Below are 251,876 nucleotides of genomic sequence, written 5' to 3'. Positions count from 1 at the left end.
TTTGGCAGGACACGCACACGACCTCAATCTGTCTGCAAGGCAGCATCACTGTTGCTATCAGGGAATTTATCACCCATCTGGAATCATTTGGTCCCTGTTAGAGAGGGACAACCCAGCACCTGTCCTGTCACCCCAAACTGTCTCCTGCACCGTTTCACATTCCTCCTCACGTTCCTGTACAGATAATACATATATTTTCATGTCTGCAAAGACACGGGAGTGGACTGGACATGTCTGGGCTTCACATTTTGAGCACCACTCCTGAGTTGTTTGAGCCTATTCCTTTTGTGTGCCCAGCCTCTGACCTGCAGCACGTACCTCACTGCCTGGTAACTGCAGTGATTTGAGGGAATGTGCAAGGATTTCTGTGCTCATGAGCAGCAGATGTGGTCTGATTATGCATTTAGACAGGAGAGATTTTAATATAAAGAAGAGGGGATCACCAGATAAAGGGAGCTTAAACGAGGGGAAGAGATAGTATTGAATAATTTAGCTCGAAAAGAACAAAGATATTCAGAATGAACAAGATAAAGAGAGGTGTTAATTATAAATAGGAAAGTTGAGGAGAAAAAGTGGAAATATATGGGAGGCAGTTTACAACACATTTATATTTCTCACAAGCACTTAGGGGCATGATCTCAGATTTTCTCAGAGAAAATGGAAGAGATTGCTGTACTGATCCCATTAGCTGGATTTCCTCCTGGAAGAGGAATTTACAAGTCTTGATTGTGTCTTGGCCTGGGTGCTTATACTGCTTTAGGCATCTGCAAGGGATCTTTGGGCTCTTGCTACTGAATATTATTGAATCCCTATAAACACTTAGGTATTGCCAGCTGCAGGACTTACTACCCTTAGCATAATGCAATAGCAGGAATTATGTACAAGTTCAATTTAGAACAGCACTTAATGGGACTTAAACACACATTAGTGTGCTTTTCTAAATAGAGGCTATGAGATAATGAAAGGTTTTGTCAATCTTTGGGTTTATTATAATGCTATGATCTTTTTTTCCCCAGACACCCTAAATGCAGAATATGTATTTTGGTTTTAACTTGTAATAGGCCCTCTTACATATTGGGTTATTCAACAAATAAGCAATTTTTCTTTTACTTAAGAGCTCAGTGTGAAATTTTCATGAGATAATCTCAGGCATTAGGAAGAAAATTTAAAAGATAACAAGACGGGATTTTGCTGATCCCTTTCCTAGAACCTGCTTGTTCTTACCAGAAACAGAACCTGGTTTACTGATGCTCCACTCATGATTTTCTTTTGACTTCTCCTAGACTACCAAGAGACCATACAAATTTAGAGAAATTTTCATGTTTAGCACTTTTTCACAGCAATACTGTTTCCCAGTAGACAGCAAAGCTATAATGTATTCAGAAGGTTGCATGAAAAAAAAAGAAAAAAGGAAAAGAAAAGCTATTGGCATAATAAAGCTGTGCTCTTGATACAAATTATAGGCTTCTTCAACTGCAATTCAAAAACAGAAGACAAAAAAAATTTTTTAAAACCATGAAAAGCTATACATATCTAAACCTGAAAAATGAAAGCAAGAACAGGAAATAGCTTCCCTGGATAATTTCACAATGAACAACTGGATTTAACCTATTAAATAAAAGACTTCTGAGATAACATGGGGATACTTTCATCTTTTTCTCCTCAAGCTTACAAAAATAACCTTCTAATATTATAATAATCATTCCAAAATACCTACAACATGAGAACTTTCACTACAGAAGCCTGTGCTGCATTTTCACAGGGGAGAAGCAGGGGATTTATTCCTGGGTGCGGGTGTGCAGATGTGCAGATGCAAAAGTTTTACAATGCTTTTAAAGTAATTAACCACTCATAATGGGGAGAGCGTGTAAATCCCAGAAAGCAGAAAGAGGAGAGCAGTCACTCCAGCCCCTCTAGCGCTGAAATCAGGAACCTGTCACAAAGGTCGTGTTTGGAAGGAGCAGAAATCAGCTGCTAGGAATTTCTAGGAAGCTTGTGTTAAGGTTAGAAGCTGGTTTTTAGGAGCTTCAGCTTTATCTTCTAGAATGTCCAAGAGGAGGAACACCCTAGCTCCAAATTTTTGTATTCTCTTAGCTGGAAAGAAGGTAGAGCCTTATTTCTCTTGCATCTGTCCCATTTGATTTTAACATCATAAAGATTCAAAGAAACAGGGCCAAAAGCTTCCCTGAGGGGAATGCCAGACAAAGCCTTACACTTGCTGAGATTTGTCAGTTTGACTTCTTTTTCATACTGGCACCTGTAGTTACATCTCTTGGATCTTTGCAGTCAAGGCTGTGTCCTGTCCTCACCATGAGCCGGGACCCAGCGCTCCATCAGTCGGGAGAAAAGCAAAGTGCATCCCACAGGAATCTCAGACACAGTACTTGCCCTGCACTGAAGTAAATTCCACAGTACTTGCAGATATATTCAGCTGATCCCAGCCTACCTGGCCTTGATTTAAAATGGGCTAGGAAGTGACATCACAAGGACACTGAGTGCTCCCAAGTGCTGCATGTCAGTCCTGAGAGCAATGTTCCCACACACCCTCTCCTGGAGAGCACACAATAGATGCCTCTGATGTGACTGGTGTTGATCAGGTTCACATTTAAGTGAAAAAACGTCAAATGATAAAGCAGAAGCAAAAAGAAAAAAAAGTGGAGCCAGGAAGGGAGATGAGCTGTGGGGAAATAACGCTAAATAATTAGGAAAAATGTAACGAGAGAGGAAGAAATCCTTTAAAAGCTATCTAATAACAAATCAGATATTATATCTGTCAATACATAAAAAATGAGGTTGCTGACAACTCTTCATCCTACAATCTGCAGCATTAATAAATCATGAAGTATTAAAAAAACTGGGACGCTTTGTGCCTAAAAGAGTATCACACGAGGACAAGGGAATAAAGCTGAACTAAAACAAAGGACACGATTGTGTTTTGCTGGCAAATAATGACATAAATGAGAAACAAAACCACGGAAACAAACACAACCCCTCCAACCATCAAATAGAAGGAAAACACGACTGCCTGGGTTCTTTGGCAGTTAACCAGATACAAACCATGAAGTCAGCACTATCTGATGAAAGTCTGGGTGCAGTTGTTATTCCAGAAGTGTCCAGCCCAAACTGCTCATTTAAACAATGAGAAGGGGATGGCAGGGGAGCGGGGGATAAAGGTGACACTTGAGATAGTTTTGAGATTCAAACTATGCCAAGGTGAACAGCACCAGGAGGGACAGAGCCTGAAATGAAAGCCATTTCTATCCAGGCCTACTGTCCTGCTGCCCTCCTTGCACTGTGAATTCATTTCTCTTACTGCTGCCCCACCAACCACGAGACAAGACTTTGCACCTCTGTCACACCCAGGGCTCAAACATCCACCACGTGCTTTTTGGCACAGCCAACAGAGCTGCTAAACCCTCCCATCCTCCTTTCTCTTGTGTTCAGATCCTGCCTCACACCTGTACCAGGACCCTGCTGAATAGCTCTGCTCCTGGGACACTCTGCCTTCTCTTTCCTGTTCCCAGGGAAAGCAAAGTATTCTTCTGTGAAACTGAAATATTCCTACAACATAATCAGGGCTTGACAAAGACTTCCAGGCAGCACTATGCCCTGCCTGACATCCATCCAGCTTATGCCACACGTGTCATCCTCGGGCGATTTTGGATTGCTCATTTCACAGGTCTCATCCAACCTCCCCCGTTCCCTTCCCTGTGAGCGGCTTTAGTGCCACAGCCCTGAGCTGCAGCAAGCGAGGGAAGGAATTAATTTATTTTTTTAGTAGTACAAGTCAGTCAGCAAGCACAGTGGGGAAGTCAGGAACAGAGCAGAGATGGGGAGGGATCATCTGGCTGGGGCTTTTTGAGCAGAACCTAAAGAGGCTGCATTAGGTAGTGCCTTCTATTTCCTTTGGAGGATGTGCATTAAGCAGAGCTCTACCCTGATCCCTTTAGGAAGTGGGAGAGTTACGATGGTGCCTTTTCCCTGAGAGCATTTCTAAGCTTTCCTCATAGGAAGCTCTCCTTGTGGTGCATTCTTAAATAGATCAAATGTAAAGGAAAATCCCAATTCAGAATTAATTGGCATACATTTTTTCAGGAGCTGGAGGGATTCTGAATTTCCTCCTTCTAGATGAACTTACAACACTCCTGCATTTGAAGTGGTACCTGTCTGTGGAAGGAGACAATCACAAGACCTGCAGCAAGGCAGGTTACCCTGTTTTTACCTCTCCACCCTGGTGTCCACAGCCCATGTTTAACTCCAGCTCATTCTTGCAGTCTTTGCTTCTCTAGGTGCTGTTCTCACTCTGGAGACAGTGGCACAGAAGGAAAGCTGTGTTTGGAATTAACCATTTCCAGCATCCCTGCACAGCCACAATCAGCAGCTGAAGCAGATGCTTGGTGGGGGAATTAGACCCCTTTTCTAAGGGGGTCCAGAGTAATAGTTGGCTTAAAATTGCTTAGCACCTTTAGCTCCAGGATCATCCACACCATGTGCTTCTGTTATTTTGTGAAACGAAGCAGAGGCGTTTCCACCATGACAGAGCACTGTCCCCTGAGTCCTGCTCCCGCTCTGGGACAGGGGCTTTCCTCTCAGCCCGACCCCCTGGCACTCCCAGCACTGCCTGGGCAGCACCGCTCTCCATCCAGACGGGCACTCCCTGCTCACCTCCCGTCCAGCACCTCTCCAGCTCCATCTGAGTCACACAGTAATAATCACTGCTTATATACAAGATCCCTGGTGTACTGTATATTAATGTCTGGCTGGTAATTTAATGGCACCTCTAGGCATAAACAAAAGTTTATTAAAACAGTAAGTGAAATGTTCCCGAAGACTGGCCTGCATTTTTAATTTTCTATTCAGCATTCCAAAGTACAGAGCCAGCCTTCTCATGCAAAAGGAAAGCTACAGAGTTAACACCAAGCCACTTAGCACTAGTCAGACCTAGCACAGTCTGAAGCCATAGGATGCTTCATTTATTCTCACAAGCCCCTTTTTTCTGGGTTTCTCAGGTTGTGTCAGGGGAGGCTGAGAGTGGATATTAGGAAAAATTTCTTCACCAAAAGTGTTGTCAAGCACTGGAACAGGCTGCCCAGGGAATAGTGGAGTCACCATCCCTGAAGGTAGAAGTGGCACTTAGGGACACGGCTTGATGCTGGGCTTGGCAGGGATGGGGGAACAACTGGACTGGATGATTTTAGAGGTCTTTTCCAACCCAAATGATTCTGTGATCAAAGAACTCAAATAGCTGAGAAGTTACAAACAGCACCAGCAAGAATTAGCAAGGAGGAGAAAGACTACAACTATCATGGGAAAAAAATGCCCAGAATAAATGTCTACACAGAATAAAACCTTATTCTGTAAAAAATAAAAGCATTCATTGTGCATCAACTGCTTTTTTATGCACCATTCTTCAGCTTTTTAATTTTTATAACACATTTTTCCTACATTTAAGAGACAATCTAATATAAACAGATTTGTTATTGACCCGTTAGCCTTAACCTGCAGAGACTGGTGTCCTTTATTTATTGCAATATGATTTTAGCTTTAAAAAAACCCAAAGACCCATGTTCAGGATTAGATATTAAAGCTTTGAGCATTCATCAGTAAGCACAGGACTGCAAGTCTTGCACAGAAGTCTCAGGGGGGATTTTTTCTATTTTGTGCACAGCTCACATGAGAAAAAGCAGAAGATAAGGGTCAGGTAACAATGCCAGTGTAAGTGTGATGTGCACCTTGAGGTATTTCTCATTTCCAGTTACAACACCAGGACTGATTTGTTATCTGTCATAAAATGCTGCCACAAAATATTCAGATATAACGGACTAGATATGCAAACAAGAGCTTGCATGATCTGGCCCAGAACTTAAAATTAAGCAAATTAACACTGCCTTTGCAGCCTGCAGACTCCACCTGGCAGTAAGTCCCTGACATCCTCACAGAGGTCAAGGGGTCTTCCACATGGGATGGCAATTCTTATTCAAACCATTCCCTCATATGAGACATTCAGTGTAAGTCTCTCTTCTGTGTCTTTTCTTCTAGAGAAGAGTAAGAGTGTTTAGGATCCTCACCATTAAAGGAACGACTTCATTCCCATTTTAGCATTTTTAAATCTCCCCAGTTGTGGTTCAATAAATTCCTAAAATCACACTGTCTGTGGAAGCCCACCTTTTATCTCCCCTGCAGAACAGCTGTGAAGATACAAGAGGTGAAATTTTAGCCCAAATTTAACAGAGTTAAACACATTTCAGGTGCTGCAGCTGCTAAAGGATTTCCTGCATTTCCTTAAATGCTCTGCTGAGTTAGAGACCTGTGACCTTACACCCTATGCAACTTTAAATGGGGCTAATGGCAGTTACAGATATATGCACTGACATAAACCACAGGCTTTTTCCTTCCAGGAACAGAAGGGAAAAGGAAAATGTTGGTCAGAGTCTGGAAGCTTTGCATATTCATACTTTTCACAGTTGTTAAGTGTTTGAAAATTCAGGTAATGAGCATACAATACTCAGGCTGCCTTTGTATTGCTTGGGGGTTTGCTATCCTAGTAATATCTCTACAGAAACCATTCTATCAAGACAGGGTTTTTTTGCCCTCAAATTGAATTAGCACTTGTACATTGAAGTTTTCAACATCACCCATAAGATTTTTCAACTTGTCAAAAGAATCTGCATGGTCTCTAACCATGAATAAAAATGATTTCAGATATCATCTTCATTTCAAGTTTTATTTCCTGGGATTAATCTAGTTGATTGTGCTGGTGGATTGTTGAACAGCTGCTGAAATAAACAGACTATTTGTCTTTCTATGTAAACATATGGGTACCTGGTTTAATTAAAGTTCACACCAGTGTTGAGGGGAAAACATCCAACAATAACAAAAAAATACCCTGTTTTCCAAACTGACACCACAGACCTGAAATTGCAAGAACTCTCTTAATTTTTCTCTTGCTGATTTTAATAAATCTTTTATCATAAAGACAAAAAATAAGTAGTAGACCACATATAACCTCATTTTTTATATATATATACAGATGCTCACACAAGGCATTCATGGTTCTCTCCTCTATAAATAGGAATAACCCCATAAACCTTTATTTCAACATAATTATAATTTTTTTGCTTAGCAGACCTAACCTTATTTTGCAGCTTAGATTACAATCCCATTAACCCTTTTTATGGCTTCATAACAGACAAGGGCCTAACCCAAAGACTGTAGGTAAAACACAGTAAATGCACACCCCTTTGGCTCTAACACACATTTTTACTTTCCCAGGTATCTCTAGTGAAAAAAATAGCATTGCCAATAGGAAATAAAATAAATAATAGTTCCAGCTAATTCTTCTTAAACTCTTAAAAAAATTATTTAGTTGCTTTAAGATCCTTTGGCATCTTGATCTTCTTAGCTATCCTCATATGATCAAAAAATTATGGGCTGGCGTGGAGAGAATATAAGAATAAATAGGTGGAGCCTCTAGCAGGGTGGAATTGGGCAAAAAGAATTGCTTCTGTAATAAGATGCTGGCAAATAATAGGTGCATACAGGATCAGTTATTAATAGCCTTTTATGCATAGATAAGCACCACTCTGAGCAGCATGCATGTGCACAAATGAAATATTAATAAGCAGCACACAGTTGTTGTCCAAACAGAAGGAGAGCTGCACAGATAAGAGTTAGAGGCATAGAATCACTAAATTATTTAGGTTGGAAAATACCTTTAGGATGGAGTCAAACCATTTACCCAGCACTGCCAGGTCCAGCACTAGAACACGTCCCTAAGTGTCACATTTACACATCTTTTACACACCTCCAGGGATGGTGACTCCACCACTCGCCTGGGCAGCCTGTTCTAATGCCTGACAACACTTCTGGAGAGGAATTTTTCCCTGCTATCCACCCTAAAGCTCCCCTGGTACAACATGAAGTCATTTTCCCTGGTCCAGTCACCTGTTACCTGGGAGAACAGACTGACCCCTATTGGGCTACAACCTTCTTTCAGGGCGTGTAGAGACTGCTAAGGTCTCCCCTGGAGCCTCCTTCTCTCCAAATTCATTGCTAAATAGCTAAAAACTTCAGAAAGACAGCAAAGACTTCAGAAGGGGCACAACCAAGCTATGGTTGCTGAAAGAAGTTATTCATCTAATGGCAAAAGTAAGCTATTCCCATTTTCTCAGATCAGTATATAATTTGGGGGTCTGTCTATCTTGGGATAGCCTATTTTTACCCTTAACGAAGGAACATAAAAATTCTAATCAGTTTTCAAACCTCAGGAGTCCAAAGAGAATCTGCATATCTGCATAAAGAAGGACCTGCTACAGAAGAATAAAACAGGAATCTTTTGGATGACACAAGCTCAGGTGGAATGCTGCTGTGGTCAGTTCCCCAGCAGGATTTAGCACAGTTGGTAAGACCTCCCTTCTTTCAACCCCTCCTCTGGAATGATGCCAGCTGTAATTATACATTATAATGAGCAACAATCTTGAATTCACAGTAGAGCAGTGAAGTTGTTTCTTCTCACCTTCAGTAATGTATTTCTGCCCTCCTTCTTCATCTTTGCTGTGTTGTTTTGTAGTTTATGTCAAGCAAGTCTCATTCTTCTCATTACAGACAAAAATCTCTGCTTGTTGAAGTGCTGAGAGAGCTAATTCTTGTTGTTCTCACTTGTTACAAAAAAGCTCCTGCCAAAGGAACCGTTTGGCTTAAAATATTGTAAACAAGCTCTCCTCCTTTACCCGCCACCACAGCTTGCTTTTAAGAAGGCTGTTTTGATAAACAGTACGTCTTGTCTGCTCAGAACAGCAGAACTGGGAGTTGCCATATCAAATACATTTATAGAAGATGGCAGCAAAGGAATACCTTGACAGACTAATGATGACCTCCTGCAAGTCAGGCACTTAAAAGGCTCATTTCCCTGGTTAGCATATTAAAAAGTTATGAGTGGCACTGCTTCCACTCGTCACGGGTAAAGCCTGCCCTGTGGGCTGCTGTGGAAACAACACCCAAACTCGCCATAGAGGTGGCTACCAAATAACTCAGCCTGATGTGGAGGGGATATGAAATACACAGGTTAATGTCAGCCTCCAGCAGAAAAGACTGAAGCTAGACCAAAAACACAGCCCTGCTTTTTCCATCACATACTTTGCCTTGGTAATGCCCATGGATTTCTACAGCGTTTCTTCCAGGTCAAGAGCAGGGTGGGAAGGATGAGCTTTGCTAAGGAGAAAAGCTGTCTTTGTATCTATCTGGGTGTATTGCCTGGTGTCTAAGCACTAGTTTCTTAAAATACAAATGCACACAAGCACTAAAGCAATTTAAAAAACTAACTGCAGCTGTTATTTAAACAGGTCTGTGTAATCTCTGATGCTAGCAGAAGGGGCAGAAAATGCCTCATGATCATGGCTTAGAAATTCACTGCCCTGTGGTGTTGCATGGGTATCACAGAACCACAGAAAGGTTTGAGTTGGAAGAGGACCTGGAAGATAACCTGGATCCAACCCCCTGCCATGGCAGGGATGTGTACGGCAGGATGTGCCCTGGAGGGTTTGTTTGTGTTTGTCCCACACGGGAGGGTTTTGAGAAGTTCCCACCTTTGTCTTCTCTTTTACCTGCTGCATTACCCTCCACCTCCTGAAGTTACTATTTATTCATCACTTTGCTTGATTAAGATGCAGTTCAGGTTTTCACCTGTGTTGCATGTTTTGCAACCATGAAATAAGGATCTAAAAATTCAGAAGACACAAGAGCGTAAAGAACCTTTCAGACATTTCTGCTTTCTGAAGAAGCCTCAGCAGATAGAGCAGTTCAGCAGTGCAGAGCTGTTACCTGTGATCTAAAATAGCTTCTAATGCAACAAATTATTTTGGATATCAACACTGTTATGCTGGAATAAATGTAGAGCTCTTTCTACATTTTGGTCATGTTCTGATAAAATCACAGGTCTGATAGGATATCTTGACTAAAGAGTCCACATGAAATATGTTGCTAATTATTTATACACCTCTTCAAAGGCTCAGTGCTGCTACTTCTTGCTACTCTCACCTACCCAGGCCCTAAAGCTGTTTTTCAACCACTGAACTGAAACCCCTTAGAGTAACAAGTGTATAAGAGAGGTTCATAAACCTGGCAGTGATTAACAGCACAGGTTAATCAAATAGGTGTAGAACAGGCTTTTCCTCCCTTTTCCTTTAAAGGAAACTGGCCCCGAGTGATCTTCCAATATAAAGCACGTGTAAAATCATTGTCAAAACATTACCAGAAAGATAAATTGTGCAGGTACAGAAGAAAGTCTGCTATCCCCTGCAACACCATCTATTTTTATTATGCCACATTATAAATTACGTTTTTCATCGTGTATCTTAGGCATGGAAAATAAATGCACTAAGCCTCTAAAAATAAGATTCCTCACTAAAACCCTCTCTAGAAGACACCAGTCCAGAGCACACATTTACAGCTCCATCATAAATCTTTGGTAAAAATGGGATTTATAAAAGCTGTGCTGACACAGCTTATCCACAAGACTGTGAAAATGACAGCCATGTGTAGCGAGCTCTCCCTGCTAAAACACAGGGTGAATATTGAACACCAAACCCCACACAAGTCCTGGGACCTCTGCAGCAGCTCCCAAACCACCCCTGCCTGCCTCTCACCCACAGCTGGAGCACAACTGGGAATCCAATACAGCAAAACTCTTTTCATCACTTCTTTTCCCACTTGCCTGCAGGATGATCTTCTTTCTACTCACCTGTTCTGGGTTTTTATCACCGTCACCTTTTACTATCTAAAGCAGCTGGGCCTTGCTAATTGATTAACTTCAGTGGCTTTGACCTCCAGGCACGTAACCCTCCCTTGTCAGCTTCCTGAATTTTTCTGGTCCATTTTTAAGTATTCTGAACAAAAGCCTTCTTTCACACTTGACATGAGCCCTGTAAGATACTGTGACATCCAAGAAACATCCTTCTGGGGACATGGAAGGGCATCAGGTGTGAGAGAGACACGAAGTAACAACTCAACCACATTTCATTCCAAGATACACCTCTTGCAGTAGGTGAGCCCCAACACTCTGCTGGGCACCTGAAGGAGGATTGGCTTTTGGCTCTGGTTAAGGAGAGGAATTTTCCCAACTCCCTCAAAACAGGCAGTAGGGCCCGGCAGCAAGAAGATGCCAACACCAGGGCACGCAGCCCAACCCTCTGAAAGCACTTCTAGGAGTCACCCTGCCCAGAGCAAACTTTCAGGGCTGCCCAGGGTCATGGGAACACAGATGAGCTCTGGCTGTCACTGGCCCCTAAAGCATCACCGGGACCATGGAGGGAGAAAGAGGAGGGCCGGGGAAATCCTGCTCCTGAGCTCACCTCTCCAGCGCCTGGGCTGCCTCGACCTCCCGGGAAAAAAAAAATAAACAAAATCAAAACACCCCTCCAAAGCCCCAAACCTTCCACTCACTACCACAAACTGCATTTAATTTCCTGCCTGCCCGAGCTGTATTTGTATGGATGGGAGGGGCGGCGCATCCCCTCCCGACTGTGCCCTGGAACCCTCGCGGGACCCGCCCCGCTCCAAGCAGGGCACTCCCGAGCGCTTCCCCCTCACTAAAAGCCATCGCACAGCTGTCAGCACTTACAGCACACAACTTCAAATGGCTGTAAAAGCTTCTGCAGGTCCAACCTCCTCGTTCGGAAAAATGCACCAACATTATTAAAAATTGTATCTAGCAAAAAACCCAGAAACTCTACCCTTAATAAAAATACCTAATTATCCAAGCAAAACTATCAGAAAACCCACCACAAAAGGCCAAGAAACCTCCCCACCATGCTGGCCACTTTGGGCTGGTGTGTCTGGACCCAGCAGGAACATTTTCTGAGGGAGCCCAGGTCCCTGGGAAAGACAGGGGTGCTGGGACCTGCCAGGAGGTGTTTCCTCATCCCTGGGTGTGCAGCAACAAACTCACCCAAGGAAACATGCTGGCCTAAACAAGGAAAGAAAAATGCATTTTACTGAAGTAAGTTCACCATGTCAGGGCACCTACCAGGCAACAGAACTGCTGAGGGATTAACAAGTAAAAATATGATTTGATTCTACATTTTCTGTATATGCACAGCAACAGAGTCACACACATGCAGCTTGATGATGTGAAAGGTCTATAATGACAGTGTCTTTGGGTTGTCCCAGGTCTTCCCCATCAAAACAAACAGTAAAGCAGTTAAGCATGAATTTAGTTCACTCCAATTCAGCAAAATATTAAAGCAGGATGTGTGGATAAACGCCCTTGTGAGTACATGCCTCTGCAGAAGTTTGTGTTACATGCAATGGACTGAGCTGTCTGCATTTTAAACTCTGCTTTGGATTGGCTGTATGTACATCTGTCAATTATTAATCTCCTGCTTTTTTTTTTTTTTTTTCAAAATCAAGGGCATGATTTTTTTTTTCTTTCTTCAATTTTTCTTTACCTTCATAGTACCATTTTCAGAGCTGTCTTCTTTCCTGCATGTCTGTGTGTTTGCAGTTCACAACACAGAACCATTTAATAAGCTTTGATGTTCCTGGCAAAACTCGCATTGATCGTCTTGATTGCCTTTGTAAGAGATTTCACTGGAATTCGATGGCTGTCTCAGGACTGGGGGAGACACGTGATAACACAGTCCTAACCCGCTGCTTCCAACAGGAAAGGTTGATGCAAGCTGCATCTGTGTTTCACAATTTGATTTAATTACATTAACACTCTCCAAAATGCACAATACTTCATTTATAAAAAGGGAGCACAGGTGGGTGCCTGCCCAAGCCCTGTGTGCGAAGGGAAGGGCTTTGATGTGTGCACAGAGGTTGTACAAAAGGTGGAAAGCGTTTCTGCTGAATTTCAGCCAATATAAAATGAAGAGGATTTATGATCAGCTTTGAATAAAACTTAGCTGGGTGTCTGTGCCCACATGTAAGGTGGACACCCCCCAGCATTCTCATTGCTGTTATGCACAGATTTATCTACTGGGCATTAAAGCCTGGTTTTCAATGACTAGGTCTGAGCTCAGCGTGCCTGGCTGTGCAGGGACGGATGCTCCAGCACACATCTGATATTTCTGGGAGATGCTGGTCCTAGGGGCTTCCCCACCGGTCAGGTTCCAGTCCCACCATGCTCTGACTGTGTGAATATTGAATCAAAGGCAGAAAACAGAACAACTCCCAGACATTTCCCACCACCCATTCATGGAGGAGGATAAGTCCACGCCAGACCTCACCAAAACCATGCAGACGGTGAAAGCACAGTCCGTGGTGGCACACACTGAATACCACAGGCCACAGGACCCTGTCTCCCTCAATAAGTATTTTAACACATTATTCAATGGCTCAGAGGTACAGCACCCACCCAGTGACACAACTGTGCCTGCTCAGAATCACGAGGTTTTCATCAGCTTTTCCAATGCATATCAACTGTCACACTTTTTCCTTCCTGGCTGGAAGGAGAAGGCTGCCTGGGGAATCCTGAGGACATGGAAAGAGATCAGCCAACACCTTGTAGGGTGGAAGGGGGAGAAAAGCAAATCATATTTTTCTTGAAAACACTGAGGAAGCAGATGGAAGACACTAAAAATTTACAAGGGCCAAGAGCTCCGAGCCGAGGACGTGCCCATGCTGGTGATCAAATTAAAAACCACAACATTTTCCCTAAGTTACAGCAAGCCCTGAATGATATCTGAAGTGCAAGCACCATCTTCCTGGCACCAGCCCCCAGGCACCAGGCTGAACACAGGCGTCCTCACTGCTCCAGTTAAATGGCAAACGGAGCGAGGGAGGGAGGAACTTCGTGCTTAATTAGGGAATGTGTTTGGAATATGATTTGTGATAATACATCTATAACAAGGGGAATTAATGAAAATAATTAATGAAGGCTAATCTGAGATACCAGGGTTTTGTCTAAATCAGCAAGAGTAGAGTCCCAAGGACATTCACTGTGATTTATGATTTTTTTTTTCCTTTTAATGATCCATGAGGTCTTAATGTTTTCAATGCAAGTAGGAGCTGGGGATGTGGTTAGGGAAGGCTCCCACCTGTGAGATGGTTTGTGAGGTGGGTTCCTGTGTTCATGTGAGAGTTAGATCTGAATTTATCTGCTTTGTATTATGCAGTGTTTCTTTTGCTTTAGAAGCCACTTCATGTCTGAATTCCCCTCTTCACAATTTTATCTTGATCTGTAAGGAAGAGCAGTGAAGTTTGCTGCATATCCAGCTGCTCTGATTTTACAGTGTTTGCACAGCAGGTGTACCTCAGAAAAAGAAACAACCCCAAATGCAAACAATCAGAAATACAGGCAAAAGGCCTTGCAGGACACTCACAACCCTTGAGCTATAAAGCATACAATGGAAACTTGAATTAAACTGAATGTATTAAAAAAACCTTTTGTACAGTGCCATGGCAAGCCAAGCAAGTGACTGCTGTGCTGGTACCAGCTGGATGACACAGAACAGGGGGCAGGAGTCACCACTGCCACCGGTGTTAGCCAAGGCTGTGGGTGAAAAAGGCCTTTCCTGAGGTCTCCAGGACTGGCAGAGCCTTGGAAGAGCCTGAGGAGCTATAGGACTGTTCTTGGTCTCCCCTGCCACACTGGTGCCACCTTAAACAGCAGCTCCAACAAAGAGGAGGAGTTGAAATCCGTGCCAAAATGAATGCCAAAAAGCCCTGTACAAATCAGGCCCTGCCTCCACCTCCACCCTCCCCTTGGAAAAGCAGTTTTGGAACGGTGTCCTGCGTGCTGAGGGGAATGTGAGATGTGTGAGAGCAGAGGAGAGGCACTGCAAGCTGGATGGCTCCTGCTTAGCAGTCTGCTCACATCGTTCTCCCACGAAGAATATTCAGCTCTCTTTGTCTAAAATGTTGAGTGGTTATGAATAGTAAGGATAGACTATCTGTAATTATTTTTAAATTATTAATGGTTTTGTTAGATCCCTTCACTTCTACATTAGGTTTCTGTTAATGTAAGTTAAATCAAAATGTACTTCAGTTTCCAGGCAGCTCCCAAATGTATTTTTCATTCTTTCATAACATTACTTCAAGTTCTCGATGAGGTGTCTATGATAAAGTTTGCTCCCGAGCCGGCAGAGTTCCAGTCGTAGGGAACTCAGCGCCAGGCTCAGCAGGCAGGGCTCTCCCCAGCCGGGCTGGATGGCAGGAGAGCCCTGCAGGAGGAGACAGCGGCTGCAGCGCCGCTCAGGGTCGCACCCCCAGCTCCCAGGTGTGGCATCCATCCTTGAGGAGCGTGGCATCCACGGGGGGATGGCAACGGGGGAGAGGGATTCGTCACAATAACTGAGTTACGCTTTTGGCACTTTCCATCACGCTTAGGAGCCTCGGCTTGTTACGCCAGGCACTCCTGATCAGAAAATACCTGCGGAGTGCCCGGCTCAGGGCTCAGACCCTGCAGGCACTGAGGAGAGGTTCCCTCTTGCCACCCGGCCCCAGGAGATGCTCTCGGATGGGGGAAAAGAGAGTGGCACAGATGAGGATTTCTCTTCCCACCTCGCCCCTCAGCCGGGGGTCCGCGGCTCCGGGCCCGCACCCCCCGCCCGGCCGGCGCCCCGCTCCTGCCGAGGGGGGCGGCGCTGGAGAGAGGAGCGTGCGGAGTCAAACGCGTGCATTCAACACAAACGCCACGAAAAAATGCCTGGATAAATTATGCAGAGGGATTTCTGGATTTCTTTCAAGTAATTAAGTTTCGATTTCTTGCATTTATTTTAGTGCCAGGAAGCACGAGGCGCCACGGACGGCAAAACTCTTCATTGATCGTTCCGGGCTTGAAGTTTGACTTCGTGACTTGACTCAGCTCGCGGCGGCGGCGCGGCCGCAGGTTTGGAGCGGGGGAGGAGATTTGCGAGAGGGGGAGCACGGGCCGGTGCGGGCGGCGATGCCGGGCTGGAGGCACCGAGGGGGCCGGGGGTGCCCAGGCACCGCCGAAGTGCGGGGATGCCCCAACGGGGCGTCCCGGGCCGGTGCATGTGTCCGCACCCGCGGAGCCCCCGCGACGGCGGGGCCGGGTCCCCCCTGTGCCCCGAGCCCCGGGGGAGGTCCCGGAGGCGGCGGGGACCGGGAGCGGTGCGGAACACCGGGTGGCAGGGCCGGGGCCGGCGCTGCCCTGCCCTCAAAACAAAGGTAGAGTTTGCTCAAAGTGTAGCCCGCATCTTAATGGATTAAAAATTCATAGGGCGCATTAGGTTCGGTAAAATATGAATGCGCGTCTTTAAATTTTAATCGTAAATCAGAACATGGATACATGAGAGGCGACAGTGATTTCTCCCCAGATGTCTGCGTGGGTCAGGGTGTGGGCGTGGGTAAGTCGGAGGGGGAGCTCTCCTTTTATTTAGGCAGCCCAGAGGTGCGCAGAGCCGGCTGCGGGGCCCGCGGGGCCGCCGAGGTGCCGGGGGGCGGCGGAGGCTCCGCGGCTGCTGCGGCTCCCCCCGGCGCCCCTCCCGACTCCGGGCGGGGGCTGCGGATGGGCAGCGCGGGGGCTCCACGAAAAAAACACCGACACCCAAACACAAACAAATATCCAACAGAAAAAAATCACCAGGAAAAGGACGGGGGGAAGGGAAGGTGCTGGGCGGTGGAGCCGCGGGCAAGGCGCTGCCGGCAGCGAGCACAGCGGCAGCGCGGCGCTGGCGGGGCCGGAGCCGCGGAGAGTCCCTGCAGCGCGGAGAGCCACCGCGGGGACCCCCGGGTCACCCCGGGCCCGGCACCGGGGAAAGTTGGCCCAGCTACGCGGCCGCGCCGCTCCGCGTCCCGGTGGCGGCCGTTCGGAGCGGCGATGAGCGCTCGGCGTTTTGGAGATCGCCTGTCAGTTGCTATTAAAATCAAGATTAATTCATATTAACGATATGCGTTCTCAATTCTCCCGTGTGACAGCATACATTAGAACAACTATCGCGAGTAATTAAACTCAGTGCGGGAGGGGTTAAATGTATAGCGGGGGGGGTTCCTCCTCGCATTTCTCTCCGCCAAAGTTGAGCCGGAGAGCCGGGCGGGCAGAGCCCTTTCCCCGGCTCAGCGCACCCGGCAGGCTGCCTGCCCTCGGACCTCCCCGTGCCAACGAGGTATTCTCTTCTTTTTCTTCCCTTTTTTCCCCCCGCACACCCGTTCTCCGCACAGCTCCCGGCACGCCCGCGCCGAGGCGCGCAGGGCTGCGGCCGCTGCCGGGGAGGAGGGGGCGCAGGAGCGGCCGGGCGCTGCGGGGACCCCGGCGGAGGGAGGCGGGGGACAGCGGCCTCCCTGCCAGCTCTGCCAGCGCTGCCAGCCCTCTGCCAGCCCTGCCCGCCACGGGCGGGCCGCACCCGCGTGGGCTCGGCCCGCGATCGCCTCAAAACGCGCAAAACATTATTGATGGCTCTTTCTTGGGCGTTGGAGATGCTCGATGCTTTAGACTAATTAGACAAGCCAAAAGCCTTTTGAAGATTAAGCAAATTGGACAACCCTTGTTAATTAGAACATAATTTAAAGTTTGAAATTATATCACTCATGAAGTAGCCTAATTAGTATGACGATATGTTAATAGCCTACCGAGACACGAAGCGCGGAGGTTTGGCATGAACTCCTTAAAGGCTTGCAAGAAAATCCTCTTTCCTATGTTGTCATTAATAAAAGATTTCTATAGACTTCAGCCTTTCAACGGTGACATACAATTTATAGTACACACAATGCATTAGCCCATAGTGCTGCTCAATTTTTTTACTATTATGAAAACTAATAAAATCGTCAAGCTGAATTAAGCATACAAATCAGATGAGGCATAACAGATTACATATTGAAGCGCCGTGTCTCCCGAGCCTAAATGAAATTTCAATCTAATAATTCCTTCCTGGCCCGGCCATAATTTGTTTAGAGATGTTGTTCTACTTCTTTCCAAGCGCTATTCACACCATAATTAAATGATACTCAAGCTTTTAAGTTTGATTTATTTCATTTCTCCGAGCTGGCGACAGTGAGAGCTGATACAATGTAATTTTTTTTATTTCCCTTAAAATTACCAAGTCTGCTGTTTAGGTGAGAAATTAAACACCTAAGCACTTATTTTAACCTTACTGCTGCAAAGTGAAATTCATGGAAATAAACCCGACCACCTCCAGGAAAGCTGACTTTCCCCGATTTCTTTTTTCTCTTTTTTCATTTTTTTTCCTTTTCCATTTCTTTTTTTCCTGTTAGACAGGCGTGGGAAATTGGCGGGCTAGCGGTGCGCTGTTGCAGGAGGATGCCCGCTGCTCCCCGCCGATGGGGGACGCCGGCGGGGGCAGCCCCTGGCCGCCGCTCCCGGCCCTTCCCCGCGCTGCCCCCGCGCAGCGCCCGGCGCGCCCCCGCCCCTGCCGCCCCCCGGAGCGGTGCCGGAGCAGCGGCGGGACACTCGGGCTGCAGGTGCGTGGTGAGCCCGGACCGGACTTTCCCCCCATCCCCCCTTTTTGTTTTTTTCTAATTATTTTTTCTTTTCATGGAGGGTGGATTTGAGGCGGCGGGGTGGTCGCTTCCCCCTCCTTTTTCCTTTTTTTTTTTTTTTCCTCTTTGGCTTTTTCCCTCCCCTTTCCGGGAGGCGACGGGGCGCGGCGGTGAGTGTGGGAGCACGCGTGGGCGTGGGAGCGGCGGGGGGCGGGCAGGGAGCGGCGGAGGAGGGGGCCGGGGCCGAGGAGGCAGGCGCGGAGGGCCCTTCCCGAGGAGTTGGGCTGTAGTGACAGGCGAGAGGGGAGGGGAGGGAGGGGAGAGAGTAAAACCCACCGGCGCGGCGGCAGGGAGGGCACTTCGCGAGAGGCGAGGGCCGGCGCCGGAGCGGAGGCGGCGGCGGACAGCGGCGAGCGCCCGGGCGGAGGGCGGGCAGGCGGGCGGGAGCATCCCGCGCATCCCCCGCGCATCCCCGGCTCGCCGGAGCCGCCTCTCCCTCTCGTCCCCGGCGGGGCTCGGGCAGCCGGCTGGGGGACGAGTGGGATTTTTTTTCTTTTTTTAATTTTTCGGGCGGTGGGGGCGCGGGGCTCCTGTGGCTTTTCCGGGGGGTTCGGGCCCCCGGCCCCGCGCCCCTGCCCTCCTCCGGCGGCCGGCTGCCGGCGGGCCGGGCCGCGGCGGCGGCGAGAACCATGATGATGTCTCTGAGCAGCAAGCAGCCTTTCGGCCTCCCCCACGGCGGCGGCAGCGGCGGCGGCCTCCACGAAACCAAGTATTCGGCCCTGCACACCGCCTCGCCCTGTCCCTCCGCCGGCGCCGCCGCCCCCGCCGCCAGCTCCCCCAGCAGCACCGGCACCGGCGGCTCCGCCGGACGCGGCTCCGGCTCCGGCGGCAGCGGCAGCGGCGGCTCCGGCTCCAGCTCGGGCTCCGGCCCCGGCGGCAGCGGCGGCGGCGCGGAGGCGATGCGGCGGGCCTGCCTGCCCGCCCCTCCGGTAGGTGCCCGCCGCCCGCCGCCCCACTTTAAGGGGAGCCCCTCGGCGGCCCCCCGGATCCGCCTGATGATTTTTTCATGGCCGTGCAGCAAATCACCCGGCGCCGCCGGGCGCTCGCCCAACTTATGCATGCGGCGGCTCTTGCCGCTCGTATTAATTTTTATGACCTGGGATGCTGCGTGCGGCTGGTGCGTGTGTCCGTCCGTCCGTCCGTCCGCCCGCCCGCCCGCCGCGGCTCCTCTGCGCGAGCGGCTGCGCGCCGCGCCCGCTCCCTCGCCCCGCTCGCTCCCTCTTCTCCTCTCCTCTCCTCCCCCCCACCACCCCATCCCCCCTCCCTTCTCCAGGATTTCTCTTTTAACATGCTGGGAAGGTTTTAGTGGCACGGCGGAGTGCGCGGGGAGGCGAATTCCCTGCTGAGCGTTATGTGTGCCTTCTATTTGCAATTGCAGAGCAATATATTCGGCGGTCTGGACGAGAGCCTGCTGGCCCGCGCCGAAGCCCTGGCAGCGGTGGACATCGTCTCCCCGAGCAAGAGCCACCACCACCACCCGCCGCACCACAGCCCCTTCAAGCCGGACGCCACGTACCACACCATGAACACCATCCCCTGCACCTCGGCCGCCTCCTCCTCCTCCGTGCCCATCTCCCACCCGTCCGCCCTGTCGGGCACCCACCACCACCATCACCACCACCACCACCACCACCACCAGCCGCACCAGGCGCTGGAGGGGGAACTCTTGGAGCACCTGACGCCGGGGCTGGCGCTGGGGGCCATGGCGGCCCCCGACGGCGCCGTGGTCTCCACGCCGGGCCACGCTCCGCACATGGCCGGCATGAACCCCATGCACCCGGCGGCGCTGGGCATGGCCCACGCCCACGGGCTGCCGGCCCACATGGGCTGCATGAGCGACGTGGACGCCGACCCCCGCGACCTGGAGGCCTTTGCCGAGCGCTTCAAGCAGCGCCGCATCAAGCTGGGGGTGACCCAGGCCGACGTGGGCTCGGCGCTGGCCAACCTGAAGATCCCGGGGGTGGGCTCCCTCAGCCAGAGCACCATCTGCCGCTTCGAGTCCCTCACCCTCTCCCACAACAACATGATCGCCCTCAAACCCATCCTGCAGGCGTGGCTGGAGGAGGCCGAGAAGTCCCACCGCGAGAAACTGGCCAAGCCCGAGCTGTTCAGCGGCGCGGAGAAGAAGCGCAAGCGGACCTCCATCGCCGCCCCCGAGAAGCGCTCGCTGGAGGCCTATTTCGCCCTGCAGCCCCGGCCCTCCTCCGAGAAGATCGCCGCCATCGCCGAGAAGCTGGACCTCAAGAAGAACGTGGTCCGCGTCTGGTTCTGCAACCAGCGCCAGAAGCAGAAGCGCATGAAGTACTCGGCGGGCATCTGAGCCGGCCGCGGAGCAGCACCGACAGCATCAGCGTCACCGTCACCGACACTAAATTCCATGAACAACGAGAACGACGACAAGGAAAGGAGGAAAACAATCCCAAACAACCCCAGCCCACCCTGCCGCCCGCCCCGCGCCCAACTTTCGGGGGGAACTTCCCCGCAGAGCCGCGCCCGGACCCGCCCCGGCAAGTACCGCTGGTTTTTATTCCTAACAGACCTCGCCCGGGTGGCAGCGGGGTGGCCACGATGTCATGGCTTTCTCGGGACCCAAACTTGAATCTAGAGTTGAGGCTTCGCACCGTGAGAGACGTCTCAAAAGTATTTTGATTTAAATAATAATAATAATAATAATGATTAAAAAAAAGATGGCAGGTTTTTCTGCATTTACACTGCGTATTATAAATATATAAATATATATATATTTTTACTGTGGTTATTATCCTTTTCCTTCTCTGGAGTTATAACGCTTAGGGAAAGAGCTGATCCTGCTGTGTTCACTGGTCTTCAAAAGCTATTATTAGATTACTGCCAAACAACCCCTTGTAAATTATTAATTTATCTCTCTAGCAACTTCATTTTGTGCTCATTCTAATTAATTACACCTCTTTAATCTAAGTCTTGATAAAAGTAAAAAAAATTGTTAGTGAGAATCAAATATTTTGTGTTGGTAGGATTTATGAACGTGAGCTTTTCTTCTTCTGAATGTCCCTTTTGGCCATTTGTAAATTGTCACCTGAACCTAAGGTATTTCTCTGGCGAGTATTCTTATTCGTACGGCGTCGGCACCCTATAGTAGATGTCCTACATTATTTGTGTAGCCTGATTCACTGTCCGAGGTATTTGTTTACCGCGTTACATATTTAATGGGGATTCCCACATTGTCCCCACCGCACGCTGCTCCCGAAGTGAGAAGGACGTGGCCGCGTAGGTGACAGCGCTGGGGGGCGGGGGGTGGTGGGGTTGTCGCTTCGGGTTTCTTGCCAGCACAATATCCGTCTCTCTCGATTTCAAAGGTGTATCGCGACGGTATTCACACCGGCTCGGTTATTTATTTATCTATCCGGTTGCTTGTTTGTTTATTTATTTATTTGCTCGGTTATTTATTACCTTTAATTGCAATACTTTTCCACGGAGGAAAGTCCCTTTTTGGAGGTCTGTTTGTAGAAAAGCCAAATTAAAATTTGTAGGGAAGGGGAGCGAGCGAGCGAGAGAGGCTGCACTGCTTGTAAATTCACAACCGGTTTGGTACATTTCTTTTTGGAACAACAACAATAAACTGAGGGTACTCGGTTGGGTACCTGTATGTATTGTAAATATTTCATTGGCGTTGACGCACATATAGATATATTCTTACAGATTTCGCTGTATCGCTATTCTATCCGAGACTGTTTGAAGTCTTAAGTTCTGTATATGACCCGATTTCGTTGGTTTTTGTTTGGGTTTCTTTTTTTTATTTTGTTGGTTTTGTTTTGTTAATAGGAGGTTTATTTATTCTGGTAATGTACTAAGTTATTTTTAAATGTTGTTAAATCGTCTTTCATTAAAAAAAAAAGAAAACAGAATTTTTATGTTTCATTGGCAAAGCGCGTTTGCCGCTTCTTGTTTTTCCACCGCCAGCCTCTGCCCGAGCTCCGCGCCGCTCCGGGCAGGGGGAGCGGCCCCGGTCGGGAGCGGCCCCGGTCGGGAGCGGCCCCGGTCGGGAGCGGCCCCGGTCGGGAGCGGCGGCAGCACCAGGGACAGCTCCGCGGCTCGGCAGTGCCTGCGCGGGGAGCGGGGACGTGCGGCTCTGCGGTGTCCCCGCTCCCCGGGCCGCTCTGTCCCCCCCAACCCCGGCCAGGGGGAGCCGAGGGTGCCCCGCAAGCTAAGGCGAGAAAATAACCCCCACATTTGAAAAGGGAAAAGGAATTTCCCCGCGCGGCGCTCACAAAAGCCGGGGAAAAAACCCCGACGGCGGCGGGCGAGGGGGGGAGGGAGATCATACACGAACCACGATTAAGTATTCATATTTCCGCCCAGCCACCAGCTCCAGCTGCAGCTTCAAAACCGCCCGGGCACGCCGAGGGTGCCGGCGGCTCCGCGGGCGCGGAGGCAGGGCCTGGCGCCCCGAGGACCGGCGGGCACAGGCGCCGTGTCCTCGGCGGTGCCCTCCCCGCGGCCCCCCAGCCCTGTCGCTGTCGTTACCGTCGCGGCCCCCGCACGGCACGGCTGAGCCCCGCGGGCGCGCAGGGCGGGCTGCCCGCTCCTCCCTCCGCGGCCGGGGCTCGCCGCTTTTTGGGGGGGTGGCCCCGACCCTGCGCGCCCCGCCGGGAGCCCCCCAGGCGGGGAGTGCCTCCCTGCCCGCTCCCCCCTGGGCTGGGCTGCCGCGCAACCTCCGCGGGCGCGGGGCTCGTTCCACGAGGTGAGGTAGGGCAGGAGGAAGCGGGGGAGCGGCCGTCGGGGGGCCAGGGTTAGGCCCTCGAAAACAGCAGAGTCCCCCCAGACCGTGAGCAGGCGAAGGCAGCGAGCAGCGAGCAGCCCCTGAACCGCCGCTGCGCCCTCTTAAATGAGCCATTCACTTAAAGGCTATTACGGGCGAATTAATAAATTACACAGCGAATTATTAAATCCAGATAATTACAAGGAATAAGTAAGTAATCATTAGTTATCTCAGCTAATTACTGTGGGTCAGAGCGAGCGAGAATGTGAAATCCTCCTCGGGAATTGAAATTAACTTTGCACTGTGAGTCTCTCTGCTTGACATCCCCAGTCTGTAGGCACATGGCAGCTCCCCTGTGAGCTGGGCTTTCTATTTAACTTGGAGAGAATGGAAATAAAATTAAGTGGCGATGTGATAATAGGAAGCTGCTTAGAAAGCAAACGCGGTGGGTTTTATTTTTTCCTTTTACTGCCTGGAGATAGATCGCTCTCTAGTTTGCCAAATTAAAAACCTGGGGCAATTAGCCGACTTCCCCCAGTACCTGCCGGTCCCGTACTTGCAGGTGATTAACAAACGAAAAGGCACGGAGGAGCCGGGGGGCTGAGGGAGTGTGGGGGTGCAGAGGTGCCCGGGATCCGGGAGAGCCGGGCCGGGTGCCAGGGCAGCCCCTCCGCTGGCCGGGCCGAGCAGGGCTGAGGCAGAGCGTGCTTTGTTTTGGGAGACAATAAGCTGACGAGCTCTAATGAGGGTCCTCGCCTCTTCCGTTGATCTTTCGCCAGCTCCTCCAGGAGCCCCCCCTCTCCCCCAACACCCATCCACAGCATCACTTCCCGGCCTTCCTTCACGTGCGTCTTTTGTAAACAGCAGATCTATAGGCGGAGATGCTCACGCTGCTCTCGCCGGGCTTTGCCCGCATTAAAACAACAACAACAACAAAAACAACTGCTGTGCGTGCACGGCGAGGAAAAATATCTCGGTTTCTTTGCCTTTATCAATTGCAATTAGGTGGACAGTCTTCCCCCTCTTTCCTCGCTCCAGTCTGGGATGATAATTAAAATTTAATGAAGCCTGGGAGTAGCAGAGCTCTGTCTGGGGACTGTAGAATAGAATATTTTAACTGTACATTTACACCAAGTGTCTGGCTTCAAAGACGTGACTGCTTTTAATCTCGAATTAGAAAACCACAGACCTGAAATTAAATATTAGCCACCCTCGGCTCCCCTTCCTTCCCGCCACACTGTCACGCCTGTGTTTGCCTGCCTTGCCCCACGACACGCACACATCCGCGTCTCGGGTCTCCAATTACCCTCGCGTTAATAATAAATGGCTTTGCCGGGGTGCGGGTTTTCCCCTTTCTTTTCCTTTTTTTTTTTTTTTTTTCTTTCTTTCTCTCTCTCTCTTTTTTTTTTTTTTTTTTTTTTTTTTTTTAATAGGGTTAATGCAATATTAATTGCTCGTAGCTGCTATAAGAACGCGCCGCGTTTTTCCAGGAACAAATCGATGGATCGGGGCGTCGAGCGCGGAGCAGGAGGCGCAGCCCCGGGGCCGCCCGGGTGAGTACGGCCTCCAGCGGGGCCCTCCGCGCCCGCGCAACTCCCGCGCCCCTTCCCGCCCCGGCCCCCAGCCGCTGCCCCGCCGAGGATGGGGGCGGGCAGTCGTTTTCCCTCCCCAGATCCTCTCTCGGAGGAAACCCCAGCAGTGCCCACTCCTGGGATAGCCCAGCTGGTTTGTGACCCCGCCGCGGTGACCGGGGTGGAGACGATGAAGGGACTACGTTCCCCTCCCTCCTTTATGGCTGTTGTTGTTTTGGCAGGTGAGACCCCCGAGCTCTCCCGGAGGAGGGGAACCTGCCCCGCGGCTGCGGCTCAGCGCGCCCCGCAAAGGTAAACGAGGGGCTTGGAGGGAAGACGAGGACACACCGCAAATCAGCGGGGCGGGGGGTGGGGGTTAGAAGAAGAATCACAGCCCAACAGCCAAAAAACTCCCCCAGGAAAATCCGCGGGTTCCCCCAGACAGCCGGGACCCCCTTCCCAGGGCAGGGGAGTTGCTGACCTGCTGACACGGCTCCTCCGTGCGGGAGCATCCCGGAGGCCGGGCAGGGCCGGGGGTGGGCGGGCAGGAGCCGCGGCCGCTGCGCGGGATAGGTCACGCCTTCCCTGGACCGGGGCCGGGCCCTCAGCTGGCACTTGTTGACAAAAAAAAAAAAAAAAAAAGAAAAAAAAATTAAAAACAAGAAATAGAAAGAAACCAACCTAAAAGAGCAAACCAACCAAAACCCTGCCCCCAAACCGGCCACCACCCCCGAACGAAAACAACGGAGGGATAAAAGAGGCGCCCGCAGCGCGCCGGGCGGCAGCTGGGACACTCCGGGAGCGTGTGTGTGTGCGGGGTCCGGCTCCGCAGATGGGCGGAGGCCGGGTTGGTCTGGGCCCCCCGCGGGCGCTGGGCACTGTCCCCTGCCCCCTCCGCCAGCCCCAGAGGGACAAGCCTTCGGCCTCCGCCCCTCCTCCCGCGGCCGGGGAAGGCGGGCGGCGCTGGGGCGTGGAGCGGTGCCGCGGTGCGCGGGTGGCGGTGCGGGCCCGCGGAGCTTGCGCGGCGGCGGGGCCGGGGGCAGCGCGCCCCGTCGGGCTGCGGCATCGCTCGGCGGCGCGCCGGGGCTGGGCTGGGCTCGCCTCCCCGTTTATACAGAACAGGATCATTTACATAAAGTCCTTAAGGCAAATAACTGTTGGGGCTCTAATTTATATCTGATCGAAAATTAGCCGTCATTATGCGCTCCATTAGCAGCGTCTTTAATGTGCTTCTAAGCACCATTTGTCAAGCGGCTTGTTAATATCCTTCAAGTCTTTAAAGTTGAGAGCTCATTAAAGAGTGCGCTCTGTTATTGATGTAATTTAGATGAGTTTGGAGGAGCGAGTGCGCCGCGGACAACCTGGATGAGCGGGGAGAGGCTGGGGCTGCCCCCGGGGCCGGGGAGCAGCGGCCCCTCACGGTGTCCCCTCATGGCGGCCCCTCACGGTGTCCCCTCATGGCGGCCCCTCACGGTGTCCCCTCATGGTGACCCCTCACGGTGTCTCCTCATGGCGGCCCCTCACGGTGTCCCCTCACGGAATCCCCTCACCGTGTACCCTTCAGGGCGGCCCCTTCAGGGCAGCCCCTCACGGAGTCCCCTCATGGAGTCCCCTCACGGTGTCCCCTCACGGAGTCCCCTCACGGTGTCCCCTCATGGCGACCCCTCACGGAGTCCCCTCACGGTGTCCCCTCACGGAGTCCCCTCACGGTGTCCCCTCATGGAGTCCCCCCACGGTGTCCCCTCACCGTGTACCCTTCAGGGCGGCCCCTCACGGTGTCCCCTCACGGTGTCCCCTCACGGTGTCCCCTCACCGTGTCCCCTCACGGAGTCCCCTCACGGCGGGCCCGGGCCCGGCCCGGGGCCTGCTCCGCGGAAGGGCCGGGGGAACCCGTCTGGGCCGAGGCGGAGTAAAGCCGGTTAATAATGTGCAGACGTGACTCCGCCGCCTCTCCCCCACTCCATCGGAAGAGCATAAAGGCCAATAAATTACCTCCGCTGCTTATCTGAAAATCCATCTCTCCTGTCGCCTTTATTTTTTTTCTTCCCCTCGGCGGGAGGAGACGCGTTTGTGCAGCGCGCTGCAGCCGCCCCTCGAGGGCGGGCTGTGGGGCAGCGCCTCCGGGGGCTCCGGGGCCCGGCTCGGGCGCTCCCCGCCTCACTCCCGCCCAAGCCGGGTGCCTGTGGGGGCAGCCCCGGCTGAGCTCCGTGTCCCCCTCCCGCGGGCAGCGCGGGGGCTGGCGGGGAGGGTCCTCCCCTGCGCCGCCGTCCCCGGGCTTCCCCCGGGCAAAAGCAATAAAGCGGGTAATTAGACTGCTAAAGACGGATGTAAATAACGCGGAGGAGGCGGCGGTGACAGGCGTGCGGCCCCCGGGGATGGGGAACGGAGCCCGCAGTGCCCGCCCCGAGGCGCTGTGAGGGGTGCCCGCTGCCCCGGCGGCCGGAGGGACTCACCGCCCATCAGAGGGGCCCCTCGGGCCCCGGAGCCCCCCGGGCGTGCGGGGCAAGGGCCGGGGCAGGGGGGCTGTGTGGGGACACTGCTGCAGGTACCGGCAGCTTTCAAACCCCGCCGCGGGGGCTCCTTTCACACAGGCTCCTGTCACAGGGGTGTCTCCTTCACCCCACGGCACAGCGACACACGGACACCCAGGGTGTTTTTCCTAGCAGTGTGATGTGTGAGCAGCCACATGTGTGATCCAGCCCTGCTCTGCTCTCTGCTGCTTCTGCAGACTGGCAGGGATGCAGGCACCAGAGACCACCCACCACTCACCTAAAGCTTTCTCTCTTCTGTAAAGCCTCTTCCCCGCTGGGGAGGTCGGGCTGTGCCTGGCCCGGATATGAACACCAGAGCCTCTTCCCCCACCAGCTGAGCTGCTTTGTCTCCTGACCCAGGCAGCAATCCATCCAACCCGTGGAACAGCCTGGATTAGGGCTCTTGCCCCCACGCAGGTGTCCAGGCAAAGGCAGCAGGACTCGATGCGGTTCTGGCCTCTCCAGGACCCTGCTGCCTGTCCTCTGGATGATCCCAGAGCAGCCCTGTGTCCCAGTGCCTCACACGTGTGCTGATGCACAGGGACAGCTCAGGCCTGGCTTGGAGCCAGGGGCTGCTCTCCCCGGCAGCCCATGGGGATGGAGCAGGGGGCAGCCCCGGGAAGGTGGGGAAGGGGTTTCCTTCTTTTAGACAGCTGCTAAAATGTTTTCATTTAATCAGCCGCAGCACGCACGGCTCAGTTAAACAGCTGGCACCCGCGCTGATGCGCGGGGATGTGTAATTTTGATTCCTACCTTTCTGTTTCAAAGCTGTGTCGTTTTCAGCACTTTGATCCAGAGACTAAACTTACTGTGGCATATTTATGTATATGACATTTTCGTTTGCTCCCTTATTTATTTATTTCTGCAAAACACAGCACTGACAAGGTTTCTAGTGCCAAGGCAGAGGTGTTCTCTGAAGGAAAACACACAGTCCAAACTCCAGCGTGTGCTGCAAGAATCCTCTTTTAAACCTGTCACAGACTCCAGTGGCAGGAGCAGTGCCAAAGTGTGGAACAGCTCATGCAGGAAAAGGAGAAACCAGGCTGGGGTGAGTGACAGTGTATTTAATGCTACATTCCAATGGATTATTTTTTAGTTTTATAAGGATTCATCTTTCTAGAGTTTTACAATTCTTTCAGGGTCATGATGGCAACTCAGTGCCTTTACCCATCCCTGATAGCAGCACACTGATCCCCACAACATTCCCAGGAAACAGGGATGTGCTGCTATCCAACCTTACAGCAGAGGAAAACAGACAAGTTCAGGATGGATGAGGAAATGGAAAGAAGTTTCCCAAGTCCTGAGAGGGCTCTTAGACCTGGGATCAACCCTGCCCCATCTGACAACACCTCCAAAAAACCGAACCAGTGCCTCCCTTGGAATATCTCACTCCCAGGACACTGGCAGTAGGAGATACTCCATGAAATACCCATTTCCCTCAGAAGCACAGCAGGTTCTGGTGTCAAATAAGGCACAAACTCTGGCTGACACCAGAGGATGGAGCATTAATAAATCTTTCAGTACATGTGATTTTCTGCCTTTTCCCTTGTGTGGGACACACATAGGGTCTGTCATCTCTGACATCCACTCTGTTGCACAAAACCTGTGGGGACATATCCACAGCTAAACCCCTTCCCCATCTGTTCTGTTGACCTGAAGTGGGCTTAAAACACTTTTTGAACTGGTTTGAGGCTGGGGACAACAGAGGCACCAACAGACAGGGACAGCCATGTGGAGTGTGGTTCCCCCTGGAAGCCAGGTCCCATCCATGACTGAGCCACCTGAGGAAGAGATGCTGCTCGTGTGGACACCTCAGCACGTGGGGCACCTCCTTCACTCTTTTTGCATGTTTTAGGCATGACAATCTTTCAACTGTTCCTGACTGAACAGAGAAAAATCAGAGGCTTTTCTCACATAATGGTACCTTACATCTGAAGGAGGAAAACCACCTGCAATTACAGGATAAATATAATAGAGAATTTTCAGTCCAGGCTTTCCAGGAAGAAGATGTTGCTCCACCTTTCCTCTCACTTCAGAATTGCAAGCCTTGCCTTGATCTGGAAAGCACTGTGCTCATACTACAGGCAAATACGATAACCCAACATCTCAGAACATGTGTAGTTCTTTATTTTGAGGTACCTATAGGCACTTTTGGCTGGCATTTCATCACACCTTAATCTTCTTTCTGCCGAGGCAGAGTCACTCTGATACACTGTAAGACAACATTGCCTGCCACCTTACACCCCAGGCACTGAGCTGTAACTAAGATGCACACTTGATATTTTTTGTGCAAACACCTCTGCAAAGCCAGCTGCACGACAGTGTCACACAATAAACACAATTTGCTCCTAAAACTCCCTGATTTTCAAGAACAGAACTCACCTGTTTATTACCTTGCCATAGGATGATAAATTTCCCTTATTTTTATTAAAAGCTGCATGATGTAAACGTGTTAAAAAGTACAGCAGAGTTAATGCTCTAGGGGATTAATTCATTACCATTTTCACAAGCATATCACAGTTATCATGTGCAGATTGGCAAAAAACAGTGAAAATCATGGATGCTATTTAACATAACTACACAATAACTTTAGAGACACATAAACAGAATGTTCAGTTCCTGCAGAAATGTACATGGGGTTAAAAGCCAGTAAGACTTTAGAAACTTGCCATAGATAAATTGATAATTTCCTTTCCTGGAAATATTGGTGTAGTTTATGTTATTTTATGTACTTATCTATTTTTACTAAGAAGCCCAAATTCAATTATGTCATTTCTTTTGACAATATTTTGATAAAAGAAATTCCAAATATCTAAAATTAGCTGTCATGCTATACTTACAAAGATTAGAAGAGCTTCTAGGTTAACAGGACTCTAAGATACTATTTGCAAAATTGTGCTGGTTTTAGAATGTTTTTCTTATTTCATATCAATACTATTAAAATATAAGGTGGAAACTTAAGAGGTAAACAATACAGATGTTGTCTGTATTTAATTTGTATCCTGTCTCTCTTTCTGGTTTCCATAAAATGTTTAGCTCATTTTAGCACTCAGCAAAGAGATTTGTTGCCTGTGTGTGCATAACTGCACGTGGGAATATTTCTATACAACTTTTCAGCCTTGCAAAAGCTTTTTAAATTAACACTGTTATAATAAGCATGGTGTTCAGACAATAAAGACCTATAAACAAAAGAATAAAATTATTGAGCTATTTGTATTTAAATTGCATGTATACAGCAATTTGGATCAAAAATAGTCTAATAAGAGCTGGTTAATGATACATTATTACTACTCTTTAACAGGGAGAAACCCTATTGTCCCATGTCAACCAAATACTGGGACTGCAATCCTGAAGAAAACTGTGAAATGAGTTATTACCATGGCAAAAGCTAATGCTTGCTCAAATGTGATCATAAAACCTGATTATAGGTCTAATGGACCTCGCTACAAACCCTGAGTCTGGAAACCTCCATTTAAAGGTCGGCTGTTGGCAGTGATAAAGCTTTGTTTAGTTTAAAAGAAGGGGTTTTCTAATATGTGAAATTATGAATCACCGATTTTCCTACATAAACTTCAAAGGCTCCCAATATTTTGCAAAGTGGTGACTTCCATCTCCTGTCCTCTCACTCCTCCTGGAGCCAGCAGCGATGGCAGCAGGCTCTGGGGACTGAGAGGACCACAGATGTCAGTGCCCACGTGTGGAACCCACTGGCAGGAGTTCATCAGCTCAAAACGGGACACAATGTTTGACACAGGGCCCAAAATCAGAGCTTCAGCTCATTTCCCAGGAGGAACGCACTCAGAATTTCAGTTTACCTGACGGTCTGACACGCAGAGTCCCAGGCTGGGTCAGGCTGGGAGGGAGCACAGCGGGTCCCGCCTCCAGGCAGGGCTATCCCGCAGCACACGGACGGGATCGCATCTGGATGGGTTTTAAACAGATCTGGTTGTGTTTGCAGCCCAGCCTGGGGTACAGATTGGATCAGAACTGCACCACAGTGTTCCACCCGGGCGGGATCTGCTCTGTTCAGCTACAGCTGCACCCCACCCATCACACACATTCACTGGGGGCTCTGTGAACGAGTCTGCCCGACCACAATCTGCATTTGAAGAAAACTCTCCAGACACATTTGGAGCCCGATCTTACAGGCATTGAGCATCTTGGGTTCCCATTCATGTTTAATATCTTAACACGAGGATCTTGACACTTTGGAGGACACTAAGCAATGGGGGCACAAAGTAAAAACTTTCTCTTCTACTACTCTTTGTCTTTTTAAAAAATTATTTCAATGACAGATGCTTTTTATGATAACAGCATTTAATGACAAAAGCCTTGCTGAAATTCCTACTTTGTTGCACTACTCTTCAAGGATCTTCCAGTACTCATTATACATCAGCTTCTCTGTCAATAGAAGGCATCCTGCAGAATAAAAAACAGCAAATAGAAAAATATTAAAATGTCAGAAGTTTATGTATATACATTGATATCTACATGTTTTATATATGGGGTTGGCATCTGATTAATCAGATTTGTTTCTGTCTCTAAGGCTTATTTCTGTAAATTAAAAGTAATTACACGATCAAAGGCAATTAAATTCCAAAACTGGGAATATGAGTAAAAAAACTGAGGGAAGTGTGAATTCATTCATTTATGAGCAGGAAAAATACAATTATTCAGACATAGTAAGATAGAGATGATGTGTAATTGCCTGTCAAAATCAGGTTAAGTATTGACAGCAATGACATTTTGTAAAAATCAGCAGATTGCTATAAAATCTGTGGATTAAGAGCAAATACTGTACCAGGAAGATCTAGAACTGGTGCCTTGGACGGAGCTCACAGAGGCTTTGAGGCACTTGTCTCAGTACTTGTATCTGTACTTGTCTCAGTACTTGTCTCTGTATTTGTCTCTTTACCATGGTCGGCTATTAAAAAAAAAAGTGCATGAGTGTTTTAGACTTACAACACTTTTAATGGTTAAAAAGTCTAAATGGTTTAATGAAACACATGGCCTATGGTAAAAAGTCACAAGAGAAGGAACTCTGAAACCCACAGAGGTGAGTCCCATAAAGCAAAATCCCAGAGAGGCAGAACCGGCAGGGTTTGTGCTCCCATCTCTGTGCAGCTCTCAAACAGGAAGGACAGTGGCACCAGTGGGGGTACAACGAGGCAGAGTTTGGGAGAGGACAATGGCCGGGACAGCACTGGGGGATGGCAGCAGGAGGGACACCGGGCAGGGGAGGGGTCCAGCAGGGCAGGTGCCACTTCTCAGGGGGGTCCTCCTCATGGGATGTGGGGCAGGAACAGGGAGGGCATGGCTGGGCTCTCAGCTCCTGCCAGCCACGGAGCTCACCTGCTGCAGTGCCGCTGCCTCCTTCCATCCTCACTGCCTTCCCACACCTTTCCCCCCTCCTGGCTGCACTTTCTGCTCCGTCCCAGGGACTCTCCAGCAGCACCTCTCCCTCTGCCCACACCTACACCATCCCCGGGGCATTGCTCCACTGATCTGCTTCACCTCCCCAAATGCAGAAAGCACACATGGATATCCAGTCCACCATCCCTGGCATCTGTTCTCCTCAAGGCTCCTCATGAAGGCTCTTTCACAACATCCCCAATCTCTCTGTTTCAGTGCTTCACAGCCTTATTGCTCGCTTCCTTCCCTAACACTTAAGATAAATATTTATTGCAAATTAAACTGATTTTTCTCTTGTTCTACCTTTTGCAGATATGAAGAGCAACGCAACACTGTCCTCTTTCAGAATAACTCCTCATAGCTTGAGAGAGCTATGAGGAGTTATTCTGATAACTCCTTTTCTTTTATATTTATATGAGGAGTTATTCTGATAACTCCTTTTCTTTTATATTTATATGAGGAGTTATTCTGATAACTCCTTTCCTTTTATATTTATATGAGGAGTTATTCTGATAACTCCTTTCCTTTTATATTTATATGAGGAATTATTCTGATAACTCCTTTTCTTTTATATTTTCCTTTCTCTTCTCTTTTGGAGGCTAAGCAAACACAATCTCTTCAACACTTGAAAGGAACTCGTGTTTTCTTAGCTGGATCCTCCTCAATTTATCACAACCTCTTTGTACTGTGATGCCTAAACTGGACCTTAGCTTTCAGTCACAGCAGTACCAATGGTGTTTGTATGGCATCATAATTCAACTCATGGCCAAAAGAAATCATCCAGTTCTGGTGGGGGTGAAAAATAATGTTTGAAGCAGTGTCTCTGCTGCTGCAGTGTCTGGAACAGATTAAAACTACCGGACCACTCATGACTCAATAAAATTTATATTTTGCCATTTCACGGGCTTTTATTAAGTGTAATTGCTAACTAGGACTTATCCACGGTTGTATGCAGGTAAGAACAGGATAAGTGAATTTATGAAGAATACCTGAGAATCAGCATTCCCACAGTGAGTATGAGAGCAGTGTGTGTTGGTGCTTTACTCTGTATTTAACAATGGAGTTATTCCAGGTGACACCTTCTGAAACCAGGCCTAAAGTAAATGAATGGGAATTCTTTTCCTAGCAGACCCTAAATGAAAAAATCTAATAAAACCTAAACGGTTCCTGCATGGTTTGGGAACTCAGTCCATGGGAAGCAGCCCAGAAGTGCTCCCAGGGGTCAGAACCGCGCTGTGCCACCCCAGCCTCACACCAGGGCAGTGTCCCAGTGCCCACTGGTCTCCAGTGGAGGCACTTTGGTGGAGAAGTGGTGCAAAGTGGGTGACTCGGGCTCAGAACGTGGCTGGGTGCAGCAGCACCCGTATTTCCAGGCAGTCACACAGAGGAGCCTCTCTGACAGCCACAGACACAAATGGTCCAAGAGGAGTGGGGACGTGCCCATGACAGATGGGCAGTGACAGCAGAAATTGCTTTTCTCCAGCACCTTTTGGCCTTTTGCCTTCACACTTGGACACCAGGCTATTATTGCCTGATTAACAGTTCTGCCCTCCCAGCACATATGAAGCACATCAAAGATAACTGATGGAATACTGAGCCATAAATGTTTTCTTGGCATTTGTTTGGCCTCTGCTATTTGGAAACAATAAAAGCATCTCATATTCATAATGATAATACATATATACCACCACAGATCACACCATCAAGCATTCTCCTTCTACTTACTGCCCAAAATGTGGAGATAACATTAATATGTATTAATAGAATGCAAATATAATTAATCATAATAGGATGTCCCTGACATATTATCACTGCTGTTGATAAAATATAATTAAAATTGTCTGGTTGGATTTTAAGTGCAGCTCGAATTGGCATCTCTGTTCCTTCTGTTTCTGTGTGTCTATCTACAGAATGCTACACTTCTAAAAATCTCATTATTTCATGGTGTTTTTGGGACAAAACAATGCAGGGCTGCAAGTTCTTTACATTACATGATTAGTGAAAAGCCATACAAATGAAAGAAGGCCACAAAGACTGAAGCTACAGCTCCAGAGAGGGCAGGAATTTTAGGCACCATTCTCTCAAAGATTGTAAAGAAAAGGGAACAGACAACACCTGAGACTGCCCACGTGATGGGAAAGCATTCAAACCCAAGGTGTGCATTATTCAAAGACTCTTGGACTTTATCAAACAAGAATTCCACTGAAAACTCCATGAAGGGATGAAGTCATAAGAGGACCACTGTTTCAGGCAGCTGAAACCAGTTTGAAAAAAAATAAAAGGATTTTTTTTGAGGAGATGACAGAAGTAAAATGAGCATAGCACGCATGAGGTGACCCAGAAACCATTTCATTGTGCTTTCCAAATAAAGAAAAATGAGGTGGAGTCTGCTGAAGGTGGGAGGATTTCTGTGGGCTCAGGAAGTGCCAGGGCACACAAACACAGGGAAAGCCCTCGGCCTCCCCTGCTCCTCCAGTGCAGCTCCCCTGCCTAAGCAGGTCCACAAACAAAGCTTTATCTGCAACTCCTGCTAATGAGCCTGCATCTGACTCAAGTGTACTTATGGAATTAGTAATATAAGGCAGCATAGAGTTTTTATTACATCTATTTTCCTTTCACTAAATTAATTCCACGTATTCAGATCCACCAGTAGCCAATATTACCTTTTTGTCACAAAAGGGAGAGAAAGCAAGACCATCTCGATGTATTACCATGTTGGTATAACACAGCTGATCAGATATAACCCTTTATTGTATTTTGAAATTTACTTGCATTTTTAAAGGCCAGCTGCTTTGAGTTACATAATCTGAAGAATGATGTAATGTTGTAGGAATAGAGATAGAGCAGAAAATAATATCAGTGCCAACAACATGCTCATCCCATACTTGTAGATGATCTTCCTACATATTTTTCTGTCTTGATAAATGAAAATTGATGCAATGCCTTTTAAAAGCATGTTGGGCCTACCTGTGTAACCATGTACCCTGCCTCGGTTCACTTGGAATGGAGGCAGCTGTCCTTGGAGGTTTTATTAATATAAAGATTAATGAATTTGTACAATTTGGACATGCAAAGCATTTCTATCAGGCGTATTCCATTTAGAATAAGCAGTAAACCATATATAAGGGTTGTGTCAAAGTTTACTGAATAGGGCCCTTGGTAGCTAATGTAACATTTCTCCAACAAATCAAAGGTATTGTTCCATGCTCACATGAATATACAGTAGCCATTACCTTAAATTTAAAACTCACTGTGAGCAGCAAACACACTGTAGGGATATGAAGGCCATATTGTATCAGTGGAGTCTGCAGAGATTTTCTTCATATGGCTTTGCCTGGCTGAAATATATGTTGCAGTTGAAAGCTAAAGGGATTACTTTTGAATAGTCATCACAAAGGTTGATTATATTCGTATATCATTTAGCTGGACCCTGCAGGCTATTATTCCATTAGCTCTGCTGGCCCTGCACTGTCAAAAAGTTGATCGTATAATGTAAAAAGGGTCCAAGCCATGTTAAGGTATGTGCAGTAACTCGAAGCAGTAATCTTTTAAGAGCAGCACAGCTCTGTACTTGAAGGTAGATTGCATTTAAAATAAATACCCGCAAAATGGAACAAGCACAATAAACCTCTCTCTGTTTCCTATTTTTCCTTCTTTGAACAGGCTGGATGTAATTTGAGTAAGTTAATTGCAGGTAAGATATTGGCTGTGGAGGATTTTTTCATGCTCTCAGCCAAAGAGCTACACCTCCAAACAGCTCTGTCTTTAGTGAAACCCTCGCAGAAAGAACGCTTCTGGTGAAATAGGTTTGCTGCTTATGCCTCCCTTGCACATGCAAACACACACACATTTTCCTTCGGTGCTTAATAAAATGGATCTTCAGACGGTTCCATTATGTGCACGCCTTAATATTATTTTATGCTAAAACATGGACAGCGCATTAGACTGAAAGCATCTCAGTGCTCCGGGAGGCAGAGCAATCACAGAATATCCCCAGACAGAAAATGCTCCCACTGGGGAAACAGTGAAACAGCCCGGGCTAATGAAGCAGCAGTTATTAATGATGGGCATCTGGGAAAGCCACACGCAGCAGAGACGGCGCTCAGGGTCAGGATGGTCAGAGGGTGGCACCAAGAAATAGAAAAAAGATCTCCCAATTGCATTTTAGAATGAGTTTATGGGTGAGTTTTGCCTCAGTAGAGTTGTGCCTGTGCTTTGCCTCTGTCTCTCTAAGCAGGCAGAGAATGAAACAATTTAGGTGGTTTGGTTGTCTCAGCTTTCAGATCCTTGAAGGACAACTTGGCAAAAATAAATAAATATTAAACACGCACATGCAAGACCCTTAGGGCTTGTGGCCTAGCTGGAAGTGAGACAGTGCTTCTTTCATTAGACAAAGTTGTTTAATTTAGACTGTAAAAGCAAGAGTTGGTTCTCTTTCAGTACACCACATATATTATTCAGAGCAACGAATGAGTCTTTCTGAGTTCAAATGGGAGTCTTTAATTAACTACAGCAAGCACTTGAGCAGGTAGGTTTCTCTAAACAAAGGCCTCAAAGATGGGCAAGTTTATGAATGAGAAGCAGAATTTATTTTATAAGCTTTTGAAGAGCCTACTCAGCTGCTGTTGCTGATTTTACCAACAGAACACAGAACCAGAGATCAGACTGAATTCTCTTCACCAGGCACTGGGAACAATCCTTTTGCTGGCCACAGCAACACAGGGTGTTTAGTTTCTCCCTCCCAGTTTTTGAATGTATGGCCACGTTCTCCCAGACAACGTGTCACAACTTGAAAGGCCACTGCTTGTGTTTCCAGAGGAGGAGAGAGCTGCAGCTTCCACGCCAGTCCCCCACTTCTTTTGATGAGAAATAGATTCGCATGAAAAAAAGATTACACTGAAAAATGGAAATGGATTTTCTGTTTTATTAGCAGTAGCACAAGACTTGTGAGCTACTTTAGAAAGTTATAGAACTACAGAGAGTTTTAAGAAAAAGCCAGTAGAAGCTAGAATTTAAAAATAAATGCTCTGGCTAGCCTGGGCCCAATTCTCAAGCGATGCAGTCAATGCAGCTTCACTGAAACCAGCATGGTTATGTCAGCTTTGCCAAATTGCTTCAAAACAGATCTTTTTAGAAAACACTTGACTTCAGAAATTTTCAATTCACTTTGAATGACGCCACCCCAGTCACATTGTGTTGCTCTAGGAACAGCAGAGCCTGCAGCTGGCAAGCAGAATGTCCTCATGAGGTAGGAGCTGTCACTCCTGGCCTTGGGGAGTCACCGGGGGGCTCCCGGAGTGGCAGACACCAACGGGGCTGATGGAATTCTTGGTGCAAGGGGAGGAGAGCAGCAAGGGGCCAGCTGGATTCCTTTGGGTTTTATCCACAGCCACAGTGCAAGGGAGAAGAGGAAATGGGGTTATTTTGGCTTCCTTTGGGTTTTATCCACAGCCACAGTGCAAGGGAGAAGAGGAAATGGGGTTATTTGGGTGTTGCTGCTGGGGTCTGTCCCTCACTAAGTGCAAGCAGACAGCAGCTGCTGCTGGTCTGAAATGCCTTCCCAGGATGAGAGAAACCGTGCAAAGCCACCAGCTGAGAAACAAGAAGGAATTGCTCCCCAGGGAACAACTCTGAGAAGGATTCGGACAGATTTTTTTCTTATAAACTGTTCATAAAATTGAGGAAATCTATTATGAAATTATCTTAGGTTTGAAAACATCACAATTTCCCCAAATTCACAGAGTGAGTGGTGCACTTGAGACGATTCCAGGTGTCTGAATCTATTACAGACTGGGGCACCCCATGACTGTGCCATGCCCCTCATGGGGGATGTGAGAGCCTCTTTGGAAGCTGGATAAATTCTGGTAGAATAATAAACTGGTAGAAAACCCTGGGTACCTGTAATTTGATAATTTAACACCAGTCCATGCTCAGATGAATGTTTGGTGTGAATGCTTTGACACCAGGGCTTCCTAATAAAAACAGCAGCTGGATTAAAACCCGTGCTGGGATCTGTAAGTTCTGCTCAAACCACAGCCCCTCCTCACAGCAAAGCTCACAAGGTGTACCAGACAAAATTCACTGCTCTAAATTGGAATAAGACAGCCCTGCCTGGAGGTTTCAGAGTCTCCAGGTCACAGGTGAGCCTGCAGGCATGGCAGCAGGTACCAGCCCCACTGCCGGGCTCCCTGGTGGACTCTTTGCTGTGGCTCTATTTAATTCTTAATCTCCGCATCTCTGTTTAATTCCTGGCTGCTTTAGAGACCTGTTGGAACACAGCAGTTAAAAAAAAAATATTCACACGTGCTGCCAGGCCTCCCCAAAGAGCACTAACTTGACACGCAGGCCATGACAGCTGGGCTTGGACTACTAAGAAATCTAATCCAGCGTTTCCATCATCTCAGTTGTTGCCTTTCTTTCATTACAGTTTGACTCAGCCCCTAATGGATTCAGCTTTATAAAATCAGAAAAAGAGGAAAAGAAAGCAATTTATTCATGTTTCACTAGAGCCCACTGAAGACATGAATTTTCTCTAAAAATGCAAATTATTTTGTGCCACACAAGTGAGACTGGGCAGCTAAAGCTCTTGGAGGAAGGGTCTTTCCCAGGGCTAATGTTTTTATACCCAGTGATTGAATAAATCGATCCCTTTTTTATCACATCCCTTCTGCTCTCCTTTTTCTTCAGAAGAATGTAACCAAAGGTACCAAAGCAGGCTTTTTAATTCTGAGGGAACTGATTATGCGTGTTAATTCTGTTTTTAATCCCAGACATATCAAAATAAACACTACAGGCATGCGTGGCAGAAATCAATATCTCTTAAGCATCAAGTTAGTAAAAACAAGGATTTAGTAAGAATCCAAGATGTAAAAGACTAATGTACAAACTAAGCCCTTATTTATATAATGTGCTGTTATACAAGCTCGATATAAACCTGAAAGAAACTATTTCAGAAGAGCAGAAATGGTTTACTTGCATTGCATCAAAAATGACCCCATAAGACCTCCTTTAGTGAGCTGGCCCAGATATTTAATGTGAACATATGTTTTTAAAGGATTTCTTGTCTTATGTCCAGTCGTTCTTGTTAATTCATGGGACAGCATACTGCAGATGTGCTTTTTTCTGTGTTACATAAAGCAAAAATTACATTTAACAAGTGCAAGGTTGGTCATAAAAAATAAATAAAAATAGACTCTTAAAAGCTGGGAAATCACAAAGTGAAGCTATCAGTCATTCTTATTGAGAAGGGTGAGGACAATGTGAAATAAAACTTGCACATCTATGAGAGACATTCCTAATATGCCAGCACATGCCTGATATTTCCCTTTCTCTATAGGTTGCTTTCATTGGCTCAATATTTCTTCCTTTAGGGTAAACTGCAGTGCACATTTGCTCTAGATGCCCTCTCTGCTCATTGACTTCAATTAATAATAGTAATTAAATCAAACATTTGGAACCTATCTGCAAGTTTGTTCACTTGAAAAAAGAGAGAAACCAACGTTACTTTTTGTGTGTTCTACTTCTGGGTAAGAAATTTAAACTGCATGTTTTTGTTAATTGTCAATATAATTGTTTAACATGCTAATAAAAGAACTTTCAGATTACTTTTTGAGTACTAATCCAAATCTAAGTATTAATTTCTGCACCTTATCCATATGCACCATTGCATCTTCTGAAATACAAGAGGTCTGGGTGATATTACCTGGCTGGTCAGATTCTCAGAATGCTTCAGATATCTCCCCTGGATTAACAACTAGTTAAGGGTAGAAAATAAAGATAATAATGGATGGATTGATTTTCATTATGAAGAAACATCAGTAGTGAATTCAGCAGGGATCTAAGGCAGAATTTGTACCGTAAACCTTTAAATAAACCCCAACAACAACTCAAAATGTTAGTGAATAATGAAGTGACAGAACCTACTGCTGACAGGAAAATTATACAGGGTGATCAAAATCAAAACTTTAAAGAACCTCAAAAAGAGTTTATGACTGGGCAATAAAGCATCAGCTAAAATTCAGTGTTGATAAATGCAAATTGATGCACGTATGTAAAATGTCTTTTATGCACAGGGAGATTGGAGGCTCCAGCTTGACAGAAAGATGACTGACAGCAGGATCTAGAGCTGTATCTATCTTCATGAGTGCCGTGAAGAAAAAGAGTGAGAGATGAGAAGTTACTTTCTGCCAGAGCAAAAGTCACAACTGACACTGCAAAACCACGGGCCAAGGGCAGGTCCAGGGGAGCTGCATTTCCCTGCCACCTTCAGAGGGGTGCCTGGGCTGCAACACAAATGCACTGGAGAAGTCAGGGACAAGTACAGGAAAGGCTACAGCCTTTAAATGTATGTTAAATACAACGGGATCTAGATCCAGCTGCTTCTGGAAGTGCCTGACTTGCTGCTGAAGATACAGAGAACATCACACAGAGGTCTTCTCATCACACAGAGGTCTTCTCATCACACAGAGGTCTTCCCTCCGCATCTCTCGGGTTTGTATTTTCCCCACTCTGTCACTGCTGGACAGACACAGGACAGCCAGGCCCGTGGTCCAGCCTTTCCCCTATCTCGTGTTACTGTTAGAAAAGCAGGATCTCTGATCATGGAGATTAGAGAGGGGTTAGCATAAAAAACCTACAGAGAAACTCTTCCAATTGTTCCATGCAGGAAACAGGACTTGAACGACCTCTGCTAAACCCTGCCAGGGCTCTTCATCACTCTCTCAATGTCATCTTTTTGGTGACTAAAACTCTTTCTATCAAACTTGACATTTCTGAGCATTAACACCTATTTGACTCCCATTCCAAAGCTGCTAACAAACGATGGTTTGTGAGTGCTGACCCCTCCCAGATACCAAATTTATTTCATATTGCCAGATCAACACCGATTCTGCCTGTAGTGCTAAGTAAAGGCATTCAGACTGTTTTTCTATGGTTTAGCAACAACAGAACACATCAGCACTGCCGTGGATGCTGAACTGTCCCCTTCCCTCTACCCAAGAGCTGCATCCTGTGCTGTGTGTGCTGGAACTGGGAGCACACCAGTTAAAAATCCCACAACCAGCACTGATATTTACAAACAGGAGCAGCATTTCCTGGAGTGAGAGGAGTCTGCAGTCTGGTCTTCAGCTTGCAGATCATCTGCAGCTGCCCTGTGGGAGGACAGTTTTTATAAATAAAAGATTTGGGAACAGCGGTAGTTACAGCATTATTACAAAGTCCAAAAAAAGATATCAAAGGGCAGCCTTGCCTGTGTTGAACAACAAGTCTGTGGGTTTTTTTCCCCAAACAGCTGTATACTTCTATACTGTGAAAACCAGAATTTTTAAGGTAGTTTAAAACACCATGCAAGACACATTTTTTAAAAGCTGGTGATATTACTTTTGTGTACACACGGCATTAATTTCGCCCACACAATTAGCTATGGTTGGTGCCATTTTCACACACTTTGCTCACGTGTCTTGAGGCTTTTTCACGTAACTCAGGAGCTGCCTTGACTCCCCACTGATGTGGGAATAAGCCCAATTCCCACCTGTTTATTGCTGAGGTGGGAAGGACTCAGGTAGGTACAGGCTTCATGTTTTCTTAGGAAAATTATAACTCTAGGATTTGGGTTGTAATAGGGCAACGATAAACCTTATTCCTCTGCTATTCTTTTCCATATTGAACAGACTCAGTTTACTGATACTTGTATTTGAATGAAAATGCTAAATTTTTATATTCAGCTGGATAACAGATTTATATTGCATCTATCGTTTGCATTGAAAAAAAGTGGGTTAGACCAGAATCCTGCATAAATGTATGAAAAGAAGCTCACCAAAATAAATCACCCAGCCCAAAGAAATGCCAGCAACACAGAGTTTCTGCCAGGCAGAGAGGCAGGAACACAAGGTGATACCAGCCCAGTTCTTTGTACAGAACACTGCACTGAGCTGATGAGAGGCACGGGGGATCCCAGAGCTTTGGGATTAAATCTTACACCAGACCTGTGGATCACTCAGGAAAGCCTGGCACGGGTTTTAATCCTTTCAAGTATTGTTACTGCATCACTGGCCAGGCTTTCAGTGAGACAAATACAAATACCTGGATGGATCCTGCTGTTTCTTCCTACACAATGTCATTTTCTTCAATCAGAGACCCTAAAACACAGTTGAGTTTGATTTTGCATGACCACCAAGCGTGGCAGTAAGTTATGACAGAATTTTATGGCAATCCCCGAGATTTTTAGGAAAAAACACCATACAAGTAGGAGTTACTGAAAGACAATAGTTTTGTAGGCAGGTTTGGGTCAGCTTTCTCAAGGAATCTCTGGATTTCATGGCACCAGTATTTAAAAAAACTCTGATTTTCCTTTGAGATACTAATGTGAAAGTGTTTGGTTTGGCTCCTAACAGTTATCGTCCACAGCTGACCACAACAGCATTGGTCACAGCAGACATGAATCTTTTAGACTTCTGTAATTTTATTTATTCATGGGAAATGCTTATGAAGCTCACAGAAAAGGTCTCCTGCTGTTTTTGGGATGGATTGTGTGTGACAAGGCTTTCAGTGGTGCCTTTCTGCAGAACAGTCACTGCTCTCTCTGTCCTTAGTAACCACAGAATCCTCAGAACCAACCTCTCCACTGCAGATTTGTTTCCTGCGTGTATTTCTGGGCTGGAGTAAATACAGAACATTTCTGGATGGCTCTGTCTGAGCTCAGGCTCTTGTGTTGCTCTGGGTAGGATGGAGGAGATGGAGAAGACCTGAGCCAGGCCTCATCCATCCCTCAGGAGTGTTTTTGTTTTGTTGTTGATTTTTTAGCAGACTTGTGCCTGTTGTTCCCCTTTCACTTATTCTATCTTTGGTGGAGTATAGTATACATAATTTAAATAACCGGGGAATCTCTCTGGGCTCAAAACCACCTGCTGGCTTATATTAGCTAATTAATGGTGATTTATCCAAGTTACTAATTTGAGTGGAGCTGATTGCCTTTAGGAATTTCGAGAACGTTGTAAGAATTTTGATTATAATTATGCTTATTTGATGGGCAGTCTACTTAAAATACTTAAGAAAATTTTGCCTGCCAGCTGATTTTTAACTGTGCCAAATGAATGACTCTGTTGTTTTCCTACTCGAGATCATGTGTTCAGGTAGTTTGTTTACTCTGATACTCAATTTCATCTGGGTCTGACTCCCTGTGATTTTCTCTTTTCCATCAGGGTTTATTTGCCTAGCTTTGAAACAATGACTGCTTGAAAAATAGTCCTGATCCTGAACCTGCGGAGCTTAATCATTTTCACAAAAACTAATATAGCAGATTCATTTCAGCCAAACTTCTCTGTCATGCTGACCTGATTCCCAGGGCCTGAAAGAGTGAATTTAATGGTGGTGCAACGTCTGAGGTAAGAATATAATAGAAACCTCTCAGCAGTCTATCTATTGGATCAGTGTAATTTCTTTTTTCTCCACTGGCCTCGATGTCTCTTAAGGCAATCTAGTCTGCAGACAGCAAAGGAGCCCAGCCCTCCCTTTTATTGTGATCCCAGTGCTACTTATCCTAAACAAAGAATCCTAGAGGAAAATTTACCCTATTACAAAAGTTATTCTTTAGCTGTGGATTCAGAGGATGCTACTTGGAGGTCTGTCCTGGAGAACAGAAGATGAAATTATTACAGCTTAGCTGTACTAGTGTTGCTTTTTGACATTAGGGATAAGGATATTTTTATCTTAATCATTTCCAGGTACTAGAAATGAGAATTATGCACTATATTCTCTGGTGGTAGATATGTTGCCTTCCAGTAAACATTTGTAGATGAAAATTTAACAAAGCTAAAATACTTCCCCAAACTGAAACAACTGCTTCCAACATAACTCAAGCACAATAAATTCCACTTCTGGTGGATTTACTGTCATAAAAATATTCTTATTGTGCAAATTCCTTCCACAGAAACTTCTGTGATAAAGGAAACTCAGGATATGACCCAGCATAACTCTGCTCTCACAGGTTCCTCCTCATACAAAGCTTTCTGTCAAAGTCTTGTCTGCTGCTGAGGAGGTGGAGGAAATTGTAGACAAGTTTGCTAAAAGTCTCAATTAATTTTATATGAGGAACTTTATGAAACACTATAATTTATGAAAAGTGCCTTTAAACTGGATTGCTCAATTTAAGCATTTAATTCCACATCTTTGACTGAAATCCAAGAAGTGCAAGATAATAAAGAATGGTCCTGGAATAATCCTGCAGTTCAGAGTCAGAATCAGCTGTACCTGGATCACTTTGGTCAGGCAATTTTTTAACAAACACTTTCAAAACTTCCAAAATCACACACAAAATCACTTCTCTCCCTAGGCTTCTTATAAATAAAATGTATATTTCTATTGGGAGTTCTGGGCAATCAACATCTCAAACTGCTTTAAATATTTAGGTATGGTTTCACTGCCTAATTATAAATAACCAGTATTAAAGAGATATGACCTTAGGTTTCAGTGAGCTCTTTCCTTGAATAATGAAAGATTAAGAGAAGAATTAATGAATAGCTGTGCTTTTCTGTGATTATTTAAGAAACAAGAGAAAAAGATGCATCAGAGGGAAAAGGTGAGTCAACATTTGCAAAGCACATCAGTGGCATGGAGTGAGATAAATTCCAATTTCATAGTGCACATCCTCAGTGCTTTATCCTCTCCAGAAATTACTCTCCATGTGCTTTTCTGGTACTCTGAGTCCTTCTTGTGGTGACAAATGCTGCTTGCTATGAAAATCAGACTTTTGTTCAATTTGGGCTGCTCTTTATTGTTGTGCTTTTGCTCTCTGAATAGTGTTCAATGAAATAAAGCAAAGACAGAGTGATTTTTCCCCTGTTCATTCATTAAAAATCACCTTACTGTTATGTGAAATGGAGACACAGGACAGAGGTGTCACAGGTCACCTGTGCAGTTGAACTTGTTCAGCCAGATCACAGTAAAAGCCACAAGGCTTTTGTTTTGTTCCACAGTAAAATATCCACAGCTACTGTGAGTTTTTTCACACACAAAACACACCTTTTTTGGCAGTGAAGACAAAGCCAACTCTCCCTCCAGTTCCTCCACAGTCTTTGATCTCTTAATTCCCATTTCTCCTTCCCCTTGATGTTCTGGTCTCTCTGATCTCTGCTCATCACTCCCATGTATGTCTGTATAATCTCCCACCCGTAATAACTTTAGGACAACCAGAACCTCATCCCTCATTTCTGGCAGACATGCATTTCTTTGGAAATAAAAATCTAGGCAATATTGCAGTTTCATTTTAGACCAGCTCATCAGTGGTGTTTTGATTACAACTGCTCAAATTCAGTAAGCAAGTCAGTGAATCATGACCAGACATCAAGATTTTATATTAATGAAAAATATGTAAAAGAAAATCCAAGAGACCCTTTGTCATCTCATTTCATACCTAAAGTATTGTCTGATTTAGCTCACTCAATTGCTGGCTGTGAATATGTGAGTTTTGCCCAATGTGTTGATAACATAATGCTCCATTTTCATTTCTGAGTGACTTTCTGAGGTGTTTACCTAATATGTGACTAACCTTTCAGTAACTAAATGAAGCTAACTAAACATGAAACACCACGATATAGATGATGTGTTTGCCACAACAACGTACTTAAAAAAGAAATGAAGGTATAAATGACATACAACACCCTCAAAATCTGCTGCATCCCACACTCTGAAAAGCAATTGATTGGGAGATACATGGCATTGTGATATCCAGCAAACACACACCTATTAGTATTCCCTATTTTTAAACATGCAGTTCTCCCAATTCCTCCATCCCATAAATGAATATTCTGACTAATCAAATTAAATATTGTTTACCTGAAGAGACACTATAGCGTGAAATGATCTTCATGTTATTAACTCCCTTCTTACAACTGGTGAAAACAAATAGAGCTGAAATTCAAATCTCGGAGCGAGGGATGAACCAAAGTTCCCCTCTGGAGAATGTACTTTGTTTAGGCTATATTCACATGTGGAACACCTAGGACTGCTTGGTATCTTTCACAAATTAACCATACAGCTTTGCACTTATTAATGATTATTTTAAAAAAGACTTCCTTGTGAAAAAACGCCCTTTAATGCCCTTTAGCTGGCAGGTGCTGTCTTGTGCAATGTGGTTATTAAAAAGAGCACAGGGCTGTAGCCCAGAGGGCTGACAGCTCCCTCCAAAGCCTGCTGCTGCTCTGAGCTACCCTCCAGGGGCTGCTGGGGAGGAGGCACAGGGAGGGAGCCTTCATCCCCCACACAGCCCCAGCAGCGCCTGCCTCACCCTGGGAGATTTTCCTAAGGTGCTCACTGAACTCCCCTTCCAGAGAGGCAGTTTGGCTCAGCAGAGAAGGGAAAAAAATCACCTATCATTTTCAAAAAATTTCAAACAATTTTATGAAAGAATAAGAGCACGGATTCAGTGCAACTGAGGGCTTTTTTCTCCTGCTCAGACACAGGTAACATTTGTTTCCATTATATCACTCATCCGTGACTTTTTATCTCGCATGATGAAAATATAACAAAGAAATAAAACTGCCAAACTCTCAGCCTTATGACTGAGCCAGGGAATGCTTGCAGACAGCACTGAAGAACAAAAAAGCACTGAACAAATGCAGTTCAAAAAGACTGATCATATCCTGAGGTACAGCTAGGGCTTTTTTGTTATTGCCTGTTAAAAGTGGCATAAAATCTTTAGAGATTTTTCTCTCCAAAGATGGTATTTCTCTGGTTTACTAGATACACTGCTTTGCTTTGCATGAACACCCTCTTTGACATTAAGTTCAGCCTTCAGGCAAGCGTCGCTTATCTCTGTTTCCAAAAATCCTCATATTTGATTGTCACATTTATTAAGTCAGGCTCTGAAAAAACTTCCATCAGTCTGCAGCCCTTTTCTTTTTCTCTTCTTCCTCCAAAATGTAAGCAAATAATTTAAATGCTGGTAGGAAACTGCCGGAATTATAGATACAGTTTAACCATAAGGCATTGCACACAATTCATTTTTCAAATAGTTTTCTGAATTTCAAATCTATAAATATTTGTAATTTCTAGAGGACAAAGGACATGGAAAGATACTCAAATATTTAATATCCTAAAATATACACTTCATGCCCCAATTTTCTATTTGGTTGGTTTCCCTTGAAAAGCCCTTTCTTGGGTCATAGATTTCTTAATATTGAGTAGAGGAAGAAAACACTACAGACCCAACAGAATTTCTATCAAATTCATCTTACTTGTTAGCTATCTATGGCTAACCTTGAGTTTACATGGAAACATTTTTAAATCGAAAAAATAAAATTTAATGAGGATCATAGAGTACTGGAAGACTTGGCAGCAAGAGAAACAATCCTGGGAGTGCACACAAAATGCTGAATGAAGAAATGGATCGTGGGGAACAGGCATTTCACCTGCAGCACATGGTCACCTCTGAATATTAATTACCAGGGGGTCACCTCTGAATATTAATTACCAGGGGTTCTAGGACTAATAATGGGAGGAGATGGAAAGGTGCTGGGCTGGAAAGTGGAGGTGAAAAAGGCTGGGTTGTTATTTTATCAGAGAGAGAAGAAAAGGGCAATGGAAGGAGGGAAGAGTCCAAACTGCAGCTGTGAGCTTTGCTCCAATAAATGGATTTCACTCTCAGTCCTCACAGCCCTCCCTCACACTAAACCTGAACAGGGAGCTGATTCCAGGCTCTCCAACAACCAGCAAAAATGAATATTGTTGCCGTCAGAATCAATGGGATAGAAAAATTTGATGCACTGATAGCCTTGGAATGGTTTCTGTAGAGGAGGAGCATGGATAAGAAGAGAAGAAAGAGCTGGAGAACTTCCAGAAAGGAAAGGATGAGGGGATGCACTGGGGTAGGCAAGGAATACCTTTGAATATTCTTAAGCCAAGAAATATTTTGGAAAGCTGTTCTACAAAAAACCCCAACATCCTAAAGCTGACTTCACAGATGGGCATACTGAGACACACAGAAATGAAATTTGTTACCCACCCTTTTTTAGCAAATGAGTCTTTACTGCCAAATAAAATGCAGTTTTTTCTTCACAGAAAATCATTCCTTTTTCTCTTTTCTAGGCTATGAGGTCCTGTCACAGGCATTTCACAGGCTTATCTCCAGAATTACAGCACGCCTGTGTTCTGGTATGAATGTCAGATACATATATAAATCACCCTCATCACAATGACAACTCATAAACTACTGAAAAAAGTTCCTGTAAAGTTGTAAAGTTTTTCCCAGTGGCTAATCAGAAGCATCCTTCCATTAACTCAAAATTTTCAGTCCACTATTTTTAGTCCAACCCATCATGGACAAAGAAAAAAGCTCATTGTTTATTTTATGCCCCTCTTCAAATTCTGCAAAGCTCAGACCTGCAATTTTGTTGTTCCCTGAGTCTCTTCTATAGACACAGAAGCTCAAATCTACCATGAAATCAATATTTTCTTTTGGTGGTGATTTTAAGCTCCTTTTCACCCTTCCTGCACCTTCTGCACACTCCACAACGCCTCAGTGCTGTGATCCTGGGCTGAGCCTCCCTGGTGCTGAGTGGAGCGGAGGGATCAGGGGAGGAATCATCATTTTTTAATAGCCCACGAAGACATCTGCAGATTTCACAAGAGCTCACTCTGCCTCAGCTCATTCACTGCTGGTCCTGGTTTTACCCACTCTCTGCAGAGCTGGTGCTTGTTCCCTTTTGTGATTCTGCCTTTGATTGCTCCTGATTGTGTTCACTCACACAAACACACAAGGCTGAAAACATTCCACAGTTTGTGTTTCTGGGTTTGCCACGATCCTTTAGAATTCACCAGCATGGACAGAGTGCTCACGGTCCTTCCCTAGCTCGTGTTCTCTCCAATAAAGCACACTCTGCTCCAGTCTCCAGACAAGGAATGGAAACACAACCTAGCACAGACTCAGGTCCTTGTAGGACAGCAAGTTCAGCAGCTTCCCATTCCTAACAACAGCCACAGATAGCTTTTATTTGTCAGAGGTTTTTTAATAATCATTATTCACCCACTTGATAGCAGATTCATGCAGTTCAGCCTTCATTTCTTGCTTATAAATGTTGCATATATCACTGCATCAAAAGCTCTAGACAGATCAGATATATTCTCCTTATTTTACCTTCTTTACCAGAAGTCCTGTTGCTTGGTAATTATTTTGGCTTGACACAATTAGCATTAGCAAACCCATTTTGGCTGTTCCAATATTCTTTTTTTTTTTTTTCTAGATATCTATTAAACACCTGGTTGTAGATTCTGGTATTTTTCCAAGACTGGATCTTAAGTTGATCTGTCTGAAATTCCATGGTGGCTCCTCCTTTTTCCCTTTCCAAAACCAGGCATGAGGTTTGTCTTTTTCCACTGCTCTGGAACCCGACTTGAACTCCATCAGTTTTCACAAATGGCCAATGACCTCGGGATTGTTCCAGCCAGTCTTTTAAGGTTGCAGGATCAAGTTTCTGCAGTTTCTGATTTGTACTCTCCTCTAAGTACTCTCTAGCCTACTTTCTCCTGGTCTAGCCTAGGACCTTGCTGGTTTTTTTCTCGTGGCACACATAAACTCTGTTTGCCACATGATCCCAGCTGACCTTTCCAGTGAAGATAAAGCCAAAAAAGCATTAAAGCACACTGGCCTCCCCTAGGTCATCTATTAAGAGTTTCTCCCCTGTCACAGAGCAGAGGAATACTGTCCTTGATCTTCCACTGTTAATAATGTGCTAATAATGTGTTTGTTATCATAGATGGCCCTTTTAACTGTCTCCACCACAGCTACTCTTATTTTATATTTTATCAGAACATAAATCATTTTTCCTCTGCCACATTCTACTTTCTCCATCCATTTCTTCATTCTGTGTAATTAAAAAACCCCCAAACACTGTTATATTGATATATAAAAGATGTACTTCTTGAATGCACCAAAACACACACTCTGCCTGTAAAATGTCCTGATGTTATGAATTTTTCAGTATTAGCAGGAATAGAGGTGCTATTTAAACAACACTTTAACCATCTATTGATTGGTGCTTTAACAACATCTGACTCTGCTAAAACCACAACCAGATGTCCACAAACCCATTGTTTTATTTAAACTGGACATTGCACCACTGCCAATATCAGAGACTCGAGTTTAGGGATAAAAATCGGTGCTGACAAACAAATCTGGACAGGAATTAATATCAAAATTAAACACTGGACTGGACTTTTGGCTTCTTGCAGAGGCACTGAGAGGGGGTACAGCAGCAGAGCTCCCCAGGGCCTGGCAGCAGCGAGGGCTCCGTGGGCTCACAAAGTGCAAGGGAAGGGCAGGGAAACTCAGGCAGGGGGTGAGAGGGAAATATTATGGGGATGATGGCAAGTGAGAGTAAGAGAGAGGGGGAGAACAAATGTTCTCTTCCTTTGGGGGCCTAAGAACTCCTGGTATCTCTGTCCTTCAAATGTGAAATTCATTACTTAAATCCCATAATTTTTTTTTTCCATCTCCAACTTGCATCTCAAAGTAAACGACAAGAAAATAAGCACTAATTAAAGGTTAGCCTTTAAAATCTTATTTCAATCTTTTGACTGAGCTATTTCTAAAATAAGGGCCCACACCTGACCCTCACTGCAGTGAAACTGTGTGGGCATGAGTAAGAATCATAAATCTATTTCCTAATACACTTACACCAAAAAAAAAGGGTCCATCTTTCTGCACGTTTCATGGATGCAATTTGAAACAATGAAGAAAAGGCTTCAAAAAGATTTTATTTCTGTTTATCTCAAGTTGGAAAGAAAACAAATTAATAATTTGCAAAGCAACAAGAATTCAACCTTGAAATGCCTCTGGTCATCAATTGTTGCAAGAGAGGAAAAACAAAATGCAAAAGGAACGTGGGGATTGCATTTAAAAATCAAGAAAAGAACAGCTTCTGTACAGAAGAAATGTTTGCTTTATGCTCTGCACAGATGCTGTACAAGCAAAATCCTCAGTATATTAATATAAACTGTCTGAAAACATTCGACCCGATTCCATAAGACCAGCAAAAACAAAACAAAGGGAAGCATGACGTTTATGGGTTTTTTTTCTCTAGCACAACCATGCAAGCTGAGCTGTGAAACTGTGATGGAAATATTAGAGCTGTTGTGCCTGAAAAAACGCAGTGATCATTTCATTCTTCCTGTCTTTTAATGCTCCAGGGTTTTGGAGACGAATAGGAGCAATAAGTTCACTTTGCAGAATTAATGCTGTAATTCTTTATCATAAGAGCAGAGCATTACCTCAATCTGATTTTTCTACAAAATGGTTCAAAGTCTATTTTTAATGATGGCCCTAATTTGTTAACACCTTTTAAATTATTAATCCCCTTTATATTCAAGTAGTTATTGCATGTCATAACAATGTATCTATGCAGGGAAATTTAATAGTATTTTCTGCATGTCAAGAAAAGGCTTGTTCTGCAAAATGCTATTAAAACTGATAATGAGCTAAATATTTGCCATAGCAAACACTGAAATTACTATATCAATCAACTTTGGGTTCTCTTATTCAATAAACAAAATTTAACCTATTAACTTTGCCTAATTTTAGGCAGGAAAAAGCTTGTTTTCAGGCATATCTTGCCCTTGACTTCATATCTTTATCATCTGATAACTACATTTTCCTGGCCAATTAAGCCATTGTTTTGAATCCAATGTAGCAATAGAAGCCTTTTATTCTGTCTTGAACGCAGAACTGTATTACTGATCCTGAATAGGATTTTCTCCAGCAAATCCAGACTACATTTTAAAGCTCACATATATCACAGGAAGATGATATGTTCCTGAAGACACCTTTCATATTAAAGACAAAAAAAAAAAAAAAAAAAAGGATTTATGAGGAAGTCAAAGGGTAAAATAAAACCTTATACTGCAAATCTCTTAACTGTTCAGATCTGTTGATGTGGCAGCACGCTTGTGTTAATATTTTCAGGAAAAACCCCCAAGAACAGAAACTGCCAGGTGCCAAGGAGAGCACCCTCCTTGTGAGCATGTGAGGCTCGATCCGAACGCTGAGCGAACACCGAACCCCACTCAGCACAGACACAGGGGCAGCTCCATCCCCGAGCCGGGCTCGCAGGGCCTGGGGGTTTATTACTATTATTATTATTATTATTATTATTATTATTATTATTATTTTATTTATTCCGGGGGATGCTGCCCGCCGCTGTCACAGTGAACCGCGGAGCGCTCGGGAGGGAGCAAAGCGCCTCTAGAGGCTGCACACACCGGCACGGCCCCCGCGCCGCCCTCTGCAGACAGAGCCACCACACTCAGTCAGAGAGGAGTCAGAAATATTAAAAATACCAGCTGGTGTCTCGCTGTAAAACGCTACGAGGGAAGGAGCGCTCTTTTTGGGAGTGCACCCTGCATGGCATTGGTGCCCAGGACTGCAGCGGGCTGGAAATTCAGTGAAGAATGAGGGGTTTTTTTAAAAAATATTAAATAAAAATATAATAAATGATAAATAAAATGTAAAATATAATATTTGATTGTCTGCAGCAACCAAACTTATCAGCTGCAGACACGTCAGAGTCACAACACTGAAGGAGGAAAACTTTTGTTCATCTGTTTCCAGGAAAACAAGGTAAGAGGTGCTGTAAGAGCACAATCCTTCAGTTGTCTAAGTAATGATTACTTCAAAAGCTCTTAAGCCCTTGCTTTATCCATTGGAACTGAGATTCTCGGGCACACAGCAAACCTCAGCCTGGTAAAATGAAATGCAACAGCCTCCTTAACATCCAGCCCACAGAGTTCTGTGCACACAGCATTCACAAGGTCGGGGGAAATGTTCTCCCCTTCACTGAAGCTGTTTGTGTCAGACACGGGCAGGTCCCACACACATCCTCAGAGACAAATACTGGAAATGTTTACACGTGGAGAGGCACTGGAGGCTCTGTGGTTATGAAAACTCCAACAAGGAGCTGAAGTTTATGGAAATCAATAATGGAGAACACATCTCATTTTAAATCTGACAATTTTCCTCTTTCTTTCCATTAAGAACACACGTCCCCAAACACGAGAGAACAACCAGAGCAGTGTGAGCCCCTGCAGTGCACAGCACACGTGTGAGCAGGGGGAGAAACATCCCATTTCTCCAGAGGAGCTCCATTAATCAACCTGGAGATTCCAGAGCACGGGGAGACAACTGAAATGGGCAGAGGAAAATCAAACACGCCTCCATTTCACATGGAGCGAGAGAATGTGTGAAGATCAGTGCCTGGCCAGAACTATTTCCACTATTATATATATATATTTCCACTATTGTATTAACAGGACACACTTTCTGCTCAGCTGGGATGAAGTCATTTTTCTGAAGCACAGGCTCCTTGAGCACAATGTTTGCTGGATGCAATCTGAGTGGGTTTTATTGATCATTTGATCTGGTCGAAGATTGATGCTTTTTGTACTCTCTTCCCTTAGTTATAACTTGTGCAAAAGACAAACACAGCCTCAGATTTCCTTTTCCATGAATGAGTCCTAAGCAAACAAGAGCCTTGCCAGCTTCTAACTCAGGCTGAAGTGTCTCTGTAGGAAACTTTTATTAATGAAGGCAGCTATTGTTAGATCTTAGCTAGGATAGAAAAAGGAACAACATTTAGAAATTAATTTGAGTAACTAGAGCTATGGCAGATAGTTTTAAAATAGATTCCAAGATGAGAAAAAAACCCAAACCCTTAATTAAGTTGTTATGGAATGGGGAAAAAAGACAATTAATGAAAAGGGAATAAAAGCATTTGACAAGGGCTCAAAAGGTGAGATATCTGGCTTGTAAATATTTTGGTTTTTCATTGCAGAAGACTGGAAAACAGGACTTGTATAGCTTTATGAGGATCCAAAGTTGTGAAGGCACACAGTAGTACTGTATTTTATTTTTTGAGGATAGAGATTGAAACAGTGAACTCTGAAACTAGAGAAAAATCAGTCTGGGTGTTTGAAGTATCAAAACATCTAATCCAGAACAGATAAAGAGTCTGTCCAGGTCTATTGGTGTTTATAGAAAAAAAAATCCTTAATCATAAATAAGGATCTAAAGTATTTCATTTAAGATCAGCTGCATCTCTAGGAAGAGTTGAAGAATGAGTGGATTAAGTCTGTAAAATGAATGGGGAAACCGAGCTGCTTCCCTGCTTCAGGAACTTATGTAAGGAGCAGAGTCCTGAATTATGCAGGAGAGTTTGAATAACAAAGCCTCGCAGCACTTCGGGAGATCATTTAAGAACAGCAGCAGCCCCTCCCTGCACTGTTCATTTCTGGGGTGAGGCCCCGGCTCCTCCTGCCCTTCTGCAGTGGATCCCAACCCTCGGTGCTCAGCTGGGTGACAGGGACTGGTCCTACTGGTGCTCCAACTGGAAAATAAACCAAAAGGGAAACGGGAGCCGTGCATCTACTCCCTGCCTCCTTCCGTCAGTGCTCGTGACGAGGAGCTACATCCCATCATACATAATTCATACTTGGACTAAGTCATCCTGAGAACCACCTCTTCAGAAAGCACTAGAAAATTTTCCTCTGAACACCAATATGTGCCAGATAATTCCTGCCTCTTTACTGCAAACATGGAAGAGATGAATCGGAAGAACACAGAGTTTCAATTACAGATAACTTTAGACAAATGAAAAACTTCCTGGTTCATTCCTTTTTTTCTGCATAATTTTATCCTTTAGAACAGATTGCCTGTGGATGCTGTGGAAAATCAGTTGCCAGATTTTTCTAAGAACAGACAAGATAAACTTCTCTAGGAAATTGCACAAATACTTTGTATTGTTGCTCCTGTGAAGATGATTTCCTAAAATCCTTTCCACTACTATTTTTCCATGATCCTATGCTTATTGTCCTGGCTCATTAAATTCCACAGTTCTGGAAAAGGCTGGAGATGATTCTGCCAAGGTGATTTGGGCATCTTCAAATTAACCCCACAGGCTTTGGCACTGAGAGCCACCACGACTGCCAACTGCTCTCTGCTTTTTCCCTCGCCTGCCTCTGATCCTCCTAACTGGCATCTGGACAAAGTGAGGCTGAACTTGTTTGTACACTTCTGTGCTGAAAAGAATCAAAGTCCCAGAGTTCACAGAGACAAATGGTAGAACTGGATTCTTTTAAATAGCAGATTGCAGTTATGTGGAAATTAAATGTAGGTTTGATTGTCCTATCCAAGCATGTATAAATAAAGAAAATCTCTGTCTCCATGTCTTATATTCAGCTCCTAAGTCTGAGGCACTTGCATCTTCACAAGTGGTGAAGATCCCAAATCCTTCCATCAGAAGACAATTATTTCCCCCTTGCAGGGGAAATCTCTTTCTAACGGTGCCATTAAACACGTATCAAAAGAAGCCCAGGGATTATACCCAAAGAAGGTGACTGAGAGGAGCTTTACGATATCGGGAAGCAAACTAGATGAGTTAACATTGATGACAATTTAACTAATGAGCTTAAAATATCAAAATACAGCTGGGCAGAAGCAGCAAAGTAGCGGGTTTTTATCTGGCTTGCAATCTCCAAAGATGTAAAGCATTTATTGTTGTGTCAGCCTTGCTGACTCCACTGTGAATTTTCACAATTCTCACTCGGGTGTAGTCAGGCTGGTAAATGGTGAGAGCCACAGGCAGCAGGTTAAGGTCCTGCACGTACATAAAGTCTGACTCGAGGGTCCAGGGCTCAGCCTGGCACGGTAACAGCGTGATCTGCAATTCTGCAGACAAGAGGCACTCGAGCAAACAGCACCTGAGAAATGCCACGCTGAAAATGCCACGGAATCACCACGACAATGAACAGCACCAGCAGTGGTGGCTGCCTCTCCCTGCAAACATCAGATGTCACAGCGTGCAATTTATCTGCATCCAAAAATGCCTTCAAACTTGCACTGCAAGGAATCCCAGTTCCTGAATTGATGCTCAATTCTCTCTGAAATGGAAAGGGATGGAGAGATGTCATTGGAACCTCTCAGTACCTCCAAAAGACGACAGTGATGTCTTCAGTCCAACCAAGGACGAGTGTAACACTGTCCTGCTGTTTTGATTCTGTGGTAACAAAACTGATGTGAAGAAGGAATTTTACTGCAGTTTGCACAGTATTACTTTATGCTGCAGAGTGTGCATGGTATTATCAACTCCAGATGGCTCAGGGAACAAGGGGTTTAAATTAAAATGGAATTGTTGCAAGAATCTAAACACAGAACTTAAATATAAGGTTCCAATGATTGAAATGTAAGGCCTAGATCTACTGCACAAGGTACCGTTGTGGACCAAATTGTAAACTCTAAGGTGATGCTTAAAAATCATAGGAAGACCTAAATGAAATTAGAAATAGCCTGAGTAAATGTAGCCTACAAAACTAAAAAGAAATAATAATCAAGCCACTGTAAATATGAGCTGTATTGTTGTATGCATACAATGATGTGTGTATTTATATATTTTGTAGATATAACTGAAGAACGGAGCTCAAAATGCCCTTAAAAATTTATACACGTGGGTGCAAACCCTCTAGATCTCTTATTCAAATGAGGGAAAAACCCTCTCTGAAAATCAACTCTTATTGTCAGTTCAATACAAGGTTAAAATAGATCCATTGCTGACTTCATCCATTTGCCAGTTGCTGACAGCTGTCAATACAGGGATTTGATTTCTTTATCCGAGCAACAAACATTACATTTGTATCTTCAGAGAAAGACCTCGGCTGTGAGCTGCAGTTCCTCTGCCCCAACTCAATTACTGCATTCTTGAACTGCAATGTATTCATTTGTGGGCAGTGGGGCAGCCAGTGGGAGGGCATTGATTGGAGCAGAATGTCGTGTGCAGCAGCGAGAGCAAGATGAAAAGTGTTTTCTGCTTAATGGGTTGGTATTAAGTAGGTGGGAACGGCTTCTAATTAGCCAACAATCGCTGTGTTTCTCAGTTTCCCTCCCTTCCCTCCTCCTGTCGGTCACCAGCTGCCAATCTCTCTCTCCTTTTCCTTTTTTGTGTGGAGTTCATTGCTCACTGCAGTGAAAGCCTTTGTTTAAAAAAGAGGGCTCCCAGGGTCTCATCTGCCAGGGTACAGCCTGCTGCCTGCCATGAGTAGCAACTGTCAGTTTATTTTATCTCAACCTTTTCATCATTCTGCTGAAACTGGTCGAGGGAAACCACCTGAGAGACCTGAGGATTCAGTACCTACAAGTCATTAGCCAGGACTGCTCCGTCTCTCCCCACACAGCAAGTCAACTGAACACTGCTTAAAATATAGTCCACTTTAACCCCATCTTCTCCTGCGAGCTGTTAGGACTCCTCCTGCACCTTCCACAGTTTAGTTGCGTGATCGTTCCTTAAATACATTGCAACTATGATTAGTGCTGCAATATATTTTTCAGCATTTCTCAGCAAAAAAAATATTCTTTATAAATACAAAAGATAATATACTAAAATCTAGTTATTAGAATAGCCTGTCAGAACCTTCTTATTTAGGTTATGGTCTCCAGCACGAATATAATGCCTAGCAACTCTCACAATTATTTGAATCTCTGCTTGCCTTGAAGTTTTTGATAATGCAGTTCAAAGGGGCAAAATCTACTTATAGTTACAGTTGTGCCACCCTCCTCAAAACAATAAGATTAATGGGCATAAAATAGCAGTATCTGGTCCACAATTTTTAACATATATGCAGCATTCTCCTCTCTTTACCACACAGCCTCTCTCTCTGTAGGTATACTTGTATATGTCCACATGCACATCCATCCTCCAAATGGCTAATGGATGGCAGTACAATCATTAAAAACTTAGCAAAGCATGTGAGAAAAAGAAATATTTCATTTTGAACTAAAACAAAATTAAATGTATCTAAATCAAACTCTGTGTCATTAGTCTGAGCTGGTTTTGGTAACCACAGTAAACCTGTTGCAGTCATTACTGATAATTTTAACACAGAAATAACACAGAGGTATTATTTTCCTTGTATGAACAATGAGCCTTTTCAAGATCTATAAGAGATGGCAAGAACAGAAATCCAGTTGTCCTTTAATGTATCAGTTGATTTCTTAATGTTTGAAATCATCAATGTTCCATCTCAATTCTCTTCTCACTGCAGCATAAGTGCACGTACTTGTACGAATATCAACAAAATGAAATTAATTTGATTTAATTTAATACTGTTCTCAGACCTGAGCTAAAGGTGCCAGTGAGAACAAGCTGGCTCTTGGACAATGACACATTTCAAGGCACTGCTCTGCAGGCTGGAAGGTTCTGGAGTCACAGAACTTGGCTCTGTAACACCACGAAATGACCTTTTGCCAGCAGTACTTGCAGAGACACGGGCATTAGAGGATGAATAAACATCAGGTTTACCTGTGAGGGGTGTTGGGCACTCGCAGCTCCCATTTCAAAACTGCTGTGGAACATTAATTCCCCACAGGAGCTGACTCCAGCTATTTTATGTTTGACTAATACCCCTAGCAGCTCAACACCCCCCAAATTAAAAACTGTGCCAGAATTTTAAGAAAAAGCAGCTAAATTAAACCACTGTAGCAAACATGGAAAAAATATAAAAATACCTTAGAATAAGAACAATTCCAAATCACCCTCTCCATATCAATTACTGGATACTTATTAATGTCAATATTGCAGGATAGTAGCTCCGTGTTCAAAATGATGTACCTGCATGACACACCATGAAAAATACTGAATAATTACTGTGCTCTACAGCAAGACCTGTGTGAGGCCTTCCGTGGGGATATTCTGTATTATAGATAATATTGAATGCTTAACTGAGTGAGCAGGAACAGGCAGATGAGCCTGGAGGCACGGTCATCTACTTAAGCATGCATTTGGATCTTCAAGCTAATTAATCACCCAGTTGTGTACTTAAACTTAGTCCACCCATTCCCACAGGTGATTAAGATCTATTTAAAGGCCATTTTGATACTTCACGATTTTCTATTAACCAACTTGTCAAGATACTCAATAGGAAGTGAATTCTTTTCGCTTCTTTCTCTGATCCCGATGTAACAAAAACCACAGAGCACAAAGAACGGTGTGGAAACTGTAGGAAAACACTGAAAAAACTCTCAAACCCCTCCTGTTGGTTCTACTACAAGCACAAAAGATACAAGACGTAAATTGAGATGCCAGCTCCTAGGTATAGAGGTAACTGATTTACACTCCTTTAGCATTGGCATAAACGTGCATAAAATTGGAACTCAGAGTGAAGGTGTAGGGCCAAAAAAGGAGAAAGAATAATTTGCAGTATAAAAGTGAAGAACAGGCAAGAAAACACAAGAGAACAGAAGAGGAATGAAGAGAAACAAAAAGTAATAAATGTTTCAAAAACAGTTCAAAAAAATCACAAAGTATCTCTGGTGATTACAGAAAAGAATAAAGACAGGTGGATTATTGGGCAAAAGAAATATGGTTTCATAAATACATTAAATTGTGGGAGTACAACACATCACTTTTCAAAATAGATCGGCTTATTCTAAATGTAAATCATTTAAATCTTGACTATCTCCAGACCACAAAGTTTTAATAAAAACAGCAATTTGTTACTTCTAAGAGGAACATAAAAGGATGTATCTAGGCAGGGAAAAGGATCTCAGAAAAGAAATCTCTCACGGATGCAGAAAAGTAAGCTGGCTTGGGAAGGCCAGGAGAAGGAAGGTGTTTGATACCGTGCCTGTGACTCCTGGGATGACCTGAGGGTTCTGTTACAGAACACATGCCCTGAACGCAGTTTCTTTGCCTTGGCTTTGATTTCTGTGTCCAGAGAGTGCTGGGGAGCTGTGGCTGAGGCAGGGTTTGCAGGAGAGCTGTGAGCACCATGGCCTGAGCTCCAGGCTGGCTGGCACGCCTGCACACAGCAGCAATAAAAGATTCTTTCCCAAGTCTAAATGACAACAACCATCTCAATATTAAACAACCCCACAGAAGGCTGATCTCTGGCTCTTTATGAGGATCCATTCTCCCTCCTGCAGAGGAAGGAAAGGGAGGGCACGTGGAGAGGGCCTGGGGCTGCTCCTGGAGTTTTCCAGCTGGCTGTTCCTGCTGTGGCCCTGCCAGCACCGGGCACTGCCAGAGCCCAGCTCCTGCCAGCTCCTCGGGTTTGCTCCTCTTCTCCCCATCAGTGCTGCAGTCACACACAAAACTTCCAAGTGCCTCAAACCAAGGATTTCTCCAGAAGCGGCCTAATGTGGCTGGGCAGGAGATTCAACATCTTTTGCACAATTCTATAAAACCGAGCAGGACTGAACTTCTGCCCTGAGAATTTTCTCTTTTTGAACTGGAAAGGAACTCGACTTGTGTAGAAGCACTGACAGTGCAGTGCACTAAACGATGCTAGTTCAGTGCATAAAGCTACATTAAAGGCTCTGACAATACACTGCAGCTTGAACATTGCTTCCAACTTCTTTTTTCCACAAGAAAGAACAATTCACCTTATTTAGGAAACCATTTTCTGCTGATCCAGGGAGCTTGTCTGAGAAAACACAGCTGGATGCCAACAGTATTTAGCACAGGATGTGTCTAAAGGAAATGTGTGGCAAGATTAAGATGGTTCCATATGAAACATCAGATGGCAAAAAGCCTAGATAAGATCCGAATTTTCCTCTGGGTAAACCATTTTTATATAACTATTGATGACAAGAACACTCACAATCACAGCCAGGGTGACAGTGATTTTTTTTAGCCTATAACACCACTTAGTCACAAAAAACCTGCCAGCTCTGAGCAAGGACTATGAAGAAATTTTAACACATTAATCCATGGTTAAACATGAAACTGTTCCATGAGCCCTCCTCTTAAATATGGCACAGGCCATGTACACATGTTCAATCTAAAGTGCACCTGATCAGATCCCTGTTTCCCAAAACATTAGAAATTTTGTACTGGCCACAACTTTTACAGAAAAATGGCTGCAAAACATCTTAAAGAGCATTCAAAAATGTGAACCAGTAGGATCAAAATGTAATTTTTTACACAACACAAAAGAACACGGTCACACAGTGGAATGTACCAGTCCTTACATCCATAACAGGAGGCTGGAGATAGAATATTGAGGGACCACATATTTGGGAGTAAGAACTCATTGGATTGGAATTTCCAAGCTCTAGGTTCAGCCTTTCAAATTACATTGAAGCTGCTCAGGTGTGGAATACCAGAAATAGTCCTGATCATGCTGAAGTTGATGGTACCAGATAATTCCACTGATCGTAAGACTTCAGAATTGATGACAAGATGCAGTATTTAAAGCTATCATAAAACAACTACAACAAAATAAACACAGGAAATCCATGGTAAAATGTATAAATTTTGCCAAGTTCTCCAAAGTCAAGGAATTTAAGTCTAAATTGTTGTCAAAAGCACATACTACTGCCCAAGACAACAACTGAAGACTTTGTAGGGTGAGGAAAACAATGCATTTTAAATCTACTCTTAGAAATGTTCAGGTGATTTCAGGCATTCAAGGGCTCTTGCTGAGGCACAGCCCTGCCAGACACAAAAACCTGCACTGAGAGTTGCCAGACTCACAGAAAACCATTTCTGGTCAGCATTTCATGTAATCAACATGCAAAATCTGATTCCAAAATTTCCTGCCTTCAGCACCTTTAATTATTCTTCTCTCCTCTAGAAGGCAGCAAGTCAGGTGATTATTTATTGAAAGACCTGTGAAATGTTTTCTCATCAGACAATTTAGGCTGTAGGCTCCTTTTTAGGATTTTATGTGGAGTCACAATCCTTTTTGCCTACTGATTCTGCTGATAATGCTTCTTATCCATTTTACTAAACATAAAAAGAACAATAAACCCCTATTTGTTGTTGCAGTGGCATCTCACAAGGATATAAATAACTCGCTTGTAAGTGAAGTCAGGTGACTGAGTCAAAGGCAGCAGATAGAAACACATTCTCCTTTGCATTTTTAAACATTATTTTCTGACAATCCCATCCCTTTTGCCCATGACAACTCCAGTCAAAACATCTATTTTATTAATAAATGTTGAAGTAAATTGAGTAATTAATGGTTCTTCCTGCCTGGTTATTGAAATGATTGATTTAGAAAATAAGTCTTGGTTGAAAGACATAAGGTAATATAGCAGTACCTGAATTTAAATGTAATTGTTCTCCCACTAGCTTAAGTATTTCTTTTGCCTACGAATACAGAAACTACTCTTATTTTTTGATGCAGAAAAAAATTTCAGTCAGAAGAGTCAGAAATAAAAACTTACTGCCTTTCTTCTCCCTTTCATTAAATTTCCCTGTGGATTAACAACTACCATTGTATCTTGTCTTTCTCTGTTCTATCCTCAAAAAGACTGAGAAAAATCTAGTAGATTATCAACAGTGAGCTGTTTGAAAGAGCTGGAAATACTGCTCTATTATCACAGCAGGAATTTCCTCCGTGATGAGTTCATCACAGGACGCGCAGACATTCTCCTGCAAGGTGGAATAAAGGCTGTACCTGAAACTCAAAGCCAGCAAATCCTAATCTTGAACTGGTGCCAGGTCATGTTTTGCCAGACAAAGATATTAAAAATGTAATGCCAGTCCTAAGGAGAGATTTGGCACGCGGAACAGGAGGAATGTTACAGATTGTGCTGACAGTGTGACACTGTGTTTTCCTGGATGTAATCTGGGTGTCAGGAGAGTAAGCTGGGAGCACTAATAAGAAGAATGATATTGAACTGGAAGAGCTGCTAAATATGCAGTAGCCACAGGGTTCCTGGAGTGAGCTGGAACTGAAATGAAAACTGTACTGAGCGGAACAGAGGGTAAACTAGGCAGAAACACAGAAGGAAGAGAATCTCAGCAGGCAAAACTTGTCTGTGGTACCAGGCTTGCCAGGACATGAAGGGCTTTTCTAATCACACTCTGTTTATCCCTGAAGTTCTGCTAAAGAGGAGCAGGGTTCTCAGCTTAAGGGGGCACATTTAAGGACACAAAGGAGTTCCACAGCTGACTGGAAAAAGCCAGGTACAAAACAGTTTTTTAGGTGCCAGAACTAAAATTCATACTGGACACACAAAGTTCATTCTGTGTCTTTGAGGTTCCTGTGGGTTTTTTTGCTGTTGCCATTGTTGATTTTTGTTTGCCTCCTATTTGCATCAGCTACAGTTAGTGATCCTTACATGAAATGTACATAAAATTCTTCTATGAATTCTTTTTTTGACCATCTCTGTTGGAATTCTTGGCAATTGCACTACATGTCTTAATATCACACATGCACCCAAATAACTCCCAAAACCTGTTGGTGTGCTAGATGTTCACTTACTGAGACATAAATCATAAATATATGTACATATGTATAGCCACTGAAGAACTTTAAACTAGAACTTTAAACACAATGCTATTTAATTTATCTCTGCAGCCTCCAAATGAGTGCCCTTGTTCCATAATTCTCAGTAGCTCCCAGTGTTGCCTCTGGCATCCTGGCTCCTGTTAAACTGTTAATATCTTCAATTATCACTTATTTTAGATACAAAATTCACCACTGAAGTTATACTTAGCTTTTCCACTTCTGTGAAAGGGTGAGATACACAAGAAGGCAGCAGCCAGGCAATTCTTCATCTTCAGGAGCAGGATAATGGAGGGAATAACAAAGGAACCCTGGAGCTCCATATTGTGACTGCCCCAGTTGTCATTTGTGTCCACTGCACTCCAGATTCCCACTCCTCACAGGAATGCAGAGCAGGAAGCTTTAAGGTAGAGTAGACTTGTACCTTCCCCTTCCTCAGTACAGCACAGAGTACTGCTATCAGTACTTGGAGATAATGCATAATTCAGTTTGTCTTGTATTCATGTATTGTGCAAGGGAAAAGGAGCAAAGGAAATTTAACCCATGGAGAAAGAGGTCTACTCCACCCAAAGTCCTCTGCTCTTTCTGAGATAAAGAAACCTAGTAAAGAAAGCAGACTTGCTTTTATTTTTTCCCTTTCTCTCTAATGTTGAGTGCAAGGATACCAAAAATAAAGCAGCGTGTTTTTCCGGATTCAGAACTATGTCAAGCAGAAATGACTTCTCACTTTTAGTAATAGGGATCTTATTTTCGGATGCACTCAAAAAGTGTACTGCAAATGGAGATTATCATTATTTTCTTTAAAGATTAGAACAATTACACCTTGAATAAAACATGTAACTGGCAAACAGCACTGAAAAAATGTAAGTTACCACCCAGAGCAAGTACTACTATGCATTTCTCCCTGTTACATTGTATTTGAAGTTGATAATTCAGCCTCTAGAACAAGTGAAGCCCAAGCTCCGTTCGGTACAAGGGCTAAACCCGGGGAATAATTGAACAAACGCCCGCAGCGCTGGGACAGCGTTTCCTCAGGCGTTTCCTTACCGGGGCCGTGCGGCTCGGCGCACAGCGCGCTGCGCCGCTGCTTCCAGGCCAGCAGGCAGCGCAGGCTGCGCGGCTCCGCGCCCGCCGCCACGAGGCGCCCGAAGGGCTCCAGGAGCTGGTGCGCCCGGGCCACCCCGCACAGCGCCGCCGCCTCCGCCGCCCGCCCGCGCCGCGCCGCGCACGCACGGACACAGTGCTGCAGAGCCTCCGGGTAGCGGCCCTGCCAGGGACGGGGGGGAATGGGGAAAGGAAATGGGGAAAGGAAATGGGGAAAGGAAAGGAAATGGGGAAAGGAAATGGGGAAAGGAAAGGAAATGGGGAAAGGAAATGGGGAAAGGAAATGGGGAAAGGAAATGGGGAAAGGAAATGGGGAAAGGAAGAGGAAATGGGGAAAGGAAGAGGAAAAGAAAAGGAAAAGTAGAAAGGAAAAAGGAAAAGGGAAAAGGGAAAAGGAAAATAGGAATAGGAAAAGTGAAAGGGAAAGGAAAAGAGGAAAAGAGCAAGGAAAAGAAAAAGGAATAGGAAAAGGAAAAAAGGAAAAAGGGAAAAGGAAAAGAGGAAAAGGGCAAGGAAAAGGAATAGGAAAAGGAAAAGGAAAAAAGGAAAAAGGGAAAAGAAAAATAGGAATAGGAATAGGAATAGGAATAGGAATAGGAATAGGAATAGGAATAGGAATAGGAATAGGAATAGGAATAGGAATAGGAAAAGGAAAAGGAAAAGGAAAATGAAGAGGAAAAGGAAAAGGAAAAAAGGAATAGGGCAAGGAAAAGGAAAAGGAAAAGAGGAAAAGGGCAAGGAAAAGGAATAGGAAAAGAGGAAAAGGGCAAGGAAAAGGAATAGGAAAAGGAAAAAAGGAAAAAAGGAAAAGGAAAATAGGAATAGGAAAAGGAAAAGGGGAAGAGGAAAAGGAAGAGGAAGAGGAAAAGGAAGAGGAAAAGGAAAAGAAAAGGAAAAAGGAAAAGAAAGGGAAAAGGAAAAAGGAAGGGAAAAAAAAAGGAAATAATGTTAAAAATTACTTGTAGTCACCCGTATTTTACCTTGACATTCGAGCCTGCTCCTCTGATGCCTCAGAGATGTGGCAGCCCACAAAATGACTCATGGCAGGGCATTTAGCAAATCACTCTCGCTGTTTTCTAACCTCTGAAATCCAGATAACACTGCTCATATCTTGACTTGAATAGTTATTTGGTTATCTCTGTAGCATTTTGAACATACAAATCTAAGTATATCAATGCTAAGAGTTAATGAAGATTGCAGCCAGGCCATTTAGAAATTATTGCTATTGTTTCATTGCATCCAATGTATCTGTGGGAGGAAGGGTCCTAATTTATGGTGGTATTAAATTTTAAAAAATAAATCCTAAAGATGGAAAAAAAGAGGGTAGCAAAGTGATAGACTTAAAGCACAGAAAAGAGCAGAAATTAAAACCTACTGATTCCTAGGGGAAGAAAGGGGTATACAAAACGCCAGGGATATTCCTAATCACAAAGAGAGAAACAGTAGGAAAAATGTAGCCCAGCTGTTGCTGGATAGAAAATTCAAATCATTTATCTCTCTGTCCTACCACTGGCATGGAATTCTGCTGCCCTGATGGCAGAAACTTCCTGACTGAAAACATTTTCAGAGCTGTTTTATCCTTTCACTCTCATCTTGATTTAATAAGATTGAAATTCTGCCAGGGAGGAGAGACTCCACATGGCACCTGCTTCACTTGATACCACTTTTTGGGATGAAAATTCCTGTAACTGGTAAAATGTGCTTCTAATTTAGAAAGGATAAAAAGAGTAATAGAAATTCTTTTGTTAATACAGCAGAAGGGCAGAATTAGGCCTATGAGGAAACAGCAATGAATACAGAATGATAAGCTGTAATATAATAAAAAGCAGAAACACCTACTTACCATCCTCAGGAGAACTATAGCAGGTTAAGTGATGCAATTAGTGAGAGGAATGCAGCAAATCAGACTAAGAAACTTGGAAAAGGTGAACTGAGAAATGACAGAGTGTATCACGCACACTTCAGAGTGTACATGTTAAATAATTAATAATTAAATAATATTAATAACCTGCTTAACAAACTGACAGTCCTGCACGACACAAACCCAGGTGTTTTAGGAAACATCTGGGTTAAACAATCATTACTGGAAAGCAAACTGTGTGTACAGCATTAACTAAAACTGCTGGAGAGGGAATAGTGAGAGGAGAGAACTGGGAAGAGGCAGCAGCAGCACGGACAGAGCAAAGTGAATTTGGTCAAAGTGATTTGTGTTTGGGAGAACAGGGAGAGTTACATCCCTGGTTTACTGCAGGTCCCCAAGGATAGATCTGGATATAAATAGAGATATCTTTAATTTGATGGACAGTACTACTGCAAATTTTATCACTGGGGGATGTACAGAGTTGAATAAAAAGACCCTAATAATGACTTAACTTAGAGAATACTGGTGATGACAGCTGACACCAGCAGGCAGTGATCCAAAAGAGGAAATGTTAATTCACACTCAGTTTTGGTAAATACTGCTGACCTCACAGAAAAATATGATACAGAAAACAGGGAATTGCAAACTTCGAGATTTTTTATGTTTAAACTAAATATTTGATATACATTAATAAGATTAAGTTATTGCACTTGTGCCCTTCTACACCACTGCCCCAGCTCAAGGCAGAAAATTCTGAACTGAGAAAGAGAATTTAAAGAACAATCAAATAGAGATTAGTTCTTAAAATATCACTTCTATTGAATTGATTATTAGCAATGGGGGAAGAAGGAATGAAATACAGAAGTAGTTGAACAGAATTTATTCAATTATTTTTCAGATTTGGAGGAGAATAATTCAGCACAGTGTCATATCACCCTGCTCTCTTCTAAGTTTCAGATCCATTTTACAGTTACTTCATCAAGTTATCAAAGACCTTAAAACTTAGTTCTCAATGGGAAATTCAGCATTTATTGTGTTAGAACACAAGTAAACAGAAAACTCTCATCTCAGGCTAGTTTAGAGATTATAGAGTAAAAAAACATTCTCCTGTTTATGAAATAAAAACAGGACAAACAGGACAGCAATTTTGGTAGTGGGAGTTCTCTGTAAGAGGAACACAGGAAAAAAATAGGAGCATTTAGGGATAGTGTAAGTGAAAAGGGGAAAGTACTCTGTTCAAGATATTACACACAGAATTTATGACAAAAAATATGCAACAGAAGATAGAAAAGGTATTTCTATTTTTATTTTATTCCTAGTGCGTTTCCTAAGCCCCGTATTATCCAGCATACAGAACAAATTCTTTTTATTGCTTTTTGTATCTGAATAATTTCATGTAGCAATTCAGCTCTAAAACAGGTGTTGAAGCAGGAATCTTTCACTTTTGCAGCATCTTTAACTCTTTTGATCTCAAACCCCAAGCGTTACTGCAGTGCAAGCAGAGACAGGGGAAAGTGCTCCCACTGCTAACAGAGCTTTGACAAACTCCTGGGTGCCAGAACCCATTTCATAAATTTGGCTGAGAGAATGTAAAGAACTGGAGCTCAGATTATAAACAGTTCATTAGTATGCAATGCAGTTACATTCATGTATAGTGCAATAAAATTTCATTTGCATTAACTGATCACTCTTTATGGGCATTTATGGCCCCGGTGGTGATTTGGATGCAGATTTTTCACAACATGTGAAGTTTGTCCTGATCTAAATTTGGAGTTTTTATTAATCTATTTTAGAACAAAACTCTGTGTGTTATATATGATGTGAAATTTTCACCTTTCCCAGAAAATTAAGGCACATTTCATTTAGCCATGCAGTGACTTCTCCTTGGGTAACTCCTGCAAGAGGCAGCACCTGGATCAAACCCTCCTGTGTCACCTCACAGGCAAAACCAGATTTTACCAAGGAGCAGAGCAAGTTGTTTGAGATCATTACTACAAACATTACTCACTCTGTCATTGTGGACTTGTCCCAGCAGGATGTTTGCATCCACCAGGCTTTGGCTCAGACCAGCGCTCTCAGCATCCCTCAAAAACTCTTCCAGGTACTCCACGGCCTCGTGGGATTTCCCCTGACTGAAGCAAAGGACAGGGACAAAATGAAATATTTACTCAGATGGCTTCAGAAGATCTGCCCCCTTGTTCTGAAACACCTTTGTGATGACTCATCCATGAGTGGATTTTATTTCCACACGGCCTTCAGCACTACCTGTGCTGAGCCCAGTGAGACACTCCACACAGAACGTCTGGGGGCAGGACTGGATCCTTCCAGCAAAACAGAATAAAACTTTCTTTCAGAATATTGTGCCATATTTTAAGGCCAAGAATGAAAACACAGATGGGTGATCTAACAGTGCTTTTGGACCCTCCATTATTTAATTTTTTTTCCTACTGAGCTGCTGATAATGTTTTCAATCCAGTGGACTCACATCCTGCTGGAACAGGGGAAGGAGGTGTGAGGGTGTTTTTTCAGTCAGGCTGTCTGTGATTCAGAGCTGCTCTAGAACAGTGCAAAGTGCTGTACCCCAGTCCTTTCCCTGGAACACAGCACTGCCCTTTGGCTGCCTGGAGCAAAGGTCACACAGGCAAACCCATAAACTGCACTGCAGGTGCCACCCCAAATCCCACAGAGCTCGGGGCAACCTGGGGTCACCGCTGCGTCTGACTTGAAAATTGGCTAATGTCCTTTGACAAGAACAATTTGCAGATTTCCTTTTTTTTTTTTAATAAAGCCAGTCATATTAACAATATAAGGCTTCAGCAGTGTGATTACAAGATATAAGAGAGGCATCTGAGATTGTGGATAAGGCACGGTGCCCTTTTTCCCTTTAAGGCCTGAGTGTTACTGCAGCTGACCTCAATATCAGCCATGAACGTGAGTCACCAATGCTGGAGTGTCACATGCTAAATGTCACAGCACTGGGCAACACAGAAAATCCAGAATTAATTAAGAAATTCACAAAAATAGGAGTTTCTGCAAGTGATAAAGAATTGGGATATATTTTCTCACCATTAAACCACCTTCAAGTTATATTCCTGCAGCAAATGATGGCTTGGCATTTATTTAGAATTTTTATTATAAACTCTATTAGGGCTATGTGCTGTCAAAATCAGGCAGAACTCTCAATTTCCCTCTTCTATGCTACTGGAGTAATTATAACAGGAAACAGAAAAATTATAACAGGAAACACAAAACAGGAAACACAGCCAAGCTTAGCTGCAAATTTACAACATTGCAGTGATTATCTGTATGTGACACAGGGCAAGATTATTACAAAAGGATGCTACATCACTGCAAACTAAAGTATTCTTGAAATAATCAAGTATATGCTACTTGGTGGTCAACTAGCAGACTTGGATTTACTAAACTTTCCTAATTTAAGTATTTTATTACCATGAGAATATGAAACATAGCAGGCTGTAAACATTTACCAGATGTCAAAAGGTTTCTAAATTTTAGAATTAGAGACACATGTTTTCTGACCTGGTTTTTTTTTCCTAAAGAAAAGAAAATCAAATGTTTCCCTACAGAAATAGAGCCTATGATTTATATAAGTTAAAGGACAAGGTTAAAGTGTTAGACAAATATTAATTCCAGTTTTTCCAGTTTTCTATATGCAGTGCACAGGTGCAACTTGAAGAGCATATTATATGGTATAATCATTAAATCCATTCAACCAGACCTTTGAGAGTTAAAAACATATATTCTGAGGAAAAGGACTCCTTGGTCCAAGGAATGAGAATGAAACAGTGCAGAATATTTGTGTATCAAGGTGATTCCAGTTTCCAATTGGGAAAACAGGACTGTTAACACCCACATCCCCTGACAACTGTCCAATTATGTATATCACACTTGGCCTACTGTTTGCAGTAGAAGTAATCAATAAAGGATGTGGTTGAGTGAACATAGATTTTGGTTGAACCAATGCATGAAAACTTAATCATTTACTCAGAGTGGAGAAATCAAATAGAGCAGAGATGAAACAGCCACTGAGGGGTTTGTTGATTGTGCCACCAAGTTTGTGGGCTAGAGGCTGAAAGTAATAAAGCAAATGGAATCAGTGACAGGAGAAAATGTAAAAAGGTTTTCTTAATTTCATGAATTAATAGAAATGTTTTGATGTATTTTTGGCCATTTTTTATTCTTCACATCAAAACTTCTGTTCCACGTATAGAAAATATGAAAATTGCTAGGGCATGTAACCTCTTTGAGGAAAACAGGAATCAATTTGATACATATCAGACAGATATTTCTCACTGCTAGAACTTCACTTACGCCAGGTAGCAATCGCTTGGTAGCGTTGAACAATTTTTCAAAGGAAGTACTTTTAAAAGCACTACAGCTTGAGATATTTAAAGTATGCTGGAAGGATTACTGGAACACTTTATCCTGCACGAGACCTGATAACATGATAAACAGGAATTTCCTACTCAAAGGGCTAATATTTTATAGTTCCTTCAAAAATCTACATGTTATTTTATACAGCCATATACTTTCTATCTCCTTAGACATCACCTTCCTAAACGCATAAAATGCAATTTCCTAAAGATATAGTCATTCATGATCCCACAGAACAGTTATGATGACTTCAGCAGAAGAGATTACACATCTGCAGCAACTCATTTTCCAGTTTCATGCTAAAATGCCCTATGAGATTTTTACCCCTATTAGACTTTTATGAAAATATGCACCTTTTATAGGATTGCTCATGTGATGGAATTGGATGTATAAATCATGTGTCCACAAAAAGTCATTACCATGGTGGACACTGGCAGAATAAGTCAAGAACATGATGCTATTATGTCAGATTTTTCCCCTGGAAAATGACATGACTAAATGCACATGATAAAGATTTTCAGTTTCCCATGGTCTCTGGAAACATCTGCAGCAAAGATTTCACAAAATATTCCAAAGCCATAGACATGTTCTGAGCCACTCAGGAGGGCTCAGGCGCTTTCTCCAACCTGTCAAGAGGAAATAAGTGCAAATTCTCACAGACATTGTGGTTGCAATGCATTATTTTTGGGAAACAGTCATCTTCTCGTGAAGATGTCAGTCAATAAATTTAAAATTATTTACACAAATCTAGCCTAGATGAGGTAACAATACAAGTAAGGGAAAACTGAACAAGCTGAATATGGGGGTTCTGCCACCAGCAGTAATTATTGGTGCATTTATCCAACATGTTCCGTGTCCAGCTCTGGAATTCTAGCACTTGCTGAAGTGTGCTACATTCTTCCAGGTTTTCCTGGAAAATAGGTCTGCGTTTCTATTTTCCAGTAGGGTAAGGTCCCTCCACTAACCAAAAACCCCAAATATCAGCACTTAAAAAGCCCTCAAAACGTGGAAGAAAAAGGACACATTGTAGTTCACAGGCAAAGAAAAACTGGAACCATATACTTTAAGAAATGTGTAACAGTTTCAAATAACTTTGGATGAAAGGGTCGCTCACTGCGAGAAGGGCACTGCTTAGAATTTCAGCAGCCAGTGATGGGAAGTGACAGAGCTGTCAGCAATTCAGCCTCTCACAGCCGAGGGGATGTGCCCTGCCAGGCACACGGGATGTGCTCACCCACCTCGCCAGGACCGTGGCCACGGCTCCGTACGCCCTGCCCAGGCCAGGAGAGTCACGCAGGACCGTGAACATTCGCACACAGGTGTTCAAAACCTGACACACAGGAAGAGAAAAACTGAATTTTTGGAATTTCCCACTTTTTCTTCCCCTCCCGATCTCTCTGTCCACACAGAACGCAAAATTAAAGCTTTCCCACCTCTGCGACTGTTCTCTAATTAGCCATAATGGGACTGGGGTTTTGATCATTATTTATAGTTGTTTGAAAGTACTCAATAATTACAAATCAAAAAGATGTAACTTGCAATTATGTCTCTGTATTTTGGCAATTTGCAAAAGACCAAAGAGGTGCTCCCTGATTTGCAGGAGAAATTTCCTTATCCATAATTTAAAAGATTTCAAGAGCCTGTGCTTTTATGAGTTTCTGATAATCAATAACTTAAGATGGTGTCCTTTGCATTAAAACTGTTTTAGAATGATATGCAGAAATAGCACTCAGTATTATTTTTCTTTCTTTAATCTGTAACAACTTAGTACAATTCAGATGCCCCCAAACTGAATAAATTACAGGTTATACATTTAATCTTTGTTGGCTTAAAGTACTGTTGATAATGCTGCTATTTTTCTAATTAATTATTCATACACAGGAAGTTTGTTAACATTAGCTTGGAATCTACTCTGTTATTATGAACCCTCCCATAACTGAAGGCTTACAGCTGCTGCATAAAAACACACGATCTTAATCTGACACTGACATCACCTGTATTGCAGAATTTCTCTTTTCATCCATTTTTTTTTCCAATGGCAATGACAGGAGAGTGCACATAAAATTAAATCTCATTCTTTCATCCCTCCTCTTTGTTGCTTGACCCAATCCATTACACACATGAGGAAACAGGAAATCTCCAAAGACTCTCTATGGAAATCCTTTTTGCACATTTCCAAGAGAGGGGTAGTGAATGTCATCTGCCAGCTCTGAGGGGGATGGGAGATGCCCAGGGACACAGGACAGTTCCTGCAGGCCCCAGGCTGCTGTTTATACTGGGATAACAGACTGGGCATTCTCCCCTGAGGGTGCAGCCCCTGGCACTGGCACAGGAGCAGACACCCCGTGTGTGCCCGTGCTGTGGTGTCTCCATTCCCACTGCTGTTCCCAGCACTCACATTTCTCAGTTCTTCAAGGGAGTTTTACCACGTGCAGCAGCATCCCTGTATCCTTTAGCTACACAAGCTCTGCGTGCACCAAAAGCAGCATTTATTAATGTGCACTGCCCCATTTATCATCCCCCAAGCACTTCCTCATCAGCAGTGCTCCAATGCTGCATCCTATCCTTGCAGGTCACTCCAATTGAGTTATCCACGCGTTAGGTGTGACACAAAGAGTGCAAAGGCACCTCAGTGAGGAAGTTGTCACATCAGCTCACAACCCTCCCTAAATTGAACACACACATGATGCTGTCAGTGCCTGCAGTACGTCCCTCTAATAACCCAGGATGGCAGCAGAGACACGCAGAAATAATTCCTGGCGTTGCATTTAACTCGGGGCACCTGAGGCATTTGTTGTAATAATGGTGCCCATTTCAGAGGACCTGCTATTAGAGTGTCACCAGGTGTCACCAGTGCTATGTGCTGGGCTGAAATCGCTCCTGCTTTAAGCTGGCCTCTGCAATATTAAACTTGGACACTCGCCCTGCAGTCATTACTGACTGGCACACAAAGGTTACTTAGGAACCTCAGCCTTTGGCTACTGTATTTTTTTTCTATTAAAGATATCAAAAAGTACAGATAAACCCAAGGACAAATCATACACAGCACAGCTGAAGGAAAAAGTTGGTTCACTGCACTGCAACAGCTGCCAGAAAGAAGGAAGTAAATAAATAAAGCCACTCATTCATATTGATGAAAAGTGCTCATTTTGGTCCCAGGTTACCACCACTCTGCACAAATCAGATATTTCATTCTAAATAATGAGGAAATAACATTAATTAAACCATCTTCATGAAAGGGATGAAATCTTGATAAATGACCACGGAAAATGTGCTATTTGTGTCTGTATTTCAATGGACTCCTCCAGCTGCAGGTTGCACTGGATCTTGTAAGAGTCTGTACTGGTAAATAAAAACCAGTTTGGGTATTACACACATTCAGCTAAATTTCCTTCTCAAAAGCTTCCAGACATCCAGAGTTACTGAAGGGGTGAAATGTCTGGTTTTTCCTTTGTATTTTTTTTCATTTGGTTGGTTTTTTAGAATTAGCCATGTAAAAAGAGTTCTGAGGAAGGAAGCTGTTACAATACATTTATCCTGATCATGCTAGACTCCATTATAAAATCATAAAATTTTCATATTGTTTCAAAGACAGTTTGATACTCCTAGCAACTAGTGGGAAAAGATTGCTGTGTATGAGGTTGAACAGATTAGAATAATGTACAGTTCTTTCTATCTCTATATAAAAAATGTACCCTAAGTTTAACAATATAGCAATTATAAAAACCACACTGATTCTGGTCACAGATGAGTTTTTGGATCAATGTGACCAAGCACACTGATGATCTCACCCTTCTTACTTCTGAGGGTCTGTGGAAACACTAGCTTAAAAAACCCAAATAACATGAAAGTGAGAGTCTAATACAGTGGGTTTCAACCCCATTTCCTCCTTCATGCAGGGTGTGGGAAGGCAGAAGTTGAAGGTGGACTTTGTCTTCCACACAACAGACCACAGGATGGCTCCTGTGGGAGCATCCATTCACAAAACCAACTCTCTCTCCGTGTCTTTGTGAGTCTGCCGTGTGTACAATCAGTGTAAAAATAAAGTATAAAGCTCTGCCTAAATCCCCAAACCAGAGCCTGTTTGTGGTATGGCTCTCACACTAATTCTCCAGCTAGTGGTGAATTTCATATTTACCTCCTTTTCCAAGAAAAATATTAGTGAGCTCTCAGTCCAGATTTACCTCTCAGTTACCTTGGCATTATGCCAGGCTGACCCTCCAGGGCTTATTCCATTAACATAAAACAGATCCAGGAGCTCCTCCCCCAGGAAGGAGCTTTATTCTCTCACCCTTTATTTTTATTGTTGTCACACCTGTAATTCTTTTATATGTGCACAAAAACATGCACATTCGTGTATGCAGGACTCAGACAAAAGCACAGAGGCTCTGATGAACACTGATACCTCTGGGGATAATGGACAAAAGAGCAAATATCAAAAGTATGAATTTATGTTGAATAAAGAACATCTATCCAAATCAACACAAGATTAATGCTACTACCAGCACTTCACTGTTTTGGTAAAATACATTTCTCTGACAAGCACACGATGAGATAACATTGATTTATAATACTGTAACTTAAAAACCCCACAAAAACATAGTTCTGCTCTCAGCTTTAGATTTGATATTGTTGCCAAACTTTATTGGAAATACATTTATTTTGATTTCTGCAATTGTAGCTGTGTTTAGCCATTTCACAGCTGGTGAGCAGGAGAGATGCTTCTGCCTCATTTACAGCTCTGGAACATGAATCAGACTATCAACTGGACCATTAGTCAAAGGGATCAGGAGCTAATGATTCCTGACAGGCACTGGTGGCAGGGAAGGCCCAGCCTGGCTAGCAGCACCTCACTGTTTTCCTGAAGCCAACAATAGGTGTGGGTAGGCAGACAAAGCAGCCTAGTGAGACTACAGCACTCCTACATATTAAATACTTCCAGAAAAACCACATAGTTCTGATGGTTGCTAAATAATCACTTTGATACAGCCCAGTGAAAAGAAGAGACAATAGAATTGTGTGCATAGGCACTCTGCAGTTCAATGAACTCTGACCAGCAGTGCCCCAGAAATGCATATTTAAAAATTACCAAAAACGTGCACTATTTATGACCATAATTTGAGTGGTTACACGCCTGTGGCCATGCCCTGATTTGACTGAACTGTTGCTTCTCCTCTTTACCCACAGCTAAAATTCACCAGCTCAGTCCTGTGAATGTAAACTCCTTGCCCTCAGCCACACCCACTTACACCAGCCATAGCTTTGGATAAATTACCAAAAATCCACCAATGTCATCAATCTGTGTGTGCATCTGCTCCAAGGATTAACGGGGGAGGACAAACACCTCACTCATTCCTTACCAGTCTATCAAGACCAGAGCCAAGGCTCTCTGCCTGTATCCAGTCTTGTCTGCTTCATAGAATACTCAGGGCATGTGTATTTTGCTTTCATTCAAATGGATGATATGTAAATACAAGTAAGTAATTGAAAAAGTCCTTTTTCCCAGAGGAATTTCAAACTTCTGTTGGCTTCCACAAGGTCAGGAGTTCACCCTGTAGGCTTCATTTTGCTGCACAGAAAGCTTAAAGAGATGAAATGTACAGGTGATTGAAGAGAAGTTGATTTTTGTTTCTGCCATGCTGTCCTGAATTGTGGCCTTCTGTGCCACTAATAATTATATTAATTCTTATTCTTTACCCAACTATTGCAGGAATTAATAATTTTCTTATTTCCTATACTTCATAAAGGGTTTTATTATTCATTTCTATTTGAAAGATTTTTTAAAAAACCATCCAGGTTCTTCAGAGCAAAAAACTATGCAAACAGTGAATCCAAGTGTTTTCATTTACTGTTGTACAATTTGGAATTTCCACTGCCAAAGACATTGCCCTAGTAAAGGTTATTGCAATCTATATTTAGGACAGGAATGTAATGTTTTCCAAGCCAGCCACTGTTGACATATTTCTTCAAAATAAAGCATGGCTTAACAGTCTGGAGTGAAGAAGCTTCATCTGTTACCCTTTAACAGCAATATAAGAGGAAAAAACAGTTTATGTATCCTTTCCATCCTGACAGATGTGACAATAGCTGGAAACACTGTGCCTGCCAAGAGCTTTTATCAAGTATGTTATAACAACTAGTAATAAGTGTAAATAATAAATGGCCACGATCTTATGGGAAACGGTGGCAATACTAAACAATTTTTGGTGCTTGCTGATGGGAGTCTGCTAGTCCTGGAATTCCCTGCCTTCCCAGCAGAGTTTTGGCCTGACAATAAACAACAGTTTAATACTTTATCTAATCCCAGCCAGGAGGTAAGTTCAACAGCAAGCTTTTGCAGATGTTCACATCCAATAATCTATTCATAATTGATGAAACAGGGAGGTCAGATGTAATGGTTGCTACTATTCCAGCAACAAATAAATGGTTATTGACAAAACGAGGCAGTGTGGCGCTGAGTGCTGAGCAGTGACAAGCACGGAACAGTGCTGAGACACAGGAAGGGATGAGAGCAGAGCCCCTCGTCCTGAGAATTCCTCCATGTGATGGGAGGCACCAGGGCCACGCTGACACATCAGCAGATGGAGGGGGCTTGCAAAGGAAAAATGAGATTCTGCAAGTACATAAAAGACAAAGGCAGAGCCAGGGGAAGAAACCGGGAGAAAAGGGTGGACGGGACTGGAAAGTGGGGTAAGTGCAATAATGTGAATTGTTAAGGAATGTTTTTGTATAGCAGCACTGGGCTCTAGATGTGTGGACTGCTTTTATCAGGTTGTTGTGCCTACCTGGCTGTCAGATCACTGTAGCCTGCTAAGGCAATAGTATAATATTTATATCTGCATGCTTAAATGCCCATTACTTCTTAGACAAAGAACCTATAAATATTCTGCTTCATGCTTACTAATACCTTGAACAGGTATTTTTAACTACACAAAGTTTTCCTAGCTAAAAACAAGCAAGTAAACAAACAGACAAACAGTTAAAATTTGCATAGTAATGGTAAAAACTGCAGAGATAAACTAGGAAAGTATAAAACCAAATTAAATTAGGTAACGCAGTGGGTACTTTTCTGCAAACCAATATAGAAGTTAGGGAAGGGATCTCATTCAGCTGAAAATCTTATATTCTTCAAGTTTTAACCCATGTAATGCAGTAGAAGGATTAATAGACTGTTCTTGCTGACTGAATAAAACTTGATGCAAATAGACAATTGGGATCTTCTGCATCCATTTCAGTGCTAAAAGATAGTATTTCTACAATGTTTACTGTGTAATATACTAGTATGAAAAACAGCTGAATGGAATGGGGACCTTTACTGGGATACGCAGTCATAAAAAGATTTCAGACAGAAATATTTTAAATATTAATATTACTAAAATCATTTAAAGCACCAAGGAATGTGAAATCGATTTCTTTGGAAGTACAATTTATTTCACACTTTGCTACCAATTCTTTTGATCAGCTCTGAAATAATACATAAGCTGAAAGCAAAACAGCAAAACAAATTGCTTCTAGCAAGGAGGCACCAAGCTCTCAGTTTTACACAGGCATGGCTCAGTGTTTTCACTTCTCAGGTGATTTATCTATCAAAGGATAAACTTTAAATTCCTCAAGATCTAAGGCCTGAATCAAGACCTTCTAAGAAGGCTCAAAGCTTTGGGGTTTTATTCCTCAGATATGAAAATCACTTAATTCCTATATGAATAGAGTTTAAAAAAGAGTTTAAAGATCACCTGAGTGAAAGTGGAGCCTCTGGGAATGATGAGACTTTCTCCTAAACTGGTGTGCTGAGGTGTTTTTCCAAGCATGTGATGCCATTTGCTAAGCTGAAAATGTTACCCTTCATTACTAATGGCTAAATGTCCCTGGGAGGTGAATAAAGGACAATACGGCTGATTAACAGAAGGCACTTTGAAATAATTTCCATTAAAGAGCATCTTTGGATGTGTGAGCCCTCACTTGAGAGGGTTTTTTTTTGTGGTAACAATAATGAAAGTTTAAACCCAAACTCAGTGGTCTACTCAGACACTACTGACTTTAAGTTCAGCCTTCTAACTTCACATTCTTCTCAACAACCTGACTCAATATTTGGGAGAAAGGAGAATAACATTCACACTATCCTTTGGAGTTCTTTTACTTGCTAAGATCATCATTGGTTTACCAAATCCATCCATCTGGGCATAAGCCATATAATGAGATATAACAGATGTAATCAGATAAAATAGATGTACCTACCAAATTCAGAATATCTGCACCCCACTCATTCTCCCCAGCTGCATGAGAGGAGACAAAATTCCCAGTTGTTCTGAGACAGACTTTTACAGAAATTAAGTTTATGGCCATTAATCACCTCTGATTGCTTTAACAGGGTCATTTTGAATGTGAAGATGTCTTTGCAAGTTCATAAATTTTGTTGATAATTTTCTGCCTGTGGCTTGTGTATCGTAATTCTGACAATTCATGCAGATAGCATTATGTCATAAATTACCACATTTAGCTGGGCATGAGCCTCAGTACTCACCAACACTGCCTCTGTTATTTAAATGTGTAACAGATCTGAAGCACAGGATTCAATATCCAAAATGAAGGAACACTTAGAAAAACCCCTAACACTTAGATAAAGAATGAGGACTGGATTTTTCCTAATGATTTGGGATGCAACTCTACTTGAAAGAGAAAAAATCCATGAAACCCTACACTTCAAAGAATTCTTGAAAGCCCAATCTAAGGAAAAATAAATCCCCACATCAAGCATTAGATTATAACACCTTATACAAGATTTCTAATGACACAGAAATGTTTCACTCAACACTCTGCTTGTGTGAGTCTGAGGAAAAACCAGTAACTTTTACTTTAAAATTAGCCTAGATGGAGAGCTCTCCATGACAAAATCTATAATGCTTAAGATGAAATCTATATAATGTGAACTATTAATATTTTGTGGAAAAACCATTAGGCTTGATTATAAACCAGATGATATGAAAAATATTATGAACATATCCCACTGCTATTGAACGTAATTAGTTCTCAGGCTTTTAGACTTGCACACCCTTATATTTTTACATCTGAGTAGCTCCACTGAAATCAATCACATATATCAAATCAAATTAAACTAATTTATACAGATTATACACCAAATCAAATTATGTTAAACACCAAGTCCCTAGCAAATAAAAAACCTTCTCTAACAAAACCAGCCCATTTGATACAAAGTGACTGCATTTTTTAATAGAATAGGCTGCAGCTTAATCATTTCAGTCTTTAATTACTGCATCAGATAATGACTATTTTGAACATATGCTTCTCTGCCCCGCTAGAAGACATGAATGAAAGAGAAACAAGTTCATATGCATGATCCTGTCGGGGGAGGGAGGCTGAGGAGCAAAAGTGGCAACAACTGGAGGAAATGGTGCCTGTAACAGCTGCTCCTTTCAGATTCCCCTAGAAGGAGACTGCCTGAGGTGGGCCAGGCACAAAGGGATAAAGGAGATGAAAACCGATGCAAAGCAGGCAAATAACTGCTGAGAGCCCCGAGCCCACATGGCGCCGGTCCCAAGCTGTGTGGCGAGCCCTGTTTAGCATGCGGCAGAGGCGGTGATGAGCACAGATCACCGTGAGCACGGCGCTCCTGGCAGCATTGTCTGTGCGCTGTGTGCGCTGATAACCAGCGGGCCCCCGGGAGCGCACGCAATGATTTCATCTCCGCAAGCATCTGAGCTCCCCTCCGCTACTCACACCATTAAACTCAACACAAGGGCACATTTTAGGCAGAGATTTCCAACTGGAGAGTGAAGGCAACTTCTGCTCAACCATTGATGTTTTACTGCTGTCTGTATTGATCACTGCAAAGGACAAAAGGAGCTAAAACGGTTCCCCTTTTTCTTCATCCCATAAAACACAGAGCATTTTTTGAACAAAAGCACTTTAAAAGTTTCTCATTTAATGTCATTACTAATGCCATTATATTACAAAATGCCACTGTATTATCACCACTGAAAAGTATTGGTATTTCCATTACTGTTAAAATAACATTTTATACTCCTAACATAATGTATAACTTGTTTTTGTAGTACAGACACCTTCTTGCCCTGCACACTGCTTTCCTTAACTGTCAGGTGTTTTTGTAGGACTAAAAACATTAGGTACTATCTATTGGTTACATATTTTAAATGAGTAGTAGTACATGAAAAAATGCATCAGCATTACAGGTTTTCAAAAGCAATTCATATTTCTTCTAAATTACTGATGTTCTAACAACCTCAATATATTTTTCATTGTTGCTCACAAATACACTGCATCAAACGAATTTGTAAAACTGGTGTTCTATACAAAAACCTAACTAAACAGAGACTGTTTGATATTCACATATATAGAGGAAAAGGAAGGCTTTATATGTATAACCTGAACCATCAATTTATATTATTTCTACAGATCCAAGCATGGAAACCTGGACTCCATCAGTTCTGGAATTTCTTGGAACCACAAATGCTCGAGCCTCATGGATCCCAGTCTAGATAAATAAACAGACCTAGATAAAGTCATGGAAGGTCCATGGGCCAAGTCTCTGATTTTTTTCCACTCTGCAAATGCTGAACATGCCAAGGAGGCAGAGGAAGGCATTGAGAAAGATAAAGCAAAGAATAAACTTACTGCTAATGCTATCTCATGCTCTCCAGACAAATAATATGCCAGGCTCAAGCAGTAGGCTGCGTCTCCCTGCATCTTTATGTCACCTCCTAAAGGAAGGGGTAAAGGCAGAGTTACCAGCATGACCTGAACACAGTGACATTGGTACAGACAGCTCGTGCAGGTTCTTAAATAACATACAGGTGTTAAAATACTGCAGGAAAATTTCCCTTTCCTTACCCCCACCATGGATCTGTTTCTGAAAATGTACAGTGTAATTAAAAATAGAGGCTATGGAGATCACCAAGGAAGTTCAGCAAAGTCAGAGAAAATATCTCCCAGTAAGAAAGTACAATCAAATTAACACAGGTAAAGTTCTGTCATTAATTGTCCTAGTGTCTTCACATGAGAAAACTATAGTAGCCTCTCTCTCTCTATTCAATACAAAAGTGGCTACAAATAGGTAATAAACTTTAATATGTAAACACAAAATGTATCTTGACCCACACATTTTGCTAATGTAAATCTTAGTGAAACACCAAGAGAGAACCACCAACCTGAAGAATAAATGCATATCAAGCTATTTTGTACAATGCATAAATAAATATAGCCACAATGAAAGGGGATATTTTCTGCTTACAGTTGTAGACTCTCTCCAAAGCTAGAACACCTTGCTCTGAAACTCTTTGAATGATAATAATTGCTGAGGCCACAGCAGTGCTCTGTCTAGAGTACTTAATATGTTATTTACAATTATTAAAAGGCTGCATTATTTTGCACCTACCCTCTTTTGCCAGCTTTGAAGCCTTTGTTAGTGTTTTGATGGCCTCTGGGAATTGCAGATTTTCCAGCATTTTGTCTGCCATCAGTGTATAAACTCTCCAGAGGTGCTGACATGCCAGGGAAGTGTAAGTGTGGCCTGTCTCATCCGTCCAGGCTGAGCCCTCTGTCAGCTCATAAAATGCCTCAAAATGCTCAGCAGCTTTCGTGATATGACCTGAAAAACATCATTCATAATTAAAATCAGTGTAATCAACAAAAATTGTTAAAGTTTGTAGTCTATAATAATTTTATCATTAAAAGTAACTTGCAGCCAAACATTCCACAGATTTTTCAAGAGTCTTCAATAGATAACCCACTCAAATTTCACAGTACCCAGTAATGCTCTACTTTAAATTTAACACATTTTTAATTAGCTTTCTTCTGTATATTCCCAATGTTGAAGGGTGTGGTTCCACACATGCAAAGTCAGGACGTCTAGAAAACAAATTTATTCTAGATTCATAAAGCCTTTGTAGTTCTCATACATCCAAATCACATCTATGCATAAATAATCACAACTGAAACCATTCCCCAAGTTTCGCTTGCCATAATGAAAGATTTGAAGTGTGGAGGATAAAACTGCGTGGAAGATCTAAAAATCTTCATTCAAACAAATTAATCCATGAAAAAAATAATTATCATACAAGGTCATTTATTCAGCACTTATTGCAAGGCCAGCTCTGGTGAGTTTACCTGGTAGATTTACTACAAGAGCATTGATAGATTAATTACTGAGCCTGAAGTAATGCACTCCATGGTCTTCAAATGTAAGTTACTCAAACATCTTTAAGGCAAAGGAAAGTTTGAAGATAGAAATCAATTCATTTTCACATTCAAGTAGTTTTTCCTCTACTTCAGCTGGATTTACCTCTGTGCATAAAATTCAATCTAGGAGACTTCCACACCTGCTGGACAATGAAAACTCAAAGCTCTTGGAAAGAACAGAAAAGCTTTTTCTCATACATAATGGGTTTTGGTGGGAAGCAGGTAAGATAAGGTTATTTACATTAAAAATAATTTTAAAGGAAGCATTCTGGCCACAATATCCTGTTTAGCAAAGACTGTTCTGTAGCAGGGAGAACTGAGAATGTGACCCTGCCTCTGTAAGTTTGTGTGAGTGTGATAGAGGAATCTTGTCCCACAGATCATCAAAATATCAATTGTATTTCTATTAACAGCTGAAACAAACCATAAAATAAGTTCATTTAGGTGTTTGTAGTTTACACCTCTCTGAGATGTGATTTACAAAGAACTATTGCTGTTTTGCAGTCTCTTTTTACAGCGCTGAATTCAAACTGCAAAAAGAACCAGGAAGGAGAAAAGTTGTTTCCCAGTTGTAGGAAAGGAAGGGAGAAAAGCTTGGAGAAGGATCTTTAAGCACTCCTAGAGAAAATGAAGTTATCTCCCCAGGCCTCCAGCCAACCTGGAGGCAGCAAAACAGCTATGACAGATTTCTCTGATTAACTCAATTTAGATTTGTCTTTTGCATATGTTACCCCTTTATAACCATGCCTTCAACTTTGCAACATAAAACGTAACTCATCTTTATTAGAATGAAATTTATTTTCATATTAAGTTTCTCTGATGATTAAAATGAGTTCAACTAAAACTGACAAGCACGAGAAACTCCTCTTTCAAAGACGCAATGAATTAAATGAGTGTCACAGAAAAATAATTTTATGGCTCTACAATCCATGTGAGGCTTCCAATTTGAGTTTTTGTCCACTGAGTTCAGCCAACTTCTCAGGGCACAGTCAACACAGTTCCAGTTATCCAAGCTGCTAAAGGCAGATTTGAGATACTGAAGATATTGAATTAGCCAGTTGCAGAACATTTCTGAGAATAAGCACATTTTCATCTCACTTGTGCAGTGATAAGGCAGAGTTTTATATTACTTTTGTTATGAACTGAAAAAAAATAAAGACTAAAAAAAAGCAAAATGAGAGGAAAAACAATGGAGTAAGAAAATCACAGTTTACAGAAATGTATTTTTATAGGTTTAGGAATTCAAAGAGAAAATCAAGAAGGTATTTCTAGGAAATCCATGTTGGAAAAATCTATTTGCAGAATGTTACACAAAGCAGTAAAGCTATTTTTAGTTGGCAACATTAATAGCAATTGTGTATATTTATTCTCACACTGCCTTGCAGAATTTATCTCAGTGGACACCAAATGGAGTTGGAGAATCTCTGATGTCTCTCTTCTTTTCTTAGAAAAGGAATCAAACCCCAGAATGGTAACTCTTACAACATATGTACAACCACTACTAAAATTTTACAGTTCTAGAATTTTTTACATTTTAATATAATTTAGGGTATAACAAAGGAAATCCCATCAGCAATAGCTTAATCTTAACTATAGGAGGCTAAGATTGTCACAATACAATTTTGGGAGTAGGAAATCAGTTTTAAACAATTATATATGAATATAAGACATTCTGACACAGATTTGTGTTACAGTTTTCATTGACTTGCTTCAAAGTAAAAAAATAAATCTATTCATTCAAGCGAAACAATTCTATGTAATTTTGTAAATAGGGAAGAGAAATGTTTCTAGATCATCTAAAAGTTTGTTTATAATTCTCCTTCTTAAAACCCAATCCAAAAATACAGATTTGTTATATCAAAATAGATACTGAACCAAAAGGGGCATACATGGAGACTATTTTACTATTTTGCCTTTTTTTTAAGTAGAAAGATTGACTAGATATTAACACAAATGGGTTTAAATGTGAAGCTGCCATAAAAGCAGGCACATAAATGTAATTCTCCCAGCCGCTATTTTGATGCACATTTTTGATTCCATGAATATTTTATGAAATGGCCCAAACTAAAGCCATATAACATTCCTGCATTACTGATGCTTGCGCCCGTAAGCTACAAACATTAGAGGCATGATTGAGTGCATTAAAATGAACTCATTCAGCAGCGCATTGATTACTTGCAGGAGGAAAAAAAAAAAGTTACTCCCACTTAAGAAAACAGCACACAAACCTGAAGTTTTCAATACTGAAATTAGAGACTCAAATTTGAATAATGTGGCGTTTAATAAATAAAGGCAGCACAATACTATCTAGAATTCTCTACATGCGTTCCTGACTTTAATTAGGTGAGATGTTAATTAGGTGCACAGACTGCTTCCAGTAGTGTACAGGTAATTTAAAATGTCACAATCTGCAAAATGCAGTGAGTGACCTGCTGCAGCTCCACGCCTCAGCAATACTGAGAGCACCTAATGATTTCCTTTCCCATCAGCTCGAACATTTGCCAATGGAAATAACGCCACAGAAACAACTGCACGAGAGAAGTGACAGCTCTGGTATCACCCTGCCCCAGCAGCACCAACAGGAGCAGGAAGCACAGTTAATTCTAAATTGCAAACAGTTGTTGAAGGCTTCAGAAAACATTCCACTGTAGATTAAAACAACTTAAAGGAAAAATAAACTTTGAGTATGTCATAGTTGTTTTAATCTAGAGCATCTTTTGCCATCAGTTATTTTCATTACACAATGAGAACACAAAATATGGTTGAAGCATCGGTTAAAGGCAATGAAAACCAAAAATGCCATTATCTTTCAAAAGATAACTGCTTCCATTTCAGTCTAACTGCTTGAACTCCGTGTGTTGTGCTCAGTTTCTATGTGCAGTTATGACAGCCCTACTCCTGCTGGAGTAGACTGCCACAGAGATTGGTACAAAGTGTTTCACAGGGGTGTGTTCACAGGAACTGTAAAACACAGCTCTCATTCAGCAACTCCTCTCATTCAGCTGAGCCACCTTGCACCCCTGAGGTGTAAAGAACTGTAAAGAAGCCACTGGGACAGCTCTCACATACAATAACCTCAATTCACGTGCCAGCTGGAAAAGCAAGAGAAAAATTGCGGAAGTGATTTAAGATAAAAATTTGCAGTTCCATAACTGTCCAACACCCATCTCAAACAAATCCAACCATCAGCCAGCAATCAACGTGAGTATTCCTAAGATAATGGATAAAGCCTTACATTAATTTACATTAGAGAAGCTGATTTCTTTCCTTTTCAGAAAGACTCCACCATGAGCTTTAGCCAAATGACGTAGGCAGTTCATAGGAACACTCCAATGAGCACCCTGGCTCACACAGGGGATTCTGGCCATTCCTCCAGTCTCCAACACTCCAGTAGGTCTTACTGGAGTCCAAGCTGCCTAAGGCCAGCTGAAGCCATGCCTGAGCAGAGCACTCGAGGACAGAAAGGAGAAAGGAAGAGAGGAAAGGCAAGTTGAGCTTGAGATGTAGCACTGGAGTGACTGCAGTGCAAAAGGACAGCATTTTATCTTCCTTCCCTGGCTGAAGGAGTGCCAGGCCAGTCCTGTGTACTGCACTGCAGAGGATGATACATTATTTCTGTTTACACTACTTAAACAAACGTGTGTTGTCTGAAAAGAAAATCCCAAGTGTAGCAATCCAGTGAGCATTGGAGCATTTGTAGTTCTGTCCTCTGAGGACCTGTACTCCTTGCCTTGAGCTCAAGCACTCCAAATACACCTGCACAAACCTGCAGCACACCAGGACATCAAACCTGCTCTGGAAAGGACTGGTGGCCTCAGGGGTTCTCCCACAGCCCCGCACAGGGTGGGGGTAACGCTGCCTTTCCTGGCTGCTCTCTAATCCCTCCTCCTGCTGCTGCCAGCACTCCTGGGCTGCAAACAGGAGGATTTCCCACAGGCAGCTGAAATGACATCTGCTTTGGGAATGCTGTACTGTGGACCACCAAAGGGCAAAAAAAATGACAACAAAACAGGTCCCAGATAAAAATTCCACTAACTTGTCTGTATTACATTCATATTCAAATGAACCGAGATGCAAAATTCTGGTTTACAATTAAAATTCCTGTATCTTTTTAGGTTAACATATTCTATGAAAGCAGCATTTGTCGGACGCTGCCTTCTGATTTGTTTGATTGTATATAAATAAACACTTTTTGATATATATAAATTTGAATCTGAAGGACAACATTGCAAACAATGTTGAGCATTAGCCAATGTCTATGGGTGGAAATCCAAATGCAAAAAGGGAAGGGAGCAGAAAACTCAGGGATGAATGGCACATACTTTGCAATTCTGCTCTTCAGGGCTTAAGAGTTTTTTAATTTCAATAGAAATTATGAAAACAAGTTATATTAGTATTTAACCTCAAAGATTAATACGATCATTATTTTTTAAATAGAGAAAGTGACACTGAAGCAGATTAGTTTCACTAAATTACTTCTTTTGCTAAGACATGCCAAATGCTTGCCTTGCTTTAAACACCTTTTTTTGGCAGTGTTTACATTTTATTCAGATTCCACCCAGTTCCCCTTACTATTCAGAGCTTCCAATAATGCATTTATTACCAAATGCAGCGTTGCAGCACTGGAGCTGCTCCGTGGTGCAGATGATTTACTTCAGAAGTGCAGCTGGATTAATGACCTGCTAAGATCCCAGCCAACCTGACCGATTCTCTGAAGAATAAGATATATTTTTATTAACAGTTTCTTTTAGCTATGGCTTCTCCAGATTATTGGCAATGGCTGAGGACACACAACCCTGGCAGCTCTCAGTGGTCCTGGAAAGGCACCTCTGGAAAGAGCCTCCTTTATCAATTACTGAAAGGAAACACTGCCTCCAGGAAAGTTTGTGATGACAACTGCCAGTCCAGTATTCCAACACCTCTCAAAGCTTTGAAGCAAAGAAAAAAACCCCTGTGAGTGAGAGGGCAGCTTCAGCTCAGTACTAGTCATTAAGCAGTAAATAATTAAAATACCTTGGAAAGGACAGGTAAAATACAAGCAGCAATGTCAGTAATAGACATGAAAGAGAAGAGAGGGAAAAAGAATTTAAAAAAGCAAAGAAATAATTCATTTGAAGTTTTAATAAAGTTTCATTTGCAGTCTTGTTTAAAGATATATCAGACTTTAGGGATGTAACCTAATTACATTTTTATTCTAAGTTCTATTCAAATATCTTGGACTTTGAATCTTTAACACAGATCAAACACAGTATAATTTACTCGTGGCTATCAATACTTTAAAAAGATCTCTTCATTAAATGTCATAGTGTTATGAACATGCACATAAAGCAAACAGAGCAATATTGGATACCAAAAATATTTAGCATACGATTCCTACAGAAGTATCTATATAAACAGCTCACCTGAGTATGCATTATATTCAAGCACACATCAAATGTTTTTTCTAAAATATTCCTGTTATATCTTTCATAGCTCAAGTAAACAGCCATAGCCTTTTTACAGACTTGAAAATGAACTTTACAATCACTGACACCTAGGAATGGAAACTAATTCAGGATCTTTTTTTCATATGTCAAAACTTTTAATGACAGTGCAAATGGCAGAGTTTGGAATCAGCACCTGTGCACTGCTGTGAATATTTTGAAGAGTTTATTAGAAAGCAAGACCTGTCCCCAGGTGTTGTAGCAGAACTAAAAGATTCTCCACTTGAAGAGTTGGGCCAGGAAAGTGGGAGTGACCATGGGTGGGAAAGGGAAATTCACTTCACAGGTGAATTTATTCTGGCTACACTTAGGAATCTCCCAGAAAGAAACTGGATTTTTATGTAAATAAAGTTGCAAATTGTGCACACACAAAAGTATATGGAATTTCATAAGCAGTTTTAACTTTTGCCTTTTTAAACCTTTTTAGTACTTCATTTTGCAATATTAACATTCTCTTTTTTATATCTGAATATAAATTATTTCTGCCCAAAGGCAAACCAATTGGGGGAATTCTGCTTAAACGTGCATATTTCCTCTGCATAGATACTCATGAATTTATGCTGAGTTTCTCTCAATTATTTATACATTACAGTTTTCAATTAAAAAACACACTAGCCATAAACAATTCAAAATACAAAATCAACAATTTCTTAGTAAGAATGGATTCTCTGCAAGATTTTCTTGACTAAAAACGAGAAAATAAACAGTTTAGATTTTTTATGTCCAAAACCAAGAGCTGTGGTGAACCATCTTGAAGTTGTTGTTCAGCAAATATATCCAGTAATTAATAGTTGAGCTTTGTAACTCAAAGCAACCTGTGCAACCTGCTCCAGGTGTAGCTGCTCCAGGTGTAGCTGCTCCAGGTGTAGCTGCTCCAGGTGTAGCTGCTTCAGCAGGACCAGGTGATCTTCAGAGGTTCCCTCCAACCCAGCCACTCTGTGAAATGCCCCTTAAACATAATCAGAACCTTCACAGAGGTTCTATCACAAAGCCTGTGCTTATTTGGAAGAGTAATTCTGGATTTAACGTGAGAAAAATGTGTTCTGTCATTGCGTTTTCAGTATCTGTAAGTGACATCAGCGCATTAAAGAGCTACATGAAAAAATAAGTAAGAAATGAGTAACTAAAGTAAAATAATGAGTAACTAAAGTAATAAAATGACTTTTTATCAGCCCTCTGAGGAAAGACAAACCAGGGGTGTAGCACAGCTAATTGAACAGTATCAAAATCTGAGCACTCCTACAATAATCAATGAATGCTTCAGACCTCATTTTACAGGGAGAGTATTTTAGGGAAGAGGTTAAAAATCTCATTCTGTGAAGAAATGCCATTAAAGTCATGTTTGCTCCAAGCAGAACATTCCATTTGTGTCTGTAGCAGGCTACTCACTTATTTTTGTTTTCTTTCCCTTTCTGGCAGCTGCTAATGGCCTGCATCCAAACATCAGGACTCAAATCCACACCACTGACACCTCAAATATTTAGCTTTGAAGATTAATGAACACCAGGTTATATCCAGCCTTTAGGACAGGGACCAGGCTGAAAGTCAAAGAACTTTAAATTTGATTACACAAAAATTACTCAGCAAATTTATTGATTTTCTTCCAAGGCAAACAGCAATCTTTACAAGTCCATGTTTAACTTTATACTCCCAAGCAATCAGTCCTAAGCATATATAGACAGCTTCCTTTCCCAAGGAATGAAAAATACACTGTTGGATGAGAGAACTGAAAAGAACTGGGACCAGATGTTTACATTTATTCCTGTAGATACACCCCAGAGACTTGGGAATCTGACTAATTTGGTTCCCAAATTAATTACCAAATTATAAATAACTGAAAAAAAAAAAGAGAATTAAAATTTTACTTGTAACACCATTAATACTGATGCAATATTATACAATGGCAACCTGAAGTTCAGAGTTGGAATTGTTTCAACCCAGTCAAATTTAGAAACAAACCCATAGTGCTACACAAATCTTACATATTTAAGCAATAGTTAGCCATGCAGTACACTTACAGACTAGAAGACAGGTTTTACTCAGTTATTTGAGGCTCACTTTTTGTTTGTCTTCCCACACCACAAAATGACTTTATGCAAACAGAGGAAAACACTTTTTACACTCAGACTGCCATCCACACACAAACCCCTGTGCCACGAGAGGTAAGGGATGGTTTTAAATCCACAAACAAGGCTCACCTGGCTATAAGAAAGCAGTGCTGTTCACAGTGAGAACAACTCTCCGGGGATGTGGTACCGCCCCCATCACCGCAGGGTTTTAAGATGCGACTGACAAGGTGCTAAAATAACCTCACTGAGGCTCCCTTTGCCAGGAAAGATTGGATCAGATCATCTGTCCAGCTCCCTCAGAGCCTGGGCTGTTGTGTGATTCTAGTTATTTCTATGAATATCTTCTCATTTCAGAGACTCACAGCTCAAGGGTGGAGGAATGGAGCTTGTGGAGAGGTCTAAGCCTGAGGCAAACACCAATGTGGCACTCACTTGTGCTCAAGAGAACCACAAGGTCATTTTAAAAAGAACACAAATATAGCCTGTTAAACTGAAAGCGGGATTAAACCTTAGAGAACCACACATTCACAGCTCTTTTAATCCAGTCTTGGTAACTCCAGCTGCCATGGAAAGCAGCTGGATGCTGCCAGTGCCTTACCTTGCTCCTCCTCGATGATGCCCATGTTCACACACGCCTGTGCCTTTCTCTTCCCACCATCAATCTCTACTGACTGAGCAGTGCTATAGCTCTGCTCATAGAAATAGTCACGTAACCATTTGTCCTCAGGGTCACTGAAACAGTAGGCCAAGCTGAGCTGGTTATCATACACCTTCTCATAGTGCCCTTTAAAAACAAAAATCACAATAAAAAGGTTAGATTACCATCAGCGTTCAGAAACTTTGCATGTTATAGCAATAATCATAATGAAAATTAAGAGCTACTTCTATTTCCACCATTCAAATGCCATCAAGTTCTGCTACGTGTTCACTCAGAGAAATACAAGAGGAAAATGATAACCTTAAAAATCAGGCACCAAACGTATTTTTGTTCTCATTTCTGTGTCTAAAACCAAAATTCATTTCAATAAAACACACAGAACCTGGATAAAACAGTGGCTAGTCAAAAGAGAAGTCAGAGTGAGACTGGAGAAGCATTTGTCTGAGCCTCTGGGCCCTGAAAAGGCCTAAGGGCTTTCCAAACCTCGGACCTCTGAGGTAGCAGCTGTGTTGATGGAGATTAAGAACAAAAAAGAACACTCTGCAAACACAATCCAGAAATTCATACCATTTTAGATGTTCAAAGTAGGACTTATAAGAGAGGGTTTGAGTTTTCATGTATATTCCCATGTTTAGTACCTTAACACTCTTAGAAATGAAAGACAAATTGAAATTGCACCCATTTCCCTGGGACTCTCCCCCTCTTAATTCTTAATTCTGGGTATGGAACACACACAGAAACGAACTGGGAAAAATAAATCTTTTCAGCAGAGGCAACATCTCACAGTCCAGATTTTTCCCAAGTGTTTTAAAACTACGATAACCATATCAAAACACTGTAATCAAAAGCTGCAGTTAAATTCTCTTCCTCTGTTATCTACACGAAGAATTGGGGGAAATCCGACTTCCAAAAGGATGAGTTTAATGACTGTAAATTGCACCACCCATAAGTCACAGATACCAGAGGATGCATACAAATGAGAAGAGATAATTGGATCATCATTGTATACAGACATGCTGGATACAAACCTGCTCCTCTGAAATCATTGCTGCAAAGTATCAAGGCACTCATGTGACACAGAATTACATAAATAACTTCAGGTAGTGCCCTACAAATCCCCAGGGCTGGAAGTGACCCGGGGCGGACTCCAGCTCCTGCCACGGCTTTGATTGAATGAACTTTGGTGTGACCCTCTGAGGACGGTCCTGCCGCTGCATAACAATGAGAAGTGCACAAAGACAACGTGTCCCTGCCACTGCCTGACCAGGTCAGAAAACAGACCCCAAAACCCAGTTTTAAAATTGTCTTCTGGGTTCAAAGTCTGATCAAGAAGTTAATTGGTGTTATTGTTACAGTGGCAAAGCTTGCATGTCAGAGTTAGTGGAAGTGAACTTTTACATTCCCAGGAGAGGAACACAGGAATAGGTAAATACTCTCCTCTATAAAATCTCTAAGAAGTAGTTCAGATATTAAAGCTTTGAACTCTCTGATTTTGTAGAGTAAGTTCTCTACAACTGATTATAAAATACATGTAGACAAGTCATTTTTAGGTATCTGTCAATAAAAAAAAAAAAAAAAAAAAAAGAAAAACAACTTGCTAATTGAGTGTATATGTACAAAAGGAGAGTTATCCTACCAAACGTTCCTGAGAGCTTTCTGTTAAACAGAGATGTAAAAAACCCAACCTTTCAACTCGAGTTTAAACATGGCACCCCATTTATTAAACACAGGGGTATTCCCTGCTCTGAATCAGGATCTCTTGAGGTGCACCTCAGCCACAGCCCCTGATCGTCCCACTCAACCTCTGCCCTGGGCTCTTCTCTAGAGCTGCTCCCTCGCCAAGCAAGGCTGTGCGTGGATCACAGGATCACCCAAATCCCTGTCTGCGTGTTTGCTGTGCTCAGCTGGACACCTCAGCAGTGCAAGGGACACTGAGGTGCAGTTTGGGAACCCCAGCAGGGCAGGAACTGCACTTTGGCAATGCCTTTGCCTCTCTGGGAGCCTCTTGCCACTTCTGTAACACTGAGAAATCCATGCACTGAGCCAGGCAAAGTGTTCTCCTCTCGTGGCTGCAGGGAGCAGGCCCATCAAGATAAGCCATGTCCAGAAGTTTTGACCATCAAATATTGGCAGAATGCTCCTGTCAGGGCAGTCCAAGAACCAAACCTTCCCCCTCATCTTCTGCGAGATACAGGGGTGCCTATTCAGGGTTTAGTCACACTCCAGGCAAAGCTGAAGGTGCCTTCCAATTATGCTGGCTGGACTTCGTGTCAAGAATTACAGTGAATTAAATTACCACAATTACAGTGAATTAAATAAAACCCCACAATCTTGGCTTTCATGGCAAATATAAACTAAACATTTGAAATTAACATTTTTGGAAGTGCCAAAAGGGTTTCTTCTGCTGTTCCTTTTTTGAAATGAAGCTTGTATTTCTAAATTTCAGTCAAAAAGTTTAGATTACCAACTCACAGGCTTTACTGTAGGCTTTCATATTTGTAATAACCAAAATTCAACTTGAAACAAGACAACTACAGTGAAATCAACTCAGCTATGAAACAGGATTCAGTTAGAGGTTTATCTGCCTCCATCCCTACAATTATTCCAATGGAGAAAGATGGAGTAAGTTATGTTACTATTTATAGTAAAAGGAAATGATAAATGTGAGTGCTTAGTAAATAGTAGGCAATAGAGAAAATACAGTAATTTGGAGTTATGTCTTCACTAATATCTAGTAATTCACAGGTGGCATGTTACATCTGTGTGCTGTATTTTATTTGACGTGTTCACAATCCTTTTTAAGTCAGTCACAAATCCAAACACAGTTAGCAGACAGGGTATTTAATAAAAACAGATTTATAAAACTATTACTGTGTGAAACAGCATTTCACCTATTAAATTGTTCTAATACAAAACCAGCTACCCAAATCAATAGAGGAAGATATAATAAATAGTGAAACTATGAGAAAATAATTGAGACGTTATCAAAGCTATAAATACATTAAAGATTTGTGATGAGATCAGAATGCACTCTACACGTTTTTCCCTTTATTTTTTCCTCTTCCTTCACCAAACCTCTGCTGATATCTGTAGCTCCTAAACATTTATTCTATGAATCCAGCTCAGCTGACTGAGGCTGAGCGTTTCAATGCGGATATGAAACACTCTGGGAGTTCCGCGGGGCTCTGGCGGCTCCGCTCCCCGGGCGTTGGGGGCTCGCTCCCGTTCCGGTGCCCCGGGGCGCTGGCGGCCCTGCGGCCCCGGTGCCCCGGGCGCTGGGGGCTCGCTCCCCGGGCGCTGCTGGCCCCGGTGCCCCGGGCGCTGGGGGCTCCGCTCCCCGGGGCGCTGGGGGCTCGCTCCCCGGGCGCTGCTGGCCCCGCTGCCCCGGGCGCTGGGGGCTCCGCTCCCCGGGGCGCTGGGGGCTCGCTCCCCGGGGCGCTGGCGGCCCCGGTGCCCCGGGCACTGGGGGCTCGCTCCCCGGGCACTGGGGGCTCGCTCCCCGGGCGCTGCTGCCCCGCTCCCCGGTGCCCCGGTACCTGCTCGCCGCGCCGCCTCGGCCGCGGTCAGGAGGTGGTAGAGCCGATCCAGCTTGTCGGGCTGCTCCTCCAGGGACCGCTCGTGCCATATGGCCGAGCCGGGCCCCGCGGCCTCCCTCAGGGCATGTCCCTGCTGGATCAGAGCGAGCAGCTCGCTGAAGGACTTGTGATAACCCTGGCGCAGCATGGCGATGCAGATGTTCTTCTTGTAGGAGTTCCTGTAACTGGGAATAAGAAAGGCACGTTTGAAGCCTTTAAACCTGTGTTCTGTTCTCCACCTCGCCAAATAAGTGCGGATAACTACAGCAGCTTTCAGAAGAGACCTGTGCAGTTCCGCAGCAGGGAGTGGGCATTATTACCCTGCTCAAAAAGAGATCTGCTAAAACCTGATTGCAGATGCCATGGCCTAGGGAAGCAAACATGGCAATAATCAATAAATGCCAATAAATCCATTGAAAACACGGTAAAAAACACACTGGTATTCTTTAGGTGGTGTTTGGTATAAAGGGTATTGCTCCCACAGATAAGGGAAAAGATATATCTATTCTGCACTACAAAAATTTACAACATTTATCTTATAAAAGTATATGAGAAATATGTTTGAACATTTAAAATTTAATTTGCTAGATTATGCTATATTTGACATATACCAAATGTACAGTATATAGCTTCAAAATACTCTAAGGATGCTATCCTAATACTATGCAATATATTTTTATTTTTTTATTTTTTATATGGAACACCTTTTTGTTTCATGTTTAAAAATTCTATGTAATAAATAAAAAGAAAATAACCACACCCTGAAGAGCATAGGTAAAAAATTCCTACCAACTTCCAAAGGCCTAGGCCTGAACCCTGCAGTGATATAACTCTGAGAAGTGGAATAACAATCCATGCCTGTTTATTTATGCAATGGGATCCATATGTGTTTGTGTGTATATGCATTAGATCAGGAGAGGCACTGAAGTAAAAAAGGAAGTAGTGCTAAAAGATCTCAGCAGTCGCTACCCAAAATGTCATTGAGGGAATTTTTACCACTCACTGAGCACAGAACTGTATTCATACAAATAGAAACACTGTGTCCACGTAACGTGCTATTTTCTGTAGGCTGATGTGTTTTACTTGAATCAAAGCACATTTTGCCCACAAGAAAGCATTATTAGCAAACCAGTACAGGAAAACAAAGCATACAGTTAAACATGTAATTTTAAAAAACCAGTGTCAAGAGTGTTTTGATAAATCCCATCCCAATTAATTGAGAAATTGAAATAATGCTGAGGTAATCCTACTGTGCAGGGCACATTTTTTCTGAGGCAAAGAGGACTGATTTTAGCACACAAGCAATGAAGCTAGCTTCTGTAAACCCCTTCAAATTTAGTGGAATAAAAATAAAAGTCATCTCAGTTATAATGCACAAAGCACACAATAATAATACTGTTATTTCCTTAAGTTTCTCTAATCTATAAGCCACAAGTGACTGATCACACACTAACAATAAAACTGGGCAAGAGATTAATGGTATTATAGCGATAAATGGTATTTGTATCACCTAAAACAGCTTGACACTGCAATGAAATCTAAAATTGTTACAGTTATCAAAGTGTTTCCAGATGAAAATTCCAGGGTCCCTTTTTTCTCCATCAAACACTTCTTTTGAACAGAGGCGTGGTGTAGGTGAGAGCAGTAAACTTTTCATGGCACCTTGAGATAAACTGTGAGTCCTCAGTCCTCAAAACACGAAACACTTTCCATCCTGCTTTTACACGAAGCATGTAAAATGTGAGGCTAAGCAGAACAACTCATGTTTTAGATAACTGAAGATCACTTGATTTCTAATATCACTATCACAACCTGACACCTACGGTTCCTTCCAACTCAGGGTATTCTACGATTATGTGGTTTATTTTATAAAACCCCACAGTTGGCATTAGTGCAACCTTACACTGAACACTTTTGAACCTTGCTGGCTAATAAATGATGGTTTATTGTTAAAGGAGCGAGTTTGTTTTTGTGCATTCGTCTGAGTTGAGGTTTCCTTTGATGGATGCTGTTACCTCCAGGGGCGAAAGGAGAGCAGCGTGCGTGCCCTGGGCTGTGCTCGGAGCGGAGACGTGCGGGGTTCGATGGTCTCTGGGGGCATCTACTGGAAATGCGGGAAACTGCAGGCGGGGAGCGCCACACGGGGCACGGCAAAGGGCACGGCCGGGCACGGGGAACGGGGCACCGGGCACACGGCACCGGGCACGGCAAAGGGCACGGCCGGGCACGGGGAACGGGGCACCGGGCACGGCAAAGGGCACGGCCGGGCACGGGGAACGGGGCACCGGGCACGGCAAAGGGCACGGCCGGGCACGGGGAACGGGGCACCGGGCACGGCAAAGGGCACGGCCGGGCACGGGGAACGGGGCACCGGGCACGGCAAAGGGCACGGCCGGGCACCGGCACCGGGCACCGCAAAGGGCACGGCCGGGCACCGGCACTGGGCACCGGGCACACGGCACCGGGCACGGTAAAGGGCACGGCCGGGCACCGGCACCGGGAACGGGGCGAGGGACACCGGGCACAGAGCACCGGGCACCGGGCCACCAAGGCGCTGGCCCGGCCCGCACGGTGGCCTGCAAGCCCTGGAATGTGTCAGCCCTGTAAGGTCGGCCGGGTTTCATTTTCAAACTGGATGCGATGTGACTGCGAACCCCAAGTCCTCCCTTCCACAGGGTGGTCATGAGATCGCGCCACAGAAAAAGGTTTCAGGTGGATTGTTTTGAAGCAAACTATTTTTTAAATGATATTTGGAGCATCTCTATGTATTTATGGTTAAAAAAAAGATATGGATTAATCTGGTTTTAGTTTAAAGCAGAATTGTTTGGGTTTTTTCCTGCATGAAACAACACCACAGAGCCAGGTGATGCTAAGATGCCCCGATCCTCTGCCTGTGAGCTCATTTCTGTCATTCTGCTACCTGCTGGTGTTGCTAAATGTTTATTTACACGGGCTGGGCAGTGAGCCCCATGTGGATCTGGTCCTACACCAGATCCAGTGGGATGCAGTGCTCCATCAGAAAGGGTTCAAAAATCTGTGAGATTCTGTGTGTCATGATGGGGGTTGTGTGTCACAAGAGTTTCCAGCACCAAATAAATCACCAGAAGTTGGAGTTGCCATTTCATGGACCCTTGGTACAGGTGCTGATTTTGTGCCGTGTAATATCACACGGGTGGAGGGAGCTGCTCACTGAACGTGGATCTGTGAGCCTGAAAAGACTCTGCTGCTGTTAACACTGTGCTTAATTTAAGGGTACCTGGATATTGCTACAGACATTCTGATTTTTTCCTAAACTGTACAGCTGCTTCAGTAATTTTCTCATATGGATTTCTTTTTGCACTATCATGGCTATTCCAAAACAATCTAGAGTCACGCAGAGAAATCACGGGAATCTGATTCTAATCTGCCTTTACCAGCGCAAGAACAATAAATATGAAGTGTTCAGGGAGATTAATGAAATTACACTGCTGTTCCAGTCTCAAGGACTTTCCTGTATTATGGTATTACACTTGTACAAGAGCCGTAAGCAATGCTGGGACAGCAGCACAGCATCACATAACATTCTCCTTTACTTAAAATCCTCCACAGTAAGGCTATTTGCATTCTACCCTGTGCTCTGCAAGAGAGGACAGCAAAAGGAAATGAAGAGGCCAAGAGGTGGGAACTGGTGGCAGAAATAATCAAAATAGTCACTACACCATAACAGAATAATTTATCAGGAGCTTAATGCTCCATGCCTCCTGTCTGATTTGGTCAATTACAGATATACAAAATAAATCCAGAAGACTATTATTTTCAGATTGCAGATTTCTATATAAATAAATAAATATAAATATTAGCTTTCATACCTTTAGATTTTTTAGGGCTTAATAATACTTCCAGTTAATTCCAGCTACTGATTACAATACAAGCACTTACACTGTACTGCAGCAATCCCATTTTGTAATGAACAAAATGGCATGGATTAAGCAACGAGAGTACATAAAATATTAAAGTGTACTCCCAGTGTAAAATAATTACTCTACCAATTATTATAATGTTTAAAAACTGTATTCAAATAGGTTTCATCCACTTGGGATTTCCTTCTGCAGTTGGCAAGCCAATGACTGATATAAATGCCTTAGATAAGCATCACAAAATTATGAAAAAATAATAAAGATATTTTTGCTTAACTTTATTTAAACAAATTTATTTTACTTCCCCAGTTCCTGTCTATAAATCTACAAGAAAATTAAGATTACATAAAGTATGGGAGCACTTAGCTACTTTGCTTAACCTATATGCAAAAAACCACATAAACATGGAAATATCAACATTTCCTCGCTAAAATTTGAAAAATATATGCATTAAGTAAAATAAATATAGTATATTTGTATATAGTATATAGTATATTTGTATATAGTATACAGTATATAGTATATAGCATATATATATAGTATATAATATATAATATATAGTATATGGTATATAGTATATAGTATATATATAGTATATAGTATATCGTGTATAGTATATAGTATATAGTAAAAATAACTATAGGTATTTGGGGAAGTGAAGCCCTTGGCACACTGCAGCACCACGTCCTGCTACTGCTACAAAGCGAATTCACTGTGTCAGGGCACAGCCTCTTGAATCCTGCCATAAAGACTGTCCGTTTAAATACTTTTCTTTTAATGAAATATTTACTGGATGGTAATATGTTAAATTGTAGACTATAGTAAGCTCATTAAAAAAAGATATGACAGTACAGTAAATGCCATTAAGCAGTAATAGACAGCTTACACTTCAGAATATTTTACTACTAAGGCTGAGTGTTAAATTAAATTGGGGTGGGATGCCTGCTTTTTAATTCCAAATTACAAACTTGAAATAGCTAATGTCCTCTATACAAAAAAGAATAAAATCCACAACCCTCCAGATGTTATAGAAAGGATTCCCTATTCTAATTATAAATAGAAAATACTGCACGAAAATTTGTACACGTTGTGGGAGGGAAGAACGTCACTTGGACTTGTAACAATACAGATTTTTTAAAGGAGGAAAGCTTTATGGAGCTATCCAGAACTATTGATAGAAGGATGAAAATAATATATAAAAGAGATGTAGCTACTTTATACAATATATATATAGGTACAAGAACTTTCAGCTCTAGCAGTGCAGTGTTTTTCACGTGCTGCCTCAGTCACTGGGTTGTTGTCAAGCCACACTTTAACCTAAATCACGAAATCAAAGGGGGATACACACCCTGTCAGTAGGATCCTGCACAGAACACTTATATTGAACTCCCTTTTGTTCAAAGCTACATAAAATGAAAAATTAATCAATTATAAACATCAAAGGATGACAGAGAAAAAGTGTTTTAAAATGAATGTAAGCGCTGTAATAATTAAGAATCCTCATTAACCCAGAAAATGGAAATATAAATTTAGTAATGAACTTTTGAAACATTCTGTCCCTAAACATAAATGCAAAGAAAACACTAAAAATAAAGATAAAAGTTCTACCCTTATAAAAATGTTCATCATACAAAAGTACACACACCTGTGATTATTTCCAGCATAATCAGAAAAAAACATTAACTTCATTAATCTTTCTGCTTTTCTTTCTAGATTAATAATGTTCCTTAACCAAAGGGAATTCCAACCCTATTTTATGGACTACTGACTATCAAAATGAAGTATTTCTCAACTTCCCTCCTTTATTTCAGAGCTGACCTGATGGACTGAGAAGTAGAAAAATGAGTGTGGAATCCTGTCCTTTTGACTTGCATGACATCAGAGCAGTTGTTCTATTTCTCTGCAAGTTTCTTTTACAGTGTGCACAACAGATAAATATCATTATTTACTTTCTGTAACCTCTCAACTGCCTTTACAAGCCATACAAGCTCTGCATTTATTGCAGTATTGACACAACAATGCCTCCAGTACTTTTGCTGTTGTTTAGATCTCTTATTCAAGTCCCCAGCTGAATTTACTCAGTGGGATAAGGACAAATAGACCACACACAGATTGAGAAGAAAGGAAAAATGAGGATTTTACACAATGCAGGATTCACTGGGAAAATTATTAGGAAGTCATGACTGTACCAAGGCAGATTAGATAATCTTTCTTTATCTCAGTCTCTTTTTGTGTGTTAGAGATGCTTCACCTTTTGGAGTGTTTTAAAACCAGAAGTCAGTTGTGTAGTGCTTGTACATTATCTTCAGTAGTAAATATTGTTGAACTATTGTGAAATGAAAGCACTAAAAAACCGTAAGACCAGACTTAGTAAAAACAACAAGTTACATAAAAAAAGAAAAACTTCAGCTCACTGTGTTCTTCTTTATTAAAGTATGTCATGTATTTTATCTTTGCAAGAGTTTGATGAGTTTTTGCAAGTAAAATTCTGTTTCCTCTATACTTGCTAATAGTCATGAGAATCTGTAGTTTGCACCTTCCCATTAAAAATGTATTGTATTTTTTGAAATTATTCACCCCGCCTTTTATCCAGATCATGTCTTTGAAAGGAGGAAGTAGATAATAAATGGAATAATTCATGACTTCCCATTAAATATGAAACTTTCTTTTGCAGAGTTTAGAAAATGAAGTTCTACATAATGTACAGAAGTTGATTAGAACTTTTTTTAACCTTTTCAAGAAAAATCTTTCACATTACACAAACGCACAGAGAAGTTTCTTTAGGAAAGGCAAACCATTCGCTTCCTACACAGTTCTGCTCTTCAGATCACTGCCTAATTACACTAAATAATATGCTTATCAGGCCCAAAATTCACAGAGATCACTCATTTGACCAAAAAGAATGTGTGCCTCTAAGTTCTAAAAATCTCTTTTTGAAAGTTGTTTAATAAACATTGAATCCTGGTCATGGCAAGCGAGATTGTTAGGAATTATTCAGACTGAAAAAAATACATATTTAAATAATATTGTGAAAGGAATTTAAAATTTATCATCTAGCTCACTAAGTGACTTGTGCCATCTCCCTTTCCACAACCAGCAGGGAGTTTGGGACAGAGTGCCTTAATTTAAAATTTCTTTTACCATGAAAGAATAAATTTCTTTGGTTCTGACTTAGCCTCTTCCATAGTTTTTAGTATCTAAAAGTGAAGAAATACCCTCATAAAATGTAAATGAGTTTACACAACATTGCACCAGTTTTCAGGCAGGGCAATGTGAACACAGAGGGCCATAAGGTGCTCACAGGTTCTTTTCAAAGACCGACATCAGGAGGAACAGCAGAGTCTTGCTGGGACTGAGGAGGAAAGGGTAAAAAACAGAGGTGACAGCTACTAAAACCAGGGGCTTTGTTTAGGCATGGGGATTTTGTGTTGTAGTTTATTTCCACAAACTCCTCTGAAACTTAATCCCTCAGAAATGTTCCCACATCTTTTTCCTTAACTCTACCTAGCTGATGCTGACACTGAAAAGAACACAAACTTGGTAGTAAATTATTTGTCTCTGACTGAAGAATGGAAAAAGAATCTTTTCTCAGATGGCACCAAGAGAAGTTTTAAATGGATGCCAGCTCGCCTCTGTTCTGCAGCTGACATCTTCCTGTCAAAATGCTGCCTCAGGAATCAGTCTCTAAGACCACTGCCTCATCCTTTTTACAGCTTTCAAACTTCCACAGTTCTGCAGTGTGGGATTGAGGGTGAATTATGTGTCTACATCTGAGCTCATCACCCTATGATCTCTATAAGCAATAAACAGGTGCTTCAGAATTATCATTCACCTTACTCTAAAGCACTTGTCTGGATCCTGGAAGATGGGGCTCACCCAATCCCATGGCTGGGGTTATGAACCTGGGTCAGTTAAACTTGGTGAAAGCCCCTCTGCTCTTTTTGCAGGGAGTTTACAGATCTGTACTTCACTGTATTCACCACTCATCACTGCTAGAGCAGAATTTTATGTTCCATTTTGCAGCCAACAATCTGAAAAGTAGTTTAATGATCCACCTTCCCAGAACTGGCAGAGATGGCCAACAACTGCTCCAGGGGACAGAGCACATCTGAGAATGAAAGCCTCTGCCTTCTTCTGTTTCAGCTAATCCTAAAGTGGGCCAGCCATTGGAGAATTCCAGGCAGAACAGCCCGCTGTATCTCAGAAACATCTGACAGAATGCATGTAAGAGAATGTTGTCTCCTGCCTGAAAAAAGTCATCTCAGAGCGTGTCTTTACTGACATGGATTTCTCAAGCAAGCGTTCCACAACACACTGATCCACACTCACGAGACAGAAAACACAAATACAAATTTTCTGCTTACCTAGCTGAGCCTTCACCATCTCTACAATAAATAATTTGGATTTCACTTGACCACCAGAGTCTTGAGCACAGCAGAACTCCATCATTTGATTCAAATGTATTTAAAATACGTGTAGTAATATCACTAAGGTAATTATTTTTTGGTTACTGCCAAGCAAAGCTATTCCTCTCATCAAATACATTTCAAAGTTTTTCTTTCCACAATTTTCATTTGTATGGAGAGGAGAGAACTGTTACTTGATCTTTCTGACCCTGACTAAAAGATCAGGCAACAAGAACAATATCAAATTCTGGCCCATTTTGGGCTCTAAACTAATTTGAAGATTCAATCCTGGAATCAATCTCTTGATGAAAAATGCTTTACTTCACAGTTCATCGTGAACTTCTTGACTCTATTTTTAATTTTTACTGCAATCTGATTTTGAGCTGTTAATGATTGGTGAGTCAGGACTAAGAACAGAAAGCATCAAGGAAAGCCCACGAAGGCCACGGGATCAGCCAAGCTCCTCGTACCAAAGCCTGATTCTGTGGCAAGAACGCATTCATATCTGCATTAATGAACTTCTACTGCTTTGCCATTTCCAGATCCTTGCGCCACATTCACTTCTTATTTCAAGTGTAAATCTTTGAGAAGGAAGCAAAGCAAAATCAATGAAAAAACAAAGCAATATCCTGTTTTAATATAATTAAAATACTGTCTTTCTTAGGAACTTTTTTTCCTCCCTTATCTATCATATCAACCTGGGACAAAATTTACAAAGAAAAAAACTGAAAAACATTTCCTCATTTTTCCACAGAAAAACAGAGATGATGTCATGAGCACACTTAATAGAATTTTTCTCTTCTGATGAAGTTTGGAACACAGAACAATATTTTACAGTACAAGAATAACTGCAGCATTTTTCCTTCAACAGTTCATCTCAATTTTAAGGAATATTGTGAAGGACAGATTTTAGAGAACTATTTGAAAGAATATTGCATTTTCCATAAATGTGATACTACCTCTATACTCCTTTATTTAGAAGATAATAAATCTCTTGTTTACCTAACGTACACTTTAAATAAAGGGTGTTTAATATTAAGCAGGATTGTGGCTACATCAATTTGTCTTGACGAAATAATCACTGGCATATTAAGTTAACTTCCATATTAAACAAAAGTACACATATTTATATATCAGAGGAAGGAAATGCAGTCCTTTTAAAAAGAAGTGCAGTAATTGCTTCTGGAATGGAAACAATATTGAAAAACTACACACCATATTACACACCATCTCTCACATTTTCAAAATAATAACTCCCATTGCCTGCTGAGACATGCCAAGCATCACACTGATTTCAGAAAGATCATTCACAGACAGGGCATTGCCTTATCTAATAAATTGGGTTTAGATTACATTTGATGCATGTAGTTTTTTCTGCCTAGATTAGCACAGTACTAATGCAGCTGTGTCGTTAGTTTGTTACCTTTTGTTTGCTCTCAATTGATTTTATCAAGGTTGTAGAACACCATCAGTAAATTATATATATAGAGAGAAATTTCATAACTGCTGATTTATTATCAAAAGCTAAAATTCCAAGAAGAATTAAATGCACAGAACATGAATGTAACCTTTTAAAGTAGGCACTTTAACAATCTCCAGAGAAATAAACCAGAATACATATGATATTTCAGTTTAATCTTTTAAGAGGCTTTGGTAACTTTGGAAAAACAGCCTCTTGTAAAACTGTAAGGGAACTCCACTTTGTGTAGTATTGCAGAACAGATGACAAAATTACTTCATTGTGGATGTCCTGATGGTTTCCTTTCCCACAACGTTCAGACTCAGTGTTTAGATATAAAAACGTCATTTGGAGGATTTTTTGCATTGTTTTTTTGTTTGTTTGTAGAATGCCCTTTGAACCCGCCTAAAAAAGCAGTGACTGCCTGTGTAATACTTCCAGGAATTTTCTAGATTTCAGCGTGGGAGTTTTTAGGGAAGGTTTGCAGGCACTCTCCTAGGCTAGGAAGGAGAAAAGAAGCGTATTGTGCAAGAAGCTAGCTGTGGAATTCCTGTCTGACTGCTAGAATGTTTTTATGCTGCAAGGGTGATCCTGCAATATTCATTGTTAAGGTGCCTAGAGCCCTTGTATATGCATCCTTTTATTATTTAAATATTGAAATAAATAAATCAGCTCACTTAAGAACCAGAAATCCACTTTGTTAGAATTCATTCATTAATTTTGATGGTGCTGAACCCCAGATCTGTTAAAAGACTCGAGAAGAATAAGTCACTCATAGTCTCTTGTAACTTCTAAATGTAAATACCTCAGCTGTAAGAAATCAAAAGTTATCTAGATTTCTTTCACTCACTGGGTTTTTAAATAACTAATGGGGTATTAAATGCTTCACCACAGAAGTCAGCACTTGGGCTTGGCTAAATAGTAATTCAGAATTACAGGAACGTGTATGTTGGTACACTAAGCTCCCACCCCAAAGGAGATATTTCACAAAGGCTCAGAAAAAAAAAGAGAAGGGGAAAGAAAAAGGCAGCACAATATAATAATTATTGACACAATCTTAACAACAATGTTACAAATCTGATCTAATTAGTAAATATACAAATTAGTAAAACCAAGGAGATAAATGCTTTGATATATTTAACATCAGGAGTAACTGAAACATCATTATTTAATACCCACTTCAATTTTTAAATGCCAAGTTCCACAAAAAAGGGTAGGGCCTAGGGAACTTTAAATTTAAATTACTATGATGACTAGAAACAAAGGAAACAATAAACTTATGGATGTTAAAATGCCTCGAAAAAGCCAACTTACGCAGCGGCTTCTTCTTGTGACACCCCTTTGATATTCTTCGCCAAATAATCATCTATGGCATCTTGGTCTTTGATCAAATGAATCCTAAATTTAAATGAAAAAAAAGAAAAGAAACACTGTAAGGTGCTAACACAGACTTCTGCAGCATGTATAATATATTATCATTGCCAAGTAGAGCTAAACACTGAAATATTGACAAAGTAATATATCAGACATTCCATAAGCACATACAAATATCTTTTTAATTTTTTGGTCCGTAGTTAGTTCAGATCTTTAGTTGTGAAAGAAAACAGAGGTGGTATTAGCTTTCAGGGATCTGGTTGTCTGATATTTCTGTCTAAACTAGAAGAAACTGTGTATTAGCTAAATCAGTAATAATTGATTAGGCTATCCATATTTAAACTGTTTCCTAAATCAGACCCGTTACGTTTTTGTATTATCAGTATGGACCAGAATGGTCCAATCTATTTCATATTTACCTTCTTCAAAATTGAAAAGAAAGGCAAATCAAGAACAGAATTCCCAAATTCAACTCAAAATGTTTTCCTTGGTGCAGTGCAATCTTTTAATACTGCTCCTGAGCAGCAGAGTGGTGCTCCACTGAGGGGATAATGGGAAGGTCATTAAAATAATGCAGAATTTCAGGGTGCATGGATGGAGGTTTAGAATTTGAACTGTGCTCCATTTCACCTCTCACTTCAGCCACTGCACCTCTGCCTCTCCACTCTGACACACACGAGATGCCTGGAAAGGCTGATAGGTGCCCACTGCCCACAAGAATCTGATATCCCAGCTGTGGAGGATGTTATCTTTATCAAAGAAATGTGAATTTATCTCTGTTCTGCTGAGAAAGAGCACAGAGATTGTCTGGTTAATCACTCAAAGATAAAAGAAATCCAGCATTAGTGTTCCACATAAATCCATTACTTTGCTCTTTCTCTGTCTGTTTTCCACTGCTGTCTTTCATTACAGTGATGGGAATAAACTCTTTTCATAATGTTAGCTAATATAAGCATCACACTCCTTATTGCTCTGAGAATACCAAAGACACTTCACAAAGTTCATTTAAATGAAAACAAAATAGCTAAGCAAAGCAGAGATATTTTGACATATTTGTATTTAAAACAATGTAACAGTGAGAACTTCCCTCACAAATAGTGCCTTTAAATTTGTTCCAGAATTTGCTGCTGCTGAATGGCACCAGCAGAGGTTTGTGCTTCCAGGCTGCACTTAACTCATAGCAATTTCTGCTGGTCTGGCTAAATGTACAATGGATATTGCCATGAAAATTCATTTATAATCAACACCAAAATGTATTCAATATCAACATTTTCACACTGGAATAATCAACATTTAGGAAGATCTTTGGAAGAAGGGAGAGAAAGTCAAAATGCCCAAACTGAAACAGTGAACTACAAGTGAAAGGCCTGATGCCTTTCCATTGTCTTTATAAAGGTATCTTAATAAATAAATTTAAAAAAAACCAGGGGGAAAGCCCTTAGAATCATATACAATTTAAAATTCCACCTGCCTTATAGCTGAAGTATGAACTGACTTCTGATTGGTAACACCCTTAAAGAAAACTACAGCAAAGGGGAAAAAAACCCCAAAAAACTTTCTACATAAGTTCTGTAATAACCTGTATTGTACACAGAAAATATGGGCGGGTGATACTCAGGAAAAAATACACTAGGACACTGCTTCAGCTCAAGAAAATCATTATGGCTTCCGATATGCAATGGGAATTAGAAACATTAAAATTAATTAATTAATTACTCAATGTGAAGCAAAGAGACTGTGACTTGGAATGGACATTGTTTCTTTTTACAGGATTGTAAAAATCCAGATGAGGATGGCATTTGCTAAAAGACATTGTTTCTTTTCTTCCAGATGTTGTCACTTGCCTTTTACAAGCTGCTTTATCCTTATTTCTCTGATGTTTCCATAATGACTTACAGTACTTCATACAGTGTATAAAAAGAGTCTACTTCACCTATAAGTTGGCCCTTATTTAATTTTAAATCACTCAGTTATTAACGAGAAATGCATTTTAATCCAATGGACACCTTCTTTTTTGTTCTCTTTTAATTGTGGAACTTTCCTAAGAGAGAATTTGCTTGCCTATGAATTTTGTAGTTTTAAATACTGTGACAGAGCAAAGATAATTTGTAATTTTGGCACGGCTGATTGAAGCTGTTCACAGCACAAATGATGCTTTGAAAGAGGAGAGGTACCCACCTTGCAAAGTCTAATGGGGGGCAAAGAGGCTGCTCCAAGAACTTGGGATGTTCCCCGGGGCTTTGCAGGATGTCTTCAGGCAACACCTTCATTTGGACTAAAGCAAATAAAACCAACTTGGAACAAGCCCTTCACAGCAATGTCCTTTCTGTTCCTTCCTGTGCTGCCTCCCAGCCCACTCTCTGTTATTTCCAGTGCATTAAAACCCAACTGCAGTCCACACAAATCACAGCATTACTTCAGTAGGATGTAACACCAAGGAATGGTCACTGTTGAACTTTCCGTGGGTTTCTCTCTTTCCCTGAGGTGTTTTTGATTTCCCTAGGGACAGCTGATTCAGGAACCTGCACGGGGCTCCCTGTGCTTCCTCAAGATGTCTAGGTCCAAGTACTGATAATATTTTAACTTAATACACAACATGGACAAATGATGGAATATACAGGGTGCAAAGCAACGACAGGCACTGTGTTAATGTTCAGAATCCTACATAATCGTAACAGAAACAAGCTTTTGAAGGAAAAAAATGTAAGTAATGCTATACTTACAACACGGGGTTTTACTTAAAACAAAAGCCAAAAGCCCCGCAGTTATTTAGAATTGTCTGGCTTGTCATTTTGAAGTACATAAATGCTAATAGGACTTTTTTGTCATATAGAGCTACTGTGTTTTTTCCCCAAGTATTCAGTCTACACTTCTACCATTAAAGTTTCAGCTGCCAGTTCCTTCATTTTGCATGTCTGTGATCTGAGGACGTTAGCAGCAGGAGCACCCTTACTTTTAAATTTGGTTTAATGTAGGTATTGCATGCCCTGCTGGTAGGCCTGAAGGCATAAACTTTTAATAGGGATGGAAAAACAGAATATAATAAGAGAGGGGGAAAGAATTTAACTATTTGCTACATTTAGTGAAAAGAAATTTATTTTTTGGGAAATAAGTATTAGATCTGAATCAATTTGGTACTGAATGATCAGCATCAGACTAGTAGATATTTTATATATTAGCTGGCAGCAATGGTGCCTTTCCCAGCACCTTTTGGGAGACCTGTTGGCTGCCTCTTTGCTCTTCCTACACATTTTCTGAGGTGTTCACTGCAGGATTTCCCAGGGAGGTGAGGAGGTGAAGGAGCAGGGATGGATACAACACACGGCTGTCTTTGTGGGCATATCTGCTGCTACTTGGATACAAAGGGACATCAGAATGTGACAGGACAGCCTTACTGGCAGGCTGCTTTATTACACTGAAAGTAATCGTGTAAACTGATTTTAAAAATAAAAACTAACAATAAATTTGTGAAATTTACAGCCAGTGTGATAGATGCTATTTGGCCCAAGAGACCTGGACGAGGTCATGGCCCAGCCTGATCCGTATCCTCAATGCCCTCCGTCCCTGAGGCTCTGCGAATACAGCTCCGCTGCTGCCTTCACCTGCCCCGCTGCACACCCTGCCCTTGGCTCCGGTACCGATAAAATGGACTCCCCTCAGCCGGAGTTCCCCGGCCCACAGACCTGGGCTCATGGCGCTGCCGCAGGGCGAGCTCTCCGCCGGCCCGACCCCTCACGGGACGTCGCGAACTCGCCATGGCAACGGCGCCTCACGGGCCGGGCGGCGCCTCACGGGCCGGGCGGCGCCTCACGGGCCGGGCGGCGCCTCACGGGCCGGGCGGCGCCTCACGGGCCGGGCGGCGCCTCACGGGCCGGGCGGCGCCTCACGGGCCGGGCGGCGCCTCACGGGCCGGGCGGCGCCTCACGGGCCGGGCGGCGCCTCACGGGCCGGGCGGCGCCTCACGGGCCGGGCGGCGCCTCACGGGCCGGGCGGCGCCTCACGGGCCGGGCGGCGCCTCACGGGCCGGGCGGCGCCTCACGGGCCGGGCGGCGCCTCACGGGCCGGGCGGCGCCTCACGGGCCGGGCGGCGCCTCACGGGCCGGGCGGCGCCTCACGGGCCGGGCGGCGCCTCACGGGCCGGCGGGCCGGCGCCCTCACAGACCATCCCGCCCCTTCCCGGCGGGCTTGGGGAGGCGCTGGTGCCCGGTTGGACCCTGGAATACACAGGGGCCGTGAGCAATCGGCACGGCCCGAGGTGTGGATGCGCTTTCCAGGAGCTCAGGGGAGCTGCCTCAAACGGGAGCGTCCCTCAAAGCTCAGCGAGTTTCTGAAGCTGGTGAGCGAAGAGCCAGAATCGTATGGACACCTTGGGTAGTGTGGGCAATCTCTCAGATGGTAGATGGCCACCTGCAGTAAGCAGCTTTTCTTCTTTCACAGAATCACAGAAGGGTTAGGGTCGGAAGGGACCAGTGGGTTATGTGGTCCAACTTCCCTGTTTAAGCAGGGTTGTCCCAGAGCACATGGCACAGCATTGTGCCCAGATGGTCCCTCCATGAGGGAAGCCAGTCTCTCTGGACTGTCTGCTCCATGTGTGGTCACTGCTCAGTAAAGGAGTTCTCCCTCATGTTCAGGTGGATCTTCCTGTGCATCAGTTTCTGCCATTGCCTCTTGTCCCATTGCCCAGCACCCCTGAGCAGAGCCTGGGATCCTCCTGGCATCCCTCCTGCACAGACTGACAGACCTTCATGAGATCCCCTCCCAGTTATCTCAAGCCCAGTTATCTCAGCCTTTACCTGTTAGACCAATGCTCCAGTCCCCGAATCATCTCTGTTCTCCATCCTTCCAGGACCTCTGAACCTCCCTGAAATCCTTCAGGACTTCTGAGTACTGGGAAAGAGCAAGCAGAAAAAGCATTAGACTGAATCTCTGAGTAAGTGACGACGTGAAGGCATTGGGTTTGTGGAAAATGTCCTCGCTTTCTGTTGATGAGAGTTTGCTGCTTAATTTACTGTCACAAAGGAGCTGCTCTAAGGGGCTGGCCTGCTTGGGTGTCTGGGGGCTGGTCAGAAATGGAAATATTGAGAAGGAATCAATGAGCTTTTGCTATGTACCAATGAAATCTATAAGGGAAACCCAGTTGGGATGTTACAGAATATAAAGAGCAGAGATTTTTCTATGACTTCTTTTTTCGTGTTGGAAACTTGACACCAGCAGGAGATCATTTTTTTACCATGGATTTGACCTAGTTTTTATTGCTACAACTGTTCAGAAAACAGGCATGTCAGAATCAATTGCTATAATCTATTTTGGAAGGATCAAGTGGACAGAAAGCACTTAAAAAATGGCATTACCTGTTTCTGAGTTGATGGCAATCGGAAACAAAGGATCCTGGATGTTTCTGGGTCAGTGTTCTAGTGGATAAGTCAGAAGCTGACAGGGTACTTAGCTGATATCAAATCACACTGGAGAACAGCATGACCTGTGCCTTACCCACATACAACACACAGGAAAGCACGGAGTGAATTCAGTCTGACTGACATGTGCTGAAGGGCTCATGCTGCCAGTGTTAAAATGTACTCGGAATTCCAAAATATTTAAAATGTCGATTTCCGAACTCAAAAAATGTTGCATCCAACACAGAGGAATTCTATATTAGACCTCATCTTGTCAGATGAAAAGGAATTGATCACAGAACTAAAAATTAGCCATAGCTTAGGTATAGCTGATAATGATTTGATCACATTTGATATGTGCAAACAGAATTAAGTCCAAGCCAATAATACACATACTTAATCCTTTGGAAGTGCTAATTTGATAAAGGTGAATGCTATTACAAGGTAAGTCTGTCGGGAGAAGAAATTTAATCTGAAGTGGGAGAATAATAATAATTGGAAGTGGTTTAAGGTGCAGTGCAGATAGCCACTCAGTCAGAATGCCACATCTAAGGAATATGTTTGCTGAAAACCAGGGCGGTTTACAAGGCAAATATCTGCAAAACTGGGGAATGAATGTGCTGTTGGTCATGTGCACTGACAGGCAGGAATTGTAGGAAATTGCTGTAGCAAATAAAAGGTTCTGAGGGAAATGTACATATGGTCAACTGAATTAAAATGAGGAAATTGGAGGCGTTTTTGCAAGAACAGAATACAGAAAATTATCTGAACAGTAAAAAAACCCTAATAAGACCTGAAGATGAGAGCTTAAACCTTAATCAGTGACAAACTGCAAATGTTAAAGATACACATATTTGTTCTGTCATTTGGGAAGAGGGCAGCCCATGTAATTATGTTGTTAGTGTTGAAGAGTTGTTTTCTATTCAAAGATGAGGGAGAATGGTTCAGTTACTGGAAGAAAACTGCCATTAAAGCTTTTGGAATGAACATGTCCATCAATGTTCATATTCAGAAGTTCTAGAAACGCTAAGACTTTTTAAAGGAGGATGAAGCTAGTATTGTTCTAATACCTTAAAAGAATAAATGGGATAATTATAGTTTACCAAAGTGACATTGATCAGGCAAAATAGACAATATTGTTAATTCAGTTAACAAATAGTTTAAAAGAAGAAAGAAATCTCCAATTACTGTGGGCTTCTGCTAAAAAAATCTATATATCCTGGCAGAAAAATAGAGCCTGGCAACCAGGCTTTGCTGCCTTAATGAGGATGCAGGTTTTGCTTATCGATGTAATTTAATTAGACTTCAGTAAAGCATTTGACTTATTATCATTTGGCTTTTTGGATCAAGCTCTTCAATGACACTATTATTTGTAACCTGTACATAAACTTAGAAAGAAAACTTTTAAAAACCAAAAAGATAAACCAGGAGATTTTAAATTACTCTTAATATTCTGGAATGATATCTGAAGTACTTCACAAGCAGACATTTATGTCATGGCTACATCTCCTGTGTTAACCATATATAATTCATTTGACTTGGAAGCAAAGTAAGAATTTTTTTATGGAGATGTGTTCAAAGGATCCTGCATGCCAAACAATATGTTAGCTAGAGAGAACACTCTTTAGCACAGAATCAAAGGCAGTCTGCATCTCTAGAGTAATATGAGGAGGCAGTAGCCTTTCTGTGGTTAAGGATGAAACCAGCTCCTATTACAATGCTGTGTTCTAGCACCAGTTTAATGTGCCTAGAAATGGCCTGCAGGTCCTAAAGGGAAAGGATGTCTGTCCATGGAAGAAGATCCAGTGTCTAGCACTCATTAGAGTAGGTTTTCCCCCAGTTCTGTAAGCAAGGATAATGTCCAAGGAATGACAATATTTTATAGCAGGTGCTCTTTGCAAAAACTGTGTGAAGAATTGATTTGTTTGGAAAAAAAATTGATTTCAGACATTGACATATTCAAAAGTGTAACCTAGAGAGGCAAAAAGTGCAATGTATTGATCATTATGTGTAGCTGGTATCCTTAGGAAGTGTGTTTGTGCACTTTTAATGGTCACATGGAAAAGGAATGTCCAAAACTCACCAGGACATATGTGGATGCTCCTGAATACTAAACACTTGAATACTGCTCATTAGAAAAAGAAGCACTTTGATTCCTGCCTGCCTGTCCACCTTTGGTCTCTGGTAGTTCTGAGTTTCCTGTTTCTTATCAATCTTTTTGTCCGCTACACAAAAAAGCTGCAAACCTGAAGTGTCCCCAGTCCTTTGCTTTAGAAGGGAGGAAGGAGGGAGAGGCGTGGTGAAAACTAAAGTATCGCGGTGGAAAGTATGAAGAAAACAAAAATAAGAAAGGCCAAATTGTTAAAAACCAGGGAACTGGAGGGGGGCAACACTGAGAGTGCTACCAGGTAGCAATCAGTGTACAAAGATTTTCTTGGCATTTGCCTGAGAGCACCTAATAAAATTAGTCATCAAAGTTGGAATTGCAGGTCATACAGCTTTCCAAAATCATGCTCTTAAGCCTTTATATCATGCAATTTTAAGTCCTGTATTCCACATGCATTACAGACAAAAGTGCCCCAGCATGCACTTTGTATGTTAAAATAGTACTATGATAAACTAAAATTTGTGCCATCAATATCTCCTCCTAGTTCTGTTTACTTGTTTCAGGTATTTTTATAAATCTGCATCAGATGGGTTTTCATCTACTGAAACATTTGTAACATTGTCAACTGACTTGTTTGGCCTTCTTTTGAAAGCTGTCTAGAAAGATTTATATAAAAAGTTAATCAAACTACATCACTGACTCAGCTCATCAGTACGAGTTTTTCATCATCATAACAATATCTCTGTGACATCTAGCTTATCATCATGAATTATGGGGTAAAGGATAAACAACCCATTAAGAAATTAAAGGCCCACAAAGGTGCAGTTTGATAAAGGATAAAAAAAACCCACGGGGTATGTATAATAAAATCTCTCTCCCCTGAAGAGTGGTTGTTATCTTCCTTTCATGAGCGTCAAAGACCTGGAGCTTCTCAGCGCCTCAGGCAAGTGAGTTTGAAGGTCTCCTTCATGATTGAATAGGAAATTGTAATCAGAATTAGGTTATGACTGTTTATCCTATAGAGCATTTAAAAAAATGTTTTATGTTTAGAACTAATATTAGTAATTGGGAGAAAAAGCCACTGTAATCACATTTAGAAAACTCTGCTGTATTTTCAGTATTCAGTGTGTGATTATCTGTTTATTCTGGTGTATGCTGGGACAAGCTGTTCCATGGACAGCTCAGCTAAATAGTTCTAAAACATTAATTTGTGTAGTCTTCATTCTATAATAAAAGGAAGCCTGGGTAAAAGAACAGTGATGTACAGATAAAGATGTCTTTACAACCCCAAGAGAAATAAGTTATTCTTAAGTAAGTTTTCATTTCCTGAGACAAAATATGCAGCCAATATTCTAAGTGTACAGCAATTAATTATGCCTTTCTTTATCCTAATGGAAGACAGCAGTATTTACAGCCTTTCAGACTCCTCTGAGTGAATTTCATGATTCTGCACGAGCTGTGGCTTGTGGCTGAATGAGAATCTAACTAAATCAAAGGAGCTACAATCAAAATGAATGACTTAAGCAATGACAGTGGGATTATCCTGTACAGTTCTGTTCCTTGTATGATAAATTATGCTTAAATTGGTGAAAAAAAATGATTTGAAATAATAAGAAAGACTGCCAGCAAGAGATGCTGATATTCAGCTGGCAGACTTACTTATTTTATTCCCCAGCAAGCTGAAACTCCGAAGTTTTGCACTCCGAAGTAGCAGGAGTGAAAAGGCATGGAAAGGAAAATAACCTTTAGGTTCGGTAGGTCTGGTGGTTAATGGATGTTCATGCTCCACTGTGTAAACTCTTTTCTATCCATAGGGCTAGGAAATGTTGCTCCTTTTTTGGCAGAGTAGGTGTTTAAATTGAATTTTGGAAATTTTGGGGGTGAAAAGCACTTTGTAAGCGTATACTTCCACATCCAGTACTGCTGGGTACTTACCTCCAAAGATGAAATTAGGCATTGTGGTAAACCTGCCCTTTGTGCTACAGGAACTTTGTCCTAGTGTCCCTCCCAAATTATTTTGTGGACGTTTCTCATATATTAGATTGTTGTTATTAACCAGACACAAAAGTGATACTGAAATTACAGTAGAGGCCATTTTAACTTTCCCTATCAGTGACATGAATATAGGCTTCATTAATTAATTGTAGCTGATTAGCCACAAGGCAAACATTTAATTAAACCTTGGGAGACAATAACATTGCACATAAATTATCCATTTAAGAGCACATAGGTCTTTATATTTCATTAAAAATGGTTTAACCAATAACAACACATCTTAAGTTCAATCTGTATTTGCACAGATTTGAAGTCAGAGAATTCCCTAGTGCATTGCTGGGTTTTTTTCAGACATTTACTTCTTGATGTGTTTTGATTTGTATTTACTTACCATTTCTTCATGCTGTTTTCCTGATTACTCAGACTGCCACTCAAATCAGTCCTACCAAATTATTTACTTTTAAAATTATTTCAAAATACTCTAAAAGAAGTATTAGGTGCACATGGGATTTAGAAAAGCAAAATTCCAAACAAATATGATGTATTATTGCTATAAATTGAAGGCTTCTCTTGTGAATATTTTTCTCCAATGCAGCTATTTGCTGTTCTTCTAGCACTGGGATTTTTTCCCTGCAAGAATATATGCTTATTGTTTTATACATTTTTCTGAATACTGGCATATTATATTAAATTTTACTTTTAGATTCAAGCGGCAAGATGACTGCTTAAGAATCTGTTCTATTAGTCTAAAATTCAGTCTTCCACAAAAGCCCTCTACTTTCCATGACTTTGAGAAGATCATTATGTGCTCTGTGAAGAAACTTTAAGAACTGAGAACACCTTTAAAACATTTGTGGTCAGCCATAACCTTTGTGGGCAGCTCATTTTTCTTCAGCATATGTTTTCTACACAGAATATTTTCTAAATACTGTAGACTGAGGCAAAGATATCTGACAAGTATCTGAGGAAAAAAACCCAAACAACCCTGATAAAAATGGTTTATAAAATGTGGTGGACTGATTCTTATTCCATATAATTAATAAGACTTAGAGCCCGACCTCAAAGTTATAAGAAGCTGATACTAAATTCTATTTCACTATCCTGTGACAGTGTATAAGGAGCACAGGGAAGTGTGATGTGAGGTATACTTGCTTTTCCTTCAGTGTATTTATATTTACATAAAAAGATTATAAAAATATCAAACAAATATTTGTGTCTCAGAGATTGCAGCTATTTTCTGGAAATAGTCAGAGGATATTCCTATAAATGTTAATGCCAGCTCATTTGGCTGCCACCTTCTTTACCTGCCTTTTATCTCTGTAGGCAATACCAGAGCAGGGATCTTGCCTCTCTGTTTTCAAAGTGTCTTATTTATAGGAGTACAGGGGAAACAGATTCTGCTTAATTGTGGCATGAAAGCACTCCTGAAAATCAGTCTGGTGAGGTGTTACCAGTGCTCTGCAAATAATTACTTCTGCTAAGACATTGAAACCAGGCAAGCGACCTTGTGTTGTAATGGAACTTTTCTTAAAAAATTGCTGAACTTAAGTAAATGAGCACCACCAAGGGAGCCCAAGGGAACCTTAGAGATGAGCCCTCTAATATCCCAAGCCAGCCTCTTTCCCTTCAGGTTTAGGAATAAGTTCTGTGACTTTCCTAACCAGTCGGGTTTTTTCTCTTTTCCCATTTTATTTTTGATTTGGAAAGCAGAGGATTAAAAAAAAATCTAGAAATCAATTATCAAATAAAAGCAAGCAGACAAAATAACCACATCATAACCCAAAAGCTGAAATGCAGTAGATTTGCACAACTGCCTGTGGAGTTAAATGTAGGTTACTACATTCATCTACAAAGATATTTAGATGGCAAATGGAAAGCAGCTGCTGTGAAGCACATCACATTCATATATAATTGAAGTACCCGAGAGTAAAATACTGAGGCACAATAGGTGACAACTGATAAAAACAAGAGAAGTATGAAACAGGATACAAAACTCTGGGGAGTACAGAGAATATCTAACACAGGCTGAAGAATCTACAACAACTGTATCTAAATTACCAGATAATACAAAAATAATAACAGAACTGATAAAGCCAGAGAATTCAGTGAAGTGCTGCTGCTGGAATGATTCTTTACTGGAATCAGAAACATTGGCTTGATTTTCTTCACTGCCACACAAAGAAGAGGAAGATTTTTGCCTGCAAGATGTCCAGAGCAGGGGAGCAGGAGTTTCCCAGCAGAAGCCACAGGCTTCACTCCTTCTGTATGGGTCTGCCTCAGAACAGAGCGTTCACAGATGGAGGGGACACTCACTGTCCCTCATCTGCAGGGACGTCCAAGTGTAACTCAAGTTAATACTGAGTCTAGCCTTACCCTTCTTTTGCTTGCTTATCTGGTCAAAGGAAAATCTTTTGGAGAGTAGAGCAGAAGACAGCAGCTGGAAATGACAGTTTAGGCCATAAATCCTGGAAAAGCATTATTGCCACTCTAAGAGCAGACTGGGATCTGCAGGCAGTTGCAGAAGGCTTTGACGTCAATGCCTTTGTCTTGTGGTAGCCACAAGGCCCAGACTGTTGAGTCACATTGTGCCCTAAATGTGAAACACGTTTGTGTCTCATGGATTAGGCTTTGGGAGGGCAGGTTTATTGGAAACAGATGTTCTTGGCATTCTTCCACAGACAAACTTCACACTACTGTAGTACACATCTGTCTAGCATTTTCACACCACAGTTCCCTTAGATGCAGAGAATTCAGGCACGCTGTCTGTCTTGCTCCATCTTGACCATCATTTCCCAGAAAGTTACAGAATTTAACTTTGAATTGTGCTCTGAATTTTAAACCTCTCACTCAGCTCCAGAGAGGGTGATGCTAAGGGTGGCTTTTCTTGGAGCTTGACCATGAACTCAGAACCTTTATAACCTGGAGTAGTGAGCACAGTTCTGGTACTGCTGACATAAGAAGGACATGGAACTGTTGGAGAACATCCAGAGGAAGGACATGAAGTTGATAAGAGGTCTGGAGCATCTCTGCTATAAAGACAGCCACCAGGAATTTCTTTCTTTCTTTTCTCTGTTGCAAATCAATTGGCAGATTGATTAATTGATCAATTGGCAGATGTTCTTAAAGTATCATAGAGAAATGTGGTGCCTGAAGTATGTGAAGCACAGGCATTGCGTAGAACCTGCCTTGATTTTAAGAATAGATGATGTCACATGGCCTGGGACATCTCTTGGTCAGCTGGGGTCACCTGTCCTGGCCATGTCTCTTCCCACCTTCCCACACCCCCTTGCCAGTGTGGCAGTGGAAACATCTCCACATTCTCACCCCTGTGTTCAGCACAAATCCAGAGTACAGATCCACACCAGGCACTGGGAAGAACACAAACCCTGCTGCAGCCAGAGGCAGCACAGCCTGGCTCAAACACAGCAGCACACGCAGCTTTCCTCACTGGCATCTCTGTTTGCTGCTGCCACAAGGATTGCAGGATTAGTTGTGTTGGTAACAGCCAGCTTCACGTGGGGAGACATCTTTCAAATGTCATTCTGGGAATAAAATGCTGGTCCCACATCCCTGGGATGTTTTACCTGCCAGGATTAGCTGGTGTTTGTTCAAGTTCAATCTTGAGATGAGAAATATTTATTCTGGTGGCGAGTAGGACTAGGTCATAATCTTTATAGAAGATAAAACCCTGCAGTGCTTTAATGTACTTTCATTGTTGTACCTGATGGCACCTTCAGAGTAAACCAGGCAGTAAAATCTGCAGCTGTGATTCGCTTTTGAGTGCACAACACGATTTAAGTTATCATACGACCAGAGTTAAGGTTACAGCTGCAAGTTAGTCTAAAATAATGTCCCAGATGTCTTTACATCTGAGAGCTTTCTATGCTGATAAGAGAATTCTTGAACACGTTGCTTGCTTTTGCATACAATTTTTTGTACTTGAAATGATTCTGCATCTTTCCTGCACGTATGGCCGCGGTATTTTAGTCCTTATTTTCTTTTCAAGTATTAGCATCTTAAGTGGAATAAAGAGCTGATGTCAGGTGTCAGTTTGCATCTCCTGTTTTGATTCCAGCCTTGTGCTCTGATTCAGGCATTCCCACTGCTTATTCCAGTTACATCTTTTGAACTTCCTGTTCCCATACAGATAATTGGGTATCTTGCACAGTCTTTTCCTAGACAGAATAAATGTGCCTCTTTTGGGTTAGAAGTACAATCTACGGTCAGGTTTTATGCAGTATTTATGCACATCTTTCCAGAAAGATTATTTTGATGCTAATTTAGGCCACTGAAGAGCACAGTGAGCCATCACCAGTAAATTAAAACCTGTAGACAAATCAGATCTATTATTTCATATTTTTCAGAACGATGACAACCAAATGAGGTATGAATAACACGAATATTGCCCTCCCCACCGCCAGCCCTTCTCAAATCTTGTCACTTACACAGAAGTTCACAATTCTTATGGTTTCATTTCTGCGAACTCTCCCAGAGTTCATCTATTTATGAAGTGGCAGGTACTTCTGGAAAGTAGGGATTGATGTAATATGTAAGAGAAAAGATCTTGAGACACACAACTTTTCCCACTTAATTTTCCAGAAATCTGCAGACCCAGCTGGTAGAAAATCTGAATTATTGATTAAACATATTATTTGTCCAAGACCACTGTGTATAATGTTTCAAAGGTGCTCCAGCATTGGGGACCAAAACATCATATAAAATCATCTCAGTGGAATAATCGGAATTTGTGCATTATCCTGTTACTGCAGCACTTTTAAAAGGAAGCAACCTCTGGCCTTGCAATAGACTTTTGAAGTTGTGTATTTGTTTTTTAGGTACATCATTGACACAGTAATGCAAATGACTCCGGTAATGTGACTGTGCAAACCTCTCGATTTGTTTTACTTTTTATATTTATGTATTATTCATGTTGCATTAGCATATGCGCTGTTTATTTCCCTAATTGTAACAAGCACTTAATTAATTACACTATAACCTCTTGAATCTATAGGCCAACTGTTGCATCTTTAGTTAATATTTTAAAGTCTCATCTTTTCCCACTTTTCCGTGTGTCTTTGATGTTTTGTTTCTTACCCTTCTTGTTTGGGTTCTCTGTGGAATAGTCTCAGAATAATTCTGCACTTCTCTTTTATGGCTGAAACTTTGCATTTTAACAGTTGTCTGGAGATAGTTTCTTCCTTGTGAAATATCAGTTTTAATAACAAGAAAAGAAAAATGCCATAAATCTGCACTAACTACATAAAGCTGAAGTCTCTGAGAGACTGATTAACATTGAGACTCTACACAGGTTTTTCAATAATTAGAGGATGTGCTCGCTTGGAGCCGTGACTGCTCTGGCCTTGATGCCTTTCCCAGGGCAGGCAGCAATTATTACAGCCCACAGGAAATTTCCTGCACTCCTTGCCTCCAGCCACCGAAGATCTTTTTGGAGTAAAGGTCTCTTAATTTTCTGCATTCTTCTCATCAGCTTGGATTAGCAGTGTGTTCTACTTATTTTCTTCAGTTGTTTTAGAAACAATTGAGAGCTGCTTTTCTGCTGCGGCGTTTTCTTTGCACCTGAGGTTGAAGGGATGTGATCACAGCTTTTCTTGTGTTAACAGAGTCCTGGAGCTTTCGGCAGGGCAGCCACACCAAACTGTTACCACTGTCTGGGCTCAATGAGTAACCCCCACTCTGCACTCAAAGCTTTGTGGTGCACATTACATTTATTTATTGTTCTCAGGTTTTTATGGCTCACAAATGAATTATTCATTGAGGCAGAAGGCTTCTTCTTCTGTGACACGGTGTCTTCACCTTGCTCTGTGCTCATTTGGACTGGAATTTGGTTGCATTACAAAAGCACCACCTATAAAAGTGCCTTATCTAATCTTAACAAATTAGATACTCATGGTTAGTAAATGAAATGTTAAGTGGTGAAATTTAAAGTGGTTATATTGTTCTCTAATTGTACAGGTCAGATGCTGCCAGTAATTAGTGGGGAGAAAATGCCCGGATTGCTTTGGGTGGGTAATATTGGACAGGGCTGTGTAAGATACGAAACCATTGCTGGTGCATTTCATGATTTGCCTTTCATGCCAAGCCTCTCCATGGTGATACAGTTAAATACAGAAAAGGAACTTTTAAAGCAAGAAGGGACCTAAAAGCCTGAAAAGATCCACTGTAACAAACTACACTTTTAGTGCAAATTTGTAGACATTTGTTCATCAGTGTTCTGACCTGACCTGAACTTACCATTAGGAAGAGCAAGGATGTCACTTTAGGAATTAAAAATCCTTTGGAAAAGGATGTATATGAAACTGAGGATGACTTTTCACAAAAAGATATGGATTGAAATAAAGATGGACATGGAGAAAAAGACTGAAAGAGAAGTAGAAGGAGAATAAACTTCTGACAGGAAAGAAGAAGTTCAAAGAAATATGAATGGCTAGTGAAGAAACATCAGGAAGTGTGGAGGAGGATGAAAGGTTTAAAGATATTAGTCAGAATGTGAAAAAGAAGAATAATTAATATTAGTGGAAAAGGGTAAGTTATTAGAAACCTGTTGAATAAACCTCTGGAGTGAAAAGAGAGGAGTCCCACTGTCAGGCTGGGTATTGTGTGAGAACAGGAGAGTGAAAATGCAGGTGAATACAACTGGGTATGCAGTGGAGTGATCCCAGAGGTGCCAGGTACAGGCCTGGCAGTGAGGAAGGGCAGGTGAGGTGTCCAGGGCAGATAGAACATAGAACAGACTTTATGAAGGGCAGGTGAGGAGCCCAGGGCAGATAGAACAGATAGAACAGACTTTATGAAGGGCAGGTGAGGTGTCCAGGGCAGGTAGAACAGATAGAACAGACTTTATGAAGGGCAGGTGAGGTGCCCAGGGCAGATAGAACATAGAACAGACTTTATGAAGGGCAGGTGAGGTGTCCAGGGCAGGTAGAACAGATAGAACAGACTTTATGAAGGGCAGGTGAGGTGTCCAGGGCAGGTAGAACATAGAACAGACTTTATGAAGGGCAGGTGAGGTGCCCAGGGCAGATAGAAATGTAACCAGACTTTCCATTCTCAGCTCATTTTGGTAGGAGAGGTTTGAACTGCCAGGTGGGAATAGCCTGATAAAGGAACTATTTTCTTACTGCTTTTTCTATTCTACATGTTAAAGATCTTCAGTCAGGCACCATTTAAACAGAGTTAGACTTTTATCTGGCATTTCTCTTAAGGGAGGGGAACACAAAGTATCCTTTTAGCATATCATCTCAGTTGCAAAAAAACATTAATAGTGGTGGCTTTGATTTATTTGTTTGGGTGCCAGGGAATTGGTGCTGTGTTAGAAGAAGGTGCTGATGTTTATGCTTTATTCTTCCCCAAATAAAAAGGGAGGAAGGCAGCAGACTCTGAAAAGGAGAAGAGTGCTCTTCCCAAGCCATTCAGACAGGAGAGGAAGCAGCAGTGCTGCACCCAGCAGAGATGAGAGGAAGGATCCAGTGCTGGGTCGGGAGGATGACACTCCGTGGTGTTGCTTGGAGCTGACCTTTCCTGTACAGCAGCGCGAGAGCCGACATAAAGGAGTGACTGATGCTGGAAAAAGGAGGTTTTTTCTGAGAAGGAAATTCCAGCAGAGAGGGTAGACTTACGGGAGAACAGAGGATTTATGTTTAAGAATCCCCATAAGATTCTGGTGTGGCAAAAAACTTCATGCCCCCATAGAAGTTATTTGCAATAGAATATGATTGGTTGTGGCTGGTAGGAGAATTAGATTTAAAACTTTAAAATTATGACACTGATAAAAACATTCCAGCAAACACATAAATATATGCTCCTGTATAACATGCCCTGGACTTCATGGCTCCAAAGTTGTCTCTGAAACTTGTCCTTGCTAGGCACTGCAGCTTCCTTCTCAAGGCTTTAGATATTTTCTTAACAGTAATTCCGAAAATTGAATCTACTTGGAAGGTTTGGTCTTGCATAAACATTCTCCCCACTTAGTCCCTAAAGGTTATTCTCCCTAGGTTGTTTTGTGTTCTGCAGTTTTACATTTCATGTCACTGAAATCAGTCCAACCTTCAGTGTGATTTTCCTCTCTGCATATTTGGATGCTTCTCTGTGTTTAAAATTTCCTCTCAGCTTTGACTCATTTATTCGCAGTTGTCAGGACATTTTTAATGTATTACATGTGATTTGTCCCCTCACCACTACTTTGTGACCCCTACACACAGCTGCTTCTTACCCTGACTATTTCAGCCTTCCACACTGTACGGCAGCATCTCCTCTTCACTGAATTCCCTAAACACTTTCTTTTAAAAATTCCACTGCAGAAAATAACTCCCATGTAGCATTGTATCATTCTAAAGTGCAGATAAAAAATCATTGGTGTTTCTTTTCTCTAGAAGGAACATAAATTATCTTAGCAAAAACTAATATTGGATGTTAATCTGACCTTCATTTTTGTAATTACGGGCAGTGTGCTTCACAGCTTCCTGTGTATATGTACCAAATTTCATTGGCATATATGCTTTAAATTAAAAATACATTTTAAATAGTAAATGAGGAGTGTTTAGGAGTGTGGGGCTCGATTCTCAGCTAGCATAAAGGATCTCTCACTTAGCCAAGCCATTTTTTACAAGCTGAGAACACGGCCTGTGACCTCCTTTCACTTATTGGGTCATGAGATGGAAATAGAAAAAAAATGAAACCAATGAGATTTTCAGAATTTTTCTCTAAATAAGGCAAGTCAGGAAAACAGATATTTCAGAGTTCATGCTTGTTAACAAATATTTTTGGGAAACAGAATATCTTTCCTTTCAGAATTATTCATACTGCATTGATTTTTACTTGTTTTGCCATTATTGAGATCATAATTAATAATACATTTCCTAAATAAGGTGTGTTCTAGATGGATTAGCATATATAAATATATATGTGGTTTTCTATGCACATATTAAGTCTAGCAGCTCATCAATGTGTTGTGTTCCAGATTTGAATAGCACTTTAAAATACGGCAACAAATAGTCAACTAACAAAAAAAAAAAGAAAAAGAGGAAAAAGTTTAGTTCTCAACCCTAGAACCGTGTCTGGCTTTGAAAAGGGGTGCAGGCCACAGAGAACTGTTTCCAGTAGACTGAGGAGTGAGAAGGAAACTCCAGACAGGGAAGGCTGTGGGATAATTCTGCACTGAGGTGTCAGAGGCCTTTGGATAGGTGAGAGAACAGTTGTCATGAAGAGAGCACGTCTGGTTCTGCCTGATTTGGCAGCTGTGTTTATCCAAGTGATGTTACAAACAGTTATGATACTGCACTGTGTTATTTTGGGATAAAAAAATAATATTAACAGAAGTATTTGACCCCACTGACAGCTCGTGCTTTTGTTTCAGCACGGGTGGGATGAGCAGTGGCAGAGACAGGGCAGGAATCAAACACAGTTAGGAAGAAAGAGGTTTCCAGTCTGGAGCACTGAACACAGCCCACAGGAAAGAGCAGTTCCTTGTTTCCTGTGCTCAGACCAAGGGCTGTGCCAGGGATGCCAACACATGACAATGAAGTTGTGTCTTTATTTTACTGGGTAGACAGCTGCTCTGAAGTTAGGATGTTGTGGGATTCCACAAAGTTTATTTTTTTTTTAAGGCAAAACAGGTAATGATGGAGTTTGATGTTCAAATTGATGAAACAGACTATCTAAATAGACTTGTTCAGAAATGTGGGCAGGAAAGAAAGAAAACAATACACCGGGGTAAAGCAGCACTCAAGACAGATTGATCAGAGGGAGCAGGAAAAGATCTAGTTAGAACTGAAGACTGAATAAATTCTCCAGCTGTTTAGTATTGTTCTGGAAAAGTATGGCTGGCTGTGACAAGAAGGTTCTGAAGACTTAACAGAAGAAGGGGTGATCAAGGTCACATTTGTGACACTAGAAAAATACTACACTGAAAGTTGTTGACTTTTTGTCAACAGGAAAAACAGATAAAAAGAAAAAAAGGAGGGGGAAGACATATCATAGAAACAAGCTATCTATGCTTTTCAAATTTGAGTTAAATTTTGAATTTACCCCAAAATATGCACAGAGAACTTAAAAAATTACTTTAAAAAATTGATGGAAAAGTATGTTAAATTTCTTTTACACAGAGACATGCCCCTCTAAAAAATCCAATGTCTAAAAACATTATTTCTATTGATGTTTTAACTTCCATATTGTGTTGGCTCCGTTTACCAGCCCAAATAAGTTTTTGATTTTTTAACATTGCAGTTCCTGTCTAGCAGAGGCAAGGCTGTATTCTTCTGGTTTCAGCAATAATTCTCAACAATAGAAAACAAGATTGAGATCCAAGAATGCCTTTTTTTCAGTTTTTTTTTTTCCTTTTATTTTAGTGATGCTGCCAAAAGCACAAAGACTGCAGTGAGGCTCTTTCAGCAGTGACTCCCAGGGCAGTGCCTGTCAGGACTCCTCAGAGCATTCCCCCGTGGATTCTCAGGCACAGGAGTGGCTGTTCCTGGGGAGCACAGAGGGGATCACACGCACTCCTGGACCTCTGCAGCTCCACGTGAGTAACTCTGGGGCCTTCTGCTTTGCTGGTTCCTGGCAGCAAAGCTGCCCTCACCATTACCAGCAGCTCTTCTGCTGCTCCTCTCAGCAGAGATCTCTCTCTGCCAGACTCTCACAGTCTTTGTAGGGCAGGGATGTTTGAAGCTCCTTCCTGAGAGCTCTAAAATGTCCTGGGCGTGTTGCTCGTGGTTTGGGTAAGGGAGAAGTTTTCATTGCCTATTTGTGTGTTGAAAAGATAAATCACTTTATAAATACCTGTAAGTAACTTCCAACTTCCTTTTGGCATGTCAACAACATAACTAATTAAGAAGAAGCAAATTACAATTTAATACAACTCCCCAAATGCTCTCTCTAAAGCCTTAATACAAGAATAGAATAAAAATACTCTCAGGAGGCTGAAGACCAACAGGATATAAGGGATTGGTTGAAGATAGGGTGCGTGGTCAGATCTGACCAGTGAATCTGAGCAGGAAGATCAAGAGGGACCCCTTGGCAGAGAAAGTCAGCAGGGAATGATTGCTCATTGCCTCCCTTTTCAGAACAAAAATTTGGGAAATAATTTCTTGTAAACATTAGGTGTAATCTAATCTGCTTAAAAAATTAAGTCCCCTTCATTAATTTTTAAAATCTCATTCACTGGAGATTTTTTGATCATTCCTTTTTGTCCCCACACAGAATTTGTTTTTTTAATTCATAAAGATGACCCCTGACAGATTCCACTGGACTCACAGGATCACCTTAATTTATCTTTGCTTTTTTTAAACTACATGATTCAAGTGATAAGAATATAAAGTGTGCATAAAATCAATACACCCATCTTCCTTAACTGAATCCTATATACACTTATACATCATATATACACCTAGAAATATGGTGTGCAATTTTTTCCTGCTATTTCTGGACAGCTCTAACTTTGTATGAGCTTAATTGGATTATTTAATTATTTGCATTCTATTTTGTTATTTAGTAAGCTCCTAGTTTGGATGAGAAATAATGAGAAGTCTTTCAGAATGCAGATTAATGCAGATTTTTTTTTCTTTGGCTGACATTTCCTATAGACCGACTGTACAAATGTCATCTGGGAAAATAATATTTGTCACAAATGTATTAGCATGAGGAGTAAAGTAGAAAAAAAAATTTAAACAAAACCAACTTGTTGTGTGTTTCTGTGTTTCTTTTTTTTGAATGGAAGAGCTGTATTTTCACACCATTTCTAATCCAGAAGCCCTGGCAGAGATCTCTTCATCCCTGCCCGCTTGGGCAAAGCTTTGACAGGGCAGGCAGTGCCAGGGTCACAGAGCACAGAATTCTGCCTGAGCCTGCAGATCTGAGAGCAGCCTCAGCCATGGAATAGGAGGCCTTTCCCCAAGCTCCATTATCTCCCTGGGATTTAAATAAAACATTGGGAGGTGAAACAAGTTGAGAGTTCTTTGGAGAATGACAGGAACAAACCAGGTAAGCAAATAATCCCTGCTTTGGCACCAGCAGGGCATTGTCTGCCAGTCTGCATGAGCTGACAGCTTCCTGCACAACAACAGTGGGGAATGCAGTCATGTAATGACAAAGTGCTCTGAAACCCTAAAATGTGCAGTTTGTAAATTACCACAATGCTGGCAAACACAAAAGCCACCAGCTGCAATTTCTTCAAATTCCAACTTCAGTCATCAGTGTAAGAAAATTGCCCAGAAATCAAGTTGCTGTTACCAGTCCAGCTCTTTCTGTGGAGGCTCTCAGAGGCAGGAACTTCTCCTACATCAGATCTCTTCTGTTGTCAGCTCGGTGAGAAACAAATGCTGCTGCATTCAAAGTCATGGCAGAATCAGGATTTTACAATGGCTCTAAGATTTCTACAGCCAGAAGAGAAACGCCCCAGCTTCTGGGTGTCTTTGTACTCAACATGAACACCAACTGTTTTCATTTTAACAGAGATGATCCAAACCGAAGTAATTCTGCTTTTAAAATACTCAAATCAGAAAGTCCCTTTCTCCCCTCTCATCTCTTTGTCTTGCTTTTAGTCCACTCTTTTCCTTGCCCTGCTCAGCTCTTGGAGCTGTCCCCAGTCTGATGGTTTGAATCCTGCAGTCCCCTCCACCAAGCAGAGCCCTTACCCTGCACCCTCACCTCAGTGATGAGCCCCGTCGTGTTTAGCACCTTCTCGGGACAGTTTAATGTGAACTAATTCCATGAATGTTTCATACTCTTGTTTCATTAATTTTTTGAAGGAGGAATGCATTATTAAATGTTCACTCCCTTCTCTCTTATCAGTTCAATTAAGGTACAGGAGGTACATCTGCAGAAACGTCCTCCAGCAAAACTGGAATTAACATCTGATATTTTGAGGATTAAGAAGGCCATGAAAACCCCAAAAAACAAAATAGATATTGCACACACAGAAAACAACAAAAAAAAGGGCAGTTACTATTTTGTTAATAAAGAACAATGTTTCAGCTTGTCATTGTAAATTGTAAATTGTAAATGTGACGTAAAGTCTGCTCTTTAAAATAAGTATTTTCCTTGATTAGGGCCTTTCCAAAGTGTTCCTTTCCTTCCCAAGACAACCTTTGTCTCTGCTCCCCAATCATAAGCCCTTCCCTCCAATTCTTGCTAGTTTTCTTTGTCCTTTTCCCTTTTCCACATAACTATACCAAAATTCCAGGGTTGCTACCAAATTGTTCCATTTTGGTAATTTTTAATGCTGTTTATTACCACTATTCATTTACTTAAGACACTCAGTGAGTGATATAACTGCATGAGTGGGTTTTTTTATTTCTAAATATTTGGCTATGGTCTAGTTCATTCTACTCTCCATAATTCAGTTGACTCTGTAGTTAGACACAGTTGGAATGAGCCCACCTCAGCACAAGGATGCTGTTTTAAACCACCAATAGTTTTGTGAAATTAGTGCAGTCCTCATAAATAGCTGTGATAGATCCCAATTTACTGGGAGCAGGGTTCTCCAAAGCCATTTCCACTGATTCCTCCTGTTCCTGCTGGGATCCAGGACCCCCAAATTCTCCATTCACCCCCTCTTCTCTGCACGTGCCTCTTGTCCCTGTCGTTCCTTATCCTATGCAGAGCGAGCAGAGATGTTCAGCATTTTGTTTGGGGTTTTTTGAATATGCTGTGCCTAATGAGAGCCTGTATTCCTGTGTGTATGGTACAGAGTGCTCTGTGTAATGCCAATCATTCCTTTGACTTCATTGCCATACTTGGGAAAAACTTTCTGATTAATGAGTTTTTTACCCATGTGAGCACAAAACGAAGAGATGCCATTTAAGCCCAGTGAGCAGGCAGAGGAATCAGCATAGGGTTGTTTATATTTTTTGACTGACTTACAGCTTGTTACACAACTAAAATAGTGAAGGAATATTCTTGTTTTACCTTTTAATAGAGCACTGTGCTGTACACTATTTTCGTCTACTGAAAATGTTTTTTATAAAGTATGGATAAAGCATGTATATTTAAAAAAAATTCCCACTTGTGTAAATCAGTATATCAGTGACATAGTTGAAAACACTTTATGAAACAATGTATTAACTCAGTAAAATACAAATGAAAGCTGTATATTAATTGCTTTAGATGCCCTCCTATACTCATGTTTTATTAACTTTTTAATATATCAAGTATCATGCTAGAGTGTGCTACTCCTCCAAATAAGGCGCTATTTTTACTCGGTTTATGAAAATAAATGAGCATTTCAGATTAGCATTTTGATTTTGCATAAAAGCACATAATGCTTTTTCTTGTATTCCCTGATTGTTTCAAGGGCATTGTATCATACCATAAAGCTGAAGACTCTTTCATCTTCCCTCAGATAAAGTTGCTAATTACTCTTAATTTTACATGATATTTAAAGACTTAAGCATTTATCATTATCATCAGAACCATGTCCTAACATTATTCAGATTAGGAAGACACTAGATAGGTGTTTTTTTTTAGTGTTTCTCTTACAAAGTAGAGTGCTGGCACACTCCACCACCACCTCGTTCCCTCCCCTGACTGGAATTTTATCAGAGTACCAATGTTAGGGAGCTCAATGAAAATACAGTTTAATGCAGGCGGTTAAATTGCCTGAGAGGAAACAGTGCATACAGCTTTTTTCAAGCCTTTCCCCTCAGGCCATTAACTAAGAAACTGGTCACTAACTGCTGGTGACAAACCATTTTGGAGGGATTATTGCTATTACCAGAACCCAGTGGTTTCTGGCTACATTTTGTTAAAGACATTAGGAGCTGTAACATGGACGAGCCCACAGTACTGGGAAATCCTCCTTTTCCCTGGTGATTAACAGGGGTTTTCTTCCAGCCCAGATGTCTCCAGCAGTGGTTTCATTATTTCTCCTTTCTCCCAATGCTGTAAAAAAGGCTTTTCATTCTGGCCAGGATTGCAATGAAAGGCGTGGAACAACAATCCTGCCTACAGCTCCTGTAGGAGCCACCACAGGCAGAGCAGATTGTGACAATTCCCAGAACTGCAGCTCCCACAGAGCTGTGGAACAGCAGGAGCAGCTTTTCCTGCCGTGATCACCTGAGGAAGGCACCACCACTGCTGAGCACACCAACAACGGCTTTGTTCATTTTACAGAATTTGTAGCTTCAATTTGAGGTGTAAGGAAGGGGTTTGATCAGGGTTCTAGCTCTCCTCAGTTAGTTCCATTTCCTAATTACTGCAATTCACATAATCTATAGTATTAGCAAAGATGGCTCAGCCTCATTAGTAATGGAAAGTACAGAATTCTGGTAAGTTCAGCACTTAATTAGGAAAAGTTCTGTGGAGGTCCAAAAATCTTTATTTTAGTCTTTTTCTTCTTTTTTATTTTTTTCAAGGAACTCCATCTGAGAAGATATTTTGACAGCTTGGTTGTACAAATGATATTGTTGAGTTAGAATGCAGATTACAAACACATTATTTGCATGGCAAATGTGTTTTTCACTCTATTCTATCCCCCTCCATCTTCTAATTTAAAAAAAAATCCTAGATCAGAACATATCATTAGCTGTGCTTCTTAGTGAACCTGACTTTTCTCAAGAAATTTACATCTTTCTCTCATTTTCTGTTAAGGTTTCTTACCCTGTTTTCTCACCTAAAGAATTATAATGAGGTAGAGAGAATGAGATCTATGGGGAAAGCAGTGGACCTAGAGACTAAAGGTAAAAGGATGATTGATGGTATGAAATTACCATAAAAGTACAATCAGGATCAGATTTTAAAATGAATTTTTAAGCAGCCTAAGAGATACTCTTTGATTTGTAGTCTGGTGGAATGGATAATGTCTCATTCAGTGGATAAAGTTTCTCACTGTGTGACTTGAGCTTTTTCTGATCTTTCTGACTGGGAGTAAAATGGAACCAAAGCATAAAGTGGTTTTTAATGCTGAAAATATCAAAAGCAATATTCTTAATGTCAAAACCTAGGCGTAGCAGGTGATAAAAAGAAAAATAAATATAAGATAATTATAGTGTTGATATTATTGTATAAAAGACACTGTGGTCTTATGGTCTTAAGCACCCTCTTGGATCTATAAAAATATTTTAAACGGAAGGAAAGGGTCAGATCTTTATGTTGAAATGTAAAACCTCCTGATCTTTAAACACTTTAAGTATTTGTGGATTTGTTAAATCAATTTGCAATCCAAGACAAATACTATAATTTATGTCTGAGCAGCACATGACAGGTATTGCAATCTCTGTATAATCAACAACAATTTACAGTGCAGTTGGTGGGTCGGCAAAAACAGAACTTAGTGGGTATTTTAGAGAGTAAAATATTCTGTAAAATTATCTGTATATAATTGCAACAAATATTAAAATAAATTTACAGAAGTTGAAAGTTGAAATTAGGACATTTTTAACTCTCTAATTTAGTGCATTCTCATGAAGCATCTTAGTGGCTCTGTAGGGCTGATATTAAGAAAGCATTATATGCTTGACAGGCTTTTTTTATAAAAAACAAAATTCTTTCAATCGTGAATCCTTTTTTTCTCCCCCCACTCTCTATTTCATTTATTTAATTTAGAGGATTTAATTCTGATAGTAAATTTTTCAATAAGAATTCTATTTTTTTTTGTAGGCTAATTCACTCCTTTCATATAGAAAGAAATTTACGATTAATTTTCTTCCTACTATATCTGTAATAAAGATGCTCATATATACTATTTTATGTACATCCTCAAAGGATTAATTTCATTACAGGGATCTTTATTATATAGGTGGATATTGTGATATTAAAATTACAGACAATATTTTGAAATAGTTTAGCATTATAAAAAAACTCGCAAGGTTTCCAACAGTTGCTCCTTGTGACAGTTCCCATTTTTTTCCCTCCTCCTGACAGTTCCCATAATGACTTTAATCATATAGTCTGGAAATGGAGCAGGTTACTGAACAGCAACAAACTCACTGGTCAATGTCGGTGTCACTTTTCTGGGAGCAGGACTTTTTGAGCATCAAGGAACTCATTTGAACAGCCTGCTGGAAAAAGTGTTAAGTGCATTAACTCCCTGTCAATCACATTTTTAGCATGCCGGCCAAATTATGATTATTATTTGGCTCAAGACATTCCATTGAAAGTTATTTGTGTGGTGTTCTTATGTGTGTACCTTGTGTGCCTAATGATGATTGTTTATGGAGAGGTGCCTGTCCAATTATTTTTGAAGGAACACAGGAATGCAGAATGACTGGAAGCATCAGGTTTTTGCCAGAGAATGCCTCAGGTAAGAGGAGAATGGCTAGAGGCTATAAGGAATCACAAGAGACAAGTCAGAGTCGTAAATTGGGAAGCTGACATATCTCATCTAATATACTTGCTAACTAGGCCTTTAAAAACCTTGACATTTAACTAAGTTTGGGGAAAAGTTATATATTTTGTCCTTTTCTATTGGCTATAAGTCATTAATATGATGAACGGAGGTGTTTATAATCATTACCAGCATTAGCTGACTAGCTATGGGATCATTTAGAGTTCCAGTTAAGCACCCAACAACTGCTCAGTTGTTTGTGTAGGTTGTGCCTTTTTCAAAGTCAAGTCAGTCAAAAATGATATTGCAAGTTATTTACCCTTTTGGTACTTCAGTGTGTGAAACAGGATGAAAGAATGCTGGTATTCAGCTGAGGCATTTAAATAATGCTTTGGAAGTCCTGGCCTGCTCAGAACACGCTGCAATCCTTACTGTAAAACAGAGATTTCTGATGGTTTCAAGGAAAAAAGGTAATACAAAAACAAACTTTGCACTGAATGCTGCCTATTAACTCAAAATGATTTAAATACGTTAGGGGCTTAGCTTTTTCCAGGCGAAAATAAACTTTGTCTTTACCCACTCATGTTCAAAGGATAGACATTAATGGGTAATTAAACACGTACCCTGCCCTGATTCTGATCCTATGCATACAGATTTTTATATTAGGGGGGAAAAATCTGATTTCTATGTAAAAAAATAAACCAACAAAAATTCAAGCCATGGAATTCTGTGAAATGAACAACAAAAGGAACTCACTTCAGTGTGAAAACTGGAGATGATCACAAAAACAGCAGAAGGAGGCACTGCAGCTCAATAGCTGGAGAAGAGTTTTAATTTCCGAAGAGCTCCCCTCGCTGAAGAATTAAATGAAAACAATATGCTGTGCAGGCAAGCATTTTTATTCTCAGGTATTGCAGTAATTTTTTCAAAAAGCAGAGAAAATGTGAAGAGAGCTGGTGGATGGAGGGAGGGGGAGGCTATTAAGGATTGTTTTCCCAGGGCAGGAAGCTGGAATTCAGTAGGAAGTGGCATTTTGACAAGCACTTTGTGTTTCCAACCAAAATGGAACCTCGCTCATTTAGTGCAACTGGAAACAATTAATTGAGGAAAGCCCCCCATTTTAATCTTACCCACGAGAAACTGTATTGACTTTTAGAGGATTTGAGTTAAGGCTACCAGCACTAGGAATTCATTCCTTCACCTAATGTATTTTGGAACATGAATAAATGATACGGCTGCACATTACAGTGGGAGAGAAAATGACTACGACTGCTCAGGCTCTGTGACGTTTGCCATGCTATCCCCATCTGCAGCAGCTCAGAACTTCTCAAAACTTCTGGCTGCTGGCTGAAATTTTTCATAGTTTAGGTAGCTGTTGAATGAAAATTATTTTTTGAAAGTTTGAGGGGCTCATTCCATTATTTCTGGATATGTGTGAAGAAAAACATACAGCCCATCAGGCAAACAGACTTATTTCTTCTGCACTGCACTGCATCCAAATGGAGAGTGGAAAGGGGATCATTTTATGGGAATTTGAGGACTGCAAATGAATAATTTCATGTCTGCTCAAAGAGTTGCTTAGTTTGAAAACAATGAAAATCTTAGAGGAATTTCCAATTTCATCCACTGTGCTGCTGAATTCCCTCAGCTCTTTTTCCTCAGCACATTTTTTCAGGTGATAACCATGCAAACTTAAATATAAATGTTCTTTATCTGGTCACTTATGATCAATAATTACTTGGCAGCATTTGACTGGTTTGATTTTGATTTTTGGGGAGCTTCTGGAACACGTAGGGACTGATGGAAGAGAAATTTTCAACTCAAGAGCTTTGAGAGTGGCAGGTGCCATTGCTCCTCTGCTTTTATAGCCTGTTTGCAACTATCACTAAGGGTTTGTAGATCTGTTGGGAGGGAGGAGAGGAATAAATAATGTTTGATGGCTGAGAAGTAATTTTGGTTGGATTATTTGTGGATATAAAGAAGATTCTTTTGTCTACTGCTGTCTGTGACTCACTAGTGGAGATGGTGACTAATTAAAATAACAAACAGGTAGTAATTTAAAACCAAACAAAATAAGCAAGGTAAGTCTACATAAGCATAGCCTGACTGCAAAGTCATAATTTTAGGGAATTAAAGTGTTGCCATAATCGTTACAGCTTACAATAATATTTACATGTTTATACATTTCTTTTATTAGTTCACTGGCATGTTTGCCCTCCCAGGCAAATTTTACACCTTTGTAAGAAACATGTTTTTGACTCAAGTCCTCAATTTATAATCCAGGTTTTCCTCCTGACCATGAAACTGCTGATGCATTGCCTGTGGTAAATATAAACAAACTGGGTGGAAAATAACCATCTTTTTTATAATGAAAGGTATCTGTCAGATCACGTGGATATCACTATTATTGTCTCTGTGGAGGGCAGAATGTTTGAGTCAATATTTTGCCAAGACTTTTGGGCTGAATTCCCTTGTATCTTATATTCTCTCATATCTTTGCTGAGAGGTGGAGGTTCTCGAGAACCAACCCATCAACTCTTGCTGCTCTGGATTTTATACTGTGTGATTTTATATCTATATAAGATGTTTGAATTCTTACACAGGGTCACGTGGAGTAGATCTTTGGGCTGGCTCTTAGAAAGATGCAGAGAACTTTCCCTCAAAGCATTCGTGTGTCTTTCTGACTTCTCCTTGTGAGGTGTTTTTGAAGGAGGTGGAGAAAAGCCACCAGCAGCAGCAGCAGACTCTTTCATCATGCTGGTCTTTCTATCCCCTGACAAGTCAGCAAGTGAATATGCAATGGCCATAAATCTTGCAAAATGATTAGCCAAAGGCTATCATAATTCATACACTCCAAAAGATTGAGAAGTGTTCTACCTAGCTAGGTGCCTCTCCAGATTTAATTCACAATCCTCTTTGAGTCAGCCTAATTGAAACAGAGCAGCCACTTTGCAAATGAAAAAGGCCAAACCACCCACCCTAATATGTCATTTTTTAAAAATCTTTGTAGGCCTGTAACTACTGATGCCTGACTTTGAAGATCACAAGGATCAGAACATAAAAATGTATCACCCTTATAATAACTGTTAATAAAAACACAGTGATAATGTGAACTGCAGCTCCTGTGCTCCCTGCTGCCTCTGCTCAATCTAAACACATTGTTTTCTTGTCTGTGTAGACCTGCAAAATTATTAAAAAGCTGCAGCAGGTTTCTTCTCATTCCCACTGAAATGAAGCAGTTAGCAACAGGTAACTCCAACCAAATGCTCTTAGCATGCACTTTACAGTTAGAAAGAGAGACAATAAATAACTTTTAAAAGCCATGTGTACTGCTGTGCAGCTTTGGTACTTAGCTGTTTGCTTTTTCCATCTGATTTATGAGGTACTTACAGATGTTCCTGGTGCTCAGTGCCACAAGCACCCTGAGAATTCCTCTGCAGAATCAGCAGAGTGTTTTGAGTTAACTCCCCTGGTTTGTGCATCCAAAGCCCCAACACCAGCCAAGTGCAGTCAGACTCTGCAGAGCTGTTTCTGCCTCCCTTGCACTGGAGCAAAGCAGGCATTCCCCTGAATTCCTGTGTGAGAGTTCCCCCGTGGGGTTTTTAATCATGTAAGGTCATTTGGGGAAAGAAAGGGAAGACAACCAGGACTTCAGTCAAGCTAAACTGCAGCTTTGCTGTGGAATAATTCTATTAATAACCAGTGTTCACTGGAATTCTGGCTGATATCTTTCTCATACCTATTTGGATGTGCACACAAAGCTGCTCCCCTACCCTGTCACATGAAATGTAGAAACTCGCAATGAAATAATATTTAAGAAATTGAATAAAAATGAAAATGAAAACTCCCCGAATGAATTTAAATGATATGATTTGAAGATCATTTTGCCTCAGTTACACATCACCCTGCCATCATTTTTTATCTGCTGGGTGCTGGGGAAGCGAGGAGGAGGGAGCTGTGGTCCCTGCAGGGAGAACTGAGCCCACCACGAGCCCGTGGTGACCCGAGAGCAGAAACATTTCAAATCCTCAGGCACAGGGACGGGAGCGAAACTTGGCCAGATCCAGTTCAGGAATCATTTACTGCAGCCAGTGAACAGACAAGAATCCAGAATGTTGGTACCTAATTGTAGTTTACACTTAATTGCAATTAACATTTTTTCACATGAATGAGTAATATTTTTAGTGTGAAGAGATTATTTTGTAATCCCATTTTTATTTCATACTAATCCCCATATGCTATTTGGTTCTTTTAAATAATGTTAATATTCTTTTTAACAGGTTTAAATACAACAGAACATCTCCCTTTTGATATATAAAATATGCTTATGAGATTAAAATCATGTGTGGTATTAAAATACATTAGACTAATGGAGCCACTGTCAATTAAAAGGCTGCTCCAAAACTGCAGGGTTTGGTCTCAACAAAGTCTCTTCTAAAAATCAGCCCTGGAAGCTTCCAGGGGAACAACCTGGGGCTTCCTGAGCCACCAGGGAGCTGAACTCTGAGCTCTCACTGCTCAGCACAATTCATAGCAGCCTAAATATCTTTATAATTCAAGAATTTCATATCATCTGAAGTGCCAAAGTAGAATACAAATAGAGAAGTGACCTTTAATCAGTTACTGGAACCAGAGAACTCCCGTGTTTGGAAACAATCTGGAATCAGCTGCAGTTTCCCTGTGAGCACTCCCAGCCCTGGGCACGCACACCGTGTGTGACAGGATCCAATGCAAAACAGCGCGGGGAGAATCTCCAAAAGAGAATTTGTGCTTCTCTTTGCCAGGTGAATGAAGGGAGAAAGCACTCTCGGCTCCAAATGTTACTAGTTGTCCATAAAAAATAGGGAAAATAATATTTTGCATATATTTCAAACAAAAGTGTGTCTATTCCATCAGGTATATTCTACCAGAAGCCGTGTCCTCATAATAAAAAGCAAAACTCTAGCAACGATTAGTCCCCTTAAAATGCACTTAACAGCAATAGCTGCAACATGGGGTTTATTGCTTTTTGTTGAAATAAAAGATTTTTATTTTAATAATTTTTTTATAAAGAAGAAAGAAAATTCTTTTAGTGAAAAGACTGAAAAAGATCCTATTTGCCTAATGCCATAATAAGTAATTCAAAATTATAACAAGAGGAAATTTTATATTCAGTTTTAGACACGGTTCTCACAACCACACATACACAAGATAATCCCTTGCTGCTTAAAGATAGCCCTAGAAAATCTCTGTATGGTGGACCAAAGTATGCATGCAGTGTCTGATAGTTTTATTTTATGTACAAGGAAAAACTACACAAGGATGCACAGTGTAGTATGACTGGGAGAAAAGAGATTTTTAGATTTCTCCACATTTTCTCTGCGAGGCTGTGCTGGCAGCACTGATATTAATTTAATCCTGTGACTCTGTTTCTTCAGTAAATATTCAGTGCTGCTGTTCCAGATGATTTGGGATTGCTTTGGCAGAAGGAGCTCCAGCTTTCATTCCTTGCACACTCTGCTGTTGGTCATTTCAGGCAGCGTTCAAGGAATGAATATGAAAAGGAAACGCACTTGAAGCTCCGCTGCTGTAAGAGGGGCGCTCTCATTTACATCGCTGGAATGGAGAAGTATTTCAGAAGAGTCAGGTGAGGCCCACGAGGCCTCAGGTCCTGGAAGGCTCACACAGCATCGAGTTATTCATCAGTGCAGCGGGTTCTGTGCACAGAGAGATCCTCGGAGAGGCGCAGGCCCAGCGCACACCCGGGAGAGGCAGCCTGAGGGACTGACAGGGCTCAGTCCTGACAGAACTCATGTCCTGACAGGGCTCAGTCCTGACAGAACTCACCTCCTGACAGAACTCACGTCCTGACAGGACTCACCTCCTGACAGAACTCACCTCCTGACAGAACTCACCTCCTGACAGGACTCACCTCCTGACAGGGGCTCACACCGTGCCAGGAAGGGTACAGGAAATAAAAAGGGCTCATCTCCAATGCACATCTCCATTTGGGTGTTTCTAAATGGGCACGATGCTCAGCGAGCATCTTCTGAGCAGTGGATGCTTTTGTTTAGGGAAATGAGGGCCACTGGAAGAAGCAACAAAGTAGAACTCATAATTAGATTATGACATTTCTTTTAATGTTGGTTAAATAGAGGAGACTTCAGAGTTTCTCAATGGAGTTTCTTCTACCAATACACAAACACACACACACACTACTTATAAAAACCAATAGTAAAATGAGAGGAACCAATCATAAAAGACCCCTACAAAACCCATGGACGCCTCTTCCACATTTTATTGCATGGTAAACTGCTGCTACAGTTTTTCAGCAGGAATCATCAATATATACCCAAGAGACCCAATGACATCTTTGTGAGTGGCTATTTATCTCTATCTCACTTATGTCAGGAAAATTTGTATTAAAAGTATAACAAATGGTTTTTGAATTTGTAATATCTAATTCATGTGGTATAACTAACTGCTCAGTGATATATTAATGCCAATCTCAGTTCAACTGGCCCAATTTTGTCGCAGTTCCTACCAGCAGTGAATGTCACCCTTACAAACTGTGTTCATTTTGAATGCATTGAGTTTAATGCAGTGCAGTGTTACCTTCCAAAACCAATTTACAAGGATGTTAGTATCTATGTGTGTTAGCACGTTAACCTGCACCAGCCCTTTAGCCAGCGAGGAATTAAAGCACAAAGATTGACAAACCCAGACTGTAACAGCTTTTCTCTTCAGCTGTGTCAGTGTGAGAACAGAGGAGGAAACTGTGAAGGTTTTTTTGCGAGGGGAGGGCAGAGGAGAACACTACAGTCTGGGAAAGGAAGGAGATGGCTGAACTGCTGCTGCCCTTCCCTGCCATCCTGGTTTGTGTTTTCAGAGCTGTGACTAAAAATGGACAAAGAACAAATACCTGGAAGAGCAAAGTCACTTTCTGAGGAAAGGCAAGGGAAACGCATCCTGGGCAGGAGGTGCAAGTGGAATGTGTGTAGGCAAGGGAGGAGGAACGCCTGCAGAGAAGAAAGTGGGAGCCACGAAGCAGAACTCAAAGGCTTGAAAAGAGACTGCAAGACATGCAGCATGAAAGAAGGGAAAAAGAAATCTTACAGGGACAGGTCAGGCCAAAGACTAAGAGGGAAGAACGTGGCTTAGAATAAGGAGGAATGAAGCATAGTCAAAGGCTGTTTCGGTCTTATGAAATCAAGAAGGAAAATAGATGACAAGGAAGATGAGTGAAATTTGTGAAAATATTAATATTCAAGAATTCTAAATAAAAGAACTTCTAAATAAAAGAATTTCACAACTTGAAGCTGAAATTTCCACTATGAACATGATGCAGGACAAGCATTTCCCCTGCCCCACCAACCGCAGAGACGCTAATTTTGTTTTCCATTTTATACTACATTTCAGGGATTTTATGGTGACTAAATTTCTTTCATACCTTGTGCTAAATGCTCATCTCATGAAGGTTTACAGAGAGTAAGAAACAAGCAACTCTGTGGCTGCTCCAGAAGCATCAGAGTGCCCCAATCAAACTCACATTTATTGCAGATTTGTCCCCTCAGACCTTAGGTTTGCCACTAAACTTTGCACACCAGCCTTGGACATTTCCATTCCTGGCTCACATTCGTGCAGCACAACTATTTAGACAAGCTCCAGTTTCCCCAGTTTGGAACGGGAGGGAAATGCATGGTGCTGCCAGGCAGAAGGTTGTATCTTCGTTTTGGTGGAGGTTTCAGGCTCTTCAGAGAGCCTCTGCTTGTGGCTGTCACTCTCTGCCACACTCAGAGGCTTTTTTTATTGTCCCTGTCAGTTAGCAGCCCAAGGTTACTGCCAGCTCTCTGTCAGTGCTTTGATTTTTGTCAGCTATGGCCAGGTCCTTTTAGTTATCTGCTATCTTTTCAGCTTTGTTCAGCCTGAGCTCTACTTGTCTACTAATTAGCTCTTTGGAGATTTCCCTTTTAAAACTCACTATCACAGAGGACAGGAACCGTTCAAAAGTTTTGTGCTTCATAGAAATTCCATATTCATCCACATCCCATACAGCCATCTTTTTAAAATTAGAAGTGGCAGGTCAGGCCAATTTAAGGTATATAAGCAGCACAGCCTGTAAAAAGATACCTTTAGGTTCTTGATCAGGTATGTAGATGAATGACAGAAAAAGAAAAGAAAGGTTTCCACTGAAAGGACCAAGGTGTACAAATAAAAAAGAAACTATCATCCTGTGTAACGTATTCTCATTTTCTTTATCTTCTGGTGTGCAAATATTGTGCTAGCTGAATATAAAAGTAGCACAACTTTAGGGTACAAAAAAAAAAAAAACCACAGTGTAACAACATCAAGAGTGGTCTTACATCAAGGAGGGCCCTGAGGATGTCTTTGTTGTCAACTTCAGAAGAAAAGAGAGGAACAGAAGAGGAAACTGGCAGAAGGAATAGATGCCAAAGAGAACTCAAAGGATTAGGTCCGGGTGAGGTGATCGGTATTCGAAAACAGTCTGCCTTCTGGCTCTGATCTAAGGGAATAGGCTGGCAGCAAAGCCAGAGGGCATAACAGCACAAACACACCTTCAGCACACTGCTGCAGGCTTGCCTCAGTGCCTCAAAACTGTGCTAGCAATTAGAAACAAATGCAGATAGGAGCAATAGGAGAAAGTGCTCGATTTATGAATAAAAGTCCTCTTTTTACATAATGCTTGGTCTACTTGTATCTTCTTTTCCTTCTTTTCTGACACTCAGTACATTTTTCTTGTGGCATCTCATCGATGCTGGAAGTTGCGCCTACATTGCACTTACACAGTGTTAATGCCTGGAAGATGAAAGTAAAAACCTTTGAATATATTAATGCTATAACACAGATGTCTTACTTTTTATACTCCTTTTTTAGAAATATGGTGTGGTTAATAATGATGCAGATTGTGCTGGATGGATGAGCAGATGAAACAGGGGAATACAGATTAAATAAAAATTTCTTCAAAGCTTACGTTTGCTTCATAATTTAACTTCTGTACTTGTCATGATAGTAGTAGCTAGGTGCAACTATGCATAATCACATTGTTCTAAAATATCCTGGTGAAACAGAGCAAACCTAATCTAAACAGCACTGCCACACTTGTTCAGATAACTGGGGGGAAAATGTAATTAGGAGATGTCAGCTTGGCTCCACGGATGATGATAATTACAAACCTACAGTTACAATAAGATAGACACAAACACTTTTATGGTGGAGAACCAAGCATTTCTTACCGAAGGCAAGGCTGCAGAGAGGCAGTGGAATAATCTGTCCAGACCTCTTTTTGGATACACCTCACGCACTTTGTGCCTGATTTCTCTTTTTTCTGCTCTGATATTTGTCTTATGCATTGGGCACCAGAAAGAAACACAGATTTGGCAGCTTTTGCTTTGGTAATGGGGAAATTCCCTTCTCAGGTCACTGCTAACCTGGGTGATGTCTGACCAGCGTGTGCTGCTCCAGAGCACTCACAATTCTACCTGAGAGCTGTTTCTGTTTTTCAGAGATCAGGTTTTCAATGGCTGGGTTTTGGCAGGAGTTATCAGGATAATTCTTATTCTTTGAATCATCCTCCTGTGTTCATGGGGTCCTTTGCTCCTGATGTTTGGCCAGACAGAGATCAACAAACATTGAGTTGTTTCTTGTTGTTCTCATCTTTGGGTGCTTCCAGCTGCGTTTAAAACTGTTGATAGATTTGGAGGCTTTACACATTTTTTGTATTTCTTGTGGGTTGAACATTTTTGACATATTTTACTACAATTATTGTCATTACAATATTGTAGTTCTGCGGTTTTCAAGGTTCAACCATAATCTTTAACTTGTAGGATTAATCTAAATTGGGGCATAGAAGTAACATAGATATTTCAGCTGTGTGCACTGAAAACATTTTGCTATCACCTCCCAACTGCAGCTAAAAAGAGTTTTGTCAATGCTCATTGCCACAGAAAACTCAACTAAAATTTTATCAGGTAGAAGTCCAAGTGTTAAATGTTTCAGTGCAAGAAACTGGACTCAGCATCTTAGTGGGGTCTTTGAGATTTGATTTCCTCTAGCTCAGCACTCCTGCACCAGAAACTCGCAGTGCTGCCACCAGGTATCTGTGTGAGTGCAAAACCCATCCTTTATGGGAAAGGCCAGAGGCCAAACTGCATCAACACTTGGAAAGTCAGGCTGTGCAGCAGTGAGGGGACATCCACAGTGCCTCAGACAGACAAGACCTGCTCTGTTCATTCTCTGGGCTTTCAGGCACGGATCGCTCCCGGCTGGAATCCTGCAGTGATGGACCAGGGGCCAGTGAGGGACCTGGGGCAGTGGGGCCTGCAGTGAGGAGCAGCACTGCAGAAATGGGAGTGTTTGGCTTTGGAAAACACTTCACAGACTGATCACACACATCATCTGTTGCCTTACTCTCTCAGAAATAAAGGAATAAATTATACAGAAGTTTCATCTTCCTCTTATGACAGGTCTCACACATTTTTGCTCCTTACAAAATCATTTTAATGTCTTTTTTTTCTCTAAAAATTATTATACTTTTTCAAAGAATAAAGCCACTCTACAAGGCAAAGAGTGCTGTGGGGAGAAGGCAGAGCAGCAGTTTAGGAAGCCTGCGAGTTTTCCACATGAGCCTTTTTTTCCTGGCTTTGAGTGGAATGAAGTGATTGAGCTCCATGTGATTAATGAAACAGAAAATTTACCTGACTCTCTATATGCTATGACACATTAAAAATGATTTAATTCACCTGATGTTTACCAGGTACTGCTAAGATGAAGTGACAGCCTCCCTTCTTTTGGTAAGTTAAAGGAAGTCCCTCAGTAAACACTTTCTATTTAGTGCACTGGTTTTTAATTTCCTAAATCTTCCAAACCTCACTCACGTGGCACCACACACCAGGCAATATTCCTTACACAAGGCCTGAGCTTGCTCTCAGCCTGCAGGACTGCTGCATTCCCTGCCAGCTTGGGGCAGAAGGGCTGTGGGGCCTCTGCCAGTCCAGAAATGAGGAGGAAGTATTCTCCAAAATGCAGGTCTGAAATTTATTGTGTGAAACAAGACTAGGAATATTCCATTTCCTATTCTCTTTGTGATTTAACCTATCCAGCCTCTAGCCCAATAGATAAACAGCATGTAACACCCTCAGCCTAATGCTAATTCAAAATTAAACATTGTCCAGCCCACAGCTCTGCCAGAGAAATTTAAATGCATTTTGAAGGAACAGAACACACCTCTTGTGTTGATTGGAAGAACATACAGGGATTTATTTGTGTGTAGGGGCGGATCAGCAAACAAAACCCAGCAAGAGTAGGAAAGTGAGCAGGGCATAATCAAACTATGCAGAGTTTTGTCAGTGTTCGAGGAATATACAAACTAATAATCAACACGATATTTGACTGTAGCTTCTTAATTCTCACCTTTCTCAGGAAGAAAGGGGTTTTTTAAAGAGGAAAGAGTCTGATTATTTTTCAAACTAGAAACTAAAAAGAACCTAACCACTTTGAAACTTACCTAGAGCATGGATCAGGTCTGTGCAGCCCAGCTGCGTGTCCTGGGACAGAGAGGGACCCGCCCGGCACTGCAGCCACAGGCACAGGGAGGCAGAGCAGAGCTCAAGCCTCAGATCCACAGAGTGCAGGGATTTCACACCTTCCTTGCTCAGTTCAGTTGGGTTACGGCTTTAAAAGCATTTTTGTCTCTCAGACAATGTAGTGGTAGATGAGAAGGGTGAGGAGTATAATTAATAACAAGTAGGATATGTAAAAACACAACTTGCAGCATTGGGTTTCTACCTGGTCCCTTTTGGGCTAAGCTGTTTGATCAGCTTCCCTCAGTCTCTGTGGATGTCCTTATACCACTTTAATTGAAGGACCCCTGTTCTCTTTTTATTTTTGCTCTATGAAAAATGCATTGGAGATGTCTTATAATGAACTTTGATATGGTGAAATGATAATAATGTCCTAATTATATATAAAAATGTAATTACACTTGCTACTATTATAAAAAAACTCCCTTTATAATGAAGTGTTATGTTAGAAAAAAAGATTTCATTACAGGCGGATTCCTTTACTTGTTAATTTGGCCTGTGATTCATCGCTTTAATATTAAAAAAAATTCTCTGCTACTTTTGATGTTTCTCATTTATGGTTCATTTCTCTGCTCTGGCACCTTAAGATGCCAAAAATTACAAACTTATTTAAGATGTACTTAAAAATTCACTAGTTCTTTAAAAGGAAAATCAGGAAAAAAAAGGAATAAGGTTCCTTCTTCTGGTGCGAATATTTTATAATGGAACATGGAACCAGGTTAAATACTGTGGCCATGTTCTCACTGACCAATTGCCTTTGCTAGTAAAACTTTCTTTCTCAGCATATTATTAAGGGTAGTATCAAATAGTGAATATTGCTAAGGAAAGGAAGAATTGTATTAAAATAGATCATTTGGAATGATCAGTTCCAGTCACTTCTGAAAGTTGCAATCAAGTGACAGTCCTAAGCAAAAGCTGAAAAAACAAAACCCAAACCAGCATAAATTCTGAGGATACTTTTGGTTTTGGACTTCGAGGGTCCAGATAATTAAAGAAAAATGAGACCAAATTAAGAGGTGGCACTCAAGATACGCACCCCTAACCTACTGCACTCTGTAGCACTATTCTCTCTGCAGACAGAAACAAAAGTAATAAAATCAGCAGGGGTGTGAGGAAGGGTAAGACAGAGATTTTAAAATGGAGCAGCAGCCGCAGTCTGCACCAGGGCAGGGAGTGTCGCCAAGGAGATGCAATCTCAAGCACTGCCACAGTGCAGAATTCCCACCAATTTTTTCTCCTCTGTCAAAGGAGCACTCACATGAGTAACAGCAGATGAAGCAAAATTGGTTTTGTAGAGGAAAACTAGTTACAATTTTAATCACAGAAGACATTTGAATTAATAAAAAGGCGTTTTTTACTCTGTTCCCTTTTCAGCTTTCTGCGAAGAGTGTGTAGGGATTCCTGTGATGTTTTGGCAGAGATTTTTGGAGTGTTGTTTCTGATCACACTAAAGCAATTGGAAAACGATGGCTTTACTTTCTGCTTGGTTAAAACCACTTTTTAACCAAGGGAAGCATTTTAAGCAATGCCCAGTTCAGACTTCACTGTGGCCAGCCTGTGGAATTCCTGATTCCACACAGACACTCAGGGTTGGCCAGTCCTGTCTGTGGCTGTGCTTTCTCCCAGGCCCTTGCAGCACCCACCCAACATTTTGTGTGGTGGCTGCACTGGAGGGTCCTGGCAGGGCTACAGAGCCCAAAGGCCATTTGAACTCATTACTGCCAGCGTTCCCTGGCATTCAGAGATGCCAGTGTTGATGTACAAGCGTTTCTCCTGCCAGCAGAGCCTCACCCAGCACAGCAATCACAGCCATTTCTGACAGAAAGCACACCTTTGAAGGCTTTAAGATCCTTGCAGCCTTTAAAAATTTCATTCTGAGCTAGCCAGTTGCAGGTTATTTCAAAAGCTTAAGTTTCCCGTGATCAAAGGCGCTCCTGAATCACTCTATTATGTTCTCCTCCTTAAACCCTGTCTGCTTGGCAGTGCCGGTGAGGAATTTGGCAGCTCATTGCTCCTGCTGGTGAGCACATTGAAACACGCAAAGTGCGTGCACACAGCTCCTCCGCAGTGTCACACGTCCTGGTGACACCCCAGGATGTGACAACACGGAGCAATAATTTGAGAAAACCAGATTGCTCTTTATCCCACCGCTTAATTTAGGAAGCAGAAAAGTGATCAGTGTTTAGTAATACCATTGTAGGCAAGAAAAACATGTAGGTGCCACTTTGTAGTCACATACCTTGAAAGTAACATCTATTTGAAAATAAAATTGGGGAGGAAATTTTCAGTCTCTGCCTCGAAAATTACTTGCTGGTTTTCCCTTTGCTCTCCTGCCTGCAAAGGCAGGATGTATCCAGGCAGCTCCGTGCTGTGCCAGGTGCTTCACCAGAAATGCAGCCTGGCCATGCAGCTCCTCACCTGTGCTTTATCCAGCTGGATTTATAGGCATAAAGTGAAAACATTCAGTTCTAAACTGGTTTATCTCCATTTGAACAACACAGATGAATATCACGCAATGTTCAAATTGTCCATGGAACCTACATGATTATTTATTCTTGCCATTATGACAAACACAACTTCTCTTCTAGCCAGGAGGGGAGAAAGAGGTTGGGATAAAGATTAGGTGTATTGCAGCCACTAATGTAATTACTAATTAAATTATTAATGTAATTTAATTCTTATCTGTTGGCTCAAGTTTGTGGAGAAAGGAGAGGAAGGCAACAGCTATTCCCACAAAGAAAATGAGCTCTGAGAAAGAGACCAGTGAATTCCATTTCTTACATGGCTCTGTGACCTGCTGTTACCTGGTTGTATTCTCCTGTAGTCTAAACCCTGACCTTGGCTTTTAAATACTTGGTTTTCTTAAAAAATAAAAATAATAAAAAGACAAATTTCAAGATATTAGCACCTGTGGCTACCTCCAAAAGATTTGAATCAGACCCTCCACTCTCCATATTCTGCATGCAAAATGAACATGCAAGCAAATATATAAGAGAATTAGAATTCTCTTCAAGTATCTTCAGGTTTCAGATACCCACATAATACAAATACATATCTGGTTCTGGTTTTACATGGATCTGTTTGTGAGACATTTGAACATTTTTTAATCTTTATCTGATCTGAAGTCACATAGAATATGCACCATTTTAGAAGTACCAGTAATCTCCATTTAGCAAAACTGAGACAGAGACATCTAGGGCACTCCAGCAGGCCATTTTTAATGGGTTATTCCATTTCAAATATTTCAGTTGAAGAGTCTTCATTAGAAAAATGCTGCTTTTACACCTATGATGGAGGGAGGGTCTCACATACCAATACATTTTTAGAGAGTATTAACTGAGAACCCCTGTTGCAAGCAACCTCATGTAGATTTTCCTTGTTGCAAATAAAACTACAGTTCACCATTAATAAACTGGAATGGCAATTATTCTCAGCCACAGAAATGTCACAAAAGGCAGACATGCTGCCCCAGGAGCTGTACAAGCTGAAGACTGAGTCACTACAGAGCAAGCAGCAATACTGAGCTAAATAAAATAAAATAAAGCACCGATCCTGCCATTTTAAAAATTCTCTTGACTTTGTGTACTGCCAAAAACTTCTTACTCAGAATTATGGCAGCTCGAGTCCCAGTCTTTGGGGAATATCCGCAAGACATTTCAGTGTCTGATTCTTCAAGCAGCTCATTAGGGTGATGAGAAGCCACACGATGAAGGGGCAGTGCCATCCACGAAGAGCTAGGGGTTCCTGTTGTCCTGAATTATTAACGAGCCAATATTTAGTGGACTGCTCGTGCCTGCCTACAGCAGGTGGTACCCACTGGCTCTCACTTGGAGAGCAGCTGCCTGCTCCCAGCCTCCCCAGAGCTTGCTGCAGTCATTTGTTCGATTTAAGACAGACACTGTCATTATTCTGTGCAGCACTTCACAGAAATATTTCCTACTAAATGCTTGAACCATCTGAGCAGCACTAGGCAGGCTGCAGGCTTCATTAATAATGCATCCCTGCTTATCAATAGATTTAGACAACTGGTATTTAGAAGCTTCTTCAGAAGGAGTGGATTTTTTTCACACCAGTTAGCTTCATTCTGTCAGTTCCTTGATGTAGACATTACATCCAACTGAGTTCTGAAAGGCAGAGGTGCTAAAATTGTATTTGAGCTGCTCCCTTGCTTTGGAGAGCCATTTGACTGATGTAACTCTTCAGATCAACTCTTCTGGTATTTTATTCTTTGCTGGTTTCGGGGTTTAGGCAGAGGGGTGGAGAGCAAGGTTACATTTCTATTAAAATGGAATTTTACCTTTATCTTACTGGAAACACATGGAAACATTGGTTTCACATTCTCTAGAGCTTCTCTGGACTCAGGTCACAAACGAGGGGAGAAGATTTGGTAATAGATACTGTTTTCAATGTAGAATTGCTGGTTGTTGCTCCAAGGACAGAATTAAGATATGGGCAGTAAAGCCCAGAGTTTAAAAAAATAAATAGCTTGTTTTGGGAATTTTATGCAATTGTAAGAGAAACGAAATTATTTTGATCACAACTCTTCTAACTCCTTTGAATTACACAGTGGGCGAGGCTTCTCATAATGACCCTTCTTACAGGGGACTGAACTGAAAGGACTCTTTGGAAGCAGAATGCCTCCTATCCCTGTCCACTGCAACTAGGTCACACACCATTTCTCCAAAGATGTAAGAGAATACTTCAGAAGGATGATTTTCGGATCAAAAGGCAGCTCAATCTCTTTGCTTTTAGTTCCACAGCCTAGCTAAGAGGTGCCAGTGGTAACTAATTCACAGCTCTGTCCACCAGTAACTATTTAACTGTTTTTAAAAACTTGCTTATTAAATTGGGAATGATTACTTGAGGCAGAGATCCTGTCAGGTACAGAGAGGCAATGTATTAATCCTGAGCAACTTGGGTAATGAAAGACATTTTCATTATGGGGGGTGGAACTGGCTGCTCACAAAGGTCTGATCCAACCCAAAGCATTCTGTGATTCGAAGATATTCCTCTCACTGGGTGAAATTCATCTGCCACGAACAAACTTAGGGAATTAACAAGTTTTTCTTCCCCATTTGTATACGATCTTTATCCGTGACTTTACATCTTCAGTGGCCAGAAAAATTCAGTAGATGAAAGGAACATGAAAAGGCAGTGAAGGAGCAAAGAAGCAAAACCAGCAGCTGCTCCTGAAGCTGAAGCAGTGGAGCAGCACAGAGTTTCAGACTTTGGACTGGAGATGGGCAACACCTTCTAATTCAGCCTGCTCCTCACCAGGCTGTGAGATTCCTCTGTACCACCACAGGAAATTCTTCCACCCTCAAGCTAATCTGATTTTTTGACTGCCATCCAATCAGAATTAAAAAAAAAGATAAGTACAAAAAAGAAACCACCAAAGCTGATTTAATAATTTTTAAAGAGATTTTAAATGATACTCACTTTGTCAAGCTGATGAAAACGACAGTAGTGTCAGAGGGTAACAGGTTGCTAATAAATACAATAGTTTAGGAAAGTGCTATTCTTGTCATGGAAAGATATATTCTGAGAAAAATACTACCACTGTAATTCATTTCTGAAAGCTATAGAGACAACTTAGATGAGGAATGCAGTTATTAAAGGCAAAAGTACACAATATGTTGTAATGAAATGGTTGTGCTACACACTTCATTAAACGTTTTGTGAGGCACCAGGGAAATTCCAGCTCTCCCCCCTCAGCAGGAAGGGTTTGATGTCCTGGATCACTGGAGGGAGCTCACAGAAACAAAACCCACACTGCTGCTTGGTGACTCCAGCTGCAAGCAAAGCTGAGTGTGAGCAAAGGTTAACCAAAGGGCTGCAGGGATCTGCATTTATTCCTCCAGCACAAAAAATTATCCAGGATTTGTTGAGAAAGGCCTGAACAGTCCCAGAGTTCAAAAAGAAGTTGATGTGAGCGAAGCTGAAGTTCTTTGTGAGTGACAGTGCTGGGGAAAATCCGACAGATTGTGCTGTGCACGTGTCCATTGGAAGAAAACACGCTTGTCATATGAGAGGCTGAGAGGCTTAAAAATTCAGAGAGCACAGTAGGGAGTCTTCCAGGAAGATTCAAAGGACTGATATGTTTTGAATGTGTTGAGTGTTTGATTTACAATATTTAAGGATAGAAAATAAAGGGGAAAAAAAACCCCAGTCAGATTTTATATGGATCTCAGAGAAACAGGAGCTCAGGAAGGGCAGATGTGCTGGAATATCTATGATATATGCATGATCATTTCAGAAGTTCATCCTTTTCGTAAAAACAACTCCCCAAAACACCCAAACACAACATTTCTCTTAATGTTTTCTGTAAAAAGTCCAGATTTTTATTGGGCAAAGCTTCTTTCTGTGTAAATCCACATTTTGAACTGCTCAGGTAAGAAATGTCTGCGGCTCCATGAAACCTGAAAGCTCTCTGTGGTATTTCCATTTGCTCTTGTCCTAAAAGCATTTTTCCTGACATCCCTTACTGCTGGTGCCACCAAACACTCGCAGGCAAGAGGGCACAGTCTGGGCCTTCTTGTGCTGAGAGGTGAAAAATCAATTGAATCCCCAGCAGATGGAATCACTGGTGCAGAAAGATCCTAAACACTGCAAGATATTCTGTGATCCCAAAGTCTGGAAAGAGGATACTGCAAACACAGGCTACAACCTAAAATACAGCTTGATTATTTTTATAAAAACCCTCTGCATGGTATTGTTATTCTGGGCCTCTGTCCTCCTACGGGTATGCTGCTACTCATGGCTCCATTAATTTTCTCTCCAAGTATTTCAATTCTCGTAACATATATATAATATGTTGTGTTGTGACACACACTGATCTATCACATCACATCATGATAGTGAAACATACAGAATATTTCCATTCCATTGCCATTATGCATTAAAAACAGGGTAGAGTGACAGCAGAGTCTACATACTGTGATAGGAAACATGATTTTTATTTCTGTTTCAAATTTGGGTGATTCTAGGCTCTATGTCCTTATTTGACTAAATAAAATCTAAGTATTATATGCTGCATAGAGTATCTATAATATATAATTTAACCCTGGGTATAAATAAATCCAACCTGAGTCGTCTTTCTTCACATTTTTTCTCCCTTTTTTTCCCCCTCTGTCATTTTCTATCTTTTCTGCTGATTTTCCCAGCATCTTCTCCAGCCAATTCTTTGTTTCCCTCTTACACTTTCCATACTGCCTTATACATCTGTGCTAGCATCCAACTGAGCTGCAGGAAGGATTTTTTTTAGTGTTCTCTCTGTGTTAGTCCTATTGTAACACACTCAGGATGATAAATTACACTTGAAAACTTCTAGTACAGATGTAAAGAAATCATATTATCTATTCCCCAAAGAATATTAATCATAACCCTTTAATCATAATGCTGATCATACAGATATTTGGAAAAATCCAAGTATTTTATGGTTGAGCATAGGAAGAGATGTCAGATATGTGTTGTCTTCCTGGATTTTGCACAGTCCTGTGGTCTCAAGTAAACTGATTTTGTTTTCTGGCTTGGTTTACTTGTCAAAATACATGAATAATACTGGCCTTTTTGATTGGGTATTGCTTGATTCAGGTAATGCTTATAAAGGCTGGGAAAACACAGGCTATGTCTGGCTAAAGAGGTGCAAATTATTATTAGCTGTCAATAATGTTTTATAGAAAACACCATGGCTGAACACTCATCAAATTGGTATATTAGTAGAAAGAAGAAAAATAAAGAAAAATAAATAAAAAAGGGGACAACTACAGCTCTGGAACAGCAAAAAACAAAGCCCAAGTGTGATGCAAAGAAACTTTTACATGAAATCTCCACAGCTGTACAGCTACTCCTCACCTGCAATGTGAAACCGGTGCAGACACACAGAGTGGTCAAAATGAGATTTTGTGTTTCCAGCTCTGTGCATAACTCTGTGCTTTGACTGATGCTAACGCCACGAGGTTAATTAACTTTGCTCTCTAATGACAAGCCCCCTGGCTCCCCGGTTTGGTGGAATTGGTGAACTTTGGGCAGCCCGAGCCGGCCCGCTGCCGGTGTGTGTGCGCTGCTCAGGGCTGTGCCTGAGCACACTCTAGCGGTGCAGGTTCTGCTGTCTCCTCCTCGCTCCTCGTTGCTGTTTTAGGGACGGCGTGATGAGAACGGCACTTTATTTATTCTCTTTATTCAGCACTTTGGGGCAGTGAGTGCGATTGGTCATTTAGAGCCTACGCCTCTTTGTCAGTAAATAAATTAGACAAACACCACCTGCCAATGGCTTTTCACCTCCCAGGGATTGTTTGGGTTCCTCCTGAGGATTTTCCCAGCCCGGAATGAGAGTTGCTCTCTTGTCTTTCACACAAGCTATAGGCGGTACCTGAAGCCTAAAATCGAACTGCTTTCAGTTCCCACAGCTTCTCTTTGGGATTATAGAATGCTTTAGAAAGTGGCTGGGGTAATTTATGGGGAAAAAACAACAACAACAGCACGTCACTAGATTAACCAGTTTGAGATCATAATTTATCTCTAATGGCCTTTCTTTGACAAGAAGAAAACAAAAGAAAATTAAAGCTGATAGGGCTGTTCTAGTAATGTCAAAAGTTGGCATTCTTTCTCACTCTTTAACTTAAAAGCCGTCCTTGTCACAATAATGATAAAGGCATCATAGAAATTTTGCTTTTCATCTGTCTGACATATAAATCAATGATCCAAAACACAAATCATTAGATATGTTTTTTTTTGAGTGAATCTGAGACAAGCCTGCTTGTCTCCACTCTTTACTCTGCCAGAGTCAGTTGTGGCATTTCTCTGCTTGGAAACTTCCCCTTCCCCTCCAGCACGCACCTTTGAAATCTCAGTTACACACAGGCCAAAGCATTGCCAAATTAACAACAACCAGACTAATATTATCAATAAAAAGGTTTAACTTACAGCAGCGCTGCCCTGCCCGGAGCAGCCTACACGAGGTGCCTTTCACGTCAGGGGGGTTTTCAGCTTCTTCAGCTCCTCCAGGATCCTGCACTTTGGGTTTTTCTTTACTTTTTTATTTTTTGAGTTTTATTTTTTATTCCTCATAATGCCAGCAAACTGTACATGCTTTCACAGGAGTACAAGGCTCCACCTTGTCCCTCAATGTGAAAGCTGAGCCTAAAAAAATAAAATAAACCAAACAAAATTATTTTTCAGTCTTGCATTAATTAAAAAAACAGAAATAGAACTATTCCATATTTTGGAGGAAGAAAAAACAAAACAAAAACAAAACCAAAACAACAACAACAACAAAAATAACACCCTACTATGGGAACAATTAAAGATAAATTAAGAATGAGAAGAGTAGAGAAGGAAAAGAAAGGTTAGATAATAGAATAGGAGATAGGATTAGTAATGATAAAAAGAGGGAAAGTGTACAGTAAAAAGGAAATACTAGAAATAAAAATATTTACTTTGATGCATCTGTTAAGTTTAACATAAGTCTAGGGAAAAAAGGAAAATGTTAAACACCCACAGTGAATCAAAAAGCTTCCTGAAGGAAAAAACCCAACCAAAAATACACCAATCAAACCAGAAGAAACGTAGGAAATTAGAATGAGAGTGCATGGAGGGAAGGAAAAATATAAACGTGTAAAATAAGTACAGAGGCCTTTGCATTGTTCCCCAGTTCAGTCACGCTGCAGTCTCAGAGAGCCATACTCTGGAATCCCAGATCAGAACTGCCCACCAGTTATTCAGTTTATGTCAGGCCATGAACCACTTAACAAGGGTTTAAATAACCAAAATGCTTACTGCACCAAAATACAGTCTGAGGCAGAGAGCAAAGTAGAATGTGTATCACAGGGCCCCACAAAAGAGGTGTTTTAATTTAAAATGCTCAGAAACTGTACTGCCGTGCTTTACAGGAAAGTTAGGAAAACATTTATTCCTGCTGCCTTTACTGGTATTGACCTGCCATCCAAAGATAAAATAAAGCAGAGGATACTGGAGATGTAAATCCAAGCTCCTTTGATAACACAGCCCTTGGGATGCATCGTTTCTCTCAGTGAAGGTATTCACAAAATTATACATATTCCCCAGTGTGTTCAAACACATCCTCAGAGGTGGGAAATGTATTTCCAAACTAGAAGCATAAGCACGAGTGCTCGTTTCTGTTCGTGTTAGATAGGCTGTGTTCCCTTCCAGGTCTGAGAAATCTGTGAGAAATCTCTGAGCTCTTACTCCTACACTGTTTTCAGACACTTGACTGAGTATTCCAGCAGAGTGTTCAAACTGCAGCAGTTTCTGCAATGAAAAGCTGCTGGCAATGGGCCATGCAGTGTCTGTCTGCCTGCTCTGCCAAGGACAGCAGCTCCCTGCTTACTGAGCTTTATCTCTGGTTATCCTCTAAACTGAACTCAAAGTTGGCAGCACTTGTGTGTCTGTGCCAGAAGGGTTAAGGAGCATGAGTTTTATATATAGAGATGCAGACGTCCATATATATATATATATATATATACATATTTGTGTATATCTGTACATATTTGGAGCACACAAAACTTCATACTGGCAGTTTGCAGATGTAAGGCTGCACATGCACACACACAGAAAATGAGACTTTCCAAGTTTCCTTTGCAGAGAGTTACACAGGCTGAGGACCTGTGATACTCAGCTGTATGCAAAAAAGAGAATTTCTCAGCTAATGAAACCATCTATCTGTGGTTCAGCCTCCAGCACGACAGAGAGGTGCTCCTTTGAATTAAACTTCCATAAAGCAGGAGTCACGGTGGCTGAGCTGAGCGAGGCTAAGCACCCACATGAAAATACAGAAATTCATGTTTCATGGCTGTGGACACGGATAATGGCATGCAAGGAACGCTGTTCCAGAAAACCATGTAGCCTTTCATCCCTAATAACCAAATAAGAAATGGGAAGTCAGTACTTGGGAGCCGCTGCAGCCAGCAGATCTGCAGGAAACAAGGTTCCCCACAGACTCCTCCTTGATCTTAAAGCTGAACGTGAAACATTTATATGCACGTAGCACCTGGCCACAAGACGTGGGGAGGCACTTTTATCACACTGCCTGTATTTCTACCTTAAATAATACATTTCCTCTTCTTTTATTTTTTTTTCCCCCTCTCTCCTGGAAATGGAATAAATCCTCAATAATGTTTCTGTACATTTTTTATTCTTTGAACATTTTAAGAACCAGGCGATCTTGAGAAACTCAACATCACACAACTTTTAAAACTATTAACACCCCTCAAACTGTCTGAGGCTGAACTTCATCCAAGATTTAAAAGCAAAACTATCCAGTCAAAATAAATAAAGCATTATTCAGATGAAGAATTTTTTAATGTGTTAATTGAATGCTGATCTCCCACCTGCATTTCTCTGACATCCAAGCACATGGATAAACTGTGCATAGCCTAAGTCCAACTGAAATTACACAAAAGCCAGTTGAATTATGGTAAAGGCTAAAATAAACACTGTGTGTTTGTGTACACAGACACTGTAATTTCTATTTCTGAACAAAGAAGAAAATGGGATGCATGGACATTAAATTCAACAACCATGCTTGATTTTTCAACTTTAACAATGCATTGTTAATTCAGATTTTTGAATACAACATGCTATAAACTCCTATAAACATTTATAGGAGAGATGAAGACTCAAAGTGCAATCCATTTTTCCTGCTTATGGCAGGGGGTATGGATTAGGTCACCTTTAAAAATTGCTTCCAGCCCAAACAGTTCTATGATCCTGTACCAGTTTGGGAACTGGAACCTGACGTGTTACTTTAGAACAAATGGCAGAATAAAGTTCTGTCAAAGATAAACTTAATTACGTGATATTGACTAATTTTCTGGCACTGGGACAATCATAATTCGTTCCAGTAAGAACAGAATAGAGCAAGTGCACTATTTCCACTTGTGTTTTTCATAGTGAACTCAGTGGAAGATGCGGATTTTGGATTTTGTATCCACAGGGAGAAGCATGCCCCCCAAACCAATTCTAGATGAAACCATGCAAAATGGATGTGGGAACCCTACACAGGGTGCTGGTGTCAGGCACACCCGGAGCCCGTGGGGACTGCTGCTCCTCGGGTTGTTTTGTGGGCAGCAGGAGCAGGGCCGTGCCCGTCCCTTGTCCCTGGGACAGGCGAGGCTGCACCTCCACTGCCGTGTGCAGTCCTGGGCCCCTCGCTGAGGAAGGGCACGGAGGGGCTGGGCTGAGTCCAGAGAAGGGCGACTGAGCTGGGGAAGGCTCTGGGGAGTAAATCTGTGAAGGGAGGCTGAGGGGGCTGAGGGGGCTCAGCCTGGAGAAAAGGATGCTCGGGAGACCTTACTGCTCTCCACTGCTCCCTGAAAGGAGCCTGTGGCCAGGAGATGGTGGCCCTCTCCTCCGAGATAACAATATGACGAGGAAATGGCATCAAGATGCACCAGGAGAGGTTTGAGTTTGGATATCTGGAAACATTTCTTCACTGAAAGTGTCAGGCATGGGACAGGCTGCCCAGGGCAGCGTGTGGGTCACCACCGGGTATTTAAAAGAAACGCAGGTGCGACACTTGGGGACAGGGTTTGGTGACAGACCTGGCTGTGCTGGGCAGACGGTGGGACTCGATGGTGTCGGGTCCTTCGCAGCCCTGAGGGCCCCGCGGTTCCTGGGAATGCGGCGGTTCCTGGGAATGCGGCGGTTCCTGGGAATGCGGCGCTCTTGGAACGCGGCGCTCCCGCCAAGCCGCTCTGAGGGCGCCTCACGCGCGAGGAGCAACGGCGACACCTAGCGGCGCGCGGGCCTCCCGCGGCGGGAAACGGCGACACGGGGACATCGGGGGTGCTGGGGACATCGGGGGGTGATGGGGACATCGGGGGGTGATGGGGACATCGGGGGGTGTCGGGGGAGATGGGGGGTGATGGGGACATCGGGGGGTGCTGGGGACATTGGGGGGTGCCGGGGACATCAGGGGTGCCCGGGGACATCGGGGGTGCCCAGGGACATCGGGTGTGCTGGGGACATCAGGGGGTGCCCGGGGACATCGGGGGGTGATGGGGACATCGGGGGGTGCCGGGGGACATCGGGGGGTGCTGGGGACATCGGGGGGTGTCGGGGGAGATGGGGGGTGATGGGGACATCGGGGGGTGCCCGGGGACATCGGGGGGTGCTGGGGACATTGGGTGTGCCCGGGACATCGGGGGTGCCCGGGGGAGATGGGGGGTGCTGGGGACATCAGGGGGTGCTGGGGACATCGGGGGTGCTGGGGACATCGGGGGGTGCCGGAGGAGATGGGGGGTGATGGGGACATCGGAGGTGCCCGGGGACATCGGGGGTGCTGGGGGAGATGGGGGGTGATGGGGACATCGGGGGGTGCCCGGGGGATCGGGGGGTGCTGGGGACATCGGGGGTGCTGGGGACATCGGGGGGTGCCCGGGACATCGGGGGGTGCTGGGGACATCGGGGGGTGCCCGGGGACATCGGGGGGTGCTGGGGACACCGGGGGTGCCCGGGGGATCGGGGGGTGCTGGGGACATCGGGGGTGCTGGGGACATCGGGGGGTGCCCGGGACATCGGGGGTGCCCGGGGACATCGGGGGTGCCCGGGAGATCCTGTCCCAGGCTTTAGCAAAAGGCAAATAGAGCTGTGATGGTTTAAACCACAGCCACACATCTCTACCAGCCCCAGCTGCTTTCCAAACCTACAAGAAGGGAATACACAAATTTTCATTACTGTTTAAAGCTAAAATGCTACACATTACAATAGCTGAGACTCCAAGCACTTCCCTGACTCAGCTTAGAGGCAGAAACCTCCAGCAGAGATGCAGATCTGCAGGTTGAGGAGACAGTTTATCAGGATTCACCAGAAGTCATCTGTTAAATCTACAAATCAAAAAAACTCAGGGACATTTTTACAGACACCCACCTGCCTTGCTGTATCCTAGAAGATGGCAAGGAGGGGGATTAGGCTTAGCACACCTATCACAGAAAGCAGTGATTTTCTGACCACACAACTGCTTTTCTTGAAAAGAGTACAGATATCCTGAATGTGCTGCCAAAACCTCCTGCACTCATGGAGGCCCAGGCGAAGCATTTTCAAATGTTTGCTGGGTACCCATGACTGAAATGATTCTTGCTTGGTTCAAGCAGCAGATTTCTTATACAGAGCATGCAGGGAACCTTCTTACACACACATCTGTGCAAATGAGGAGACAGAAGCTGTGGAAAAAACACATGAAACCCAGAAATGACCACAACAGTGAACCCTTTCCTTTCCCTCCTAAAATCTAACAACAACACTACAGCACATGCTGGGTAGCAGCAGTTTGCCCACGTGCCAGAAGAAAGCAAATAAAATAAAACTTAAATTAAAAAAAAATAATTAAAAAACATCTAAAGAGTTCCACAAGCCAAGCCCTTTGAGAGCAAAAGCAGCCCTCTGAATAACCAAACATTGGGTCCTGGCATTCATTTTTAGAGCTGTTATTCTTCTCCTATATGACTGCAGTGACTCTGAATGTCTGTTTGTCCTTCTGAGGTCTGTGGAAGAATCTATTTATAGCTGTGGGATACCAGTGCTGGTGCATCCCGACACTGGCCCCTGTTACTGGAAATGATCCTGGAAGATTTGTAGGCAGCAGGAGGAGTGACTGACACATCCTGTCAGGACAAGAAGGGCAATTCTAGAGAGGGAGTACCAGAGAGAGAAGAGAAGCCTCGAGATGCATGAAAGGTACTCAAAACAAACAAAACAATAAAGATGGAAAAGTCTCCTTTTGGATTTAATTGCCCTCATTTATAAACAAGTAAATGGAGTAAAGGACAAGCCAAAGCATCATTTCTGTTATGTGAGCTCTTGGATATTCTAATTAAGATAACAAAGGTTGTAATTCATTATAGATGAAAAGCATCCATAACTACAAAAACAAAAGCCAAGGGTACCAGCCCTGATATGCACTTAAAAAAACCCCTTGTTCACCTTACTCAGACTGTGCATCACCAAAAAACCACTAGAATAAAACTCCTAGAACTGATTTTGCTGAACTTAATTATTCTCCTCTGCAACCCTTCAGGACAGTATCTTCACTGAACCAGAAAAAAAAAAAAAAAGAGCCCTACTGAGATATCAGCTGACACATTTTTGCATCTTCCACCACTTTCTCTTTTCCATTCCCTTGAGTGCTGTATCAGTCAACACTTCACAACATCCACATTCCCTTATCAGCAATCAGACATTAGTGTTCATGGCACTCCCTTGCCAATGGATAGGCAGGTTTGACACATGACTTATTTATTTTGGAGACTGGAGAAACTGTGATTCTTGGCTCTTGGCATTTCTAAGTTTGGGAACAGCTTTATTTATCACCAGCTCTGAATTAAGGCTGTAAAACTGCGATGAAAACACACAGAAGGTCCCTTAAAGGAGAGCTGTGCAGCCCTGCAAGAGAAATGGTTAAATACAACGTCTGGTTATTAATAAAAGGAACTGAGCTGCATGCTAAGGGGTAAAGGCACAGCAGAACTGATATCACTGGAGTGTTTGCCATGCTCTGGGATAACAGGGCTCTATTTATATGCACTGCTGCACAGGCCACAGGTGAGGGAAAGAACACACAGCTGTGAGCTGTCTTCCCCCTTTGAAATCACATTCTCCAGTTACGCAAAAAAACCAAAACAAACCCCGCCACTTCCAAGGTGTTTTTCCTAGTTTAAGGGAAACCTACAGCATTCCCGCAGTTGTGAATGTTTGTGGGTGTTCAAATGTCACCTGGTGGAAAGCTGCTTTGCACAGTGTCAGCAGGAAACTCCTGTCAGGCATCCCCACACCACAGGCACTGCAAGGGGAGAGAAGGGTATTCCTGCATGGATAACTCAGTTCAGTACTGCTCATCTAGCACTTGGAACTGGAAATTTCAGAGGAGGCTGCTATTTCATGTAGCAGAAATGAGGGATTTGCTTTGGCAGGGGTCACTGTTCCATGACAGAGCAGCCTGTTGCTTGGACAGGACAGAGCATCACTATAAATATCAGCGTCTTACAGTTGTTTCTCTTCTTGGTAGTGGTTGATATCTGGAGTGTCCAGATAAGTCAACAACTCTGCTTGGAGCCTTTATTCTAAGGCAAAGTCTGCATTGTCTGTGCTCTTGTCTACAGCAGGGCCCATACAGGGAGGCAATGTCCCCATTTGTGTCAAACCCACACAGACACCCCCGGGCAGACAGGACCCCTCTGTCAGCAGCACTCTCAGCTCAGGGGCTGAGCTTCCGAGCTCCAGCAGATCCCAATTCCCAGCGGGTGCAGCTCCCCAGCTCCCAGCTCTCTGCTGGGATCAGAGGAACCTTTCTGCAGGCTCTGCTCTTTGTCTAAGCCACATTTCCCATGTAGGATCCATGAGAACCCACCAGTGCTCTGCAAGCACCATGACTTCAGCCAAAAATATTGGGCAGCCACGGGGTGCCCCTTGAGGAACTAAAGCCAATTGTCCTCTGAGCTGCTAAACCCCTGAAATGTTCAGTGACAGACCCCTCCCTGTGCCCAGTGTGTGGTGCCAGATTCAAGCAGAACTGTGTCCTCCCTTCTTTTTCCCCCACACAAATATTTTTGTGATTTCATCCTGGTTCTGTGACACTTCCATTGCTCTGCCATCCCTTTGCTGATTTGCCACCTTCACGTCATTCACAGGTGACTCAGTGGAACCCAGAAAGGCCTGGAAGGTCTTGGGAAGGTGGTGAAAGGAAGGCATTGGGAATTAGATTCAACAGCACATTGGGACTTTACAAAGCTTGCTGTCCTCGAAGGCAGCACACTGCACTTTCCTAATCCTACACTGCTCTGGGGGCTGACAATTCCCCATTTCAGCACACAATTAAAATACAGGGCTCTTTGTGGGGCAGCCTCAAGATTCTCTCTAATCTTCACCCACACTTCTTACTCCCACCCACTTACCTCCTACTCCAACCCATGCTAGAGCAGAGCCTAACCAAACAACCTTAAAGGTGATGTTCTTGAGGTTTTCACAGGCTGAAAATCTTCTGTCCTGCTGAAAAACCTCTAAGACCTCCTTGATTTTCCTTCCTAGTTTAATTAGGAAGGAAAAGGATTTTCCTTTCCTAGTTTAATAAGGCCCAGCTTCCAGGGATTATCTTTGCTTTCCATTTTTGTCTTTTGTATTTCTGATTGCCCACAGTTTAACTGGATCTTGACTAAACTAATGATGCAATTAATCATAACTAAAGAGATACATTTTAAATACACTACTACTGGTAACTGATATGATGCTTTTCTGTTTATGAAGAAACAAGCCAGATTGTCAGGATCAACTCAGTTTCTGAGGAGTCACAGCAGTGTATTTTTCCCCAAAGTGACCCAGAGAACACACAGAACATCTGTCCTCAACAGTTTTAAACTGTCCTCTGGCATTAGCTTGGCTTTCTCTCCACGTTATTCTTTTTTTAACTCAGAACAACTTTTTCCAGTCATCCAGAGGAATCTCCAGTAAAAACAGGCAAGTCATGAGTTGATGTTCTTGATATTTTTAAGGTTAAATAAGCATTTTTATTTTGAGTAAATCAACAAAAGTTCCTACAGATTGCAGTGGAAACTCCTGATGGAACTGAAACTTTGTCTCACATGCTTTATGAGGCTGTGTATACATCTCGGTAAAGAGGAAAAGAAAGGGCATAAGCCTTATTTTTCTTTAGATTACAGAAATAGTTCAATTCTAGCTATGCATTCACTAATACTCCCTTCTGCATCACAGTTTATCCTAGGATTTACACCCTCTGGAAGTGAGACAGGTCTAATGTCTACAGCAAGAACTGATTTTTCATTCCACTCTTCCTTTTCCAGCTGCTAATCAATTAGGGCTCTAGATAATATTCTTTCAAAAATGATTTTACTTGAAGAATGACAGACTTGCATTGGGCTGTTGTTTCTGACTGCTGTTGGTCTTAAGTCAGCTCCAAATACGCGAGAGAAATCTGAAGCAAGAATTCCTGGAAATGAAAACATTCATTTCCCCCCATAAGCCTGAGGATTTAAAGAGAAAGAAAGGGTAGTCTAATGAAAAATACCACTTCTTTTACTATTTTTCCCACAACTAGGAGGAACTTAACAGCTGCAACCATTTACCATTTAGTAAAAATATGCCCTTTTTGAAGGCAAATTTATTATTTTTAAAAAACTGTTGCTTAATCCCTCTCCAATAAATTCACCAGCAAGCTGCTCCCCAGTAATACTGTCAATGAACACTCTGGATTTCAGTGTGGAATAACCAGATATATTTTATGCTTTCTTTTAAGACTCTTGTTTTTATATGTAGGAGCAGAATGTTTCTGCACAAGTCTTTGATAAGTCTTTCATATCAGATCTTTGATAAGATCTGATAAAGCCATTTCATCCATCCTACCAAGATAAGCCTAATGAAGGAGATTAAATTAACTTGTTTATCCTAATTAACCGGAACTTGGATGTCAGGACATAACTTCTAGTAAGTTCTAGGAACAGAGAAGAACTATATCTGCTGAGGGAACAGGGTGACACAAGGACAGAGACAAGTTACAATTTCTAGCAAAGCTAGAAATTCTAAAGCTAATTTTTCTATTACATAGCTTACTTATTTTCTAAAATAAAAACCTGTAATTACCGAAGTCTTACAAGATCTTCCATACAACTCAATTCTGGCTTAACTGACACTGGCTTTAGACCTTACTTTTGCTCTCTGAGGCCTCTTCAGTGGTGTAATCCCAGGGTTAGGACCTGAAATTGCTCCCCTGGCACACTTGGCTGCCAGCTGGCAGCCTGCCATGCCTCCTTGGAGGGCAGGTGTCTTCTTAGATTCCTCTACTCTCTCACTGAAAATACTTTTTGATCCATTTCCTATATTTACTTCTTTGGAAGAGGGCCACCATCCTTCCTGAAGAACCAAAGATGGAAGTTAAGAGGAGATTGAAAGCTCTGGGAACAGCTGAAAATACCACCTGGAAAATCTTTGAATAATGATTCTGTATCTTAGCAAAGACAAGATAACAATCTTCAACAGCAGACAAGCTGCTGCAAGGAATAAAATGATTAATTTGTTGACTCTGCCCCTAGCAGACAGAAAAAAAAAAAAAAAAAAGTGAATTTACACAGGTATATAGAAAAAAAAGGCACATTTTTAATGGTATGATTAGTGAAGGCCTGGAAAAGATTACCTAAAAAGTCATAAAATTTCTGGCATCAGCAGCCTTCAAGAAAAGATGAGGGAAGTGTTTTCAGGAATGCCTGCCTTGCCTGTGATCTCAGGGGCTCTACTTTTAGTCTATTTTTCAGTAAATCTTTTCTTTTTTAGCTCTACCTTTAGGCAAATGAAGTCTCAATAAAATTGCCTGCCTGCCCAAGCACAGCACTGAGGCTTGTATCAAAATTCACACAACTTGCAATTCAACAAACTTGCAGCAAAATGTTTCAGTGTGTTCCTAGAGTTAAACACACATCCTTGAACAAGACTGACGACTAAGAGGAATTGATTTTGGCATGTGTTTTCTATAAGGCAAGTTTGCAAAACCTCTGGTGGAAGAAAAACCCAAACACTAAAACTTCAACAAGAAATCCCAGCAAACGGTGCAGAGCATTTTTTATTTCTTACAGTCTCTGCCTCCACGTTGGGAAAGGAAATGAAAGCTGCAGCAAGTAAAGGAAACTATAGCTTTTTCTTCATCCCTCCTACACATGCATTAAAAAGAAGGGATGTGTGGGAGCAACATCAACATCTCAGCCCATTTACATTCCCTTTGCTCCATTTTCTCCGTCCAAAAATCAGAGTTCACATGAAACATGAGAAGCTTCAGTCCAAAAGCAGAAGTCTCAAAAAGTGTCAGAGATTGTTATGGGAATGAGGACAAAGGCCTTCCAGAGCGCATCAGTTACATTAACATCCACAAATTAATCACCTTACCTGCCCTGAACTTTAACTGTGCACACATGTTAAATCCCTAGTGATCCAAACGCAGTGACATGTTGTAAACTGGCTGTGTCCTCTGTGCACATCTATCGGGAGTTTGAACCCACTTAAACCACAAAAGGCTGCACTCTCTAAATCAGTTTTGTCACTGCTGAAGGATGCAGTTGAGACACTCCAGACAAACCATTGGATCTGACTGCAAGCCCTATGGAAAAGTGTCTGATTCATCTTTGACAACGCTTCTGATGCATGACCAGCTCTCATGCACTCAGGATTTTCCTGTGATGCTATTGGGTGTCAGAATTATTCCCTGCAATCACGACAGATACAGAGCTTATCCATGGGAAAAAAACCCATTAAACCAATTGCATTCTTAGCTGATCCCTCCATTGAATTCATCACTGGTCCCAATTTTTCAGAATGAAGTATTTTTCTTGGAGACATTATTTCTTCTAGGCTGCTAATTAGAAAACTGGGTGTTAGAAATCACGACTTGTTGTAGGGAGAAGCCTTTGCTTCCATTTATTTTCAAGATGGTTTATGCAGTTAACTTTGCATCAGTGTTCAGTTCACAAATTCATCGTTCTGCTCCTTTTTCCAGCCCCAGTTTGGACAGGAACAACAGACCCCTGTTGCACCTAGCACCGAGCACAAATCAGAAAGCGTTTGATGTCAAACACGGCCTTCATGATCACTGCTCATCCCTGTCCAAGATGTGGCAGTCAGCTCACATCCAGCACTTCAGAGCATCATGACAAATAGCTGTTTCTTGAAATGTTTACTCAACAGGGCTTAAAGGCTTTTTCCAGCTCTGGCTCAATGGGATTTCAGCCCTGAGCCAGAGGCGCTGTGATCTTCGGGGGCTCGCAAAGCGTGAGTGGCCTTACAAAATCCAGGCAGGTTGCCAAAAGCTCTTTTTTTTTTCTTTTTTAAACTTTGTTGAACCGTGGTGGAAGGTTAAACAATTCACACAGTTTTGATTCTCCCCACCCCCAATTTGCCTTGTACTTCATGTCTTCCTGTCAAGAAGTAAAGTATCTTCATAATGGGATGGATGGAACCATTTCAGCTATTACACAGCAGTGATGGTATTGCAGGAAATCTGAAACAAATGTTGACTTCAATCCTTTCAACTCAAAAGAAAGGAGTATATTTACCATGCTGAGAAGTTTGTACATCACATGATATCAATTTTCTTATGCTTCATTTAAAATATAGAAAAAATAAATCCAACCCCAGCTTTATGCTGTCTGAGAACGGGAGGGCAGGAAGTGAACTGCTCATGTCAAGGGGCAAGCCTTGGAAATGTGACTCCAGGAAAAGAATGCCTTCTTTCCAAAGCACCAATGCACACTTCATACACTGCAAGCATGTTTTCACACATGCACTTTAATTTATGCATGGTTTGTGGCAGAAAAGGTCCCTCACTTAAGAGTCAGTAGAAAGGAAAAAAATATGCAATCTACTGAAAATTAGTGTTTGAAAGCCTTGGGTCATTCAGCAATTGCTTTTTGAGATTGGAAACAGATGTCTCCTTTCTAAATTGTTCTGAGCAGTATATTACTTCAGAAAACTCTCTGCTGGAAGGATTTTAGGTCCTGTTGTGAGGCACAGAAATTTTGTAAGCCAACACTTAAGTGATCAAATATATTAGGAAAAAAACCCCAAAAAACTAACCAAACAAAATGTATTTTTGTTCATTTGGACAAGTGTTGTTTTATTCCTGATCCCGCTTTCAAATGCTCTCTGGGAATAAAGGACTTCCACTGCCCTTGTATTCCCTCCTTTTCCTGCTCTGTGCCCATCTGATCTTGCCCTTTAAAAGGGGGGTCCTTTAAAAGGACCTTCAATCCTGCCAGGACCTTCAATCCTGCCCCAGGTCCTTCAATCCTGCCAGGACCTTCACTCCTGCCCCAGGTCCTTCAGTCCTGCCAGGACCTTCACTCCTGCCCCAGGTCCTTCAGTCCACTCTCAGTTTGCCACATTTCTTTTGTAGCCATTTCCTCCCCAGCCTACCCACAACAACCCACACTTCTGCCAGTGGCCTTCCACCTCCTGCTCTCCATTGCATTTTTTCCCTTCTCCTTTGGCAAAGTTTCCTTTTTTCCATTTCAAGAGGGAGGGCAATCGAGCAGTGACCCCTGCAGCTGGCACCAGGACCTCTCCTGTGGCCGGAGAGGAGCCAGCCCCTGCAGGAGAGGCAGCCAAGTCCCTTTCCCAGGAGAGGACTGTCACCTCCCCACAGCAGAGTCAAGTCAAATTTAGATATTGATTAATCCTCTGGTTTTCTATTTTCTTCTGTGGGCTAAATTCTCTCAGGAGAATCTGGTAGCTATAACAGAAGGAGCTTTATCCACATTTTTATCCCTAAGTACAAACTATTTCTACAAGAAGGCCATATAAATTTCTGCTTATCGGATTAAAAAAAAGTTGCAAGACTTTTAATTTTAAGTACCTGGGTTCCAGCAGAGTTATATTAGAAGTACCACAATAGTACAGATAGGAAGTTAATTTCTTGAAAATACTATTTGCTGGATCATGTACCGCTTTCAGAGGACAGGAGTTCAAACGTGTGTGTTTCTGCTTTTCAGCCAGGTTGACCTTACACAATTTATAAACCTAGGAAAAGCAGGAAGCTTTTCCTAGGTTTATAAAAAATAAATTTTTTGCTCCACTGCCCTACAAGTCCCACGTCACCCCCTGAGTGGCGTTTGCACCTGAAGCACCGGGCTGGGTGCTCTCAGACCTGCCCCAGACAAGGATGGCCACTGACATTTACACTGTCTGTGGCTTTAGAAACTGCAAATTCAGCACTGCACGAATGGAAAGGGAGAGGTGAAACTCCTTCTGTGTTCAATTTTCCTAATGCTAAAAAAAAATACATAAAATAATCATATATTAATTGCACTTTTGGTTTGGCATTCAGAGGTTGTATCACCCACACAGGGCACCAATTCTGTTACAATCCTAATCAGCTTCAGATTAATTTTTTAATTAAGTAGGAAACAGAGACAGCGACCATCTTCCAATTCTCCAGGCTCTCCCCAGGTTTGTTTTTGGTATTAACAAGCTGCAGGTCCCTCTGTTTCAAGGTCATTTTGGCTTCACCGAGTGGGAACGGGTCACGGTGACCCGCAGTGCTGGAGCTGTCCATCTGCACACACACTGATTCTTGTTATTTCTGTGTTGTCCCAGCCCTGTTCTGCCTCTTTCACTGCAGAGTGTTGTAACAAAAGCGATTAGCACACAATAAATTCAGGAGCAATGAGGCCAAAGCACAGTGAGGGCTCTGCACGGAGGTGCTTGTCCAGAATTGATGCTGGGTGACAGACACAGCAATGCCACTCCTGTCCCAGTGAGGGAGGGTGGTGAAAGGCACGGCTGGAGTGCCCGGGGCTGGCTCCCTGCCCCAGGAATGGCACCTTCCCCTCGCTGGGAGCCTGATAAGCCCAGCTAAGTTTAGCATTGTGGCCAGCAGGCTGGAGCTGCTGTTTGACACACCGCGTGTGCTGTCAGCACAAAGCGCTGCAACCTTCAGCCCGTCCTGCGAATACTCCTGGTGGTAGAGACACACACAGCTCTGGGTCAAAATCTCTGTGAATTAAACAAGGGATTTGTTAGGGAGAGTTGGGACATCCAGATCTCACTGCAGTGGTGATGGGAATTGAGTCTGAGCTTTCCCTGATGTTGCTGTAAAGTCCTGTGGGACTCACAGCTTCCAGTGGTGGGAAACAAACTCCATCAGAACAGAGAACCCTGGAAACCAAACTGAAAAGACAAAACAAGGCAAACACAGCTTTCAGCAAAGATGTCCTGGAAGGGTAAATTTTGCACTACTGATCATAGAAACAAAACCATTTGAAAGAAAAGTATCCTGAGATATCCAAAACACATTTTCTTTATAGCTCTGACACAAAAGCATAACTGGAACAGATCTGAAAGTAAAGGATGATTCACACTCAGAAATGTTCACACCTCTAGATGTGTTAGCAGTTGACATCATGTTATCAAGGTCAATAATTTAATTTTTTTAAAAATACACACACACACTTTTAGATGTATTTCCACAGTAGGAACTAAGATAGAACTGCAAGGGAGTCTCAAAACCAGGTAAAGTTTGAACAGGCCAAAGTCCATCCTCTGGAAGTCCAAGGCAGATGTTTTGTTGAACCCCCTCCTTCCTTCACAAAGAGTGAAAACCTCTACCCTTCAGTGGGTTTGATGTCGAAGATGTTCTACACACAACTAGAGAAGGTTGTAAGGACGATGACAGCCACTCCTGAATCTGCACAGGGAAGGTTTTGCAATTGGAACAGCAGTGGAATTCTGCTCAGGATTCCCTCACAGGCAGAGGGAAGGTTTGGGTTGTGCTCCCATGGAGCTACAAAAAGATGCTTCAGAAGCATCTGGCAGTGACAGAAACTGCCAGGACAGAGAGAGCCATTTGGAACACAGCACGTTAGTGAAGCCCACATTATTAACAACTTCAGTGCTATCTGACAAACTCCCCCCATCTCCCTCAGTGCGTTTGCCTCAAAAATATCTCCACAAAGATTTTAAAATAAATGCAAGTTCTGTGTTCTGGCACATGGAATTTGCCAGGAGTGATTCGGCAAAGAAACCCACAACGTTGCTGCATGACAATTAAATTAACAAACAAGAAAAAAAAAAAAAAAAAAGAAGAAAAAGCCAAGTGTTGATCCATTCCTTCTTTAACTGCAGTTTTTGGATTTTTGCTGCTGAAACTGAAGAGGACCAGAACTCAGCCATTTGACTTCTGAACAATCTACCTTAAGATTAAAGTTGTTCCCTTCTCGATTCCAGCACAGATGATAAATGTCTCTCAAATCAACACCAGATACTTCTCTTAAATCACACATAAAAGACATTCTTGCAAGGAGTATGCTTCCCCCCAAAACACTGGATTTACTTTGTGGTTTTTTTTCTGTTTTTTCCTCCTAATCTTTTTCTTTCGTGCTCCCAAACCAGGAGGCTGAGGGTCCCCATGGGTTATTGATGGCATTAAAGTGGGCTGGTCAGCAGCTGTGCCATTCTGCCCACTCTATTGATTAGTTTCTCTTAATAGGTTTATTGATATTTTGGATTCATTTTGCCCCGATTTTTGTCAACCTTCACATTTTCACAGTCAGGTTCCATTTTGCCTGAGGAATGGATGCAATTAGTCCAGCTCTCAAAAGGCACATTCTTTCAGCAATGATTTAGTCACTGGATTTATCTACCCCTTTCTTTGCCTTTTCTAGTGTTTCTTTGTTTTGAGGTTTTTTGGCCCTCATTTTTTTTTGGTTCATGTAGGATCTGTGTTTTATCTACTGTTTTCTAAATGCAAACTATCTCCAAATCAATTTTAAATCTTTTCATGGACCCCAGTCTGCCATTATTGTCTGACCATGTTTTAAAACTATTTTTATATTTAAATACATTTTAACATCCATGAATTTTGAAATCCTTTGCTGGCATTAACTGGCATAGGATGAATGTTTCGAGGTAACAGTGCTCTACTTCAAAGATTTGTTTCTCTGCCTTTAAGAAGAAAGACTAGTAAACAAATGTATTCAACTCTGAGCTGTTACTCATTTAAGTTTCACTGAAGAGTAGAAAACAGATCCAATGAAAATATTTGTCCCTAAGATTTCAGGGACTATGGAAATTGTGCAGCTCCTGGAACCCCTTCAAAAGACAGAACACTAAGTGGGTTTACTGATTGCTGGCAAATATTATGCCACCAAGTTTCCAAGTTTCTTATATTTTGATAATTTCACTTGATTTTAGGTAATTTTACAAGATTTTTACTGCTGAGATGGCATTCTATTTGGTTTGCTTTGAAAGAATTAAGATATCATTTACCTCCAAGTTGTTTTCTCTATACAAGAACCAATCTTATTTATAAAACTTATTTTCGGTTATTTTTATGCTCTTTTCCCAGGATGCTACTTCAGGTACAATATTGCTTTACATTTTACATACAACCTTGCTTTTTAGTTTTATGATTATGATTAGTTTTAATGCCACTTGTAGATTAAAGCAAAACAAAACCAACTGTACCCTTCTACAATATTCAATGCTCAGAAAAGGATGTGTGGCTTTAAATCCACCCAGGGAACTGGGGAAACCACAACAGGGCACTATCAATGTGTGACCAAGATATAAAAGTATTTTTGTCGTGTTCTTAACACAATTTGTAACCAAATCTAATGGACCACAGATAAATGATAACCTGCCCCACTGTGGGGTTTGTGATTCCCTTGGTACTTCATGGACAGGATAATTGCAAAAAAAGGAAACCTTATTTTCTCACAGAAGAACAAAAATACAAAAGTGTGACTTTTGCAACTGAATACTGTTGAGGAAAATCCCCCATGAAGTTAAAGGAAATTTAACTTCTGACTTGGTCAGATTTTCACCCCAGTATCTGCAGCTTTTAAGGGTTGGTGGAAGAACCAAGAATTCTGGACTTAAAAATAATTTTGAAGAAACTAAAGGCTTTATAATTTGCACCATAAAGTCATTAAACACATTTTTAAAAGCCCTACATTTAAACAAACTGATAAACTATGGAAAGCATCAGCCTTTAGGATATCATACAGGGAGTTTTGCTTGAAAATAAGAGTTTAAAACTGCCTCTGTGCTTATTCCCTTAGCAGAGATTAATGCTGGGATGCCTCTTATGTCAGGCTAGGCCACAACAAACAAATCAGAGATTTAGTAATGTTAACATTTTTATGTGAGGGCTTTTGTTTATTTTTGTTTCTTAATTTTTAATCTTACAGATTTCACCAGTATGACTTCATTTCATTTCAAGTAAGTGTTTATGTACATAATGACATTATTTCGCTATCCTGCTCTGAGTTTCATTGACAAACCTTCATCTGTTTTAAAAGCAAACAAATTCTTCAGCACAGGCACTGCTCAGCAGCATTTGGCATAATGAAACCCTGATTGTGAGGTCTCTAGACTCTCCTTTAACAGAAATTAAAATGCTTTTGAGACAGTAACATTTTTCAGGTGTTTCTCAAACAGTTGAGGACCTTAATACAATTTCTTTGAAGCAACATGTACGTTTCTGGAAACGAGAATAAGTTACATTTGCATTGAGTTGCCTCGATTTTTAGCTGAGTTGGAACCAGGACTGTGTCTGTCTTTTGTTTACACAGGAGGATCAGGACAGGAGGATAAATGAGGGGTTCTTGGCTGGCTGAGGATTATAGAAATAACAGAAAGGCCTCATAAAACCAGATAGCATCCTGCTTTGGATTTGCAGCTCCAAAAAACTCAAGTTTGGCAGGCACACGCTGTGGTTAAAGCTTCCTTTTTTGGGAAGAAAAGAGCAATAACACGAGAAAGGTTGAGAGAGAAGCAGTGTTCTCTGAGAAGACAAACTCAGATAAGCTAAAGCAGGCATATATTAACTGGGCAAGCATCAAACTGATGCTCTGATAACCACTTCTTCCAATGGAAGGGTTTGGCTCTCTGAAATGTGTTTCCAGTCAGTTTTTATTAGACAGCAATATTTAATATCCGAATACAGAGTGTTCCAGCTTCCTTTCCCTTTGAAGCCTGGAGTGCTGTGGCTGCTCAAAGCAGGGAACCAGAGAAGCTCCTGTTGTGGTGAGCAGCATCTCCTCAGAAGAGGGAGGGAAGGAGGCAGTGCCAGCTGCTGGTTAACAGGCAGATACATTTTCCTGGAAAGCTCCAGGCTGTCAAACACTCCAAACTGCCCACAGCAAGGTCAGTGCTGGGTCTGTGCCACGATGGAAACCTTCCTGCCATGGGCAAGGCTGGCAGGGACCTCTGGAGGTCACCCAAGCAAACCCCCCTGCTCAACCTCCTCAGAGCACACTTCACCCAGGATTGCTTCCAGATGGCTCTCAAAGACCCCCAGAGAAAGAGAATCTGGTCATGCACTAAAATCAGGTCCTCAGAGAAACCGTGGGGTTAAAAAGAGCCTCTAAAGAGTCACCTGGCCTGTTTCTTTGACACAGCACACCATACAGAACAACAGCTACACCTCTGTCTTTCCTGACTAACACTTAATCAATTTGTTCTCAGAAGCCCTTCCCAGGCAGTTTGCAGTGAGTCACCTTCCTGCTGGGCTTCCTAAAGCCTAACCCAGGCTGTCTTTGCTGCACTTTCAGCCCACAGAACTCACTGTCCTCCTACCCCACCCAAATGTGGCAGCAGAGTTCCCATCTGTGATTGCAGTGGCCTTTTATTACACAATGATTTCAGTGGTGACCTCAGAATTCTCTAGACTAAGCAGCAGACTTTGACTTTTTTTTTTTTACAGCTCATGGTTTCTAGACTTGGGACCATTTTTGTTGTCCTCATCTGGAACCCCTTCAACGAACCAACCTCTGCTTGAGTTGCCAACTCACAACCCTGAGATGTTATTCCAGTCAAGATGCTACCTTAGCACAACTGCGAGGGCTCTGCATTTGAGATCTCCAAGTTCCAGGTGGATTTTCTACATTTCTTCTCAGATGATTAAAAAAAATCATCCCAAACTGAATATGTAATTTCTGGCAAGAACATATTAAACGTTAAAACCTGAAATCTAATGGAAATTAAAGATATTCCTGGAAATCCTCTCTAAAGATATCCCTGAAGATCCTCTCTACTGCAAATATCTGTTATAATAGTCACAGAATTTAGGAAGCTTGCAGACAAAGAGTATCACAGGTAGAACTGGGTCCTGTTGTGCTCAGGAGGATTACAGGGATGCCAACCCTCCACAGATCTCAAAAGATCCCCAAATATTGCACCTTGACTACACAACCCTTGGCTTCTTATCTGCACATTTGCCTGCTGCAGCCCCCTCTTGTTTGGTGTCTTCAAAAGATACAGGGAGGCTGGAAAGGATCAGCAAAGCTCTGGAAAATCTCTGGAGCTGGGAGAAGGGGTAAGGCAGAGCAATATTCTTTTAGCAGATTATTTATGTAAGTTTGGCTGCTTTGGACCATGCTTTGTACACACAGAAAACATGATCAGCAGCGACTTAGGGGAAAACAATTTTATATTCAAACAGCATTCAAGAAAAGTCAGAACTCAAAGGCAGAACTGCTGTAAAGAGGCCATGGATTGTCCCTTTTGGAGTTCACAGGACTCTTGGTTAAGCTGGATGTGGCTGGTAGAGAAAAGAACCAATTAAATCTGCCTCTAAATTCCAGTTAACTCAAACCACAGGTTTGGCTCAGCAAAAAACCCTCTCTGACTGGTATTGTAGAAAACTGCAGCAACAGAGGAGGAATTTGGAACAGATTTTCTCAAGTGTTTCTAATGCATCCAACCTGTTCTCTCATAAAAGCACATCCCTTACACACAGGGCAAACAAGCATATGTGGATGAATGTTTATGTGTAGCTTGGAGGAGAAAAGGAATCCATAGTTCCCTAATTGCTTTCAAAAGCCACAAATGATCCCAAATTTCTTTATAAACACATCTGACTGAATGTCTTCACAAGGTCAAAGTGCAGTTGTGTACCCTTGAGCTAATTTACTTGTTAAACTTGAGATCAAAAAGTATTTAAAATGATATAAGCAGAAGACTAGAAAGAATAGTTAGAGTTACAGCTCATGATAAAGGACTTAGTAATGCATCAAATGGAAGAGTCCAGCCTTTATTTATTTCCAAAGAGCCTGGAAGCAATTATTAAAGCTGAAGAGCTGCGGGTTTAATGAATGTGGAACATTATTACATGTCAAAAAGATCCTAGTCCATGATTTAAAGGATATAAATTAAATCAATCATTTGATTGGAATTGCTTTAAGCAAAAACCTAAGTAGGGAATATTTGAGAAAAGCAAATGTGGAGTCTGTAAATTAAAAAAAAAAAAAAAAAAAAAAAAAAGGAAGAGAAAGGAAAAAAAAAAGAGTATTTGCACTGTGAAACATTCCTTACTAACAAGCCAGTAGAACAGTAGAGGTCTGGAGAAGCTCCCAGCAGTGAGTTACATCATTTACTGCAATGCTTGACTAAATTTCAAATGGACTTGGAGTGCAGAACGTTCTCTGTCTAACACCAGCAGGCCAACTGTGGGCTCCAAATAAAAGGAAAGGATCCATCATTTACCATCCCTTCTGCAGCTTTCCTTTCATCACAGCCAAAGGCTGTTTCCATCAGAGCCGTGCAGATTCTCTGTGCCGGGTTGGGTTCCCAGGTTCTTATGCAATGCCAGCCTCCCCGGGGATCAGCCTGCCCCAGGCCAAGCTGTCCCAGAGCTGGGACTCAGATTTGTTTGGCTCAGGCTCTCTTTGCCATCTTTCCCCTCAGCTGGTCCTCAGAGAGGGTCTGACCCAACCTCTTCGCAGCAATTCCAGCTCTGCAGTTCTCAGTTGCCTGACCCAACCTCTTCACAGCAATTCCAGCTCTGCTGTCTCCCACTCCTCGGGCTGATCTCCGGGTGCTGCAGGGCACAGAGGGCACCCCTGGGCAGTTCCCTCACCCCTCTCCCATGGGGAGCTCCCCTGCCCGTGTTTGGGTCTGCCCGGGGATCAGCCTCCCCCAGGCCAAGCTGGGACTTGGATTTGTTTGGCTCAGGCTCTCTTTGCCATCTCTCTCCTCAGCTGGTCCTCAGAGAGGGTCTGACCCAAACTCTTCGCAGCAATTCCAGCTCTGTGTCCCACCCTTCGGGCTGATCTCCGGGTGCTGCAGGGCACAGGGGGCACCCCTGGCAGCTCCCTCACCCCTCTCCCATGGGGAGCTCCCCTGCCCGTGTTTGCTCTGCAGTTCACCACACATTTATTCATCTTCTGCTGTCTCCTTTCCCAGCCACGATTAGTGCCAGGGGTGTACGTGCATCCACTGCCCGGGCGTTTCTTACTGGGATTCTGACAGGTTCTCCCCTAAAGACACCGGGACCCACAGCACCCGGCCTGCTCACAAAAACACAGATAACACTCAAAGCTTTGTGCTCCTCGTGGTGTCTCCTCAGCACTGAAAAACTCAGGCATGCAGGGGATATTTTGGATTCATTTTGTCCCAGTTGGCATCCGCAAGCTGGAAGCAAATCCGTACGGATTTGAAGCCATGACACTGCATCGTTAATGGTCATCCTCGTCTTTAGAATTAATTCAATGCACTCGTCTCAGCCTACGAGCTAAAACATGACGCCAAAAAACTTCTGCGTTTCCTTACAGCTAAAAAGTGTAAAATACGTTCAACAATTGATTTAACCTCTGAGTCTCATTTACAATTAAGTAGAGTACTCCATAGCTGAATGGTAAAAAAGAAACAGGATCCAGCTTAGAAGTGCGAACGCCTGTAAATGGCGAAGTACTCCGAGAACAACAGCTTAGTAATTGTTTCCATTCCCATTTAAATGAAACAAACACAGCTGAAGGGAACACAGCTACACAGCTATTGAGCAGGCTCTGACCGCTCCTGTTCAATACCGTGAATAACTCCAGACAGAAATTCCCAAAACCCCAAACTCTTTTGCCCGAATTATGTGGGTCTGTGAATGTAAAAGTGTGAAGAATTAGGACACGCCTGGTAGGTTGTGTCAGACCCCGGCAGCTGATCCTGATGGGCTGCGAGAGCCAACATTGTTTATATTTTTGTATAGAATATCCTTTCCCCCAAACCCAAACTTTCTTCACTTTCTATTGTTAATAAGTTGAAGTATTTAGCAGGCTTTTGGCCAGCACCAGCCCCCAAACCAGTGCATTCAAAAGTACATTCTATTGTATAACACTACTATTTCCTTTTTTTTCACTTATTTTGGGATCTCATAGCACAGTCAATTTGAGCTAAATTTTTCAACCTTAAAACTTCCTCTGACCTTTGCCTGAGAATGTCCAAAGTTATTTTCATTAAGCATTTGAAATTGTCTGTAAAGGATACACAGAAGCCCCTCTTTTTGGAAGTGAGTGATGTGCCCAAAATAATTTCCCCTCCCACATCCATTCCACAGAAAAATACTGGTAATATCTCAAAAGAAAATGATGGCCCCAACTACGGCAAGGAATTTGACTCACACCACTTTTGGGGCAGCAGCTGCAGCATGCTGCACTCAAGAATGCAAGGAAATTGTCTTTTCCCTTTTCTTTTTTCCCATTCTAAAATAAAAAGTAGCTCTAAGAGAATTTTTAAAAGCAATTTTCACTGCCTAGTGGGTTAAAGCAGACACTGGGTAGATTTACAGTTGCCTAAATGTCATTATATTATTATATATATTATATATATTATATTATTATATCAAGATGCTAAGATCCTTTCTGATTAGAAGGCCATACATAAATTATCTCTGCTGCATATTTGTTTCATAAGGAGAGTAGGACTGTGTAGAGTATGATACAGCAAGGGCAATTCTGAATTTGGAGTTTCTGAACTTTTGAGGACTTGGTTTGCAAACCAAGTAGTAATAAAAAAATCCCACACTGCTGCTACTCTACAGTTTATGGTATAACTATAGTAACATCTGTCTATTCCATTAGTGCAAAGTTCTGTGCAAGGGAAGGCATGACTATTAATTGTACCTTACATAATTCAAGACCTAAGTTGGTATTTATATGACCTCATGACTGAATTCGTGTAGCTTTATCCTGATGTGGAGGCTGTTTTCCCCAAAAATGGATCTTATTGCTTAAAACAGTGGATGGCAGTGCCCAGAGGTTGGCAGTGTGGGGCACCTTTGTTAACAGTGTTTGACACAGGAAACAAAAAATAAGAATATCACAGTTCTTTTGTCGGTCTGCTTTAGATACAGAAATATATCAGTTTATATTTCTGTGGTTTCATTAGGGATGATGAACTGGGGTGCTCGTTTTCAGACCCTGGATGAAATGGGAAATTAGCACCCAACTGTCCCCTCAGCAAACCATCCTGCTCACATCAGAACTTCATTCCAGGCAGAAGCTAAACTGTTAAATAGATGCACAGAGCATTAAAGAAAAACAGTGACTACAGCATGAAGGGAAATTATTTATGTCAGAGTATTGCAATGGAAAAATATTCTGAAGAAAGAGAGCTGAACTGAAAGAAAAAATGAAGAGTTTAGAATGACACTTAAACCCAACACTTCTCAATGATATTTAAAACTGAAAATGAACCACAATCCATACTTGCCCCAAACTAAAGATAACTGGAAGTATCCCATTCCCCCATCTCTGGAAAAGGACCAAGTCTTTCCCTTTAGAGAGGAAAAGGCATTTCAGGACGAGACAGTCTTTCTTACACCACAGTCCTAATTGAAAGAACATGGCATGACCTGAAGCAAAATGTTAATTAAAACCATTCTGCATTTCTTTTCCAAGCAAAGTCTTTTTGTCTGACTTTTATAGATTAATTTGACACACTCCCTTCCCTTGCCTGGAAAGTTCTGGGGTTTTTTGTTTATTCTGTACAAAGCATGAAATTATTGTCCTTAAAGCTTTGTTCTTTCCAATTGCATGAAACTTAGCAACATTTTCAAGCATATTTGTAAGATGATGAAGGCCAGAGCTGACATATGAAAAACACATGAGTGTGTCCATTTACATGGAGCAAATCCATATTCAGTATACACAAAAACCAGCACTTAAGCAGCTAATTAATTTTTTTTTTTGTCCTTAAAGGATTAAACTATCAATTAACACAACACATCTCCGTGTTTCTGATGGGAAATCAGTTGCAGGAACAGTACTGTTATAAATCCCTCCATCATCATCCAACACAAATACATTTCTCTATTTGCATTACAAGAAAGCTCACTTTATCTAGAAGGGCTTGAAGGAAAATTCACTCTAAATTTATTTTTCTAATACTCCTTCTCTCTCTCAGCTATACAGCCTCTTTTCTCTCCTTTCCAATTAAAAATAGTGAGTTTCTTACTCCAGCTGGCAACACCACTGAAAATGAGAGTCCTTCTAATGCTGCATTCTAAATTCTCAGCTTCTAGCAGAGGTCTGACATTGTTTGGAGCCCTGAACATTATCCCTTTACTTTCTGCCATCCAGAAAGTTCTCCTGTGTGTAAATTCAAGGACGCTTTTAAAATCAACCACGTTGCATAAAGTACAAAGGGATTTCTTTTCCTGGAGGCCAACAACACAGTGGGACTTGGGCAGACAAGCTTTGCAAGAAATCCTAAATGAAGCAAGGAGTAAAATTATCACTGGGCAGGTCTCTTGTGCAGTACCACCAAAAAGAACGAGAACTTAATTGTGGATTTTTCACCAGAGAAAATTTTTACGGAAAACTGGAAACAAATGTCATAAAAACTAGAATAAAACAGACAAAATGAATCTCTTCCCCAATCCTAAATTTTTAAAATAATATAGAGATTCTGGGCAAATCTGAAGCATAACTCCCATGGCTTTAGACATTTCAGTAACCCATCACTTTTATGGTAGCTCTGCTAGTCCAGATCACTCCTAATACCCTGCATTCCTCTCGTGATGTTGAATTGGCTATTGTAGTAGTCTAAACAAAACATTCTTGTAGTCGCCTTCCTTGGCTTACAGCCCCGTCATTTATTATGCTATAGTGAGCAGTGCGAGGAAGGTAAACAGCTCAGCTTAATCCTGTCTTGTTTAAATTGGCCCTTGAAATGGTCAACACTTAAAAATTTAGCACTTAGTACTTAATGCAATATTTTAGTACTTATTGCAATATTTTATTCTGTGGTCTGGACCTTATCTCTGCAAACTCCTTGATTTATACAGAGAGCTGCAAACTGATGGGAGAAGATGTTTTCTAAGGGCTAACATAGCACTCTCGCAGAAAGAGAGCAGTAAATTTGGCTGGTAAAATCAATGTTTTACAGGCCTGACACACCAGCCTGGCTCCTTGAACGGCCCCACAAAACTACCTGTGAGCTGAGTCCCAGGGAGGGGTGGCCCAGCCACTCAAACGTGGCACTCCCAGTTCCCAGGCAGCATCTCCCACTGGTGCTGGGAGCAGCACACGCTCAGCATCCACTGCTGCGTTTCTGGTGTGATGGAGTCTCAGCTGTTTTCAAGCTGGAGCCAGGAAACCCTCTCTGTCTTCTCTGCACCCAAAGGGGTTCAAGGGCTGGCCACAGCAAAGGCTTGTCTAGCCTGGAGTTGTCTGGGATGAGCAGGAAATTCGGCAGAGGAGGGAAATGCTGCGGTAGAGGGGTGGGAGGGCTGGTTTGGGAATGTCAGTCTCTGGCAGGGTTTGTGGTTCCTCCTGGCTGACTGCAGCTCTCAGGAGAAGAGGGGCCGGGGGCGCTGGCGGTGCAGGCTGGATTCCAGGATTCCAGGGGGAGGATTGCACTTTACCTCCCAACGAGACTGGAGAGTAGCCAAGGCAGGGCTGCATCTGCCTCTTTCATGTCGAGAGGACCATGGGAGAACAAGCCTGAGTTTTCTGCTGTTGAAACTTGAAGCCACAGAGATTTTTTGGTTTTCGTTTCGCAGTTTCCCAGAGTCGATACATAATCACAGAATAATATAAGTTGGAACAAACCTCCAGATGTTAAACCCACACAAAGTCCTGTATGAGGTTTTTGCAGGAATAATCCTTCTCCAGAATGCTCCTTCCTTTGCCAGCCCCTCTGCAGTCCCAATCCACTGCAGCTCTGGGCTCTGCCTCTCCACCAACCCCGACTGCAGCCCTAGGCAGTGACTGAGCCTCATGGAAAGCCCCACAGCCTCCTCCATAGGAAAAATTCCCAAAGGGAGAAGCCAGCTTGCACAGTGCCCGTTTCTTTGGCAGCACCTCTCCATCCCCCCTTCACCTGCAGCTCTTGGGCTCACACCCAGCCCCAGCCTAGGCCTGGGCAGGGGCTGAGCCTCAGCCCAAGTCCCTCAACACAGTCCTGCATGAAGCAGTTCCCAGAGGATAACTGTTTTGGCAGCTTGTCCCCTTCTTTATCAACCCTTTTACAGCCAGACTGAGTGCACTGGCAGCCCTTCTCTCTCTTCACGTCACCAACCTAATCCTAAACCTCAGCTCAAGCCTATGACACTGTTTGTGTCCATCCTGAACAATTTTCGTCCTGTCTTCTTCTCAAAGACCTTTTCCAATAGGGACACACTCCAGCTACTCATGTCTACACAATCACTACAATTGTATTTCCATTTACATAATTTACATTGGTAATAAATTCTTCTACGTGCTGCCTGGCAGTTTTAAGGCACACAAATGTATCCCTCCCCAGGTTGTTCTGTGATTTTCAACCTGGTTTCATTCCTGGCACATGCAATTTCTGTTTAGTGCTCAGACTAAACAGAGCAGACTAAACAGACTCCTGTGTTTAGCCAAGTATGATAAACATATTCTTCATTTCCAACTGGTCAACAGCAGAAGTACAGTGAAAAATGTTTAAAAAATTAGAAAATATTTAAAAACTTAAGATTTCTGGGAGGTATCACATAGCTCAAGGATGTCATACTAAATATTGAATGCGGTAAGTAAAACTAAGAATAGTTCATGCATGATCCTTATACTGAAAGCTAATCTAATAAATATTTGTCCAAAACTTTTGAAAAATGAAAATATTCAAAAAATGAATTATTCACTTCAAGACAGTTTTCATCTAAAAAAACACAGCTACATTCAGAAAGAAGTTCACTGCAATTCATGGGATTAATTCTAGGAAAGGGTAATGTCTGTTTCCTCCCTGTCTTGCCTAGGTCAGAATTTACTGGAAAAATTAACACTTCATTCAAAACCTTTAATTCCCCAGCAAGCCATATTTTATACTGCATTCCTCTCTTCCAGTCAAACCATTCTGCTTGTCACTGAAACCTCCCAATGTGCATCAAACTCACAGCTACTGCACAAGAGTTTTAATATTCCTGAGTTCAACCCCTCATCCAGCTCTCGACTGTGCCACTTAAGATTTTTTTAGCAATATTTTGCTAATTAGTTTCAAGCTCATTAATGCTGTGTACTGGCCCCTGTCTGTGTGCCCTGGAGCCATTTGCTGTGTGCTGTTTCAGTACAGAGAGGGTTTGGCCACTCCTTTGCTTCCCTGCCTGGCACCACGACGGATGCTGGGAGAAGGGCCTGAGCCTCTGGTGCTTCCCTGCAGGGTTTGCATCTCTGCTGCAAGCTGCAGGCTGCAGCCCGGCTGGAATTCAGGAGAACATGCTGCATGGTTGGCAGGCTTGGTGCAGCTTGTTTCTGTCACGCAGCAAGGGACTGTTTTTGTTGAATCTCAAAAGGAAAACTTTCCTGTTCCCAGTTGCTACAGGATACTGAGCACTCATGTCAGGATACTCATTTTTCAACGCTTTCAAACTGTAAATTATGGCTGAAATTGTAGGATGCAATTAATGTGGATATTGCAGTCTCTTGCTGCTGGTCACTGTTTCTGGCAGTTGTCATCACCTCTGACACAAGAAACAGCCTGGGAGCCCAGTGTCAGAGGTTGAATATCAGCTTCCACCCTGTCAGGAGAAATTTAATATTTAAAGATGCACTCTGAATGCTGATTCTGGAATCAATGCAACACAATGAAGAATCGGGCCCTTAATATTGAATTTAACATTCAGCATTTAAATACAAAGCCCCTTCTTCTGACTGGATCAGAACAAGAGAGTTTTTAGTTCTAGAGTCACGTGGCTGGCATTTCAGATGTCACTCAGATGCCACCTTTTAGTTTTTTGCTGATCTGAGTACCAGACTGAGCAGATATCAGCAATCAGCTCTGACTGGGCTCCTGGGCACTGGGGATGGTAGGGCAGGCACTGCAATCCTCCTGGCACCCTCACAAAGCAGGGTACAGTGTGCAGTGCCCCACATCCACCAGGAGGGCACTGGCTGAGGCAGGAACAGGAGCAGCAGGAGATGGAGAGCAGTTGATGGATACACCACGAATCACTCATGGACTGCCACAAAGGATCCCTCAGGTCAGCCTGGCACTCACAGAGCTGAATTCCTCTCAGACATTACATTCACTTCTGCACATGACCACTTGTATTGCTCCTCCAGCACTTCAAAAGGCTTTTTATGTTAAAACACAATTGGTAAGTGATGAAAACCACTGCAGGAGTACAGTGGTGTCAAGAAGGATCACACAAACACATCAACAGCACTTTAGCTCCTAGGCACAGGCTTCCATTTCACAGTTCCAGGAAAAAACATCACATGGAGGCTGTGCGTGTCTCCCCAGGCACCAGGGAGGAGCTGTCTCGCCCTCCTCATCCCTGGAGGACATTCCTACCCCCAGTCCCCAGAGGCTGGGCCTGGCAGCAGCAGAGCAGAGGTCACCCCTCTGCTTTCCCTCTGCTCCAATATTCTGAGTGCTGTTTGTTGCTGTGTGTCGGGCACGGCAGCACGGCCCTGCTCCCACGCAGGGAGAGCAGTCCTGCAGCTCCAGTCCTGCAGCTCCAGTCCTGCAGCTCCAGTCCTGCAGCTCCAGTCCTGCAGCTCCAGCTGCTGCACATTTCACCTCAGTCACTGCTCAGAGACAAAACCAGCACCCTGGAACAGAATATGACACATTCTCTCTGTTGCTGCATATCTCCTCTGATGCCCATCTTTATACTGTGATGTGAGAAACATGCAGTAAAAACCAGCACAGCCACTCCAAATTGCAATTTTTGTACATCTGAAATAATGACAGAGCCCAATCACTCAGCTCTGCAGGCTGTTACTGGCTTCAGCAGGACACATCCACACAGGAAGGGCTCACTGACAGGGGACAGTCAAGTCTGCTTTGAATCCATCACACAGCAGTAATTTTACTAGAATCCAGAGGTAACATGACTTATCTTCCATAATTAAAACAAAAAAACCCATATGAGATTAAGAACAGAGAAATGGTGAGTCACAATTAACTTTTAAAGCATTTTTACCTCTCAACATTCAGGGATCCATCTTTGAATACGATTTTTGTTCTAGGATCTGAAGCCAGCAGAGTAATGGCAAACTCCCTGTGTTTCTTACCTGGCACTACAGCTGTGAACTGAGGCTCTGAAAGAGGGACCCACAAAGATTCTTAATCCCATGGGAAGTGGAATGGTTGAACAGGGAGAGGAAAAGAGAAGGTAGCACTGAAGAAAGAATGTGAATGGATATGTAGCAACTGATGGGTGATCCAAGGTTTGAACTTGATTACAACAAGTTTCATGTCACAGACACAGGATTTCTCCTGTGGCTGAAAAAAGGCAGTGAAAAGAGCACTAGGAACGATTTCACATTGACTTAGAGGATAAGAAATACTTTGTAAGATGGAAAAGAAGAGGAATTACATTATAAAAGCAGAAGAAACACAGGAAAAGGCAGCAGGCTACGTAAATCACCCTGCAAAACAAATGAACACATCTCAAACTGAAGATGCTCTTCAAGAAGGAGAAAGCAGAAACCTGTTGAGCCACCTGTAGGCAAGACCATTACCAGGGAAGTGACTGTGGTACTGCCAGGGCTGTATGTGAAATAAAACACTTCTGAATTTTCTCAGGATGAGCACTTAGAGACTGTCCCTTACCTTCTGCAGGAGTTGCTGCATCCTTTCTGTTTGTATTTCCAGGCTGGTTTTGAACAATTCCAGTTTTAGAGCCTCATTCCTAATGCTTGGGAGTTTCCTGCTCAGCCCATACTCCATACTACTAATGGTATTTCCCCCTGCCTCCCATTACATTGCTTAAAGTTGTTTTTATTTTTCCTTAAGGTCATATTTATGTTTTCCTCTCCAAAATGAATTAAAATTCATCACAGCTGCTGGCATTGTTGTTCAGCAACTGGCTTGGCTTTTTTTTTTCTGTTGGACAAGCCACAGGAACAGTTGTCTTTGAAACATATTTATTAAAATTGTATAATGGAAGTCATTTGCATTCCTGTTATGTCTTTCATTGAACTGATCCAGCAGCAGACCCTCTAGGAACTGGTGAATTCTTTAAACACTCCTTAAGGTTATGTGGATTTGCAGAAACCCCTTGCCTGAGACAAAGGAAGTCAAGGATCTGGCAAAACCGATAATTTTCAACCAAAAGGCTGTAAGAAAACTTAGCTCTGTAACCCACTCAATTCATTCAAACCAATGCAAAGGGGAATTCTGTGGGCTGTCAGCTGTAATTTGGTTTCTTTTCCAGAATACACAAATGTGTCAACTGAACAGAAGTAGATGTGCCACAGACAAGCTGACAGGATTTGTATTTGTCCTGGTATAGGGTATCAGAGCTAAAATGCCTAATTAAAAAAAAATCTCCAGTGCCACGTTTCTAGCACAATAATCCTATTAGATTGCTTAGACCTAATTAGGACAGGCTCCAAACACTGCAAATGGAGGATCAAGCTCAAAATATACTTGCACTCAGTTTAGGACAACATGCCCAGTTTGAGATACACCTTTTTTCCTGTTTATATCTTCCACTTACTTATTCCTTATTTCCTTTCCTTCCTCCTGGTTCCAGCTGGGTTAATTTTCCTCTCAGTGGCCGCTGCAGTGCTGTGGTTTGGATTTAGCAGAAGATTGGTGATAACACTCTGATGTTTTGGGTGTTGCTAAGTAGTGCTTACCCTAAGATGAGTCTTTTTGGTTTATTCCTCTCTCTTTGTCATCTCCCTTTTCTTTACTATTATTATTGTTATATTTTACTTTATTTCCCTCTCACTTTCACACACTTTGCATTTAAATGAGTTCTAGCTGTTTACTGCTTACTCTGGACAACAAAGAACCACTGAATAAAAGCTTTAACAACCAGAAACTATTGACCTGGTCAAGATGCAAGAGAATTCAAGATGTAGAAAACAGAACTGGAACCAGGTCTGTATGGTCTCACTATTAAATGCTATTCTATAAATTCTACTTTTAAAACAAACATTCATAGAGTTTCAAGCCATACCACTGCAGAAAAAAGTCATCTTGTCTTTAAAGAGAGCTGGTAAGTAATCTTTTTGCAATGACACCCTTTTTCCCAGCAGTTTGTGAAAACAAACTAAAAGTGATTCAAGCCCTAACACTTACAGGCACCAATGGTTTAATTATTTAACAGTTCCTGGACTGCTGATATTTCCAGCTTGTGGACCTGGTTACAGGCTCAGAGCTAGGGAATTGTGTTAGTGAAAACAGATTATTAAATAATGAAATACAGCCTTTGAAAAGCCTCCGAGATGTTTACCTTTAGGAATAAGACCAGCATTAAGAGATTTCTAATAAAATATTGAATGAATTAAGGGACTTCCTTTTTCTGTATGCAGAGGTTACATTTAAATCCCCTTACTGCACAGCAGCCTTAGGCAACACAACCTGACTTGACATTCTGTTGCCTTGAAAAGGATGAAGAAGCCAGGTTTTTCCTACATGAAAGGCAGGCAGGACTCTTCCTTCTACTCTTTAGTTGCTCTCCAGGCTCCCTGGTTGAGCAGGGCTGTAGTGATAAAACTAAAAACCCTGGAAAGACTTTGCCTGACTTTCACTGGATTTTCAGTGTATGTGTGTCTGTTTTCTGGCACTGAAGTTGAAGTTTCTGACTTGTTTGGGAAGCTAATAACTGAGGCAGTCCTGAATCATGTCAAGTCTTTGTAAGGGTAAGAGAGCCCGGTCATCAGCAAGCATGAAAAGAAGAGATAAAGGCCTGCAGGGTCATTTGCCTTCTCATACAAGTTTGGTGGAAGTCAAAAAAAAAAAAAAAAGAGGTTGCCACTTCAAGTCTCTAAAAGTTGTTTTTGAGAGCTAAAAAAAGAGCAGCAGGACTTTTGAAAATATATATTTACAATTATCCCCCTTCCAAGCATTACCCTTCAAAAATCTCTTCAATGTAAGAAGTACAACCTTGCTTTGTAGAGAGAGACCTGGTGAGCAGCACTGCAAAGGTCACTGATTCTCTCATCACAGTCACATAAAACACCACAAAAATACAGCTTTAGCCATTTCAGTTTCAGCTCACCATCAGTTCTCTCCCTGAACCACTCGTGTGGAGCACTGGCAGCCTGCTGCTGTCACTGCAGCTTTTCCTGCCACACAAAGGACGCGGGTGGGACAGATGTGTGGTAAGGTAGGAATTACACCAGTGCAGGTTGTCAAACACCAGCCCGGGTTCCCACCTCCCCAGACTCCTGAGGAATGAGCAAAGTGTGGCTGGGAACTGCCTCAGTGAGAGTGGCAGTGGCAGGGGTGTCACTGCAGCACTCCTTGGTGTCACCGACACAAATTACGGCTGTCCCATGGTAACACCAACAAAAGCAGCAAGTGCCAAACAGTTTGGGTATCTGCAGGTAGGTGTGGGGCTCTTCTCTTCACAAATCTCCTTCCTGAAAGGATTTGATCTCACTGGGAATGGCTGCAGGGGGATTGGATGTGGAGGATAATGCGAAGCACACAGGGATAGAGCCCCACTGTCCATCCCCTCCTGCGCTGGCAGCTCCTGCAGCTCAGCACAGGCTCCTGCACTCACTCTTGGCCTGGGATCTGCTTATCTGCAGATGAAACAGGCTGGCATTTTATGGGGAAAAGATAAAGAGATGATGTGTTCTTCTCTCCACAAAAGGTCTCTAGCAAATGGAGGAAAAAGCTAAAATAAAGATTGCTGTGACCGAGTTTTCCTCTAAATGTCTCTCAACCTTGCCTACTGTGGCGGGGGCAATTCCCCCCAACCCTGAGTACTCCTCCTCTGCCACGGGGGACATATCAAAAGGCCTGTTTTCTTCACTGTGATTAAAAGACAGATAAGTAGCACAAGCTCTAGGGAGTCACTGCAAAGGAGGATACTTCTATTTCACACTGAAACAAAGGAAAGCAATAAAAGACACTAAGAAAAAAATCAGACCCATTAGGGTCTAGATATACACTCAACAAAACTTTGAAATTCAAGACTTGTCAGACTAGTCAGCTTTCATTTCTATGGACATCTTGGTCATGTCTTTTTCTGAATCCATAATCTTCTTTTGTTTTCCCTGTAAGAAGTCATTCCCAATACTTGTTCCTGTACAGTTGTACTCCCATGACATATTCCCTGTCAGGGTCTGTCTCTGTGCTCGTCACCTCAGCTGGGATGTAGATTCTTTGGCACAGAATGTGTCACTTGTACAAGAGTCATTAATTCTTGATACATCTGCAAAGCTCTTGATCTTAGTCTTAGTCCTTTAAGCAAACTCAAAAAAGGAAAAGGAGAGGCAGGATGCAACATTAATTTATCTTTTTGTCTGCCAGAAACAAAGAAATCAATTGGCAAAACCCAGTACCAACTCAGCATGACTGTATTTCCTACGGCTACAAAAGTTGTAATTATTATGGCTAGAGAGTGTCAAGGCTATTTAGGGTCCAGAGCAATTTATAATTGAACAATTTTCCAATAAGACATTAACTTTTCTTAATCTTAGAGAACACTAATACACCTAGGCTCTATTCCTCTGGAAAAGCAGTGGCACGTCATGTATTCCTCTTTTGGATTATTTGTGCAATTACTTTTTTACAAGTACATTCTTTGCTGCACTGTAAAGAAGTAAATCCACATCAAAAGAAGAATAGATTGGCATATGCTGATTTCCCTTACAGCTTACACATAGTCCTTCAAGTAAATATTTTACTAAAGTCTGTTTAAATGGAACTAAAATGAAACTGTTAGCCATTCAGAATTGTGAGTGCAGGTAAAAAAAAAAAGCTTCCCATTGCCCAAATGCAATAAAACTGTAATTGTCCCTGTTTTCTGGGGATCCAGAAGCTTCCAGAGCCCACAGGAAAGCTCTCAAGTGGAAACACACCCCAGGTAGTGTCAGCAGAGCAGCACCCTGCCCATCTAACACACACCACAGACACAGGCAGAACATCCTGTTCTAAAATTAAATTACTAAATTAATTAACTTAATTAACCAAAATTGCTTTCATTGTCCCAGCACATCAGTGATGGGGCAGAATCTCTCATGCATTTACCAGGGAAATCCACACCACAGAAATTTTACCAAACAGATGTACAGAAAAGGCTCACAGTCCTTCCATTCACATCCTGTAAGTGGGAGAAAGAAAAGCTTTAATTCAGCAACCCATGCATGTTTTTCTGAAGCTCTGTTTTATTGTATTACTATTATTTTTTTAATTTATAGGGCCATTTCAAGTGCTCACACAGTTTTTTTCTTGCTCAGCTGTTTTTCACCTGAAGGCATGATTTTCCCTCTTTCCCTTTGCAGTAATTACAATGTCATAAATACCACTGTGCCTTCTTGGATTAATTTAATGTACAAGAGGCACTGCTTCATAATTCACTGCATTTATCTCCAAGAACTGCATATGCAGGAAATGACCTGCGAGTCGAATAAACAGATGGCTTTATTTTTATTTTCTTTAATAATCTTGGCCGACTGTTCATATGTCAGAATCACAGTTATGCACAAGGAACCCTTGAACAATGGTCCAGTGCAGATGGGCCTGGTGGTTGGGCCAAGACATTCTAGTGCTTTTCAATATTTAGTTCAGGCTGTGACTGACTGCTTGGTGGAGATGTTGGTCACATATTTTCAGAGTTTGTGTTAAAATGGCTTTTCTAGTGTGACCAGATGGTGAACAGGAGAGATGAGAAACCGGCTCTTAATTTTGCACCCTGTTTTCAGACGTTCATACGCACGGAAGAGGCTCCCCTTGGGCATTCTCTGAGCTGAGCAGTCCCAGACTCACATGGGAGGCCCTCAGTCCATCTTACTGCCCTTTGCTGGGCTTTTTCAGCAGCTCCATCTCCTCCTTGAGCTGGAGAACACACAAAAAAGAACTCACTTTCACTCACAGTGCTCCAGGGGAGGCTGAGTGGAGAGGGAGCTTCACTGTGCCCCTCCTGAGGCAGCACACCGAATAAATACACAATGCACATTGAATAAATCATCGTGAAGATATGGAGGGCACAATTCTCATGAAAAAACAAGCAGGTTTTGCTCTTTGTGACCACAGCCTGCTGCCAACCCGAGCAGCCTCCCTCTGATTTCAAGCTGAGACCAGCAGCAGAGGCTGCTTGGACAGGAGGGGACCAAGAGCCACCCACACAGAGCCTGCCTGGGGACAGGAGCATGGGACACTTGTTCCTGGGGCATCAGGGAGGAACTGTCCCCTCCAGCTTCCACAAAGAGAAAAATACAATCAATACAGAGCCTGCCTGGGGACAGGAGCACGGGACACTTGTTCCTGCAGCATCAGGGAGGAACTGTCCCCTCCAGCTTCCCCAGAGAGAAAAATACAACCCACACAGCGCCTGCCTGGGGACAGGAGCATGGGACACTTGTTCCTGGAGCATCAGGGAGGAACTGTCCCCTCCAGCTTCCCCAAAGAGAAAAATACAATCAATACAGAGCCTGCCTGGAGAAAAGGGCATGGGACAATTGTTCCTGGGGCATCAGGGAGGAACTGTCCCCTCCAGCTTCCACAAAGAGAAAAATACCATCCACACAGAGCCTGCCTGGAGAAAAGGGCATGGGACAATTGTTCCTGGGGCATCAGGGAGGAACTGTCCCCTCCAGCTTCCCCAAAGAGAAAAATACAATCAATACAGAGCCTGCCTGGGGACAGGAGCATGGGACAATTGTTCCTGGGGCATCAGGGAGGAACTGTCCCCTCCAGCTTCCCCAGAGAGAAAAATGTGGTAGCACAGTGGGAAAGAACAGGAGTATCTTGGAAGTTGGTAGTCTGTTATTCCCTGAAGTGGGGCAGCTTTTTATGATACAGAGAAATAAAGTTCTTTCCTGCTTAAGGTGGAATTTGCCCCTAAGCTACCCAGGGGCTGATAGCACTGCACTGAATCCACATTCGAAATAACTTGCCTTAGTCTTCAGCTTAAAGCTTCCTTAACTATGACCTTTCAAAGTAAAATAAGCTTAGTTCACCTTGAAACATCCACTTTTTATTGTCCTAATCATTCATAACATTATCACCTTAAAAAAATCATTATTTTGAAAGTAGACACAAAAAAAATGAACTTGCATCTTTTGAATGTGAGATTTTTCCCTCTTCTGACTACATTTAAAACTGTTTTTATTTTTAAATATTGCAAGGCTTTTATTTTGCTCATTTTTCTAGTAATCTTCCAGGGAAGTAGTAAATAAAAACTGCATGTTTCTTGGTAGACATCTCTTCCATAAATAAACCTCACTTCCTGCCATTTCTTGTGTTTGATGATCTAGAAATAATTGCTCTCAGACTTCCATGGCCCATCACAGCTCTCTGCTCCCAAGACCTCCCCTTGGTCTGACTTACAAAGGGCAAGGAATTGGCAGGGAAATCTGCAGGGAAGACAGGCAGTGCTGGAGAGCAAATGAATCAAAAGATAACAGCAAAATACCACTGCCCCTCTGTACAAGGACAACTGAACAATTCACACTGCTCCTCAAACAGACTGGCCTCTTCTGCTTTTATCAAAGACAATAAACAGACTTCTTCATAAATATAAATGCAAAGGGCCGGGCTCCACAACACAAGCTGAAATCAGGAGAGGCTCTATTCAAGCTGGTGGACTGGCATGAAAACCAACCAGCAAATCATCTGGGGGCAACAAATGAGAATTTTGACAGACACATTTTTTCTCTGGAAACTGGCAGGATTTCTCAAGCATGATTCAGTACCAGGTGCACACAGAGTGCCAAAAGACAGTCACGGCTTTTGGAACTGGTTAGAAATGTGTCTGTACCAAACCCTACTCAAAGAGTTTCACACGAACAACTCTTCTCCTTTTCAATATTCTGGTTCCTGCAAGCAGGAAGAAACCTTCATTTCTCTAGCCTTAGGGACTCCAGTCAGTATTGCTAAGCTAAAAACTAAACTAACAAAAGCTAAAACTTTTAGGAGCTACAAAGGAGTTTCCACAATGCATTTAAGATTAAACACCAGCACTGATTTTAACATTTAAAATCAGCGAGCCCCATGGATTTTTTCCCATCTCCCTTTGATCCAAGTTGATCTCAGAAGACATCACTGCTGTTGTTTCAGTTAAACTATTTCTCATTGAACAAAGTCCAAGCAATGCAAAATACAGCAGGACATGAATTTTCAGAGAATAAAACTTTTAACGATAACACAAACTCACTGAAGTACTCCCACAACTGAATAAACCTCTTCAACTTCTGTTTGAAGAGTCCAGCTGGCCCTCATCTTTTCTGTAACCTCTGCAGAATCTGAATGTTACAAAGAAAGAAGATGGGGAACTGAAGAAGGGGAAAGTTGTTTGCTTGCTCTACCCATGCTATCAAAAATTAGACAATCTGTATAATTATACAATCTGTAAATTTATACAATCTGTACTCCCTTTTTTTCCCCTCATTTAAATTTGTCTGGGCAGACAGTTCCCACAGAATCAGGCTCTGCTTGCATGGCCATTTCTCCCTGAATGTGTGTCAGGAGGGAATAGCTGGGTGGGATCAGCTGCAAACCATCCCAAATTCACCAAACCAGAGCTGCTCTGCCTCTTTTATTACCTTTCTTCTGCCTATTTTTTTCCCTTTTTGGGGTCCCACATAAGAGACACCAACCTTCATGTGTGTGATGTCCTCAGCCTAGTCCACCAGCAGTTTTTAGCTGCTTTGCTCCATTGTTTCTTTGAAACAGTCCTTTAATGAGCACTAAGATGGATTTACTGACAGTCAGTTAACAGTCAAAGAACTTTATATATTCATATAAACCAGTAGAAATATTCAAAATGCTCAGAAATTTCTCAAAAATGACAAGAAGACCATAAAACCTAATTATTTTCTAACTTTTCAGCATCACTGATGATGATTTTTTACGACATACAGGTTTTAAATGCAACTACATTTGGTGGTTTTCACTGTGTATTAGAAATGTTATAAACCTGTATGAACTTTATTCCCAGCCCAGTGGACTTTAAGGTTATAATCCTGCCAAGAAAAACATTTCACATTCACTGCAGTAAACAAGGGCTCTCCAAATGCAGAAGAAAGTCATTTACCAGATGTTACTATTTGTCTTACAATCTGTCTTTGACTTCTGCTTATTTTCTCTTGACCTTCTAGGCTTCTCCCATACACACTTGGCACAGAAAAACAAATGTTAAACCTTTGACAGGCAGTGGTTATCCAGCTATAAAGTTCCTCAAGACTTAATACATATATCTTTATGGTGTGCCAAAAAGAGCTTCTCTTACTCTAGAACCAGCACAAAAGGATCACTGTGTCAAATTAATTAATTAATTTTTAAAATTAATTGCACCTAAACGAATTGCACCTTCACACTTGCAGCTTTTCCAAGAAATTGAAGAAAATTGAAGAAATAAGCCAAATAAAATCCCAGTTAAGAAACGCACACAAGTTACCCCACCCAAATCACAAAAAAGGAGGTTTCTGTATCTGTGCATATTAATGACATATATCATTATTTACAAAACAGTCTTGAATAATAACATCAGTAATTCAGTAACTGAAGTCCATGTAGGTATTCCCATTTCAGACTTCTCAAAACAAATCTCCCCTTCCCCCCTAAATCAACAGGAGTCTGCTGGTGGCCACAAAGTTACACAGGATTTGAAACAGATCTCATGTCTAGGTTCTAGAGAAGGTCCAAACAACACTAATACAATTTTGAACAGAGGAATTGGAGTAATTGATAACCTAGACTAATCAAAACTGTTAAAGGAACAACTTAGTCCATCCTGGGAGTACTGGCCAGGAAGTAGAAATATGATAGAAAGCATTTCAACATCAAAGCTCTACAGAGATACTATGAATAGAACCCAAAAAGGACAATTTCAAGGCAAAAATAAAACATGTTTTGTTTGGTTGGTAGTTTCTTAAACACTTGGGACAGGCTTCTCGTAGAATAACCTCTTTTTTTAATCAAATATAATAGTTTTCTGAAAGACACACTCAATTTTAACATGGACTTAGTTTCTATTACCCTGATTCACTCAGAAATGTGAAAAGTACCAGAACATAAACTCCTTATAAACATAAGCCAGAAGAGGAGCTTTAACCTCCTGAATACCAGGGAATTTTCCCTTTTGAAAAATGATCATTATCTTTTAGCAGATGTGGCCAGACCTCGGCACTGGCAGCTGGACTCTGTTTCTGCATCAGACAAGGAAACCAATAAACAGAAAATCTCTTCCCTCTCCATGCTGGTTTCAAGCGAGTGTCAAGTAATGGCTTCACTGAATATTTTCACAATGCAGCTGCAATGCTGCTGTCCAGTATTTAATTGTGTTTAATTAAAGTTTGAATAAAAAAGTCTTAGAGGATCTGAAAATTCTCAGAGTGGTTCTGACTGTGCCCTTCTGCACAGCCCAGCAGATCAGAACTGCCTGTAAGCTTCTCCTGGGCTGTCATTAAACTGCCTAGAGCAGTTCTTGCCAAGAGTTCACCCTTATTTCAAAGCCACGGGGAATTTAAAGGACAGGATTAGATTTAGATGTAAACACCAGCCCAAACTGAGTGGGGACAGTGTGGAACCAGAGAGCTGAGGGGTACTCAGAGAACTCCACTGCAGGACAGCCTGTTCCACTCTGCAGGGCACCTCCAGCAACGCAAAGAGCTCCTGCCACCTCCTCCCCTTCCCTCTGTGCTCGCCTAAGTCCAAAGATAACTGACTTTAAAACAAAAGTCAGTTTATTTAGGTGGGATCTTTCAAGGTTTCATGCCCATAAATCCATTCTTTATGCAGCTTAAAATACGAGGGACACCACAAATATAAGCAGGGCTTTTTCTACCTTGCTTTGTATCATATGATAGGAGAAAGAGTTCTCTGGAGGGAAGGGACTCTTACTGCTGTCAAAACATGCTCATAAATCAGAGGGTTTTACTATTTAAAAAACAGTCAAAGATTAAACAAGTGATAACAGCCACTGAGGACAACAGTTTGGGATCTGCTGCAGTGTCACTTCAGAAAATGATCTTTTCCAGGCCTGACTTAACAAACACGCACAGCAAAAGATGACAGGACTGAAGTTAACTGTTCTTTTGCAGTTGTAAAACTGGGTTTACGTACAGGAAGGTTTTGGAAAGGGTTGGCACTGAGAAAGGAGCTCACAGGGGCAGGAAGGAGAAGGGCTGGCAGGTCCAGGCCTTGGGCTGGCAGCTGCTCCTGTGACAGCCAGACAAGGAGGGAGCTGAGCCCGGCCACAGCGACGGCTACCAGGACAGCAGGGACAGCGACTCTGGAGAGGCAGACCTGAGGCTGGACTCAAATCGAGTTCAGAGTTGGTGGAAGGCTGCCTCTGGATGAACAAACGCTTTTCAGCCTTCTGGAAGCAATGGAACTTTTTGATCTCTGAGATCAAATCAGCCCACATTAGTGAAGGGTCACTGCAGCAGCTCATTAGAGCCACTGGCTGCTCTTGAGCAACAATCACAGCTCGTGTTTCCCGAGCTGGCTCTGACCATTGCAAAGGAACAGAGTGACAAAGCAGACTCTAGAAAGAGGGACAATTTAGAAAGAGGGACAATTTAGAAAGAGGGACAACACATTTTTATAAATTTTGAAATCCAACTGTCTTACAGACAGATTATTTTGCTTGTCTGGCTAATTTTCAGTAAGAACTTCCAGGGTTTCTCTGCACTTTCTGACAACTATGTTTTCTCACAAAACATTCTTCCTTTTTTTTTTTTTCCAAGAAGCTTTTATTACACTAAGGGTGTGGAAAAATAATAGCTGAACATGATTTCTCTTAAAGAACCATGAAGTCTCTACCTGCAGCAGTTTCTGCCGTACTCTAAATTTAAGATTTTAAATGTTTTGATGACTTACAAATGAATACAGCATGTAAGAGTTAAAGTTGATTTTCCAACTGGGCTCTTGGCCAACCTCCAGGAAAGAAGTCATGGGATCCCACTAAAGCACAGAGCATCTCCTGAGATTAGAGGTATCCATCATGAGCTCATGTGTATTTCATGTTCCAGTCCTCAGAACAGCATTTCCCTTTTCTTGCTCATTGCAATTATTTGCAATTAAGACAATGAGATTTTCTTCTGATATAGTAAATGAGTAGACAATCTTGATTTTAAAAGAACCACGGTGCTTCAACAAAAAAAAAAGCCTTGCATTTAAGTTCCTTTCTGAAGTACAGGAAAACAGAAAAAGACAACAGAACTAAGAACTAAAGAGTACCATATATTGATGTTCATATTTTAAATAAGAGTAATCAGAGTAAATAATCCTGTCACTTAACATCAGCTTCTGCTTTTCCAAAATTTTACCACAGTTTTCTTCCTTCTAAAATGGATTCAAATAATTGGCTCTAAAAAAAATACGAGGCTGATCAGGTTGGCTATGAATAATTTCATTTTTATCTTCAAAGGAAGCACCAATTCATTTGAGCTACTTGGTATTATTTCCTGATTAGGATATACTTGGGAAGCGATTTTGTTCTGCACATCAGTAAGAAATGTGTTCCTTAAGTGATAATTGTTTCCTGTAATGTTTGGGCTGGTAGCCAAACTTTACTTTATTTGAACCAGTTTCCTAGGCTAAATTATGCATTAGCTTCAGGAAAATGAAAAAGTCCACAAAATTTTTCTTGTCCTAAATTATGTCAATAAGAGACACCATGGGTAGAACAATACAAAAGGAACGGCCACAAGCAAAAAGCTTGAAAAGCTTGAAGAACTTTCAGGTCTTTAACTAGAATTTATTGAAGATCAGACTTGTCCAATCATTCATGTGGCATCACCCCCCTAAAGCCTCAATCCAGGGTGCCAGGAACAAAGTGACAAATTGGATTTGTCAACGTCCCACATAAATAATCAGATTCTAAAAGTGCTCCACAGCAGGAGCAGCATTTCCTTAGCTCACGTTGTCCTTTCCCAGCTGTGGGTGCAAAGTCTTGCTTGACCATGAAACAGAGCAAAATTCATCCTGAAAACTGCAGCAGACATCAATTCTTAACATTAGATAATTCCATGAAAATCCAAGTGTTAAGAATTTTCTCTTTGGAGTTTTTGAATGTTATCCTACAAATAATGCATGAAAGCAAAATGTACTTTTTTGCTGCTTTCCTGAAATGGTGTTTTCAGCTAACGATTGCAAATCAGCTATTCCAATTCCAAGTTCAGCTGGAGAGGTTTCTTTGAACTTTTTTTTTAATGATGTTTGTCAGTCAGCAGAAAAAGCATCCCATGCCAGAAGCAGAGCAATAATCAGCCTTGTGCCCTGCAAATCTTCAGTTTGAGAGCACACTCCTGAGATAATTCAGTTGTGAAACAAATTGGGAAGTGAGCAATGAGATTTTTACAGGTTCTGTGTCTATACTTTTCATCCTGCACCACACATAGAATTAAATCTTACAATAGCCAAAACAAAGTAGTAAAGAACGAATCTGAGAAAAAGTTTTGAGAGAATCTACTGATTTTAGACTCAAAGAAAGTCATATTTTCCTGGTTTTTCAGATGAGATAAATGCATCCCACAGCAGAATCTGACTCAGTGAGACACAAAACATCCTTGGGATTTATCCCTCAGAAAATAACATTTGCATTTGAGAATGCTTATTAATGTCATCTTAGTTGTATATCAAGTTGCAATAAAAACTACTCCAGAAACAGTTTCAGCTAGCAGACAATGCTTTCTTCATGCATTTTATTTTGTCTAGATGTAAGAAAATGCATGAAATTAAGATAATGATAAATAATATTAAAAGTAATTTACAACATGCTGGGGGATAGATTCTTTCACACAAACACACAACTATCAGACACTTCTGCTTAAAACTCTTACATGAGAGTGAACCTGAATTATCTCTGCAGATCTATTTCCAAGAGTCATTACTTTATAAAAAATAAGAATAAATCTCATTAGTATTGGCTCTCATAAAAACAGGCTTGGTGAAAACGTTCCAGCTAGTGAGGAAGCCAAAACTTCATTACAGGGAGAAGGGATGATCACACACACATTCAAGGACAAATCTCATGAAACTCATGTTTGACAGGAAATTGTACAGGAAGCTAATTTAGAGAGATCAAAATGAGGGTGGTATGTTCCCAGGACCCAGGGCAAGGCAGAAGCCTGCAGCTGAATTTTATACATATGGTAATTTGATCAGAGTGGATATAGCAGAGAGGGGGAAGAAATCGTTCACTGAAAATACAGAGAGAAGAAAAATCAGCATGGGAACGAGAATCTCTGCAAATAAAACAGATCACAGAGTCCCTAAATAATAATAATAATATATATATAACCTGCTTGAGCTACTTTTTTGTAGTGGGATGAGAACTAGCATAATTTGGGAGAAATGCATCAGACCCTGGTCACTTCAATAGCAGGATCTGAAGTTGCTTTCTCTGGGTTTCCTCTTACCTTTGTGTGAAATGCAGCCCTGCCTTAACACAGAAAGCTGAAAATTTGAACATGAGGGCTAAAGACAAGGAGAAAGCAGATTTGAAAGTAACTCCGCACTTTAAAGCTTAATTCATTTCATATGTCCGGCCTCAGATGATTATGGGCTGTTTCTATGTTTTTTAATGTTTATTAGAAACAGGTAACTCAGCGTCTTTTCTGTGTTCTCCGTATTTCCAGAACAAGGACAGCGAGGAATTTCAGAAGTCTGAGGAAACGTGCGTGGGCTGCAGCCTGTGGGTCCCACAGCCATAGGGATCCTTCCAGGCACTGGAGATTTGTGTAGTGTGAACTTTGATCATGAGGAAAAACAGTTTAATAACGTGAAGTACAGCATGTCCAAGGGAGAGCAGAGAGCAGGACATTAACCTGAGCTAACGCTGACTTTCCTGGGGAAAATTCACAATTTACCATGTCCTTGCAGATGAATAAAAGTATAAAATCTGGTGTTTAATTTTCTGGTTTATTTCAAATCCCACACAATCTTCTTTTTGATCTTTTAACCAGCCAAAAATTAGAGAGGCTAACTCACAATCTATATGAGTGACTTTTACTGTCATAAAAACCAGGCAACTCAGCTAATACCACTGCACGAACTGGAAATAATGTGAACTTACACTCATTTTCTCTTTCAAGAGGCACAAAATCCAATATTGTGTCTATGCTCTGTCTACTTGTATTGAGAGAGACACGTTTGGGTTTCTTTGGGGAGAATCCCAGCAGCCAGACAGGAAAGAGGAGGAGCAATGAATGGGAAAACACAAGAAGAGTTGGGTGTTTCCCACACAGCTATACACAATCTAGGCCAAATTCTCATTTAGTTATCATAGGATAATTCTATGGCTTTCTTGGAAGCACAGATATGTCTCAAAAATGAAAGAAATCTGCAAAATTCTCTTATTTCTGTCAAAATCTATGGCAAACCTATTAATGTCAATGTTGAGAGAATTGAAAAAATACCTGCAAAATCAGGTATTGTATTAGTTGAAATCCATGGAATTCACCACAGTAAAAAAAGAGGGTGCCCTCATATGAATGTGATCTGCAAGGCAGAGTTTTGTAACCTGAGGTCTTTACTACCAATTTTTCTGACGAGTCACACAGTAAAACCTCATCTCTTCATTTAGGGCAATGCACTGCACCATGGACCAACCTCAGATCTGGATCTAGAGCACTGAAAACTTTTCATCATGGACTCAAATTGATTTTATATGATACAGGTTCTATGGTATAGAGAAAAAATGCCTTTTTTTCTTTATCCAGTTACATACACTTCACATAGATGCAGTAATATAGTCATTATACATATATATTTTTAAATATACACTTGTAATTTAATTACATCCTTCCTCATAAGGGGAAGGGACAGGAAGCAAAGGAAAATATTTAATGGCTGTGAGCAAAAAACTCAGGTATAGGGATAAAACCCCCTGTTCATCTCCATGGGGGTTACACTTCTCCCGTGCCCTATAAACATTCAGATATAAACTTGTCCTATAGATTACAAGCTATCATTTATTATTTACCAGCTTTATTTACTCCAGCTGTACTTATTTATGAACTCTGTTACTGGATACCCTCTACAGGATATTGCTCTACTGAAAGGAATTTGGACTGGGTTTACAGTAAAAAACATCCTATGCTTCTTGTAGCTCTGGAAACACAAACAATTTTTCTTGGCAAGACACATCCTGAGCTTTTCACCCTCTTTTTTGGGATGTCTACTGTCTTTTCTCTTATATATGTGTTCTGCCCAATATTTTATCCTATGTACTTCCTAAAACCTTATAATTTACTTTCCTGGTAATAAAAAATATGATATAGAGTTTGTAATATTGACATGGTTTACATCAGTCCTGGACAAGCTACCAGTTCTGTATCCACAGGATATTCTGAATATTCTGTGTCAGCACAGAAAAGGGAGAGGGGTTCAAACTAAAAGGCTTCAAAAGCTCCATAAAAATGGTTGGGACTTTTAAATCCTACTGCTAGCAGGTCTCTAAATTCATCAGTTTGACAGCTGTGACCTCCCTAAGTGTCCCTTCTAACACAGAATTTATTCTGTCTGCTGAATTAGTGTCAACCCCCCAAATTTTGAATGCTATGGTGACAGAATCAGAAAACAAACACAATATTTCCACACTGTAAATGAACCAGCAAATAAATGGAAGGAAAGTATTCAACGGGAGATGCATAAATAAAAACTCTTTATGTGCCCAATTCCTCCTTTGCAATAGATTTGTAATCAGTGGTGAGAAAAAAAGCTTCTAATATAATGAAATATATCAGTGAAATAGGAACTCTGACTCTCCAGGAATCACCACTGCTGGACTTGCTGGTTTTTTGTTGCAGAAAACACTCTGAATTCTCCAGAAAGAGTCTTTCTGCATAAAAACCTTGGTGTAGAGTCAGAGGAGCATGGACACCTATGGGCCTTCTGTTTTTCAGGATGCAAATGTCAAAAACCCATCTTGGTTCTCAGACCTCTGACACAAGGTGGAGAAGCTGAAGAGAACAATCTCTTAAGGGAGTCAAGCAAGATTCCAGTTGGGATTTATTTTAAAGACTGAAAGAGGGAAATGGTGCAAATGGCAATCTAACCTCCTCCACAATTCAGAATAACGTAACATTTGAGTCACTTGGGGCGGAATTCTAGCTTCACCGAGAGACAAAAAGAATTTTCCAAGTGACTTCAAAGTGGTCAGGATTTCATTCCTTATATGCTTCAGATACTTCATTCAGAGGAGGAAGAAGCTGCTGAAGTATAAAAAAATAAGCTTGTTTTAGTTAACTTTCAAATGCACCAAGATGCTGGAAGTGCACCAATTCTCTAGTTGTAAATGGGGAAGAAAACCTTTTAAAATGTCACTTTAAAGAGAAAACCCAGGCTTCTTATTAAAGGGTCTTATTTGGCAACAACGAATTGTAGCATGCATTCTCCTCTTATAACTATTGTTTATTGCCATTACTGGGATGTGCTCTATAATTGGATTCTGGCACAGATTAGTGGAAAGAGAAAAATCTTTCCAATCCAATCCAAAATACATTTTACTATGTAAAACACATATGCAAGAGCAAAAGATTATCTTTTTGCTCACCAGTAGTTATTCAAATCATTTAGACATTTTAGTCCAGGCAGATGTTAAACCTACAACTTGTGAAGTTGTTTTTATAAACTCTGTGTGATTTAGAGTTAGGGTAATTTTTTTTTCCTATTTGTTGGATAGCTTTCTAATCCCAGACTGTGGCTGAGCAACTATTATGCTCCTTTCAAGAAATACACTTTGAATGAAATTTGCCTCCCACCAAAGAGTCACATACACCACAGTCATCCATAAAATAAACACAATATTTTATAGACTGACTTAAAAGCTGAAAAGCAGGCGTGTTGATTAGGCATGAATCTGTGCTTCTGCTTCAGCACCTATTCATTCATTAAGTAAATTAAGTATTATTAAGTAAATATAACCATAAGTAAACACAGTAGTATAAGAAAAATAAATACAAATAACAAGAAAAAAATAAAGTTAAAGCTTCTCCTTCTATCTCTTTAGGAGTTGGTCTTCCACAGCTGAAGAACCTTTTCAACCAACTGATCTCAACATAAAAGTGGCCAAGGTGAGAAGTGTCAGCAAAGTCATGAAGTGTCAGCAAAGTACAACTGAATCAGGCTCATCAGAACAACACTCACAAGGTGATAGGAAATAAAAATATAAGGAAAAGTCGAACTGCACAAAACTTTAATAAAATATCAGTTTGTTTAAACGTTTCCTCCTCTGTAAAGCTTCAGCAACTGCTAGCACACACTAGCACACCAGCTCTTCCCAAGAAGCACTCCATAGTTTTGACATAAAAATAATATAAAAATGTTCCTGAGTTTTGTAACAACCTCCAGAGTCGGAGCCACAAAGGAACATCTTTTGAACATCAGTATCTGCTCCCCACTGCCCACCCTCCCAGACAGAGGGACTGGCCAAGGCTCTCTTCACTGGTCTCAAACCAACTCAGCTGAGGTGATCCAACACCCAAGTGCAAACAGGGATTATCATCAGGGGGAGCTGGCATGAAGAAAATTAGAAATACATAAAACCTCTCATCCCATAACAGAGCTTTAGGAGATGGATCTGCTCAGCTTCTGACTGATGGTGAGCAATGGGTGGGTGCACCACGTGAAATTTGGGTAGCTGCATTCAGAAGACGCCTGTTTGTGGCCTGCTTTGAACTGGGAGAGAGGAGCTCTCTTCAAATTTTACATTTTACATTTTACTTCAAAGCAATCAGAGAGCAGATTCTTTATACCGGTTCCTCCTAGCGAAACCCCAGACTGCAGAAATGTTCTCATTTCTGTGCAAAGATATTTTTTCTTTCCTAGTGCCAGCCATTTTAAAAGCTTAGTACCAGCTTGTTTTCATTAAGTAGTTGAAAACATTTGACTGAATTATTTCGAAATCAAGAAACACTAAAACCCTTTACTTAAAAAAGCTCACAGGGTTGTCACAGCAGTGCTACGTACAAAGAGCGTATTTTCTAAAAATATCGATAGTTTTACTTCCTTGGATGTTTGTGAGTACAGGGAGGAGAGAATTAGATCTGCTTAATGAAAGATCTGGTTAAACTGGCAATTCAGACTTCTGAATCCTTTCCAGGGTCAACACAGCCCAAGGATATTTCTCTGAGGTGACAACAGAACACCGCAGCAGAGATGAGAAGCCACGAAGCTTCTCCTGTGAAGGAGCTGGGGTGGAAGAGGGATGAAGGCAGCCAAGGTTAATTGCCTCCCAAGCCTCTAAATCCTCAAGACAAAATTCAGATTTCTTGACATTTCTGAAACTTGGTATCACTGTGTTAGCACAGGAGCACAATCCCACCCCAACCCAGCCTTTCCACCCTGAGATGGAGCCAGCTGAACTGTTAAACACACAGAATACTCTCATGCATGAGCATAAAAATAAAAGGATCCCTTCTGAAAGGATTGAGAGCCTTTATCACCAAAATCTAAAGAACTCTCAGCTCCTTCTCTTTCAAGTATTGCATATCTGGATTTTTCTACTCACACTGTCCTAATGCTGTGTTAGTTACCTGAATGTGTGCTTTGGTTTCCAATAAACAATATTTTCTAGATAGCAGAAAAGAATGGTGACTCTTTTTCCAGAAACCCCGATTGTTTATCTCAAAATTACATTGCAGAGGATTCCTTACATCTATAAAAACGCTCAGAAGTTTATAATTAAAGTGTAATTACTCAATAGGTCTGTAAATAGGCCTACATATATGGCTTAGAGCAGGATAATATGTGGAATAGTTTATGCTAACTATTTAATATTGAATGATATAAGAATGGGGCTTTACTGAATCAAAGTAAGTGTACAAGCAGCTGATTTCAACTCAGCTTTAGTTAGGCTAACAAAAAATTAGATAATGTAGAAACATTAGAAAGAAGTGAGATGAGTCAGGGTTTTCCATGAAAAACAGCTTTGCTGCCGAGTAGCCAATAGAAATAATTTTAACCTTATTTAGATTAAGATAAAATGGCATTCTAACTTCTCACTATCTTATCTAGATAATTTTATTAGTGCTTAAGATAATAAAAGATGCGTCTGGCAGCAGAACAGCATTCCTCTATCGCAGAACTTGTGTTCTGCACAGGCTCACATCTGCAAATGCACATTGACACTTCTGTAAATTATGGAAGATTTTCTAATCTAAGACATTCTCTTCCTCTTACTGTTCTTCAAATCAAATTTTAATTTATATTGTGTTTTCCTTCTTTCTGTTTTTTTTCTTTCGTGTTTTTATAATCACTTATTGCATAATTTCACTCAGTGCATGATTACATAACAGGCATCCTCTGTGACATATTGCTATTTTATTCTTCTTCACGTATATATATTTTACTGCACATTGAGAGGTTTATGTAGAAGTGTTTTTATCTGTCACCATTGAAGATTGGTCTTTCTGGAGCAGGTTCCTTAGCTCAGAGCTACTTTCAGACCCCCAAATGCTCCCTACAGTCACTCATTTTGCTGTCTTGGCCTCGAAAGGGAAGAAGAAAATAATTCCTTAATGGTAGAGAGCTGATATTAAGAAAGGACACAAATTTGTAAATATTTCAGTAACCATCACCCTTTTGGACAGTCCCCAACTTGCCCCAGGGCAATAACTTATAGGCACTCCTTTGTGTGTGTGTGTAGTCCATGCTCAATTAAACACCACATCAGTTCCCAACACAAACAGCACAACTTGAAGAATTTTGAGCACCATAATTCCAGAGCTCAAGTCAAAATACTCTTGAAATAATGGAAGTCTCACCTGAATCTCAGAATCTCAGATTTGCAGACTTTTGAGATTGGAAGAGACCCTTAGAAATATCTGGAGATATCTTAGAAATATCCAGAGACCCTGGAAGGGAAGAGACCCTTGGAAATATCTGGCCCATGCCCTGCTCGGAGCCCGGCCACCTAAAGCAGGTTACTCAGGACTGTGTCCAGCTGGCCTTTGAATATCTTCAGGGATGGAGATTCTCCAACCTCTCTGGGCACCCCCTGCCACTCTTTGATGATCCTCACAGTGAAAATGGTTTTTCCTATATCCAGATTTAATTTCTTAGAGTTCAAGAACACATTTCTTGTGTCCTTTTGCCTCCTCTTCCATCACTGAGCATCAGGGAGAAGAGTCTGGTTCTCTCTTCTTTACTGCCTCCCACTAAATAGATTAATAAGATTCACAATTTGAAAATTAGGGCTTCCATCTATAGAAATGAAGACCAACAGCATTACCTGTCCCAGTGAATCTTTTCTGAAATGTTCTTAGTTCAATCATTTTTTTTCTAATGAGATTGACAGGTTGCCCGTGTTGTGAATCTCTGGAGTTTGTTGAAGACACAAAGCAGGAGAGGTCAGAGGAAACACTTTCACTGTGCTGAAACTGCTGCAGAGTCCTCAGTCAAGAACTCTTCCCTGCAGTCCTACAATGATGGTGAAAGTGTCCCTAAAAGCTGAAAATATCTTGGTGTAAAGAATTGCATTTTATCACTTTGCATAATTCCTGTGTGAAAACTTCCTTTTCCATGTTACTTTCCTGAACACCATGAAAGCAGAAGCAATTAAATATAATTTTTGAATTTAGCTTAATTTAAAACAATATCTCAATTGAGCTTTAGACATCTAGAAGATTAAAGACAAAACAAAGGTTCATTTAAAAATTCAGCAACAGTAAAAATAACAAAGAACATGGATCAGTAATTTCTAATAGCTAATAATACTTCTGTGGGTTGGCAGTAGAAGAAGCGCTCATAAAGGCTGTCTAGAAATAGATCTTAACCAGCATAGGAAATTTGATGATTTCATTACATTTATTTCATGTAACAGTAAATATAGATATGCATGGAATCACGCTATTATGAATTGGAAGAACAAATGTGTTTCAATGAGATCAGAAATATGCTTTTCAGCTTTGTTTTGCCTTTTTTTTACAGCTGTAATTGTTTAGACATAAAGGTCAAGCGATCCCAGGAAAGGAATTGGGTCTTACCAATGTTTAGAGAACACACAAGATTTTAGGATTGCTTTCAATAAAGCACTCCACAAAGTGCACACAGTCTTAAAGAACAGCTTTTCCAGCTCTTCAATGGTTTTTCCAACAAGCTACCTTGAAGATGGTTCTTGACAAAGCAAATCACTAACACTAAGCAGGTATGACCAAACTGTAAAGAATTTTTTTAGTAGTACATGGATAATTTAGTGGCTTATCAGCATTTTTTTCTATTTCACAGCAACTTTAGATTTTGAATTAGACTTTCTACCCAAATTGCAAACAGTAGGCTCCTTGTGATTCCCAGCCTGAACGTGTACGTTCCTTCAAAGCCCCTCTGCCCTGACGCTTCATTTAACTGAGGTAACTTTCTAGAAGTAATAAAACACTGCTCATCCAGTCGATTCACATGCTGGTTCTTCCTGTTCAAGGTTTATCAGATGATTTCAAGCATATTACAGAATCATACTTTTAACTATGCAAAACTGAAGAAGTTAAAAAATTTTCCCAGGGGATTTAGTGCCAGATATTTTAATTCCTCAGGCCACTAGCATCTAATTTTCTATTGTTCTTATCAGTCTGCTTTTGCGGTTTTAGGACGACATATTTCTACATCTTATTTAGGAAGGTTGCCTTTTTTATTCAGAAGAAGCCCATATATGTTTAGAAAATAATGTCTGTGGTACAAGCAGATGAAAACTTGCCAGGAAATGAAAAACCTGAAATGATTCAACAAAAGACTCAAAATTTCATCAACTTGCTAGCGTGAAAGAAGGGATTTTGAAACTCTTTCCTGTACAAGCTGCTCCCTCTGATACACTGGCATTTTTTCTCATTGTGGGAAAATATTGTTAGGTATAAGTGAACTTTCCACTTTTTCTGATAAAAATTTTTTGCACCTCTGTCTTGACCAACGAACAGTAATAGGAAAGATAGGAAGTACAGAAAATGCCACACTCTTATTATCCTTGTAAATGCAACTAAAGCAAGGTGTGTCCTGGATGGATCAGAGAAATTTTCACTCGGGAGCAGTTTCTGTTTACGGATCCAGCGTTTTTGAAACTCTCACACAATTTTCCTGATTGTCTCAGAGTGTGATCCCGGCAGCCCCGAGGCACAGACGAAGCATTAGCGGTGTATTTAATCAGATTTCCGTCCTGCTCACGGCTCGATCCGTGCGGTGGGATCAGGTAGGGAGCCTTGCTGAGAACCCTGCGTGCCAGCAGCAGCAGCTACAGCGGGGGCTGTGCTTCGGAGGAGCCCAGCAAAGCACCGCGCTCGGTTTCAGGCAGGAAGGAGTTAAAGAGCTGCGTGCTCCCCTGTGCCCGGAGGCTGCCTTTGTGTTCAGCATTGGCAGGGGCTCCGCTCGGCCGGGAGGTTTGTTTTAACTGGGGGAGGGGGCACAGAACAGGGGACGCTCCGGCTTCTTCAGTCTGTCTCTGTCGTTCACTGATTCGGCGGAGGTGGGGATTCTCTGTTCCACCCAGTCAGACGCGCGCAGGAGGATCTGGAAAGGCTATCCCAGGAAAAGCCACTCCGGAGAAATTCTCCGAGGCGGAGGCGGCGGCGCCAGCAGCCCCAGCATGAGGGTGAGCCGGGCGGGAATGCGCGGGATGCTGCGGGACCGCAGCGCCGGGAATGAGCGGGGAATGAGCGGGGAATGCGCGGGATGCTGCGGAGCTCCGGCGAGGGGAATGCGCGGGATGCTGAGGAGTCCCAGAGCGGGGAAAGCGCGGGGAATGCGCGGGATGCTGCGGAGCCCCGGAGCGGGGAATGCGCGGGATGCTGCGGAGCCCCGGAGCGGGGAATGCGCGGGATGCTGCGGAGCCCTGGAGCGGGGAATGCGCGGGATGCTGCGGAGCCCCGGAGCGGGGAATGCGCGGGATGCTGCGGAGCCCCGGAGCGGGGAATGCGCGGGATGCTGCGGAGCCCCGGCGCGGTGCCACGGCCGGCACAGCCCGGCCCGAGCCGCGGGCACCTTCCGCAGCGCTGGGAACGGCCCCGGGCACTCCGTGCCTGTGGTGCTCCTCTGTGTGCGGTGTGAGACAGGAGAAGGGAGAGACAAGAGACGGGCTCAAGGCAGCCTGGGAACTGCTGTTCCATGAAGTTTAACAGTGTCTGGATCTTGCCGGAGGCTCTGTGCACAGGCTGCAGGGCAGCAGCACTGCTTTGCCGGTGCGTGTTGGAATCGATCCTTCGCTGGCGGTGCAAGGAGCGTTTCCTCTCTCCCGGGAGGAGCAGCAGCTTCCCCGGCAGCGCTGGGAGCAGCCCGCAGAATCCCCCTTGCCGGCGCTGTTCCCTTCAGTGCCTTTCTGCCTTGCTCCGCTTCCTTTGCTCCTGTCCACATCCTGCTTTACGCTCATCGAGCACTGTGAACGCTCTAGCTGGTCTGTAATACTCGGAACGATTTCATTTCCCCTAGTACGGTCTCCAGTGAAGCTCGGCACGGGAATTTTCCTGGCTTGGTAGCCCAGGCAGGTGAGGGATTGAGTTCCGTGAGCCCGCGGCTGCTCCTGCAGCACTGCCGGAGCACAGGTACAGCAAGGCAGGGTGGAGGGAGGCTCCCACACGGACCGGGCACCGAGCACCCGCAGCTACCCAAGGTGAAAAAGGACAATCCCAGATCCCCTCACCACAGAAAGTTATCAGCGAGCCAGTGTGTTCCTCGTACCAGGCAGGCTGCAGTTATATTCTGCAGCAAGATAAATAGTTTAAAAATACGCACAGAGGAATGAAGGGCTGTCAGGAATCTATTAAAAAGTACCCTCAGTAGTTATTTCCAAGTAGTAGTAAGTATAGTAGTTTTATATAAGCCTATTAAAAACTTTCTGGTTTTGCTTCTTAGGGAAAAGTTTCTTCCGGGAGAGGGAAGAGATGGTAACTGGCAATTTTGTTCCCAGCTTTGCATGTTGGCAGCATGACTGCCATGCTGCCATCATGTTTGTATGACACATACATCAAATTTTCACAAAAAGGCTCCCAAAGTAAGGAGGAAACGAATAGAACTACTGAAACGTGGGGCTGTGGGTCTGTTCATAGCTTTATAACATTTACTCGGGAAAGCCACTTAATAAATTTCCCATTTGTAAATTGAGGAACTGTAGTCATAGGAAATAATACAAGTATTAATCCTTGCCTGAAAAGAATTTCAGTCAAACATCTCTGTTGTTCCTGGTAAGATTTAGAAACTTAAAGTGAACTTGAAACTTCTGCTGCCCTGAGATACCCTCATAACCAGCATTTAATTGAATTAATCCAAGAAAGATTTACTATTAAAGTTTGAAATGAAGTCCACGGGAACTCGCAGTTGGCAGTTCCTGATCTCAAACGCAGCAGTCGACTGCAGCAGCCTGTAACACCAGTAAATATTTATACTGTGGATGCTCCACAAGTACTATCAGTAAATTTTCTCCCTCCTCTGGTAAACGTCTTGCTATAAACTCTGATTTAACAGCCCCACAGGGAATGAAATTAAGATTCATTTATTTAAAAGGATCCTCCCAAATACTTTTAGGCGAGTCCCTGGAAATCAAAAAGTTATAAATACTTTATTTTCTACTCTTCTTTTATCAACACTGCAGCACTTTGCCTTGTTTTGCAGATATAAGCCGTGTAAAAAAAGAATCATAATCTTAAATTAAACCAAGGCTTCAGGAAAATGGATTTAAGTGGCATCCCTGGTCTCACTGGAGATTTGGTATCTACAACCCTGTGGCAGCAGTCACGTACTAGGGCAGGACTCTATGATGCTTTCTTCCACACCTGGAAATGTCATGAGTTGTTGCTTAGAATATTAAACCAAGTATTCTTTATCCTTAAAGAGCTTATTTTTTTATTATTGACTTCACTGTGGCTAAGCACTGAGCATGAGTTGCAATTACATTCAGGACCAAATGATAAAGTTTGAAGATATTATCCTGGCCAGAGGTCTATCCTAGGACTATAAAATCCTCCTCCTAATATTTAGGGATTTTGGATCTGGTCCAGATTTTGATTTGAAATACATGTCTTTTCAGTTTTCATTTGAAATCCAGGTAATAAGTCAGACAAAAATAATATAAAGACTAAGTGTTGTAGCACATTAAAAATACTGAGAAAATGGATGGATTTACTACCTTTAATTTTTAATGTAGCGCTTTTGCCTTTCTTTTTCAAGAAAAAAGAATAAGCTCTTATTTTAGCTAAAATACCATTCAGCAGTCTCTGAGGTGGGTCGACTTTCCCTGCAAGACTGTATTTTAAAACAGAACTTCATCCACCTCATTTTTTCCCATCCCTATACAAGTTCTGTCTTAAGTTAGCAGGGATTTTGCGGGATCTCATTTGCGTAAGCTCTCACTTACTTAAGGAATTTTTTGTGTTTGCCTCTTGTCAGACAGGTAATGGGGATAATCAGATTTCAGAGCAGCACAGTGAGTATAAATGTTAATAAACATATATTTATATGTTTATACACATGTGCTGCAGGGGCTGAACTTTCAGATACCCTCCCTAAGTGAGAAACAGGACATGTTGGAGTACCTGTTGTACTGATTATGTGCTCCTTTTCTTTTTTTTTTGCTTACAGTTTGTCTCTGCACGTGAAAAAGTGAGAAGTATCTCACTGAAATATTGAAGAAAAAGCAACCCTTGTATCACTGAATTTGCTCCCTGGGGCCTTCGGAATGGAATCCTTGTGTTTAAGGGTTTCCTTGCTGCTGCTGGTGCCGGGATTTGTGCTCGGTGACAGCCCTGACAGGGACCTTTCCAACCGGAGCGACTCGGGAAATGCTCCCTCCACCTTCTCAGGGATGGAGTCCAGCATTCTCCTCACCACCATCCAGCCGCCCGTGTCCAACCAAACTGTCAAATGCTCCCAGCAGACTAAAATCGCCGAAACCTTCAAATACATCAACACCGTGGTGTCCTGCGCTATTTTCATCATCGGGATGGTTGGGAACGCCACTCTGCTGAGGATCATTTACCAGAACAAGTGCATGAGGAACGGCCCCAACGCGCTGATAGCCAGCCTAGCGCTGGGAGACCTTATCTACATCGTCATTGATATCCCCATCATCGTGTACAAGGTAGGGCAGCGCCATCCGCTCCAGCTGCAGCTCCTCCGAGTGCCCGGGCGGCTCTCTGGGCTTCCCCCTCTGTTTAGCGCTCTTTTGTCAATTAATAGTCCACTCAAGGAAACAGTGCGACTCCTTTTTGTTCTGCAATAACCCCTTTGCTTTCAGGCCTCACTTCCATCAAGAAGTGGTGTATCTCCAATTAAAGACATGCAGCCCCTAGCTCTTAACCAAAGTGTGGCCTCGGGCATTTCCCGGGACATGTTTGGTAGGTTAAAGTCACCTGCAAGGACAAGGGCTGGTGATCCTGTCACATTTTTCAGCTGCTTACAGAATAAGCTGTCTGCCTCTTCTTCCTGCTTGGGTGGACAATATAGACTCCCAGTGCCTCTGTACAAATGTAATATATGCACATAGAGAGAATTTTTTCCCATGAATTAATTCAAATTTTATGATCTGTTTGGATTTGTTTGATTTGTTTGGAACACAAGCCCTGTTAGCAACAGCTGAAGGAGCTGGGGGTGTTTAACCAGAGAAAAGGAGACTCAGGGGTGACCTGATCACTCTGTACAACTCCCTGAAAGGTGGAGTCAGGGGGGAACGGTCCCTTTCTCCAGGCAGCACTGCCAGAAGGAGAGGACACGGTCTGAAGCTGTGCCAAGGGAAATATTGGCTGGATATTAGGAAGAAGTTTTTCACATGAAGTACTGGAATGGCCTGCCCGGGGAGGTGGTGGAGTCACCATCCCTGGATGTGTTTAAGGAAGGACTGGATGTGGCACTGGTGCCATGGTTTAGCTGAGGTGTTGGGCATGGGCTGGACTTGATAATCTTGAAGGTCTCTTCCAGCCTGGTCCTTCTGTGATCCTGTGATATTTTCTATGGTGAAATGCAGCACCTGGTTCTGATCTTCCAGCTGTACAAATTACAGATAAATCATTTCACTTTAACCACAGTGTTTAATGTGCACACCGGGGTAGCAGTTAAGGAAGAGATTTTATATTCTAGGTCTTAATTCAAGATCCACTCTGCCTTTAACTCATGGCTGTTCTTTGGGGAGTGGGAGAAATGTTCCCATCAATGCACAGCTCCTCCCTCATCAGCTTCTCATGCCTGCCTTGCTGCCCTGTGGATTTGAAACAGTGTACAGTACTTAGGGACTCTAGGTTTAAGAGGATATTTTAGTGTGTTTTATGTCTTCATTTCTCAACCAGCTGAACTCTGCTGATAGCAAGGAATTGTTTTGATTGCGCATATCCAGGGCTTACTGGTTCTGCAGTAACTTCTTAGAAATCCTGTCACTCTTTTTAGCAACACACAAAAGCAAACACAGCTGGAAGAATAACAAAAGAAATATTACGCCCAGGGATTGAAAAAATTCCTTTAAACAAATCACCGTGCACATCAGCACACCTTGCAGCTCATTTCCCTGAAGAGGAGCAGGCCAGCTTGAGAAACAGTTTACCTGACACGATGGGAAGATAGCCAACACCACGGAAAGTAATCCTGCTTTGTAAACAGCAAAAATACCACAGGGGAGATGCCTAGAGTTGTTAGGAATGTTTAACTTCTAAGTAGATTTTTGTAATAAATATAAGCATTTTAACAAGAGCCTAAAACTCAGGATTCCTTTTTTACTTGATACAGAATGTTCTGCTGCAAAACCAGGGCATTTGTTTCCTTACTTTTCAGGATCTCTTGAAGTATAATCTATTTTCCCTTGTGTAAAAACTATACATTCCCTTCCATAGCTGCCTGAGCAGGAGAAAAACACTGTAGGCATTCAGTGAATGGCATGAGACCCTTTGCCACTTTCACCTTTACTCAGCAGGGTTAAGATAAGCAAAATAGCAGAAAAAGCTTTGGCAGGGAAATCCAGAGTAAAAAATGTCTTTGATGGTTCTCATGCATCCCCACATAACCTTTCTTCCTTCCAGGAAGAAAACCAGTCAGTCTTTTATCCATCCCAAGTGGAAAAAAGACAGTTCTTGGTTGTAGCAAATCAGGAATGTATTTCCTGCAACAAGAGTTGAAGAGATACAGTGGGATTTCTCTGCCATGCCAGGGTTGTGAATTTAAGTATAAGGAAATAAACAGATGATCCCAAAGCTGGCAGAAGCTTGAACAATCATCTCACCTGTACTCAGTGCTGGTCTCATGCCCTGCATTATAAAAGCTACCCTAGTTCTTTTTTTTTTTCCTCTACTCTTTGTTTTCCTCTAGTCACTGTCCTTTCAAAATGGGAGGTTTTTCACTTCAGCAGTGGGAAGGAATACTCAGAGACAGGCTGTGGTCCTCTGCACTCTCTTTCCTGCAGAGTGGTGGGGCACAGCTGAGTTGTGAAGCAATAAATGGATGAGCTTTGTCCAGCAATGCAATCCTCCCCTGTATATATGGGTTTTAGGAAGAAGGGGCAGGCTTGAAAACGTGCAATGAATTCTTACCCTACGACATTTCATGGGGGCAGAAGGGTCCTGTTTCAGTCACCACAACCAAAATGCCACTGCTGAGGACTCAGTGCATCCTTATTCCTACCTAAGCAATCTCCCAGATCAGAGATAGGTGAGACACTTCAGTCACAATCACCATCTTCTGTCACTTCATGCAGTCAACTCAGTGGTACAGAACTTAGAACTTCTGTGCTGAGCCAGATATCCCCTGGATTCCACCCAAAACATGAGATACCTCATCTGGTCCATGCCTTGAAGCAGACAAGAGCATAAATAACTGTAGAACACAATTTAAGATAGAGTTTTATCAAGACAGCTCAAGATCTCCTAGAGGAAAGTAGCCTTAAAAAAAAAGAAAAATAAAACACCCAGCAAAACCAATGTGCTGATGTAACAAAACCAAAAGAATTTCCCTTATCTTTAATTCTGGGCTATGTGGCAAGGAAAGAGAACCACCCCAGACTCCACTGGTTTTGTAACCCCTGCTCCCCAGTTTGGAGGTGTTGGTCACTCACACAACTGGATCGTATCTATACAGATGAAATCTGCTGGCTGGTCCCTTTCTCCATTACTGCAAAAGTGTAACTAAGCCACAGAATAATGAAGGTATTTCTATTTTTCCTGAAGACAGAATCGAATCTGATTTCTTCCACGGCTGTGGCAGAGTTGTTCCAGCAGTTCCACAGAACATTTCAATGCCATGAACCTCAGGAGAGTGTCCTGGATGGCAGCAGCGTGAGGGGCAAGCTTTGTGTGTGGGGAACAGGGGAGCTCCTGACCTGCACTTGTTGAGCTGAAGGGTTTAACAGAGCAGCTCCGAGCTGGTTCATCTCCAGCACCCAACCAAGTCCATCTATTCTGGGCTGAGCTCCAGGGCCATCCTCTCCCTGCAGGCACAGAATGAGCCTGGCACGGGATAAACCCCGTGGCTGCACAGGAGCATGCACAGGAGCATGCACAGGAGCGTGTACAGGAACATGCACAGGAACATGCACAGGAACATGCACAGGAGCATGTACAGGAGCATGCACAGGAGCATGTACAGGAACATGCACAGGAGCATGTACAGGAGCATGCACAGGGGCATGCACAGGAGCATGCACAGGAGCATGTACAGGAACATGCACGGGAACATGCACAGGAGCATGTACAGGAACATGCACAGGAGCATGTACAGGAACATGCACAGGAGCATGTACAGGAACATGCACAGGAGCATGCACAGGAGCATGCACAGGAGCATGCACAGGAGCATGCACAGGAGCATGCTCTGGCCAGCACTCGTGCTGGGCTTACAACGTTCTCCCTTTCAGACTAAATATAAATTGGGATGCACAGTGGGACTCGATGTTTTGTGCCATACTGAGGGGGGTTAGGAAACAGCAGCAGCAGAATAAAATCAGCGGGGTGACATTTAAAAATCACTGCAAAGGAATGTTCTCAGTGCTGATGTCTTGTTTGTCTTCAGCTGCAGCTCGGGGCACAGAGGCCATATAAAGCAGCAGAGGAGGGAGGATGCTCAGGGAAGCTGTGGCTGTCTGGTCACTTTGCTGAGTTTTTAAAGAGCAGCCTTGATTTCTGATTTCAGTGCAAAAATACGTGTTGACCACGCTCTTTTCTCAGGAATTGCACCACAGGATGAAATTCTCCCAAGCTGCAAAGTACACAAGGGAAAAGTGCGTTTCCTTTTGCCACATGTCTTATTTTGAAACCTCAGAGGTTTTGTAAGTGGGTTTGCAAAAGCACAATCCACTCCCGCAATTCATAGAGAACTGGGACACAAGTAGGACCAATCATTCTGATTTCTTCTATCCTAGAGCCTTGAGAGAAAAACGTAATTTTCTAGAATTTATAATAATTTTGTTTGGATATTAAAATATGCAAAAGAACTCCAAGACAGTAGTTCCAGTTCTTGTATTGTACCTATGTAAATCAGCGTTAATTAAATTAAATTCCTGGGTTCATTTTTAATACAAAATAAATGTATTATTTCCTTCTGAAACTTCTATACCATGCTAGGGCAGAACAGAGGGAAATGGACTTGTTTTGATGCAAAAATTAGTAAAACTAAAGACAGGATCGGATTTGCTGACTAAAGATATCTACAGAAGAAAAAACCTGGCACCTGATCCAAGGGGAAATAATGAATGCATAGCTGATGCAGAGTGATAATGGACTACACCCCCAGAAATGATTGCAAAGTGAATCTTGAAATCAAAAAACCTCCTTTCTGTTCCCAGGGATTTTGATTAAAACCCACTTGAAAAGAATGTCTAATGATTTGGTACCGATATTAGTTCAATTAGTGGCAAGTGTAAGAAACAAAAGGAATAACACACTTTTCATCTCAAAAAAGGATCCTGGGGTGTGGGGTTGAAGCGAACATGCTGCAAGCATGGTAAAGCTTCCCCGGGAGGAGTAATGAGTTAGGGAACCTTTTTCAGGTACAACACTTTTCTTTTTGAAGCTAATATTTGACTTGTAGTGACACAGTTTCGCAGCCACTACAAAGTGCTCGTGCGTTTCTGTTGCTGGTGTGTAGCCACAGTCGGGCCACTGAAATGAAAAAATGAGTAGGGGGCTCTCAGCTGCCTTTTAAAGTGTGATCTGTGGTGATAAATGGGGTTTGGGGCTCTGGTTTGCACAGTGGATTGACAGAAGTCTGCTAGAGCTGCTCTTCCCTGGCAGTGCCATTTATAATTTAGCCTTCCCAGCCCTAGAACTACTCTGATTTTAACCAAACCCAGCCAAGAGTTTGCAGCTGAAATTCCACATGACTACAACATGGTTCAGTTACTATGGGACCTGATCATCCCTTCTTTTATCAACTTTTTTTCTAATAAAAACTAAAACCTCATATGAGAGTTCTAGGCAAAATTCAGAATACGCTCTGCAAACGTTTGTTACACTATTGCAAATCACAAGAACTCAGCATTGTGATGAATGACTATAAAACAGAGGGGGTGCAAAAAATCCACAGCAGGACTATGAGGAGAAGATTCATTCCTACTTAGGTAGAATTTTATGATAAACATCCATACACTACAGCAAAGTTCTCTGAAAAACTCATGCTATGAAAAAACAAAAAGGTAACACCCACCTTAACTGAGATAAAGCCAGATGTGAATTTGAACTTCCCACAGTTAATATTTGCATTGCTAAAGGTGGCGATTATTAGCATGCTTCAATTTAACTCTAATTTAAATAGAAATAAAATGTTTACTTTGAATACTACAGTCCTCAGATAGAACCAGAATTTGTTTTTCTAATTCTACAGCTAGAATACACCCACTTCTACCAGACAAGTGTGTTCCAGGACCTAAGGTTTTACTGAAAAATATTTCTAGTCCTTGTGGTTGTAAAGATAACTCTCAAAACATGAATTTCCTACTGCTGAGAAAGTCTCAGCAGCAGCGACTTAGAGAAGAACAAAATGGTAGAGCAACAGGGAGAAGGTTTGGTGACTTTGTTTTTCAATAGAATTATTCATGAGGGCTGAAATATCCCTCACCTGAATTAAAATGGCTAAGTTAGGGCTCACTACTTTGTATGGACTCAATAATTTTTCATTTATTACACTTACTTACATTAAATGTAATCTGCCATTTTATTGTCAGCACAAGTACAGGGTGATCTTCTGTGACTCTGCAGCCAGTCCTAAATTTAATCATCCTGAATAATTTTGTGTCCTGTATTTTGTGTGTATACTTCCTATCAAAGCTCAGTTCAAATACATGTTCAAAGCTTTAACAGTTATAGCTGCAAATATTACTATTTATATGCTAATTCTTCACAACTGTGCACATGAATGACTACTAATATTTATTATGTAAATGCCTCAGTGGAAATACTGCTCCAAACCTCAGTCACTCACATCTTTCCAATGGAGGCCTTTCTGTTTGGTACTTGCTGGGTTGCTGCTTAAATATTCTGATTGTTTTGTATCTTCTCTTTAGCTCCTTGCTCAGAAGTGGCCTTTTGGGAACACAGAATTTGGACAGTTTCTTTGCAAATTCCTCCCCTTTATCCAGAAGGCGTCAGTGGGAATCACAGTCCTTAACCTGTGTGCCCTTAGTGTGGACAGGTACAGTATGTTTTACATTTTTGGCACTGTTCTTGCACGTGCAGATTTCCTAAATCTGGGAGCATTAAGTGTGGTCTTCTTAGCAGATTACGATATAGATATAACTTAGATTCTGGTCTTTTATATTCTGGCTAATGCCAAGCACCACATTTGTGGCTCAAAGTATAACATTAAGTCCTTGGACTAATGAACTTTACCTATTTTTAAAGGTATTTAAAAGCTCTGGTAAAGCATTATTTCAACTTCTTTTAACAGACATTTTTTTGAGTCTGAGAATTACAAAAAGAATACTATTTCCCAAACAATATCTGCCAAGCATTAAATGAAATCCCAGGGATGGAATAAATCATAGATTGTTAGAGATTGTTAGAGAATCCTGACAGCTGCAGTTTCACTAGATGAGTCAGCTGAAGCTACCTTTTTGTAGATGCACACATATTTTTACAAGGACTGATTTGCTAATCCTCACAACAACCAAATCCTGTTTCCATTTGAGTATAAAGTCTGGTATGGGATCAGTCTCAGACTATTTAATTTCCCCCCTTAGCTTAGACACTTTGCCAAGGACATATTCTTTATCATCTGTTGCTACTCTAGTAAGTGTTTGCAGAGGATGTGTGTTAGAAAACAGATGTATAGAGCCACATTCTGATATTGGCTAACAAGAACTGCACCTAGGTTCAATCACCGTGAAAGCTCAGAGCACCTTCAATAAATTAGGGTGGACACTGGAAACTGGGCACATTAACACAAAATCCCACATCAGCTAAGGCTTGCTCTCTAGAATGGAAAATGAGAAATATGAAATAGTGTGCTGTCACAGCTGGACTGTTTCTGGTCCGCAGGCGAGTTAATTCTTGCTTTAACAAAGCTTCTGAAAGCTCTCTTGTTTGTAATTATTTTGGGTCGCTATTTATTGCATTCTATGACACAGCAAAGGTGGAATCAATTGGCAGAGTGAATCCAGAGCTCCATACTTTTAGTCATTGCTGTCCCTGTTGCAGACTACATCTTTAAGTTAGAACAGGATTATTTTTGCTGTCAGGAGAGCTCCCTGTGCTAACTCCATCCTGTTGTGAAACCCCCCTGGAGTGAGTTCCCTGCATTGAGGTTTAACTGTGCATGCCCAGGGGAACAATGGCCACTCTCACGTGGAGAGGGTTTGAAGAGGCTGACACACAGCCAGCCATTCACCCTTGGAGGAAGCTTGCCTCAGATGCCCCTCAGGCATTTTTAAACTCGAAGTCACGATGGTGACGGCAGTGTGACTCTTTTTCTAAACAGCGCTCGAGTGTGACTAAGGGGAAGGATGTTTCCCTGCCTGAGTTTTTACTCTTGTTTATGTCTTGGGCACAATGATTTTGATGAAGAAATGGGTTGAAGGAGAAAAGTGAAGACAAGGATGTCATTTCATCACTTTGGATAGCACTGCTGCTGCAGCTGAGGTAGCTGAAGGAGATAGATGCTTTGTGTCTGTTAGAATGGCTCTGTGCCTGGAAGCTTTTTTCCCTCTGTTATGGCAAGTTATTTAGTGAAAGGTATAGTCTGTCCTCACAAATCCTGCCTACTTTAATTAGAAATCATCCCTCTGTTATGGCAAGTTATTTACTGAAAGGTATAGTCTGTCCTCACAAATCCTGCCTACTTTAATTAGAAATCATCCCTCTATTATGGCACTTATTTAGTGAAAGGTATAGTCTGTCCTCACAAATCCTGCCTACTTTAATTAGAAATCATCCCTCTGTTATGGCACTTATTTAGTGAAAGGTATAGTCTGTTCTCACAAATCCTGCCTACTTTAGGCAGAATTCCGCCCAATCCCACACCCAAGCAGAAGAGTGATATGAAAAATAGGAGCACTGCTCTCTGCTCTCCACCCCTCAATGTGCCCTATTATGTCCTAGGTAAGTTGACAGCTGGCAGAGGTGCTGGAATAGGCAGAAAAAACGAGTAATGCAAGTGTCAGATGTCAGCTTTAGGATTTTATTGCCATGTGACACTGAACCACGATCTTTTCAGAAGGAACCTGCGGGCTGGAAACCCACGCCTGTCTCTTTCAGGTACAGAGCAGTGGCGTCCTGGAGCCGTGTCCAGGGGATTGGAATCCCCATGATCACTGCTATTGAGATTTTCTCCATTTGGCTTCTGTCCTTCATCCTGGCCATCCCAGAGGCGATTGGCTTTGCTGTGGTGCCTTTCAGGTACAAGGATGCCAGCTACGTTACCTGCATGCTCAAACCCACCAACGATTTCATGTTGGTAAGTAACGTCCTGCCTTGTCTTTTTTGGGACCCACAGCACATGGGCTAGACAATTCAGGCACTGGCTGATAAGAGTTTAGTCATGCATTAAACTATTCTAATGTGTATTGGTGCAAAGAGGATCCTGTGTTCACAGAGACCTGTCTCTGCTTTCAGCCACAGAGATTAAATGGGGCTTTACAGCATTTTCATTTCTTTTCATTTCATTTGCAATTCAGACCTGCCTAAACTACAATCAAGAGATGTACCAGGGTAGCCAGAGCCTTGAAAAGTTCTGAGTTTCAAGGTACAACACCTTGGAGCTTGTAAATGTCAAAACACGTGTTTTACCGTGGTTAGTCATCCCTTTGCATGCAGCAGTCAGCTCTCTTGGCACATGAAGAAAAGGGTGGGGCCATACTAGACGTATTAAAGTCAAATAAAAAATAATCCTTTCGTTTGCAAGAAATGATGACTCCAAAGCTGACAGACCCACACCTCCAGCTAGGTGTTTGTGCAGTGTTAGCTGCAATTAGACACAGAAGCTGGAGAGCAAGAGGAGTGCCTGAGACACTCCAGGCACGTTTCCTGCCCTGCGCTCTGTGCTCCTGCAGATTTAACAGCTCTCAGTGCCCCATCGAGGTCTGCAAAGCAGCTCAGCTGAGGAGGCACTACAGAATCAACAGACTGCTGCATAGGGATGTAGTGCTTTTCCACCTGGCCTCACCATCAGAAAATATCTTGATTTTTAAATGTCTGAATCCAGAGAAAGGCCAAGTACCATTCACCCAGCAATGAAAGAGTAATATTCGGATTTGTTGCAGAGAAGGCAGATAGCACCAGGTCTTAAGTCTTGAGAAAAACCTTGGTGTGTTCTTTTAGACTAGAATTTTTCATAATAGAGTACAAATTTCTCTTTTTTGAATGTCTGGTGTTTCTCCTTTTATTGGACCAGAACATAACTGGGCCTAGAATTGAGAAGGATAGGATAAAGTGGAGCTAGGAATTTTAGCAAATAAAAAGTGTGGATGATTATTTTTTTCAGAGGAACATCCCCAACTTTGGTAGGGTTACACAGACTATAGGGATGGCAAAAAGAGCATGAGATAATTGAAAGAGAAGACAAAAGGAAATCCTGAATTCCCTAATGCAGGTAAAGATGGAGTGGAAGTTCCCAGAGCCTATTATATTTTTTGTTTCTCCACAGCCTATATGACTGTAGATACTGTAGTTATAAGACTGTGATTTATGAATTACACACTGCAGCAAAATTTCCCTTCTCTAATGGCTGTTTTTCTTCTCAAATATGCCTGGACAATCCTCACTTCCTCTCTCCCTAAGAAAAAGAATAGTTTTCCCTTTTCTCAAAAAGTCCAGGTCTTCCATAGTCATGCTAACTTTAATGAGTTCTGTTCTGTTCTTAATGTTCTAAGTAGAATAGCTTGGTTTGTTTTCCTAGCAGAAAGTTGTATCTTTTACTTGCTCAGTATAATTCAGAAGTGCCAATCTCCCCACAGCAGTTTGATTTTTAAGGAAACAAACCAGCAGTTATGTCCAAGCTGAGAGAAAATGTTGGATGTGTCAGGCAAAATGGAGAGCTCTGTGTTTCACTGTGTTGCAAGTACTAACATGAGATTAAAGTGCAAATACCATTTTAACCTTAACTATAGTATTTACTACCACAAACACCACAATAAACAATTACTAAACTTCAGGAAGGATTTATTGTTAGCTTTTGTTTTTAATGGGAGCTTTATTCCTGTTTAAAACTATCTTTGAAAGATTTAAAACATTCATGCTAGACCACAGTTCCCAAGAGGCTGAGTGCACTAGGAAACTTGTTCAAAATGCACATTTCCTGTAGAAAACCAGTTCCATGTGGGCTTTCAAGACAAACAAAAGAATGTCTACTTCTCTTTAATCAACCCATTTTTGTGCTTTGATGTAAGCTTTGTGAAACTCAGATTCCTCAATTAATCATTTACAGACATTTTAGAGGAGGTTTTACGACTCCTCATGCAGAAGTGATGTATTGGTTGGGGCTGTGACACAGACCTCTCGTGTGTTCTCCTCACAGGCAGTGCTTGTGGACCTGGGACACCCACAGGACACGGAGTTTTCCCAATAAATTCACGTACTACACATTTGTTGTGCTGCCCAGCCAGTGGGAGTCTAGTGTGGCTTGGAGGAATTAGTGGAAAAGATAATTGTCTCCATGCATTTGTAATCCTTTTCTCTGTGAAGGAGCAGTAATTGCACTTGCCCTCAGTACAAACTCTTCACATACGAGGCAGATTGTTCTGCTGGTTTTCTGCTGGCCAAAGCTCTGCTCCCAGAGGGGAAATTCTGCCCCCAAGGAAAGGGCAGGAGACTGGAGCCCCTCCTCAGGGAGGAGGCTAATGAGGAGGAGGAGGAAACAAATTAATCAACACAACGGTGTCCCAGAGTGAGGTGGGATTGTGGCCCAGAAACCAGCAGCATAATCTAAACTAGCAAAGTCTGTATGCAGCTGTGTTGGGGCAGAGGGAAAAAAAAATCAAAAGCATTCCCTTTTTTTAAAAAAATCAACTTTCTAATGTAACTGAAGTAGATTTTTAAAGTAACATTATTAAACAGCAGTATATGAATTGTATCAACTTCTTCTCATCTTTCGAAGTTTAGTGCTGTTTGTTTTTAAATGTAAACACGATGTCAGAAGTTTGAGTTTTTCAAACAGGATTCATAAAATCCTCAGGCATAAGAATTTTGACATTGGGTGTGGGAACTGTGATGTTACGAGAGCACATCCTCTAGGAACAAACAAGCTGGGGAAAAGAGTGACACATCCCCTTTAAACTAATAACCTAGACACAGGAAGTATTTGAAATGCCATATTTCAGTGCATACTTCTGGCTGAGCATAAAAGTTAAAAACCAAGATACAGAATTTTTTGAAGTCTGAAAACACCATCCTCCACAAAAAAAGCTATTTTAAATGTTTTCTCAAACGCAGCATTTCCCACAATATGTAAATGTATTAGCTTACAGCACTGCTTCCATCACAGCTAAAAGTTAAAATTACACAGAGCAAAGTGCTGCTGTTCCATCCATAGCTCAGTGTCCTGTCACAAAAGGCAAATGGGGGAATTTGCAATCAAGGGGTTAAAAGTAATGTACCACTGGAAGCCATCCTGAGCTTTGCACATATCACACAAACACTTATGAAGTGGCTCCTATCTGCCAGGACATAAGCAAACCAACTGCCAACCTTTTCACTGATAACAAAAGGTGATTAAACTTACAAGACATTTTGAATTTTCCTTTTTTGGAATCAGGACAGAAGCTGTAGAGGTAAATGGCATTTCCCGAGACAGGCTTTTAGTGAGATTCGTTATCTCAGGCTGACACTGTTTACATTTTGGCGTGCCTTTTTCATGCAGCTGTATTCCACTTTTCATGAATGAATATAAATGTTCAGAAAGCAAAATCCAAAAAAAAAAATTAACTCCAACCCAAGACAGATTGCAACAAAGGTACAGGCAGGCTATCTGTAAATCTGAACACTGCCACAATTCCTATTTTGATGTTGGTCAAAAGAGATCAACAATAAGCAGACAGATACCAGTGTACTGTCATGCTTTTCCAAGACCTTTCTGTGGTATTTTACATTGAATCATAAGAAAATATCTGCTCTTTTCTTTTCCTTATCCACAGTTCTACAAAGATGCAAAGGATTGGTGGCTGTTTGGTTTCTATTTCTGCATGCCACTGGCATGTACTGCCATCTTTTATACACTAATGACTTGTGAAATGTTAAACAGAAGAAACAGCAACTTGAGAATTGCTCTCAGTGAACACCTGAAGCAGGTAAATATATTAGAAACACCAATGCTTGAAAGTATTGTTCTTCTCTCTGTGGGTTACTTTAGAAATATTTCAAAGCGTACTTGAATACAGGAAATGACAGAAGTAGAAAGAGAGGATTTGGGTTATTTGTGATGTTAAGGCATTCACATTTAAACCTGGAACAAAAGACTAAATCATAGTATAAGGAGGCATTAAAGACAGTATGCTCTGCAAACTAACCCTTTTGTTTCTTATTTTGACAGTTGTGCCTTCCTTCTCTTTAACCTCAAATCACTACTGGCTAAATGCCTTGAAATTTAACTACAAAGATTTGCCAAAAATTGTTTCTTTTTCTGTATAAAGACATGACTCCATGGGTCCTCCCTCCTTTTGGCACTCTTTGATATGTAACTGAAGGTTCATACAAAAAGCAATTCCATTGCCTTTATATATTGTAGAATAACCCAGTTTAGCAAAGAGGGGATTTTGTTTCTCAGGGTTACTGCAGTGTTGCAGTAGCACTGCTGTAGCTGCTTTGAAAAGAGCAAGAGGAGAAGAGAACAAACAAATGATCACAGAACAAAGTCGCTCACGGAACCGTCAGGTCTCTGCTGGTTTGGCAGCACTGGCTGATGCTTAATGCTTAACTGAAATTTTAAAAACAATCTGGAGCTTTTCCCCTGCGTTAACATCAGCCCCTCAAATTCCACTCTTTCCGCTTCCATGCTGACAGATGTGAATCTCTAAAGCAGTCCTCTCTGCCTCAGAGTGGGTTCCCACAGAGGTTCCTCTTCTCCTGGCTCATTCCAGATCAGGGCTGACTGAAAAATCCTCCCCTTGTGCAGATTCTCCAATTTTCCCCTCATCAGGCCCTGGGACTGCACCACAGTGTGTCCTAGGGCCACACACAGGCTACTCCACCCAGTAGAACTGGAGTGGTATGTACTGGGAGCTGGGGGAATCCACCCTTTCCCATCCTAAAATGCAACGCCCACCAGGCTTCTCACACTGGCTGCTGCAGGAAGACTTCATGCCACAATTTACAAATGCTTGTCTTTTTAACTCTCACCTTTTGCCTTCCTTCCTTCCTTCCTTCCTTCCTTCCTTCCTTCCTTCCTTCCTTCCTTCCTTCCTTCCTTCCTTCCTTCCTTCCTTCCTTCCTTCCTTCCTTCCTTCCTTCCTTCCTTCCTTCCTTCCTTCCTTCCTTCCTTCCTTCCTTCCTTCCTTCCTTCCTTCCTTCCTTCCTTCCTTCCTTCCTTCCTTCCTTCCTTCCTTCCTTCCTTCCTTCCTTCCTTCCTTCCTTCCTTCCTTCCTTCCTTCCTTCCTTCCTTCCTTCCTTCCTTCCTTCCTTCCTTCCTTCCTTCCTTCCTTCCTTCCTTCCTTCCTTCCTTCCTTCCTTCCTTCCTTCCTTCCTTCCTTCCTTCCTTCCTTCCTTCCTTCCTTCCTTCCTTCCTTCCTTCCTTCCTTCCTTCCTTCCTTCCTTCCTTCCTTCCTTCCTTCCTTCCTTCCTTCCTTCCTTCCTTCCTTCCTTCCTTCCTTCCTTCCTTCCTTCCTTCCTTCCTTCCTTCCTTCCTTCCTTCCTTCCTTCCTTCCTTCCTTCCTTCCTTCCTTCCTTCCTTCCTTCCTTCCTTCCTTCCTTCCTTCCTTCCTTCCTTCCTTCCTTCCTTCCTTCCTTCCTTCCTTCCTTCCTTCCTTCCTTCCTTCCTTCCTTCCTTCCTTCCTTCCTTCCTTCCTTCCTTCCTTCCTTCCTTCCTTCCTCCCTCCCTCCCTCCCTCCCTCCCTCCCTCCCTCCCTTCCTCCCTTCCCCTTTCCTTCCCCATATCCTTGTCCACATTAATCACAATTCTTTTCATACTTTGATAAAAGCTGCTCTAATTAAAAAGATGAAACTATAATGGTCATATTCAAAAACTAAACACTGTCATCACTCATTTCCAGTTCTTTCAAGACAGAGCCTTGCAGAGCTTGTCACTGTTACATTACAGTGGAATCCTTACCCCTTCATATGCTTCTCTTTATCAAACCCATGCCTACTAAACATTGCCAAAAATCCACTAAAACATCTGTAACTCCCTAGAGCCACATAAAATACCCATCACATTGCAATTATTTCCTAAGTATTACAAGATTAAGTGGTAATAGCAACATTCCTAAAATGTTTGCGGAGGAACTGTTTACCTGAGAACATCAAGATCTCACAGTAAGGATCACACGGCAAAATCAAGATACTGGCCAGTGTCCCTTTACAGAACAATGTATCAGAGAGAATCCTGCAGTATTCCAGCAATGGAATACCTGGCAACAGGTATTTGAATTCCAGAATTCCAGGCAATACCTGTGTGCCCAGCTGCTCCAGCCTCAGTGGTGGGCAGGTTCTGCTGAGGAACATGACAAACCCCATAACAAAAGAGCATCCATCAGGCAGTCTGGAACTTCACTTTGGGAATCCTTTCATAATTTACCTCGATTACTGACTTTGCTGCCAACATTACTGACTCCAATCACCTGCCAGGATGAACTGGGCACTCAGTATTCATTCTTATCTCCTCTGTCTAGCGCCGAGAAGTTGCCAAGACAGTTTTCTGCTTAGTGGTGATTTTTGCTCTCTGCTGGTTCCCCCTCCATCTGAGCCGGATTTTGAAGAAAATGGTATACAATGAAAAAGACCCCAGCAGATGTGAACTGCTCAGGTACTTCATTTCCTGTGCCAACAGTTTGTACTGAAAAAATATTCTTAGCTGCATGTTTATAATTTCTATGAGGGATGTCACTGTGCAATGCAGCTGTGGTGCTTATTAATTTTAAGCTGCACCCACTTTTAGCAGTTTCAGTTTTAATGGGGTAGCGTAATTTAAACAAATGTTGTCTGTCATAATTTCAATCACTTTGCTCTGGATTTTTTGACCATCTGTGAGCCAGGCTATCATAGACATGGCATGGTACAAGATTAGACTGAGTTAGGTAAGAGAGAATTAGTTTGTGTGACAGAAGAAGCTGTAACCACAAGGAACACGGGTGCTTCTGTACTTATGAACTGTTTCAATGTTTTTTTCCTCTTGCCTAGTTTCTTGTTGCCCTTGGATTACATCAGCATCAACCTGGCAACCATGAACTCTTGTATAAATCCCATAGCTCTGTATTTTGTGAGCAAGAAGTTTAAAAACTGTTTCCAGGTAAGCTTTTCTTGGTAAGATTTTATGTCCAGTTAAACTAACTGTATTGAACCACTTGGCTGTTATCTATTTTTAACAGCTCGGAAAAGAGGCATGCAAAGGAATGAAAATATAAATTGTGTGGTTTAGCAGCTGGAAGTTCACATAACACATGTACCAAGCTGAAAGTGAAACTATCCACTTTATCTGAAATACTAAACCAATAAATAAGTTTGACATAGTCCTCATTAGTGTAAACTGAGATGGACATGTTCTTGTAAATACTATTTATCTGCATGTGACATGCACATGAAATAGAAAAAAATTTTCCCTTTTCATACTGTGAAAGTTTTTGTAAATAAGAGGCACAGGCTGGCCCTAATTTACTGCAATTGTGAGGTTCAATCACAAATATCATTTATGTCCTAGGATAAAAATTTCCCTGAATATAGCTAGCACTCCCTTCAGCTAGAATTATCTGTCATTTCTGAATGAAAAATGCGGCTGGCAATCTGCATAGAACCGAGAGATTTGTCTTAACTTTTATTTATTTATTGTTTGTTTGTTTTTTATTCATTTTCAGTCCTGTCTTTGCTGTTGCTGCTCCCAGTCTAAGAGTTTGGTGACTTCAGTGCCCATGAACGGAACAAGCATTCAGTGGAAAAACCAAGAACTAAACAATCACAATACAGACCGAAGCAGCCATAAAGACAGCATAAACTGAAAATTAAGGATTCTCACACCATTTCAGAATAAACAGGAAAAGTCACTACAAAGCTTTTACACCAGGAAGCCCAGTGACTGTTCCACACAAATTCAGACATGTGCACCATTGTACCCAGTTCCAGAGGTGACTGAGGGATGGAGTGAGTGTAACTGTGATGTTCTGTGAACTGAGATCCACTGGATGGTGAATCTGCCTCTGACAAGGATGTGGATGTGATTATGACACAAAACAACTGGCTGGAAATGCACAGGTGGCTTTGCTGTTCTGAGGCTGGCAGGAACTGTGCAGTGTCTGTGACTGGCACAATAAAATCCTTTTACCTGACTGTCACCTCGAATTATTCACTCTGGAACTTTTGAGAAGATATCAAAATGGAATCTATCTGTGACTGCATTTTCCTCTCTGCCTATTTGTCTTTTAAGTTCTCTTTCTGTGGTGGATAAAGTCCAAGCACCAGTTTGTTTTGCATGTTGTTGTTTTTGCTGTTTTTCGGGTTTATGTTGGAAAATGTTTTGGTCCATGCCAGCATTTTACTCACTTATGTTACAGTGGATCGGGACATTGGCTGGGCAGTTCACATGTGTAGCACTTCAGTATTCAAACATAGGAAGAGACCATTTAAACAGCATCAACATTTGGCACTTAAGCACAGATTAATACCAAAAAAAAGAGGTATTAATAATACAGTACTATACTGTGTTATTTATTCTAATGCTCTGTACAAAATAAACTGTATCAGTGAAAAGTAAGGAAGATGCTCACAGATGGGCACCTTACAATGTGTTTTTATTAACCTGACATGTTAATTCCTAAACTATCTGAACCTTTTAATCTGTTTAGAATATAGCTGCATTAAATCAGTTGAAATGAGGGTCAGTGGAACATAGTGAAACTTTATTAAAGCTGCCCACAGCATTCTGAGATATGGTTATTCTCAGAGCAGCTATTTATGCGCTCTATTTTCACATTGTGAACATGAGGTTATAGTCAGAATGAATGTGGAAATGTGGAATTCCATCCAGCTGGATGTGCAGAAGGATATTTTGTGCCTTTTTTCTTACAGAGTTCTCTGTCTTTCACAACACTCAAAGATTTTAATGGGTTTAATAGGTTATCAGCATTGTTACCCATACAAGTGCTATTAACAATATATAGAAACTATTGCTTTCATATATGTAAACTGATGATTTCCTTATTATTTCCATCCATTAAGGCTACATGGCAAGAGATTCCTGGTTTGCCTATAAAATTTTTAACAGGTAGCCATTCATTAAAAGGTGGAACTCAATAGTGTGGTGTCATATATAATATGTCTCATGCACAAATCTGTTAGGCAATTTATAGCATCTTTTGTGCTAGGCTAAGAAGCAGTAATCAAAATTCCACAAATTTTTAAACATCCTTTTCATTTCCAGTGAAAGATGTAGTCCTGCATAGTTTTATTTAAGAGGTCAAAATGTTAGTGCCTACAGTGACTTCTGCTGCACAAGTTTCCCCAATGTTTACATTCACACAAATCTTCTGAAGTATATTTAAAAAAAGGTTCTTTAAATTGATTTGTGTATTTTTTTTTGTGTGCTTTTGTCTCTGTGACATATATGCGTGTATAAATACATATAAATCTATGTTGATGTGTTATAAACCAAAATACAGCCTTCTGACAGTGCTCTGTGGTAGTGCCTAAGAGCACGGCATGGAATGAGACTTGGCTCAGTTTCACTTTAAATCATTTCATCCTCAAACTGTATCAGAAATCCCAGTAAATGAGTGACAACGCTGTCCTTTGAGAGGATTGAGTTACTCTTTACATCCTGAAACCTTCCCTGCTGCTTTGACTGAACATATCAAGGAGATGATAAAGGCAAACAGAAAAAAGACATGAGGAATGGATTTAAGTTGTGAATTGCTCCTTCTTTATTTCAAGGCAGGAGAAAGCTTTGTGTGCATTCCCCTTTTCAGCTGTTTAGCTTGTGGCTAGATGAACCAAAAAACTTCATCCACCTGCAAAGCAGTAATGTGATTGCTCAGAGCCATTATTTCTATCCTTCTACAAAAGACAGGGAGCAATAGAGACCATCTGTATCAATTTAGGGTTCTTGACTTCTACCAAAAAAGCTCCATCTGCCTGCAAAAGCTCCAGACTGTGAAATGGGCCACTTTTATGCTTTACAAGCACTGAGGCAAACCATGAGTGAGGAAAACTTGCAATTTTTCCTCCCAGCACTGACATTTCCAACACCTCTTGCCTTCAGCCCCAGAGCTGGCTCTGTTATGTGGCAGAGATATGTGAACCTGCACACACAAAGCATCCTGTAAACCAGGTCAGCCTAGGTGAAAGACTGACCTTAGCAGCGGCATTAAAAAATACAGAACTTTTTAACTAAGGAAAAGAAGAGGGTGAATTATCTACCAGAAGTGAGGGGTAGATAATTCACCCTGTGAGGGGTACTTTGTAGAATCCTTTGGGATTATTGCTGTGAGTTTACTTAGGGATCAGAGCCTGCAAAAACTGCCTGGTGACCTGCATTCCATTTCTGCAGCCTGTGGAAGGACAGGGAGAGTTAAAATAACAGTGACAAGCGAGGTCCTGGGAGGTCTCAGACTCTTTTTTGCCATGTTTGCTTTTTTGTATTTTTGCTGGTGGCTGCTGCTCTCCCTCACAAACCATTGTAAGAACAAAGGGTGTTGTGATGTGGCAGCTGCAGTGAGGCTGGGGAAATGCTGCTGAAAAACTTCCCAAGGTACTTCTTTCATTCTCTCCCCTTCTTCCCACTGAGAATGGTAAATATTCCTCCCAGTACAGTATCTCCCCTCAGTTCTGAAAAAAGCTGTCTTTCACAAAGAACCAACAAAAGTATTCCACAATTCTGGTGTCACACAGAAGCTGCTTTCTCTTTTACATCAGTACAACTTTCCACAAGTATCCTTCCATTCTCTCCTTATTTTACAGATGTTTTTAATCTTGCTGTTTGCATTCATCTCAACTGAACCAAGCCTAGCTTTTCTCTGCAGATAACAGGGTCTGTTCCACAAGCTCCAGATTAACTTCAGAAACTTTTTGTCTGTTCATCATAATCAAAATCCATCTAACTGTCACATTCCTCTTTTTTTTTTTTTTTTGTGGACTTCAGAATTCCCAACTTTTGTCAGACCACACAGTGTAAATTTTCATTGACCCTTCTTAACTTAGGTTTAGAATACTTCTGTTCTCCTTTTTTTTCAATATGCATTTTTTCAAACTACCTCACTAAATATTTCCTCTCTGGTATATTTTATACTTATTTGCTTCAAGGAGCAGCATACATGGGTTTTTACTTATGTCTATGTCTGTATTTATTTATGTACATATGAAACTGTGCTTCAGACCTGACCTAGCCAGCTTCTGTACATTTAAAAAGTATTTATATAGTTCATCATAATTCTCACCTGAAAAATCCATTAGCTTGGCTCTGAGAAAAGATACTCATTGCTACTCTCATACCTGAATATGTTTATTTTTGATTTTAATACACTCAGTTTCAGGTATTAACCTGTATGTCCCTCCATCCTTCCAAGCCAACTATCAACCTCCAGTCCAATTTCAATAAATTTTACAGAACGGAGTTATCATCATGATGAAGCAACAGAGAATTTCACCAGAACTGCAGGATGGCAGCAAGAACAAAATTCTGCTCACGCTCTTTGCAGAAAATTTCTGAAATGTAGTTCGTGCATAATAATAAATTCACTTGATAGAAAGATGTTACAAACATTACAGATGCAGAAAAAGCCTTGATCAGAGCATGCAACTTGTAAGACATCTGAGAAATCAAACCACAACCCACAAATTCTTGGAAGCCAGAGTTTGTAAGTTCCCTTGCTTGTGGAATTACTTGCTGCTTCTTTTTATTTTCCTGCCTCTCTTTCATCATTTACATACTTACTGCAATCTCGATACTATATAATTTGATTCTGTGAAGCCTTGTGGGTTTCAGGGTGTGAGAAGATACGGTACAAATTCAAATTCTGCTGCGTTTGTATGAACAGATGCCTGCTCAAATGTCCCCGAGGCATTTTCATTAGAGAAAACACCGGGACTGCATGCTAAAACTGCCTTGTAAAGGTTCTTCCACACAATCAGAGCTGCAATTATTGTCTCAGCTAAGTACTCCTAATTTACACTCCTCACTCTTTCAAAGACTAAATAAAGGCAATTCTCCAAAAGTTTACACACCAGAAGCAGCTTCAAGTTGCATAGAAGGAAAAAAAGAAAAAAAAGACACCAAACCCAAGCATGTTTAAAATGTGGCTCTAAGGGAAATGCAGCTTATCATTAGCCCAAGTGTGGGAAAGGAAGATATGAACTAAATAAAAAAGTGTAGGTCATCTCCAGTTTCTCTAAAGGAAGATGAAATGAATTGACCTCTCCTATCTGGTCTGGAATCAGTTTTTCCCCTGTACAAACACCACTGCATCTGAACTGAGCTGTCACTTGAGTCACAGCCTTGCAGCCCTGTTAATTACAGGAGCTTATTATTACAACAATAAAGCTCAGCAGAGGAAGTGTTACAAGTGGTAAGGAAATAACCCAACCTGAACTTGAGCAGCTCTCTGCCCACACTGCTGAGAGTAACTGAGTATCTGCCAACCACTCTGAAATCAGATTTGGTGCCTCTTTACCTCAGCCTCACAGTCTTAGTCCTTGGGAGCAAAAAGATTGAGAAGTTCCTGCCTCAAGCATCCAGAACTCTTAAAGAGAAGCTGTGTCCTCCTCCCTGCTCAGGCAAATATTGGGAAAGCACCAGTGACTGGAATATCCTCACACCACGTAGCCCTGCCATGCCTGCTGCAATTATGCAGATCGGTTTTACTGAACCAATTCTGGCCCACACTGAAATCAATGTTAGATTTTATGGACATGTTATAGCATGAGCACATGTCTCAAAAATGTAGTGATCCTGTGTCAGAGGAATCACGGATCAATACTTATTACTGCAGGGGATGCTGCACTCCTGAAGAATTCCAGATTACAAAAATATCTCTGTGGGAGCTTACCCTGCTGAGTTGAACTGAAAAGCTTTACAATTCTCCTGATGTGCAGGCCTTTGGGATCTGCCTCCTTTCAGAAAATTTCATGTCCTGTAGCTGATTACATATTTAGCTGTTCTAGGGATGTGTTTTCTAGGCTTTGGGAAAAGAGTTTGCTCTAACTTGACACTCTGTGAGAACTCTCCTGTACTGCCATTTCCACTTTGCAGGTTTTTTGCCACAGGGGTGAGATTTCACAAACATTACTCTGTATGCAAATAAAACAATCAAGTAAAATAATATGGAAAAGGCATTAGATGAAAAATAATTAGATGTCACAAGAAAAGGAGCGCTCTCTAACCTGACACATACCTTATAAACATCCACTTGGTAATAGTAGATGACTTTTTTCCATGTTGTGTCTCAAAACTGAACACAGATAACTAATTTAACACACTGCTTATGCCTCATTTCAAGTGAGGCTGCTCTGCCTTGCCATGCTACCCACAGAACTGGTTAACAGTTCCAGACATGTTAACAACAATTTGTTACAGTGCAAGGGTGCCAAGATGGAAAATAGAAAGGAGTGACCAACCCAAACAAACAATACAATTCAAGAACAATTTTGAGCTCACCAGGGAGCTGAAAATCTATTCCAAATGCTGCTTTAACTGCCTGTTGGATAAATACTTTAATATTTTTTTCCCAAAACGCCTCTCTGCATGGCAACATAGGCTGCATAACAATTTAATGGAACACTAAAAATGCAACTTTAGAATGTTTAGTCCTACAAGTTTGATGATGAGCGGTGACCTGCAAGAAATTGTCAGTGTTAACTTCCTTATCCAAACTCTACAGAACCCTGAGAACTCTGCAAGTTCAAAGTTGAGAGAAACCTTTTCTAAATAACATAATACACAAGTTAAAGAAATTGGAAGCTGAAAATTCCAGTTTCTGTGACTTGGTGCTTACAATTTGCCCTTGAAATCTTTGTTGTTACCTTGTCCTTCTCTCTGAGATCCTCTCTTCTTGTTGACTTACCGCTGCCAATAAGAGGATGAATTAATTTATGCTCAACTCTTGACTGCTTCCACTTCCTCAGATTTTAGTGCTACCCATGCCTAAAATTTGCTTTGAGTATTACTGCCCTATAACAACAGTTCCTATGTGAACATACTTTGAATTGTTCACGTAGTGTCTGATGATAAAGTGATCAAAATGTGACAGTTTTAGGGCAGGTGATTATAGGAAACAGTGAAAAATTAACAAGGGAAAACCAAATGAAGATTGTATTGAAATGATATTTCCATCTTTAGGAAAGGCTTTCTATGTTCTCTCAAAGCCTCTTCAGAATCATAATCGATAAAAAGATGCATACTTCTGTTTCACATTAAGGAAGGAAAAGGTTTTATGCAGCCTTTACACTAAGAGTAATAAACAGCATTTTAAACTTTTAGATATACACAGTATAGAAGATTTGAATGTCTAACTTGCCATGAATTTGTTTCAGAGCTGTTGAACTACAGCTAGAAAGAGACAGAGCCAAAGCAATTTTCTGAATTATGTGAAAACAACTTCCAGCCAAATCCACAGGAGTGCTCACACGCACCTGGGAATGCTGGCTCAGAACACAGGAGCGAGCTCGTGCTGAGGATCCCCTGCTGCATAAATGATCGATGTGTATTGATGTGTGAACACTCGATCAATTAACTGCAGCAATCAGGTTCAGTGTTCCTGCCCACAACCGGGGCAGCAGCTGTAACACTGACCGGGAGTCTGAGGTGACTGATGGAATCTCTGCTTCAGTTCTTGCTTTGTCACCTCCTGCAAATTTCTTCTTCTGTGTCTAAACACTGTAAATGGAAGTATTTTCATGTGGTTGTAGGTAAATGTAAGTATGGCTTCATGTCTGGCAAAATCAAAGTATCATTGCATTAGAATAAGCTCAACTAATTTATAAACAGTGTTAGAATATTGGTAAGAGAAAAGCAAAATATTCAACCAGTGTGAGACACAGAACTGGAGTTCTTGTGTTTGTAAGAAATCCAAGGAAAAGCATTGCTGGGTTCATTCAGAGGCTGGCCTCTATACTGTACACAGCTTGGAATCCTGTAGTGAAATCCCTCTTTGGGAATTGCACTACTCTTCTGTCCAGCACTCAAAGTTTATTAAAGTTTTGTGGGAAAAAAGCTGTTTGGCAGCATCCCAGTCCATAAGGGTCTGAGAATGATGTGCCAGAAAGACTCGAGAGGCCTAAAAAGCCACTTTGAAATATGGAAAAGCTCCTTTTTTTTTTATTCCAGGGGCCCATTTCAGGGGGTTTCCGTCTGGTTCATGAATTTTTCTAGGCTGCAGTGCAGAAAAAAAAGCCTCTAAAATGATCATGTTTAAACAAAAAATGCTGGTTTACAACGAAAATATTGGGGTTTATGGTTTTAATGATTATTGAAAAACTGGGTTTTCCCCCCTAATAGTTATCTATATATCTGTAGATATTTAGAAATGTGTTTAATGTGAAGAATTTCTTTCAGTCACATCACTGTTTACATGTTGGCAGGGATTAAAGTCCATTTGCATCTCTGACTCTTTGTGTTTCTTTATACCAACATTTTTCAACAACTGAAGACTCTGTCTTCACAGTGTTGTGCCACAGTGACTGCCCAGTCATAGACACAAGCTGTTCCAAATATGTTTGCTAAACATATCCTTTTATCCTTGCAAGAATAAAAGCACAAGAATACACTTATTCTGGAAGGAAAAGCCTATTTATTTTTATTTTCCTCCTTTTTAGCTGTCTTTTCAGTCATTTAAAAGACAATATCTCAGAGCATTTGAGTTTAAATTACTATAAAATTGCTTTCTAATTAAATTGTTTAAGTGTTGAGGCAGGCATTGGTGGGAATAGCAGTTTTGAGAAAAGGGAGCAGAAATGCAGGACTTTTAGGTGATGGGTACTACACAAGAAACTTCTCCAAAAAATCTTCTTCCATTAATACTCGGAGCCCTGTTCTAATTTAATGAAAATCACAAGGAGTTTTCCCTTCTGGAGAAAAAGGTCAGGCTCAGACCATGTTTCTTTTCTGTTCATTTTAAGGACTGACTGCTGTAGTTTAAATTTTGGGATCCCATACATTTTCCAGGGGTGAACCAGAGCAAACCATTTCAATAAAATGCAATCCCACAACTGACCATGAGCCTGAAGAGAAGCAGAGAAAGGGAGGCAGAGTCTGGTCCTCCTGTACTTGCCAGACCCCTGTGGCTGAAGCTGGGGCAGATCTGGAACCAGACAAACTCTGCACAGCCAAGTGCCACAAGCAGCATCTGATTTTCATCTGCATAACTGAATCCAGAGCTCAGGGTGTTTATACACAGCGTGGAGGACTTTTTTTTGCATTTGGTGCACCCACAAAGTCATCATGTGCTACAGAGAGCAGATTAATATAAGCAGGCACTCACTGAAGAGTATTAAGTTCTAGTTCCAGCTCCTACAACTATATTTGGACTTCTCCAGAACTGAATATTTCTCTATTTTCTGTAAAATTTCTCAATAATTCCTCTTTTTCACCAATAGTGCCATAACTGCAAGACTGAAACGCTGACAGTATTTTCTTTGGAAAGTGGAACTGAAGAGGAGAAGAGAATCCTTCCAAGGTTCCAAAGCCTCTCCTGCCTGCTGACTAAAGCGTGGTCCAAAGGAGGGGCTGGATCCTTTGAGACAGACAAGGGAATTGAACCTGGACCTCCTCCACATTTCTGTCTGTGCTAAGCACAGAGCTCCAGTCTGGAGGAAAGATTTTCCACTGTGGGGCCAGCATTTTCAGAGCTCCCCTAGAGGACTGAACTCTCCAGGGAGACATGCAGAGGAATGCCTCATTTCTGGACACCTACTGGGCATTAGCCTGAGTTAATTACAAAGCTGCTCAGTCCTGTTAGGGTTTAAGTACCTTTGAGAGCGTGAATGAGCACTGCTGGAATAAAAAAAAATGCACTTCATAATAAAATTACCAGTGCTTCCACTCAACCTGATGAACCTCCAGGGTTTCATAGCAGATGTGTAAACATTTTTAGGACTGCAATTTTGACCCAGGGCATTTAAATTCCACCTGACTTGAGCATCAGTTGTTTATGTCCTTTTCTGGGCCTCGTCCCAGATTAGAATCCACAGCTCAGAAATAATCATAATATCTGCATAATGCTGATTTTCAGAACAATTTATAAATATTAAGTAATTAATCTTCATATTGCCCTTGGGCAAATATTTCCATTTTACATACAGAAAAAATGGTGATAAATTGCCATAGGCTACAACAGAGTCAGTATCAGAATGAGAATTCCTGGCTCTCAGACTAGAACTCAGTTCATGGCTCTCAGAAGGAGAAAAAATCTTGTTCTTCAGAAAGAAGAGTTGTGCTGTTGACAGGTTTCAATTGACCAGGGTTTTTTTCTTTTAAAGTGGTTTATGTTGTAGATTGGGGATCTTTCAGAGTATACACAAAACTTTGCAGCACTGCTTTTCAGTTCTAGTGGACTATTTGAAACACTGATGAGTAAAGAACTGAGAAAACATTACCTTCAAACTTACCTTCAGTAAAACTCAGGTTTTCTCTTGAGCTAGAAAGGAATGGCTGGAAAGACAATATTTAATATTATACAGCCTGATGATTCAGTTAGACAATCACTCCAATTAAAGAAAAGGCTTATTAGATCACTGGAAGCACTGTCTGTACTACACTGACATTGAAGTACCTTAGGAATCTTTCACATTTTACACTCCTGCTTTGTTTTTTAAGATAAAAAAATCCAGAAGATAATTAATAGGAGATTCTTTCTCCCTTTGTTGCTGAAGGAACTGTAAAATTTTGGGTGTCTGCAAAAACTGTTGCTGGCATGAAGGGACTGTCAGCTACCAAGGCCTTCATGTCACATTCTAGGTTTGAACAGTTCAGAAAGTTCCTCCTCTAAGTTCTCTTGCACATCTTATCCATCTGCTTTCTACAAACACAACTGAAGAGAATCTTGACCACTGTAAAGTTGCAAATGCAGGAAAATTCCTACATAGGAAACCATTTCTGGGCTTAAAGTATCAAAACTGATAAATGTCAGTACTACTGAATTACAAACCACAAGATTTAGCAAGGATGCATCAAATATTTCCACCACATCACTTTTTAGAACTCTACATCTTGATAAATGTACATTGATTTACACCCAGTAATGCAGGATAGCAGTTTAAATCCACAAATCTTAGCTGAACACTGTTTGATACATGTTTACATTCACAACAGGCAAAAAGACCAAAACAAGTAATTCACTATAGAACGCATTTCATTTTTTTTGTTTGTTTAAAAGTGTTACATTTATTGCCCATGTGATATTCACAGGAGGTCTTAGCACAGAGACCACACCTTCCAACAAAAATTTCCAGCTGTAGAAGTTGTAATGTTAGAAATTGAATAAATTTAATATGGTCATTGAATAAATTTAATATTAACATGGCTGTGACACTCCTTTGGGAAACTCTCACTTCGAGCATGCCAGCTAATAGTTGCATGATAGGAAAATTTGCCTATCATTCAACCATCCCATGCCTTTTCTTACAAAATCCTGGATTTTGTGCTTCTCTGAAATCTCCAAATGAGAATCTCGTGGGGGTTATGTTTATCTCACACTTCAGAACTCTGAAATTTCAGTTTCTTAAATACTGGGGTTTTGATTTTAGGCCGACAGCACATCCTAGTGGGTACTCACACGAATCCATGGCTTTTAAACCACCTCAGTCACAGCTGCAGGAACACTCCTGAGGCATCTTCAGTGCATGAACTCTTCCTCCTTCCCTGCATGGAATAACAAAGAATGAAATTAGGAATTTGGAGGTATGTGCCAGCTAATAAAAATGAGAGAATTCGGGAACACAGAAGACTTTACAATTGGTTCCATATATCTTTTAAGCAAAAATGTGCTTCTAAATATGCATAATTTTAACCAATTTTAGGCAAAACATATACTGAAAAGTAGTGTAGTTTGTTATTTTGTTTTCATTTGCCAGCAGGAAAAAACTTCACTGTCACTGGGGCAGCTTTACCTGGGAAATACAAGCTTAGTAATATGTGCATATTACTGAGTAGTAGGCTAATCAATAAAATGATATATTTACTCATCAAAAATGCATCTATTGCAGCACTTTAATGAGTGTCAGTCAAGCATGCAGCACAATCAGAGAGCTGCCTGTTGAAGCAGACAAAAATCAAGAGAAAAGGGAAAGCATTTTATAGCAGTCCCATTGAGAGAGTTTTAAATGACTTCATGGGAAGGGTTGTGAAGGAGAGGATAGGAACATGGAAAATATTTTCTCCCAGGTGAGTTCACAATTTTGCAAAACCTTTCAGGGTATTTCTCACTCTCTGGTGTTGTCACATTCATAACATTTTCCACAGGAAAGATGAGGTGACATCCCAAAGAAGCAGGCCTGTGAATGGAGTGCTGTGTCTTTAACAGGCTCCATAAGCTGGATTTTGGTGAAATGAGGGTTTGGGGTGACACCTTTTGGGGTGACATCTTTTGGGAGCATCTATGAACTCCATGCCTGTATAATCTGGAGAAACAGAGGCTGAAGGGTGAACCCCTCATCTCTAAAGCTTCCTGAAGAGGGGAAGCAGAAAGGGAGGTGCTGATTTATTCTCCCTGGCATCCAGTGACAGGACAGATGGGAATGGTTCAAAGCTGTAAGGGCAGGTTTAGGCTGGACATCGGGAGCATTTCTTTACCACGAGAGGAGTGAAACACTGGAACAGAATTCCTGGTCAGCTGCTTGATGCCCCAGGCCTGTCAGTGCTTCAGAGGTGTCTGGACAAGGCCTCTAATAACATATTTTAACTTTTGGTCAGCACTGAGGTTATCAAAGAGATGATTGTTGTAGGTCCCTTCCACCTGAAATTATTCTATTCTATTCTATTCTATTCTATTCTATTCTATTCTATTCTATTCTATTCTATTCTATTCTATTCTATTCTATTCTATTCTATTCTATTCTATTCTATTCTATTCTATTCTATTCTATTCTATTCCATCCCATCCCATCCCATTCCATCCCATCCCATCCCATCCCATAATTTGCCTGCTGAATTAATAATAATTAGCATTATTAATTCATCAGTAATAATTAGTAATTATTAGTAATTAATCAGTAATAATCAGCAGGAAGCACACTCCTGCAGCAGAACCAGACACCATGAAGGAATAAAGGCAGCGACCCTTCTGTACTTGGGTTCACTTATTTCTTTCCCCTTCTTGAATCAGTGTCGGTTGTTCCAGGGCAATTTTATCACCTGATACATTTTTGGTATTTATGGTTACAGTGTTTAAAATCGTTGTAGGAGAGAAACAGAATTTCTGCTACTGATACATGGCTTTTCCAAAGGCTCGAAAATCAGGAGTCAGTTAAAAGGATCCCCATTTTTCAGTCCAGTTACTGCCAGTGCTGTCCTCATTCGGTGAGAGGAAAAGCTGCCCACAAACAATCCCTGTGCCCCACCTACAGGCGAATCCAGCACTCCCTGTAACCCTGGGCAAAAATTTGTGTCTCCAAAATTCCCTCCCGGGAAGGGGATGAAAGGAGGGAGACTCCATCACTCTCGACACTGTTACAACCCCAGCTGGGAACACACACCGTGTTTTAAAGCTGTAGGTGAGAGAAAACAGAGGGGTTTTATCAGTCCCCAAACGTGCCCTGGCAGTGGCTCCTACAGCAGGTTCAGCCTAAGGAACAAAACTTCCCACTGCTCTACAGGCCAGATTATTTCCTGGAATAATTCCCATACCGGAGTTCAGGAATCCTTGCTGTAAATAAAACAGGTAACATAAGGAATTCTCAGTAAAAATCTGTTAACCTCTCAACAGGACACATAATAGGTAAAGGAGAAAAGGTGCTCTCAGGTAATACTATTTGCTATAAATAAATATATTTTTATGCTTAATGAAATAATTTTTAGTTGGAAGGGGCCTCTGATCATGGCCCACATCACAGTTTTCTTTCTTCAAAGATGATGGGGTATGGGAGGGATTTGTTTCCATAACCTTTGTCAGAGCTGAAAATTTGTATTGTAGAGCTGTTGAGCAGCAACTTTTCCCACCACATTTTGTCACCGTGTTATTATGACAGCAATTTTATTCCATAATCTGAATGGTTGAGGTTAGAAGCTCAAAAGTCCCCAGTTAATTAACATGCCCAAATCTGAGCGTCCAAGAGAACAAAGAGGCTGCATCTAAAGTTACCACCCAAATTCCAAACCCCAGTCACTCTCTGCCATGATCACCCCCAAAAGAAATAAGGAAATAATCAGAATGTGGTGGCAGCGTTTCTGTAACAAAGACCAATTTAAGTGGTGACAGCCCTCTGACAGAGAAATAATGATGGGAAGGAAAAAGGAAATAAAATCGAGTTTTGAACTCTCATTAAGTTTTAATAAAATGAAATAAAAACGCTCTGGAAAGGTTGGTGGTGTGAGAGTGGACTGATCAGGTGTTTGCTGGATGTGATATCAAAGAGCTGACATAAGACCATCATAATTGAGGGGAAATCTGTGATTTTTTTCACTGTATGAGAATTTGAATTTAGTCCTTTCTGTCCTCACAGGGAAATTATGATCAGGCAAGAGGGACAGCCTGGTTATCACCATGCATCTGCCCTTGCACAACACACAGCAAGAACAAAAAATGATGAAACCTATGACACAAATGGCATACAAATAAAAATATAATTCATGAATAATTATTACTGCATAGTTTTCCAGCCACAATTATAAAATACTCTACTTTCTTTGCCATTTTAATTTAGTAAATTTTGTATAGGGTTCCATATGCTAAGGAATAATCCAAGTTTATTCTATTTCAACATAACTCTCCTTTAAATAAATTTGAAATTCATGAGAGCAGAATGTACATAATGATTGGCATCAGCAATAATTCACATCGCTCTTTCCAGCAGCAGGGAAAGCTGCCAGTACAGCTGTTACCTGCGACTTCTGGGGAGCAGCTTTGGTACTGTTTCTCTAATATTAGAAACCCTAATAGTTAGTGAAGGTGAACTCTGTCGGTTTGGTTTTTAGCAGTATTTCTCAAGTAGCTTCTCGCTGAAAAGCAGGAGGGATGTGTGTGTGTTCTGGAGATGGAATTAGCACATTGACACCCCAAACACTGCTCGGGAAAGGGAGCCCTCCTCTGAATGTCAATGACAGCTTTTACACAGGACTAACAGATCCTGCTCCTTAGTACCTCTTTATTCACGGGGTGGTGACGCCTCAAAGTGAAATCTGCGTTTGCCTCAAAGTGAAATCTGCGTTTGCCTCAAAGTGAAATCTGCGTTTGCCTCCTTGCAGGGGTTTGGCGCTGCGGTTCCTCGGCCTTTTGGCGGTGCCACCGCTGCGGCCCGAGCTCGGCGCCTCACCTGAGGGCCCGTGTGTGTCACTGCTGCGGCCTCAGCCGGCAATTCAGCAACTTTCACACTTCCAAACCGCGAAAATAAACGTCCCACAAACGGCTGGTGTTTAACACCTATTTCACACTATTGGTGTGCCCTGTGGAGCCCTCGCGTCCGGGCCATGTCGCAATTCACGGGCGGCGCTGCGAGGCGCGGCTCTCCCGGGGATCGCTCCCCGCGGGCGGCTCCCAGCGGAGGCGTCTGAGGGCAGGGCCGGGCTGAGCGGTGCACTCGGAGGAGCCGTGGCCCCGCTGTGGCCGGGCCCGCTGCCATTCCCGTCCATTCCCTTTGCCCATTCCCTTTGCCCATTCCCTTTGCCCATTCCCGCCTGTTCCCGCCCGCTCCCTCAGACGCTCGGGAACGCGGCACAGCCCACTGCCGGTGGCGGGGGGAGCGCCTGGAACACACCAACCCTCCCGGCGCTGGGGGGGGACACAGCGGCGCGGTTCCCTCTGGCGGTCCCCAGTGGGCGGGGCAGAGGTGATGGGCAGGGCGAGCAGCCAATCAGAAGGCCGGAGGGGCGGGTGGGGCAGCCGGAAGCGGTGCCGGGCGGAAGCGCCGCGGGGGCGTGAGCGGGGCGGGGCAGGGCCGGAGCGCCGGGCGGGCCGCGCCGGGCCGGGCTGAGGCGCGGGGCTGAGGGGCGGCCCCGCCGGTGATGCGCGCTCCGCACGGGCTGCCGGCCCGCTGAGGTCGGTGCGAGGAGCCATGCCGTGCACCTGCGGGAACTGGCGGCGATGGATCCGGCCGCTGGTGGTGCTGCTCTACATCGTGGGGCTGCTGGTGGTGGTGCCGCTGTGCGTGTGGGAGCTGCAGAAGCTGGAGGTGAGGGCCGCGGGCAGCGGGCTCGGCCCCGGGCTGCGATGCGGCCGGGAAATAAATGTGTTAGCTCATCGGTGTGTAAAGTATCGAGATCAGGGGGGCGGGAGGATGGAGCAGGCTCTGCTCAGTGGTGCTGGGACAAGAGGCAATGGCAGAAACTGATGCACAGGAACTTCCACCGGAACATGAGGGAGAACTTCTTCACTGAGCAGTGACCACACATGGAACAGAAAGTCCAGAGAGGGTGTGGAGCCTCCTGTGCTGAACATATTCAAGAGCAGACTGGACACATCCCGATGCTGTGTTCTCTTAGATAACTGTGCCTGTCAGGGAGGTTGGGCCAGGGGCCGCTGTGGGCCCCTCCAGCCCGGCCCGTTCTGTCACAGCAGTGGCTGAAGAAGAGCCGCGGTGCTGCCGGACACATTTGTCCTGCTGCTGGAGCCCCAGTGAGCTTCAGAGGAGCGGGGCAGGGCTGCTTTCCCTTGCTGTTTCCGTGGTGGTTGGTGTTTGAACAGGGGCTACAATTCTGAACAAATTCGAGCCAGCCGAGGGTCGCAGAACGGGCCAGGCTGGAGGGGCCCACAGCGGTCACCTGGCCCAACCTCCCTGGGCAGGCAGGGTGATCTTAGAGCACACAGCACTGCGTTGTGTCCAGCCTGTCCTTGAATATCTCCAGCAGGGGAAACTCCACAATCTCTCTGGTCAATCTGTTCCACGTGTGGTCACTGCTCAGTGAAGAAATTCTCCCTCATGGTCAGGTGAAACCTCCTGGGCATCAGTTTCTGCCATTGCCTCTTGTTCTTATTGCTTTTCACCACCAAGAAGAGTCTGGCTCTCTCCATAAGTTCATCTCAGAACTTAGTTTTTGAACCTTAGCACTAATGCTGGCATTCATAAAGGTATTTCTGTCTGGTTTGGGAGAATTTAGTAGAGTTCCTCTATGGATAGAGAAGCTCCTGTGTCGTGCTATGGTGTGTGAATTACACAAACACACGATCACATCGTTTCTCTAACAAGGAGTAAAATTTTAACCTTATGTAAATATGTATTGTTCAATGTGACACAGGTCTGTGCCCCTGGAGGTAGGCTTTTCCAGGGTGTAATTTTCAGGACTTAATGACAGGGAGATCTGTCTTGGATGCGTTTAAAATGTCCAGGTTTGAATTCCTGTTCTGATGCAAAGTGCGTGTTCACCATAGCAGATATTTATATCCAAGTTTATACCATTATGTTTCATAATTGTAGAGAAAGTGACCACAAGTAAAACTAGAAAACAACAGGAGACATTTGATGTCCATGTAAAGCAGGGGATCAGGGAGAAGATTCTCATCTAAGGAAACTGAGAAGGGTCTCCTGTGTTTCTCAGGTTTTGGATTATTAGTTGTTTTTCAGAGAGCTTTGATTTAAAATTTCCACCCTGTGTTTTAGCAGATGTTGTGTTTTTATGTACCTACATGCATATCTATTTCAGTTTGTTAAATGAGAACGAATTGATCACTATTTGGAACTTGATTTTAAAGCTAAAAAGTCTTTAAATGCACGGGTTTTCAGAAACTCCATAATGCAGCACTGAATCAAGACAAGCTCCGTGTGTAAAGCAAGGAATCTGTTGTGGGTGTCAGTAAATCAAGCACTGGGCACTGCTGTGTTTTTGTGGAATGTTTTGTGTACTTGTAAATCCTTGAAAGCATTAAGATTTCAACTTTGATCTTGCAAGGTTGGAATTCACACCAAGGCTTGGTTCATCGCTGGGATATTCCTGCTCATGACTATACCAATATCTCTCTGGGGGATACTCCAGCACTTAGTCCATTACACTCAACCTGAATTACAGAAACCGATAATAAGGTAACATTTCACGTTCTACCTATGCTACAAATATTGTGTTTAATTCAGAATTGAGATACTTGTAGTGATATAAAATGTTCTTCTGCTGTTTTAACAGGATTCTGTGGATGGTGCCGATTTACAGTTTAGACAGTGTGAGTGTTCTCTTGTTGTTACCAGCTCAATCAAATTCTGTTTGTTGTGGGAGTGAGGGTGAACAGTGTTGGGCAGAAACTGCTGAATGGAGGGGGCAGTCCTGGGGAGTTCTGGGCATTCACGTGGGAACCAGCCTGATCCAAGAACTGCCTCAGAATTCTGTGCTGGACCCTCTGTGCCCGTGTTAGGCTTGTACTAGAAATCTTTCCCGAGTTCTGCTTAGTGCTACAGTGATTCCTGTTTGGTTGAGGGGACAAAGGATAATATCCTTACAGCACTGTGACAGTCAGAAACTGAGAGCTCTGGCAGCTGATCCGTAACCGCAGTTTCACTAAAAACAAAAATTCCGTTTTTGGTCTCCAACTCTGACAATTGGCTGCTGCAGGAGGAACCCGAAGCTGTGTGAGTTTTCAGGGAAGGTTATTTTGTAGCTGTGGCACTGCTGTCCCCTCAGCCCAGTGCTCCCAGCCCTGTCTGAGCAGTGCCTGCTGCCTCGGGAGCTTGCTTGGTGGAATCCCTTTTGTCTTTCTTGCCCGTAACCTTTTGTGTCCCTCTCTCCTTGCAGTGGATAGCTCTGAAATACCCCAAGATTGCAATCTACGTGGATACGTGTCGAGAGTGCTACGAAGCTTATGTCATCTATAACTTCATGGTTTTCCTTTCAAATTACTTAACCAACCGCTACCCAAACCTGGTGTTAATAATTGAAGCCAAGGATCAGCAGAGGCACCTGCCCCCTCTCTGTTGCTGTCCCTCGTGGGCTATGGGAGAGTGAGTATAAAGGCATTTTCAGGCTTTAGGCACACCCAAACATTTTGTTTTCATATTTAGCAGCACAAAAGTTGCTGCTGGATGGAGTCAGTTTGTGGTTTGTGTGTGTTTGCTCAGCTGTGAACCTCTGCTGAGAGCAGCTGAGTGACAATCAAGCATTAAACACCCTCTGAATTGGACTGAGTTACATTGATTAACTCGGGGGGTGCTGAAGGAAACCTCCTGATTTTTCAAGGATATTTAAAAATATTAATTTATAATTATTTTATAATTTAATATTCCAGTCTCCTGGAATCTGCTTCTTTTGCCATTAACCTCATGCAGAATTTGGATTAAACCTGGTAAAAATCTGTTGTTTTTACTTCAGGTGAAGGGTGAAAGGCCTTATGCACCTAAACTGTTTCTGAATGCTTAAACTGGTAAAATCTCTCTCTCTCTTAGGAGATTTTGATTTTGATAAAGCTGTTTGGGGTGAGGGGAGGAGGGGAAGGTGAGCTTCAGTGGTCACAGCTTCTTTATAGAGTTTGCCATAGAGGGCAAAGAGCTTTGTTCTCCTCAGTGTTTAGGGCAATTATGACGTTTAAATCTCTTACCTTTAGATTCATAGTTTTTCTTAAATCTTCAAACACAGCAAAAATTGCATTCTCTTTGTTTAGCCCGAACATGGGCTGTTTTCATGGCTAAAGTAAGTGAATCTTTGAGTATTTCCTGCAGTGTGTCTGTAAAAATCCAGCTGTTTTATGTATTTTTTGTATACACACCATATTCTGTAAGTCCTGGATGCAGAAGTTGAAATTACCATAGAACTAAAATTTACCTTAGTAAATCTATAGTTGCATTTAAATCCTTGTACAATGAGTTTTGTGTTTCTCTTTCAGGGTTTTATTATTTAGATGTAAACTGGGTGTTTTGCAGTACACTGTTGTCAGACCATTTACCACCATTATTGCTTTGTAAGTACACTGATTAATAATTAATACTGATCCTCAGGATACGATTCTGAGTTACTCTGGAAAGACTTTTCATGCCCTTTGTATTGGATCGAGGCAGTTTAAAAGCTGTTGCATGCTAAATGGGTCCCAACAATTTGAATCAACCTATGATTTCTCTATGACTCCTCTATTTGCAGAATTGAAATCATAAATAATTAATGCCAGCTTCTGTAATCAGTGGGACAGAATGTGAAGCACTATTGGGGTGGGGAACACATTTTTACAATCTCTTAATTTTTAGATCCTTTTTTCCTCCTCCTTTTTTCACTGTCTTCAACAACTGAGTATTTTTAAAGGCAGGTTTCATGTAACTTCTGAATTTTTTTAAGCTTAGCCTGTGACAAGCTTGACTGTGGTGCCTTCAAATCACACAGCCTGTGTTTGCAAAGGAACAGTGGGCACACATCAGAGTGATGCTGAAAGTTTAATTTCATCAGCTTTGTGTTGATGCTCATCACTGTTCCTTCTGTGGGACTGTGCAAAAAGTTGCTACTCACAAAGAATATCCATATAAATATTTCTATATTATATATGCTGGTGGAAACAGATTCCTGTGCAGGCCCCCAGTGCCCCTGTGAGCACCAGCAGATTTCCAAGATTCCTTTGGAATTCCAAGGGTTGATTTGATGCAGTGAGGATGAGGCACCTGAGGGAAGTGCTCTGTTACTGCAGAGTGATTAATTAAAAAATTCTTGCAGAATTTGTGAACTGGTGGGAGTGTACGATGAGGGGAACTTCAGCTTCAACAACGCATGGACCTACCTGGTTATACTGAACAACATGTCCCAGCTAGTGAGTACCAGGAGTGCATCCTTCTGCTCCTTGAATTCATCAGTATTACTTGAATTTTCTGTGTGAGCTGTTGGCAGTGATTGTGTTAATATCCAGTAATTCTTACAGGTAGAGTCAAAATTGCTGTCTGTTAAATGTTATTTATGAAAACTTCTGGAAAACCAGATAATGTAAAACTTTTATTCAGTTTACTGTGAAGCTCCATGAAGCAAGCACCTTTCTACCCCAGATTGTTTGATGGGTGGGTGGTAATGCCCAGAATTTAATTAGAATTAAAGACTTGCCCCTCTCTGGTAACAGATGACTCCAGAGCTTCCTCCCAGCCCTCACACAAAGAATCAAAATGTTAAAAATTCTGTGTTAAAAGTGGTGCTAACATTCACAGGAGAAATGAAAATGGTGTCTGGCCTGCCCAACGCCTTTTGTTGTTGGGTCAGCTGTCAGATAATGTCAGGGTGAGATGCCAGCCCCTAAAATTGAGAGTTTCATTTCAGAGTCCCTGGATTGGTTTGACTTCTCTTGGCAGCAGCAGCAGGAGCCAGAGCAGCTCAGAGCCAGGATCACCTGGAAATTCTGTGCCCCTCTCAGTGCCAGCCCTGTGTCTGACTGGCACAGCAGGAGCTGTACCTGCTTTCTGCTGTGACAACACTCCCAGCAGCAGCACCAGCTTCTGTGTCCTGGTTGAAATGATTGGAATTTCAGGATAAAGAAAAAAGAAAGTGCTTTAAAACAAAGGCAAAGATTCCATAAAACCAAAGTCTCTTGTTTTTAAAAAAATAACATTTTAAGGTTGCATCATCCTATGTTACATATTCTAACACAACTCCCTCACAAAATAAAGAAGGATTTGAAAGCTCCCATTCGTTTTCTTTTCCTTGTCAGTTTGCCATGTACTGCCTGGTGCTGTTTTACAAAGTGCTGCGTGAGGAGCTGAACCCAATCCAGCCCGTGGGCAAGTTCCTCTGTGTGAAGATGGTGGTGTTTGTTTCTTTCTGGTAAGTGCATTTTTCACTTCTTGCTCTCAGGGCGGATGTAAAAGAGCTAAAAAGGCTGAATTTGTTACTGAATTTGTTACTGAGTTAGAGGCCTCAAGATACCTGCCCATGATCCCAGTGAGCTGCAGTGAGGGAAGAGGGTGCTGATGTGTTGGAGAGAGCAGTCCTGTTCACTTAATATTATTTTTCAGACTTGCTCTTTTGTAAGGTGATTCTCAAGAACACAACTTATTTTCGAATCTTCACTTGCATTTATTTCAGAACAATTTTTTTCTTTCAAAAGTAAAAAAACCCCACAAAAAACAAAACAAAAAAAACCCCACAAAAAACAAACAAACAAACAAACAAAACCCCCTTAAAAAAACCAAGTTACTGTAAGTAAATAAAAATTCCTGTTTGAGGATTGCTCACGCTTAGCTGTTAATGAGGGAGTGTATTTGACTATCAGAGCATTTTTCTCTGAGCCACAACAACTTCCTGAAAGAGAAGCAACTTGTTCTAATGACTGAACAGACTGGGACACAAACTCTGCTTTGGTTCTCTGTTCATTCTCTGTTTATTCTGTTGGTATTTAGGGCCAGGGATGAATGACACCTCTTCTTAAGTTTGTTTCCTCCTCTTAAAATCTAAGTGTATAAACAGAAAAGATTTTTTAAATATTCTTCCTAGGTATGACCAGATGTGCTTGCAGATTTTTGGCATTTCTGTTCCAATCCTAACACAGATCCTTTGTACAATAAATTCTCCTTCCAGGCAGGCCGTGCTCATTGCTCTGCTGGTGAAGGTTGGTGTCATTTCTGAGAAACACACCTGGGACTGGCAGAGTGTGGAAGCTGTGGCCACAGGCTTACAGGTGGGAGCAGAGGTTATTTCTGGGGAGTTGTATGTGAGATGACACAGCTGATCTCAGGGAAATACCATTATACTCACTGTAATTAACACAGGCTTGATTAGCAATGATTTATTCTAAGCTGGGCTAAGTTTCAGCCAGTGAGGCCATGTGAGTTTTATGCTCAGCACTTCTATATCCACGTACTGGGCAGAAGGAATGTGCCCCACACACTGAAATATGTCTGGATAGTTTGCATTTCTTCACTGTAGAGCTGCTGCTTATTAAATGATCTGTTTAATCAAGTGCTGCTCTCTGAGAGCTGCCAAGAACATCCTGCTGGAAAAGCAGCAGTGGCAGAATCCCAGGGCAATTGCAGCCTTTCAGAGGAGAGAAAGAAATTTCAGCCTTTCCTTGTAGAGGAAACCCAGAACTGTTTTTTTTTTTCCAGTTATGGAAGTTATTTTCCAGTTTTTCTCCAGTTATGAGTGATTAAGTCAGTGTCTCTGTGGTTGCAGGATTTCATCATTTGTGTGGAGATGTTTCTGGCTGCTATTGCACACCACTACAGTTTTTCTTACAAACCTTATGTCCAAGAAGCTGAAGAGGGCTCCTGCTTTGACTCCTTCCTTGCAATGTGGGATATTTCTGATCTCAGGGCAGATATCTCCGAGCAGGTCCGAAATGTGGGTGAGTAACAGCAGGATTGGTACAATTTATCACTAAATCTGTATTTCCAGCTTCATGTCACACCTTCACAGCAGCCTGAGAACATTCTGTTATCAGATCAGAGGCAGACCTAGAGGATTTCATGGTTTATGGTTTATGATTTCTTTCCAGCATTCCTGACTGATTTAGAGCCTAGTTTTTAATTTTTCTTTTAAAAAGAAAAGGTTAGGTAAGTAGAGGAATGTACTTGGTTTTTCTCTTAAATGGAAAGATTTGCTTTTCTTCACTGAAACTAACAATGCCTGTGTAAAACCACTACAAAACAAAGACTCATAATTTAACATTATGACTGTTTTAGAGTTGATGTGTCCAGAGACTGGAGTTAAGATTAAAAACCCTTTTCATTTTGCACAATTGCAGGCAGGACAGTTCTGGGCCAGCCAAGGAAGATGTTTTTTGCCGAGGATCATGAACAAAATGAACACACCAGTTTACTGTCCTCATCTACCCAAGACCCGATTTCTGACGCCTCCTCCATGCCCTCGTCACCCGCGGGTCACTACCAGGGCTTTGGACACACTGTGACCCCTCTCACCACACCCACGGCAGCCCCTGCAGGCGAGGGGGTTTTTAACCCCTGTGCCAGCCAGGAGGATGAGGGGTCACCTGAGCTGGGGAACAGCTTAGCAGAGAAAGCTTTGGATCAAAGTTAAAGTCGCCTTCTCTTGAATGTGTCACACTCTCCACTCGAGTGCTGTGAACTTGTGCTGTAAGGATGGGAGGTGGAAAGCCTGGGAAAGCTGTGCATGGACAGGAGGAGGAGATGGGATGGCTGTAGCTGGCACCTGAATCCAGAATCTGGAATGGTGTGAGCATCTCTGAGTGCCCATGGACGTGAAACACGCACACGGGAAAGGTTTCTGCAGAAATTTAAGCATCATCTCCTTAAACTGCTGAACGCTTACCATCATATCAGAATTACACTGCATTTCATTAGTGCAAAAGAAACGTCTGAAAATCCTCTGCTCGTATAAAAATAAAGTGCAAGCACTTCTAGCCATGGGAAAGCCTAATTTCAGGAATGTAATTTAAGGAGAGCAGTAGCAAAACCTGTTTGTGTTAACTTTGCCTGTGTCACTGATGGTTCACCTCCATTCCCAGTGCTGAGTGGAGTGTGGGTGCAATGACAGCTCCTGTGCAGCTGCCACCTTCTTCCATTCCTACACAGCTAAACAAAGCCCTTCATGAAGAGTTACTACCCAGTTACTACCCAGTTACTACCAAGCATTAGTGGAGAACCTCGACAGAGCAAACATTCCCTGCAGGCCTTGCTCTCAGTCCATGCCCAGGTCAGGTTGGTGTGTCTGTGTTCCTTGGGGCTCACAGTTTGTGAGTCTTGTGTCTGAGAAGAGACAGCCAGGATGGTAAGTTCTGCATTAATGCTTTACCTTTTCTTTTCCCTATCCTTCTAAAATAAGAATAATGGTTACTACCTTCAGATACATGGAGGGGGAATGAAGGATATCGAAAAGGAAGCAGAAAACAAAATGATTTCTTTATTTTGGGCTGCAATAAGTTCTTTAACACTTAAGGTTTTTTTAAGCTGTTAAAGCAGGATATCTTGTGTCTGTAGTAATTTGTCCCCTTAAATTTGTGTCTGTGTGTGATTGTATTATGCTTCTAGTATAGCCTGGATCCAAATGTAAAAGCTGTTTTTCCCCCAGACAAGATCTTTTCTGAGGTAAAACGATGGAGCTGGTCTAATACTGGAGTTACCAGGACTAAATTCCAGCCCCAGAAGCAGTCCAGTCCTCTTGTACCAAAACGTTACTTTGCAAAAACTGACAATATCACAGAGGTACTGTTCTTATCCCTTTATCAGATTTTTACTATTATTGCATGTTTGCAATCTGACAAAAACAACCAAACCAGTAGAGCACTACTTTTTAAACACCAAGATCTTCAGTTTCTTTTCCAGCCTTGTTAGCATCTCCAGGATCAATGTTTAACTTCTGGCTGTCAGTAAATTCATCTTAAGTGCTTTCTTTGCAGTACTAGTGTGATGTAAATATTCCGCCTTACTCACTAGGCTGCATATTTTAGAGCTCAGTCTGTACTTGCTGTATCTGAAGTTAGTGAGAAAGTGAAAATCATGATTTTTCAATTTGCCAACTCATTGCCTTTGTTGTAAATAAGCAATTAAAGATTTTATTTAAACTGTTTCCCTTCTATCAATTTGATTTACTGCTGCAGTAATTTAAGAGTGTGAATGACACGAGCACAACTGTCCATGGAAGGAGAGGATCTTGGGTGGAACTGCTGCAAGGGTTTGTGCTTTCAGTATTCCATGGAAAGGGAATATTTGTTTGGGCTCATGAAGAATCAGAATCTTCTGCTCCAGGCTTGATCCCAGGTGTCACCTTGAAGGAAACACCTGTACAGCTTCTCAAACCCTCACTCTGAAGATTTTTTTTAATACTTGAAGTTCTGTCTGTTTAGTGTAAAAATAAGGTTTCCTATCAAGGAAAACAGCTCTCTAAGTGTCTTGGTTACTTCTTTCAGAGTACTTCTGGAAAGCTACTAAGTTATTTTATTATTATTCAGT

The 251,876-nt window shown here is 42.1% G+C and overlaps 4 protein-coding genes and 1 long non-coding RNA gene across 6 annotated transcripts; 4 read left to right on the top strand and 1 right to left on the bottom strand.

The window, feature by feature from the left end:
- The first annotated feature begins 16,650 nt into the window (after positions 1-16,650).
- Positions 16,651-20,873, top strand: POU4F2 (POU class 4 homeobox 2). Of its 2 annotated transcripts, none has more exons than XM_063415095.1 (2): positions 16,651-19,384; positions 19,828-20,873. In XM_063415095.1, the coding sequence occupies exons 1-2, from the start codon at positions 19,089-19,091 to the stop codon at positions 20,777-20,779; spliced, it is 1,248 nt and encodes a 415-aa protein (XP_063271165.1). In that variant the 5' UTR covers positions 16,651-19,088; the 3' UTR covers positions 20,780-20,873. The 2 variants fall into 2 exon arrangements, with proteins under 2 accessions (XP_063271165.1, XP_063271164.1); XM_063415094.1 differs by having other exon boundaries at positions 16,651-19,394; positions 19,838-20,873.
- A 10,725-nt stretch (positions 20,874-31,598) lies between these two features.
- Positions 31,599-110,287, bottom strand: TTC29 (tetratricopeptide repeat domain 29). The gene is made up of 12 exons (XM_063415255.1): positions 110,154-110,287; positions 108,649-108,745; positions 106,411-106,494; positions 95,297-95,520; positions 91,701-91,886; positions 82,748-82,960; positions 81,988-82,073; positions 72,576-72,667; positions 68,951-69,074; positions 65,025-65,244; positions 32,101-32,223; positions 31,599-31,718 (listed from the first exon to the last, which is right to left on the bottom strand). The coding sequence occupies exons 1-11, from the start codon at positions 110,161-110,163 to the stop codon at positions 32,135-32,137; spliced, it is 1,425 nt and encodes a 474-aa protein (XP_063271325.1). The 5' UTR covers positions 110,164-110,287; the 3' UTR covers positions 31,599-31,718; positions 32,101-32,134.
- Positions 110,288-110,616: 329 nt separating this feature from the next.
- On the top strand, positions 110,617-127,713 carry LOC134559925 (uncharacterized). Its single transcript, XR_010082626.1, has 3 exons — positions 110,617-110,865; positions 111,317-111,400; positions 126,330-127,713. It is a non-coding gene; the product is annotated as an uncharacterized LOC134559925 (long non-coding RNA).
- A 79,045-nt stretch (positions 127,714-206,758) lies between these two features.
- On the top strand, positions 206,759-228,718 carry EDNRA (endothelin receptor type A). Its single transcript, XM_063415011.1, has 8 exons — positions 206,759-206,998; positions 209,977-210,475; positions 216,869-216,996; positions 219,057-219,255; positions 222,929-223,081; positions 225,617-225,750; positions 226,125-226,233; positions 226,796-228,718. The coding sequence occupies exons 2-8, from the start codon at positions 210,074-210,076 to the stop codon at positions 226,934-226,936; spliced, it is 1,266 nt and encodes a 421-aa protein (XP_063271081.1). The 5' UTR covers positions 206,759-206,998; positions 209,977-210,073; the 3' UTR covers positions 226,937-228,718.
- Positions 228,719-241,974: 13,256 nt separating this feature from the next.
- On the top strand, positions 241,975-251,493 carry TMEM184C (transmembrane protein 184C). Its single transcript, XM_063415251.1, has 10 exons — positions 241,975-242,243; positions 243,958-244,088; positions 244,186-244,222; positions 244,789-244,994; positions 245,873-245,947; positions 246,685-246,778; positions 247,661-247,773; positions 248,527-248,626; positions 249,121-249,292; positions 249,692-251,493. The coding sequence occupies exons 1-10, from the start codon at positions 242,127-242,129 to the stop codon at positions 249,982-249,984; spliced, it is 1,338 nt and encodes a 445-aa protein (XP_063271321.1). The 5' UTR covers positions 241,975-242,126; the 3' UTR covers positions 249,985-251,493.
- The last annotated feature ends 383 nt before the right edge of the window (positions 251,494-251,876 follow it).

The sequence above is a fragment of the Prinia subflava genome, chromosome 18 (assembly GCF_021018805.1).
Source record: "Prinia subflava isolate CZ2003 ecotype Zambia chromosome 18, Cam_Psub_1.2, whole genome shotgun sequence".
In the NCBI taxonomy this organism is placed as follows: Eukaryota; Metazoa; Chordata; class Aves; order Passeriformes; family Cisticolidae; genus Prinia; species Prinia subflava.
This window is presented reverse-complemented; position numbering and strand designations above follow the sequence as displayed.

Excerpts from the sequence above, each read along its gene's own strand:
- EDNRA (XM_063415011.1), top strand. The coding sequence starts at position 210,074 with ATGGAATCCTTGTGTTTAAGGGTTTCCTTGCTGCTGCTGGTGCCGGGA. Across the intron at positions 210,476-216,868 it reads TCCCCATCATCGTGTACAAG|CTCCTTGCTCAGAAGTGGCC; the intron begins GTAGGGCAGCGC and ends TCTTCTCTTTAG. Across the intron at positions 216,997-219,056 it reads TGTGCCCTTAGTGTGGACAG|GTACAGAGCAGTGGCGTCCT; the intron begins GTACAGTATGTT and ends TGTCTCTTTCAG.
- TMEM184C (XM_063415251.1), top strand. The coding sequence starts at position 242,127 with ATGCCGTGCACCTGCGGGAACTGGCGGCGATGGATCCGGCCGCTGGTG. Across the intron at positions 244,995-245,872 it reads CCCTCGTGGGCTATGGGAGA|GGTTTTATTATTTAGATGTA; the intron begins GTGAGTATAAAG and ends TTTCTCTTTCAG. Across the intron at positions 246,779-247,660 it reads TGAACAACATGTCCCAGCTA|TTTGCCATGTACTGCCTGGT; the intron begins GTGAGTACCAGG and ends TTTCCTTGTCAG.
- POU4F2 (XM_063415095.1), top strand. The coding sequence starts at position 19,089 with ATGATGATGTCTCTGAGCAGCAAGCAGCCTTTCGGCCTCCCCCACGGC. Across the intron at positions 19,385-19,827 it reads CGGGCCTGCCTGCCCGCCCC|GCAATTGCAGAGCAATATAT; the intron begins TCCGGTAGGTGC and ends TGCCTTCTATTT.
- TTC29 (XM_063415255.1), bottom strand. Across the intron at positions 106,495-108,648 it reads CCCCCATTAGACTTTGCAAG|GATTCATTTGATCAAAGACC; the intron begins GTGGGTACCTCT and ends ATTTAAATTTAG. Across the intron at positions 32,224-65,024 it reads CGCCGAGCCGCACGGCCCCG|CCGACCATGGTAAAGAGACA; the intron begins GTAAGGAAACGC and ends TTTTTTTAATAG.